At 43.7% G+C, this 288,358-nt stretch overlaps 6 protein-coding genes across 9 annotated transcripts; 3 read left to right on the forward strand and 3 right to left on the reverse strand.

Moving 5' to 3' along the window:
- The first annotated feature begins 35,417 nt into the window (after positions 1 to 35,417).
- LOC129329675 (14 kDa phosphohistidine phosphatase-like) lies at positions 35,418 to 40,768 on the forward strand. 2 transcript variants are annotated; one of them, XM_054979214.1, is made up of 3 exons: positions 35,418 to 35,726; positions 37,987 to 38,111; positions 39,669 to 40,768. In XM_054979214.1, exons 1-3 carry the CDS (start codon positions 35,555 to 35,557, stop codon positions 39,759 to 39,761), a joined length of 390 nt encoding a protein of 129 aa, XP_054835189.1. In that variant the 5' UTR covers positions 35,418 to 35,554; the 3' UTR covers positions 39,762 to 40,768. The 2 variants fall into 2 exon arrangements, with proteins under 2 accessions (XP_054835189.1, XP_054835191.1); XM_054979216.1 differs by having other exon boundaries at positions 35,422 to 35,699.
- A 4,836-nt stretch (positions 40,769 to 45,604) lies between these two features.
- Positions 45,605 to 48,276, reverse strand: METTL18 (methyltransferase like 18). Its single transcript, XM_054980830.1, has 2 exons — positions 48,160 to 48,276; positions 45,605 to 46,924 (listed from the first exon to the last, which is right to left on the reverse strand). The coding sequence occupies exon 2, from the start codon at positions 46,758 to 46,760 to the stop codon at positions 45,645 to 45,647; it is 1,116 nt and encodes a 371-aa protein (XP_054836805.1). The 5' UTR covers positions 46,761 to 46,924; positions 48,160 to 48,276; the 3' UTR covers positions 45,605 to 45,644.
- A 121-nt stretch (positions 48,277 to 48,397) lies between these two features.
- FIRRM (FIGNL1 interacting regulator of recombination and mitosis) lies at positions 48,398 to 80,519 on the forward strand. Of its 2 annotated transcripts, XM_054980015.1 has the most exons (24): positions 48,398 to 48,511; positions 50,022 to 50,061; positions 54,305 to 54,393; positions 54,887 to 54,991; positions 56,032 to 56,172; positions 56,669 to 56,831; positions 57,158 to 57,242; positions 59,628 to 59,766; positions 60,258 to 60,338; positions 62,065 to 62,129; positions 63,635 to 63,783; positions 66,408 to 66,537; positions 67,023 to 67,209; positions 68,299 to 68,381; positions 69,160 to 69,211; positions 70,101 to 70,190; positions 72,870 to 73,055; positions 73,662 to 73,784; positions 74,429 to 74,524; positions 76,236 to 76,349; positions 76,925 to 77,029; positions 77,717 to 77,797; positions 78,951 to 79,070; positions 79,881 to 80,519. In XM_054980015.1, exons 1-24 carry the CDS (start codon positions 48,407 to 48,409, stop codon positions 80,064 to 80,066), a joined length of 2,715 nt encoding a protein of 904 aa, XP_054835990.1. In that variant the 5' UTR covers positions 48,398 to 48,406; the 3' UTR covers positions 80,067 to 80,519. The 2 variants fall into 2 exon arrangements, with proteins under 2 accessions (XP_054835990.1, XP_054835989.1); XM_054980014.1 differs by lacking the exons at positions 48,398 to 48,511; positions 50,022 to 50,061; positions 54,305 to 54,393; positions 54,887 to 54,991 and having other exon boundaries at positions 56,116 to 56,176.
- A 2-nt stretch (positions 80,520 to 80,521) lies between these two features.
- SCYL3 (SCY1 like pseudokinase 3) lies at positions 80,522 to 107,870 on the reverse strand. 2 transcript variants are annotated; one of them, XM_054980012.1, is made up of 14 exons: positions 107,792 to 107,870; positions 104,426 to 104,647; positions 102,646 to 102,831; positions 101,342 to 101,455; positions 98,442 to 98,498; positions 94,691 to 94,793; positions 93,674 to 93,785; positions 92,506 to 92,583; positions 91,212 to 91,351; positions 89,835 to 90,022; positions 88,827 to 88,998; positions 83,671 to 83,832; positions 82,096 to 82,817; positions 80,522 to 80,849 (listed from the first exon to the last, which is right to left on the reverse strand). In XM_054980012.1, exons 2-14 carry the CDS (start codon positions 104,588 to 104,590, stop codon positions 80,787 to 80,789), a joined length of 2,262 nt encoding a protein of 753 aa, XP_054835987.1. In that variant the 5' UTR covers positions 104,591 to 104,647; positions 107,792 to 107,870; the 3' UTR covers positions 80,522 to 80,786. The 2 variants fall into 2 exon arrangements, with proteins under 2 accessions (XP_054835987.1, XP_054835988.1); XM_054980013.1 differs by having other exon boundaries at positions 104,426 to 104,631; positions 107,792 to 107,863.
- A 4,749-nt stretch (positions 107,871 to 112,619) lies between these two features.
- On the reverse strand, positions 112,620 to 186,122 carry KIFAP3 (kinesin associated protein 3). The gene is made up of 20 exons (XM_054980700.1): positions 186,006 to 186,122; positions 180,724 to 180,855; positions 179,544 to 179,698; positions 178,761 to 178,816; positions 175,394 to 175,535; positions 174,634 to 174,733; positions 174,309 to 174,433; positions 173,928 to 174,026; positions 170,685 to 170,863; positions 168,637 to 168,799; positions 160,861 to 160,961; positions 152,849 to 152,957; positions 151,593 to 151,705; positions 149,933 to 150,098; positions 147,215 to 147,340; positions 146,518 to 146,616; positions 146,259 to 146,344; positions 138,632 to 138,821; positions 136,459 to 136,558; positions 112,620 to 113,141 (listed from the first exon to the last, which is right to left on the reverse strand). The coding sequence occupies exons 1-20, from the start codon at positions 186,035 to 186,037 to the stop codon at positions 113,033 to 113,035; spliced, it is 2,382 nt and encodes a 793-aa protein (XP_054836675.1). The 5' UTR covers positions 186,038 to 186,122; the 3' UTR covers positions 112,620 to 113,032.
- A 17,280-nt stretch (positions 186,123 to 203,402) lies between these two features.
- NTMT2 (N-terminal Xaa-Pro-Lys N-methyltransferase 2) lies at positions 203,403 to 226,229 on the forward strand. The gene is made up of 4 exons (XM_054981760.1): positions 203,403 to 203,565; positions 213,657 to 213,832; positions 220,940 to 221,189; positions 225,813 to 226,229. Exons 1-4 carry the CDS (start codon positions 203,403 to 203,405, stop codon positions 226,172 to 226,174), a joined length of 951 nt encoding a protein of 316 aa, XP_054837735.1. The 3' UTR covers positions 226,175 to 226,229.
- Positions 226,230 to 288,358: the final 62,129 nt, after the last annotated feature.

A 288,358-nucleotide genomic window follows, 5' to 3' on the forward strand; every position in this document is an offset into this window, starting at 1 on the left:
AAAAAGAAGTTTGCAGGGGCACATATTATATACCTCCAGATTCAGAAGACTCAGCACTCTAAGTGGACCTATATTGGGTCATCCTACAAAACCCAGATCTTAAGTAAACAGCTTCAAAATCGGATGCCCCCAGAACAATTCAATAAGAAGAAAGGGGCGGAAGCTGCAGCAGAAAAAAACTTTTGATCACCCCAAATCACACAGATCTGAACTCCAGAGACTGTCCCCTACAAGAGGACATGTGCTGGTGCTGATCCAGTCTCTGGTTCTGGACCTAAGCCCTCCTACGTGGCCTGTCTCCAAGCACCCAGTATTAGACATGGCTTTGAATAAGGAAGTGGTGAAAATATAAGCCCTTTGAAACCCCAAACAATCTTTGGATCACCCCAAATCACACACCCCTGAACTCCAGAGACTATCCCCTACAAGAGGACATGTGCTGGTGCTGATCCAGTCTCTGGTTCTGGACCTAAGGCCTCGAAGGTGGCCTCCATCCAAGCACCCTGTATTAGACTTGGCTTTGAATAAGGAAGTGGTGAAAATATAAGCCCTCTGATACCCCAAAAATCGTTGGATCACCCCACATCACACACCCCTAAACTCCAGAGACTGTCCCCTACAAGAGGACATGTGCTGGTGCTGATCCAGTTTCTGGTTCTGGACCTAAGTCCTCGAATGTGGCCTCCCTTCAAGCACCCTGTATTAGACATGGGTTTGAATAAGGAAGTGGTGAAAATATAAGCCCCCTGCAACCCCCTGCTGTGAATAAGGAAGTGGGGAACTATAAGCCCTCTGAAAGCCAAAACAATCTTTGGATCACCTCAAATCACACACCCCTGAACTCCAGAGACTGTCCCCTACAAGAGGACATGTGCTGGTGCTGATCCTGTCTCTGGTTCTGGACCTAAGGCCTCGAATGTGGCTTGTCTCCAAGCACCCTGTATTAGACATGGGTTTGAATAAGGAAGTGGTGAAAATATAAGCCCTCTGAAACCCCAAACAATCTTTGGATCACCCCACATCACACACCCCTGAACTCCAGAGACTGTCCCCTACAAGAGGACATGTGCTGGTGCTGATCCAGTCTCTGGTTCTGGACCTAAGTCCTAGAATGTGGCCTCCCTCCAAGCACCCTGTATTAGACATGGCTTTGAATAAGGAAGTGGTGAAAATATAAGCCCTCTGAAAGCCAAAACGATCTTTGGATCACCCCAAATCACACACCCCTGAACTCCAGAGACTGTCCCCTACAAGAGGACATGTGGTGGTGCTGATCCATTCTCTGGTTCTAGACCTAAGGCCTCAAATGTGGCCTCCCTCCAAGCACCCTGTATTAGACATGGCTTTGAATAAGGAAGTGGTGAAAATATAAGCTCTCTGAAACCCAAAACAATCTTTGGATCACTCCAAATCACACACCCCTGAGCTCCAGAGACTGTCCCCTACAAGAGTGATGGATATAGATTTGAAGAAAAAGGATTTTATATATTACTTTTATATATCACTTATATGCCTTGCACTTTCTTCCTACGCTCAGGAGCCAGTGTAGTACTTGTAATGCAACCTGTAAGAATATGACACTTGAAACAAGAAGACCAAGAGAAGTATGCTGAAACTCTGCAAGAACTGAGAACTAATAATATACTGCTTGTAGAGCTGCACTTATAAAATATTATGCATATGTTATATTATTCTATAAGATTCCAATAGGAATCAGTACCAGAGAGCCTTTTGTAGAAAACTGATTTGATGCAGCAAGCTGGTTTTGGCCACCTGTGGCCTATCTTCCTTAAGGCTGAGAAGGAACTGGGGGAAAGGGCACAGAGAAAAAAAACATCCCTTACCAACAGACTTCAGTTATCAGAGGGTATCAAGGCTGCTAGATTGAGACACATTGGTGCTATTGAAGGTATTATGCCCAGAAGAAAGTAGGTAAGAGGTTAGAGGGTGTCCTTCTAAATTGAGGACAAGATAAGGGGTTGCAGGATTTGGAATTCCCCCAAGTAGAAGAGCCAACCCAGAATTGCATCTTCAAATCAGAACTAACCCTAGATACTTTATGAGCCAATAAGATAACAAATATTAGAGTATAGTAATATTGTTATGATTATGTGAAAGTATTAATTGCTCTACGCTTCTATTGTAAGGGGTTGAACCTTTACACACAAGGAGACTGTCTACTTCTGTGTAAGAAAAAGGGCTCATCCACTGGGTAAATAAAAACCATCTGTTTTGCTTCAATTCAAGAAGGACTCCTGGATTTTATTTTAATTTTTATTGTGGTTGGTCAGAAAAGGGAGAACGAACCACAAAGGTGCAAAATTTTGCACGTAACAAGAGGGCATGTGCTGGTGCTGATCCAGTCTCTGGTTCTGGACCTAAGGCCTCGAATGTGGCCTCCCTCCAAGCACCCTGTATTAGACATGGCTTTGAATACGGAAGTGGTGAAAATATAAGCCCTCTGAAACACAAAACAATCTTTGGATCACTCCAAATCACACAGATCTGAACTCCAGAGACTGTCCCCTACAAGAGGACATGTGCTGGTGCTGATCCATTCTCTGGTTCTGGATGTAAGACCTTGAATGTGGCCTCCCTCCAAGCACCCTGTATTAGACATGGCTTTGAATAAGGAAGAAGTGAAAATATAAGCTCTCTGAAACCCAAAACAATATTTGGATCACCCCAAATCACACACCCCTGAACTCCAGAGACTGTCCCCTACAAGAGGACATGTGGTGGTGCTGATCCAGTCTCTGGTTCTGGACCTAAGTTCTCGAATGTGGCCTCCCTCCAAGCACCCTGTATTAGACTTGGCTTTGAATAAGGAAGTGGTGAAAATATAAGCCCCCTGAAACCCCAAGTTGGCAACTACTGTAAGGAGGTGCTTCAGACACCCAGTTGCCAATACCCAATACCACCATTGTCTCCAATTTAGGTAAAATAGGACATATGGAGTTCAGCTGAAATGGAAGGAGATCTCCAGGTACGGTAATCATAATATGGAGGGTCCTCAGTGGGGTATAATTTGTAACTCTTGGAGTTCTCTAGGTGGGTTGGCATCAATTGTCAGGTAGTACCTATGTGGGGTATAATTCCACATAGGCCAGCCTAAGAAGCCTCCATGTCTCGGAGAATGTTAAAACCCGTCATTTGGAGATCAGTTGTAATTTGTGGGGATCTCCAGGAGGGTTGGCAACCACAGTGTCATCAAGCCAGGCGGCCTTAGCATGGACCTGCCTGCTGCCAGAACTGCCACTGCCTACCAAAGAACCCCAGGAGCAGCGAAGGCTGAGGGTAAGGGCAGAGGCATGGACCAAGCACAGGAGCGCATGCCTGGCAGCCCACGGCCTTCCCCCTGCTGAGGAAATGTCAGGAGAGCCAGTACAGGATCTAATCTACTCCTCCTGAGTAGCAGAGATGAGCCAGCTTGGAGAAAGAAGCTTAATGAACCCAGCCTCACCTGTAGGAGAAACTCCCTTTATAAGGCCGCAGCTAGCATGGGATTAGCTAGTCACAATTGTGGTATTCTGGATTTGGCTGTTGGTGAGCTCTTTGGTTCTGGCTGCCTGAGCTTGGTGGGTCACAGTCTTTGATTTGGGAATCTATTACTTGACCATGGAGTTTGACCTGAGAATCTTTGTTGTTGGCCCTGTTGTCGTCAGAATTTGCCTCCAACCTGGTGAGCAGGATACTTCTAATCCTTCTGTTCTGTTTGTTGCTTTCCATTATACTCTTAGATTATGTTGCTGCTGTTTCTGTGGGTTTGTCATGAAAATATGGTTTAGAGCACATTATACTAAGTGATACATGTGTATTCTAATGAACTTTGTTTTAGAATTTCATTAGGCTGTCTTGGTTTGAGGCATAAATTGAGCCAAATGTGTAAATTTGGTTTTCTATAGTGCCTTTAATAAATGTGAATCTGCCTTTCGGATCTCTTAGTGTATCTTTACATTGGAAGGGTAAATATTTTTACTTTACCCTTCCAACATAAATTTTAAATTTCAGGCATGGGAGAGACGGAACTCTTTCAATGTGCTATCATTCTCTTCAACACCGACACCACACCCTCCGCTTTTCTCCATTTCTCAGCTTCTTCTGGTGGTAGCTAGGATAATTCACCCCATGAAGTAGGTTCAGGTATTTCTGCTTAGTGCAGAGGTAGTCAAGTCAAGTTTATTATTACAGTCTGCGACCAGTACATATAAAACCATTTGCAAATCAGTTTAAAAACAGTCGAGACTGGATACTGGGGAAGAACGATGAATAAATATAAGAGTAAAAAAATAAGATCATCATAAATTAGTAGTTTAAGCTGCCTTATGCAATTTACGTTGCTTGTAGACCTGGGCACAGAATCTTGCTACTTGATGTGGTGTCTGGCGATTCCCATCAGACAAAAGATAATCAAGTTTGATTTTATTTGAACTTCCAAGGAATCTTTCTACTAATGGACTGATGGTTTCTGCTCTAATTTTACTATGACTTGGGCAGTTGAAGAAGATGTGCTCCATTGAGTCAATTTCTCTTAGGGGATAGGAGCAAAGCCTAAGAGAGTAATGGACAGCTTTAAACTTTCCTTCCAGGATGGCAGAGGGTAGAGTTGAACTTCTAGCTAAAGCAAATGCCCTTCTGGAGTTACTGGATTCAAGAAAGTAAAAATAGGCTGCAGGAGCGGCAATATATTTAGTAGTATCTGAAGAAATAAAACCTGGTGCTCTAAGAAAATGTTTGTCTTTCAATGTCTGTCACTCTCTGCTTAATGAGTGATTTTACTCGGTCTAACCCCATGACTCGCAAACTTTGAGGGGAAAGACCCAATTTTCCCAGGGATTTCAGAATCGCCTTTTGCCAATTAGATTGAAATTTGTCTTGGAATAACAGAGGGAGTAGACGTTGCGGGTTTAGACGTCCTGACACCCTTTTGAAAATTGAAAGGATGGTGATTCTGGCCTCTACCCTTAACATTCCTGTTTCCAGTCTAACCCATGAGTTAGGCATGCATTTGGGCACTTGTAATAGGGCTGTAAGGAATTTGGACTGCACTCTCTCAAGTTGAGAGAAAGAGGAGGATGGCAGCCCCAAGAATGATCCATATAGTAATTGGGCCAATGGTTTGGCTTTAAACAATCTGAGTGCAGCTGGTACATACTGCCCCCCTTGTGATCGATAGAATTTCAGTATACCATGTGCTGTTTTTTCTCCCACATCAGCAATGAAGCTGCTATGTGTTGTTTTGGTACCTGAGGCTTGCAAAACTACACCCAAATATTTGAAGCTACTAAGTTGTTCTAACTGATGCCCCTGAAGCTCCCATCATCTGATCTTTGGATTTTTACCGAAAGCCAGGATCTTAGTTTTTTGGTAATTAGTTAGAAGGTGTTCAGTATCAGAGAATTGGGAGAATTTTTTTAGGGCTTGTTTCAGCCCTATGGGGGTCCTAGAAAGTAATACAGCATCATCTGCATAGAGCAGTACGTGAATGTGCCTATTTGATAATTTGGGAGCGTGCAATCCAGGGTCATTCAAAAGGTTTACCAAATTGTTGATGTAGAAGATAAACAGAAAGGGGGCTAGAAGGCACACCTGCCTGTAAGTTTGAATGGGGTCAGTCAAATGCCCAATTCGGCTGCACCTTACTCAGGGCAGTTTGCTTGTGCATAGCCCCCAAAAGGGACAGCAGTCGCCTATCAATAGAGGAGGCCTGCAGTTTCCTCCAAAGTCTATTTCTAGAGACTGTGTCAAAAGCTGCTTTTAAATCAACAAATGCCCAGTAAAGTGATGCTTGGTCTCCTGTAGCGTATTTCTCTACAAGGTGTTGCATTACTAGGCAGTGATCTATTGTTGACCTGCCAGCTCTAAACCCAGCTTGCTCATCAGCAATTATATCCTCCTGTTCTAGCCAGTCTAAAAATTTCTCCAGCAGATGTTTTGTAGACAACTTGCTTACAATGCTTAGTAAGCTGATTGGTCTATAATTGGATGGATCCTCCTTCTTTCCCTTCTTATGGAAGGGGACTACTATAGCCATTCCCCAATCATTGGGGATGTAGCCGGTTTCATCAATATAAGTAAATAGGGAGGCTAGGAAAGTTGCCCACCAGTCCTTATTTGTTTTTAGTAATTCTGGAGATATTCCATCAAGCCCAGGGGCTTTTGCATTCTTTAACTGGCTAATATAAGCTTTTACCTCTTCGGCATGAACTGGGGGGCATTTGGCCAGATTTTCTATTGTTAGGGCAAGAGGGGGTTGAATAAGATCATCATACATTGTTTGGAAAAAAGTCCATTTATCTGGGGGGATACAGGAAGCCAAGGGGGAGGCGGCTGTGGAGGCGCGGTTTGACACTAGTTTCCAGAACACCACTGAGTTTTTGCTCGTAGCTGCTTCAATTATATTGGCCCACAGTTTTCTGGTATGTTCTTTCTTACAGCGGGCAACCAGTGATTTATATTTCTTTTTTAAAAATGAAAGAGAACGATATGCATCCTGTCAGGTCTTTTCATCAGCTCTCAGTGCTAACTTATAGGCATAGATTAAAGCATTTTTAGCACAAATACAGCTTTGATCAAACCAAGGTTTAGATGACAAATTGGTCTTGACCAGTTTTCCCTCTCGAGCACCTACCAAAAGTGGCCTTAAAGGATTGGACGAGGTCATCATAACTCTTTAAAGGATTTTCAGATTTTGAGGAAACCTTAAAAGCTTGACTATATAGTTGTAGGTTCTAGTGCAGAGGTATTTTTCCCTGCACTTGTTCCTCTGCAGCAAGTATGCTCTGCGCATTGCTACAGCAGAATTTCCCTACTTTCCTCCCTTTTATTGCAGCCATGAAGCTGACTTTCTGCCCATTTCTTTCCAGACACAGCAGAATAGCTGTGAAGATTTTAGTGTTTTCCACTCTGCCTCTTGCTCTATGAAGTGGGTTTTTTTCTTCACTCTGGAGGCAGTTTCCCACCTTTTCCCTTTTGTTTTCCTTCTCACTTCTTGCTTGGCTTCCTCAAGTTGCTGAAAAGTTTCTTTTTGTAGCATTGGAAGCTATTTCCCCACCTTTTTCCTGGCTGGCACAACAGAGTGTCTTCTACTCCCACCCCCTTCTCATGTTTGCTGTGAGACAATGAGAGAGAGAATTATGTTGTACTTGAAAAGGAGATACTTTTGTCTGCAGTTACTTAGTTTGTTTGCTTTCTTCTTTTTAGCTGGCTCTCTGGAGAGCTAAAAAGGAGTAGTTTCAGTAAGGATTGTTCCTCTCAAGTTGACTGAGACTTCTGAGATAACTTTGAGTCTCCTAGATTATTTTGAGATGCAGCAATGACTGGCAGTATTATCTGAAAGCGAGATGATATAACTCATAAGGTTTGCCTTTTTCGAGAGTTAATGATCTCATATTGCCTATCCAAAGCCATACCATACTGCTGTTATTCAAAGAGCAATATACATTAATCGCTAGCATCTTTTTCACCTTAATAATTACTTCAACTGGTCCACTTTGTTGGGGGGAAAAGTTAAAAATAGCTTTTCTTCAGAGGTGCAATGGATCTTGAATCAATAGAGAGTCAGCACACGAGTTTAGCTTTTAAAATTATTTACTTCTAAAGGAAAAAAGGTTAACAGGATTGCCTACAAAATAACAAATGCCTGGAGCTACATTCTCACTACTGGTTACAAACAAAGAGCTGTGATAACTGAATGGAGAATCTTCTTCTTCCTCTGTCTTCTTGACCCTGAAAGAAAATCACCTGACCTGTTGACCAATAACAGTTTACAAACACTCTCAAGTTTCCCGGGCTTGCAGATTATTGGCTTTGAGCCAGGTTCCCCTTCCAGGTCAATCTAAACAATAGCATGGTAGGTAAACACATTAACCCCATAATGACTGAATCTCAGACCTTGCAACACACATATATTCCAACACATTTATGGTACAGGTTTCTCCTATTTGTTTTACATATTGGGAAATGTCTTGTTGGGGTAGTGGTGTTCATTTGAGAGTCTTTCTCCATCAGGCTGCTCCCCTTGCCAAAGATTGCTGGCATTGATTGTCTGAGCCTGGTGTGGGATGCCGAGGAGAGTATAGCCATCTGTCTGGTGTACCGATCGCCCAGCACACCAGCAGATGCTGTGCCTGGCCTGTTAAAGGCGGTGACTGGCTGGACCTTGGAGTACCCCAGGCTTCTGGTTTTAGGGGACATCAATGTCCATGCCGATGATGCTACCTCCTCACAGGCCATGGACATGATAGCCTCCATGGCAGCATTAGGACTCTCCCAGTTTGTATCAATGCCCACACATCGAGCAGGACACACACAGGATTTGATCTTTGGGTTCGGGATACAGGTGGATCTGGATGAAGCTATAGCAGTGCCATGGTCAGACCACCTCATCCTGAGGGCTTGTCTGGGCACCATGACCTCCTCCTGCTTGGGCGATGAGCTGATTTATGCTCGCCCATGGAGTCAAATGGATCCAATTGAATTGCAGAATGCTCTGCAGGATCCGATGCCCCCTGGTGGCTCATTGGATGAGCTGATAGAGGACTGGAATTCCCGTTTCTCTGAAGCTATTGATGAGATTGCTCTCTCCGCCCCCGAACTAGAGTAGCTCCTTGGTATACTGATGAGCTACGACAAATCAAATGGGAGCTGAGACGGCTAGAGCGAGTGTGGCGGCGACTCCATGATGAAGTGACAAGAACATCTTATAGGACGTTTATGAAGGCCTATGAGATGGCACTGAAAGCTACAGAGACTACTATGCAGCTTCCACTGCGTCCACTAGTTCTCGCCCAGCACAACTTTCCAGAGTGATTTGGTCTTTAACGTCCCTCACACATGGGACAAATAAAAATGTAAATTCGGTAATAAGCTGTGAGGCTTTTGGAGACTATTTTGCAGATAATATCTTGTCACTCCGCCAGGATCTGTCCACCACAGTTGATGCAGTTGATGCAGTATGTGTACTAGAGGCCCCTTGGTCGTCCTCAGGGTTGACATTAGATCAATTCAGGCCACTCTCCCAGGAGGAGGTGGGCAGGGTCCTTCATGCTGTGAAACCTACCACGTGCCCACTGGACCCATGCCCATCATGGCTGGTGAAAAGTGGTGGTGATGGGATTTGGGCACCATTAGCTGACATCATTAATTTTTCTCTGAGTTCTGGGTTTTTTCCAGACTCACTGAAAGAGGCAGTGGTGTGGTCCTTATTAAAGAAACCATCACTGGATCCTGCTGATCCAGCCAATTATCACCCAGTTTCGAATATTCCATTCCTCGGTAAGGTAATTGAGAGGGCGGTAGCGGAACAGCTGCAGGTATACCTGGGTGATGCCTCTATCCTGGATCTATTCCAGTCCAGCTTCAGGCCTGGCCATGGTACAGAGACGGTTCTGGTTGCCCTCACAGATGATCTGTGGCGACACCTGGACCGGAGTGGGTCGGCACTGCTGATTCTTTTAGATCTTACAGCAGCATTTGACATGGTCAGTCATAATCTTCTGACCCATTCCCTTGCCAATGTGGGGATTCGTGGAACAGCCCTGCAGTGGCTGAACTCCTTCCTTCACAATCTAGGACAGAGAGTGGCACTCAGGGAACAGATGTCTGCTTACCATTCTTTGGTATGTGGCATCCGTCAGGGGGCGATTCTTTCCCCGATGCTATTTAACATCTATATGTGCCCCCTTGCCCGGTTAGCCCGCAGCTTTGGGCTAGGTTGTCACCAGTATACGGATGACACTCAGCTCTATCTGCTGATGGATGGTGTTATGACCTTTACTTTCTTTTGGGTAGATTTTTCTTTTAATCTATCCCTTAACTCTCTGGGTAGTCTGCTGCCACCAGGAATATTTTATTCCAAGATATTTTATTTAAATTTTCCCTTTGGTAACGTTCCTAAGCGTCAGGCTCCTTCATGGTTCTATGTGGCCCTGAAGATAGGAATGGGATATAGCAATGACAGCTACACTGGGATATAGCAAAACAAAAATAAACTTTTATTTAGTCGAGAAGCGTATCGGTTTCATAAACGTAGTTCTCGGTTCTTAAAGTTACTTCATTTACTCTCATTCACACAGCTGGCCTCTCTTTCCCTGACTGAGTGTCCTTTCACAAACATGCTCAGTTCAGGTTCTCTCATAAACACTTCAACATATTCAGGCAGCACACAGCTAGCCTCCTTTCTTCTGACTAAAAATTTTCTCTCTACTCTCAGTCTCAAACTGCATTCACTCCACCCACCCTCTCAGTCCTCAACCAATCATATTGTCAGAAACTGTTTTAACCTAAGTAACGCCATATTTAATCGTGTAGTGTTTAGACTTCTTTCCCTCCAGGCAATACCTGCAAGGAGCCGATTCCATGGGAAAGGATCCTGTCTTATCTGCTGTTTCGACCTTGGCCAGCTCAGCACACCTCTGAGAAGTTTTTCTGTATGAACTTGGGGGGGGGGGGGAGGCTGGACTCCGGGAGTGTGAAATGTAACAACCTTTACTCTATGATTCATTCCTAGCAACCCTTTGCTCGGCCAGGATCTCTAATCCTGGAATATGCACATCTGGGCTTGAATGCTGTCTTTCACAATAAACCTTTCGAAATCAAAAGACCGCGTCTTCTTGCAGAAGGGAGTGAAACAGACTATCAATTCTGGAATGCCATAGCCTGAAACATATCACTCACTCATCCATCTCCTTCACCCCCCCACTTTTCACCTATCTCATCAAGCATTTAAAGATACATGCACACATTTACTTGGAATCATTACAGATGGCCAGTCCGATCTTGCTTTGGATTCCTTGGTCAAGGGTCTTGAGGCTGTGACGGTATGGTTACATCAGAGTCGCCTGAAATTGAATCCCCTGAAGACAGAGGTTTTGTGTCTGGATCATGGGGCAATCGAGCTGGGAACCGGCTCCCAGCCATTGATGGGGTACAATTGAAACCTTCCCTGATGGTGAGGAGTCTGGGTGTGACCTTGGATGCTACACTTTCTTTTTTTTTTTTGAAAAATTTTTTATTGGGTTAGAGCATTATTATTTTTACATTACATTCAATTTTCCCCTAATTTTTCGTTTCTAACCCCCTCCCTTTCCCCCCCTTTTGTTGACTTCCAACAGCTTTCCCACCCTCTGTCCCTTTTCCCTTACTTCTATAAAATTCATCTGTCTAAAACAAATATACATTCTCCATTATATTAAGCAGTACATCTTTAACTCCTTTACTTATTATACACCCAAACCATACGTCTTTAGATAAACAATTTATCCCATTTTCCAGTTTTGAATATTTCTATATATCATAAACCTATACATCGTAAACCATAAAAAATTCCCCCCATTTAAATCAAACAATTTGATTTATTCTCTATATATTACTCATTTCATCTTTTTATGGTAATTCTATCTAACTTATCACATAATCAATCAATTTAACTCTTCTATGCATTCAATTTGGTGCATATAAATCTTATCAGAGAAAGAAAATATTGTTAATTACTCAATCCTCATGTTTAAACCTTATCATTAATTATTCTCTATCAGTATTCTATTACTTAATCTTTACATATCTATATATATCTCGATCAATTAATCTAACTGCTTATAAATTCACATTTCTCTTCCTCCCCCGGTAAAGTCACCCCTCCCTTTTATACTTTTATTATATATTTTATTATACTTCAGTAGTTCTCAAACTGCCACAGTTTTCCTCCCACCTCCCATTTCTTCTCCAGATATTGTTTCAGCTTCTCCCAGTCTGTGTTAAACTGCCCTGAGTCCAGATCTCTCAGTTTTCTTGTCATCTTGTCCATTTCAGCCATGTACAGCAATTTGTAGATCCAATCTTCAATAGTTGGCACTTCTTGTACTTTCCATTTCTGCGCATACAAAAGTCTAGCTGCTGCAGTCATATAAAAAATCAACGTCCTATGATGGGCTGGAATTCCCTCCATTCCCAAGTTTAGCAGCAGGAGTTCTGGGTTCTTATTTATTTGAAACTGTAAAATTTCACTCATTTCTCTTATTATTTCCCCCCAGAACTGCCTAGCTACCTCACACGACCACCACATATGATAGAGGGAGCCCTCATGCTTCCTACATTTCCAGCATTTGTTAGAAGTGTTCAAATTCCCTAGCGCAATCTTCTTTGGTGTCATGTACCAACGATAGATCATTTTATAAATGTTCTCTTTAATATTAGTACATGTCGTTGTCTTCATTGTAGTTTTCCACAGGTATTCCCATGCCTCCATTGTTATTTCTTTATTAAAGTTTATAGCCCATTTCACCATTTGTGTTTTAACTATCTCATCCTCGGTATACCATTTCAACAGTACTTGGTATACCTTGGATATTCTTTTCTTGTCTTCTTTAAGAAGGGTCTGCTCTAGTTCCGAGTTCTCTGTTCGTATGCCCCCTTTTGCAACATCCGAATTATATAAATCTCTAATCTGTCTGTACTGGAACCAATCATAATTAGGTGACAGTTCCTCTTGCGTCTTTATTCTGAGTTTAGATACTTCAGTTTTAGTTATTTCTTTATACGTTAAACATTGTTGTTCATTATCAACAGCTCTCGGATCTATCACCTCGTATGGAACCACCCACAAGGGGGTTCCTTCTTGTAGGTAAATTCTGTACTTCTTCCAGATTGTATATAAACTTCTCCTTACAAAATGATGCAGGAACATCGAGTTGACCTTTACTTTGTCATGCCATAGGTATGCGTGCCATCCAAAAATTTTTTTATATCCCTCTAGGGCTAATAGTTTCTTATTCTTTAATGTCATCCACTCTTTTAACCAAACTAGGCAGATTGCATCATGATAAAGTCTCAGGTTGGGCAGTTGCATTCCGCCTCTTTCCTTTGCATCTTGTAGAACTTTTACTTTCACACGAGGCTTCTTGCCTGCCCAAACAAAATCTGATATTTTCCTCTGCCATTTTTCAAATTGTTTAGAGTCTCTGATGATTGGTATTGTCTGATGCTACACTTTCAATGGAGGCCCAGGTCATGACTGTTGCCAGGTCTGCCTTTTTCCATCTTCGACAGGGCAGGCAACTGGCGCCCTATCTTTCACCACAGGACCTGGCCACAGTAATCCATGCAACGGTCACCTCCAGGCTAGACTACTGCAACTCACTCTATCCTGGACTGCCCTTGGGCCTGACCTGGAAGTTACAGCTGATCCAGAATGCAGTGGCACGCATCCTTACCGGAACGCCCATCCGAGCGCACATTCATCATGTGCTGTGCCAGCTGCACTGGCTTCCAGTGGAGTTCCAGATCTGGTTCAAGGTGTTAACCTTGGTATTTAAAGCCCTTCATGGACTGGGACCTCCATACCTGCGGGACCGCCTCTTGCATTACATCCCCTGCAGGGTGTTGCGCTCTGCAGACAAGCAACTCCTGGTGGTCCCTGGCCCAAAGGACATCCATCTGGCCTCAACCAGGGCGAGTGCTTTTTCTGCCCTGGCCCTGGCATGGTGGAATGCTCTCCTGCTGGAGATCTGGACCCTGTGGGACCTGTTACAGTTTTGCAGGGCTTGTAAAATGGAGATGTTCTGCTGGGCCTTTGGCTGAGTGCCAGCGAGTGTCCTTCTTCTTCCATCTAAGACCACCATTTCTTCCGGAGCTGCCCTCAGCCATCTGCCATGCCTGTATACAGACTCCCAATATTTGTTTAAATAGCCTGCTCCTCGGCTATTTTAATCATTTAAAAAAATATATTATTGATTTTATGTTTCTGTGATTTTAATGTATTTTTAATGTTGTTAGCCACCCTTAGCCCATCTGTGGGGAGGGCAGGGTATACATTAAATAAATAAATAAATAAATAAAGTTACGGTGAGCTTTTGAGCTGCTTCATGTCTGTAGACAGGGCCATTTAGGGGGTGCTCAATAGGTTTTCTCAGTTGCATTTTTTTCAAGAAAGTAATCTGTATAAAACTATGCCCCTCTTGAGGTCTGTGCCCAAGGCGGCTGCCTAGTTGGTCTAATGGTCTATAGTTATGGCAAACAGAAATGGGGAAAGGGGACAGCCTTGTCTAGCTCCCCTTGCTATATGGATATCTATCGAATGTACATTGTTAGTCCTAACTGTAGCTTTTGGAGAAAGATAAAGAGCATTAATGGCATTTTAGAATTGGTCACCAAAACCCATTTTTTGAAGTACAAGTTTTAGATATGGTATTTCCACTTAATCAAATGCCTTCTCTATATCAAAGGCCAGAAGTAATGCAGGGGTTTTGTATGCTTCACAGAAATTAATTATAGTTAAAGTGTTACGTGTATTGTCAAAAAGATTCCTTATTGGCATAAAGCCAGTCTGGTCAAGGTGAATGTAGTTGGTTATTTAAATTTAGACAATCTTTTGGCAAATATGCTTGTAAAGATCTTTTGGTCTTGATTCAGTAAGGGTATTGGTTGAGAAGATTTAGTATTTGTAATATCGTTGTCCTTTTTTGGAGTAACTACTATTTCAGCCTCTGACCAAGATAGAGGGATGCTACCTCCTATCATAACAGAGTTGCATGTGGCATTTAGTGGAGTTGAAAGTAGGTGAATGTATTTTTTTGTAAAAATTTGGCAGGGAATTCATCCCTGTCTGAAGCTTTATTATTTTTTTCAAGGATTTGATAGTGACTGTAACATCTTCTGTTGTGATTGGTTGGTCCAGATATTGTTTATGTTCTTGTGAGTTGTTTTCCAAATAATTTCCTGTGATGATAAATAATTTAAAATATGATTAGTGTCAGGATTGTCTGATGTACAAATGGTTTGGTAGTATTCAGAAAATAAATTGGCTAATTTTACAGAATTATGGTTGTTGTGGGTTTTCCGGGCTGTATTGCCAAGACCACGGCAATACAGCCCGGAAAACCCACAACAACCATCATTCTCCGGCCGTGAAAGCCTTCGACTTTACAGAATTAGTTTGAGTTTTTCCTGGGTGCCTTTAATAGCTTGTATAGAATGTGAGGAGGTTTTTTCCTTTAATTTTCAAGCAAGTAAGTTTATAGATTGGGCAGCCTTTTTTGTGTTCATCTTCTAGTTTTCTTATTCTAGATATAATTTCATTTCTAATGTTTTCTTTTTGCTCTTCATGACAGGAGGCAATGGAGATTAATTTCCCTCTAAGTACCACTTCCATAGCATCCTACACGTGGATTTGAGGAATGCCACATAGTTTATTTGTTTCTATTGTTTAATTTCTAAAGACTTCAGAAGAAATTTTTGTTACGTAAACGTGATTTATTTAGTTTCCAATTTGTTTGATGTCCATTATTCTCAGTGTACATTCTGTCCAAGCATAGTCTGTCCACAACTTGTCACAAATCCTTGATATAAAGAGTTTGACTAATTAATTTAGGAGATAAGAATATGTCATTTAAATATGTAATTTAGAAGATAAGAATATGTAATCAATCCTTGTGTATATATTGTGGATAGAAGAGAAGTATGTATAGTCTGTTACCAGTGGGCTTTGAAGATGTCACTAGATCAATAAATAAAGCCTAAAGGCCATTAATTGATCTTAACAGCTTAGTAACTGTATTGTTAATTTAAATTGGTTTGACACGATAGGCAGTAAAATTTAAAAGGTCATTCAGAGAGGAGTGATACAAATGTTTACTGCTGACACATTGATGTACCCATGCTGAACGAAAGCAGAATTGAAAGCCAAGAGAATCAAGTGCACTCTGCATGAAGACAGCTCGCCAGGTTGTTTTGATCTACAAGCAGCTCTCCGCACTGAAAGCAGTGAAAGCAGCTTTCTCAGTAATCATACTTTGCGATATTATCCAATACAATTTTTAAAGTTTGTATATGTACACTCACACATTATGCAATGCATTTATATTTTGTATCACTTTCATATTTATCAAAATACTTAATTTCACAGGTCAAGGGATGGCGTCTTGGAAATATAAATAATAATAATAACTGTGCTTATATATCACTCTTCTACACATATTAGTGCCTCACCCAGAGCAGTGAACAAATTAGTGTTATTCTTATCCCCACAATGGAGCTGGGGCTGAGAGGAGTGCCTGACCCAAGGCCACCTACTGAGCTCATGTCAGTAGTGGGATTCAAACCAGTAGACTCCTGATTATGGTTTAGAACACATACTTAGTGAAACATATGCATTCTAAATAACGCTGTATGAACTTCACTGTAGTTCTTTTTCTAGTATGGTGTATAACTGGTGCTTCTTTATCTTTGACAGCCAATTGAAAATAGTGAACAGTATCAGATAAATGTTCTGTAATTGTTAGCAGAGACCAAGGATGATCTGGTCATGTAACTTTTCCTGTCATTTTTACTAACCATCTCTCTTATCTTGCAGCTGGGCATACTGGTACTCTTGGCTAGGTAGAATGTCACATAATTGGAAATAGTAAAAAAGAATTAAATTATGATTGGTTTGATATTTATCTATGTTATCATATGAAAAGATCTTAGATTTCTGCATAAGATAATATATAAAAAATATATAAAATATATAAAAAATCCAAATAGCAGATCAGGGTTTTAGGCAAAAGAAATCTCATGAAGATCTAGGCAGGAAAGTTACCCTTGTAATATGTGCTACGGTAACTTGAATGCATTTCATCGTTAATCTGACTGAGTTAGATTTCATTAAGAAATGTTAGGAAACTTAATTATTGTTGTGTTCATCTGTTCTATTTTTCTATGTTTTATGTAAGGAAACATTTATATTTTGATACCTCACTTAATGAAAAAGACTAGCGTTTGTTAATGAAAGAAGCCATTAAGCTCTTAGGAGGAGTCTGTCTCCTGGTTGGGAGAGTGCAACAAAAACATCCATCCCATTTATTTTGTACTGACAAACAGTTTCTCTGAAAAAGAGAAACGTGTTTTCAATTCTCACTTGAAGGTTTCAAACTGCTCAGGATTTAAGATAAAACCTTCGACCCATCTCTACTGAGTATTTAATACTTTTTACTTAATGTTTAAAAGGAATGTTTAATATTTATGCCTAATATGATTATAGAAGCTATACTGTTTGAATTGTCTATATACTTATTTGTGTTGGATTGTTAGAAAAATTACAATTTTATGACACTTTTACCATTTTATAACATTACAACTTTGTACCACAAAAGTTTTAAGTTTTGCATGTAGAAGAGGATGCCAAAAATAAAGATCCCCATCCCCATCCCCATCCCCATCCCCATCCCCATCCCAGAGGGGCGAGGGGCGAGGGGCGAGGGGCGAGGGGCGAGGGGCGAGGGGCGAGGGGCGAGGGGCGAGGGGCGAGGGGCGAGGGGCGAGGGGCGAGGGGCGAGGGGCGAGGGGCGAGGGGCGAGGGGCGAGGGGCGAGGGGCGAGGGGCGAGGGGCGAGGGGCGAGGGGCGAGGGGCGAGGGGCGAGGGGCGAGGGGCGAGGGGCGAGGACGAAGACGAAGACGAAGACGAAGACGAAGACGAAGACGAAGACGAAGACGAAGACGAAGACGAAGACGAAGACGAAGACGAAGACGAAGACGAAGACGAAGACGAAGACGAAGACGAAGACGAAGACGAAGACGAAGACGAAGACGAAGACGAAGACGAAGACGAAGACGAAGACGAAGACGAAGACGAAGACGAAGACAAAGACAAAGACAAAGACAAAGACAAAGACAAAGACAAAGACAAAGACAAAGACAAAGACAAAGACAAAGACAAAGACAAAGACAAAGACAAAGACAAAGACAAAGACAAAGACAAAGACAAAGACAAAGACAAAGACAAAGACAAAGACAAAGACAAAGACAAAGACAAAGACAAAGACAAAGACAAAGACAAAGACAAAGACAAAGACAAAGACAAAGACAAAGACAAAGACAAAGACAAAGACAAAGACAAAGACAAAGACAAAGACAAAGACAAAGACAAAGACAAAGACAAAGACAAAGACAAAGACAAAGACAAAGACAAAGACAAAGACAAAGACAAAGACAAAGACAAAGACAAAGACAAAGACAAAGACAAAGACAAAGACAAAGACAAAGACAAAGACAAAGACAAAGACAAAGACAAAGACAAAGACAAAGACAAAGACAAAGACAAAGACAAAGACAAAGACAAAGACAAAGACAAAGACAAAGACAAAGACAAAGACAAAGACAAAGACAAAGACAAAGACAAAGACAAAGACAAAGACAAAGACAAAGACAAAGACAAAGACAAAGACAAAGACAAAGACAAAGACAAAGACAAAGACAAAGACAAAGACAAAGACAAAGACAAAGACAAAGACAAAGACAAAGACAAAGACAAAGACAAAGACAAAGACAAAGACAAAGACAAAGACAAAGACAAAGACAAAGACAAAGACAAAGACAAAGACAAAGACAAAGACAAAGACAAAGACAAAGACAAAGACAAAGACAAAGACAAAGACAAAGACAAAGACAAAGACAAAGACAAAGACAAAGACAAAGACAAAGACAAAGACAAAGACAAAGACAAAGACAAAGACAAAGACAAAGACAAAGACAAAGACAAAGACAAAGACAAAGACAAAGACAAAGACAAAGACAAAGACAAAGACAAAGACAAAGACAAAGACAAAGACAAAGACAAAGACAAAGACAAAGACAAAGACAAAGACAAAGACAAAGACAAAGACAAAGACAAAGACAAAGACAAAGACAAAGACAAAGACAAAGACAAAGACAAAGACAAAGACAAAGACAGCCAGGCCCCCGGGGGTCGCGGCTGCGCCGCTCCCCCCGACGCCCCCCGCCCCGCCTGCGGCGGGCCGGGGGCCCCCGGGGGTCGCGGCTGCGCCGCTCCCCCCGACGCCCCCCGCCCCGCCTGCGGCGGGCCGGGGGCCCCCGGGGGTCGCGGCTGCGCCGCTCCCCCCGACGCCCCCCGCCCCGCCTGCGGCGGGCCGGGGGCCCCCGGGGGTCGCGGCTGCGCCGCTCCCCCCGACGCCCCCCGCCCCGCCTGCGGCGGGCCGGGGGCCCCCGGGGGTCGCGGCTGCGCCGCTCCCCCCGACGCCCCCCGCCCCGCCTGCGGCGGGCCGGGGGCCCCCGGGGGTCGCGGCTGCGCCGCTCCCCCCGACGCCCCCCGCCCCGCCTGCGGCGGGCCGGGGGCCCCCGGGGGTCGCGGCTGCGCCGCTCCCCCCGACGCCCCCCGCCCCGCCTGCGGCGGGCCGGGGGCCCCCGGGGGTCGCGGCTGCGCCGCTCCCCCCGACGCCCCCCGCCCCGCCTGCGGCGGGCCGGGGGCCCCCGGGGGTCGCGGCTGCGCCGCTCCCCCCGACGCCCCCCGCCCCGCCTGCGGCGGGCCGGGGGCCCCCGGGGGTCGCGGCTGCGCCGCTCCCCCCGACGCCCCCCGCCCCGCCTGCGGCGGGCCGGGGGCCCCCGGGGGTCGCGGCTGCGCCGCTCCCCCCGACGCCCCCCGCCCCGCCTGCGGCGGGCCGGGGGCCCCCGGGGGTCGCGGCTGCGCCGCTCCCCCCGACGCCCCCCGCCCCGCCTGCGGCGGGCCGGGGGCCCCCGGGGGTCGCGGCTGCGCCGCTCCCCCCGACGCCCCCCGCCCCGCCTGCGGCGGGCCGGGGGCCCCCGGGGGTCGCGGCTGCGCCGCTCCCCCCGACGCCCCCCGCCCCGCCTGCGGCGGGCCGGGGGCCCCCGGGGGTCGCGGCTGCGCCGCTCCCCCCGACGCCCCCCCGCCCCGCCTGCGGCGGGCCGGGGGCCCCCGGGGGTCGCGGCTGCGCCGCTCCCCCCGACGCCCCCCGCCCCGCCTGCGGCGGGCCGGGGGCCCCCGGGGGTCGCGGCTGCGCCGCTCCCCCCGACGCCCCCGGCCCGCCTCCACTCCCCCCGACGCAATTTAGTGCAATTTAGATCAGCCAATGGGCTGCAGGTCTCTGGGTTCACACCAGGAGGTGTGCTAAGTGCAACCGTCAGAATCTCCACTCCCCCCGACGCAATTTAGTGCAATTTAGATCAGCCAATGGGCTGCAGGTCTCTGGGTTCACACCAGGAGGTGTGCTAAGTGCAACCGTCAGAATAAATAGCACTAATTCATAAGCAATAATGAGCAATTCATAAGCAGTAGCAATTCATAGCAATAAGCAATTCATAAGGTTAAAAGCAGGGGCAGTTCATGAGCCAATTCATGAATGCCAGATTAAAAGTGGGCCAATTCATATACAGGAAAAAGCACAAGCAATTCATAGAGCATATATGCATAGATCAGTTCATAGACATGAGGTTAAAAGCAAAGGCAATTCATGGTCCCATTCATGAATGCAGGAATAAAAGCAGGCTGACTCATTGGAAGCTAAAAGCAGAGGGAATAATTCATATATTTCATATATGGTGGAAGATGGAAAGTGCAAGTAGGGCATAGACCAATTCATGAAACGTGAAGCAATTCATAGATGATTAAAACCCTAAATACATATATATATATATGATTAAAAGCAATAGACCAGGGAGTTAAAACCAATAGATAAAGCAGCAATGATAAAAGCAAGTGCGAGGACGCAATTCATGAGGGTAAGCGGCGGAACGGCTCATGGGGGCAGAAAAATAAAAGTCGCAATTAAAAGGCTAACTCATGCAGCCAGATTAAAACCAAATCCATAGAGTTTAAAATCAGGAATAGAATAACCTTTAAAAGAGACCGTTCATGAGAGGTCCCGGTTAAAACCAAATTCATAAGATGACAAATAGGCTAAAATCACTTCGGCGGAGGGAGTCAGGTTAAAAGGCAATTCATAAGGTTAAAAGCAAATTCCTAGGAAAGAAAAATTGATAGGGGATGATTAAAAGGTCCCAGTTCATGGGAAGATCATGGGCGCACTTGCAATAGATAGAGTGAGGGGTTACTTCGGGGCTAAATTCAAGGGGGTGAAATTCATGAAAGAAATTCATAAAACAATAGAGCAACAAAGATCACAGATGGCTCAGTCCGCAGTACAGCTGCTGGACTGGGTTGCATATATACAAGAACAAGCAAGCTTAGTCCATGTATTCCAAAACACACTTCCACACACCCCTTGCTGTCTGCGTCGGTCTGCAGAGCAGGGTCGGCTGGCGGCAAGAAGGGCTTCAGGCACACAGTTCTCATCCTCATGGAAGGAGCGCTGCTGGCGTTCATTTGGAGACGGGCCGTGGGCTGGGGGGCAGAGAAATATGTCCCCCCCTAGTCCACAAGAGGGCCTCAGAGCGGTGTCCGGCAGCAGAGCGTCCATGGGGCTGGTCCAGGATCCGTACACATAGTAAAATACAAGCATAGTTCATACCAGCACAAGCAATAAAATAAACAAGGGCTAAAAACGGGGCGCCAAGAACAACCATTAAGGCAGAAGGAGGTCGGGGTTGTAACGATCCAAGCGGTGAGACATCTGGAGTTGCTGGAGCTGTTGGCGGCTCCAACAGCCCAAAGAAAGTAGTGAGGCACATAACAAAACTTGAAAAGCCAAAATAACAACTATCGGGTGCAGAGCCAAATTGTAAATTCCAGTGGCGGTGGGGCTCCAGCCAAAGAGGGTCTCCCACCACGAGTGCTCACCGGTGGTCTTGATCTGTTGGGCAAGATCCAAAATCTCCTTTCCGTTGTGGGACACGACCAAAGCAGTAGTATCCCCGTCCCTCTGGATGCTCTGGAGGGTGCGGTGGAGCTGCGGGTGGGCCAGGAGCTCGTGGATTAGCTCCAGACCGATGCCAAGGGAGATGGGCTTCACATAGCGATGGATGGAGGGTGCCACCAGGATCTCTTCTTGGGTCCAGACCGGTACCGTGTAGGTGAAGTCACAGGCTGCCACCGAAGACAGGTTGCAGAAGCAGCGGTTGACTCCCGGGATCACGGGCTTGAGCTGGAACGAGTTCAGGATCACAAAGTCGCAGGCTGTTCGCACGCAGGCACATCCTTTCCCAAGGTAGACCACAGCGGAGCTGTTCTCCCGGGCGACCTCGAAGGAGCACTCGTTGAGGGCGTCGACTTGCGGGGCTACACAGCCTCCTCGGAGGCTGACAAGCTGCCATCCGGTCGGGGTGAAGCGGGCCCAATGGTCGGGGTGGCGGGCGTAGAGGACTTCGGTGTTGCTGGCTTGGAGTCCCAGAGGCACGACTGGAAACACATGGAATGACTCGTGCGCACTGGCCGTTAATAAAAATAATTTAAGCTCCTGGGTGGTCGGTGTGAATGAGGAACTTACGAGAGACCACCAGGATTCAAGCTCCAGTTCTATGGGTGACAATTTGGGCGTAATCAATCTTTTAATTTCCAGGGGCAAGTGCCCGTCCGTGGCTTGCCGAATTAGCCCCATGGCCACAGCCTGGTTTAATTGTTGGGCTTGCATACATGCCATGGCTATGGACACGTTGCGTTCAAAAGACTGCGTTCCTTTGAGCAGCAGAGAAAAATCTCTTTCAATTTGACTCTCCCAGTTAACTAAAATGGAGCTGATCTCGTGTTGCCCATTTGAAATGGAATTTAGGGACTGCACCACCGGTTTACCTAAGTCGGAGATGCTAGTCGTGACATGGGCAAACTTATTAGCGAGAGTCTCAATATTGACCGAATCCATGATTGCTAAGCCTCCGGCTGCAGGAGCAGTCCAGTCGGCGATGCTTCGTCTGGCACGCGAGAGAGAGGGGGAGGGATCGATCCACAGTTGTAGCCATGCATTCCAACCCTTGCTTCCGTCCTCCAGATAGGGAGCGTACTGCGGCAGCCTCTGGGTTACATTTAGCTCAGCTAAGTCTATGCAGATTTCTTTTAAAGACATTTGCGGGCGGACTAGAACTCTCTCTCGAATGTCAGTCTTCAAAACATGGGAGCCCACTATATGCGTGCCGCCTTGGCTTAATTGTTCATTGCTAGCAATCAAAGGGTCAATTTGGATGGTGTGGGTCTCCTGGGTCCGGATCAGCAGGGAATAATTGCCTGGTTCGTGAGTCAAATTTACAAAGAGCAGCCCAAGCCGGTGAAATTTCTCTACTAGGGGCTTGGTTTGGCATTCGGGCGCCTGTTGAACCAGTACCCAATCGGGCGGGCCGTGTTTGGCTAGGTCTTCCTCTCTTACAATTCAGGTCAGGTTCTCCCAGCGCTCTATAGCAAAGGAGAGAACTGTGCCTGAAGGGGGCATGACAGTTACTGATGCAGATTCAGTGGTAGTAGTGCCTAGTAGGATGGTCATTCTAAAGGGGTCTCCTGCCTTCCATACTGCGGCCGACACTAAAATAACTTCACAGTATGGTCCGAAAGCTTCAGTGACAAATGGCGAGGTTTCGACATTGGCAGGGGTGGTATATTTGTCTACCACCGGGACTGCGGTGGGGGCAGGCCTGATACGGGGAAGGAACATACATGGAATCGGAGCGAGTGGTGAAACCGTATCGGTAGGAAAGTAACACACTAGTTCTTGGGACATGGTTTTTACTCCCACACATAAAATAACAAGCTCTGGGGGTTGGATCCACTGCTCTTCACAACTGCGGAAGTTAGTGCGATCCGTAGGGGTGGTCATATTAATCTGCTGCACAACCTTGCAGACCATCATTTCATTTTCTGCTAGCGTATTGATACATCTCCAGTGAGGGTAGGGCATTAATTTGGACGGGCGTCCCTCTATTAGGGTGCCTGCCAGCACGAGCAAACACAGAGTATCCAGGTGCCTCATCTCCTGGCCTTCCTTTCCTTTCTGTGGCGAAAATATCCTGGGGAGACCTGCGGATATAAGTACAGGTTCCCTGAGTTTGTTGCAGCACGTAAAATAAATGAAGTGAAGTGGGGGAAAAGGGAGGGCGTTTTTCTGCCAGCACTGTCTATTAGGCGGGGTTCGAACGAGAAGTCCCAGAGCACTAAGCGAGCCTTCCAGCTTGTTGCTCTGGGGAACTCCTGTGTGGAGGTTTCTTTCTAAAGCATGTATATTTCAGAGGGGGAACGTCTTTACGTCGGGCAGGGGTCGGCTATGCGTTAGGCGGGATTATGCAAACTCACCCCAGGGGTCCCTGGGTGCCTAGACTATGTGGCCTTCAGGTGCCCCTTGCTCGGTGGCGGGCTGCGTTTATTTTGCGGGCTGAGAGCTGTAGGTCCGGCTCGGCCTGGCCTTGCTGCTTTAAAACGGAAAAAAACTAGAGAGCGGTATCCAGCAACTATAAGGGTTGCTGCAAACGGGGACCTTCGCTTAATTTCCTAAAATAGGCTCTCGTCATATGTATGCAGGACAAACAATTTTTGGAGGGACTCCCTCGGGAGGCCCCGTTTTCTGGTTAAAAAGAAAGATACACCAGGCAAAAAAGAAAAATACACTGAGCAAGAAGCATACGGGTGTGGGGTACTTTCGGGTTGCCCTCACTTGGAAGGCCTGGCGTGGCTTCATTAAAACTTCAATATGTCTCCCCCCCTTCTTTTCCCTTATACGGTACGGGCAAGGGAAAAGATTGCATTGGGCGGGGCGGGCGGCTGCTGGCGGAAAGGGCCGAAGTGGAGCCGAAGGTGCTCGGCGGCGTATATCAAAAAGCGGCGAAGACGGCGGAAATCTTCCGGCGCCGCTGGGTCTGGGTTATTCTGGGGTCATCTTGGCGTGGGGGATTCTGGCTATGTAAATGAGGCACGCTGCCCCTTGTGCGTGGCGAACGCACCTCAATAACACATTCCAGGGGTAATATATTTTCAAAATACTGGCGGGTCTTTTACCTTTGCACTAAAGCGTACTAACTGGTGGCGCCGTATAGCAACTCACCATGACGAATATGAACAGTAGTAAAAGAGGGATGTTGGGTTTCCTGGGGGTCCTTTTCCAGGGGAGGCACGGCCCTCAAAGCCAAAGCCGACCATCATGCGAAAGCGTGGGTCTGGCAGGTGAGACCCCGAATCTACGTAGATGCGGGATCTTCACCAGCATGGCGGGTGAAACATTTTCAAATACAGAGATCACCTTTATTGCTGCATCTACAGTATTGGAAATCACCTCTGGGCTAAAGCCTCTCCAAAACTTGCCACAAGGCAATTCTCTTTTGCCTGTGTAATTTTTTCCGAACATGCGGCTTAAAAATCCAATTAAGAATCACTTTCGGTGGTGGTCCTATTTGCCTTTGGTTGCCGTGTTTTCCCCCAAGGGTCCCAACTGTGGGGCCCGCCAATAAGGTTAAAGAATAGAACTGGAAAAACTTTTAACATCTACATCTACATATTCTGCTGTCTCTTTTATACTAAGGCTACGAAGGTCTGGTCTAAGGGAACACAGGGTATCTCTGGCCCAGGGTGAAGGGATATCTGGCGAATTACTGGGCAGAGGGGGGCTGGGCTGGCGGCTGTTCCCCCAGGGTCATATACTGGCGGGGCGGTTTGGAGCGGCTTTCCCTTCCCTTCCTTTAATTGGGAGGCGTGGAAGTATTTTAACCAAGTGCCTCCTGTCTTCCTCTGAATGGCTACCTGATAGACAGCTGGGGAGATTCTTTTCGTGATGGGGACTGGGCCTTGCCATTTGGCTGCTAACGAGTGCACCTTTTGTGAGAACTTTCTATATAGAACGAGCTGTCCTTCCTCCCACTGCCTCGGGTTCCTGACCCATCCTAGTTTGCGGTCCATATCCTTCTGAGCTGCGCCCAACTTCTGGGCTACTTGCATGTGGACGGCGTGTATTGATGAGAGAAGGTCCTGAACCCAGGCGTCATTAATTACTGTGGGTTGCATATCTGAAGGGAGCTGCGTGTCTAGCCAGAAGGCTTCCGGGAGCTGCATTCTTCGTCCGGTCATGACCATATGGGGTGTGAGCCCGTGGACTGCGGTGGTGCCTCTGATGGCCATTAGGATTATGGGGAGTTTTTCATCCCAGTCTCTCCCGGAGGAGCGAACCATTTTGCGGAGAGCCTCCTTGAGGGTCCGGTTGTTTCTTTCTATGGCGCCGGAAGCCTGGGGATGGCCGGCTATGTGAAAGCGTTGTTGGATACCTAATGCTTTGCAAAGCTCCTGGGTAACTTCTCCGATGAAATGTGAGCCCAAATCGGAGTCCATGACTCTCACAGTGCCCCATCTTGAAAATACGTTATTAAACAGTAGCTTGGCTGTGGTGGCCGCATTGTTACGCTTACATGGGAACGCCTCGACCCATTTGCTAAAGGGATCTATGACAGTGAGACAGTAGCGATTGCCGCGGGGAGTGGGAGGAAGGGGGCCAATAAAATCAATCTGTATGCGAGCCCAGGGTCCATCAATTCTCTGATGCTGGAGGGGAGCTCTAGGTCCGGTGGGGTCTGCATTGACCATAGCGCAGGACAGACAGTTGTCCACCCATTGTGCTACTTCGGTGCGCATGCCAGGCCACCATCCAACCTCTTTGACCCTCTCCAGAGTCAGGTCCTTGCCTCGGTGTCCCTGCTCGTGGACAAACTGAATCAGGTCGGCCCTGACTTCCAGTGGCACTACCCAGTGGCGTTCACCAGCTGTGTCTACTGCCCATACTACGCCTTCCTCTTCTCGAATCACTAATCTCCCTGTCTGGTCTCCTCCTGCTGCTAGTAGGCTACTTACTTCTGGGTCGGATGTCTGCAGTTGGGCTAGGTCTAGTGTGCCTGCGGTTCCCTGGGCCTGATTACGGGCCTGTGCCCGAGTGGTAACAGGGTGGAGGGGACAGTCTGAGGCTGGTTCCGGTAGGGGAGTACTTTCCGTGGCGGCTGCCTTGGCGGCGAGGTCTGCCTGATCATTCCAATAGGCGGTCTCTGAGTTAGTCTTTTGGTGCCCTTTAACATGCGTGACCTGCGTTGGGCCTGTGCGAGACTGAAGGAGCGTGGCCACGTGCTGCCACAGCTGTAGGTGGGCTACGGGTTTCCCATCGCTGGTCCTCCACCCCTGATTCTGCCATACCGGGAGCCAGACCGTGGCGGCTTTGGCCGTCCAATCTGAGTCTGTGTAAATGGCGAGTGGGCTTTCTGGGGGCTCAAACTCAAGCACTGCCAGAAGCGCTCGCACCTCAGCCGCTTGGCTGGAATGGGGGCAGGCTGGACCCTTTAGAGTACATGCATCGCTTACTCACACGGCGCCGTAGCCTGTCCGAGAGGAGCCACCAACGTGGAAGGAGGAGCCGTCACAGAACCAGCATGTGAAGCCGTTCAGTCGGGCTTCCTCTGGCGGGACTCCCCAGGTGACTGGCCAAACAACCTGCGGTGGTGGGTCCAGGGGGCACTTGTGCTCGGTCCCGGTTACTAACAGGCCATATGGGGCGGGTGGTTCAGTTGCTTCCCTTTTAAATTCTACTCCGCGGTTAACCAGGGCCAGGGTCCATTGTGCTATGCGGGCGTTCAACACTTGCCCGTCTTGTATTTTGCCAGATAGGATATATTTGAGGGGCGTATGGGTGGTTTGGACTATCGTGCGCGAGCCACCTATGATAAATTCCCAATGAGTCAGGCTCCAAACTAGAGCAAGGCAAGTCTTTTCGCATGGGCTGAACTTGGTCTCGACCGGAGTTAGATTACGAGAGGCATAGGCTACTACTCTTACGGTCCCGGCTTGTTGCTGGGTGAGCGTGGCTCCTACGCTTTTGTCCGAGACGGCTAACTGAATAAAAAATGGCTGGGTGACATCTGGATGGGCTGGGGCTGCGGCCAGGCTGCGCTTCAGCTCAGCTAAGGCTGTCTGCTGATCTGGTCCCCATTCCCAGGGAGTGTTCTTTTTAAGGAGGGCGTAAAGAGGGCGAGCCTTGTCTGCAAAGGACTCGATGAAGTCTCGGGAGAAGTTGAAGGTTCCTAGAAGGGCTCTAAGGGAGGGGACGTCGGTGGGTGCAGGCAGCTTGGAAATGACCTCCATTCGCTGGGCGTCCAGGGTGCGACCCTCGGGTCCCAGGGTCAGACCCAGGTACTTGACACTGGTCTGAACCAATTGGGCCTTTTCCCTGCTTGCCTTGAACCCGGTCTCGCGGAGGAGTTCTAGGACTTCCTTCGTGAACGCGAACTTGTACCAGCAAGACTCATGCAACCGGATGGAATGGAAGGCGTTGGCCAGGTCTATGACCGAGTAGAACTGGGAACCGGTGGCAATGGCCGTCAGGATCTCGTTATACTTAGCCACAACCGGGGCAACGGGAGGGGTGGTGGCATTCAGGGCACGGAAGTCGACCGTCATTCTCCAGGTCGCTCCATCTGCTTTTAGGACTGGCCACAATGGGGCATTGCAGATGGACTGCATCGGGAGTATGACGTCCCATTCAAGGAGTCCTTCTATGGTCTTGGCTATCCCTGCCTCAGCTTCTGCTGGGTACTTATACTGTCTCTGGGGAGGGGGGTCCTTTCCTTCAATTAGTACGCAGGCGCCCTTCACTATCCCACACTCGGCCTTGTCTGTCACCCAAACTTCGGGAAATTCCTGAACCCAGGGGTCTCCTGTGATAGGGGCGAGAGGCAGGGGGGCCTTAAGGGCGGCACACCGATGGATTGCATTGACAAAGTCTGGGCCTCCCGGGATGCGCCACAGGAGCCCGTTCGCCAAGTCAATGGTCAGTCCCTCGGCTCGGAAAAATGGCATGCCCAAGAGTCCGTCGTCTTCTCCCCGGTTTGCGCATGCCGAAATCCGGGTGGCCAGGCTCCCAACGGTGAGGGGTATGTCCTGCCAGACTGGGGATTCCTGCATGCCGCCTCCAAAACTGGCGAGTTCCATGGTAGTAGGGGTCTGGGTTCCCTTTGTGACTAGGGTGGGCCGGAGTATATTAAGTGAAGCTCCGGTATCTATGAGGAGAGTGGCAGGCTTCTTCTTTTCCCCGGGAGTCCCGATCCCTGCCTTTACTGTCGGTCTCCCCCATGTGTCCGGCTTTAGTTTGGCAACTATGCCCACGGAGGGAGACTGGGACTTGGGGCGGCCCTATTCTGATCCTGTGCCCTGGTCGGCGGACGTGGCACTTCCTCTGAAGGGGTTATTGGGGCTCGGGCGTTCCCGGACTGCAGCTATCGGGGGGTCTGACAAGGAAAGGCCCGGTGGTAAGGGGGGCGCTGTCGGGGGCACTGGGGGCTGCTGCTGGTCTTCCCACTCCATGATCGCCTTCATTAGAACGGACGTGGGCTTTCCATTGAATAGCTCCATGTTCGCTCCAATGTTTTTGAGGCGCATCCAAAGTTCCCAACGGAGGGGGTCCCTGGACTGGGGCGTATTGCCGCGGTCTCTGTAGCCCTCGTGGTTGCCCTGTGGTGCTCCCCAAGCATTAGACTGATCTGGAGGTGGGTAGACCTGGTGGTTGTACGGGTGCGATGCTCGAGAGTGAGAAGGGGCTAGGGGCACATCCTGTGACCGGGGCTCATGGGGCCCCTGTTGGGCGGAGGAACCGTAACTCGGGGTGGGTGCAAAGGAAACTCCCGAGCGGTAGTCCCTTGGCCCTCTTCCCCGGTTGAAACTGCTACTCCTTCCCTGCAGGATTCCTCCCCTTGCCTCCGAGTACGGGTTGTGTCCCTGCGGTCGGTACTGGGAGTGGGGGCCATGGTTGGCATAAGTGACTGCGCTTATTGGCTCGCTCTCCTTCCTACGGGAGGCCGGGGACTTCACATGGTGGATGGCGCCGGTCTCTCGCAACAGGCCAGCAATGCTCCTGATGCGAGCTTCCAGGTCTCCCCATGAGATGCTCCCGGGTTCTACTCCTGCCAGGGCCAGGCGAGTGGTGCTGTTGAGCCCGTCTATGACTGCCCTCCTGAACTCTAGCTCGTCAAAGTCAGGTACATCGCTTGCATCTAGGTCTACTTCGTCTGCTAGCTCCGCGAGAAGCTGCTTCCTAGCTAAGTATGCCTCTGGGTCCTCTCCGGGTTTCTGGGACTCTGCAATGTATAGGGCTTTTAAGCTCTTGGTGGGCCATAGGAATGCGCACAGTTCTATAATGGCTCCATACTGGCTGCGGGTGGCTAGCCTTCGGTTGGACACGTAAGCATTAAGGGCTGTGACTATTTCGGGACTGGCGTAGTGGCGGGCCAGTTGGGCCACATCGGAGCCACTAGTGGAGGGCTGAGAGGTGGTTACGTGAGTGAACCATTGGATGGCCGTGTCTCGGTTTAGGGGCCCCATACAATCCGCTATGGCTTGGAGCTCGTCGGGCCTCCAATTGCGGGTTTCCTTAACGACCCGGTCTGTCTTTCTGCCGTCCTCGTCCATGGAGACAATTTCTTTAGTAGCTATCGGATGGAGGGGCTGTGAGGCCTCTCCGGGCGGGGGAGAGGGGGATGACCAGCTGTCGGCACTATCTTTGGGGAGGGCCAAGAGGGCTGCAGGATGCACGGCGGAGATTACGGCCTGCTGCATCCCTAGGTGCTGTTTTAGGGCCTCTAGCTCCCTCTTACAAGCGGAGTGGTCTGCTGCGGCTATCTTTGCGACTTTCTGCTCTGCCATGAACTGGGCAGCATGGGTTAATTTTGCAATTTTCTCCTGACCTTCAATCACTGCGTGCTCAGCCATATCGGCACGAGCGGTGGCTACTTCAGCCTTGTGTTGAGCGTCTTGGAGAGCAGCGGCTAGACCCTGCTTCTCCATCATGAAATTAACGCGTTCTGAACGCCACTCGGCTGCCTTTTCCTCATACTCTTTCTTCTCCTTCCTTAACTGTTCTATCTCCTGCTCCTGTGTTTCCTGAGCTGCCTGTAGCTTATTAATTAGGCACACGCTGTCCTGTAAGGCAGTGAAAAGTGCCCAAGTCCCATATCTATCTTTCTTGCTAGATCTAGGTTTCTCCTTCTTGCAGAAATCCTGGAAGGCGCTTCTAACTATCTGGAGCAGGTCGGGTCCCTTGAAGAAACCGGCTTCCCAAGGGCAATCTCCCTTCTTAACTAGCCACTTCTCCAGGCGGGGCACGGTGGGGGCTGCCCGGTACATTTTTACTTTCACTTAAGGCTGATCTCGGGGGGGTTAAAGAATGGATCAGCGACACCAGGGGTGGGGCGGTTTCAAAGGTCCTAACTTTAGGGTTTAAGGGTATTTTAAGGGTCCTATACTCGGTTCTTCTCCACCGGGGGAGAAGGAAAATTCCTATTCCCGTTTCAAGCTTGCCTACAAGCCACGGGACCAGGAAAAGTTTACTGGCTCAGAGGGTGCTCTCAAGCTCTCTAAGCCCAAGAACAAAACGCTCAGTGCTCCCAAGCCTCTGCTCAGAAGCCAAAGCTCAGGGGTCTCCCAAGCCTATGTGCTCAGAAAACCAGAAAGGTGCTTCCAAGCCTCTGCTCAGAAGCTGCAACTAAGGGGTCTCCCAAGCCTCTGCTTAGGCAACCAGAAATGCTCCCAAGCCTCTGCTCAGAAGCTACAATGCTCTCAAGCTCTCTGCCCAAGAACTAAACTCAAAGTGTCCCCAGGCCTCGCGCTCAGAGACAAACGGTTAAACTGTCTCCAAGCCTTGACCAAAAGCGGGGATTGAAGCCTAAGTGCTGGCAGGAACGGGGTTTGGACGGACTTAGGAGAGACGGGGGAGGGCGGAAGAGAGTTTTATATGTGCTGCTTCAGGATGTGTATATATATATATATATATATATATATATATATATATATATATATATATATATATATATATATATATATATATATATATATATATATATATATATAGCCTACTTCTGGGATCCCACCCACATAGACGCGTTTAGGCGGCCCGGAAGGTGCCCAGGAACTTCACCAGTTCAGAGGTCCTCACCCACAGTACACCGGTTATAACGGCTGGAGGGCCTCGCGGTGCACCACAAAAGGCAAGTAGTCCAAAGCTAGCTGAAGGAGGAAATGGGGAAAAAGCCAACCCACAAGATAGAAATGCTCACTAGAGCCACACACACTCACACTTTTAATTCCCTGAGCTAAATTGCGCTCTTTACACAGAGGTCTGGAAAATTTTCCTCTAAGTCAGTTCGCTGAAGACACGCGTGTCGACTCACGTGTATTCACACGAACTGGGTTATGCCTGCATATTCTCCACCAGTAAACTGTTACCAGAACTGCTTTTTCTTATAAGGGGAAATTAGCTTTAGCAGTCTGTAACTAAAATTAGCGCGGATCTTAACCTATGTCTACGGAGGTCCCGATTCCAGACACTCTAGTGAGAAAGAGGCAGACTACAAATAGGTTCAAACATGTGTATTTTCTAATAGTGTGGCGTAAGCCTGAACTTGCACATACATACAGGAAAACATACAAGGTCTAAGAAATACAGAGCAGGAAATATAGAGACTTTCGCATTAGCAGGTTCCCAGCGATGGTAAGGGAAATACTCACAATCCTGGAGCGAAGCAGAGACACGACAGCGAGGTGGCCCAATGCCAGCACTGGGACCACAGACGGACAGCGAGGGGTTCTGGATAGGATGGCACGCGCCACGGACAGCAAGGGGGGGGTCTGGATAGGAATGGGCTAAGCACCGAGTGGTCTGGGAGAGCATCTTAAATACCCCAAAACGTACCCTGGGGCAGGTGCTGTACTTGGTGGTTCTCACAGATTAAAACAAAGGTTCTAATGGGTTACTGAATGGCTTGGATGGGCCACTTTGGTAATCTGATCGTGATAAGTGACACCTCAGGAAGAGGGGACAAAAGAGGGAGGGGGAAATCCGAGTGGGCTGAATGGATGTTCCAGCGGATAGGGCTTGTCCTGATGTCATCAGCTCTGGAATGTGGAGGTTTCTTTGAGATGCATTCTCTAAGTGCTTGGGATGGTCGGCACTTAGTTCCTTATCCGGGGCGGCTCCTAAGATATGCAGAGCGGGGCGAGGTGCTCTCGCTGCAGACGTGGTGTGCCCGCTTTGCCGAAATGGCTTCTCAAAGCAGTCTTCTTCCCTGGGTCTTCTGGCTGCCTGAGAACATGGACGCCGGCTGGGCATAGCTGGGGCTGGTTTGCAGGCTGCCCGGTAGCGAGGGCAAGCTTGGCGACCGGCTCGCGGGAGGCTCCAGGCGGGAGCTGACCAGGGAGCGCCTAGCCAGGCTCGCTGGAGGTTTCCCCGGCAGGCGCCCGGCTGCTAGCAGCGGCTTGGGCCCATATGAGGCAGGCTTCCATGGAGGCAGGGGGAACAGCACGTAAAACACAGTCCAAAGCAGGGAACAGGCACGGTCCGTGGCAGATGGCAATGCAGGCACGGGGCTCACTTGTAATAAAGTCCAAACACACACTGGGAAGTCCAGATACAGGTCAGGGCAGGGTTGCCCAGGAAAAGAGTCCTTTTGTGCAGTTAACCAAACATGGAGTCAGTAAACTACACAGTCTATAACAGCAGCAAGGCAATTGACACGCAGGCAGGAAACTGACACGTGTATCAGAACACACACGTGCAAGGCAATCTTTGTGTAGCAGTAAAACAGCAGCGCAGGAAACTTTAACACAGTTCATGGCAGGCCTCAAAGCAGGGGAGGGGGCCTGCTTGGCAACAACTGGATCAGCACCAGCACATGCCCTCTTGTAGGGGACAGTCTCTGGAGTTCAAGGGTGTGTGATTTGGAGTGATCCTAAGATTATTTGGGGTTTCAGAGGGCTTATATTTTCACCACTTCCTTATTCAAAGCCATGTCTAATACAGAGTGCTTGGAGGGAGGCCACATTCGAGGACTTAGGTCCAGAACCAGAGACTGGATCAGTACCAGCACATGCCATCTTGTAGGGGACAGTCTCTGGAGTTCAGGGGTGTGTGATTTGGGGTGATCCAAAGATTATTTGGGGTTTCAGAGGGCTTATATTTTCACCACTTCCTTATTCAAAGCCATGTCTAATACAAGGAGCTTGGAGGGAGGCCACATTCGAGGACTTAGGTCCAGAACCAGAGACTGGATCAGCACCAGCACATGTCCTCTTGTAGGGGACAGTCTCTGGAGTTCAGGGGTGTGTGATTTGGGGTGATCCAAAGATTGTTTGGGGTTTCAGAGGGCTTATATTTTCACCACTTCCTTATTCAAAGCCATGTCTAATACAGGGTGCTTGGAGGGAGGCCACATTCGAGGACTTAGGTCCAGAACCAGAGACTGGATCAGCACCAGCACATGCCCTCTTGTAGGGGACAGTCTCTGGAGTTCAGGGGTGTGTGATTTGGGGTGATCCAAAGATTGTTTGGGGTTTCAGAGGGCTTATATTTTCACCACTTCCTTATTCAAAGCCATGTCTAATACAGGGAGCTTGGAGAGAGGCCACATTCGAGGACTTAGGTCCAGAACCAGAGACTGGATCAGCACCAGCACATGTCCTCTTGTAGGGGACAGTCTCTGGAGTTCAGGGGTGTGTGATTTGGAGTGATCCAAAGATTATTTCGGGTTGCAGGGGGCTTATATTTTCACCACTTCCTTATTCAAAGCCATGTCTAATACAGGGTGCTTGGAGGGAGGCCACATTCGAGGACTTAGGTCCAGAACCAGAGACTGGATCAGCACCAGCACATGTCCTCTTGTAGGGGACAGTCTCTGGAGTTCAGGGGTGTGTGATTTGAGGTGATTCAAAGATTGTTTTGGCTTTCAGAGGGCTTATAGTTCCCCACTTCCTTATTCACAGCAGGGGGTTGCAGGGGGCTTATATTTTCACCACTTCCTTATTCAAACCCATGTCTAATACAGGGTGCTTGGAGACAAGCCACCTTCGAGGCCTTAGGTCCAGAACCAGAGACTGGATCAGCAACAGCACATGTCCTCTTGTAGGGGACAATCTCTCGAGTTCAGATCTATGCGATTTGGGGTGATCCAAAGTATTTTTCTGCTGCAGCTCCCGCCCCTTTCCTCTTATTGTAATGTTCTGGGGGAATCCTATTTTGAAGCTGTTTACTCAAGATCTGGGTTTTGTAGGATGACCCAGTAGAGGTCCCCTTAGAGTGCTGAGTCTTATGAATATGGAGGTGCATAATATGTGCCCCTGCAAACTTTATTTTGGAGTTATAGCTTTTCAGTTTTCCCACAATATTTTTCTTTGGCTTTGCGAATAACGAATAAGGAACTGCAAATAAGGAACTGGGAACTGGGAACCAACTTCAGCTTCGTTGAAATACTATCTATTGCAATCATTTGGGCGTATGCTTCATGCTTAACCATGGCTAGATCATGTCCCAGGACTATATTATTTTGTAGTTTTGGGTACATAGCTGTGTTGGTCTGCAGTAGAACAGCAGGATTTAAGTCCAGTGACACCTTAGAGACCAACAAGTTTTCCAAGGTGTAAGCTTTCGAGAGTCACCGCTCTCTTCTGAATGTGAAGGGATATCTGAAGAAGGGCGCTTTGACTCTCAAAAGCTTACACCTTGGAAATCTTGTTGGTCTCTAAGGCGCCACTGGACTCAAATCCTACTATTTTTAGGACTATATTCTGCGAATACAAAACGTTCAATCTGGGTTGCTGTGAACAAAGCTACGGCTCTCTCAGGCCCACAAACAGAACGTAAAAAGTCTCTCTGACGGAACAACGCAGCTTTCTACCTTGAATTTGTCCTCCCACCCCCCTCGCCCCCCAGCATCCAATCAGCGACTCCCTTCTGAGCCATTCGGGCCAATGAGCGCCGTCCGGTCGTATGTTTTCGGGTTCTGGCTCGGCTCCCGCTCTGGGAGTCTTCTGTGGCCCCGCGGCCATTTTAGGGGCTCGAGGAGGCCTTTGGCCCTGCGCGGCGGTTCTCCCGAAGGAGGCTCAGCTATGACGGCGGCCGGGAAACTGAGCTCGGTGCCCGAAGTAGAGATAGACCCGGACGGCGCCTTCAAGTACATTCTCGTGCGAGTGCAGCACGGCGCCGACCAGCACCGCGATATCGTCAGGGGCACCGCTGTCGCCGAGTTCCACAGTGAGGGGAGGGCGACGCTTGGGCTGGGTGGGTTGTGTTGGGCTGGGTGTGTATAAATATATATGTACACACACACACACACATGTATATATGTGGACACACGTCTGCAGACAAACGCAGGCAACGCATGTGTTTTTATGTATATACGCACACAGCGTCTGCATTAGGTTTATACGCACATACATACGTGCACAGATACATACACTCTCCATTTATGCGTTGTATAAACGTACACCCACACATGTGCATTTGAGTCCAGGGGTCCTTTAGAGACCAACAAGATTTTCAGGGTATAAGGTTTCGAGAGTCGGAGCTCCCTGAAAATGTTGGTCTTTAAGGGGCCCTTGGACTCAAATCCTGCTGTTTACCAAGCTGGCTACCCACCTAAAAAAATAGCGAAATGTATGTATGTTATTTATGTGTACATTATTACTTTAGAGCATTTTTATACCTCGGGAAACTGAAGAAGATTACAAAATAAAACGTAATACAGGTGCTCACATGTGTATATGTAGCCATTTAAGGGCAGAGCTAAGGTAACCTCTCCTTTATTGAATGCAAGTGCATATCAGTTAAGAGAGGTTTTTCCCTGTTGCAGCAAACAAATGAATCTTGCAGCAGCAGCAAGAGAAGATTCCAGTAGCAGCTTTGGGGGACTGGAGCCCTTTTTGTCAGGACAGATGCTAAGTGAAGATTCTTTTCAAGCATTGAGTGAAGTGGACTCTAATCCCTAAAACTTCATGCTGGTGTAAAATATTTCCATTCCTTGAGTAGCTGCAGAAATACTAGGTGTTGCATTCTCTGTTCACAGGTGTGTTGTGAGGCCCACAACAGGCCAAGCCAGTGCACTTCACAAACTGAGTTTGTGCCTTAGAACATCTATAATGCACTGGATTCCTAAAGCAGATATTTAAAGGTGGTTCAGCAGACAAACCACAGTGGAAATGGGACCCTTGACGGTACCAAGGTTCAAAGCAATGAGATCTTATTTTCTTATTTCATACTCCAACTTTTCCCCCAGTGAAAACCCAAAACACCTTACATCATTCTCCATTTATCCTCACAACAACCATGTGAGGTAGGTTAGATTCAGAGTGACTGGCCCAAGGCCACCAGTGATCTTCCATGACAGAGTGGGGATTTGAAACTGGGTCTCCCAAATCCCAGTCCAACACTGTAATCACTACACCACTCTGGCAATCTTTTAGTTTAATTTCTTGGTCACTAGCGTGTGTCTAAGCCTAAGTATACCTGTTCAGCTACAACAGAGCATTATACATAGCTTTAGTAGTCATCCCATTTAAACCTATTTGTATGTACAAAGTCAACCTTGCTTAAAATGCCTGGGAAGCGGGGGCAAAAAAGAGAAAGCTTGAAAAGTTTGTGTGCCCATGGAGAGAATGTGCATGTGCAATGTCTTTTACTCATGGTTTAAATCATTTTAATCGTGTCCTTCCTTCAAGGAGCACACATACATCATTCTTCCTCCAATTTTATCTTCACGGCAACCTAGTGAGGTAGATTAGACTGAGGACTAATGAGTTGCCTGAAGTCATCCGATCATAAGAAAAGAGCAGTTGAGCCTGGTTTTTCCACAGTCCTATTTTGACATTATAACCATTACTACTCTGGAGACTTTTGAACACTCTGCCTTGCAGTGCAGATCTGCATTTATCCCCTTAATGGGCTCAGTAGGGTATAACTCTGTTTAGGAATTTTGCTAGTAGTTTGTTGCCCTGCATTTGATTTTGCTGTAATATCTAATATCCAGTGGTAAAAAGAACTGATATTAAGATTGTTGCTGTGCGCTGTTGTAGACTTTACCTCCTTAGGTGCTGGAATATCTTCTTGTTTTGTTTCACACCAGTAAGCAGGTCTTTTGCATCCTTCCTTATTCATCTTCCCTACTACTATTCTCAATTTACAGATGAAGAGCTGAGAATGAGATGTCTGTCCCATGAAATTGGGCTCCCAGATTTAAACTCAGCGGTATCTTCTGGATTGTTTTCTTTCCTAATAGTTCACCAGCTGCAAGATGGGAAACATCAGTGTTTCTTTTATAATAAACTCTGGCTTCCGTTCAAGCCTAGTTCTGGCACCAAAAATGTTCAAAGGTTTTTTGTGTAATTAATATGGATGATCAGTTTCAAAGAAACCAGAATTAATCATTGCTTAACCCTACTGCTTCAGATATTTAAACTTTCAGAGAATTAAAAACAAATTGTAATTGTGCTTTATTTTTGTAAGGAAATCTTAACACTGCTTACTAATTATTTTTGTTTTTCAGATCACATATTTGAAAGAGTAAATCCTGAAATGGAGAAGCTGGGTTTTGTATGCAAGTGCCTTGGAGGAGGAAAAATTGAGCATAATAGTAAAGACAAGAAAATCCGTGTATTTGGTCTTTCTACAGTAAGTATTGACTTCCCATACTGAGAACATTTTTTGAGGAGTAACCCCCGTGACTAGCCTGGGACTTGCTTCTGAGTAGACTTTAGAACCATAATGAATGACTTTATTCACTTAAAAAGATAATGTCTATTGTCTATGCTAATTTAGAAAAATGTCCTTGGTATTATTTCTTGGGGGAAGAAATTGGGTAGGGAACAGACTTTTGTACATGTACATTTCTACAATTTATATATTACTTTTACAAAATCAAAATATTATTTAGTAACTTAATTTGTTGCATGTTCTACTAAGAAAAGAACTACAGTTGGTAGCAAAGACACAAGACACTATATATAGACAATAGCATTGTCTTTGAAAGTTTCTATAAGTCATTGAGCTTGGACTACAGTAACTGCATATGATTGCACTGTAAATCTTTTAAATTGAGTTCTACATTTAATTACAATTTTTAGTAAAACTTTCACAACTCATGGCAAAAAAATGTATCCTGAACAAATTATTAGAAGGATTCTTGAAGATGTGTCACAGGTTCAGAATATCACTGGTTGAAGCATGGTTTACTGAAATAAAGAATCTTAAGTCTAGCAGCTGCCAATTTATATTGAGCATCACAGGTGATTGGTAAAGAGTCCAGTCCTCCCACACTAGGCATACTTCTTCCATCCCAGATAATAGCACAGTCCCCTGCTTTTTTACTCGTGTTCCGTTGTTTTCTTTTCCTTCCACTTTATGGCCATAATTTCACTGGGGGACAAAATTGTCCTCTAATCCTCAGGTTCTTGGAAATATGCCTGTTTCTTGCTGTTGCAGGGAATAATGCTATCTTCTTTCCCAAAGTCTATAGGATGCTGATTCTTGGGATTATCAGTGGCCTCATTTGTGGCAGTTCAAATACCCCTAGGCAGCACCTTTGTAAAACAATTGATGTTCTAGGAGCACCAACAGTGCTGCTGTGTTGGATCTGAGATCAGTGCATAATATCTGAAACACTGGATTAAAGTGATTGTGTTGAATCATAGAACACCAAGATTCGAGTCCAGTAGTTCCTTAAAGACCAGCAAGATTTCCGCATACTGACAAAGGGAGCTTGACTCCCCAAAGCTTATATCCTGGAAATCTAGTTGGTTTTTAAGGTGTTGCTGGACTCAAATCTTGCTCTTATACTGCAGACCAACACAACTACCCTCCTGAAACTAACTTGAATTATAAACTCTTCCTATGATAGTCCCTACTCTTGTGCTTCCCTTTGAAGCTGGATACACAAAGGCCTCTGGTCTATCCCCAGCTCTCATCCTGTGTTTCACAAACATGTTTATGAATATTTGTAGGAAGGGACATCTTGGTCAGATTTTTCACAGTGAGAAATGTACATTTGTTTTAAAAAGCAGGAACAGGAGTCCTCAAGTGATCCAAAATGTGTGCTGTCCTTAACTGAAAAGTGGAGTTGATAGGAATATATGCACTCGTTTACTTTAAACAGGCAGCAACAGGAGCCGCATCTAGTCGCTCTCTCTTTGAGAACAGTTGTGATGGGCAATTCTTGCTTTTGTCTTTCAGGGATATGGTAAAGCTGATCATGCCGTGACAGTGGAACTACTGAAGAAAACCTATAAGGACTATGAAATTAATTGGTCAGATGACAAAAAGTGAATTGCTGCTGCTGTGTGTTTTAAAGTCCACCCTTTTTCTTTTCAGCATAATATGGACTTCTGTCACAACGTACAATCAAGTGTATTTCGTTTTTGCTGAATAAAAAGCTTGAATGTGAAGCTCTTTGCAATTCAAATAATATACTCGTGCTATTTGAGATTTAATTTCTGCCCTTTGACTTTTTGCTTTTCAAATCTAAATCTCTTAGCTTCTCCTGAGGATAGGGTTTTCAAAGCAGGGTTGCCAACTGGCCTGAAGAAAATGTGTAGAAATGGGCAGCTGAGGCTTTTCATGGCATGGAAATAACATCTCATTAAGCCTCTATTAAAAGGACAGGACATTTTTTCCCTCCATGCTAGTTGGTAATACTATCTACAGGGTGGGCTGATGCATATGTCTACTGGAAATATTAGCATATCTTTTGCTTTTTTATATACACACCCTTGAAGAAAGCACTGGTGTTTCACTGCTCATGAATTCTGGGTAAATGCCCTGGAGTGTTTTAGGAGAGCCAGATGCATGTGGTTCTTCAACCTATTCTGATTTGCTGGCAGGTACATTCCAGACTGATCTAATCATCCTGTGGGTAGATTATGCCTCTTTTCTTTGGGAATCATAGTGCAGTTGAGAGCCCAGAAAGGTGATGTCTGGGTATGTTCTTAGTTAATATCTAGCTGTCACTAGAATGACAGCTAAGTTTTGCGCCCAGGTGATTGCACAACAAAACAGACCATCAAATACTGGAATGGCCACAAGGGAGTCCCCTCACCCTGATTAAGTTTTAAAGACTTCTGCCTAATACCGCTTTTATATTGGGAATACAGTGAAACAAAATTCTTTCAGGATTTTGTTAAGCTTACCTCTATGTTGATGTATTAGGATATGTGTTTGGATATTTTATTTGAAGTATATGAATTTTAAACAATGTATTTTATCTTGTTTTATGCTTCGATTTTATTATGTATAGCTGGTCTAAGGACCGTTACAATAAAATACATACATACATACATAGTTAATATCTGAAAAATCTGTCACCTCCCTTAAATGGTCTTGCAATTATTACCTAAAGTTGGCTGTTTTGGCTTAGGTTCCTTGATATATCACCAGTTCCACGGGAGTTACTTTTTCACCTTTATACCTTTTTCACAGGCTGTGTAGTATGGACTCCTAACAACAGTTTTGTAATTTGCCTTGAGTCTCAGCAAGAAAGACGGACTATAAATAAAGTGAATAATTTCCTCTTTTCTAACACTTTGGAACGCAAGGAAAAAGTTTGTGGAAGGAGTTGGCAGAACAGATTTTCCTTCCTTTGCCCATCCTTCAGCAGCCCCCTGAGCTCTGCAAAAATTCTCTTGTAAACAAAGCCACAGAAGCTGTCTGTTCCACCATTCGGGGGACCATTTCGCCCAGTTTTCCCCTTCCAACCTCCCAAGGGGGTTGTGAGGGAAGATAAGTTCTTTAGGTCTGTTTGGTTATAAACAATTTTTACGCTGCTTCTCCAGGGAACCTGCCAGAGGTGGATTGCAAAATAAAACATAACAAAAACATCAAACGCTCTTGATTAAAACCCAGTAGAAAACAAAAAAAACAGAATAAAAGCATAAATAATTAACAGCAGTATTCAAGTCCTGTAGCACCTTGAAGACCAACAAGACTTTCAGGGTATAAGCTTTTGAAAGTCTCGAAAGTTTTTACCTTGAAAATCTTTCTGGTCTTCAAGGTCCTAACAAAAAAGACTTGTGAAACCTAACTAAGCAGAAAAACCAACCAAAATAAGTCATTTTGTGTGTTAATTTATATAGAATTATTTGTAAATCCCACCACACAGTAAACTGCCTTATGCAGTTAATGGCCCTCTACTATGTTAACTTAACCGGACCATACATTAAAGTGCCAGTGCATTACAGTAAATGTATAGAAACCATTCTTATATTTTATATGTAAAGTGCTGTTAATCACCAGTATTGCACTGGTCCGTAGGTGCTGCTGGACTCGAATCTTGCTGTTCTACTGCAGACCAACACAGCTACCCACATGAAAATAGTTAAGCAGCTTAAAGGGATCACCAGTGGGTGGCAAAACATCATCCCCTTAATTAAAAGCCTAGATAAACATTTTGGCCTGGCGTCTTAAAGAGAATAATGTACGCCCCAGGCAAGCCTCAAGGGGAAGGGAATTCCAGCCGAGGTGCCACTAATTTCTGAAGGCTGGGGCATGGACAACAAGGCTTATTCATCTGATCTTACTTCTTTAAACGCTATTCCTGTCATCCACAAACTTCACTGAATTGTATCACAGTTTTCTTTCCTGTTGAACAGAAAAAGACAACTTTCCTTCCTGCCAGTAGCTGCCAACAGAATTGATGCCCCATTGTTGTCTTACTTAGTTACTGGAAACAATAACGCCCATGCTGATTTCTTTTAAGGCTTTTGTATCCTTGAGTAAAACGTTTGGTGCGGATACTGGAAAAGCTAGCATAATAGAATGGACTAGATGTAAAATAATGTCAGGTTTTTAGGATGTGCCAGCATTTTTTTTTAGGAGCCTGGGCAATTGGGCACCTCTGTGACTTTTACAGCTCTTGCTTGCATTCAGTAGTTTTCCACTGTACAGGAATACTTCCGGCTTTACAGTTACATGAAAGGCATCTAAATAGAACTTTTTAGACTCATTTCAATCCGGCTTCCCATTCTGGTTATGGAACTGAAAATGCCTTGGTTCCCCTGTTGGATATCCAAGATTGCGAGATAAAACAGGAATGTCTTATTTATTCTCATTTTTTATTTATTTTATATTTCAATTTATATACTGCCCATCCTCAGGGGCTCTGGGTGGTGAACAAGTTAAAATCAATAAAAACAAGAAAACAACAATACTTAAATCAACATACAAAACAATAAAATCAGTGGGGATACCAGAAGGGGGGGCGGGGCTTGCAGGCTGTTGCTCTGCACCATGGTATTTATGATACTGCAGGGTTCTACTCTCCCCCCCCCCCCAATTCTATTTACCGTCTACCTGAAAGCTGAAACTCTTCGGAGAGATTTTCAGAATTGTGGGTTAAGTATCATCAACACAGATGACTCTTAACTATTTTACTTTTTCATCTAATCATGTGGAGATTCTGACTCGGTCTACACACACAATGGGATGTACTAATTCATTGAAGTTGAATCTAGACTAGATGGATGTGCAGTTGATAGGTAATTTGCTGGGCCATGGAAGTGGTAGCTAATCAGTACTGGATGGGTATTGTACACTCCCTTAAAATACCAGCTTTGCAAGAGGCTTGCTGTTAAGTCCCCTGTTGCTCATGGCCGTACAAGTGGAGCCTTTAATTCAGACTGCCTTCTGCCAACTTCGTTTGGCATGCTAGGCTGCATCTGCAAAATTATAGTCTTGCCACAGTGAGCCATCTATTAGCAATGTCTGGAACTGGTTACTAATAGGTATTATATAGAGAATTGGCTTGGAAAAAAATCTTTGGGAACTTAGTCCAGACTACAGAGGCCAGGTTATTAACCAGAACATCTCTCTAGTATTGAAAGGTCTTCATTGGCTTACAGTTTCTTTCCGGGCATAAAGCCCAACTGTCTGGTTTTAAGGTCCTTTGTCCCATGCAAACTTGTCTGATAGTTGGCATCATCATGAGAGGCCCTTTTCTGGATTTCCTCATCTTTGTGACTGAGATGGGTATATGCTGGAAAAAGCACCTTTTTGTGTGGTTGTCTCCCATCTCACCTGAGATGTTCACCTGACATCATCTTTTAGACACCAACAGAAATGGTTTGTGCTTTCTAGATCTACATACTGGTTTTGCTAACGGCGATTAATGTGATTTGCTTTCCTTGTAGAGTTTTGTGCATAGGTACATGCCATGTTGCTTTAAATTGTGTTATGTGGTCCATGGCCATTTTTGTGAGCTGCCTTGGGCAATATAAGAAAGGCAGGGTATAAATATTTCAGGTACATACTTGATGCTTACTCCATTGGGCTAATGACATCAATAGCATTCAAACGTTATGCATTGGATTTTACAATTCTCAGTAACTTTGATACTACTTCTTCCGTATCTTCCTATAACAGAGAATTTCCTTGATGCAAAAAGGCTTGACAGAAGGGAGCTACAGGATCTAATTTAGTAAATTGATTCCATAGGATCTAATTCTGTGTTTCTACATCTTTTGGCTGTTATATCCATGTGATAGCTACGGTGCTTTCCATTCTATGAAAGGTTCCTGTCCTAATTAGAATGTAAAAGCTATGAGAGTAAATAATATGAAACATCATTGGGAAAGTCAGGAATTTCATGACTGCTTGTAATCTATTGCACTGTTTATTGACTGTCCCAACTGTTGATCGTATTGATTTATACTGTGTAATCTATTTTATAGTTACAAAATGTTTTTTAAAAAGAAAAAATTAAGAGAAATAAAGTAACAAAAACTATTAAAAATAAGTGTCAATTTGGAGATGCCCTCCATTTTAATAAGTGGTCAGCAGAATACATTTTGGTATTCCACTAGGTGTGCCCCCAGCTTCTGTAAGGCTCAGTGCTTAACTCTTGCCCATGGTAACAAATATCATAATGAAAAAAAAGCAAGCTGCCACCTGCACAGTGACATGCTTGGCATATTTGACCACAGTCAACGATTAAGCAATAAAGTAATTGGTTGGTTTACAAATTCCCAAGCCGCCTCATGGCCCTGCTCAGGGCACAAAGGTAAATTTTGTACATAAATCACCAGTGTCAACCTTACTCTAAAAATTTATCTTCTAGACAATGTACAAAAGCACGTAATGTAGACTCCTGCAATTCCCAAATCTGGAGACTGATCCAGAATATTATTTTTAATGCATTCTACTTTGCAGGAGAGATTTAATCCACTCAAAAGCAATTCCTCCAATACCAGCAAAGTTTCTTGGCCTGTCCACATCTGATCAAAAGCAGCAGAATATCGTATGCATAATCTGTCCACCCCCAAGATATAATTATCTACTACATTAATGTTCAGATTTGGACTTTGGTTGAAAATATCAAAAAATATTTCACTCGTACAACAAATGTACGGGTTATTTAGTTAGGTTCGGTTATTTGATGTGGAGGTCAATATGAGATTAGCTATTAACATTTATCTTGCTGATGAACTACTTCGAAGTATCTAGCCAAGATGGCTTGAGTGTATGGGGCTAGATAGAACTTTGTGCAATAATCACAGTAAGTTAGTAAACAGCTATTGTGATGCATAAACGGATCCTTGACTGATAAGTAAGAAGAGAAAAATATTACTGTAAAAATTATACCAATCCCAGACATCAGGACACAGAGTAGGTAAGAGAACAGCCAGGTTGGATTCAGTGGAAAAGCTTGTGGAAGGACTTGGCAGAATGGGTGTGTCCCACCTCATACCGAAACAATCTGCTGCTTGTCTTGGAAATCCTCTCTGAGGGTCGAGAGAGGCTCACAAACAATATACCACACTAAGGGGTGCTGCAACAAGCAGAAGGAATCAGGTAAGATCACTGCCTCCTCACTCTTCCGCTGTCTCCCTTCCATGAGCTTTTCCAGTGCATTCAACTCATCAGTCTGACCAATTTCAATCCTGGACAGCATGCACCCTTTGAAATTCACAAGAGCCTGGCAAAATACCTAGAACTGGTCTACAGCCAGCACCATATAATAATAATGAAAAGGAAATTCGAATTATGTATTTAGAACAAACTATACTTTGGGTGGTGGAGAGCTAAAAGCTCTAGCATTAAAGACGGGGAAAGCAATTAAATCAGAGATAGAAGAGCCATGGAAGAAGAAAACAATGAAGAGCCAAGAACGAACCACTAGATGAGTTCGCCAAGAAAATGACCATCTTTATTAATGCACTTTTAGGCAGGATTCTTAAACACGAGCTCAATAATGAACCGCTTTAGCCCTTTGTCAATAATTTTAACAGTTCTAGCCTTGAACACATTTTTCTTTTCAACAAATGTTGTAAATAACAGAACCCCACCTCCACACCCAAAATAATGTGCTTTGCTAGCCAAATATATACAGCCAGTTGCTTTCAGTAATTTTGAAAGTGTATCGTGCAAAGCTTCAAAATAATCTGGATTGTAAATAGTTTCTGAGGTGAGTATAAGATCGTATTTTGCTAAGGGTATATTGCTATTTAGTAAAAGCGTATAAAATCCTGACCATTCCCCAGAAAAGAACTTGCACTTAAAAATTAAGTCTTGATTGAAGTCTCTTTCCTGGAGATTTTGTAGGGAAGAATCAGTAATTCCCCCAGAATCATCATTCTGACAAATACAGTTTACTAGTACATTAGGCAGAGTTATTTCTTCAATTACCATGCTGTTATAGTCCTGAAAGTGGACTTTTTCAGCATTTCCCTTCAGTGCAGTGATTCCCAGCAGTCCAGCCCCACAGCCCAGGTCCAAAACTACCTTGCGTGCAAACTGAACTTCAGCTTCTAAAATGTAGTCCATGAGATCAAACGTGCATTCCCATATTTTCAGACCTCCTTCATAGACACCTGTGATTAGGTCTGAATGAGAAGAAATACTTTTAATCAGTATGTTGTCCCCATGGGAGTAATCTGGGAGTGCTGCCTTTACTACAGAAATAGTTGCATGGCACAGGCCTTGTAGTGTCTCCACAACTTTATTTTCCAAGATTTTGCTGACGTCTTTAGGGACATTATGCTCCTTGGCAGCTACAGGGCAAGAATACTTCTCTGGCAAAGTGATATTGTTTTTATTTAAAGAGCTGTGATCTGCCACTTCAGCAGGCATTTCTGATAAAAGTTCCTGGTTAAATGTATTTTCTTCCAAGGAAATATCATTTCTGGAAATATTATTTCTTTTTTCTACCAGGTTTTCCTGCTTGTCCAGAAGGATTAAAGAATCCTGTACCAATTCTTGTTGTGACTTTCTATCTTCAAGAGCCTGTGGTCTGCTTTCTGCCATGTTCTCTATACAGAAGTTGAACTGAAAAGCCATTTTCTTGTGAAACAGTTGCAAAAATTAGTATCTCCCGGGTACAAGAATGAACTGTACTCTGCTGAAAGGCAGTTTGTGGGTTCAGTTCCTACTTCAAAACTCTCTTCTCTATTTTCTATCAGCTCTGTTAAGATTGCCTTTTAGATCCAAACGGACTTGCATTCCTCAAACAAATAAAAAAAAATAACACACAGTAAGTAGTAAAATAGTAATGCTACATTTAAGTACATATGTAGGAACAAAGTACTAGAGAACCAGTAAGCTCTTCCCCTGTCCTGCCAGACACACCTTGTTAGTGCCCAACCTCTGCTCCCTGCATCTAAGCCCATATATCCATATAGTGTTGAAAGCCCTTCCCATCCCCTCTCCTGCTTTTGCTGTGTAAGTATGAAAAGCAACAAAGGCTGTTTTGAATGTGCTCGTGCAGGATTTTTGAACAGATTGGCTGCTTACACTCACATCTTGAGTACTGCTGTACTTTACAATTAGGAGTTTTCACATGGGTAAAGCTGTTGTGTCTGTCTGCACAATTACCCCTCTCCTTACACTTTCTTGGCCACATGCAATAGGCACTGAGCTGAGAACAGGCCAATCCTAACCCCGCCTAAAACCAAGTCAAATATTTAGAACTGCACCGTGAGTCGCATGTTTTGGATACGTGTATTAGGCTTTTGGTTTTCTTTTATTCCTCTGGGTCTCCAGATAGAAGAGATTAAACAGATTGAGAGACCAGAATTGGGTGGAGTGGGGGAAAGAACAGGGACAGGTGATTTTTTTGCCTAATGATGCCTTTTCTTTTATTAGTTCTCTACACACCACATCCTTGCTCTCTAAGGCAAGAGCAAGATAAAAGTCCAGTGATACCTTAAATATCAACTAGATTTCCAGGGTATGAGCTTTCAAGAGTACCATTTCTAAATGTGTCTGAAGAAGGGAGCTTTGACTCTCGAAAGCTCATACCCTGGAAATCTGCTTGGCCTTTAAGGCGTTACTGGACCCAAATCTTGCTTTTCTACTGCAGACCAACAGGACTACCCACTTGCAACTACTTCTAGGACAGGCAATTCTTTGTAAAGACAGCTCGCTCATGAGAATGCCTCTCCCCTCAGCTGGTGTGGTGTACTGGTTAGTGTGTCCGATTAGGATTTCGGAGCCCCAGGTTCGAATCTCCACTGTGCCACGGAAGCTCGCTGGGTGGCCTTGAGTCAGTCACACAGTCTCAGCCTAACCTACCTCACAAGGTTGTTGTGAGGATAAAGTGAAGGGAGCCGAAGAATGTAAGTCGGGTCGAGTCCTCATTGCTAAGAAAGGTGGGGGTATAAATTATTATCCGTATTCATTTATTTAAATGAATGAATAAATGAAGTAAAATAGAACTTTTCAGGCCCAGCTGTATTACCTCAGGGAGAACGAGGCTTGAGCTCTCCATTTGCCACTCCAGAGAAGAAACCAGCTCGGGGTAAACTAGACCCCACCGCTCCTCAAGGAAGCACTCATCGACAACAGTCGCCTGAGAAATGCGGCGCATGCGCGGATGTTACGTTCTCTCCGGCGCGATGCCTGATGGGAGCCCGCGCGCGGTTGGCGGGCTTGAGGGCGGCCGGTTCAGGCGTCGCCGAGGAAACGCTGTGGCGGCGCCTGCCCTCATGGCCCAGGCCGAGCCCGAGGCGGTGTCGCTGCTGCGGGAAGTGGAGGGCTGGGACTCCGAGCTGTGCCGCCGCCAGCTTCCCGCCGCCCTGCCGCGCCTCCTGATATCCTTCTCTCTCGCTCCCGTGGGAAGCCGCCTTCGCCCGGTGGGGCTGTCTGTGGGGCGGGTGTGGAAGAGGGGCGGGGAGGCTGCTCTAGGAAGAGGAACGTGGACTGGAAGGTCACAGCCAGGGGGGTTTGCGCTCCCCTTTCCCCTAATGCTGCCTCCCAGTGGCAGATTTGCCCACCTCCAGGTGGCGGCGGGAGATCTCCCGGAATGACAACTGATCAGTTCCGTTGGCGAAAACCGGCGCTTTGGAGGGCGGACTGTGTGACATTATAGCCTGCTGAGGTGCCTTCCCGCCCCAAATCTCCAGGAATTTCCCAACCCTGAGCTGGCAATCCTGGCACTTGTATTCAGAAGTTTTACTGCTTCTGAACATGGAGGCTTCCATTAGTCATCATGGTGGACCTCTCCTCCATGAATCTGCCTAATCCCCCAATCCCTTTCCAAAACCATGTATGCTAGTGGCCAATGAGTGGGAAAGAGCATCCTTTTGTTTGTCCTGAATTGCCTAATCTTGTCTAATCCGGGTGTGTCTTTGAGTTGAGATGTTTTGGGAGAGGGAGAACAAGTTCTTCGTATCCACTTTTCTCACCCATTGTGTAAATTTTTACCTCTATATCATGCCCTCTGGACCCCCCCTTCCCCCCCCTCTTTTCTGTAGGTGAAACACCTCACGGTCTTTCGCTTTCCCTTTTACCTATCAGTACATAAATACATGAGAAAAGTACTCTAACCCTTTAATGGTTGTCCCGTTCTGTGAGGTTTACATTAGATTGCACTGTTGGAATTACACTCAGTCTGGATGGTGCATTTAAAGACTGGGCAGGGATAGAAGGTCTATCCCTGTTCTGTTAATGTCACCTCTTCATCCCTTCTGTCCTTTACCCTAGTTCTAAATACATAAATGATGACTTCCCTGGTGTAAAAGAGGTAACCATCTTGGTTGCAACAAAAAATACAGACTCTTCCTCAAACTTTAAAGATGTAGAAATTTATTGTGGCGGAAGATTTGTGAATGAGATTCTTGTGAAGTGGATTGCAGCCCACAAAAGTACTAAATTTGCTAGTCTTTTAGGTGAAGCAAGATACTGGTTAAAGGATACTGTCTTATGAGTGCATGTGTTAATTTTAGAATTTACCAAGCACTCCTCCTTGGGCAAGCTGGAGTGCAGGAAGTGCCAGACATACAACTCCAACTGCAATCCTTTCCACTCTTAAGTAAAACTCACTGAATTTAGTGGGACTTAATTCTGAATAAACATAGAAAGGAATGGGCTGTGACATGCATACACAAGAACATGTAACCCCTTAGCCCATGCTTATTGTGAATATTCAAAGTTAAAAAATTAGAAAATGGAGCTTGGCAAAGGCTCTTGATTCCCCCATACTTTTATGTAGTGATGTAGCGGTAATTGCCTTGTGGTTTGGTCCAGTAACTTCGTGGAGGATATGTGATGCAGCTTTTATTTGTGGGCATTTGTACTTCTGTTTTTCCTTAGTATTTGTACTCCATGTATCAGATTTCTGACAACTGGAATGAGCATATTTGTAAGTAAATGTTATGTTCAGATTGACAGTGCATACTTAAAAATATTTTCTATTTGCGGCCATTATACAGGCTTAATTTTGCTACATATGATTAATTTTTTCTAGCTATGCTTCATAATTGTACACTACAGGAATACATGTATGCAGTGCTTTAATGTACTGTGTAATATCAAAATATTCAAGCTCTCTACCATTTAACTTTCTTTTGTACCAAACAGTAGAAGTGGAAATATGAGCTAATGAACACTAGAGAATTGTTACATTTTTCCTGCAATTAATATAACTTTCCTATTTTAAAGCATGGAGCAACAACTACACTTTTGTAATGGATCTATTATTCAACAATGTTCATATTCATAGTTTGTCATGTTGAGATTAAAAAGTCATGACAGCTGAGAAACATAATGGATTTGAATAATTTGACTGTAGTATGAAGACAATATACAGCATTAGATGATAATTCCTGTGTATACTGTAGATATGCAATGTTTTAAGCATATATTTATTTTCACCCTCACTAAATCTCTACAGTTGATACGATAGAATATACACTATTGAAAAGCTCAATGTTACAACATTTAACTTGATATGAGGCTAATTCTGTTGTGACTGTATGATGCAGTTCCTGTTCAAGTACTACTTCGTTTTGATAGGTACAAGATCTGAGTTTTCTGTTGTCAGCTTTCCCCCCTACCTCTCAGATGGCTAAAATTAAGGCTGCAGAGCTAAGAACTCTTTTCTGTGAGTTAACCCCATTGAATAAAATGGGATTTACTTCTGAGTAGACCTGCTTAGGATTGTTCTCTGATATGTATGCTAAGGTAGCATAAAGTGCAGCCTGCCGTTTGCAGCTAGCTCTGACTCTGTCTCTAGCATTGGGTGTGCTTTTTGCTTGTAGAAAACTGACATTTATACTTCTAGATTTCATAAATATGTCAAATAGTATAATTTATATGATAAGTTATAAATGATACATTTTACATTGAAGCAATAAAATAAGTTTAGGTTTAATAAGAACATAACTGCTGCATTTATTTCGACTACCATGCCCAGAAGAAATATATTTTTTTCATTACTCAGTATTTCTGGAAATTTCACATTTCTGTTGTTCTGGCACATTGGCTGGCAAACCCTGCCAGTGAGTACTGAACATACAGTGAAATCTGAAGCAGAGTTATACCCTTATAAGTCTGTTAATGTCAGTAGGCTTAGTAGGGTCAAGCTCTGTTCAGAATTGTGCTAGTAATTGAATTTCACTGCAGTGTGGTTGAAGCTTTTGTCATAAGGAGGACCTTGTGTAGCCAGGCTCAGTTGTGTCACCAGTGCTTTTTTTGTTAAAAAAAGGTGCCTGTACTCATATGTAAAGTTGTACCAGTTTCCACCAAGATTTGGGAGAGACCCTTGCCCCCCGAGGTGCTGGTACTAGAGGTGTGCAAAGGCACCCTCTTTCGTTATTCTCGTTTCGGGAAACCCAAAACGAGAATCTCTACCGGCTAAGCTTTCGGCTTTCGGCTTTGTTTCAGCTTTCGGCTTTCGGCTTTCGGGATTCGGCTTTTTTCAATGGGAAAATGCCTCCGTGGGCCCTTCTCCCACCCTTCCTCCCACCCCCCACCAAGGCTCAGCCTGCTCCCACTTGGGGGGGCATTTCATGGCCTCCCCAAGTAGGTGGTGCTCTTTTCTCTACCACTGACAGCTGGGGGAGGCTTCCTTTGCCAGGGGTGGCATTTTGCATGCAAAATGCCCCCCAACCCTCTGGGGCCCTTCTCCCACCCTTCCTCCCACCCCCCCCACCAAGGCTCAGCCGGCTCCCCCTTGGGGGGCCATTTCATGGCCTCCCCAAGTAGGTGCTCTGAGCCCCCAAAGTCCACCCCCTACTGCCCCATACAAACCCAATTCCCCCCCATCTGCCAAACACAGACCCAAATCCCCACATTAGCCCCTCACAGACCCAAATGCACCCCCAGCTGCCCCACACCAACCATAACCCCAGGGACAGGCTGGCCAGCCCTCCCCCTTTGAGAACTCCTAAACTCTCTTTCCCAGGGCAATCCACACAGCCCAGGGGTGCCACAATGGTGGGCACACTCCTGAGTGCCAACTTATCCCTGGGAAAGAGCACCTGACACACAACCACCCCCTGACACCCCCCCACCTACAGAGAAGGCTGCCTAGCCTGCCCCATTGTTCCCAATGATGGGAACCAACCTCACATCAAAGAAGGGAACACAGACACACAATGATTCAAGTTAGAAAAAAACTTTATTTTGTCACTTTCAAAGTGCAATATAGGTCAACAAATCACAACATATCACAATAACTGTCGCCCACACAAAAGAACAACACAATTAACTACACATCAGAGAATCTTAATTTTTTTTTAAAAAAAAAGTTAGAAAAAACTTTATTTTGTCACTTTCAAAGCACAATATAGGTCAACAAATCACAACATATCACAATAACTGTCGCCCACACAAAAGAACAACACAATTAACTGCACATCAGAGAATCTTAAAAAAAAAATTTTTTTTAAAGGACAAACTCTAAATTTTAGAACATATTCAGGTAACATAGTAGGAGGGCACAACAGGGCATGGAGAAAGAAGCCCACTAGACAAGATTATCATAACTACCAGCTTCACACAACTCTCCCTCCACAGTTTGAATGCATTTTCTTCCTGTCAGCTTTGCAAGGCAAAGCACAGTGACAGGATTCCCTTCCCTCCTTTGCAAGAGGGGTGGGGGGTGACGGAAGGAGTGAGTGATTCACTCCTTCTTCCCCCCTCCCCTTTTCTTAGAGCATGCAGGAAGCCTTAGCTTCCAGCAGGATTTTGCTAGGCACTTGCTAAGGCAAATGCCTAGCAAAAAGAAAATGGCGATTCTCTCGATTGCCGAAAGAAAGCCGAAAAAGCCGAAACGTTTTGGCTTTCTTTCGGATACCCGAAACATTTCGGCTGTCCCCGAAACGTTTCGGGTACCCCGAAAGAAGCTGAAAGAGGTTTCTTTCGGCTTTCTTTCGGCATTCGGAATGCTGAATCGCACACCCCTAGCTGGTACTCAGTAACAGTGAGCAGCACACCACACACCCTATGTGCACATTCTGCTTTGGAAAGGAGGTTATGGGATTGGTTGCTGTAACTTTTTTTCTCGGGTTGCCACCTTCCCATCTCTCTTGCCTCTCTGTGCAGTTATTATTCATAGTTGCTCTAGAGTATCTTGATGGTTATTTGTTTCTTCAACACTTAACTATTGTACTATGTTTTTTCAGTCTACTGCTACATTGGTCTACAGTCTATAATTTCTATAGAGTAATAGGGGTGCCATGGCTCTTGGACTTGCTTGCACTGATATTCAACTTGATAACTTTACAGATCTGGGGAAGAGGCAGAGGATAAGCTTATTTGCTTCATTTCCCCATTTATAGCCCATGCAAGTCTGTGGATTGTTGAAATTGATTAAACTGATTAGTACCTTCAGATCTATTCCCTATCACAGTCATACTCACTCTGCAGCTAGAGGAGTGCCAAATTCATAATTACTGTCAATCAAAAGAGCCAGGCAATCTCAGTCCTAAACTAGGCAAGGCTTAGTAATTACTTAGTAATTGGATTGGAGATGTCCAAGGAAGACCAGGGTGTCTGTGAAGAGGCAGGCAATGGCAAACCACCTCTGTTAGTCTCTTACTTTGAAAGTCCCAGCAGGGGTTGCTTTAAGGCAGCTATGACTGGATGGCACATTCCACCACCGCCAAAAGAGCCGTATGAATATTGTCTGCCTGGTGCAACACCCCAACAGACACATAAAATAATATAGGATGTAACTGTTAACATTAAATATATAACTAACCTTTTAAATCTGGGCATGTAGTATTGCTTATCCCCACCACTGCTGAAGCTTAACTAGACCTTGTGCTTCTGAAGCGAGGGGAACAGCTTCACGCTCTCTCTCTTCTTGCTTTCTCCTCAGAATGAGGAACGGGTCATGGAGGAGAGTAAACTGGTTGTGAAGAAAAGAGTAAAATCACCTCCACCCCACTTTAATCATTGTTCTCTTTTTCTGAGTGGCTGCTGTGGTGGTGGTGGTGATATTCTCTCTTCTCTGCAGCTAGCTTGTTCTCATTGTGGCTGCTCAGGAGCTGGATGAGAGTATAGAGGCTGTGAAGGAGGGTGGATGGTGAGTTGCTGCAGAAGAATGGGCCCTTTACTTCCAGGAAATCAGTGGTTTTCCTTATCTTTTTCATTCACAGGTATCCTTAGAATCCTAGCCGGACGGTTTCTGTCCCACATTAATCTTTCTGAGTTAGAGCAAGTATTTTTCTCCAAAGTATTACCCAAGGTATGACACAGTAATGATAGACTAGCAAATGTTGGTTAGAAATCATTGAGTGTCTGCAATGAAAGGGTCTAAAGACTTTCTTTTAAAAATGAAAGCTGGGAAGTTACAGAAGGTTATGCTCAGACAGTTATAACATTGTATCAATATAATATTCATTTGCTGATCTGGTATTGTGAGGTGGGAACATGGGCTCCTGCCAGGGGGAAGGAGGCAGAGAAACAATGGGGAAATTAGCCATGCAGAAGCTCCATTGCCACTGTGTTGTATCAGCAGTCACAGCAACAACAGGGAAACGATATAATCTTGTTCCCTGTGTGGAAAGCGCCATTATCACTGAATTTGTCTAATGCTTTTTTAAAGTCATCAAAGCTGGTTGTCATCATTCTGTCTCTCAGCAATGGGTCTGCCTTTTGGTTCTATGTAATATTTAGAAGACGTATATTGGACTTTTTAAACTAATACTGTTTTCTTTTAATGGGCTTTGTTCTAACAGGCAGTACAATTGTTTGATCTTTTGATATATGAATTATCCAATCAGGCAAAAGGATTAACAAGCGAGAATGCAGAATTGCACACGAAACTGAGGAGTCACTTGAAGGTAAAACCTGGTCTTACCTGTGTCCCAGATGCTTGCCAGGTTACATTTTCAGTACAATTAAATTTTAAAAAGTCTTGCATTTGACTTCTAATATTCTGAACTGAACTGCTACATTGTTTCTGAGAAGGTATATGTTTTGTTTCCAGTTGTTTTTTTGACTGGCTGTCAGCAATTTACAACTTTCAAGCAGTTTCTGAATTTCTAGAAGACACTGTCTGTATGTAGATATTTTCTTTTACGGAGCCCATTATAGCTCCTTTGCCTTGCAGCGTACTGCACCCCCCAGAAGGAACCTGTGAAAATACAATGGGATGTACAAGAAGAGGGAATTGGCAGAAATTGCTGTCTATTGCATGAGTGCTTGTTCTTGTACCGGAACAGCTCATACAAGAAAAGAGATTTCTTCTTATCTCCCTTCATGCTGAGCACCCCTCCCCCACCCAATTCAGCATCTTGCTCTGTTGCTAAGGGACCGTTGACTTTCTGGAGCACCTATGAGGGGGTTGCAGTGTGAAGGGTGAGAGAAGTTAAAGATTTTAATATTTTTTATTGAAATCTGTATGTGTTTTCCTGAAGACCTCTGAATTGCTTGAGTGCTTTCCATAGCACTTGTTGGAGGTGGGGAATTCCCCCAGTGCCTTTAGTTTTTGTGACTACGTGATGGGGAAAGGTTTTTTAGAAAGTTGGAAACCTCTTTTGAACTGCTCATTGGAAATCCCATAGATTGGGGTTTGATCAGTTGAGTAGCTCAATGTATAAGAGAGAGGACCCTGATTTTATTGTAAAATCTGATTTAATAAGTTTTCATGGTCATCCCTAACTGTTCTTCCACAATTAACTGCTAAACTTGAATTGAGAGTTGCGTCAGAAAAAGCGCTTATATAAAATTCCTACTGGTATTACTCTACTACAGGGTTAACTCCTGTGGCTGTTTGGGCCTTTGATAGCCATGGTTTTTAGGAAGCATGCACTGCCACCCGCTGAGCTATTTGCTTGAAATCCACCTCCACTGTTGCTTTATTAATGCATTTTTCTTGCAGACTCTTGTGCAGCTGATGGAAGTATTAAGAGGATGTGTGCAACATATCTGTACCATGCAGGAGACTGTGCCGCTAGACCATATCCACAGTCTTCCCTCTTCAGTTCTTCATGTGATCAAGAACACATTTATATACTGCAGGGTTGGTGAGCTTAATAACTCTATAGATGGTTAATATTTTCGATTCAACAGGCAAAAACCATTTCTACAGGTTTTTTTTAAGCTACCGAAATACTAGTATTCAGTTTCTAAAAATCAGTGTTGCGAAAAGTAGTAGGTCATGTTTCAAGTTCCCAAGAATCCTTAGTGTATGTGGTTAATAAAAACAAAAAATGAAAAGTGGAGGAAGAGAACAAGTTGTTTTGGAGCATGATGGGAAAGCTTTATGGTCAACTATTTGTAACACTCTTAAAATAAAGTACAGAAGGAGCTATGTTGCTTCTCTCTCCCCAGCAGTCCTGGGGACAGCTAGAACTCTATTTTGTACCCAGCCCAGTCAAACCTAGTTAAGTCTGTGTATAATGATTCTAATAAAAGGTATGCTGCTATTGCTTTTAGATACTCTGTCATTTCTGAGCTATGTCCGCTGTAGCTTTGCATAACACATGTGTGTTCCCTGGTTCTCTATTTTGTAACAGGACAGTGAATCATTGTACAGTGAACATCTCCATTTGTTTACTGACTTACTCCAGTCATTGTTTAAGGAAGCCTACACTTTACAAAAGCAGCTTATGGAGATGCTTGATATGGTATCTGTGGATTCCTGTGCTGCTGGAGACAGTACAGCAATTATAGTTTCAGGTGGGTGTACAAAATGTGTATCTTAATACAGACCATCTTCACCAATGGGCACCAAAACTCAGCAAGCACCTTTCCTTCCTTGACTGCTGATTTTGCTTGTCAGTTGAAAGGATGCTAGTTTTGCCAAGATTCCTGGATGACCCTCCCCCCCCCCACATTTTTAAATCCCCCCCTCCCGGTTAAGGTGTAAATGAAAGTGAAATTTGGAAGCACACTCTGAATTTATAGGGGAAAATCCTTAGTTGACTGGATATTGAGTGTGCTCTTGGGTACGATAGTTGATAAAATTTGTTTTGCAGTTAATGTTATGTTTATTTGCTCTGCAGTGATTCACGCTGTGTTAGAGATCTGCTCTGCTATTTACAGTATAGATCATGCCCTTCATGCAAACACATGGAAATTTTTAATCAGGTATGTTTTCATGATTTTAATAATATGTTATATGAACTAAGCAGATTTTATATCTAGCCTTTTACAAAGAGGAAGTCTGATCCATTGCTATGTTCAGGTGAACTTGAACTGAAGCTAGTGCAGTTCCACTACTAAACTATCCAGGTTTTTGAGGCTGTGGCTTGGGTTGCTAACTGGAATGTTTGGGAGTTACCTACATTCACTCCTTCATTTATCTGATGTATTTGTATGCAGATTTACAGTACTCTGGGAATAAATCCGACCAAACAATTAAAATTGTTCACATTTTAAAATTAAAGGCAATTGCTGTGTTGGTTTTTATTTTTTCTATACAGTATGTGAATCTTCACCAGCCTTTGATGGGACCTGGTAGAACTCTTGGTACAGGTGGTTAGGTCAGAGGGTGACCCCCCCCACCTTCCATATACTAGTGGCTTCTGTAGTTTAGTTTATTTGATTTTTAGCCCACCCTTCCCGTGAATGGACTCAGAGCAGGTTACAGCAGTAGTACAGATACACAGAATAAAATAACAAATCTCAAAAGGGTATAACTTCCAGAGTTGAAAATCAAGAATAATGGATTCCGACGTCCTAGGATGGGGCCCCTTCACACTTTCCTGCCCACCAAACATAAGAATAAGAATGGAGGAGGCGCGAGTTGATATTGGACTGTGACATCGCATGCGTGGTGGGCAAATCACTATACAAACGACTATATAGCCCCACCCACCTGCTGGCAGGAGATCGGTAGGGAGGCTCATTTGCTTGATCTAATGCTGACCTCAACCATATGCCTGGCGGAACATCTCTGTCTTGCAGGCCCGCCAAAAGGGTACAAGATCTTGGTGGGCTTGAGTATCCTCCGACAGAGAGTTCCACCAGGTTGGGGCCATGACCGAAAATGCCCTGGCCCTGGTTGAGGCCAGCCGAGCTTCCCTGGGGCCAGGGACCACTAGCAGGTGTTTGCCCGCTGATCTAAGCACTCTTCAAGGTACAGAGAGTGGTGGCTTCTCAGGTATGCTGGTTCCAGTCTGTTTAGGGCTTTCTAGATTAAAACCAAAACATTGAACCTGATCTGGAATTCCATAGGGAGCCAGTGTAGCTGCTGCAAGATTAGAGTGATGTGTGGCCTGTATGGAGTACCCATCAGAACATGTGCAGTAGTCCAACCTGGAGGTGACCGTTGCATGGATCACTGTTGTTTGGTCATGGGTTGAGAGATAGGGGGCAAGCTGCCTGGCCTGCCAAAGATAGAAAAAAGCAGACTGGGCAACTGCCACGACCTGGGCCTCCATTGGTAGAGAGGAGTCCAGGGCCAAGCCAAGACTCCTGACCGATGGAACAGGCACAAGTAGTGCCCCATCAAAGGCCGGGAGCTGGATCCCTACATCTGAAACCCCATCTGAAACCCCACAGGACCTCCGTTACAAATTCTAGTAACTAGAATTTGTGTTTCTGTTCACTGAACAAGAGCTTTTCCTCCTGGAAGTGTGCTTTAACATGATTAACCTGACCAACAATACAGATGACCTTCCTTAGGAGGAGTAACCTGGTAGCTGTTAAGACCTGCATCCAATTCCCACATATAATTAAGGCAGGGTAGTGTAGGCTTGTTGACACCATAGGCTGGATATGGGAAATCCCTGGACTAAACTGGTAGGGTTTGCTCACTGGTTCCTTTTCCGGGTCACCCATGTGTAAGCATCACCCTTCTCTTACTCTCTTCCTTTACATCTCTTTTGCTTCACTGTGGGACATTCTCTACTACTGTTAATCCACTTCCCCTGCTTACTGTTTTCTTCTTAGATTGAGGGTCAAGCCCACCTATTTCTCATTCATTTTCATTCTGCACTGAGGATGTAATGTGGCCTAGTGGAAAGGTTCATCTGGCCAGATGTTGCTCAGGGATTGCCAGTTAGACCACATTGAAGTAGACAAATGAAATTCCCTTTGAGTCTTGCCCTAAGTGAGAACATTCCAAAGTTTGCCTTTTGTTGCACATTTGCATTTTACATTAGATGCCATCTGTGACTATAATGCTAACTCCTGAGAGTCTGAATCAATGTACTCTTTTCATTTGGAATTGTTCTGTTGTCTATCCCTCAAATATCCAGCTCGTGTTTTATATTTCCTTATGTAAGCACCATGCAAGTAGACAGATCCAGAATGACAGGATGTATTACTAAGTTCTGGGTTTTTAAGGCTTACATCTGCCCATGTAGCCATATCATATAATAAAAGAAAAATTGCAGAAAAATATGAAAGAGGACGCTGTTATTAGGATTTTTCTGAAATGTCTTGGTGAACTCATGGGCTAAAGAAGGAAAGTGGTGATTCTTGTGATGTGCTGAGATTTGAGAACTGTTAAACATCTTCCCTCGCCAGGCAAAGCATGAAACACAAATCACTGATAAAGAACAGCTTGAAACATACTGCTGTCCTCAGTGGCCTTTGTGAGAGCATCCTGTATTCCTTCCAGTCTTGTTTGCTGTTGGCTGAGCAGATGAAACAGTCTGGGAAGCAGGTAAATTGATCAGTACATATAGGCACTTGGGGCCTGGGAAGAAGCTGCCTTTTTAAAGTGCTGTAACTAAATTTGCCAGGGGTCGTGTTGCTTTAAAACACCAGGGAGCTAGACAAGGTCACAGAGGTTAACATCATTTTTATATGCTGGGTTGTATCCTGCAACTCTGTTCAGCTAAGGGTGGTGAGTCAAGGAGAGTTCTACTGTCAGTGGAGCCTCTTGTATCGGAAGGATGCACCTTGCAATCGCGGAACGCACAGCTCTAAGCTGAACAGAATGACAGGATAAAAGCCATTATACATACAGCTCATGGTAGTGTTGAACTTCCTTCTCTTACTCGCACCAGAACATGGCGAAGGGAGGAGCTGCGTATTGCCACTGGTGATTCCCTTGATCAACCTTTCATTGGCTCAGGAAAAGTGCTTATAGAAAATTTCTGATATTGATGAAAGCTATCTGCTCAATTTTGTTTTTTGTTGCCTTTTGGGTAGGAGAACATCGATTATAAGGTGTTTCAGAGGACAATCAAGCTGTGTAAGTTCTTTGCCATTTCCCTGGTGCACTACACCAAGGTAAGAGTTGGCCAACTGGCTTTAGTCAAAAGGATAACTGATATTTATTTGCATACCTTGTAATTATTGTATGCTAAAATACTATACTTGATTTGTAAAATACCCATTGTGTGAACATTGTAGCATTTTGGATAGAACAAATAATGGTATTGTTTGTTTATGTCTTACAACTTTTCAAATGTGGCTTAATTTTTGGAGAAAATGAACCAATGTTGTTTATTTTTATTTGATTTACTTCATTTATACTCCACCTTTTCCCCCAATGGGAACGCAAAGTGGCGTACATCATTCTGTCCTCCATTTTATTCTCACAACAATCCTGTGAGGTAGTTTGGGCTGAGAGAGAATGTAATGGGAATATAGATTAGAGCACATTATACCTTAGTGATACCATATGTATTCTAGTGAACTTTGTATGAACTTTAGTGTAGTTTTTAACAGGTTTTATAAATACACAGATATTCTTTTCATGTTTGACAGCCGATTAAAAATAGTGGACAGTCACAGATGAATGATTCTTTAGCTGTTAGAATGGACAAGTGATGATCTGCTCACTTAACTTTTCGTGTCACCTTATTATTTATGTAGCTTATATTGCAACTGGGCGTAGCATCATTTTTGGATAGGGAGAATGTCACATGATTGAATATCTGAATGATTAGTTAAATCTAAAACCAATCATAATTTTATATTGCTGTCATGTGTAAAAGATCTTAGATTTCTTAGCAGATATTCTGTGCAATCCTATGCAAAGTCACTCCAGTCTAAGCCCATTGAAGTCAATGGGCTTAGACTGGAGTAACTGCATAGATTGCACTGATTATATGCCAATTATTATAAAAGGTACTAACCCAGATAATAGATCAGTTTTGCTGAAAGAAATCTCATGAAGATCTAGGTGAGAAAATTGTATTTGCCTGCTCACTTATTGAAAATTCAATGCATTTCCTAGCAAATATGATTTTGAATCAATCTTAGATTTAATTGAGAGATGTTAGGTGAATTAATCCTTGTTGCTTGTAACTGTTTCATTATTTTTGGTTCTGTCTTAATAGCCCTTTATATTTTGATATCTTGCTTTATTAAAAAGGTTAGAGTTTATTTCAGTTAAAAATAGACATAAAACTCTAATGAGAAGTCTCTGTGTGCCTTGGTTGGGAGAGTAAAGCAAGAAGAACCCATATAAATTATTAGTACTAATTGACAGACTCTTCAAAAGAGATCTCAGAGTTAGGATATAAATCTTGACACTGGACAATTAGAATGCCTTAATGAGATGTATATAAGCATTTCATTTCAAGGGTGTAATTGGCTCAAGGCCACCAAGCAAGCTGCTGCAGCAGAGTGAGGATTTGAACCCAGGTCTGTTAAATCCTAATACAACACTCTAAACACTATACCACACTTCAGATTCTCCATGCAGTCCCACATTTGGGTTTTGTGCAGGAGCTGAAGGAAGTTCTGAAAGTTACAGAGTTCTAGCTGAAGATTCATGTTCAGATCCCTCCCTGAGAGGTGATAAGGTCCCCTGATGTGAGCCTTCAAGGGAGGGGCACTTGTCTTCCTGTTTTTTTCTGAACAATAAACTGTTCTGTGATATTTCTTCTGAGAACCTTCAGGATTCTTTTAGCTTCAGTTAGTAGAATTTACTTTTCTTAATTGTCTTTCCTGATCTCCCAATTTTTTATATTAGCGAGCTTAGCATCTGACATTATTTACTTTACAGGAATTCACTCCTTTCTTAGCGGATTCTTGCTGTCAGTTACATCAGACATATCTTCAAATATACAGGTGAGCAAAACATAACTATTAACTACCTTGTTTCATTGCAGAATTATCACACTATCAAATGTTATGTGTCCAAACTTGAAAGGAATGTTGAAACCATTTTCCTGGCCTCATGTAGATGTAACAGGATGATTTGCAAACCATAGGTTGCATCTGTCCATCTCTGATAACCATGGTTTTAAAACTAACCAATGGGTATGAGGACAGTCTTGATTAACTTTAATGCTAAGCCATAGTTTAAATAAACCATGTAAAGGAGTGAGAAATTCATGCTTAGAAGGGTTGATGGGTTGATGTGCACAAGCTCATAACTTTGGTTTGGCAAGGTATTGATTTTTTAAGTGTTGGAAATATTTTTCCCTAGTGAATTATTAGATCAGTAGGCCTATGAGAAATGTCATGGTTATTTTTCTTTTTTGTTTACCTTAATGTTTCTGTTTGGCAGGTCAGATTATAAGAAAATAACTGTTTTCCTTCAGAGTTTTACTTATCTTTGTTTTAAAACTCACATATTTTTACATTCAGTTATTTAAAAAACTACTAAAGTTGCTGCTTATGACAGGCTTTATTCTGGTACATGATAAGCAGAGTATCGATTTCAAAAATAATTTATTTCTATTTAAGTAGTTGGAAATATAAAGTGTATTCTCTGAGGTTGGTTAAAGACAATCTAAATAATAAATGGAACTTCTAAAAATTTAATTGTCCGTTTTTCATAATGATTGAAATCACCTTGATACCATCCACTTTGGCTTGAAGTGCTACTGTGCGAGAGAGGTTTTATATCCAAAACGTGAAGTGTAGTGTGGGTACTCTTTAATTCTCAGGAGCATGGCATGGCCAAAGACCTGCTGCTTTAAGGGCACAATCTCTGTAATTAAATAACGGCCCTTTTCACACTGCCTACCAGGACTCGCTACGACGTGGAACACTGCGCTTCAAACGCGGAAAATCGCGTTTTCTCGCACGAGATTTGCGCGATTTTCCGCGTTTGTAGTGCGATGTTCCGTGTCGTAGTGAGTCCCGGTAGGCAGTGTGAAAAGGGCCAATATAAATGAATGTTACACATTATGGTTGAACACTTTGATTATTTTTGTTTCATTTCATGTGTCATTTGTGGGTTATGGCTTACAGTTTTAGGTCCATTAACCCGTTGCACCTTGAATCATACTACGTTTCCCCATGTGAACCAGAAATGAACAATCCCTTAAATTTCAAATTGACAACTTTGAGGTGCTCCTGAAAAGGAGTACTGTGGGAGAGCCATTACAAAATAAAGAAAAAAATGTGTTTTTTCTGATATTAACACTTGCTTAGGGCTGCAACAAAATGTGTCTCTGGATATTGAAAGGCTGCGCATAAGAGTTGCTCAGCAGAACTTGCTCATCGTCATGCTCATGTTAGCAGGTTCAAAGCAAAGTGCTATGGTTTGTATTTGCCTTGATTTGTGCTTAGCTGTGGCCAGAATGCAGCGGTGATGAAACATTCTGTGTTTCTTTTCCTGCCAGTAAGTTTCCTCCAAGTCTTTATGCTGCAGGGATTTCTGAAGCTCATCAGGATGAAATTGCAAAAGGATTCCTAGTGGCACTGGATCCTCTTCTCCTCAGCTTGCTTGCCTTCAGGCCTTTTGTGGAAGCAGTGCTAAGTAAAGTTTTAGGTAAGCTTAAAGGCCCTGTTGAACTACATTGCATCCTCTTAAAGCAGAGGAGTGGTACCTGCTGTTATGCCCCCTCCATTCATTTTCACTGGGGATTTGTGGTTTGGGTTTGTGCCTCAGATCATCTGCTGCCAAATTGGGGTTTGTGCCTCAGATCATCTGCTGCCAAATTGGGGTTTCCTGGGCCTTTTCCTCTTGAATTTTCAACCAGTTTTAGCGCATTACTAGGAATTAATATTCCACCATTAACTAACAACTAAGTGATGTTCCTTAATAATACCACTTAGTCCTTAGGGTACAAAAAATGTGGATAGAGATATATTTCTATATTCATGTAAACTATTTTGGTTTTATTCCAAGCAAAGGCAGCAGACTATAAGCAGAGAATAGTGTTACGTACAAAATTTTGAACCTTTGTGGTTCGTTTTCCCTTTTCTGACCAACCACAATAAAAATTAAAATAAAATCCAGGAGTCCTTCTTGAATTGAAGCAAAACAGATGGTTTTTATTTACCCAGTGGATGAGCCCTTTTTCTTACACAGAAGTAGATGGTCTCCTTGTGTGTAAAGGCTCAACCCCTTACAATAGAAGCGTAGAGCAATTAATACTTTCAGATAATCATAACAATATGACAGTATTCTAATATCTGTTATCTTATTGGCTCATAAAGTGTCTAGGGTTAGTTCTGATTTGAAGATGTAATTCTGGGTTGGCTCTTCTACTTGGGAGAATTCCAAATCCTGCAACCCCCTTATCTTGCCCTCAATTTAGAAGGACATCCTCTAACCTCTTACCTACTTTCTTCTGGGCATAATACTTCCAATAGCGCCAATGCTTCTCAATCTGGCAACCTTGATACCCTCTGATAACTGAAGTCTGTTGGTAAGAAGGGATGTTTTTTTCCTCTGTGCCCTTTCCCCGAGTTCCTTCTCGGCCTTAAGGAAGATAGGCCACAGGTGGCCAAAACCAGCTTGCTGCATCAAATCAGTTTTCTACAAAAGGCTCTCTGGTACTGGTTCCTTTTGGAATCTTATAGAATAATATAACATATGCATAATATTTTATAAGTGCAGCTCTACAAGCAGTATATTATTAGTTCTCAGTTCTTGCAGAATTTCAGCATACTTCTCTTGGTCTTCTTGTTTCAAGTGTCATATTCTTACAGGTTGCATTACAAGTACTACATTTGCTCCTGAGCGTAGGAAAAAAGTGCAATGCATATAAGCGATATATAAAAGTCATATATAAAATCCTTTTCTTCAAATCTATATCCATCAATAGCGACAAGCAAAATGCTTGGGGAAAGTTGAAAATGGGAAGGACCTTGTTCTTTCCTCATATGTGTCAATAATAATTTGAATGCTACAAGAGGACTTTAAGTGCAAGAGTAATTGTGATTTTGGACTCCGTTAAGCAACTGAAGGCTGGCTTGAATGGGTTGGTTGAATTGTGGGTTTTTCAGGGCAAGAGACTAACAGAGGGGGTTTGCCTTGCCTGCCTCTGCATAGCAACCCTGGTATTCTTTGGAGGTTTCCCATTCAAATACTAACCAGTGCCAATCCTGCTTGGCTTCCAAGTTCTGATGAGATTGGGCATACTCCACATTACCTTTAACATAATCCACAGATCTTTTTTGGCAGCAAGATCAGGCAGATCTCTGCATGCTTATACTCCCAACATTGGTTTGGGGGAGTGGGAGGGAAAAACTTAGGAGAAGGAGTAAGCTTAGAATGTGGTGAGGTTCAAAAAGTTTGCTGAGTTACTTAGACTGTACTTTTTAAACATAGCTCTGTAATGAAACATTCACATAAATAAATTGAGGCAAATACCCTCACTTATTAAAGTAGAACCTGGGATATCTGCTCACAAATGCGTTTATAAATTTCTACCCCCACACCCCTGTTAGATACACTGTGGTGCTGTATGGCGTAAATGGCTGCTATAGTTGTAAGTAGGGGGTTGGAGTCTGTGAGAAGTCTATTGCAATGACCCTTTACAGTTTAAAGGACTGTCACAGAGTTGGTACTGCAGTCCACCTGGAGCACACTTTCCTATCTGACTCACCAGCCACCTCTCTTTCTGCCTCCCCCAAACTTAAAATGTGCCTGATAAATGTTTATTATTCCAGAAATTTGGGGAGTGTTTAGGGTCATTTCAGATATCCATGAGCCAAACCAAACAGAGAATTTCAGGAACAATTTCAGTCTAGGCATATCTGAATGCAGACTCTCCCCCTCAGCTCTAAGTGTTTGGACAGATAGGACTTTCTAGACCTGTTTTGTTTGCCAGGCCAAGACGGGGCTCTGCACAATGGAAAGGTTGTACTTAGTGATAACACTCTTTTAAAATCAAAAAGAGTCCAGTAGCACCTTTAAGACTAACCAATTTTATTATAGCATAAGCTTTCGAGAATCAAGTTCTCTTCATCAGATGCCTGATCAAAACTGGTTTGATCCCAGTTTTGATCAGGCATCTGATGAAGAGAACTTGATTCTCGAAAGCTTATGCTATAATAAAATTGGTTAGTCTTAAAGGTGCTACTGGACTCTTTTTGATTTTGCTACTACAGACTAACACGGCTAACTCCTCTGGATCTATGACTCTTTTAAAATATCATCTTCAGCTCTCTCTCCTGAACTGCACTTTGCCCAATGCCGTCTCCTGATTTCTGTAATGGACGCGTTGCCATCCCAGCCCCAGGAGGTGCAAGCACTTTGGAACACAGGAAATCATTTCCCAGAAGACCTTCCCAGGTAATTTAATTCCTTGGTGCTGTTGAGAGGCTGTGTTGACAGGCAGCACCTCATATGGCTTGACATGCTCTGGAGGCACTTTGTAAATCAGGTGAACTGGCCTTCTGAAGGAAGGGCAGTGTTTGGGTTTAGGGAAGCAAATGAAAGGCAGCAACCTGACCCAGTCTAAATGTAGCTAAAATTCCTTCAGGGATGTCTATTAATTTTTTAATTGATACTTTACTAGGTTCACCAAAAATCAAACCTGTTACCGTTTTTTAATTGTTAACGTCTCCCTGATACAACATGCTAATTCTCTCTCTCTCTCTCTCTCTCTCTCTCTCTTCCTCTCTCTTCCTCTCTCTCTGTAAGCCTAGAAGTTAATAGCATGAGGCATGATCTGCCAAGTGTTGTGTTGTATCCATTTATTATAATGATGTACGATGAGGCTTTCTTAAAGATTTGGTCATGTGGAAATCATACGGCTGTTCTCCTTGTCTCTGCAGGGTCCCCTTGTTTACTGCCCTCTTCCTCAGTCTACAGCAGTGCTCTGGAGAGCTTTCCTTTCCCGTTTTTTTGCCAGGAGTGGTGGCAACTGGACAAGCAGAGGGTTCTATCACTTTGTACCACTATGTCTGTATCCACTTGTGTGCCTTTATCACATCCCTCTCTGTGTCACATTTCCCTCTACTGGTAAGGAATAGTATTGCAAGCCAAGACTGATATTTTATTATTTTATTTTACTTCACTTCATTCATAGTTTGCCTTTCTGGGACTCAAGGTGAATTTAAGAAATATAGAAAACAATTCAATCAGAAGGCATAAGACATCCGATAAACAATGCAATAGTACTAGGATTACAGAATTAGAGAACTGTGCAAACTACCTGTCTAAGACATAATATACAATAATGCAGAGAGTTGATTACAAAGGTAGATGATAATACAACAGGGGTTTGATTCTGAAACTTTTTTAATGAATGGCTTTAGTTCTTAAGATAGGAGAAATGCTGGGATACGCCAGCATTAACAAGAATTTTAAGCTGTTCTATACAGCTCAATGAACAGGGCTTCTGTTTTCATTACAGTTAGAGTTGTGTCCAAATCTGAGTGGATGTACTATCTGTTGTACTAGATTATGGAGCAAAGCACCGTATTACATTAAACTGGTCAGTCAGGTTGTAATGTTTCGATTTGGAAGCTCTTAGAAACAATTTACAATGCTCATTTATCCAAAATAAAAATGTTACCTGCAAAAAGCCAGTGATTCTTAAGATAAACTCATTATTTTGATAGCTCTTAAACTGAAGAGCCAGCATCCTCAAAAAACGACCTTTAACAAACCACATTATTCCGATTTAGACTATTCTCCAATATGTCTGAATTGATCTCATTACATGTTAATAGCAGGAAGGAAAGTCTCAGGAGAAATGGCAGAACCAAGGCTGGCCCTTTCTTGTACAGCATCCTTGGTCTTGCACCTCTCCCAGATGGAAATTCAGCTTACATTTAGGCCGAATTTCCCCTAAAGCTGCAAGCTTCACAGTGCATGACAGCACTACTCCTTTGGCATTAAAAAGTTATGTGTGGCCAGTATTCCTGTACTTGTACCCAGAAGGGATTATGTTGCATATTTCAATGGCTTTTGATCTGAGACTTTTACTAGGCTCAGCTGAAAGTATGATTGTTTTATACCTTAGCCAGTGGAATGGTAACAAGGAGCAGCTATAAATTCATCTGAAATGACTTTCTGCTTTGGTGTGTGTTCATTTTTCTTGCCCAGGAACGGTCGCTGCTGGAAACTGTACTTGGTTCTAACATGATCACTGTTCTCCTAGCTATGGACGTATGGTGCTTCCTGGCCCGGTAAGATGAGCATCTGCTCAGGCCTTGAGCAACTATAAAAGAGGCCTAATTTTTTCTTCTTTATCGTATTGTAGTTGTTACATTTTTATCCCACACTTCCTTTAGAGCCAGTTTGGTGTAGTGGTTAAGAGCACGGGACTCTAATCTGAAGAGCCGGGTTTGATTCCCCACTCCTCCACAAAGCCAGCTGGGTGACCTTGGGTGAGTCACAGTTCTCTTGAGCTCTCTTAGCCCCACCCACCTCACAGGGTGATTGTTGTGGGGTAATAATAACACTTTGTAAACCGCTCTGAGTGGGCATTAAGTTGTCCTGAAGGGCGGTATTATAAATCGAATGTTATTATTATTATTTAAGGAGCTCAGGGTGGCTTACATGGTTCTCCCATCCTTCATTTTATCCTCATAACAGCCCTGTGAGGTAGGTTACGCTCAGAGTGTGACTGGCTAAAGATCACCTAATGAATTTCATGGCAGAATGGGGATTTGAACCTGGGTCTCCTTGGTTGGAGTTCAAAACTGTACCGACTAAGTGATGTTGCCTCTCCTTTTGTATCCTACTCTCACTCTAAGAAGATAAGGCGGCATATGTAATATTCTTATTTTCTTCTGACAATAAGGTGATATAAGTTGGACTGGGAGAGACTGACTTTTCCAATCTGTGCTCAGTGAGCTAAAGGCAGAGCCAACAACTCCGTAGTTCAAAATCAGAAGAATCTGTTAAAAACTAGGAAGATCAACCAGCTGGCTTGCTCATTTTTCTGTCCTCCTCATTTCCCAGATACGGAACGGCAGATCTGTGTGCTCATCATGCATTTACAATAGCCAGTTTGGTAAGCAGAGTGTGGTGTGTGTGTGTGTGTGTGTTTGTTTGTTTATAACAAGAGCATAATTAGATCCAGATTCTAACCCGGGTTTTTTTGAGACCTCCTAAAAGACCTTGAGCAAGTCAGTGATATGAAATGAGAAGAGTGTTCCTCTTTCATTTTCTTCAAGCGCTTGTACAGTTCTGTGAGTGCTAAATTCACAAGCAGTACAAATCTGATGATAATGTAAGCATCATTCAAATTGTACTGTAAATGATGTGGTTGACTAAAGGCAGGAACTAAGCATGTCAGATGTAAAACTGTTCATAGTGGTTTCCTTGCAAGATGCTAAGTCAGTGGGTTTCAATTCACATTTGATACAAATTTATTTATTTACTTACTTTATTTACTTCATTTATTTTCCACCTTTTCTCCCCAGTGGGTATCTGAAGTGGCATACATCCTCCTTCATTTTATCCAGACCAGATAAGCTGCTAACCTTAGATTTTTTGGAGGGCCTTCCTTGTAGTCCAGGCTTGACTCATTTGTTTGAGCCATCTGGATTGGATCACTGAAATATCACTTGCCTTGTGCAGGCAGCTCTAAAAGTGGACACCTTGATTCGTTTGTGCTTGTGGCGCAGTTTGTAATTTGCACAATGTGGGCTAATCCAGGAAGTGGTTTAAGTGGTTTAAGGTATGGCTGAGGGGCCTGATTCAGAGATCTGGCCCCAGTAGTAAACCAAGAAGAAAATTATTGTCTTGGATGTTGCCTAAAATTAAGCTCCTTGTATGTAGCTTTTGGCCCTTTAAAAAGGTTACGAAAATTTTGCCCTTTTTTTTATTTTAAAACTTTTAAAATGTGGCTAAATTGTTTGATCCCAGAGAGCTTATACTTGTTTCTTATCCTAATCCAGATAAGAGCGTGTCCTGCTGAACATTACCAGGTCTCTCTCCTGGGCATCCTGTTGAGACGCCTGCTATTTCTGATGGCTCCAGATCACCAGGTGGGTATTACTTTGACTTCTTCCCATTTGTTTCAACCTGTAAAAACGTGCGGCTCTGTGCTTCAGTCATCCAGTTTTAATCAGGGAGGCTGAGGGTTAAATTGTATAGTATTTTAGGCTGATTTAGTTTTATTAATGTAATAGGAATTACGTAATTGCATTGAAAAAATTATATACTGCCTTTGTCTAATAACGGACCTCCAAGGCAGCTAACAATTAAATCTAAAATACAATATATCACAATTTAAACCACAGAACAAACAACTAATTACTACTAACCTTGTATAAAATGGTATAAAAAATAGCATACTGGCAATAATAGTGAGCAATACTCTGCTAACAACCATCCTTCCCAAAGGTGTTCCTAAAAAGGACAGTTCTTGCTTGCATTTGGGAAGAAATATAACCCCACCCATACACCAAACTTCTCTGAGGAACAAATTCCACAGGTGGGGATCTCCCACTAAAAGGACCCTGTTCCTTCTAGCTACTGGCCTTGCTTCAGAAGGGCAGGAACTTGGAACAGGGCCTCATCAATGATGACCTAAGCTTCATATAGGGATAGGTGATCTTTCATAACCTTATTCCAGACAGCTGAATTTTTTTATGGGAATATCAGCATTATTAAGGTTGAGTTTAGTTCTAACAATGAGGGAGAGAGAGAGAGTGTTGCATTGAAAGGCAGTGCAAGAAGTTTCAGAAAGGTCCATTCTAGGGTGGCATTCCGCAGATTCTAATATCATGGAAGTTAGGGGGAGAAGATGCTCCTTTCTCATCTTCCCACCCTAAGATGCTGCTGCTTTTGGATTTGCTTCTCCAGACAGCATTCTTGCACTTTATGAGAAGAGAAAATTTGGATTGTTAGTGGGAGAAGAGCCAGTATGTTCCAGCCCCTATATTGTTTTTTGTGTTGTGTAATGAAATCTTGGAGTCAGTTACTATGGGGAGGCAGAGGAAATGCTTCAGTAGGGGTGGGTGGGGGGCTGTATGTTTTGTACAGTTAAACTCCACTTACTGTGAGGAGATGTGTCTGCTTGTATTTTCTGGGGGTACAACACAGTGCTTGTATGGCATGGTGGACAGCATTTTCCAGATGGTAAATAGCCAGATTGCAGCTGCTTCTCTGCCTTTATGTGGGAACTGTAATAGTTTAACTTTGTTCCAAGGGATTGCTGTGGGGAGGTTTTCTGCCATTCAGAGTCTTTCAGGGAAAGCCCTCAGAAGGTGGTTACTAGGGCTGTGCGATTTAAGTTTCTGATTCGGGAAAAATTCCCAAACTGGACCTGATTCGCAAAGATTCGGGATTTCCAGCAGCTGAGTCAAGCCGGTGGGATTTAAACTACCCCTCCCTATGCTGCTTATTTCTCCCGATGGGAGAGGGAGGAGGGAACCCCCTTCTCCCCCTCCCATCGGGTGAAATAAGCAGCTGGGCGGGGATGTTTGTCGGTGTGCTCTGAATCTTTACGGAGGATGTCGAAACAGGTTAAGTAAGTGATTCCTGAAGCGGCTTGCCTCTTCAGGAATCCCTTACTTACATGATATGATATATAAGTCTATCATATATAGACTTATGATTGAAGGGGAATAGAAATACTAATGTAAACAAATATAACTAAAATAGAAAGAAGAAGATAGAATGAATAATATATAGAGTATAAGTTAAACTGGCTGAATTATATGAATGTATGGTTTACATAGTTTATGATATATAGAAATATTTGAAAGTGAAATAATGAAAAATGGGATAAATTGTTTATCCATTATGGAAAAAGGGACTCATAGTCAGGGTACAGAGTATTAAAAATAGTTAAAGAAGTATTGCTTAGAATAAAGGGAGAATATATATTTGTTAGATAGAGGAATATATAAAGAGTAAGGGAAAAGGGATAAAGGGTTGGAAAACTGTTGGAAGTCAACAAAATGGGGGGGGGAAAGGGAGGGGGTTAGAAATTGGGAAATGGGAATATTGACTGTAATGTGTAAACATTTGATCCTAACCCAATAAAAAATTTTTCAAAAAAAAAAAAAAAAAGGAATCCCTTACTTACAATTTTTTTTCCTGCTTCGGGTTTCCCGAAGTGGGAAATCCGATTTTTTTTTTGCAGCACACCCCTAGTGGTTACCGTTTTGTGGTATTGCTGTAGCTTACAGTGGTTGTTGTGGCTAGTTGCATCTTAGGAAGAGAAAGGTTGAAGTCACATCCTGAGTTAGGGAGTAGTGAATTTACTTCCTACTTCCTACTGAGCCCGTCTGACGAGGAGGGCGGTTTAGAAATGTAATATAATAAATAAATAAATAATTGGGGAGAAAGCAAGAATGGAGACCATGCTTGTTGCCTGCATTCAGGCATCATGACAAACAAGGTTGCTTGTGGTGGGCCCAGATGGGCACTGGACAGTTAAATTTTGTTTAATGCCAGTTGGTGCCTTAGTGGGGAAACAGTCTCCAATTTGCCAGGTGCTTGCATTCAAATGTAACCACTAATGAGAGTTTGATTCAAGTCTTCTCAGGCTGGAAACATTCAGTTGTGCTCTGGATGTTGGTGTGTGTATATGGGGGTAGGGGGAGGTGTGCATGAGTATGAGAATAAGCTGTTCGAGCCCATCATGGACATTCATCTGAATACAGTCACTGTTTAGGCTCTGGTGTATTCCCTCTAATATTTTGTCACCCTTTCAGGTGGAGTTCATCCAAAGATTTCCTCCCAAAGAAAGGGAGAATCTGGTCTTGTGGCAGCATCTTTCTCTCCAGGCCCTGACGGTTCCGCTGAGGAAGCAAGTTGCTGATGAGGTTTTCACGGCAGGGCTTGCACAATGTGAAATGTGGCTGAGCAGCAAAAGGCCCCTGGAGGGGCTTCAGCTGGAGGTAAGGCTGAACTGGACTAAATGGATTCCTGCTTGTAAATGCTGAAGATTCCCCTCTTGGATCTGGTTAGATCTCTGCCTATTGAATGTTCTCGGGGATCCCCCACAAGCATTATACCGGTACTTTGATCCTAACATTCTTTCAAGACTTGCCTGATTTGTAACGAGATTAAGCTTGTCTTGTAATGTCAAGTTGAGGAATCTCCCATCCGGTTTCAGTGTGAAGGATGCAGAACCCTGAGAACAGAAAGCTTTCACTTAACAAAATATAGTTTTTTTTATTCTGGTTTTCTGAGAAAAGCCCAAATATGCATGGGCAGTTTCTACTAGGCACTTACCAATCTCTGTGAAGCTTCTGGTTGCTTCTGCAGCCACTGGAATAAAGTCTAGCTGATTTGCATAAATTATTCCCTTTAAAATAATGTGTAGGATCACTGAATTAATAATGTGTGATCACTGAATTCGGTATTCTTTTAAAGTGTAGCTTCCATAGAATTAAGCTTTAAAACCATTCCTTTGGGCTGTCTTGACCTCCTGAGAGCTTTGTTGCTGCAGTTTACCTCTCCGTATGTTCATGCCTTCTCATCCCTCTTCCTTTCTCTGCAAGAATGCTGCTCTCGCTGCCTTGTTGTCCGTGTGCCAGACTTCTGGAGAGACTCTGGAGGTGGGACAGCAGACGGCGTTTGTCAGAGCTGCTGGTCAGGTTTTGGCGGTTGCAAATGTCACACAGGTTAGAAAATGCTCTGTCTCCCCCACCCTGCACTCCTGCATCATCTTACCTCCCTTTACTCATGAAGAATATGGTGTATATCAGAATTATTGGATGCTATTTCCCTGCTCTATTGAGAATTGGGCAGGAGAGAGAACAGACCCTGTATTCATAACTATAGCAGGGCACGCTATCATATCCCATTATAGTATCTTCCCATATAAATTTATGGCAAAATTTCAGGTGCTGCTGGCATTTGTGAGGATGTGTGTTTTCTTGTGTGTTTAGAAGGAGGCTCTAATTTCTGCTTTCTAACACAGCTAGGGAACACTAAGCAAAGAAGTGCCCCTCTGGCAAATATCCCCAAACAGGAGCTGGGTTCAGAGGCGGCACTCTGCAGTGATCCAAAAGTGCTGTGATGGCGTTCAAACATTCAGTCTGTGGGAGGAGCGTAAATTCTGTAGGCTTTAAAATGGCAGAGTTTTTTTCATTAGCTTGTATTGAGGAATGTTGATTAGCTTTAACCTACTTTTCGCAGTGTGCCTCTGCCCAGCATCAGTGTCATTAAACATTTGATCTGCAGTCCAAGGAATCTTTCAACTATTTTAGCTGACCAGAAATGGAGGTGCAGGGAGAATATAACATACTCTTCTTGTCCTATGAAGGTCTCCAGTCAGCGCTGTCTGCAACAGGCCTTTAGCTTGATGTTTCGACTTTTGGAGCATTGCACCCAAATACTAGAGTCTCAACTGCTCATGCAGGTAAGAAACAGTGTGGTGGGCATGCTAGCTAGCCACACACGCATGTCTAGCAAGTCATTTGTCAACACGCATTGCAGCTGATAATGAAAGATGCATTCACCTATCTTGCTCCTGCTGCAGCCTTGCTTTCTCTTCCCTAGCAGTTGCAGGAACTCAAGGTGCCGAGTTAAGAAATTGCGCCTTCTGCAGATGATAGAGCCAGGTGACAGGTAGCAGATTTGTTGCTCACTCCCAAAACGGGCCATACTTTCAGTCGCCAATAAACAGGCGATAGCTGGAAGATGGAGGAGCTTCAGTTTGGAAAGAATAGTTCTTAAGAGATTTGCTTCCTGCATGAATGCAGTGGCTGTCCAGGTTGAACATACCTTATTTTGCGGAACATTGCCTGCATCAAGCTGGGTGCAGGCATACCATGGCTTGGATTCCCCTCCACCTCTGTCCCCTATTGGCCTTATCAGTGGTTCAGTGTTAACATTTGTATCAGTGGTAACCAGGGTTCCCTTCAATCAAGGTTTGAAGCAAGCCAGCAAACCTGATTTAGAGGGCTAATGTGACTCCCGGTTAGCTTCCAGGTGTAATTCAAACTGCTAGTGTTGGACTATAACGTCCTAAACATTCCTGGATGGGAATACATGAAGGACTGCTTGGTGTTCTTTCAAAAACGAGGCGCTCTCTGCGTTTATGCCTCATTTGTTCATAGGTCGCCCTCCCAGTTTGCTTGGCACATTTGGTGGCTGTTGAGTGTTTTGTATGCACGTGTGCTTTCTTTCCTGGGTCATTACATTGATTCAACATGTTGGCTAGCTAATGCTGTGGCTGAAGCTTCTGTGTTGGCTGGTTGGTTGTTTCTTTTTTAATGGCATCTTGTGGTTTGCGTTTATGAATGCAGAAGCTGCCTTGAATGTTATACTCTGGTAGAAAGAAAGCATAAACCTTTCCAAAATAAGCTAAGAAAGATTCATCCTGCGGAAGCAGAGGGCATGTTAGCAGTAAGTCTTTGAGGCATTTCTGTTCTTGTAATGATGATAATAACAACAATAACGTTCGATTTATATACCACCCTTCAGGACAACTTAATGCCCACTCAGAGCGGTTTACAAAATATGTTATTATCCCCACATCAATCACCCTGTGAGGTGGGTGGGGCTGAGAGTGTTCTCGAAGAGCTGTGACTGACCCAAGGTCACCCAGCTGGCTACAAGTGGAGGAGTGGGGAATCAAACCCGGTTCTCCAGATTAGAGTCCCGCCACTCTTAACCACGACACCAAACTGTGTAAGGGATTAGCAGCAGTATGTCTACTCTGAGCCTTTGGAGTTCAGTAATTCTGCTAATGAAATGGCAGAATGTACCCAGGCCTTTTACCCAGAGTGAAGTTTCCAGTTACATTTAGAATAATGTCTAAAAATTTGGAGAAACTCTGGCTGGGTCAGCCAATTTGCTTCAGCTGTTGATACCAGAATGGTATTCTTTATTTGTGTTGTTAAAATAAACAAGTTCCACTTGGACATAGGGGAGTCACTTTGACTGTTTGCTTCAAAAAAAAAAAGAGAGACTTTGTTCACAGTTGTGGGCTGATGTATTTTTTTGCATTGTGTATTACTAGTTGAATTTGAATGTTCCGCTTTAGGCATTCTGTTCTCATTGGGACAGAAATTCCTTCTGAAGTGCTCCTTAATTTTTATAGTCCTTAAACTTCTCTCTTCCTGCAGATATTGACATTGCAGAATTCTCTCCTCCAACTGAATCCTCCCGACCACGTTCTCCTCGCAGTCTTAGATTTCCTCTCTTCAATGGGCAAATTATTTATCCAACCAGATTGCCAGGTAAATATGGTGAGCCCGTATTCTGTCTGTCCCTTGGATATCTTTTGGTATGTGTCATTGATTGGTGAAGACAATGAAATAGTAATGCCAGAATCTTGAAAATTCATTTATTGATAGCAGCTATCAAGTAGGTAAGGAAGGTCCAAGTAAATTGAGTCTGAAAATTCCATATTGCTAATACTTTTTAGAAAATCATGCAGGAAGGCATAGATAGCGTAAGTTGTCCAGACGGAGTTTGTCATTCCCAGTTTAACTCTGGGAATAGTGGAGTCCTTGCCACTGAGTTTATATCATCCTGGAAATCATTGATTTGGCAGCTTCAGTTTAAAACTGTTACTTTCTACAACAATTCATATTGTATTAGAGTAGTTTAAGTGTGAGCAAACTGATAGCCAGGCTGATACTTTCTTTGTTGGTTGGTTTTGGAGGATGGGAAATAAGATTTCTTTGTCAACAAGAATGGCTGTAGATTTCCTGTTGTCAGGCTGTCATTTTAATAATATTCCAAGAAGGGAGATCAGGGAAATGTTACTGATATGGAAGCACAAATAATAACTGTGTTGTTCACATGTTAGGTACAGGTTCTGTCCAAGTTGTCCTGTCTGTTTGCTTCTTTGCTTGCCAGCAATACTTGGCTGATTCATCAGCATGCCCTAGAAGCCTTCACTCACTTTGCAGAGGTAAGAGCACTTCAGCTCGGGCCGGGGCAGATCAATCCCAAAATTAAGCTCTTTTAAGCTCATACTTCACACTTGCTTATTGACATCAGTAGGACTTAATAGAGGCCCTGTTCAGCTAAAAATAATTGCAACAAACCATTCCCATAGTTTCTAGTGCTACTTAGTTATGGTTAACTTGCTTGATCAGGACCATAAAGGGCTACATTAGCGCTACTACAAACTAGTTGCGAGCATGCTTATTCGTGCAATTAAAAACAGGCTGCTGAGAAGTGAGTATGTGCCATTTCTTTTCGTTTCTATGCAAGAGGTCTGTACTAACTTGCAGTGGTATTTTAGCTGCAACTTTTAACTTGATTTTTATCGAGTCACATGAGGTACAATGCTTAAAAACAACAGCATAGAATTTTGAAATAAAAGTTAAAATACATTTATTGGTTGGCAAACCATGAGAAAGGAAGATGAAGAGGGCAGAGAAAATTTCGGAGCCTGGCCTTCACTGATAGACTTAGAATGATAAGCTTCACACAGGTTGGGTTTTTTTGTTCTCAGTTCTGCTAGAACAAAGTGCTTTCGTTTGTTCAGCAGAAATGCCTTGGTGGTCCTTGATTCTTGCTATCAGCAGAAGTAACCTAGTAAACAGTTTGGAGGTGTGCGAGTGTATGTGAACTTTCCCTTTTTTTTCTTAAGGAAACAAGCCATGAAGACGTAATTCCCCAGTGCCTCAGCTCTGAAGAAACTAAAAGCAAAGTTGTTTGCTTCCTATCAAAGGTATTTTATATAAAAATGATAACGCTACTACTGGTATCACAGTTTTAAAACCAAGATGGTTTAATTATTGTAGCAGCCACAGAGTATGCCGTTCACATTCAAAGATTCAGATCTCTTTTTGGGGCCCTTAGTGCCTTATGTCATTACCTAACACTGAAGGTGACTTCCCTTCTTTCTTGCACTCTCTCTCTCTCTCTCTCTCTCTCTCTCTCTCTCTCTCTCTCTCTCTCTCTCTCTCTCTTTCTACACACACACACACACACACACATACACACACACACACACACACACACACACACACACACACATATGAGGCAGAAGAATTCAGTTCTCTGTCAGTGGAGGAGAGAATCCAGATCAGGTTACTTGCTGCTTAAGGAGGGCTATGCAAAGCAGCTAGGTATTTATAGTCCTACACTAGTGGAAGGTTTCTACTTCTGCTTTGATTTTCTTTTATTTTTTTTCTTCTCTCCCTTTCCCAAAATTTAGCAGAGATGTGGGTTCTACAAAGGGGCTGAGGTAACAGGTTCCCCTTGGAACCCCTGAGCCCCCTCCCCTATGCACTTCTTCCCAGCAGCGAGTGGAAGTACTTTTAACACCATTTGATGCTGAGGGTGCAATTTGCCCCTTTGTGCTACTTGACCATCTCCTCCGGGCCAGGCTAAGGGGAAACATCCAGCCCTAGGGTCAGAGCACACTTCTATAGCATGCTGCCTCCCTGGTCTTTTCCCCTGTGCTGGGACAATAGGTGAGGATTTCCAGAATCTTTGTAACCTTTGGGACTGGCTTTCTTGCAGAGAGGTGCAGGGCACCTGTTGCTAGTCTTTTAAGATAGCTTGCGTGGAGTCTTTTGCTGTCTGCTTGAAGTTGCACTTCTAGATCTATAAATGAGTTCTCTTCTCTGGCTGGTCTGCTAGTGACTTGGTGTAGTTTCTGTCAGTTTACTGAATTTGGTTTTGTGATGACATAATGACCATCTTTGTTACTTTATTGTACATCTTCAATTTTTATAAAATTGTAAGCCTCTTTTGAGCTCTATGAAAAGATGTATCTATAAATATTTTTAAATCAGCTTGCTATCGGGCGACATATTCTCTGATGGATAATACAGCTGCTTCTCCTTAGTTACTCCTCTTGTGGCCTTTTCTCCCAGGGCTACCGTGCAGAGGAGACAGTAGAAGCCAGAGCAGAACGAATGAGAGAGGAAAATGCTCTTTTCAGTCACATCTTGGTAGAGCCTAGAGCAGAGAGACAAAGAACTGCGATATTAGAGGTAAGTTGCAATCTTGTGGGTAAGTAGCCTCATCAGATGTGAATGTGCCAGAGGTCAGCAATGTCCCTTACTCATTGCCATTTTCATCTTCACAAGCAGTATCAAAGGTGGTTCTGCACACCTTTCAGCAAAGGAGATAATTTTGGCTGGATGTGCTGTCTTGTTAGTGCAACTGCCCTGTGAAAACAAGCCAGGAAGTGGTCCGTTCCACAATTTATTCTGGCCTCCTAGTCACCTCGGCTACTAAAAGTTTCTGACTGTTGTAATAGGGGTTGGGAGGAGGAGGTTGACAAAAGAACTTGGGGAATTTCCCCCTCAATATCCATTTTTTAAGTAGTCATCATGAGAGAATTTTGAGGCAGAGAGGTACTAAGATGCCTTATAAGACAAAAGAAGTTTGCTGAAGCATCTCCTTCCCCACCATTGAATTTCTAGGGATGGAGTCCAGCTGTTTCTACAGCATCTGTCATTATGTGACCTTCAGTGGGAATGACTTAAGTGCCTCATTTACACATGCAAATCCCCGAGAGAGGAGCAACTTCTAAAAATGTAACAAGTGGCGGCTGTTGCAATCTTTTTTTCTTTGCCAGTGCAGGTTGGGCAGGATCTACCCAGCTTTTGGGCATGTAAGAGTCCTGCCTAAGAAACTTTTAAGTGTCTAGAGCCTGAAAAGCAAATACTACCTTGTTAGGCTCTCTGGGGGCTTTGTGTGTGTGTGTGGCGGGGGGGGGGGGAGTCTTCTTACGTTTGCTAATGTTCTGCCACTGAAGACATCATGCCATACAAGTATTCTTGCATTTCAACCTGCAGTCCTCCCCGAAAAGAACATGCTACTCTCCCGATGAGGGGCAATACCAGTCTGCAATGGACAGTGCAGCAGGGGCACTGGAGGCTGTGAAGCTACTGCTGCAGAAGGGCCCACCCCCATCATGGCTTGCCAAAAAACTGGAAGCATTGCAGACAGCACTGAACAGCCTGAAGGACAGCGCATGCTGATCACTGTTACGCTTCCAGCTGTGGATTCTTTGGGTACTTATGGTTAGCAGCAGCTGCCTTTCACGGCTTAGCTTGTTTCGTACATGTCACTGCAGCCTGTTAGCTGGAAGATACTCACTGTGAACTAAAATACTTGCCACTTTCTCACACTGCGGCCTGCCACCTGGAAGACTTTTGTATGCATAATGTAGTTTAAAATGTTTATAAATGTTGGGCTGCAGAGTAGCATTCTTTCAAAAGAATCTGGAAACAGAAACTTCAGCGAAGGCACACTGGTGAGGAAAATCTGTCCTGTAAGAACAAAATGGACTTTCCGTTGTTCTATGTTACAAACCCCCACCCTGAAGTCCATTTGCCACAAGATCCTTGGAAAAATGTATCATAGCATCTTGAATGTCTAAACAAGAGCGCTTTGAGGCTTAATTTTCTAATTAAACAGATGGTACAAACACAGCTAATGAACTATTCATTTATTTTTCCTAGTGTTCTTCACAAACAACTGTTCCAAAGAGATAAAACTGTCAATCTTCAATGCATCACCTCAGTCCAAGAGCTGTTTTTTTTTCTTGCACTGAGGGCAGCAGGCCTTCCTTGCAAGTCAGAAAAGTAAATACTCATTCCAACTGGGAAAATACTCCCAAGTCCTTTGCTACTTCTGGAGTAAAAATTGTCCAGAACACAACAGAAGCAGCTCATGCCAGCATAAGCAAAGATCTTGTATCACCAGCTGGTCTCCTCTTCCCACTTCAGCTCCTCCTCTTCTTCCCAGCCAACATCATCCACCTGCAATAATGATATAAACATTAGAATCCCATGTGGTCTTGTTTGCAAAACTGATTAGCTTTGTGCCCAGGAAAGCTAAACAAAGAACAGGTCACAGCAGATTTACCTTGGGAAGGCATTTTTGGTTGTAGAAAATAAAGCAAGAGTTTGCTGGCACTTGGAAAGTTTATTTATTCCAGCATAACCTGTTGTAAACCAGAGCTGACTTCATCGGAAGCATGCGGTTTACATGGTCAATTAATGCATATCATAGGTTGCAAACAGGAAGGCTGAAAGGGGGAAGAGAGAGATCAAAGAGATGCCAGACTGAGAAAAAATAAAATGCACTCAGTGAATTTACTGCTGTTTGCAGCCTTTGATAGCTCTGGCTCACAAAAATTTATGCTAGCATAAGTTACTAGTTTCTTAAAGTGTCAGTGGTCTTCTATTTTATTTTGCTGTTGCTGCCTAAGCAGCTACCCGTCTGGAATTAGTTTGTACAGACACGTAGTATACAACACGTAGTATAAACTGTCTGCCTCCTTTATCCACCTTGTGTTTCCATGGCATATCCAAGAACTGTCAATCTCATATCCTACTTTTCACAAACTGTGTGTACCGACATTGAGAGTTCAAAGAGTCCTGTGGCACTGTACTTCAACTTGAAGTTAAACCGGAAAGCAGACATTCAGCCTTATAGTGATAAACACATAAATCTGCTTTATGCTCAGTCAGACCATTCAAGGTCAGTACTGTCTACTCAGACTGGCAGCGATGCTCTTAAGTTCAGCTACTACCTGATTTTTTGGACTAGAGATGCTGGGGATTGAACCTGGGATCTTCTACATGCAAAGCAGATGCTGAACCACAGTGTTGGAGGAATATTACACCCCCACCCCCGGCCATCCTGTCCCTTTGCATCGTCTTAGAAATAGTCTGCTTGCAGTGTAAGGTGGGGGTATGGGGGCACACAGCAAGTCTTAACAGGCGTCATCGCCAGATTCCAAGCCTTTATGGTCTCTTTCCATGACAGTTTTTTGGGTGGGTGGAAACTATTCTAGAATTATTGGAAAACTTTGTTATCCAGAGCCCTATGCGCCATCTACACATGACAGGCTGCCCTAATCTTGTATTGTTCCTTTTCTTGCTTAGTTTGGCCAGTGTAGGTGGAGGAGACAGCAACATCACTTACTGTCCAGTAACAGAGAGAAATCTGAGTGCAGCAGTGGAGTGCCATGCCTCAAGAACACTAACCCTAAATCCTCACCTCTGTAACAGCAACAGCTGCAAATTTGGAAGAGAACTGCACCTTCTGAGCATCACCCACACTGCCGGAAGCTGCATCTAAGGTGCTCTGAGCAACAGGGTAGGGCCCCAGCTCTGGCAGAATCAGGAGTGCTGAAGAAGGTTTGATATCTGGCACCATGTCAGCAAACCAGTCCAGTTCAGGGTCAGGCAACTCTTTCTTCTTCACTTGGATCGTGAATTCCTCTCCTAAACCACATTCCTGCTTTGGAGACCTTTCCAGATACGATGCCTTGGGCTGCTTGGAGATTTCATCCTGCAGGTCCTTGTGGCCATAGCCATCATGGTGGCTATTGGGCCCTGAGGAGGAATTTGATGGCAGAGTCCTACATTTTCTTTTGGGCTCCAGCATATGGGCGGGGAGCTGAGGCTCTGTGATGTCCGCAGACTCCACATCACTGGCACTATTTCCTGAGGAGCTTTTGAAGGTGGGGTTACAAGACACGTCAGCCAAAGTTTTCTCATCTGCGTGATGGTTGGCAGGACAGGGACTCCTGCTGGCACAAAACTCTTTCCTTTCAGCATTGATAGTTGCGCTTTTCTCAGTCTCTGGCTCCTCGCACTCGCTCCAGTCCGGCCAATCCTCCGTTGTCTTCTCATTTCCCATCAAGCAGCTACCATCACTCCTCAATGCATTCAATCCACCAGGAATCCCATTTAAAGACAGCAAAGAGTCTTGTCCCCCTGTGGAAGACACACAGTAGGTACCTGCTCAAGAAACAAGTCTGAAAATCCTATCGTGGATCAGGATCATGTGCAAGAGTACGAATGCTCCCAAAAGCAGATGATTTCCTGCCTTTCTCTTCTAGCTGCCCCTTTTGAACTGCTTCCAAGGGATGATTTCACCCATTTTTTCCTCCTCGCTGCAACCCCTCCCTGGTACCCCCATGGCATTTTGTCCCCAAATGCTCACTCAACCTGTGATATCAAGTTTTATTTTAGTCTGCCTTTCTCACTGAGACTCAAGGCAAATTACATAGAGTAAGATAGTATGATCAATGGCTGGGGCATCCAATAAACAATACAATAAGGTGTAAGGATAGCAGAAATCCAATACAGTACTGAGAAAAATAAGGCTGAAACACAACATAAGCCATCTGGTATATTAAACAAATGCAGAACTATTTAGGAGCATACTTAAAGCAACAGACAGTGCACAGTAATATAGTCTACAGACCCTATACCTGTACCAGTGCATCTGAACCATTCCCTTACAGCACAGTCCTGTTACCTGTGTAAGAAAGCCTTCCTGATAATTTGGTTTTGCAGTTTCTGGAAAGAGAGAACGATGGGAGCTTTCACAATGTCTTCAGATAGGCCATTCCATAAGTTTTGAGGAGGGCAACCTAATTTCTAGCCTGGTTTCAACAGCCTCAGCTGAATAATTAAGAGAAAACGCGCCATTAAGTGGAAAGTGGGCATCTCCATCTTAAGTGGCAAAATTTAGTGCTATAGAGTTCAGGAACAGCTGATACAGCATAAGCTTTGGAACATTTTAGCCACAAGAGTTGAAGCATTAAAAGGGTACGGTGATTACCTTTCTTTAAGGCCGCATGAGAGTCTTGCCTTGGCACATGGTTCTTGTTGCTGAAGGACACATTTCCAGAGTTGGGGCACTTGAAGAGTACACCTGAAGAATTATTCTGCAGGGGCTTATAGGTTAGCTTACTCTGGCAGCTCAATATGTGAGTGGGAGATTCTGTAAGGATACACAAGCAAAATATACTTACTTTTATAATGCCACCCATCAAGCTCCCAAGCTGGGAGGATGTAAAGGATGGCAGAATGCTATTCCGACAGAGAAACTGCCTGGCCTTTGCTCTGAAAATATAACCTTTAAACATATTGTCAGTACAAACTTGAACAATCTTGTGGCACAAGAAAATGTGTACGCCACCGCTCCAGAACCTGTTCAAGGCGTCTCAGAACAAAAACAAGTAGTACATAAAAACAGGCCAGTAAAAAACATGCTGGGGCATAAATGTGGTGTAAAAAAACCAGCAGTCTAAAATGACATTCTGGCTAGGAGCAGACCATAAAACAACTAAAAAAAATAGATACCTTTAATTAAAATGTCTGGGCAAAGAAAAATATTTTGGCCTCAAGAGGGAAGGCGTTCCAAAGGAGGGTTATCACCACTGAAGAAACCCTGTCTCTGGTTGTCACTTGCGTCACCTCTACTGGTGAGGGGCAAAGAAGAAAAGGTAGGCTGAAGAATACCTGGAGGAGGCAGCCCTTCAAGAGCCCTGGCCCCAAGTTGTTCAGGAACTTAAAAGAACATGTATTTTGAATTGTGTCTGGAAACAGATGGGCAGCCAGTGTACATTTTCCAAGACAGGTGATATGATCCCTGTATCCACCACCTGACAATAACCTAGCTGTCACATTCTGGACCAGTTAAAAATTATTACAGGTTCTTTTAAGTTCCTAAACAAAGGCAGTCCCCACACAGTGCATTATAATAATCTGCCCTGGACGCAATCAGATCGTGACTGACTGTGGCAAAATCACACTTTGAGGAATGGCCATAGCCATAACGTAATCCCCTGAAGCTGATGAAAAGCACTACGGGCTCCAAGAGACCTGAGACTTCAACCCTAGGCCAGAATCCAGCAGTGCACCCAAGCTATGAACCTGTTCCTTTACCACATCCTAGGACAGGCTGACTTGTCAGTCCTCAAGCAGCTTTTCTGATAGCCAACAGTAACTCAAGTCCTTTTTAGACTGAGCTGCAGTTTATTGGCCCTCATCCGTCCCATTACCTTCTCCAGGCACATGTTCAGAGCTGAGTAACATCCACTCCTTGTTTCAAACCTTTGGACAATCTCAGTTATTACATGCGTACATCGCCCATGCTGTTAGGCTGCCAAAGGATTTAGGAAAATCAACAGGGACACATTCCCCATCAGTCTTCTGGTGAACATCATCAGACAGGGTGAACATGGCCATGCCCGTCCCATACACAGGTGTAAATCTGGATTGAATCGTTTTGGGTCATTGATCTTATCGAAGACTGCCTGAAGCCGCTTAGCCATTACTAGGGAAAATCCAGATCCAGGTTTCAGGGATCTTAAAAAAAAATCCAGGATTCCTGAAATTCAGGAAAGATTGTCTGATCTGTTTAAGACAAATCACAGAATCCCTGATTTATTTGGCCATTATTCCCTATGAGAAAAACTATCTGAGGCTATCTGGAGGGTGAGGAGGGTCATTTTTCAAGCAAACTCCACCAAATTTGTAGGAAATCTACATCCTCTAAATTCCATCCAAGTTTCAGGAAGATTGCCCCCCCCCGGGTTCAATTCTATGAGCTCCTGAAGAAGGTGCCTTCAGTAACTCCACTGTTCCCAATGGGGAAAACATTTCCAAGCAGGCTCTCGGGCAGAAACACACGAGGGTAATACTGCCGGTAACCAAAGGCACACTACCAAATGCAAGAGAAAGCCCAACAGAACCAAACTGAATCAAAGGAATGGATGGACCCCCCCTCCCCCCTGATCCAAAGTGAACCAGAGAATCATGTTAAATCAGAGAATTCCACCCAAACCAAGCTGAAGCAAGGGAAACGCTTGCAACTTGGCTCAACTGAGCCAGTGTCACAGAAGCCAGGCAGACAAGGAGAGCTCCTGCACAAATTGGCAAATTGGCACTTCCCCCTCCCTGCCTCACACTCCTCCTCCCTTCCCCTCTTGGGGAAAAAGCAGGAGAAGCCCCGGAAGGAGCCCGTCGGAGGCTGAAGCCACATTTCCCAGATTTACCCAAATGTATCTGGGGGTCTAGATCTCGGTTCCCTTACCAGATCCCGGCTTCTCTGATTTGATTCAGGAAAGTTGGATCTAGCTAGATCACCTAATTCTTCCCAAAATCTGGATTGCACATCCCTAGCCATCACCCCCACAAACACCTTGCTGAAGAATGTAATGTAGGCTACCATTGGTAGCTGGGGCTGCATATTTCTAAGCAGTTTGTCTCCTGCATCAGGCCTCACTGACTGAGTCATTCATAAAACTGCTCCAATAGCATCCTGAGGCTAAACCTTAATAATGAATACGGCTGTGATAAGCTGATTAATTGGCAGGAATAATTAAGATGATGTTCCTGATTAACAAGATGGCAGATTTTTAAAGAAGGTGAATTCAAGTACTTTCAGAAACCAAACTTGCTGGACATTGTCTTGATGTGTTCTTTCTTCCACAGAAGAGGGAAGGCATTTTCAAAGATGCTGCCTGCTGCAATACGTACGTGAGTTAAAAATGAAGGATGTTTTCTCTTCAAAACTATTTTATTCACATGCATGCTTATGCAGTTTTAACAAAGTAACTCACATGACACATGGCCTAAGATTTCTTTGAATGAAACCCTACTCATTAGTACTGTGACAAAGAGTTGTGACCACAATAAAATCTTGAAAGCCCCACTGTACACACACCTGTGAATGAGAGAGATCTGTACTGGTCATAGACCAAATGAATCTGAATCAGAGAGATGTATTTCTCAGACACTGGTTAAATGAGAATGGCTTCCCTAAACAGACCCAGTATATGGGCTTCTGGATAGAGTCAATAATTTTTACTGTATTTTTAAAGTGGACCAAACAAATTTTACTATTTTCACTTAATTTCCACCTGGCAGAACCTGCCTATCAAGGCATTCTTTCTTTCTCTGCCTCCAGTATCAGGTGCATTGGTGCTTACTGCTGCATGAAGTACAGAAAGGAGAGACTGTTCTCCCCGCATTGGACAGCAGTCCCTTGACTGAGTCAGGAGAACTGCCAGACTCAACACCACACCCAACTGTATCCCTAAGGTGCTGTCGCCCATGGAGCTACAGACCACATCTTCTATCCAATAACTCAAAAGCTCCAAAACACACCAGTGTCTAGAACATACAGATCACAGATAGCTATGCCTACGCTCCTGAGTTCTGAGCTCATATTTACTTCCTGGCCTAAAAGGAGACTAGAGTGGCCAATCAGGACCAGGAGAGAGAATGTATCTGTTTGTGACAAGTTCTAAGTCTCTTGTGCTTCTGATGAGGGCTGTGTTGGCAGATGTCCTTGGAGACGACTCCTATCTTCCTCCTAATGATGATGCCACACCCAAGGACAAGAGAGATTACAAAACTGAGATCTTCCTCTGCGGGGCTAATGAATCCAACATCACAGTCACCAGCAAAGCATCAGCTCTTCCCTGGTGGTTGGCTGAGGTCATTTCAGCAGGAACGTCTCTCAGATGAGGTGCCCAACAGACTCCATGAAGTTTTCAACATGGCAACCTTTCTAGTGGACATCATACAGTATGCTGGCAGGACCACAGGGGCAACAGGTGGTTAAGAGGTTGATGCATCTCATGACTTGGGATGAAGCCATGTCCGTCACAGCCATTTCTGCATCTGCCATGCCTGAAGGGAGATCTCCTCTTTGGTGAAAGCTGCAACCGAGGTGAGAGGGGGACTCCAAGCTCAAAGTGTTACCATCTTTCCAGAAATGGCCCTTTGAGGCAAGATTGCTTCTGTTTGCACGTCTCAATCCCAATGCTGGAAGAACCATCCAAGCCATGCAGACCTTTCAAGACCTTTAAAAGTTCCAGATCTAGGGCGCAGGCTTCCAGCAAACGTGCCTCCACCTCTTTAGCTTCCCCAGGAGTTGCTGCCCATATACTTTCACACTGTTAAGTACGAGGTTCCTTTTTAAAATCAAAACAAAAACCAGGAAGATTTTGGGGATCAAAGGACAATTGGCTGCAATTCTGATTCTGTAATGACTTGGTGTGTGCACAGATACACAGAATCTAAGAAGAACTAGCACCTGCTCATCTTATTGGAAACTGACGTACAGAGATTGTAATGACCTGAGATGAGAACATAAGAAGAGCCCTGCTGGGTCTGGCATCCTGTTTTACACAGAGGCCAATGAACAAGGCCACGGCCCTTATCTGATGTTGCCTACTTCTGGATACAGATGTTTCCTTTACTCACCATGGCTAGCAGCCATCGTTGGATTTATCTTCCATGAATCTGCTTAACCCCCCCCCCCTTTAAAGCCATCTATACTGGTGGCCATCACACTGGCAGTTTAATTACTCTTCGAGTAAAGAAGTATTTCCTTTTTATCTGTCCAAGCCTATTTTTCATTAATTTCATCGGATGCCACCGAGTTCCGGCATTACGGGAGAGGGAGAAAAAGTTCTCTTTATCCACTTTATCCACCCTGTGCATCATTTTATAAACCTCTATCACACTCCCCTTTAGGAGCCTCCTCCCCCCCCCGCCCCCAACTAAAAAGTTCCAGACTCTTCAGCCTTTCTTCATAGGAAAGGTGCTCCAGCCCCTTCATTGTCTTGGTTGCCCTCCTCTGTATTTTTGGATGGTAGGGGCTTTGTCCCAACTACACAACACGTTCCAAGCCACATGCCATCAGTTTTCCTATGCTAAGCACTGGTCACCTGAACAACTTCTGCACCCCCAAGGAGAAAGCCCGAATCTAAAAGCGGCAACACCTATTCCCAGCAGACTCCTAACAGCATAACTGTCTTGGGTGCTTTCCACTGGAAAGCAAAACTGCAGCTGCATTTGAAAAGTGGTTCTCAAGTTCATAGCTTGAGATGCACTCTCTTCACCTTGCTCTATGAGGCTGAGCTGCCCTACCTCCAGCTTATGTGATTTAAAAGCAAGCTCAACACTCAATTCACTTACCTTCGGGAGAAAGGTCTGCGGTTTTGGTGAAACTCGGTGCCGAACTTTTAAAGATCTTTGTTCTGTCACCCCCTATGACAACATCAGGTCCGAGCAGAGAGACCAGCACTCCTAAGCTCTGCAGTGTTACAGCCACGAGAGCATCACTGGTATCACGCAGCCCCAGTAAAACCTAGAAAGAGGATATGCTGTCAACCACGGTCCCGCTCCCACACAGTCTGGAAGCTACACACTTGCTATCCGTTCACATCATTCCCTTCCATAAAACCCAACCATTTGGGGAAAGTCCTAGTATTGGAAGACCCAGGTTTGAATCTCCACTGTGCCATGGAAACTTGCTAGATGACCTTGGGTCACTCACACATGTTCAGCCTAGCCTACTCTCGTAGGGTTCTTCTGAGGATGAAAGGGAGAATGTTGTAAGCCACTTCAGCTCCCCATTGGGGAGAAAAGTGCAATACAGATGAAGTACTTTCAATATTTGTATTTGGCAACCCTTCAGCATCCTGGATTCTTGCAGAACAAAGAGATCTTGAACACAAGAGGCGCAAAAAATGGGACAGGAGGTTTACTGTGAGGGAATCTAACTCCAACAAGTAACATTTATCAGCCAAATGGGTAAGAGACTGACCAGCAAGAGCAAAAGAAGATGTCAGCACATACGTACTGTCCCCACTATCAAAGCTGTGAAGAGAACTGGTTAAAGCAAAGGAGGACAGGTGGAACCCAAAAGGCCCATGGCAGAATTGTATCTGCATGGAGATGGACAAGGGGCACAATCCATACTAAATGTCCCAGTGGCAGAGTGGAGCAGTCTGGCCTCCTCCTGTCCACTGCAGCCCGCTGCTCTCCACGGAATGCTGCTTGTGGCGGGCAGGAGACCCTGAGGAATGACACGAGGGGGAGTCTGCAGTGGGATCCTGCCCAGTATGCACTTAGACAGCTTTTGCCATCTCAAGTTTCTCCTCCCCAGAAGTTGGCGCTTGAGAAGCTACACTCCATACTAACCTGTGGCAATATGATGTTTTTCAGTTCTTTCTGAGTGAACAGCTCGGCATAGGCATCCATGTGAGACAGCAACACTATGCGCACGTGCTCCTCATGCACCTCAAACAGCTTCAGCAGCACTGGGCTGACGTGTGTCTGGAACACCGCTGGAGACAGCAGGCCGTTGATTTGATTTTCACCTACTTTATCTAGGGTTGAAAAAGTTGGAGAGTCACCGTGATGCCAAGGTGAAACTAGCCGTTCAAAAGTTGCTGCCACAGATGTTTAGATATATCTAAGCTTTTGAAAACTACACAGATCTTATTTTTAGCTGGGCTCTTTCCCCTGTTTATGTAGAAACTGGAAGCACAAACTAAAAGCAACTGAAGGCTTTGTCATGGTTTCCCCCACCCCTGTGCTTATCAAGATGCAAAGCCCAACCGCAAGCATGAATGGATGAGGCAGGCAGGCAATAGGGACCAGAGGGCTTATCTTTCTGACTACTATTGACATGGCTGGTCAGACCCTTTGGACTGAAGGACAATACGGAAGTCTACAAGAGCATCAAGGTATCAGATGAGAAGGGAAGGAGAAGCAGCGTTTGGTCACGGCAGCTCCCACCCCTCTCAATCTGCAGGCAATCGTATAGCACAGCTTATGTTTCCACTGGGGAAGCCAGTTCCTGTATCATTAGTTAGTATTCTTCATCAGCTTAACTGGCCCTCTCGCTCCCATGTAAGAAAAAAATGGGGTCCATTCTCCTAATGAATGAATAAATAAAAGCATTTATTTACTTCATTTATACACCACCTTTCTCTCCAATGGGTACCCAAAGTGGCTTAAAATTGTTCTCCTCTCCATTTTATTCTCACAACCACCCTGAGAAATAGGTGAGGCTGAGAATGCAAGACGAGCTCTGACAGCAGGTTTCCATGGGGCAGTGGGGATTTGAACCTGAGTCTCCCAGACCCTAGTCTGACACTCCAACCGCAGCATCATGCTGGCTTTCATGCTGGTTTAGTTGTTTGCTCTTCCACCCCTCGCAGAATCTCCCCAGTCGTTTAATGCATTTTGTTACCTCCAACCCCCCTTTCCTCCCTCTTCTCCCCTTCTGTAAGAATGAGGGTTAGTTAATTATTTCAGTCATTGAGTTGTGCTCACACATCACCCCTCTACCCCCAGCCAAGATTCCCCATTCCTTGTTTAAGGTATTCCCATAAAAAAGTGATGTGCTGCACAAAGCAATCAATAGCTTTCAATCTTACTAAATTAAAGAAAGGAATGCAATCTTGTTCTTGTATAGTCCAGAAACGCATAAGCAGAGGTTACAGTGGGTACCTCCCCATCCAGTACCTCTAAATTCACACTCTTGTTTTATTCTGAAGCAAGAATATTAACCTGTCCTTGGGCCCAGGAGATGGGGAAGGAAGCTCTTGACAGCGACTGGTTCAGCAAAGACGAGCTGATTGAGCAAGAGAGGGACCAGCCGCAAAGCGATCAGCTTCTCTGACAAGCCAGCTACTCTGTCCAGCAGAAATCTGTGTGACAAGAGGAGATGGTCAGCCTTTTCCATTACTGCCTAATGTGGGAGTTGTGCACCATTCAGCCCCCCTCCTTTTTGTCTTGGCTATTTATATGGGTGCCCATGTGATATACATATTCCCAAAATCATGCAGTTGTCTAGTATTACAGTAAAACAGAGAAGTGCAAAAGTTTCCTGCTGATAAAGGCTACTACAGAGAGAACACAGAAAGGCCATAAGCAGGAATGGCTGTGTTGCCTTTCTACAATATACACAACTTACTTACATACAAAGTCTAACCAACAGACTACCTAAACTCCTACGTATTGCTTTGGATCCACCAGAGAATTTCTACATCGGGAGTGTCACCAATTCGCCCCTCCATCATCAGTCCTCTGACTCCTCATGCTGTTCTTGAGGCTCTTCTGTCCCTCCCTGCTCTTTGGACCCTAGTGGAAGGGGGAGAGGATGGGGGTCACACTCCGTAGATGGCAATCCCTTCTGTCTGCCTTAATGTTCTTGGTGGATCCAAACCATTGTTTACTTTGATCTGCAGTCTCTCTCCAGCACTTCAAGACTCCCAAGTACTGAAGCTAGGCTTTCTACATGTACAACATGCATTCACGTGTGGACGTTTTCCAATCCTGACATTTGTTGCAGCTGCAGCTACTTCTACATCCCTCCTTCGTTACAAATGCTGGCCTTCATTCCATACCATTATGTGAAGTGAAAACAGATGCATGCTACAGCAGATGTACCTGGAGAAGTTCTGGAATCCCTTTTTGCCAGCTGCAATCTCACACTAGCAGTGGGCCTTATCCTGCAGCTGGACTCTATTGCCTTGGAACATTTCCCCAGGAATAGCTCATTTATAAGCTAGGGATTCTTCCAAGATTCCTTTAGCTTCTCTTACTGAATGCCTACATTTTGTGTACATATTTTATGCTTTTGTGATGCAAAAGCAATGGCTTTCCACACAAAGCGAACACGGCATTTGTTTGGCACTCATGAGGCGTTTGTTTCAATCTAAGCACCTAAACTAAATTGTAGAGGTAATGCCCTTTTTAACAGAGAAAATACTTGTTAAAAACCATTTGAAAACAGAAGGGGGGGATTAGCAATAAATTAACATGCACACACACACACAAATAGTTCACATTTTCAACTTACTTGAAAAATTCAGTTTTTTCCTCTTCTGTTTTCAATGTTAAAGTGTTCAGAAAGCTCACAACTTCCAGAAAATCATTCCTGGAAATTAAAATGTCCAGGAATTAAATTAAAATAGATATAAATACATTAAGCATCAAGAACTTAGTTCTGGTTGCAAGAGGAAGTCAATACCTTAAAAAAGGAAAAACTCCTGAACAGAATAAAATGTGAGGAAGCGAGGACCTCAAAATGTGATGTTCTCGTGCTCCGGGTACCCTGGCACTGATGCTGCACCAACACAGACTTGAAAGTCCAGGCCATTCCAAGCCTCCCTTAAGGAGGGTTTGACCTTGAAGTCTGTTCGGAAGGTGCAGTTTGTGCAGAAGATGGCTGTTTGCTCAACTAGGGTGGGTGGCTAGAAGAAAAACAAGTTGTTCAGCTGTGACTGAGGTTTCTCACGTGGTCATCTGGATTCCACCTGGGAACAGCTTGTGTGACTGGTTTTAACCGACAAGGCTTGACATTTGAGCTCCTGTCCATGCTGATGTTGGCTGACTACAGGGACTGTAGACGTTTGGCAGCAGCCGCTGTATACCAAACGCGAACAGCACAAGAGTGCACACAGACAATGTGTGGCTGTTGGCTACCTTTGGAACTTCAATCACTCGGAAGTTCACCACAGCCCCAGGCTGAACATCCTAAATTCTGGAAAATTAAGACCTTTATTGCTTGGAAAAGTATTTGGTGGGTAAGGATAAAACTGGGAAGGCTTATGCACTGAGCATTTTATCCTTAAAATAGGACTGCATGTCTTTCTCTGAGCCTACAGGCCAATGATATTTAAAATGTAGATGCAGAGACAGAATACTACATTTCTCTTCTTGCAAATTAAGGTTGGAAAGTATATACTTTTTTCACTGTTGTTTGTTGTGGAAATTATGACTACTGGGTGAGAAGAATATGAACCTACCCCCTCAGATTTTCTCTGAGCCTTATTTCCTTAAAAATTGAAGCACTCACATTTGCAGTATAAAGGCAAGTGTTCCAGTCTTGGTGGTCAGCCATTTTACTACTGTCATCTCATCAAAAAGGCTACATCAGTTCACATAAGGAATAACCCATATTAGGCATCCCCATCCCTCACCACATATACACAGCCAGCAGCCATGTCCCTCAGCAATCTGCTCACCTGAAGAATTCATGGGACAAGAAACTAGACAGTGGAGCCCGGCACGCTGGATCTGGATTTAGCAGCACAGAGCGCACGGTATGCTGAAAGCTGCAGAGAACGTCCTCTGAAACTGAAACAGAGCAGCAATCAGAGCTACAGTAATGAGTGAAAGGACATTTCTATGTTCTGTCTTTTTCCTAGAGTGGCTAAACCTTGTGGACCAGACCAGATGACAATCCAAGTACAAAGTAAAACCCTTCCAAAGGAAAGGGAGAGCAGCACACAGTAGAATTAACGTTAGCCCCCTCCAAGACTTAGTCCTAGCTTCTGGGGAAATAATTTTAAAGAAATAATTCAGCATCTGGTGCTGCTATCATTTTGATAGGGCTACTACAGACCTTCAGAACAGCACTTGGTGGGCCACTGTCAACCCAAGACTACATGCATTCGCTTTAAAAGGACCTCAATCCAGGTGTGTATGCTGTTGATATAAATCCCTTACCTAATTTATTCATCTGGAAATGTCTATGGCACCTCTCCAGAGAAAGTGTCAGCTTACTCTGTGTGTGTGCTTCTTTTTCTATACTCTACATGTGATTCTTGGATGCGCCTGAGAATATAATCTCAGATAGCAAACTATGGTTTTACTTATTAGTCAGTTTTCATTCTCAAGAGAACCATCAGTCAGGCTCACTAAAGCAAAACTCCTGAGGAACCTTGTCTAAGTCAGCACCATCCTTGTGGCAGGATTTTGTCCCCGTGCCAGACATATCCATTTTTAAACTATATTAAAACACTACTCAGGATGCCTTGTTTCATACATGGAAGAATATTCTTTCAATATCACCTCCAAGTCTGGATATAAGAGGAATAAAAAAATGGACAACTCACTGCTCTGGAATGAATATTTTGCAAGTATAAATCCCCTCCCCCGCATACACCAAAAATAACTCGGTAAAATAAAATCAGCAACATGGAAAACTTGGTGTTAGTTGTTTGAAAAAAATACCATTTCTTCTCTTCAAGGATTCTTACCCTCTTCATTTAAATAAGTCAACAAGTTTTCAACCATTGCACCAAATGAATAGGCATCCCGGGCATGTCCCTGGCCTTCCGGAAGAAGTTGGAAGTCGGCACGCTACAGTAAAAGAAGAGAGTAGCTTAGTCTTCAGGAACTCCCCTGTCCCTTTCTCTGCACATGCTTTAAACACACAGCCTTCTCAATCCACATATACTGAAAGTGAACAAGGTAACCAAAAAGTCACAAACAAGCCCAATACAGTTGCCTAATAATGTCCTGTGTTGTCTAGCATCATGATCTTTAAAAAATGCATTTCTCGGAACTCAGTCCCACTTCAATTATACAACTGCTCCTACACCCCATATAGCTATCATACATTCATTTTTCAGTGTTCTTCCAATATAATGTTTGTAAACTGAAACTGTTGTAAAATCAGTTTGTCTCATTGGTCTAAACTCCGGCACACAGAATCTCTCTAGAAAGCACCCACCCCCCAGCATTTCAGGGAACTCAGTGGGAGGCAGGGAAGTTTTGTTCCATTAGCAAAAACCAAGCTTTGGATCTAACTCATAGAAAGGAGAGGGCTGCTTAGGATGAAAACGGTAGTGCTTTCCCGGAAAGTCCTATCTAAGGATTTGCCGTTTAAAAAATGGTATTTTTTTCAGATTTGGGTACTGGGAAGGTCATAAATATCGGTACTCCCTATATTTGAGTCCTCTCATACCAGTTTTGTATTTTATCTCCCCCCCCCCCCAGGATTCTAAAATTAACTAGGTCCATTATTCACTATGGGGGAATCTTTACAGAGTGTTGTTGTTGTTTTTCATGCAAATCATATCAAAATTGCAGCAGAGTGATGGCTACTTGTCTAAAGACAACCCCCCCCCCCAATTTCAAGTAGATTGGGTCAAGAGGTCCAATTCTATGGACCACTGAAAAGGTGTTCCCAGCTACTCTCCATTGTTTCCTATAGGGGAAAAATTGAATGTTTTCACCAAGACAAAAAGCCTTTATGAAACACCCAAGAGCAATCATCGGCCAAAAGCCTCTCCATACCAAAAGAACCAAGAAAGCCCAATAAAACCAGTTAAACCAGAGAGCTGCTGTAGCACAGTGGTTAAGTGGTTCGGCTGTGAATCAGCGCACTACTGGTTCAAATTTCACTACTGCCATGAGCTCAGTAGGTGGCCTTGGGTAAGCCACTCCTCTCAGCCCCACCTCCCCAGCTGTATTCTGGGGATAATAATAACACTAACTTGTTCATTGCTCTGGGTGGGGCACTAATCTGTCTAGAAGAGCAGTATATAAGCGCAGTTATTATTATTAATCCCAGCAGAATAGACCCCCAAAATAAAGATCAGGTATATTTTCAGGTATATTTTCAGACTGAATATACTGAATCACACACCCCTAGTCCAATCTCACCAATTTAGTACAATCCTCTCAGAGTGTCCACAATACAGATAGGCAATAATCGCCACTCATCTAGTAGCCATTATATACTGAGTCCCCTAAAAGGCTTTTGGCAAAGCTCTTCATTAAAAGTTCTTAAGAAAGCTTAACAGTCATAAGATAAGGAAAAGCCCTCTTCTGGATTGGTGAGGTTAACCACCAAGAAGCAGAGGACAAGAATTAATAGAGAGTTTTCACAATGGAAGAAATAAGTTTTTATAGCTAGTTTATTTATAAACCATTTGAAGTCAGTAAGTTTGTGGAGGGGAGAAAAACAACCCCACAAAAGAATGGTAACCAAAGAGGTTGCATCAAAATAACAAAATATAACTCTGAAAATAATACAAATCAATATGACATGTATTTTAATCAAACAAACAGAAGTGAAAAAATAACTATGTCAATGGCTCAACAGATTAGTGCCATACCACTGTATATTCAAGTGGACAATTTTCAAATATAAAGGTATTATTATACATTTTTTTTCATGTGTGTAGAACAAGAACAAACGTTTCAGCCCAAGGGCCTTCCTCAGCAATTTCATACAAAGTGCCCTGTAAGTATAACAAATTAGTATCAAGTGCCTGCCCATGCATAGAATGGACACAAAGATGTTATATTAAACAATCGTGGAGTAAATGCATTCAAATCTTCCCATGAAAAGTCCAAGGTGGGCAACTCATCAAGATGAAAGTTTTTTCCTTTGCCCATGGATCTCTTCTTAAGTACAAAGCCATAGCACGGTCTGAATCAATATGTTTGAAAAAGGACTTAACTGACAGAGGAAAGGTCTATCAATGGCTAATAAGTGTAACCTGCAAGTTCAGAGGCAGTACACCTCTGAATACCAGATGCTGAGGACAAACCACAGAGAAGGGCTGCTGCCTTCATTCCCTATTTATGGGTTTCACAGAGGGCAACTGCTGAGAACAGTATCCTAGGATAAGATGGACTCTTGGTCTTGCCAACAGGTTCTTGTCACCAATAGCAAGACCTATACTTTGCAGGTAAGTTCAGATGATTATTCCTTGCCACAAGATCATTGTCAATGCTTAGGAAAAGATACCATGCCACAAAACGGACACCAGAGACAAACTATATATTTTTACTTATTAAAATATAGTATAAATATGCTTCAAAAAACCAGAGTGGTAGTATAGTAGTATTCTTTATTACAGCACTTAGCCAGTACATTTACCATAAAATTTAAGTGCAAAAACCAGAGTAGATTTTGGGGAGTGAGAGGCAAAATGGAGGGGCTGTGGTCAGGGACACTGATGACCAAGTAAATGAGATCCAGTCTGATTTAGACAGGGTTGCCCTCCCAACTGAAGCATCAGGTTCATAGCTTGTGGGGGGGGGGGGGCGGTGTCCTGCTTTACAGTGGCATGCAAAAAATGTCCTCTGTTACACAGTGTTTGTCACTGACATTGCCTGGGGCACCAGCTATGGCCCTTCTTGGAAAAACCAGCTCCAGCCTTCATTAGCCATGCTCTGGTAACATCCAGATCAAATCAAGTGCAATAAACTCAGTGTGGTGCCTATGAAGACTACCTAGATGCTGCAAGCAGCGGAGCAGATAACTGAGCTAAGCAGGAGTGTGCGTGTATCTTCCCACTACTCTAAGAATTTCATTCATCACTTGCTTATTTCCAGGCACAATTCAAAATACTGTCTTTGACCTGTAAGGTCCTAATCTGATGGACCACCAGCTCCCACAGGAACTTGTCTATTAAGATCCTCATCTGTGTTCATGCTTTGGGTCTCCCCCACCTTCTGAAACAAGATTTGGGGCTACCAGAGAAAGACCCGATTCTACAGCAGTACCTGGCCTGCGCAACGCCCTCTGCTCATGTGCCTGGTGCCTGCACTCAGGACCTTTAATGTGTCAGGTACAAACAGGTCACTTTGCCCAGGCTTTTAATGGTGGGTGAGAAAGGCTTGCTTTGGCTATCATTGTTGCTACTGGAATGTTGACGCTTTTTGTGTTCTATGTAATTTGAATATCTTGTTTTAACCAATGCCAATTGTAAAGTACCTATAACTCCGAATCTAGATGTTAATCCACTATAAATGCACATACAACATTTTTGCGGGTATAACTCACTAAATTATCACACGGTTTCTCATGGGCAGCCTCAGCCCAGAAATGACACAGCAACTTCATCAGCATATCTTCTAAACTGCAGGGCCACAGCAGGCAACAACGTGTTTGGTATGTTACCCGCTTCAAGTTAAGCACACATAAATGGGAAGTGTTTCCTAAATGTGCCTTAGTCAAGTTTTCCAGCGTAAGCAACCAAGAAAACCTACCATCTCTTCAGGTGGGATGCCGGTCTTCTCTCGTATTGACTCAATGCTACGTAGAAACTACAGGTAGAGAAGGAAACAGAAAGATTTCAGCAACGAACAACACTATGTGAAATGCAGTGGAAGCCTTCAATTGCTAGTCTTCGGCATTCCCATCACCCTACACCTTAAGACGCGTCCGAAGAACCAAAAGCAGACCCTTTCCTCTCCTACACCTTTTCTCAAGTAAAGTATTAGCTATTCCTTAGCCATCTAGAGTGCAAAGCCTAGAAGGGTGCTCTTCAGGCAATGTGCTATAGAACTCTGTAACAAGGTGGTCAGTAATAGTGGAAAACAAGCCACCCTTGTGGTTTTCTCTTTTGCTGCCTTAAGAGCTAGCTTTCTTTAAGGTGTCAGTACAGAACCTCAGTTGTCACATAATACCAAGCCATGGGTTGGATCCAGCAGAAAATTTCTACCAATGAAGAGGTGCTATTTTTGCCAATTTCCCCCTTCCACTGCAGACCTTTCCAACTCCTGTCCTCATGTTGCTCCTGGGGTCCCTTATCCCTCAGGAACAGCATTGGGGAGCACATTTTGGGCTTCAGCAGTAGGTTTTGGTGGTTGATAAGGAATTCCTGTTCTGCTGATGAAAATCCAAGCCTGAGGCTTGGCACTACAGAAACAATCCCTTGTGCTCACTTGCTGCCTCCTTGGAGCTGATGAGCAACTTCTGATTTAGTACAAGCCATAGTTTCCCACTACATTCAAACAGGCAAACTGGTTGCTTTCAGGTGTCATGATAAACCATGGTTTGGGGAAGCTGTAGCTCAGTGCGAGGTTCAAATGTCATATGCAACTGTGTTTTGTTTAGCCGGTGCTAAACCAGGGTTCAAAATCACAGCTTGCACCTAGTGGGTTAACTATGATTTGCACTGTCATGATGCTTGAATGAAGAAATCCCTCTCTATTCAGAGGCACCATCTGTCTCAGTCTCCTTCATACAGGGGTGGAAAGCACTCAACAGGACAGAAAGCTGGATGTAGCTGGAGCAGGAAGGCTATCAACGGTGTTTTCCCAGGACACTCCCTCCATCCCTCCCGGACACAAACTCTGCTAACAATGATTCATCAAACAGGACCGTGAACTCCAGGAAACAATTAAAAAGGTAGCAAGAAAAAGGATCTCTCTTAAACGCATGTTTTTACCCCGTTTGCCAACACACATTAGAATTTGCTTCCCTTAAACAACTGTTACAATCCAAAGCAGTTCACGACCCACCTGCCTTCCTCCCCACAAACATTAAAATTGCCTTTGTGTGTCAGGAACAAGTGACTGAGTGATCTGGTCATGTGCCCCCTGCCCAAACAAGCTTTTGTTTTCTATTTTGTTTCAGAGTTTAAAAAAAATGGTTAGGGATTTGGTGAAGCAGCTGTATGGAGGGTGGGAGACTGACTATCCTCAGACAGGTGCAAGGGAGAGAGGAGGTTTGGCTTGCCCAAGGCTTCTTTCCCCACCCAGTTTGCATTCCAATTTTTGCAGCTAGCCAATAAGTGGCCTGTACATGTAGTGTGCATTACCAGCAGTCTGGCCACACAAAGGAACTTGTAAGAGCATGTGTAGATTCTTCTTGAAGAAAGGAAAGGGATATAACTGGGATTTATAAGCAAATTGTGTTCTGTTAGGTACATCTGGAAAGACTTACTAGGGTTTGTGCAACAAACTGCAGCTTGTTGTAATATCTGGATGTAAGCTTATGTCCTGTGCTTCTCACCAAACAAGGGGTACAAACCATAGTATTAAGGTTTTCTAATTTGCTTCTGGGGGGCGGGAATCAGTCGATAATAATTTACCAGTTCAGAAGTGATGGCTAACAAACTGTAGCTTGTGCTAAAGCATAAATAACTGAATTGCAGTATGCAAAGGGAGGAGGGAGTGCACAAAACTCGTGCCCACCAAGCTAAACTATGGTTTGGTATTATACGAGAATCAAAATGGAGAAAAGTCACTCCATGTGGCTCCTTAATACTGTACTGGGCAACAGGCTGCATGCTGCTGATGCGTGCGAAATAAAGGGCCCAATTTATTTCTGGCTTGATCTTCTACTGAGATTTTAAACTCTCCAGTGGAGGAAGGAAAGATGTCTCAGAGACTGGGGAATTTGCTTGCCACTATGTAGCCTGAGGTCCATATGGAACAGCACAAAGGTGTCGTTCTACTCACTGTACCCTCACCAAAACACCACTGCATTCCCTCCCCTAACCATATATCTCTTAGCTATTGTTCACAAACACAATACCATTTGCTCTCTTGAGGAATATGGATTTGTAATATACTCTCAATTGTGCACGTGTGCACACATACATTTGCACTTCCAAACACAGTCTCTTCAGTTCCTCCACTGTGTAAACGGTGCACCTCTGATTCCATACATAACACTCTGGGAGATGCATCTTCTAGCAGCTTTCACAGCTCCTCATTTGAGTGGTAAGAGTCCAAAGCCAAGCCTATGCAAGCCCCACCGGAGGAATTCCCAATGTGGCTTATTTTGTATTCAAGGTCCACTGATGGGTCATGCTCTTTCAACTCTCTTCAGAGAAGTATCTTCAGAAAAGGCAGATACCATCGCAGAAGAGAACAAAAGGTGATGCCAAAGTTCGTAAATCATAACATTATTAAATGGTCGCCCCCTGCTGCCTACAAAAAACCAGCTGCCTTCTTGATTGTGGATTATTTAGCTCCCAAAGTAGTCAAATGTCATTATTCACAGATTCCTTAAGATGACAATGCAGCTGGATATTCAGCCCACGTACTCTACGTAACTAATGCCAAACTATTCAGTTGGGGTTGAACAGGACACAGAAGACTTAACCAGCAAATGCTTCCCCCCACCTTAGACAAGGCGAGGTGATTTGGCTTTTTACCTCCGCCGTAGCTTCATTCTGGTTGCAGACCGTTTCCATGCCGCCTAGCTTCCAATGCCCATCCTCGCTCACAAACACTGATGACAAGCAGACATTGTTGTGGGTTAGGTTTCCCTAAAAGATAGTTTTAAAAAAGGAAAAAAGAAAACACACAGAGACACAATGAGGCTGGGAATTGATGCTGGAGTAAGACTCGTTAGTACTAATTAGGTGTCACGAGATTCTAGAAGAGATTTTCCAAAACCACAGAGGAATTTTATATGCCTCCAGAGAGCTCTTGCAAGGAGAGGAAATTTATGCCACACCAAGTTTAACTAGCACAAGTCAGTTTATTACTTGTATATCACAACTTGACAAAGAGAGTAGATTACATGCTGTTCTCTTCACTCCTGCTTGAGATCTCCCATCCCCAATCGACCAAACCACACAGTTGGAGCCATTTTAAAGATCTTAGGAAATGCTCTATGAAACCCAAATCCCAGGTATGTGAAGGAAAAAATGTTCAGAAAGCACCAGGTTGATATATTCTGATGGCCGTCTCTATTTGGCTTCTTCCTTCAACCATCTCATTTAGCTGATAGGATAGCCAATAAGAGTATTCATCTCAGCAGAACCTTTAAAACTGGATTTCTTTTTATTAGAGGAAACATATTTCCCAAATTCAGGAATGAGCATTTCACAATGTTTTACACCATGCACGGCTACGTTTCCTCGTTCCAAGACTCCTTATGCTCACCTGTGAATATATAAATCTGCCTCGCTTACTCACACCTTTCCCTGCTGAAATATTTGCTCATCGCACCTCACCCTATAATTCAAAGTTCTTTAACCCCTCAAATATTAACTTCAGAATAAAGAACACAAACATAATTGCAAAAGTGTCAGATCTGTATACAATTTATTGGGCAAAAAAAAATTCCTCTGTATGCTCAAAGCAGGGCTTTTAATAATAATAAAAAAACTCTGTCTTACTTTTGGAACAGATTACAACAGGCCTGCAAAAGGGGTTCTCGTACGATAACAAGCCAAACCTTGCCACTTTATAAGCAGCAAGAGCAAGATATAAATACATCATGGAAGACTGAATGAGGCCTCTGAAGGTTGAATCTGCTTTCAGTTCTTCTTGCCATCTATTAGCAGGCCAGTTGTTTACTTTGTCCACTGGTCTTGTTACATTATCTTCACTTGATTTGATTTTAGTAGGACAACATCTTATTTAAAAAGTCCAGCCCCCTCCCCTCCCAACCATCGTCTATTTCCTCTTGGCACAAACCCTACTGAAGACGTGACAACGGGGAACTCACTCTATCATGGAGGAAGACAAGAGCTTGCAAAACATCATAGATTCCAGCACATATCTCGGAAGAAGAGAGGTTCTCCAGGACCTTCTCCACTGGCTGCACACGGTCTGTAACCAAATGGATTCCATCGATTTCCACAGTGCAAGAAAGGAAGCGCAGGAGGCAAGGGTGGCGTAATGTCTTCAGGTGCTTTAAAAATTGCAAATTAAAAAAAACCCCATTCATTATGAGGTATCTACTACATATCACACACATCCAACAGTGAAAAGGGCCAGGTTTTCCGCAAACCTTCGTGACATGACCTGTTAGCTACGTAAGTTGAATATTCCTTTTATCTGAGTGCTTTGGATGAAATTAATTTTAGCCCTCCTATGGCAGCTCCACTCGGCTGGACAAGATCTGCTAAGGATCCCACCTTGCAGGGAAGTGAAGAGAGCTACTGCTGATTCCAGATCCTTTTCATTGGTGGCCCCATCTGGAGGAACGGCTTGCCAGCTGAGATCAGGAAACCACTCAGTCCACTGGTTTTTAGATAACCCAGAGATACTCAGGCAACAATCCTTATGAATATCTGAACTTCTGCTACTTTCTCCAATGCAGTTTTGGCAACAGGAATCTCTTTTGTTGCTATTTGTATGGTATTTATTGAGGATGTTTTTATTATGGTTTTTAACTGATTGTGCAACCTACCCTCAGTCTCTCAGGGAGAAGACAGACAAGCAATATTGTAAGACTAATAAAGGATCAAATAAGATAGTCTCCTTCCTCCACCCCAAGTCAGGCTTCCTATCAACATATCCAAACCAGGTTTTAGCCTCATGTCTCAAACAACCCCCAAACAGAAAAATTCTAACAATCTATAGTCCTAATTTCCATCACAGATGTAGAGGAGACTGAAGCCAAAGTCAGACCATTCTTTAAAGTTCTCCAAATCTCCCGTAATTGAGGAACCAGCTCTTATCATCTCCATGAACTATTTCATCTCCAGTTTTAAATATCCTATTTCCTAGGGCTTGTACAAACCACTTATGGCCCTAATATCATGAATGTGGACTTGGAGAACAGAATCTGCAAGTCTGCCAAAATACAGCAATTTTGCCAAATTAAAAAGAGTCCAGTAGCACCTTTAAGACTAACCAACTTTACTGTAGCATAAGCTTTCAAGAATCACAGTCCTCTTCATCAGATGCGTCATCTGACGAAGAGAACTGTGATTCTCGAAAGCTTATGCTACAGTAAAGTTGATTAGTCTTAAAGGTGGTACTGGACTCTTTTCGATTTTGCTACTACAGACTAACACGGTAAGTTTCTGAGAATTTTCATAGGCGTCTACTTGTTTTCTGCAAAAGCAATTTCATATCAGCTCTTTTTTCTTTATTTTTTTCATAGCTGTTTTTTCTTACTCCTTTGCTTTCGCATAAGAACACTGAGAAATTTTCTTCATTCATTATGTTTCATGCTTATATACCAAAGATGACAGCGTATGAGTAGTCTGCTCCGATCACACATTTTTTCCTAAAAGGGTATTCAATAGTTAAAAGTGATGTATAGTCCACAGCACTTTTTCAGCAGAGCTCATGTTTGGCGTTGATGTGGAAAATGAACAGACTGGTGCTGAAGTTGATAGCATCAGGTACTACCTGCCTTTTCTTTTGGCTCAAGAGGGGAAAGCAGTGCTAGGGAGAAACAAGAGGCCTGGGTCATTCCCAGCCATTTCTGAAGTATCCCCAGGAAGCTATTATAATTCCAGGGGATAAGATTTCCACAATAAAACACAATATACCTTGGCAGCTTTGTTAACGTTGTCTTCGTTCTCACTCTTGTACACAAACACGGAAGCAAGTTTGCCACGCTGAAGCACTGCTGGGTAAATGTTGACTCCGGAGGGCAACGTAAATGGTGGCTCTTCCAGTGCATCACGCTTTAAAGTGCTGTTCTCCGAGCCCATTACCTTGTACACTCAAGCTGTTCTGCAAGGGCTTTTTTTCCCTAGTGTCAAAAGAGGCTTTAAAGAGAAATTATTTAAAATTTTATTTAATGCATGTGTAAGGCCAACCTTCCTCGCAGATAATTGGGGGCACAAGATTGCTAAGAGCAATAAAACCAGCATAACATATTCTAACACCAAAGTTAAAGCAACCAGCACAAAACTAATAGTAACATCCTACAGAGACCATTGTCCTTCAAAGACACACCCCACAAAAAACACTCATCTTGAAGAGCCAAAGTATCTTCTAAAAAGATGTTTTACAAGCTCTCCAGAACTACCAAAGAGACGTACATCTTCTAATTTTCCCTAGGAAACCAAAAACATCCAAGCGGCCACAGAAAAAGCCCATGAACAGGCAGAAACAGAATGTTCCCATGTGAAGGTTTGAACATCCGGAAGGTACTGCTGTGCTAAGCTAAACTGCTTCAAATTAGGCCAACAGCTTTCATTTGAAATTCCTCACAATGTCCTCACTACAAGCATGGAGGAAAACACAATAATCTCATATACGTGAATCTGGATTTTGTGCTGACACATGGGGAGATTAAGGTTCTTGGGGCAAAAGGTTCAAAGTCCAGTTAGCGTCTTGAGCTTGCACTTGTCAAAGTTCAAACTGAATCACATGCTTTTAAGAGTTGTGGGTGCAAGTACACCCACTGTGCGCTGCAAGTACACATGGACAGGTTCATCTTTAGTATAGGTTCTGCTTTTTCATAGCCTCAGGAAGCAGAAATCTGGTTGTACCTACAGCATGATCTGTGATGAGAAATGGCAGTCCATTGCTTAGAAAAGAGCACTGCTTGTGAACAGGTTAAAGGAGCATATGTACCCTGGATTTCTCAATGTATGCCCCAGCTATAAACCATGAAATAAACTGGAACACTTGAAAAACCTCAACACAGATGACAAAAGAGCTGAAAACTGGGTCGATAAGAAAATCTTTATTCGAAACCATTTGGTAGACTATATTATGGCTGATGAACTCTCTGATGTTTATTTGCTTTTCAAAGCAACCTGTGTAATCCTTTGTGGATTTGTCTCTTGAGCTTAATGCTGAAATTTCCCTCTATCCCTATAGGCTGCACAAGTTCATCCTTTCTTCTTGGCTTAGAAGACAACAGAAGCAGCTCTCTATTGGGTTCAAGACATTTATGTGTCCGCCTCTTGCCATCAGTGCGACTGTGGTGTGCTTCAGGCATTTAACAGGCTGTTTTTCTTTTCCACTAGTCCGTATGAAAGTCCTGATAAAAATGGGAAACTTTTCTGGATAAGGCCCTGATGTCTGCCTACCACCACCACCACCACCACCACCTATTCAGAAAGCAGCAGATGTTTTAGATTTCACCTGCATAGTCATGAAAGCTACTAGCCTCTACAAAATATAGCAAATCCAAGATGCTAACAAATCCTTTTTACCCAAAGAAAACATTATAGAGATACAATCAGGCAATGAGATTTTTTAATGTCTGAATGCAAGAATAAATATTTTCCTCTTTATTAGCAGAATTTAAGGCACAGAAATAGACATATCTTTAATCAGTTGTTTCTGCAAGACACCACTTGGACACACCGTGAAGACATCCTTCAAAGAGATGGCCCGACAACCAGAAAGACCTTCCCCCAAGTGACAGTTCTGGAGTCTCAGTTCTGCACTTCATTACCTGACCCAGCTTCTAGGGATGTCGCAAATTACCACACACACACATCAAGCAACCAACCAACCAAGGGAGCACCTTAAAGGCTTATTGTTACACATATTTTACAAATTAAAGCCCACTTCCATCAAATGCATGAAGGGCTGCATTACAGATGTAATGTACACACATAGGAAGATGGGGGAAACATCATAAACCCCATCACCATGGAATCAAAGCAGGAGCAGCACAAATGCCACAGAGCTTCTGCTGCCTTCATGACATTCTGGCATATCACCCACTCAATACGTGCATTATTACTAAAAACGTATCAAAAGCCCTGCTGGATCACAACAATAGTTCATTCAGTCCAGCATCCCATTTCACCAACAGCCAGGCTGAAAAGATGCTCTCAGGACTACAAGGACAAAACAAGGCCAAAGCCCCCTACATTTTTGCCAGCCCCTCCACAAGTATTTAGGGAGTTACTGCTTCTGTACACAGAGGCCGCTTTTAGTCATCATGGCTAATAAAAGCTACCAACTGCAAAAATAAAAACAAAGACAGAGGATCATAAATGCCAAAAGAATAAGTCTCAACCCAAAGCAGCCATGCTCGGAATATTTCACCAAGCTCTTTTCCAAAGGTAGGCTTAAACAACTTTGGGGAGAGCCGAAAGAGCAGCATGTGCATGTATACAATGTATTTATAATATAATATAGCTATAATATGTATGCATATAACAGCAGAACACCTATAACTAGGGCTGCCAGCTCCAGGTTGGGAAATTCCTGGAGATTGGGGTGGAGCCTGGAGATGGTGCGATTTAGCAAGAGGAGAGACCACAGCAGGGTATAATGCCATAGAGCTCACCATCCAAAGCAGCCATTTTCTCCAGGGGAACTAATCTCTGCAGTCTGGAGATCAGTTGTAATTCCAGAGTATCTCCAGCCATGACCTGGAGGTTGGTAACTCTACCTATAACACGTTTGTGTTTGTATTACCAGCATGAAGTTAGGAAATACGTGGAGATTTGGGGGAGGTGGAGCCTGGGGAGGGCGGGATTTGGGGAGGGACTGGAGCTCAGCCAGTTATAATGCCATAGAGTCCACCCTTCAAAGCAGCCATTTTCTCCAGGGGAACTGATACCTGTGGACTAGAGATCAGTTATAATTCCGTGTCTCCCGGTGTTACCTGGAAATTGGCAACCCTATATTAAACCATCTCATTTAGACAGCCTGCCCACAGAATCATTCTTGTTCCGGCTTCAAAAAAACCCCCGCCGGAATTTGCATGGCCACGCCCCCTAGTGGGCTATGATTTGCATGCTCATTTGCATGTGGCCGTGACTTTCGCTTGAACCCCCTTGCCTCTCGCGGACGCGCTTCTTCGGCCTTCGAACGCGATGTGGTTCATTGACAGAAGCCGAAGGGGACAGCGGTCAGCCGCCGGACAACCGCCCGCGACAGGAAGAGGGAGCGGGCCTTGGGTTACCCTGGCTAAGCCAACCTCCCGCTTTGCTCACCTGCTGCCCCACTGAGGGGGATACGAAGAGGGCTCCCAGCTGCCCTCCGTCTGCCGCTTCCACAACAAACGGGGCGGGGGAGGGCAACTTCCTGCTCTGAGTCACCATAGAGTCTTGCCGAGGCTCGACAGACTCTTCTGTTCTTCCTTCCGGTAGCATTCCCCGCCATATTGGATAAGGGCAACAGAGGCTGGCAAGGCAGGCGTGTTCCCTGTGCGGTTTAATGCCGCTACTTTTCTAAACGATGCTAAAGTTGCTTCCCACCTCCCCGCGGATTTCATTTTCGGATGGGGGTGTGGCTTAGCGGGGGTGGGGGGAGCATCTGCTCCTGCAGAAAATCTGTAATTCAATCGCCAGCTCCAGTTGTACGTGGTGGGAAAGATCCTGTGTCCGAGACCCTAATCAGGGCCGGATCGACCGGGGGGGGGCAGGGGGGGATAGTCTTCCCCCAGCGCCGCCAAAGGAAGGCAAAAGGCAGCACGGGTGGCTGGGAGGCCGCCCGCGCCGTTAGTCTTTCCCCAGGACAAGTGGCGCGCAGGCAAGCCAGCTACCCCTTGTCCTGGGGAAAGGCAAAAGGCAGCACGGGTGGCTGGGAGGCTGCTTGCACCGTTCGTCTTTTCCCAGGACAAGGGGCGCACGGCAAGCCAGCCGCCCCTTGTCCTGCGGGGCAGGTGAACGGCACAGGCAGCCTCCAAGCCACTCGAGCTGCCGCCAGCTCCGCTGCGCACTGGGGACAGCCGGCTTGCCGCGGGGCAGGTGTGTGTGTGCCCCAGAGTGATGTCACGGGATTGACATCACGCAGCGCCAGGAGCGCACGTGCGCGTAGAGCCTAACTACGGTTGCCCTGGGCGCTGGCAACCGTAGATCCGGCCCTGACCCTGATAGACTTCATTCACCGCAAGGCCACCTCATGTGCTTTGTAAACACCTGTCCATTTGCGCAAAGATTTACCTGAGTATTGTTTCTCCTTTAGGTTTGTTTACTGCATTTGTGTTGAGGACTGTTGTTTGTACAGTCTGCACGTAAGGCTTAAGTGCTTGGAATTTTATGTATAAGATTTCTATCTATATGTAATACCTAGAACATATGAAGTAATTTTATTGAGCCACTAGAAAGATCCAAGGATTCCAAAAATCAGAATAAATCTAATGCTCACATTGTTAGCGATTGCAAAACTAATTATAGCTTTTAATTGGAAACAAAAATCCACACCAACAATCTCTAATTGGCAAGCCCGAATTTGGGACCATTTTATAATGGAAAAACTTTCGGATCAACTTGCTCAAAGAGAAAACCAAAACTATAAATCCTACCTTCTGGAGCAATGGTCCTCAATTCTAGATTACTTAACAAAAGATGAAAATATGACAAATGCAAGCAGGAAACATGACCTCTACTATTCCCTAGCATATTTATGATACCGGTTGGCACATTAATAGGATCATCACTAAGCATTAACCAAACTTGGACAAATTTTAACAGAGCTTTTCCTATATATTTTTGTTACACAACAGCCACTCAAATAACTGAATAATGAGTATTGAACCATGTAACAGGAGGTGTACTTTTCTGATTGTTGTATGTAATATACTATGTTGTTAATTGGTTCTTGTTTTAAAAAAATTATTGAAAACGCTGAATAAAATACAATTTTTAAAAAATAAGATTTCTATCCCACTTTTACCTTGGATGTAAGGCAGTGAACAATTCAGCAACACAGTAGCAAAGACATGAATAGTAGTCCAATTGAAACACACAGACTACCAATTCAAAAACATTTAGATTTAAAACATGCAAAAATTAAAACATAACAGGTTCAGCAAATTCACAACCAAACCTGCAGGATTAAAAAACACCAAATGCTCTCTGGAATAAAGTCGAATGAATAAATATGCCATCATCCAACATATTCAGACTGCACATGTGTAATACATCCAGAGGGTTTCATAAATACTTCCAGTGAGATTAACAAAATTGTATTCTAGTATGACTTTCCACAGGGGCTAGAGCCCAATTTTTCAGATAGTATGAGTGCAGCATTTTATTCCAGCTGATTCAGAAACTCAATGTCGGACCTCACCATTCACAACTCCAGAGAAAGACTCCAAAATGAAATTGCTGGATTGGGATTTATTAACAGGTTTCACACTACCTCCCTGCTCTGGGCTGAAGTGGGATTTTTATCTCATTAGAACAGAGATTATCCTAACAAAACCTAGGACTCCCCACACTTACAGGTGTTTAATAACAAAAAACTAGTGAATGCTATTTTTCTTATTAGATTTGAATTTGACATAATTACATTTCACCCTGTAGCTCCTGAACTTGATTTTTCATGACCCTGTTGATTTTTTCCTGAATATCAGAGGTCTGCCTAGTAAAAGATCCACACAGTGCATCTGAGAAAGCGGACTCTAGTCAGTGAAAGCTTATGTTGGATTAAAAATCTTTTAAAGTCTTCGAAGTGTCACAAGAAGAGTAAGAAGATTTTATTCCAGCATAAGATTTTAGGGACTAGAGCCCATTTCATTAGATACATGCGGTGGACCCACAGGCATCTGTTCCATTCCTTCCATGTACATTCATTCCATGCATTCATGTCTACCAACTGAGGGCCTACTTTATGCATGACTGAGGGGGATCTAGTCTCTGTTGGGCTGCATTCCCTGATCCTACGATCACATAGCAGCTCCAAAAGACATGACAATCGGGGCCAAACTACGCGACTCAGTGAAGAGCTGTAACTAAATTTCCTAGCACGTGTTTTTAAAAATCTTTCCCTCGTGTGCTATTTTCCCAATCAAACTCAGGATGAATAGAACATCCCTGGTTTATAGTGCTGCAGCAATGGTCGAAAGACAACTGAGGTGGAAGTGGCGACTCCTCTCCCTTGAGTGTGTGTGATGGCTCAGAAACGGGGATGATTTTGTGTTAAAATTCAAACTGCAGAACCTTCCAAAATCAAGGCTCTGCGCAGGCATGAAGCCCATTGGTATGAATGCTGAGGCCACAAAACACAAAAACAACACACACACACAAGTTAATTCACTGAATATACATTACTGGCTCAACTTAAAGCAATCTTGCAGTTTCTGGAATACTTGGAGGAGGGGCTGGTATGTTTCTGTGGCACTTGTGTATCTATTCACGCGTTGGGAAGCCAGTAAGAACTGTTCAACTGGTCTAAAGTGTAAACTACAGGGGCGCGAACCAAACGGGCAATGCAGGTGGTCTGTGCATACATAAGGCCCCCCCCCCAGCTCAAATAAATTTGGCACTTGCGCCCACGTTGTAACAGAAAGCATCATAAACAGACAGGCTGAAAGCCATTAAAACAAATCGCTCTCCATGCAGTGCAGTAAAAAGTCTCAAGGGAGACATTTCCTGTGAGTATTTTGGACAGCAAAATGAACATGGAAAGGAATTATTTGACCACCGTGGGAGGTCTGGGTTTTTCATGCCAAGTTTTCATGTTGCCAAATGTTATTCCTGTTCCGTGTAACACTTAAGACATTAGGATGTGGTCTGCCAAGTCATTTTTGAAGCTCAAGTACAGAACTAGTCAAAACGTGTGTCGGGGTATGTAGAATGTGAACTGGGATTAATATAACTTTGTTGTATTAATTAGATACAAAGGGTGGCATAGCTGCAAAGGCGGCCTGCTGTGATTCAAGAGTAGGCCCTAAGTACCCATCAGAAGGAAAATAACTCAGTCTCTGTGTTACAGAAATGAAACTTGTGGTTATTAACCTTATTTATTTTCGATTTATATTCCGCCCTCCCCACATTTTCAGCAGGCTCAGGATGGAACCTTCCAGTGGGGTAGCCATATTAGTCTGTTGCAACAAGAAAATTTTCCATGGTACCTTAAGACTTAATTAAGCAACTAAGAAGTTATTGAAAGAGATGGAGCCACCAATCCAAGGGACAAAAGGAGGAGGAACTTCAAGGCTGCACCGGAAAGAATGCAGTTTATTGAGTTAAGGATGGGTGGGCAACTGAAACTATTATCTGAAAAGAACCACGTATGATAGCCATACACTCTGTTTGCTGACATAAGTCACAGGGAAATAACTGTAGACAGAACTTCCCATCTCTGGGTTGGAAAGGCGAAAAGCACTGCTAGATGCTGAGAGCTCAAGCGATTCCTTTCAGGAAATAGCTTTCAAGCACAAGCTATGCATGTTTCCTCAGGAGTAAGTTTCATGGGCCAATAGTCTCAGGTAAGTATACACAGGACTGCAGCCATATTTGATCTTGAGCAGGGCTTTTTTTTCTGGGAAAAGAGGTGGTGGAACTCAGTGGGTTGCCCGCGGAGAAAATGGTCACATGGCTGGTGGCCCCGCCCCCTGATCTCCAGACAGAGGGGAGTTTAGATTGCCCTCCGCGCGGCAAACTGGCGGTCACCAGCCATGTGACCATTTTCAAGAGGTTCCGGAACTCGTTCCACAGCGTTCCAGCTGAAAAAAATCCCTGATCTTGAGAAACAAGAATTGACTGAGAATGCCTAAATATGTGCATACTTTGGAGGCAATTCTATGGGATTACCAGGTAACAAAGGAGTGTAAATTGCTACAGCCAAATTTTTACTATTCAATAGTAGTAAAATAACTTTTAAAAGGACACAAACTTGAAGAATTCATGCTTCTTTCAGAATAAACTGTCCTAACACCTCTTCCAAGTTAAAGTCACAACAGTTTTTGCCCCTCTGTGTACCAACAATGCAACGGCATCGATACAAAATATTATCATTTCCAATGGATATGTTACATGTGGTCACCATTTGGAAGGAATCCCACAGTAAGATGAAAACCAGCTTGGGATTTAAGAACTTTTATTCAAGAACATGGGGTCAGGGGATGGGGGGAGGGACGCACAACTCAGTTACATTTACTACCCAATTAAATTATTGCTCATAAACAAAGGAAAAGTTCAGTTCAAAACCGATGAGAGCTGGTCAGTCAGTAACTGTAAAAGCTTTTTTAAAATAGAAATTAAGATAGTTGCTTAATATACATAACAATGTTAACTTCCTAGTTAATAGATTTTTAATATTTGGCAAACACTGTACAAAAGAAAAGATAAAAGTGTTACTGAACAGCTCACATTTCTCTGGAGCAACACTTACCAACGGAAATGTACTACACAACCTGTAAACACTACTATCATGCATTAAAGCCTTTCCTCAGCTACTCTTTTTCAAGAACATAGGTAGGGAGTAATCTAACGCGGCAGATTGTTTTAACGGGCTCCAAAGCTGTAGTAGTAAGGGTCATCTGGTCGAAATCCGTAAGCAGTGGTCGGGCGACTCGGGATACTCACAGGCTGTCCAAACCCATCCATCACAACACTGCATAGAAAAGAAAGCACTGTTAACATATGCAATAGAGAGATCATTGGCCATCCCTTAGCGTGCTGAGTTCTAGCTTTTGGGAATGCAAAAAAATAACCTGGAAAATATCGGCGTAATGCCATCCATATGGTGGGTGCTGAAGTCCCTGTCCAATTTAAACCAGACAGGCATCACCTGCTGAAACAAATGCTCATGCAGTCTACCTGCGAGAATAAAAACATCGGAGAAGCGACACACACAAGTTTGCCCTTCCCGTCTGTAAACTGAGAAGTTGCAGTTCTTCTAGTTTACAGAAGAGGAATCATGATCTTATTTTACTTTGTGGTTCAAACATCTTGCGAGAGCAGGCTGTTCCTGTGAGTAGTTATTTCATAGTGGGAAGGTGCAAAGAGAAGATGGGATCTAATAAAAAGAAAGCAGGAATTAGAGGATGGGAGAGACAGCACATGGCACCAGGAGCACAGCTCCAGAGAAGGACAAAATATTTCCGGCTACTAGCTACATATTGCAGGTGAAAGATGCTTGTATACAGCAATTTGTAACTCACCTGGGAAACAACCTCTCACAGCCCACTGAAGGGACTAAACACAACAGGATCTACTCACAAGCAAATCTGCTTAAGAGCATATTTTCTTGGTGAAAGGCATCTTAAATTCGGGATATTCCTTAAGTATACCCTTGCAAAGAACCTAGCCGCATGAACTAGCCAAATTCCATCAGCGATGACCTCATTTTCACAGGTTATGGTATTGTAGATAACGTTTTCATTCATTTTATCCTCTGGAAAATCTTGGCTGAATGTGAGGCATCCGTGTGGTTGATGAATCAAATGATCAAGAACAAGTTCAACAAATTCTGATAACCTGAAAGCAGGGCATTGACGTGTCCTGAATGCAGACAACCAGATCCCTCCATAGGCTCAGGCATTACACATGTTCTGTTCACCATTTCCACAGGCACTGCATAAGTTCTATATATCGTTTATCTGTTCACACTTCTAAATTTTGTTAAGAATTCCATGGAGTAGTTCTTAACAAAATTAAAGACTGCAAACATATCAAAAGTATGGGGAATGTGTAAAGGGATGGGAATGGCTTGGCTGCCCTGGCTTCACCAGAATGCCAAGGGGAGTGCATCCCTGTTTATTCTCTTGGACCGTTTGGTGGCTTTGAAACCATCAACTATGGAATCCTTCCGGAGCTGCTGGCTAGGCTGGGAATAGGGGTGCCGCACTACAGTTGTTACGCTCTTAGTTGGCCAGCCAACTCCAGAAGGTGGTCAAGGGGGGCTGCTTTACTTAGCCTTGTGGCATTTATGCTATGGTATCCCACAGGGATCTCACATCCTCCATGCTGTTTATCAAGGTCCTCCAGGGAACTGGGGGGAGATGTCTCCAAAATGCAGATGACAACTAGCTCTATTTCTTAATAGCTGAGTGAGTTGGGTCTGTGGAAGTCCTGAGCATGTGTCTGGAGGTGATGGGATGGATGCAGGCCAATAATCTAATATCCTTCTTTGAGGCAGAGCAAATTGTGCATTTTAACCACCTGCAATTTTTATGTTATTTCCAGGATTTTATAGGCTGGAGTTGGGGGACTAGAGTGGTTTTTAATTTTATTGAATATTATATTTTTGTATTGGTTTTAACTGTTGTAATTGTTGGGAACCACTTTGAGGTCTTAATTGAAGAGAAGCGGTATAAAAATTAAATTTAAAAAAAACTGAACCTCAATCCAGATAAAACTGAGGAGCTGTTGGTCAACGGAGAAGCTACTTGAGGAATGCAGAATCAGTCTGTCCTGAAGGTGGTTGCGAGCCCCTCCCTCATATCTTGAAGTGCTGCTGGATCCTGACCTGTGATTGGAGGCTCGGTTTTCCTTTTATCAGCTCTGGATTATCTGCCAACTATGCCTGTTCCTCAAAGAGCCCAACTTGGCCATGGTGATCCATGCCCCAATCACATCCAGGTTAGTAACATGCTCTACATGGAACTCCCTTTGACAACTGTCCAGAAACATCAATTGGTTCAAAATGTAGCTCCCAAGCTATTGTCAAGAGGGCAGCAAACAGGGACTGTATCACCCCAGTACTGAAAGATCTTCTAGTTTCCTTGTGGATTCCAAAGTAGAGCTTATAGTATCCTGGTGGAAGGAAGATACATGGCTCCCTCTCCACTGACAATGAACTCTGACTCACAAAAGCTTATGCTGAAATGAACTTGGTTAGTCTGAAAGGTACCAGTTTCAGACTCTCCCAAATATTTGCATGCCCCCTTCTCATCCAGGGACTATTGGATCAGTCCTTAGCTAAGAACTCATTTTACTAGCACTGGATTGCTGGCCTGGTACACCACAGAATCGCTCCTGGTGGTGGAACTTTGGTGTTCAATCTCTTGCGCTTCTATGCCTTAGAAAAGGGGTTGAACAGCAGCCTGTTTAACTGCAAGGGAGCCCCTAGATGGCACACTCCCCACACTTCTGGATCACCATAGCCACTTCCAGCCATTTCCAATTGACTTCAACTTATTCCAAACAACTCCTGAACATATTTTTTAATTAGGAAAGGGAGGGGGGGAAATTATGGTTTCAATTATGTTCTGATCAAATCAATCCTTGATAAACTTGCAAGTAATTAGGTGCAGAGCCTTAGAAGTTAAAGCTTGAGATGTCCTAGCTGCCTCCAAACAGCTGATGTGTTTGTGCCAGAGAGCTGTAAGGACAGTGACTCAAGGCAGTCACAGTCTGGGATACTAAGCAATACAAAGGACTGAACTAGTTTATGCATTTTGATCATTCAATGGGCGGTAAATCTGGCCTTTTTGTGGCACAGTGGCTGTTCCACGGTTGGTCAGCTCCCAGTGGGGTTGCCAGCCTCCAGGTGGTGGCTGGAGATCTCCCGGAATTACAATTTATCCCCAACCAACAGAGATCAGTTCCCCTGGAGAAAATGTCTGCAGGGGAAGGTGGACTCTGTGACATTTTACCCAGATGAAGCTCCGCCCCTCCCAAACCCCACCCTCTCCAGGCCCCCCCGCCCCAAATCTCCAGGAATTTCCCAACCTGCAGCTGACAACCCTAGCTCCCAGACTCGCAAGTCGTATTTGAAGTTTCACAATATGTGGGTATTTTAGCCGTCTGATGGAGGTGCAGTATTGTTGTGGAACCTCAGATGTTACCTGTGCCAAACTGTTATTCTTTCCTACACACGGAGCCATGCAGGGAAGGGGGGGGGGCGTAGAATAATCAACACCCCAGGCAACAGATCAGCAGAAAGCCAACCCAGACAAGATGCTAAAGATCTGTATGTAGGACCTTCTGCAGTTTTAGAAGAAGGAGTTGTAGCTCCTGGCAGCTTTTGAAGATTAGGGAGGATTCTCCTCCCACACCTCTTCTAGCATTCAAACTACACACTCCTCCTGTAACTTCCAGTTCCCTTTGTGTATGGGAAATCTGAGTACAACCCCCTGACCTTGTGTCATCCCACCACCCCTGCAGAGTGAACTACAGCTCTGGAGGGGTGATTTTAAATCATGGAAGCAGTACTGGAGGAAAGTGTTAAACATCTTCTCATACAGCAATAAGGGGCTACTAATCGGCATTTATAAATCAGCACAACAGATTCTATCCACTGATTGTTCACATCATGTCTGATTTGGTCAAGCCTCCCAGGCACACACGTGGTTCAAAGTTGCCCATTTTTTTTATTGTTAAAGCTCAGAGATCCATTCACTCCTGATTCTTAAGCAATGGCTGTCCAGAATTGTAACTGGCAGCCTAAAAGGTGTGAAACATGCATATGCCCAGAATTTATGCTCTCCACATAGGGGGAGTTATCCCAGAATAAATGACACCCTTGGAATAGCGAGGAGGCTTTAGAACGGCTGTGCAAATTCACAAAGGCTTCACCTTTATATGCTTATGAGCACAGGTTCCTGGTTCTCGGAGTGGGAGGTAGGAGGACGTGCCCAACCGAGATCTGCGGTGCTATCCGTGCACAGAGTTCTCCCCCTACTCCATGTGGCTTGTGTGTCGTGGGAAACTGCGTGTTACAGAGTCATACAAGTGTCATACAAGAGTCTGGTAGAAACTAGCTGCTGACCGAGGCGCTTCTTGCCACGTTCTCTTGCTTCTCACCAAACTTTCTTTTCAGTTTATAAGAACACAGAAAATAATTATTCAGAGTCTGTAACTGCTTCTGTACTAATCCATTGTGGGAAGACTCATCTAGCTTCTCAGCAACTATTTTTTAAAATATAATAACAACAGCATTCGATTTATATACCACCCTTCAGGATGACTTAACACCCACTCAGAGTGGTTTACAAAGTATGTTGTTATTATCCCCCCACAACAATCACCCTGTGAGGTGGATTGGGCTGAGAGAGCTCTGAGAGAGCTGGGACTGACCCAGGGTCACCCAGCTGGCTTCAAGTGGAGGAGTGGGGAATCAAACCTGGTTCTCTAGATTAGAGTCCCACACTCTTAACCACTACACCAAACTGGTATAAATGGTATACACACACCCTCATGCCATCCCTTCCTCATGCAGTTTTTTGGACCCATAACTCTTATTTCCATTTTTTTAAAGGCTGTGCATCCACGCCTCCTAATAGCAGCAAACAGAAACATCAACAGACTTGCCCAGCAATGGACAGGGCACTGCAGCAACAGACCCCAAATGGACACAGATTCTGTTCACAGAATGGGCAGCCTTATTAATGGGATCATCATCAGTTGCCGGTTCAAAGCCATAGGCTTCCTCCTCCATATTGTTAACAAGCAAGCCATCTAATTCAAATTTAATATCCACCAAACACCATCTTTTAAACCCTTTTCATTTTTATATAGCCACTTATGTATACTCTGGTACTTTGCAGATCCTGGCTATAAGAAAAATTCCTGCTGTTTTGTACAACAGTTGCACCTCTGTGAAATAAAAATAAAAGGGTCAAAGATAAAACCAGTCACTTACTGGCATCTCTTAGCTCAAGTATAGGAGATCTGTGATTAACCTCTAGTTCCCTCTTTACAAGTAAGAAGCCCTTAGAAGATTAGGGGAATGGCACTCGTGGTGGTGGTGGGGGGGGGGGTTTAGCCCTTTCATCATGTCATTTCTCTGATTTAAATCACCATTTCTCAAGCTGCAATTTGCTGGGGGGGGGGGGAAGACTAGTAGGCACATGTCCTCCCTCCCTCCAAGAAGCTTAGTACAACTGGGGGAAATGAGGGATGTAGGAGTTTTATGTAGGATATTTACATGTGGCCTTTTCATTTCAAGAATGCTCACTCTCTTCCCAGGGCCATTTCCCTGATCTTCAAAGCTGCTACTTGGGACTTTTAGTTTTTTAAAAAGAGAGATCCAGAGAAGAACCCCGTTGTGGAACTTCCATGTCATATCCGGTTTGGCCCTTACGCAGTATTTGCAAAGTATCTGCCTCCGAATATTGCGGCATGTAATGGCAGGTCTTGAGGTATTGCCTTCTCCTTGAGAGTGTTCCGGGATGACTGGGAGACATGGAGTTAAACAGAGAACAGCTTAGCTTAGCTAATTACTGTGAAATGCTAACCTCAGTTGCTGGATCATTTTGAGACCCTTTAAAATAGGAACTGTGTATTTTACCCCCCTGCACTCTTAATGATTTGTTTTTTTAGTCTGAAATCATTTCCAGCCATCGGTTATGCTTGTGGTCTTTACATATGCACTTCTCTCGAGCACAAATATTTCTTTTTCCTATTGGTCTGCCAGCCTTGTCAGAGCAAATTTCACTGTAAACTGAAGGCCGATACTTAAAACCTCTTGGATTACTCGGGCTGCTAGCAGGATCTAGGACCTCTGCAGAGTGACAGCTGAGTTTTCTAATTTGCTTGTGCGGACATGTCAAAAAGAGGAAAATGTTCCGGAAATGCACAAAGGACTGGTATATGTATATATTTCTTTTAAAGTTATGATTCAAAGCAAATAAAATGCCACATGTATTTAGGATCCTAAAAAGGGCCGAGGCACATCAAAATGTAATGAGCCAGAAACAAGACCAGTGATATTGACTGACTAAGAGATTACAAACTTCAATTCACTCCAAGGAAGTTAATGTCTTTCACAACCTCAGTCCTAGGGAGCTTTGGAAAACTGGCATCCTTCATTGCGTTCATGAAAGCTCAGCATTTTCATGTGTAGCAAAGGCCCAAATTAATCAACAGTAAAAAGCAGTTTAAGATTTAACAAAAAGTCCACTGTACAAGTTTAGTCTACTAAGTAAAGTCAACAACTGGTCAGGCAGCAAACATCAACTCCGTGGCCCTGTCCCAGAGGCTGCCTGACCCACCTTAGTTTCCATGTTTTATAGATGAACAGATGAAGCTGCCTTATATTAAGTCAGACCACTGGTCTACCAAGGTCACTATTATCTATTCTGGCTGGCAGTGGCTTTAGAACAGAGATATTTCACATCAGCTTCTACCTGGAAATGTTGGGGACTGAACTCTGAACTTGTGTGCATAAGACAAATGGTCTGCTATTGAACCATGACCGTACCCCAATGGCATTCATCCATGCAGAATTATTGGTGTGTAAGCCCCAAATAAGCAATCTTTAACCCTCAATTCAAATTGCACTTGCATAGTCATAGTAGCCTACAGAAAGCAGATACCTTTTAAGATATTATGGAAAACACGTGGAGGCAGGGGAATTAGAATCCACTGCCTCGCCATATGCCAAATGAACCTTAGTATTTCTGACCTGTACCTGAAGATGACGTAACCCTGTAGTTTTCTGCACCATGTTTACTAGTTCATTTTCTAACTGATTAGCCATCGTGTAGTTAGGAAAATAAGGTATGGTGAAATATAATAACCTAAACCTCTTGAGGTTTAAAGCGTAGGGATGGTAGGTAAATTCCTGTCTCAGTTGTCAGAACGCTGAATGGGTCGCTTGGCTTTGTATACAAACATGCACCCCGCCACATTTTGGCCACTCCTACATGTTCCAATTTTGGGGGGGGGGGTGGAGGGTCCCAGTCCCAAAGCTGCATCTTCCTGATCCACTTTGAGAACTCACCTTGCACAAGCATCATCCTCATGTGTGTTTTGTGGGTATTTGTCACGATAAAAAGGTCCCAAGACAGAAAACACGTTCTTTATCTGCGCCTTGTCAAAAATGATGTTGGCGCATTCCTGCCCGACTTTCCTTTTGGGGGGGGGGGGCGCGTGTGGGATTGCGCTATATCGTTGTCCTGTCTTTCAGCTTCTGTAGAACCTGTGCATGCGTAGTACTCCGTTCTCTCTACCATTAATTTCCCACTCAAAGTTTTAAAGGCAACACTGTTTAATAAATATGAGTATGGTATTTCAATGTGCGATTCCATATTCAAAAAATAAAACCAGAAATGGAATTCTGTTCTCAATGTTGTTCCTAGAGTGATACTTTGATTGCTGAATGATCCAATGTAGCAAGCACTGCAGTATGATTCCCTTTGTATACATTGATATTGCAATAGCACAACAACCATTAAAAAAGGAAGGGGGGATTATATGATCGCACATACAAGTTAGATATGTGTAATGTTTAAAGGAGGAGTAATGGCGAGGGGAGGGGTTGGAGATTTGTGGGAGGGTTTTTCTGAAGCACAAAAAAGCCTCCATGTGCATTGATACAGTAAAATAATCGTACGGAAAACCTGCATCAAAAATAAACACGGACCAAAACCAGTCTCACAAAAAACGCTTAAAAACCGGAATCATCATGACTCGCATGCAAATGGGAAATGATAACGTGTGCAATGAGTGAGATAACCCACCAGAGTAACACTGGTAGGCCCAGGGCTTTTTTTCAGCAGGAACGCGGTAGAACGGAGTTCCGGAACCTCTTGAAAATGTTCACATGGCTGGTGGCCCCGCCCCCTGATCTCCAGACAGAGGGGAGTTTAGATTGCCTTCCGTGCTGCCGAGCAGGGCGGGGCCACCATCAGGGGGCGGGGCCACCAGCAATGTTCCCTCTAAACTTTGAAGTGTTGTGAGCTAAAAATCTACTTTGTGAGCCGAAACAACTTTCATTAAAGTTTTGAGTGCACCTCCTCTAAAAAAAAAATTACAATCAAATCATTTTGATTACAATCAAAACAATTTAACAATAAAAGCCATTAGGTGAAAGGGCCACAAAAATCAGAGTATACTTCTGTATAAAAATGGATATGTCCATGCAGATTACAAAGAGGTAGTTGTATTAGCCTGTTGCTACAAAATAAAGCAGACACGCAATGGCACCTTAAAGACTAGCACGTTTATTTCAAGATGAGCTTTTGTGTGTCAGTGCTTACTTCTCTAGCCTCCTGCGCCAAGGCCAAGTTAAATGATGCCTTCACCATGGTGGCGGCTGAGGCGCTACCTCCTCTCCTCCACTCTCTGGGGCTGAGGGGATCCTAGTGATTTCAGGCTGCATGGGTCAGGCCAGACCCGATCACTCAGCTCTGCTCTGTTCCCCAGCTAGAGTCAGCAGTGGCTGGAGGCGCTCTCTGGCACCACCCTGGGGGCCAAACCAGCCACAGCAAGGAAGTGAAGAGAGAAGTGGGATGAGGCTCCATCCCTGCTCCTTCCCTATAGGGCCCGCCTGCAGATGCTGGCTGACTGGGAGGGTGGGGCCGCCTGAGGGTTAGTATCTGTGAGCAACATCTGAGAAGCTGTGAGCGGAGGAGTCATAATCTGTGAGCGATTGCTCACGTGCTCACATTAGCGGGAACACTGGCCACCAGCCATGTGACCATTTTCTCCAAGGGCAACCCACTGAGTTCTACCACCTCCTTTCCTAGAAAAAAAGCCCTGGGTAGGCCATCCCATTAAGGACGTATGGAAGTGGCCCTTGTCTCTGGGAAGCTGATCCAATCACAGGCTTGGGACTTTGATTAATTAACCAGTGACTTCCTCCACCTATTGTTAGGTATAACGTCCTCCTCCCATTGACCTTTCCCCACTACAACCTGCAAGACAATTAGCCTTTGTCAATTTGCTGTATGTGCAAATGCGATCTGTAAACCCCAACTTAGGGCCTTCCATTGGAAGACGGCAAGTGAAATTTCTTTTTCAAGTCCACTTTCTCTTGCAAAACTCACAGCTCAAGCTCCTTTGAAGAGCCAGTTTCTCTTCAGAAGCAGTTTCTCTATTTCGGTCCAGCACTGGTGTGAGGCTGGGACAGTTCTGATCAGCGAAGTTTTGTGAATGATCAATATAAATCTATGAGCAAACGTTTCTATTACTTTTACCTAGTATAAACACAACAGTCACACTTCTATTCACACTTGATATGCGCACAAGAAGTCAGGCCTCTCCAGAATTAATGTTTATTCTACATTTTGATTCCTGCTTAACCAGACACTGCTCAATGCCCAATAATAACAACATGAATAATAGTTATTTTCAGTTTTGTTCGGTTTTTTATGTCTGTCTTTCCAAAGTACTTCTCACGTTTGTCTCTCTTGTCTATTTTTTTCCCTTTAATCATTCTAGCTGTTTGGCATCTTTAGTACTCCTGTCTTCACATTATTTAAGTTCTTTGAGGAACACAAAGAAACCACTGGTGATATTACTAGTTTTTGTTCTCCTTCTTGTTTTTTGTCTCCTTTTAAAAAAAAATCCCCTAATTTTCTTTGAGAATATAGTACCTCCACAGAGGGGAAAGACTACAAAGAGATTTGGTGGGCTTCTAAAATTCCTTTGATTTCACTGCTACACTAATGAAAGTAATATCATAGAAATTATTTATCCCAAGAATGCTTCCATTCATTAAGTATACCAATCACAATTTATGGCCCAGGGGTCCCTGACCTGTAGGCACTTTTGAAATTTTAAGAACAGGAAGATAGACCACGAAGATAAAAAGCTGCCCTGGGAGAGAGGGGTAGGGTCAATCACAAAATGGCTGCTATGAAGGCTGATGCACTCACAAAATATTAGGAGGTTCCAAACGAAATGTCCTCAAACTATTTCCAAGTTGGTGCTCCTTACAGACACAACAATGATGCTTCCTGAATTCTTCTGAAGCACTTCCTACTCCAATTAAATGGGGCAAAGGCGGGATTAGGTTGTTGCTTTGGGGAAGAAGGAAGTGGGCACCCGGAAACAAACTGGCAGATTCCATAGTGACCATGTTGCAGATCATTGCTATAGTCCATAAATAGTTGCTTATTCATGTATTCCAAATAATACATTTTATGGCAAAGGAAATAACATAATAATCTATTTTACTAATTACGATCATCGTTTGATTCAAAAGCATCTAGTGATTGTCCCAGATACATCTGTCCCAGCACTATTCAATACTGTCATCCAGCAAACAGTTGCAAAAAGTGGATTTTGGGAAGTCCACCACATTTCTGACTATCCTTTTGCATTTCCTTGGCTCCAATTCAGAATAAGAATTAAGCCATAGATTTAGAGTGTGCGATGCTTATGCCAAATCACAACTCTTTGGAAACTGCATCTCCTACTGTTGCCTGTACACAAGTTTCTGCTTTGAAATTCCTTTGTCTTCCCTTCTGGAAGATTAGCAACCTGATCCTCAAAGTTCTCTGCTGAGGATAACTATATTCTTATAATCCCATCATTTAACTTCTGAAAGAACCTATTACACTCTGACAGTTTTGTTAACAACATATGGTATTGTTACCATTCTAGCAATTACAATTTGAGAATCATATGCCATAAAACTTGGTAATTTATAATGCTGAACCAGGTTGCTGCATATAATGGACAGAATGAATGAATTATATGGAAAGGGGGAGGCAGAGGGAGAAGAAAGTTATATTTTCCTCAAGGGGCATTCAAGTAATGAAATCAAAGCTTCAATCACAATAACGTTTAGACCAAAGCATGGCACTGGAATGACTACGCCGACGATTTAGGTGCAGCATATTGCTTCTAATCACAGAGTACTGGGAAGGCTGGAATGCATTAACCTTTTAGGTCTGTTTTGCTACACACAGACCTATTCCATGTCTAAGTGCTGATGAAAGATTCTAGAATCCAGACCGAGAGCTTCAAAAACTAAACCAGAGCAAGAATTTCTCAGCAGGCACTCTCTTTATTTTGGAGGACCATCAACTCTAAACCAGAAACCAAACTCATGGTTCCTACTATTATTCCATCCATTTTAAATAGCTTCACACAAACACTCATATTTCTAGCTATCTTTCTAAAGATCTTTCCTACGGCTAATTTTGAGTAGATTTAAAATGAGCAGTTGCTTTGAAAGCACTTCTGTCTCCTCCTTAGAGGATCAGAAAATGAAATTCCTACTGTGCAGCAAAACAAAAAGTATTTTTTTCTATATGAAGCAGGGCTCATATTGTAGTTCAGATCACTAATGGACTGTGTCAGTTTCAGAGCTTTTTCAATGTTCATTTTTCGATAGTAAAGACCCAAATTTACTGATTATTTAAACCAGTTCTTGCGGGGGACAAAAAGAGTTTTCTTGCAAAGGTGTGAGTTGTAAGTTATGCTCAGTAACTGCCACCCTAGAACAAAGACGCGATTAGGCAGTTTTCAGGCTTGAGAGAAAGTCAGTAGCAGTAGTTTTTGGCCACTGTTTGTCTTTATTTAGGTTCTGGTTCTTAGAAAGATTATGGGTTCATCACTGCCTTGGCGCCTGACTTGGAACGTTTTATGATGATTGCATTTTTTACAACATAATAATTTTAACTTTTTCACCCTGGCCATTGATCAAGGAACGATTGGAACACTGGAGAGACGGCAAGACGGAAAGGGACTGTGTTCAATGAATATTACTGTCCAATGAGAGGAACTCCAAAGCAGATCTCCCCCAGTGTCAGAATTTCAGTTGACTGCCTCCATTCGTTCAGATTGTTCTCAGCAACCGTAAAGAGAGAGCCCATAGCTCAGTCCGTCACAGAGAACCTGCTAGTCCCTCACCATCTTGATATAACTTCAAATAGCTTAGCTGGGAAAGGCACTTTGGCCTGAGACTTCTGAGACCTTTCCCAGTTGAAATGCCAATAAAAGGTCAAAGGGACCACTGGGCTGACTTCGTACGGCAGCTTCATATCAAGAGTTTAGTTCAGGAGCGAGATGTCTATATTGCCACAGGATTATTGGTATTCACTCTGCTACACAACGGAAGCACAATCAATGCCATTTATTACTAAACAGTTTCAGGATGGAGTCACTAAGTTAGTTTTCCCAGTTTATGAACTAAGAACTTGTATTGCTCCAAGTCACGCTACTGTACCATTCGTTCAGATTGTTCTCAGCAACCGTAAAGAGAGAGCCCATAGCTCAGTCCGTCACAGAGAACCTGCTAGTCCCTCACCATCTTGATATAACTTCAAATAGCTTAGCTGGGAAAGGCACTTTGGCCTGAGACTTCTGAGACCTTTCCCAGTTGAAATGCCAATAAAAGGTCAAAGGGACCACTGGGCTGACTTCGTACGGCAGCTTCATATCAAGAGTTTAGTTCAGGAGCGAGATGTCTATATTGCCACAGGATTATTGGTATTCACTCTGCTACACAACGGAAGCACAATCAATGCCATTTATTATTAAACAGTTTCAGGATGGAGTCACTAAGTTAGTTTTCCCAGTTTATGAACTAAGAACTTGTATTGCTCCAAGTCACGCTACTGTACCATTCGTTCAGATTGTTCTCAGCAACCGTAAAGAGAGAGCCCATAGCTCAGTCCGTCACAGAGAACCTGCTAGTCCCTCACCATCTTGATATAACTTCAAATAGCTTAGCTGGGAAAGGCACTTTGGCCTGAGACTTCTGAGACCTTTCCCAGTTGAAATGCCAATAAAAGGTCAAAGGGACCACTGGGCTGACTTCGTACGGCAGCTTCATATCAAGAGTTTAGTTCAGGAGCGAGATGTCTATATTGCCACAGGATTATTGGTATTCACTCTGCTACACAACGGAAGCACAATCAATGCCATTTATTACTAAACAGTTTCAGGATGGAGTCACTAAGTTAGTTTTCCCAGTTTATGAACTAAGAACTTGTATTGCTCCAAGTCACGCTACTGTACCATTCGTTCAGATTGTTCTCAGCAACCGTAAAGAGAGAGCCCATAGCTCAGTCCGTCACAGAGAACCTGCTAGTCCCTCACCATCTTGATATAACTTCAAATAGCTTAGCTGGGAAAGGCACTTTGGCCTGAGACTTCTGAGACCTTTCCCAGTTGAAATGCCAATAAAAGGTCAAAGGGACCACTGGGCTGACTTCGTACGGCAGCTTCATATCAAGAGTTTAGTTCAGGAGCGAGATGTCTATATTGCCACAGGATTATTGGTATTCACTCTGCTACACAACGGAAGCACAATCAATGCCATTTATTACTAAACAGTTTCAGGATGGAGTCACTAAGTTAGTTTTCCCAGTTTATGAACTAAGAACTTGTATTGCTCCAAGTCACGCTACTGTACGTGTAATATGGCCATTAAGGCAGAATCTGGGACATCCTAGGAAACGTTGAGACACAGCTTGCTTTTTAATTTTCTATTTCAAAAAGCAGGCATCTAGCTCTTGAAGATATGAAATGGTAATGTCACTGGATCACTGGTGGTATATTTTGCTGCCTCTTGTGGTAAGGATTAATGTGCGTTAATTGTGCATTCTATTGCCGCTTCATTACATGTCCAACTGGGTCCCAGCGCCTACACCTTCACCATACGGTAGAGGAATAACATGCCATCAAGTCTCCACTTGTGTGAATCAATCTTCACTCTATGAGTGATGGTGGCACAGGCTATCCAAAAGGTAAAGTGGCACATGGCTGCATAATTATCCCCTATGGCAACCAGAAAAAATAAGTGTGCAATTCTGCATGAGCGCTGACAATAAGTTTAAAATATAAAGGGAACGGTTTGAAGCCCTACTATAAAGATGTGTTAAGTTACAACTTTTGAAAGCAAAGTGCTTTGTAAGCCAATAAAATTCTGCCTGGCAAAAACTAAAATCTAATTATCTGACTTGTTAAACGGGCCAGAAATATAACCTTCAAGAAACAGCCCATTAACTTCTGTGTCTGGTAGGACCACTCTTGGTCTTTTTAATTTGGAATTATGCAAGCATGCCTATTCATAGCCACATACAGCCCCCCTCTTCAATTTATTAGCATTTTAAATCTTTATTTTTTCTTTCTGAGTCTGGCCTTGCAAACATGAGTCTAGAAATAAACAGGGTCACTTAAAAATGGAAAGCACAATAAAACAAATTACAAAAGACAAGAAGATTAAACCAATTGAGCCGCTTTTGTGTTGTTGTGCAACGGAGCTCTGCAAACGTTCTTGCTGGCTGTGGCTTGGCATTTAACAGCCTGCGATCAGGGCGGAGGAGGAAATTTTATTCCATTTAACTGTTGCAGATTTACTGCAGTGAAAAAGGGCTATGTAACCCGAGAAGTGACAGAATGAGGAGATCAAAGCAGGAGTCTGGAAACTAAAATAAACCTTCAGGCTACTTCCTGCAAGAAAATTCACTTTGGCAAACTAAAACAGAGTCCACCTAAAAACTGGGCTCCGTTTTATGAGCTGTCACAGCAGCTCAAGTGGTTTGGACCAGTCAAGTTCAGAACATTATATTTCCTTGTTTCTGTCTCACATACTTCTGTAAGCAGTTTTATAGGGGGGAGTTTTATTATATAAAAAAAAAAGAAAACAGAATTCTTTCCTTTAGCTTGAAATTGAGAAGGTTGCAGCTAAACTCATTAAAATAAGCAGGTCTTCATTTGCACATTCCATTCCCATTTACTACATTTTAATATTTTATTTTTGAATTTACAGCCAATGTACATTTTCTTTAATAACTCTTCCGCATTCTGTTCAATTATTGTTTAATATAGGCACAAATCAGTTTACATGGCCCAGATGGCTTGTAACCCAGGAGTTGGTCTATTCCTAGCAACACATCTGGAGGAAGTACAAGCAGCAGTGAGAATGTGGGAATTAATTAATAGTAAATTTCAAAAATGGAGGGAGGGGGGCTCCCAGGACATTCTGTGGAACCTGAAATTACTGTACTCATATTAAAGACATAGTTTTAATAGGTATTAAAACTTATTGATTAATGCTGGTCAGGCTGCAGGTGGAACGAAAAGTGTTGCCTGTGAAAAAAACCAACGCAGCCCAATTCCAGAGGTAAATTAGCAGCAAAATACACAATGGCATCAGATTATAATACATCCTGTTCAAAAATATGGTTGCAGACGACAATCCACAGGTCTTACTGATTGAAATAACCTGGGACTGTCAAGATGCTTGACAGATGCCAATAAGCAAAGCTTACTAAGCAACCCTCCATTCATTTGGATGGAAACTGTACACAGACTTTGGCAAGGCCAACTGACTTGTAAAGATGTGCCAGCCCAACCTTGGAAGATTTCACACAATGCACTACAATTCCCACTCTTTTGTTACAGCCAGGGATTTTTTTCAGGAGGAACGCAGGGGAATGGAGTTCTGGAACCTCTAGAAAATGGTCACATGGCTGGTGGCCCCGCCCCCTGATCTCTAGACAGAGGGGAGTTGAGATTGCCCTCCACGCCACTTCAACTCCCCTCTGTCTGGAGATCAGGGGGCGCGGCCACCAGCCATGTGACCATTTTCTCGGAGAACAACCTACTGAGTTCCACCACTTCTTTTCCCAGAAAAAAAGCCCTGGTTACAGCTCAGTGGCTGGGTCAGGAGTCATAGGTGGCGGAACCTCTTCAGTTATATTTCAGGCCCCTTTTCTGAATTTTCAGCGCTCATTTTAAAAAGGCACAGTAAAGGGCAGGAGGGAATGGCCAAACAGTATTCAGCCTTATTTCCCAAAAACCTGCTTCTGCCTTGCCGCATTCCGCCCAGTGCGGGTGTTAACTGACCAGCACAAAGTAACTGCTTTAGGTTTTATAAACATCAACAAAATATAATTTAGTTTTCATATCATTAAAATAGCTTTACACAATTGGGCTACCTATATGAAAGTTCGAGTTGTTCTACGGTGATCCCTCATCTGAACACTGCCCCTTTTTTCTGAAGCAGAATTTGGGAAAAAAATACATTCATGACTATTTATTTACAGTATTAGTAACGCTACCATTCCCTAAATACCGTACAGCCTTGGCTCACTTTAATGTGTTACCCTCGGCTCTTCTTGAAGGGAGATATTCACATACTCCCAGTGTATATGCCCCCTTCAATCAGGCACAGCTGAAACAGTCAAACATGACCCTTTGCACTGTTCATTTTAAAAGGACATTTGGCAAATATATATTATCTTGATCCTGTCCAAGTATCTGGGCAGATTTGATAATTTTTATCTCTCTCCTCTTCTTGTTGATCATTGCCATGAAATGATCATTGTTGATCATTCCCTTAAGGGTGGCAGAATTTTGTGCCTTGGCATGTTCAACAAGGAAGCAGTTGGATGCTTCAGGCTGTTCCTGCATTGGGCAGGGGGTTGGATTAGACGGTCTGTAAGACCCCTTCCAACTCTATGATTCTATGATCTAGTAGTTCAACAATTTCACCATCATTAATGATAACAATAAGTGTTTTGCGTATTACTTTTTAATCTGTTGTCGACATGTTTGTAGTGCATAGCTGATCTAAGAAGCACAACAAATAAATGTGAGTGGTTATAAGTAACATCCCAAATGACACATAACAGTTCATAAAACAAGGTACAAATAGCAGTGAAGATGGATGTCAATCTGAGGCTAGATTAGGGTTGCCAGCCTCCAGGTAGTGGCTGGAGATCTCCTGGAATTACAACTGATCTCCAGGCCACAGAGATCTGTTCCCCTGGAGAAAATGGCTGCTTTGGAGGATGGATTCTATGGAATTATATCATGCTCAGGTCCTTTCCCTCCCCAAACCCTGCCATCTCCAGGTGTCACCCCCCCCCCCCCCTAAATCTCCAGGAATTTCCCAACTTGGAGCTGGCAACCCTAGGCTAGATGGGTGGTAATCTGAGGAAGGGCCTTCTCAGCAGTGGCACTGAAACTTTACAACTCCCTCCCCAGGGAGATCTGTCTCCCTCCCTCTATCATTGTTTTCCAACAGCAGGTGAAGACTTTTTGTTTTTTTTGGTGTTCTGTCACTACCTCCTGTTAGCCTTCCCTGTGTTTATATGTTTTGGTTTAAATATTTTAGATGTATTGTATTTTAAATACTGTTTTAATATTTGAAATGTTTGCTGCCTTGAGGATGCTGGGTTGGTGGAAAGGCGGCATACAAATGTTTTAAATAAAAACAAACAAACAAAATAATGCAACTAAAAGAAATACTGCACATAAAAAAACTACAGTCTGATCCCTAAAAGTGTAATTGTTTAAGCAGCAAGACAACAAAATCAACAATAAAAAATTAATGAATTAGTAAACCATGGGAAAGAAACGTTAAAGCCTTCCAAAAGAGAAATGTTTTGATACCCTTTCAAATGGCTAGCAGTGAGGTAGCCAGATGTACCTCCTGGGATAGGGAATTCCAGAATCTGGGAGCAATGACTGAAAGGTCCCACTCTGCATGCCCAATTTCAGCTAACGCAGGCATGGGAGAAGAAGCTAATCTCAAAGGATGGGCAGACACGAGTGGGTGGGGAGTCCCTGCATGTACTCTGGTACTAAATCATTCACTTTAACCAGCACTTTTAACTGGGTCCAGGAACAAATGGACAGCCAATGTAATTGGGTCCAACAGGTGTTGTACAATCCCTGCGGTGCGCTCTGGTTAAAAATCCCTTACAGCTGCATTTTGGATGGAGTTGAAGTTTTCAGGCAATCTTCAAAGGCAACATTTAGCACATTAACCTAATCTGATTCAGCAGCTTCGGGACTTTCATACAACTGTTTTTGAACAAATGATAATCAAAAACAATTAAAGCTGCAGAGATTCCACCAAATGAGGGTCATCATGGTACACTAAACACGTACGGTTTTTCTTTTTTCATAACAGGTATGCAGGAACCTGATTCAGACACCAGTACAGGTGAGGGGATGTAACCCTTTCCTCATTTGTAATTTTCCTAGCCTAAAACGGTTCCATAGAACTGCTATTTACATTACAGCTCACTCTCTGTTGACCTGTGCTCCTGTTTCTTAAAAAATCCTTGACTGCTCCAGACAGAACTCCCAGTTTTAAGTGTAGCTTGGCCCCAAGCAGCCAAATATTTTAAAAGCATAGTTATCTTGAGCCCAAACTTGTTAGGTCAGAACAAACATTCACCCAGCAATGGTTCCTCTTTTGTATGTGATGTTTAAAATAGGAGTGGTCAAGATACATAGATCTCTCTCTCTCTCTCTCTCTCTCTCTCTCTCTCTCTCTCTCTCTAACTCTCTCTCATTTAAACAATGGACTCTTCTAGAAACTGAGTCTCCTGCGAAGGGCAACATGCAACCAAGCAAGTCTTGATTGAAAACTCAACAGCCAGTTTTCTGGTTTTGTGGACCCTGGTGAACTCAAAACAACAGTCACCATAAACAGAAGAATTGAAAATCTGCTGCCATAACTGACGCAGAACAACAGAGCAAACACCCCCAAATCCAGAGGATGAACAATGCCAATAGTTCCTGGACAAAAAGAACAATTTCCTGGTGGAACGGCTATAGCGTTCTTGATCAGCCAAAGCGCTAGAGTGAACTAAGAATTTGGCAGTTCTAGATATCAACAGAGATGTCTGCACCTTGTCCTTACGAAGCAATTTGGACTTGCAGTATGCTACATCATGAAGAGGAAGCAGGGTCCATGTACATGGCTGCCCAAACCGGAACTTCAGAGAGGCCTTTGCAAAGTCTTTGCTTGGCCGTGTTTGCGAGCTCTCTACTCACTCTATGCCTTGCCTTTCTTCACACTTTATCCATATCATGGGCGAATTTGGATGCTGAGTTCCCAGTGTGATAAAGTCCTCTTATTCATCTCGCATGACAACACTGCTGTATTGGCACTAATGGAGATCGAAATGGCTTGTGTAGCAGCCAGGACATTGCACTCTGAATTCAAATCTCCACTCTGCCAAAAGTGCACTAAGTGATCTTAGCCCAGACACTATTTCTCAGCCTAACCTACCTCACAGGATTGTTGTATGGAGCTCCTCAGCTCCTTAGAGGAAGGGGTAAATGGGAATTAAAAATAAAACAGAATTATAGCGAGTTATTCTCTCTCTCTCTCTCTCTCTCTCTCTCTCTCTCTCTCTCTCTCTCTCTCTCTCGCTATATATATATATATATATGCGCGCTTACTGGTTTAAACAGAAATACACTCAACATGTCTTGCAATGTTAGGTTCCATGAAACCACAAAGAAGTTTGACTATACATGCAACAAAATGAATCCCCAAAGTTTCTAGTCCTTGTATGGCTAGAAGAAAATTCCCTATCAGAATCATATGATATGGTTCTGTCCAAGAAGGTTCTTGAAACAAATTGCAAACAACTTTCCATGTTATTCCATATTTCATTTTGCTAGTTACGATGACAAAGATTTTTAATCACTTTGCACATTCAGAGTGCTCTAGGACAACAAATAAGATTACACCTTTTCACCCTAAAAACCTAACCAAACCTGCAAGTTCAGCACTAGAGAAGACGTCCTCACAAACTGTTACAGCAATCAAGACAATTCCCACTTTCAAAATAAGAAGGGTCCATACTCTCCTGCCCTGAAGTTTGGAAAACTCAACTTTTTCAGAAAGAAAATCAGAATAGCAGGCTTTTCACCCCCTCCTCAATGCCAATTCTCAGAAACTCTGGCAGGAACCTATCCAAAATTCCTGCAAGCCCTCCAACTCCCTCTGAAAGGCTCCAGAATAAGCCCTGAATAACTCTGCCATTAATTCAAAAGAAAGCAGTGACAGAAATTAAAATGCATTATTATCCACAGCACAACAAAGAAACAAGAGGGGGGGAGAGGTCTACTGATTAAGTTATAGAAACAACTGTTCTGTAAAACATGGAAGTAGTTTCTAAAACAGAAATCCTGAAGCCTTTAGAGTAACATACGGTTCTTATTAGATTTTAAAGCTAAACATAAAAATGCCCTAGAATTATGTTATGGAATGGATTACATGTACACTGTATAATATATAAAATAACCCTGACTATCTGTGATTATTTTTAATTAGCTTTCCTATCAAGTATGATTTTACCTTCCGACAGATTTGGGGAGGTGGGAGAGCTAAACCTGAGAGCTCAGGGGACTAGCAATTCCGTTTCTCATACCTCAGAGCACTAATGCATTTTACATTAACTGCAAGCATCAGGAAACCCCAGCTCCTGGCGCCAAGGAGTTCAAAACTGTAATGCCACATGTCTGAAAACTGGGATTCACTGCTCTGTCAAGCAATCTGTTCTCTTCCCCTTGTTCGGTACCTGGAGCAGAATATCTGCAGCAATGTATGTTTCCAATTAGGCAGGCTCATTATTACCTTATGGGCAGCCCCATGGATGACGATGTCAAAAAAGTATTCCCAGAAAGAGGGATGTGGATAAATCATGCCTAGGGTTTGTGGAAGTGTCTCAGTCCAATATCCCATTTCTATATATGTATTTGCCTACAATGGAACTACTGCATCAGCAACACTGCTGTATTGCAATTGCAGTATCACAAATCTGTGGCTACACAACTTTTGGCAGGTCTTACTCTACTCTACTGCCTACTCTATTGGCAGGTCCTATTTAAATGTTTGTGTGCCAGCCCAACTTGTTTTAAGCTTAGGCTGTGTAACAGTGTTTTTAGAGTAGGACCATTTGTACACCCGGGGAGCATTCTCGTAAATGAAGTAAAAGGTTTTCAAAGAAGCAAAAATCATCAGCGAGCGCCCAAGTCTCTTTTCTCCATGGTTACGTGCTGTACATTTAGGGCAAGGAACAACCACCCCCAAATTGGAAATATGTGGCTGAGAAGGACCTTTGTGCTGACAGCATCCTTCTGGTGGATGGATGGCTCCCAATGCAAACTTGCTTTGTCCCTAGTGAGGATGACTGGAAAACCACTGTAAGTGGTATAATAGGGAACTATGGACAAGGAATGCTGTAGTCACATTTGACACTCAATCCCTTAAAAAATGGAAAGTGCAGACATGTTTAAGGTAAATCCAGAAAGAATCTTAATTTTTTAAAAATTTACAAGTTGGAAATAATTTTTACTCAACATTCCTCAAAGACAAAAAAAAAGGTATAGAAAAGTATTAGCTAAGTGCACAAATGCCAGGTTGCTTTTTTTATGGAGTCAAATTTGGGGTGTGAAATCTATCCTTTGGGATGGAATGAGTGACGCCCCTGCTGAAAGAAGAGTCTCCCTTGCAGGGGGGAAAAGATCACGGTTTCTGCTAAATATTATACCGCTTGATCTCTAGTCCCATCTTGGCAAACAGGTGCTGGGAAAAAGGGGAAGGACTTCATTGCCCTGCAGGGATCACCTCCTCTGAAATCATCCCGTCTCGTTCTCACATGTCCTTAAAAGTCACGCAAATGTGGGAAGGGGCAATTTCACAGACACTGGAAGATTTCTCTAAACAGCACCCCCCACCCTCCCAGCCCGCCACCATTTTGGCTAAGAACCAACAGAGGCTTTTGGATCAGAATAAAAATACAATTTTGTTCCGCCTCTTACCTTTGAGCCAGCGATAACTGAAAAATTACTTTTCAAGATGCCTTTATCTTTTTAACAGAAGTTTGTGCTTCAAAGCACAGCAAAGTAACAGTAACTTTAGCCCAAGGACATGCTGTCCTTCTACAGCTGGAAAGAGAAGAGCTTCTACTGGCAAAGGGACAAGCTCACAAAAAAAGAATGAGCCAGATCACAGCCATCATAATCTTTCATAAGAATATGCAGCGAAGGGAGACCTAGTTGATCAAGATGGATGGATTACTGCGCAGCTGAAACCTATCGCCTGGATGGGCCATGTGCTTAATTGAATTGTGGTAGTGTGAGAGAGACTTCAGATTCCAGAAGGTGCTTTGCATACAGCTACACCCAAGTTAATCAAGCAAATATTCTTGGATAAGGAATTTAGTTCTTCTGCTTCTAACTAAATCCTTTCAAGTCCTGTAATACATCACTACAGGGGCACGGGAAGTATTCTGGGAACATATTATATTGGTACTTCTTCTCTTCCCACATGTTATGGGTTGGATCCAGCAATCCATGGATGCAAGGATTGTGGATATTTTCCATGTTCCCCTCCCCTCAGTAACCTTTCCGACCTCAGAAATTTGTGTGGGACCCACACGGACTAACAGCCATGTGGATCAGGAGGCTGCGCTCTGTGTGAGTGCATGGTGGTGGTGGGGGGGGGGACAAGATGAATTCCCTCTCACTTCCCTTTTCCATCAGTGAAGATACACCAATAGAAGTCAGAAAAGGCATATTTCATCCCTTCCTCCTACCCACTGCAGCCTCCTGACCCGTATGGCTATTGGATGCCTGGGCGACTGGAAAGCAGGAGCTTAACAATAATAGAAACCAGGGGTGTGCACCCGAAAAAGATTCAGATTTCCTGCTTCGGGTTTACCTGAAGATCAAAGCAGCACTTCTGGCAGGCCTTTTCATCTGATCGGAGTAGGGAAGAGGGAGTTCCCTCTTCCTCCCTCCCACTGGATGAAAAAGCCTGCGTGGAGTTTTGAAAGCTCAAAGCAGCCCTGAAAAGAGCTGATTTGAGCTTTTAAAACATTCAGGCTGGTTTTTTCATCCAATGGGAGGGGAGAAGAGGGAACTCCCTCTTCCTCCCTCCCACCAGATGAAAAAGAGGGCAGGGAGCAGCAGCACTTTCCTTGTTGTTTGCAAATGGCAAGGGGAGTGCTACTGCTGCTGCTCTACACAAAGCTTCCCGAAGTGTTCCGAAATGCTCTGGAAAGCTTCACTTTGGGATTCCCTAATCAGCTCAGCAATGCTGGGGCCAGTTTGGGAACCCCGAATCTACACGAAATGGGACCGATTTGGGTTAAAAACCCAAATCGGAAACCTGAAGCACACACTCCTAGTAGAAACAACTAATGAATCAAAACCCCTTGGCCAAAGTTTCCAAAATTGATGCTTGAACTGTAAAAATATTGAAAAAATTATGTGATTTAGTTTCTTTCTCCTGTTCTATCCCTATTACTTCTGAGAAGAGAGCAGAACTGCTGGTATATGACAGTGTTTATTTTAAATAAAGCAACCATCTGAATGTTGAAGCATGATAAAATGTTTAAGTTTTCATCTTGCAATTTTGTTCCCAGACTATACTTTTAAAAAAAAGAGCGTGACTTAACCTTACGCTGGAAATTTATACAAGTGGCTACGGAAGTGATCGTGTGTAATCTTAAGCAGGGGAGGCTTTTCCCCCAAAAGCAATGTACCTGCTAGGGAAAGGATGCTGGCCGACAAGGTCTCCGTTCTGAAGGTGGTAATCACTGAAGAAGTCCGGACTGGCTGCTCCATCATGTGCCATCAGCCCATCTATTAAACAAGGGGGAAAGGGTAGAGGCTGAATACTATAACAGACACAAGCAAAGCCTCCAATCTAAGGAATGATCCTCCTACTTAAGAGGCTCTCGTGTTGGACAATAAGCCACTTAAGCTGAAAGAAATCTCCTTTCAGGATGTTTGGATCCACCACTAGTCAAGAAAAAAAGTGAAAACCTCTCCCTTTTCCTAACCATCCTGCAGGAGTGAAAGTAAGCTGGCACAGGCTAGGACACAGTACCACTGAAAAAGTAGCCAGTGCCACAGTAGTACCTCCCATCTTCTGCTTCGAGCCCCACACCCTAGCCCCAATAGATAAGATAACAGAAAGAAATTTAAGTTGCTTCCACAACTGTAACTGTGAAAATATGCACTTGAGCAGACGTTCTACAAACTGAATGGTCAGGACTGTAAATGAATGAACCGTGTAAGAAAAGCCAGTTCTGTGAGAATCTAAGCTGACCACAGTTCCATTTCACAAACTGGGCAAGTTACATGTGTCTGAAGGATACTGCTGACTAATTTAGAAGATTTTTGTGCCATATCTCCAGGGGAACCTTCCTGAGGGAGGTTACAAAACATCACAAAAATATAAAACAAGGAAATTTGTTCATTAAAACCCAGCATCAAGAACCTGGGCAGATCATGAAACATTAATCAATGACTAAAATTTTCCTGGCTAAAGGCACACTTGAAAATGGTGTTAAAAGATCAATCCCTGAAATAAAAGTTTGGGTAAGCAGGAACATGTATCTGGCACCAAAAAGAAAGTATTGCAGGTGCCGACTGAGCATCAAGGTATTTCAGGTGTGTGGTGCCGCCCTGTCTCTGGTTGCCACCCACCTCATCCACACGGGTATTGAGAGCAGGGCCTGACAGAAAGATCTTAACTGGTAAGCTGGACAGGAAGCAGTCCTTCAAGTACCCTGGCCCCGAACCTTTCAGGACAGCTAGATGACTGTCAAGGGTCAATGTAGCGACTAAGCATCTTGGTGGAGGGCACCTAGAAAAAGCCCTGCCCTCACTCAATGTTCAGCATTCAGACGATTAATCAATAACCCTCAAGAATTAATCATGTGCCAGAATCAGTCACTATTCACATTTCCAATACCTAACTATAAGATCTTTGCCTGTACTGGGGTAACTCTCCATTTCAGTTCCCACCATGGACTAGTTGCCCAAACTATCCCAAATCTAAATTCCTGACCAAGCTCCATCTCATTGCTTTGCCTCTGAATACCTTCCATCTTCCACCTGGCACCCTCCACTCTTTTTACGTTTTGAATTATTCCCAGATTTCTGACCCTCCCACACCTAAGCTACCTCCCCCATTTCCAAGCCTGGAAATTAAAGAATCTTTTGTGTTTGGGCTTTGATGCTTGCTTTGGAACTAGGACACCTTGCTCCAAGATTATTCCTGAGCTATCTGTGTGGCCTACACCTATCTGTGTGGCCTACATCTGAAGGTTAAACCCAGCACCTCCTTAAGCAGCAGTACAAGGAATGTTCTTTCCTTATGTTGAGGCTATTTTTAGGGTGGATTTAGAAAATGGGCCCTGTTTCACAGAAGCACTTGTCTAGTGTACATTTGACAAATACACAAGGTCAAACAGCAACTGGTACGCATGATAGTCCATTGCACCTCAGTTCAGACTGGAGTCACAGTACAGTGCTGTTCAGTTGTTTTGGGGGCTGTCCATTGTCATTTTCCAGGAATGTAAGCATATTATTTTCTTGCATTGATTCTTCTGTAGATGTGATTTTCTTCAGTACTTACATGACCGAATAAAATCTATTTTCCTTCACCATTTGTATGATCACTAGGAGGGGAAAAGAACCATTGCCCCTTAGCAATACAATTGCTAACAGGCTTCTGATTTAAACAATGTAGTCACAAACTCTTTTTGTCAATTTCCCCAAGTTAGGACTGCTTGGTGGAGTCTGCAGGTGGAGCTCTCTCTTCCTTCTTGCAAGTGAGATGAACCAGGCAATTTCTCTTAACATCCCCTTGCAGTGGATGTAGGAAAGGAGTAGAGGAAAGTAGGTCGCTGCTTCTATCAACCTTACCTGCATTGTAGTAGAGATCTGGTCGCTCCAAAATGTCTCCTTCGTGGATATAGGGCTCAACACTGTCATCCCCGTACAAATACTGCTCATTCTCATCCATTTGCCGACTCTCTACCATTTCTAGCCAATGCGAGTTGTGCCATCGAAACTTTGCACTTTGGATTTTCTTAGCCCATTCCTCATCATACTCCTGTTAGGAAACGGAGAGAGACTTTAACACTTAGGTGTTTCAAAGCAACGGTGTAGCTCTGAAGGCAATGAGTTGAATGGGGAAGGATATTTTTTTTCTCTTTCTGTGAAACAAAAAAGCAGCAGCAATGAAGGCAATGGCAAAGTAAAAAAACTCTGTAATTAGCACTGCTGTGCGGGATTCACGGAATCTGCCATTTCCTAGGATTATTTTTTAACAGAATAAGGTGAAAATGGAAACACAAGAGTTTGGAGTCAGTGAAAAAATCTGACATTATTAAGAAGTATGGCTCTGAAGTACCGTCAATTAATTGTTTGGGTTAACTGATGCATAATTTTTGGGGAGATTAAAATGATGGACCAGTTTAGTCAAGCAGCAGGCTGATCTAAATTTGTGTACTATTTTTAATACAAGGACTTCCAAAAATCACAGTTGTCAGGCATTGTTTTAGAAGATGCATTCCTCTTATCTGAAACCAGACAGAATGCCTCGTCTAAGATGCTGCCTGATGAAACACTCGTGCAACAAACATGTGGCCTTTAGAAATATTGCTTTTATTGAAATGCAGGTTAAATCAACCAACCCAAATTCACACTGCTAACCTGCTGAGATTTCTTAAATTGGTTAACGGCTATATTGTAAAATATACCTTTCAGTACGTGGGAACTTGTATCCGTGTTAAAAATGGAATACATCTTGCTTGCCTTTAGATGGTTACAAAATCCACACTCGTACTGCCAGCCCTCAATAGCAATAGCACTGAAGGCTGCAGAGTGATATAAACCAACTAACATGATAAGGTTACCCCTGTTAACCCCAAGAGATCTATCAAAGCCTCAAGCACAGTTCCAGTTCTGTGCCATGCCAACAATCAAGACTGACAGGAATTTAGAAAGCTCTTGAAATCCAGATGCACATGAAGCTATAGTATAAGCTTTCACTCACTTTCTTTCCTGGCCTCAAAAGTGCATGTGAGCAGGGGTGGGGATTACAGGAACGTGAGAAGTCAGTAGGGTGCTTTAGCAGAACACCCTTATACAAGAAAGGCAGCTATTTCTGAATGGATCTTCCCCACTGACACAAAGGTGATGCCCCCTGGCACTTCCTGGCCCAATAAGGCGAACTTTAGGGAAGAGATGCTTTCGAAAGGAAGGAAGTGGGGAGGTCAAGAAGCATGGCTGTGGACACCATGGTGCCCTCAAGCGCCACGTTGGGATTCACTGTGCAATAGAAATAACTCCACTGCTGATGGATGAACAGGGGCTGTGCCTGCACTAAAAGAAAAACTCTAACCATCCCCTGCCTGCTTAGGAAAGCAAGTAGGAAAATACTTTTGCATTAAAGTAGAGCTTGGGGGCAGCAAAGAGACCCTATTAAAAGACAGAACCAGGAAACAGGGAGAGAAGTTCTCTCTTTCAGATGGGACATCGAGCTTTACTGGATCCGCCTTCTGCTGGAGAAAGTGTTACCTCTTCCTGCCTGTAGCCTTGCCAATTGAAGAAGAAGAAACATCCCTGCGCCAGAACCAAGGTCTCAGCTTATGCAGAATATCCTGGAAACATATTGGCAGTTTCTGTCGAACGCTCAAACTAGCACATGAGAACAGAAGCAAAATCACTGTAGCAGCATGTGCGGCAAGCAAATTCTTCTTCCACATACTGTCGTCGATCCTCTGCATTTGTACTCTACATTTAATGGCACCCTGAGCCATAAGAATTCATGGATGACACATCATTTGTTTCGGTATGAAACGTGCTCTCCTTTTTGAAGTTCTAAATTCAGCTCCTCTGAACTACTAACAGTGCAGTCCTATGCAGAGTTACTCCAGCCTAAGTCCTCTGAAATTAATATACTTAGGCTGCAGGAATTCTGCATAGGATTGCACTGTAAATCACTGAAACACTGTGACGTATTAAGTAGCCCATCAGTGGAACATAGCTGCTACCCATCAGCAGCCTCCTTTGTCACTGGCTTCTATCACACCGTGAACCTGATTAATACACGTTAAATAAAAGACAGAACTACTTAATTTGCTCTGTGTTTTACCACAGCTGATAGGAAACAGATTTTCCATTTATCTTTAATGTGGCAGGCCCTTAATTTGGTCAGTAACACGGTTCATTAGGAATGATTGTTCAGCTAAATTAAAGCTGCTCTGCAGTAAGCTGGAAGCTTCCTAAATATCCATATGTGGAGGAATAAGTCATATTTGGTCCAGCTCTCATCGCACATGTCAGATAGGGTACTAGGAAAAGGTGCGGAAAAGGGCAACAAAAAATAACCGAAGGGCTAAGGCACCTTCCCTATGGGGAAAAGTTAAGAGGTTCAGGGCTTTCTAGTATAGAAGGAAAAAGATGACTAAAGGGGAGATGTGATACAGATTTATAAAATTAGGCAAGGGGATGCAGAAAGTTGGTAGAGAGAACTTTCCTCCTTCTCCCAAAATACAAAATCTCATGGTCATGCAAGGAAGTTGAGGGGGAGCAGATCTTATCCTAGATGGCTTCAAAAGAAGGTTGGATAAATTTAGGCAGGATAAGCCTACCAACGGATCCTTCAGCGGTATGTGCCACCGAATACCAGTTGCTGGAGAAAGGAATGGGGGAAAGCTGCTGCCCTTTGTCCTGCTTATAGACTTCTCAGTGACACTTGGATGGCCACTGTAGAAACAAGATGCTAGATCAGACAGGCATTTCCTGTATCTTTTATTATTTGAACCTGTCTCTCCAAAGTCTAACTATCTAGCTAGGTAATAGGTGCGTACACTTAATGATTCCTAAAACCGACCAAAAGTATTCTACTGACAGTATCACCTGTGCCACAAGACATATTTAAAGTAACACATTCAGTGTCTGTTTTACCATCCCATCATCTGTCAAACTGAGTATCTCAAAGCAGCACTGCAAGACCGTTTACATGGCTGGTATTAAGCTGATTATAGGGACGGATGCCTGGGCTTTAGCAAGTCTTCAGAAAACGTTCTGCTACCCTCCTTGAGATATTGGAATGCATTGAACCTGGATCAAGCAGCCTTGCCTGGCCATGGCAAAAATCTTGAAAACATGTCGACAGGACGTTCTAATGACTCAGAAATATTATTTACACCAACTCACTCAGAATTCACCCAAATCATGGGTAATATTTTTGAAGAACTGAGTATAACCACACCTATTTTGAGCAGAACAGTCAGAAAGCAAGCTGCTCTGCTGCTGAAATGAGGACCTTAGAACATGCTGGATCCTCTCGGTTGGATCCAAAAATACCCTTCTGATTCAGCTTCAAACCTATGCACTGATATTGGGGAGGGAGCGCCAGTGATGACTATGGATCCACCGTCTCTTCTGCACTGAACTCAGTGTCCACCAGGCCAAGGAGTACCATGGACATGCCCTTTAAAGATCTGCACTCCTTGCCAGATGATCCTTTTACAGCCATTCACAAGACAATCACCTGATGGCTCCACCCTCTGGGTGGGTAAGGGAAGAGGAAGGAAGAGATGAATCCAAAGTCAATACAGGTCCCTTGCAGGTTTGACTAAGACCTTGTGGGGCATCTGAGTAGAGGGATGCCACTGGACATGCCCAGTCATTGCTACACCCTTTATAACGTCTCAGAGCGGAGACCAAAGAGTACACAGTAGTTCTGGCTCCCAGCACAGGTGGGATTAGAGTTATAGGAGAGGTGAAATAAAACGGGGGTGGAGAGTTTGGTCTGTGCCAGAGACCGTAAGTGGGAACTTCATCCAAGTCAGTCCTTGGTGTATGTCCTCCATAGCCCAGGACCCTATACTGAAGAAATGCTTCTGTTTCAATTAACTGATGCTTAATTAACTAAGCTTAATTCTAGGGCAACTTTTCCATAATTTCTGTGATTGTCTTATAGTTACAAAAGGTGCGCTCCTTCACAAGGTCTACTTGAAATTTGGCTTCTCTTATGTGTTAAATGAATTAAGCAAATTTGGTGTCTGTGGAAAGTATTTACTTCCTTAGAAAGAAGTTACTTTAAGAATAAAATTCAGACACCTGACAAAGTGTGCTCTACTCCACTCTAGGAAAAAATAATTGTGAGACTTCAAAGCTCTACAAGTCTCCTGTTTATTCATACACTTATCTCTTGACAATGCTATAACCACTTGTTTAGTACCATATATGATGTCAACATTCAGGCAGCAAAAAACACTATCCTTTTTCTCCCATGCATTTCCCTGAGGGACACTGGCCTCCTCTCTCATTTCTCTTATCTCCATTTGATTTTTTGGCACTGGGTTTTATACTAAATTATGAGCTTGCAGTTAGCTGCTTTTTATGATTTTTTTTACAATTCATTTTGTAATGACTTTGAGCATTGGATAGGAAAAGGCAAAACAGAAATCATTTAAAATAGACACAATTAGTTACACTGTCAGAGACTATCTGTAACTACAATCTACCAGCACAGACAATCATGTAATCACTCAGGCCTCTGATCCAGGGCCCATTCCGAAGAGATAAGATTTAATGAAGCCAGTCTTCTCCACATACAGTCCAGATTATACCTCCCCTTCCCTTTTAGCATTTGGTAGGGGGATTCACTGAAGAGGGATAAACAACTTGAAAACTATTTTCTCCCACTCACCTTATAATTGTTGATCACACAGTTGCCAAGGTATGCAAAGAAACTGGCCTAAATAAAACCCTTGAAGGTGAATTCGCTGATCTCCCCCTCCCCTTTGAACTTTCCTCCCCAAAGTTTCAATGTTAAATGTATTTACTATTGGCTTTATCCTGCAGCTGGCATGACGTCACTTCTACACACGTTATTTTATTGATAAAGCATAAAAAGCATAAGAAAAATCAACATCTTTCCCTATCTTGACAAGCTGTTTTAAAAAAAGAAACTTTAAATGAATGGAAGTTGGCAAAAAGGGGTGGGAAATCAGAACTTTTCATTTTCCTAGAGGGAAGTGACTGTGACCTCTCCTCCTTATATCTCAAGGAGGAATTAATTTAGGAACTAGTGGGGGGGGGATATTGTACCTTTTTCAGGTGACAAAATACCTTGAACCAGATCTATGGAGTACAAATATTTTAAATAACTGAACCAGAAACATTTGTAACCCAGCTCCCAGCAAAGCCACCAATCTCAAGAGAATTGCAATTCTTCATGCACATAAAAGCTAACTTCCAAGAGTCTTCTGCCTGCATCCCAGAGTGAGCCACTGAAATCCATACTAAGGAAGAAGGCTTTGCCAAAGCCACTGTTGTTCTCCCTGAAGAGGAAAAGCCTACAGAGCCCTTCGCATGTGCCAGAGACAGCAGCCACAGCCAGCTCTTCTGGCCCTTCAAACACTTCCTTAAACATAAATATGGCCGGTCCTGTTACAAGCGATAGCAGATTAAGGGATTAGACAGACTTGTCCACTTCACTTGGCTTTCTTCTGCACATCTGCTTCTTAAAAATCCCCCGTGTTTGGCCTTCATCACCTCGACATCAGGAAGCACTTTCATCTTAGTGGGGCTCGAACAGTGAACAAATCAATTGTAAGGGGGGGAAGGAGGAGAGAACACAGGACAAAAAAGCGAATCTTCTTTGGTAAGCACATAAACGCTGTTAAAGATTCCAGGCCTCCTGGGGCTGGGGCTTCTTTGATAGGGACGAAGACCAGTGGTGCCTGGAGGGGAAGAGGACAGAATCCAGCCTCTGGGGCCTCAAGCACCCTGATGGACACGTGGGGGCACAGCAACCAACACCAAAGTATTCTGGCCCTTCAGACTGAGATTTTACTGCTTGGTAGTGCAGCTTTAAGAAGAGTTAAGTTCATTCAAGTCAATGGGTTTAGAAGAGGTGTAGCTGCTTAGGAGTCCTCTGCACAACTCTTAAAATCCAGCAACACCCCCCTCCCCCCCCGCCCCAGCATAGCTCTTATGATGACATGAAGGCCTTTTCTTACTCTCAAAGCATAGTTCTGCTTGCCGCAATGCCTTTAGGTTCAGCACAAACGCCAAACTGCAAGTTAGGCTCCCCTGAACATAGAATCTTTGCAATCAGAGATCCTTATTTGTTGCTGTTGTGTTTAATGCTGTGTTCTAATGTTGTGCATTCTTTCTCTTCTGGTACTTTTCTGTTATTCATCAGGAGGAGGACTTTGAAATATGCAAGAATTCACTCAACACAGAGTTCTTTGTAACAGCTGGATTCTACCGTCCTTCCACATTTCTGAGGAGTATTCCCTTGCATTACAATTCACACCTAGAATGCAGAGTACACCTTACTGGCTCTCAGCCAGACCCATAAGCTGCTGCAAGTTCACATGTGTGCTACCTTTGCAAAAACCGGAACAACTCACAAGCGTTACCCTACACCTTTACATTATACTGCGGGAAACTGCTGGGGCTCACAATTGTTTTCACAAAAATCCACAGAATTTTACAGATGGATGAAAGAAGTCCAGCCTGGGAAACTGTGCCTGTGCAAAGAAGTTACTAACAACACTCAAGTCATCACCACTTTTTCACTAGGGAAAACCATTCATGGTTGCTACAAAAGCAATAGTGTTGGATCTATTACATTCTTAAAAACTGAATGTACAGCAAGTAATCACTCAATTGCGTCCATAAAGATGAGCAACTAGAACCCAGCAATGTTCAAGCCTGCAGATGACAATCTGATCCGCCAGGGAGAGCAAGATGTGCTATTCAATTTTATAATATTGGAATCTAATGTGGTCCATATCAGTTTGCAAATTATTATTTAGAAACAAGTATTATCCATTTCAGAGACTAGGAACTTTTTTTTATAATGCTGCACATACAGCAAAGCTGTTGATAATCTACAATACATTGGGTTGGATCCAACAATCTGTGCACACAAGGACTGCAGGTCTTTTCCTTGATTCAACCCCACCCCCACCTAACCACCAGCAGCCATTTACAACCCTGGCAAAGTTTATTCCCAGGGTCACAGGACCTATATGGACTAAAATGTGGGATGGGAGGCTGCAGGGGGGAGGGGGATGGAAGCAACAAAATCATCCTTTCCCCCCTTTTCTGTCAATGAAGAGGCAGAAAGGGTGCTTTCATTCCCTTCCTCCAGGCCTGCATGGCTGTTAGTCCACTCAGGTCCCAGAAGCCAGGAAATAAGTTTTCCTAACGTTGGAAATGGCTGCCAGAGGAGGAGGGGTGGGTGTGGGTGGGGACAGATCCACACCAGACAATGTCTTCCTCTGACAGACTTCTGGATCTAACCTAAAGAACAGTTAAAATCACATTATGTGGCTCAGAAGAGTCTGTGAAAAAGGCAGACTATACATAACACATAAATAAATAAGATGAATAAATTATATAATGCGTATCATTAAATAAATTCCTACTTGACATATTTCAGATTACACATGCTACTGCAGTTTAGAATAAAGACTTGGCATTTTCATTCATGCTTGTAGAATAAAACGTCACCTACTGCAATTATATCCAGTGTATTGTGGCAGACTTTACAGATCTCGGTGTTTTTATCATGCATTAGGTCTATAAGATATGCAGGAGCCTCTGGAAAGATATAGTTAAGGATATGAAGCAGCTCTGGTTTCCTAAATGGTGTTCAGTCCAATTCTGTGGTAAGACATACACATGAGAGCAGAGGAAGGATAAAAATTATGTATCTTCTGTAGAAGAAAGAAAAGCGCTACAGAAAAAATACTCCCTTGATCAAGAAAGGATACGGGTCTCCTTGATGATGACATCTCTAGTGGCTTGGTGGAAGACCATCTGGTAAAACACATAGATGATCTGGCATACAAATTCATCATCTTCCTGTTGGGCTACAAAAAAGGCAAAAAAAATATGGCCGATTAAATTTTAAAGCCCCAATTGCAATTATAAAATATGAAAAGAATGTACAGGATGAGTATAATGAATGGGCACATATACACAGCAAACATGTCAACTCTAAGCAAGATCTCCACTGAAACTTGTGAATGACAGTTTTCTAAAAGGCTCTGTTAAGACATCACAACCCCCCATACCTCACCAAGGTAAACCTCAATAAGTTTATAGTATCCCAAAGGTCACTACCACTTCCCAGGCCCCTAATTTCTGCAGCTTTGTTTCCTAAAGGGCTTTAAATTAGTTTGTCATTGATTTGTGTTGTGGCACCAGTTAAAGACATATTTATCATTGGTTTCTATCAATTATATGTTTGCTTTTTTAAAAAAGGGATTACTGTGCGATTTGTTTATACTGGTTTTTTTATTGTTTTATCTGTAAGCTGTCTCAGTCACCCTTGTTAGAAAAAACGAAAGCTTATAAACAAGCATTAGCAAGGAAGACTTCACGCTGATGCGTGCTTAAAGATTTGTGGAGGTGGAACCTTTGCCACCCCCACAAGATTGCTGAGTGGTTCAGCTGGATGAGCAGTACCATTGAGCAGTTCAATGAGGGCTGGAATGATCCCAGATTTGGCAAGCAGGGCTGCACAGGAGTCGTCCATGGAGACAGTTCCAATCATTATCACCACTTCCAAAACAAGGTCGTCTTCTGCAGAACCTGGTAAATTGAACAGAGAAACTGTATGGACGAATCCCCTCAGATACAGGTCTTTCCCTTGTCTTAATATATCCTATTGGAAAATAATGTTATACACAGAGAACTTCTTTCAGGATGCTCAATGACATATTTAGCGTTTTTATTTCAAGTAGTTAACCCATATTGATCATGAATTGTGTCAACTATGGCTGCTACCCTGATGAGACATCTTGGATCAATTTGCAACTAGAGATAAGTGGAGTCCCTCTATTCCATTCTAGTTGTAGTTCATTTCATCTTTACTCCCAGAGTTTTGTTCCAATGGTCTTCTGTTGAATTTCAACAGAACTCCAAGAATCAGAACCAAAAGAGAGACCATTACTCCCTGTGTTCCCAAAAAGATTCCAGAAACTCCTGAAATCTGTGCGACTCTGCAACATAGGATAAAAAAGGAGGCGTTCCTGTAAAACTAGCACTTTTTGTGGAAAAACTAAAAAATAATTAAAAATATGTGTTCAGTATAGTTTTGAAGGAGTAATATCTATTTTTCTTGTTTGTTTCTATAGCAGCCCATGAATGTGTGCTGAGATTATGAATTTATGGGACTTTAAACAACAAACCAAAAAGTCTGTGTTTCAGTCTCTATGGTTACAGGTGCAAAAATGGCAGAGGGGAAGACCCCAAAAGCGCAGACCTCACTTAGACTGCTCATCAGCCCTCCCTTAGATCAGGTTACTATCCAAAGGGCAGTATGAGTGGGGGAGCAGGGAAGAGGAACCGAGATTTAATTAAGACATCCACCCTCATCAGGCTTCACAATCATCCCTTACTTATAACCCAGCAAAACACTGCCTGGTCACTGCAGAATCCAACCCAAAGCTTGCCTGGCTGTATCACAGAGGAGTTTCCCCCCCTTTTTCTTTTGAGCAATGACTGGTTTGGAGACCTCTGAGCCAGGATGGGCAGTGTAAGATCCATGTGCCATACGCGGCCTATTAAGGTTTTTTCAACAGCTCATGAAGCATCCGCATTGCTTATTCCAGGGTAAGAGGAAAAATGTTTTGTTGTCTAACCATGCAGTTCTGATAGTCATCTGCCCCAAGTAAAGGGGATATCTTGGCTTATTTTAAGTAAACAGCAAAAAGAGAATCCAAGGGGCTATGATCCAAGGGCATCCTCTGCACCATGCGGCTATGAAAAGCCATTCCCCAAAGCCAAAAGACCTTGGTGTGCACATGCACGTGCACACACATCTGGGTTCTTGCCAGAGGTTTGGGTACTTGAGTATTTTTCTTATAAATACCCATTTTCAAGCTTTTTCACTATCACTTACATTGATAAATGTTATCTTAAAGTTTTGGTAACCTACATATGTATTTAAGTTTAATCAAGCAGCACAGACAGATAACTAACCTGTAACGAGCTTTTGCCCGTGTCTAAAACTAAGCTTCGACTAACCAAGAGAAAGATGAATCTCTCTCCTGGGAAGCTTGCAGCAATTAGTTTTAGACCTGTCAAACAGATAAGTTCTTTGAACCAGCTGTTTATCAGTACATGTATTTATATAGGGTTCAATATTGCTTTGCAACTCTTTATCAAACACACAGACACCTGTCTAGAGTTTATTTCACTTTACTGAAAATACACCCTAGTTTTTTAATGAAGCAAGTAATCAAAATATAAATGGCTATTAATATAAATCCTATAAAAACAGAACACAGAAAGGCAATAAGAAATAAGTTTGCTAACATTTCTTAATAAATCCCAAGTTTAACATGCTCAAAGTTTCTATGAAATACATAGTTAAAGATAGGTTCTCACCTAGATTCTCTCAAGAGATTTCTTCCATCAGTACCCTGCCATACTATCTGTGTTTGAAACTTTATACCTCATCATATGCAAATATTTAAGGTCTATTCACATGATAGCACAAACAAATAATGATTGGTTTGACACTTCACTGAATATTCATAATCTCCATAGTACAGCCTTCCAATTAGTGAAAAATTATGTCATATTCAGATCTGCAAAAGAAAACTATAAATCTCTGAGAGGTGTCAGGAAAAGTTAAGTTGAACGATCACCATTGGTTGAATCTCTGATAGAGGAACATTAATCTCGATAGAGTCTGCTATTTTAATTAACTGTCTAAGGATGAAAGCACACCTGTTGAATTACCTAACACACAGAAAAAAAATACACAGAAAGTTCATGCAAAGTTTAAAAGTTCATCTAGAGAATACAGGAGCTTGGCCTAGTACCATTCAGTATTGATTATTGTCATGTGATTTTAATCTATATTGGCATAACAAACCAACTACCATTCTTTAATAAGTTCACATCCTTAGAAATTTTGCATCTCCAATGAAGTAGCTCAATGTTCCACTCTTCTGACCAGCTAATCAATTTGTCTTTGTAGGCTAAGCAGTACATGATGTGTTCACTTGAGAAAAAAGAAGTACCTGGATTACCAACGCCAGTTTTGCTAAACCTGTTGATAGTCAATATCCCAGCTAAAATGTGTAGAAAAAAATAACAAAGCCATGCTAATTAATAAATCTACTATTAGGCTGCACAATAAAAAATTTAAAAGCTATCCATTTTGATACAAACCTGGCTTTAATTTATCTTTCAGGTATTGTACCAGTTTGTACTCTTTCAGCACAAGTTCCCAATCCAGATCAGGCAAGGTCAAATTGGCTAACGTTCCTAGGCATTCTATCACAAATTCCTCTTCTTCCTCATTAGAAATCTGGGCAGCTAGATCTCCAACATAATCCTAAACAAGAAAACAAGCATTTAGCAAATCTATCACACACACACAAGACAAGATACTGGCACAACTGTGCAACCTTGTAAATATGGCCAGACCCAAATCCCAGACCTTGAGCACATTAACAGTTCAATCCTATGCAGAGTTACTCCAGTCTAACCCTATTGAAATCATTGAGCTTAGACAGGAGTTATTCTATAGAGGATGGCACTCTAAGTTCTGAATTGTATGCCCACACCAAATAAGTGCCTAACTAGCAGGTTTAAGAACCATTACGGGAGCTGAAGTAACAAGTTGGTAGCTATGATTATAGAATGTGTCCATTTTTTTTCTCCTTTAAAGAAAAGGAGAAAAAAAAGCAGGAGCAGTAAACATTTAAGAACAGCAGGGTAAAAGTGGTTAAAAAAAATGTACCCAACCTTCCAGTTCCACATGTGCCTAAACAGAATCCACCTGGAGTGTCTGCATACCCTAATGCTTTGTTGTGGTGCAGTGGCTGAGACAACACACTATTAACATAGTATTTGAGTACAGCTGTCACGGCAAGTTACAAATGGACCTGTTTGAATGGGAAACACAGACTCTACATGAGAGGTGTCAATGGCTGGCTGCATTCACACAACATTAGATACTATGCTACTGCTAGACTGTAGCAATCGTTTGCAACTGGACTGTCTTGTCTACACAGGAAAATCCAGTTGCAAATGACTGCTATAGCACAACGCTAGCACAATATCCAACAAGGTTGGATGCAGCCTGTATAAAACCTCTTAGAAAGAGTCTGAGTTCACATCCGATCCGTTTAACTTAAAAGTGCAACACACTTAAATTTACATGCTTATTATAAGCATCTTACACAACTTACACTGCCCCACGATGGGAATCCAGTTGCCATATCTGCTGCTCCAGTGTATGCCACATACCATGAATATACTTTGGCAACCGGAAAGCTCCGTTGTTCATCCTGTGTCAACTTAATCCAAATATTTTTGCTGCTGAACTCAATTTTTTTTTAAAAAAACAAACACCTTAGACTTAACTTTTATATAGCGCTTGTAGAATGGTCAAAACCACCTAAATCATTGTTTTCATTCGCACAACAACTCTGCAGTATAGGACAGTTCGTATCCCCATATTACAGATGGAAGGGAAAGGTTGATGATCTTATGCCAGCAGAAGCCTCCTTGCCCTGGAAGAACATTGCCAGAAGTGCTTCATGCAATCCAACCCATAGCCTACACTCTTAATAATCAGGTGTAGCGCTAAAATATGAGCAGGCTTTTAGTCACTACCTTCTGCAAAAACAGTGGCCTGCAATGGTTCTGAACTGAAGAAGTGAAAGGAAGTGAAAGGAAAAACCCTGAAGTCCAGAATCTCGTGGAATTCATACAGGATTAAGCCATGTAACATGGAGGCATCTGCAGCATTGCACACAGCAGCTGAGAACTAGCCCCCCTGAGAAGTGACAGCAGAAGTCACCAATAAGGCACAAATACTTACAATAAATAGACTTTTGGTTGGCCCGTCATGTTGGGAAATGTTCCGAATCATTTTCATCAATAAAGGGTCCTTGAATTTCAGAGCTCGTTTCATCAGCATCTTCAGACCAGTCCCTGAGAGGAAACCACACAAACCAAAAGGAAAACATAAAAACCACTTATACTGTAAATACTTCTTATGGACACGAGTTTACAGTGGACTAAACAAGCTGGCTTACATTTGCTGTAAGTACAATAACTAACTTATAGCTAGCATTTTTTACTATCATATGTGATTGATTGCCATGCAAATAGGATGTGCAATCAACACTATGTTCAGACCCTTTGGTCCCAATTCAGGTTGAATTTCCCAAAAGCTTGCACCCTAACTAAAAAGGTACAAAACCCCATAGCTGCCTCTGCCATTTGGCTGGATAAAAATCGTCCATGTTGAAGTCCCACCTTTTCTCCTCCTCTATTTTGTTGAGGTTTCCCTTTTCCCCTTCCTGATACATACCCTAGAATAGGAAATGCACAGTGAGGGACAAAACACAACTTAGGACCCTCTTTAAAAATTTTTTTAAAAAGGTAACCTAAAATGAACACTAACTTTTTGTTTTTCATGTTTAAAAGTCTAGCATGTTACAAAAATATAGCTGTATTCTGACTACGGCTACGCCATGGTCATTAAGCATAAGGAATGACAAATTTATGATACTGCTTGGGAAGAAAATGTAACTCTGGGGGAGATGTTTAATTCTGGGGTGGAAGAACTCAAACCTGTAGGACCAATCAAGCCTTTCCTCTTTTTTCACAAGCACTTGGTAGGGCTCTGATCACCCTTCAACGCCTGGCCAAAGCCTTCTTTTGGTAAAGAGGTACCTCGTCTGCACAGGTTAAGTCAAATAAAGACGAGACCCAAGGACATAGCTGAAGGAAATATATTTCATTCATTTTAATAACAGGATCTGGGAAAATGTTACTGCTTTCTGGGCACCAACATCAGTTTTGAAGTGGCAGAGAGATGACGTGCCTAAGACCTTTCCGGTCATATCGAACACAAGGTTCTACAATCTGCCAATCCACCATACTGCTAATGCCTATCGAGGAAATACATTTGAGATGGTTAGGGATCATTCTCATATACGGTAAATTTTATGAACCTACATCCTGTTTCTCCACAGCAAGTAATCTGTTACTTGTGTCGATCAAACGTTTATTACTATTGTTGTTGCTGCTGCTGCTGTTGTTATCCCACAAATCTCCTACAACACTCACCTTCACAAATGAGTTGCACATTCCTCTTGTTAGCAGCCAGGTTAATGCAGAAGGAGATGAGCTCCAGGTCAACGTGCCCATCGGGACACTCAACCACCATCTTCATTAACTGCCAACACACGAATTTCAGGCCATTAGATTTGCCAAACAAACGGCAGCATCTTAGCAGCAGCATTAAAATAAAAAACACCTCTTCAATGGAATCCATACGTCTTCAGCCATGGCCTCTAAACACATCAGCCTCAAGCACAGCTCAGCTCCCGTAGTGGGTCTCAGTGAAAACATCTCAAGTCACAGGTGAAATGGTGCATGAACTGCAGAAGCTGGATGGTGTCCAGAACTTTTAGGCAGGGACAAGAAGGCAAAAAACAGTAGCCATGGAGCAAACATATAGAAACAGAGCGCGTTGGAGTCTCATTTCATATAGATGAGCAAATAATACTGATGCAACATGTGACGGATCATGAGCATATCGTGGCTATCACACCAGTGGTAATAAGCACGTAAGAGAAACTAATTACAGGTCTAAACTGTGAAGAAACTCCTGTTCTAAGGAAAACATGGAATTTTAGCTCGGCACTACAGTCAATGCAAATATCACATGGAGCAGGCACAGCAGTTCTATCAAGGGATCCCAGGTACCTGCCAATGGAGGGCAATCTCACGGCGGTTTACCTGATTGCCTGCTGGTTGCTGGTGACTGGTGGGAGGTTTTGGGCCACCCAGAAATTGCTTGCCACCGGCAGGCACTCCAAGAACACGCGGACGCATAGCACGTGCACTCCCAGCAGATGCAACAATGTTACTTCCAGAAGTGACGTTCTTGTGCCGGCCAAAGGGAGTGCTCCCGCTCATTGTTTGGGGCCAATTCTTCGATGTTTCTACAGCCGGTGTGACATTACTTCCGGAAGTGACGTCATCATGCAAGCGCCAGGAGCGCGTGAAAACACAGACACAGAAGGCACAGGGCCCCCCCCCTCCTGCTGAGAGAGTATAGGGACCTAGCAACCCTAGTTCTATCTTCAGTCTTTGATTTCAGATTGGAGGAGGAAAGAAAATGGCAAGATAAACCTCAAAAGAGGCATGTCTGTTTCTCCAAGAAAGGGTGGAAAAGGATACACACTGAGAAAGAATCAACCCCAAAGGCATTTAAGTACTATTACAATTTTAGTTTGCATAAATTAATCTCTCAGGAAAGCTTCCCAAATCAAACTCATTCCACTTTCCAGACATGGAACATATATTCACATTTTTGCCTTCAACCATGAAGAGCCAGGATTTTTTTCCTTCGGATATATGTGGAAACTCCACAATCCTGCAAAATATCACCACAACCTATGCAACAATGCCCTTTTAGTTCCCTAGGGAGGTTTCTGACCCCAAAATCATATTGTGGCCCCCTAATGGTAAGGTTAAACCAGGAGGCTTAACTAACATGCATTCATTATCAGAGAAATTGCCATCCAAAATAGGCTGTAAATGAGATCACTGAGACTGCAATTTAGGGATTAATGTGGTTCATTAAAGGCTTCTGTAAAGATATGTAAAGAGAGATTTTTAATCTTAAAAGGCAGATGGCTAATTTTCTCTATATAGGAATAATTTTCATAACAAGGATGTTCTCCATCGGATCTTAATTTTCTTGCAAATTGCAATCAACACCTTCAAAGATCAACACCCCCCCGAACATTTGAAAATGCCAGTACTGGATCATAAACACTTTGTGTATGGATGTTCTCACAATGCTTTGGCTTAGCTGCCTCCTCACTCACCCCCTCCACACTTTTCCGCCCAAAGCATGAAAGAAAAACATTTTTGAAGGGAAAAAAATATTTTCTATCCAGGGGGAGGATTATTAACTTGATGCCCCCTCTTCTCTTCCTTCAGTTCCTTCTTCAAAGCCCACCTCTTCCATAAGGTGGGATAAACCTCTTAAGCTCCATCCCCTACTGAAACTAAGGCTAAATATGCATTGCAGTACTTCTTCATATTCTCATTATTCTGACCCTTCCTCTGTTGCCTACCCCTGGTGTTGACTATAAGGTGCTTAGGGTGGGAGCCAGTCTTTCTACTTATGTCCCTCTGTATTAAAAAAAAAATTAACAAAACAACAACCAAGGAATCATCACTTGCTATCACATGCCAAAATTAACAAGCACTTGCGAGAATTGACCAAACAAAGGAAATTGTGTAAGAGACGTGTCCCAATAATATCCAGCTTGCACTGCTGTTAACAAGTTCTACATGCACTGTTTTTGAAGATGATCTGAACACTTCTGTGTGGAAACCAGAATGCTAATGGGTGCCTGCCACAATGAGTACATAACCCTAATTTTGGACCAACTATATTTCTTCCGACTTTATTTCCTGGCTCAATACAAAGTGCTCGCTTTGACTTTTAAAGCCTTGAATAGTCTGATCTAGATAATCTGGGCCACCTCTACCTGCATACCCCCTGTCAATGCTGAAAGATCACCCAAAGCGATGCTGCTAAAGCAACCCACACTTGCATAGATGTGTTTGTTAGGGATCCTCACAGACTCTTGAACTGTCTTCTACTGATGCGTCAGACACTTGGTCTATCAAGCCCACAATTATCTATTCTGACTGGCAGCAGTTTTCTAGGGTCTTGAGGTCTCTATCACCACAAATACCCAATCAATCCTTTAAAAAAGGAAAAACGGGTGAGGCTCCAAGTTGAATTTGGGACCTTCTGTACGCAAAGCAGATGCTTACTAGACATGGGCATGAAATAGAAAGAGCCCGAAATGAGAGTTTCATGTTTCGTCGTGATCCACGAATCATGAAACTTCACGAAATTGACACATTTGCCGAAATGATTCATTAGTTTCATGATTTGTCAGAACCCGGGGCATTTCAACGGCCCCCTTCATACCCGGAGATGCCAAACTCGCAGGGAGAATTCAGCAGGCTCTCCTCCACCCACCCTCCCAGTTAGCAATACGTATATCGAGAAGGGTGGGAAGTGCTGCCAGAGTGCATGACTGAAACAGGGACCGGGAGTTCCTGGATCAGAGGAGGACGAAGGACCGCCTGTGGTGGAGGTGGGGTGGGGTAGTGTGGAGGAAAAAAGGCACCCTCACCCAAAGACCTTCTCACAGCAAAGCCAAGAGCTGGAAATAAGAAGCTTTTTTCAGTCTCTTTAAAGCAGTAGCAGCCAAAAGCACAATCTCAAATCCTTCCACACTCTCCCACTCCAATCCCAGCAAAACACTGACATAGATCAGAACAGGAGGTCTGTGGTTGGCTGACAGACCTGCCTAACAGGGTTTGGAGGGGTGAGATTGGTGTGCCCGTGGCTACAGAAGACCCACCTCCTTGGTTGCCTAGGGGATTGACCCCCAGCTCCTGGCTGTATAGGGCAGAATGGAAGCTCTCCAGATGGCCAGGAGAGCTGCCAATCAAGGGTAAGTGGGCTATGATTGGGGTTTCCAATGACAACGAAAGGTCTGGGCCCATTGTTGCCTGGGAAATAAATGGATCGGCGCCAGCCTATCTGCAATTACAAATCATCACGAAATGAACAAAACAGGCCAAAAAGTTGTGAATTTCATGATAATTTCGTGATAACCGCAGCCCCACAAAACGCTGTTTCGCAACACACGAAATGGCCCATTTTGTGATGAAATTTACTTCGTATTTCGATTCATGCCCATGTCTAATGCTTACCTACTGAGCCACAGCCCCTTCCCTGAAGGGCCAAGGTCTTCTTGCCAGCCGCACTAAGGTTACAGAACTCCTTCCCCCAGGAGTTACATTCATCCCTCCCATTGCAGACCTTCTGGTGCCAATTAAATACCATAATTCCAGAAGACACTTTATTTAGAATATTCATCTTTGGTTTAGTCTTGGTCTTATTATTGTTAAGTTTTATCATTATTGTTTACAATTGTAATTGTGGGTTTTTTGTTGCAAATCTGCCTTGGTCATCATTTTAAGGAAAGGAACGTATACAATCATCCTAAATAAATAAATATAATTGCTGTCAAAGCAAGTATGGAGAATGGTGCCCAACAGGTATTATTTGCCACAAGGTTTTGTTTAGAAAGCAAGGTTGTCTTAAAATTATCTACAAACATCTAGACATTAAAATTATTCTCTCTTCATTAAAAGTAATATTAAATTCTACCTAAGGTTTTAAAATTATGTTGCCAGAACTGAACTGCATGCCTGTACAAAAGGGGGGAGGAGAAAAGGGCCCCGTAGTTTCATCTAAACCAATTCAAAATTTTAAAAATAATCCTCCAGTACGAGCTCCATGTTTCCCATTATGTCTTCATTTAATTTGATTGCTACTCGTGCCACTTCAAAGGGAAGCATAATTGCTGCCAAATAGGAAATATTAAAATTAAATTTGTTCTGCTTTTACTACGTCCATTGTCATCTTTTCCTGATTTAGCAGGAAAGCAGTAAAAAGGGCTACAGCGCGTGCAACGAAGAGGCAGTAGTTTTCAATCAGACAAGTCCCACGTTGAGTATCGGATACCACAGCCGAGGACTGAAATCACTGTGTCTAGACTCTCTGGCACCTGACTTCACTTATTTACCAATGACCAGAGGCCAACCCCCACAGCTTTCTGTTCCTACACCTCAGTCCAGCCCCTTCCCTGCCCCCCAGCTCAAACATCTTTGAATGATTATGCCAGAACTGCATGTCTCAGGAATCTCTCCTGACCGGCTACTCCCTAACACTGATGTTTGAAGTAATGCTCTGGTTTCTGAACTTCAGCAGATAATGGTGGACAAGAGCAAAGGGGGCTGTCAAGAGAGGACATTTACCAGCATTAAGCTAAAAAGAAGCCTGCACATCAAAGAGGGGCCAAACAGACAACCCAGGGCTTGAAAACATGTGGGTAAGTAAAGCTGTGGGGAACTTTGCATACTGCTCTGTGGAACAATATTGAATATCGTCATGACATCACTGTAAAACCATGCGCTTTGATTGGTCAGGCTATTACCTATAAATGCTTTTATAAACATCTGGATGGCATTTGCACCTGTTTAAATAAAGCACACGCTGCTGGGGTCTAAACAAGAATGGACTGTTAATGCTCACTTTTAACTCTTCCAACAACAGCACCTATTAATTCAGGCAAAGGCATAAGAGAGTTTTCCAGTGATAAGGCATCCTGTTTAGCCACTAAAAAGGTACCCCCCCCCCAAAAAAAATCAAACACGCCAGTCAATACGATGAACTTAGAAACGGCAAGCTGGCAACCCAAAGGAATTCCTAACTCACAAAAACTAAGCAATGTGAAGCCCATTTACACTTTTATGTATCTGGCAGATTCTGGTTAAAACTTGCAGAATTCAAAGTTTCCTTTTTGAAAGGCAAAGTCACTAGTTCTCATAGTGACAGATAATTATTGGATGACATCACTGCAAAAATACTAAGGGACTAGAAACCAGGAACACAGTTGAGATGAGAAACGAATCCCGAAAGCAGTAATTTCATTATGCTGTTCCACCTCATTTAAGCGTCTTTCTCAAGGACAACTTTTTAATATCTGAATGCGACCAGCTGCAAATTGAGGTACATCAAGCTCATTATAGCCAACAACTGTAGTCTGCCATCAGCTTGTCAAATGTATATTAAAAGTATATTAATCACTGAATGAATGCGTATTAATGGCAGCCTTTCAGCTTATGATAACTGCAGCATGAACATGCAAAGCTGCTCTATACAAAATCAGACTATGGGTACATCTAGCTTAGTAACTGCCTCCTCCAGATGGCAGAAGCCCTTCAGAATCTCTGGCAGCAGAGAAAAGGTCTTTCCAAACACCTTCTACCCAAGATCCTTCTGACTGGATATGGCGGGAATTGTACTTGGGACTTTCTGCATGCAAAGTGCATGCTCTGCCACTGAGCTGCAGTCCTTCCTCAACAAGTCTGGCGCACCTGGTGGTGCCTAAGAAGACTTGAGCATATGGATTCTCAGAACAGCAGGTATTTAGCCCTCAACATGGAACAGGGCTCAACAAAATGTCCGCCCACCAGATTCTACAGTAAAGGTTAGATTCAGACAGATATTGAAAAGAGGAGCCTAAATGTCTCATTATGAATTACAAACTGATCAACTGTGAGGAATCATGGAAGGGGAAAGAGACGGATTTCCCTCCCCCTATCAAAATCTTAGCCTTCAGGATTCTATACGCTCTCAGAGGACTGAGCATTTTAATTCTCCCTCCCTCCAACCCATTTTTTTATTCACGGAATGCTCAACAGCACTCAACCTTCTGTGCCTCCCGGAGCATATTCAGCCCTCATCAGGCCTTGTTTGGTTTTGCTTGGTGGGCTGTCTTTTGGTTAATTTCCAAAGCCATTTTTTTCTGCATACTTGCCTGGTGCTCTGAATATACTTGTCTATAAAATAATCTAGTTTAGTTGCTTTCATAATTAGCCCACTAGGACAAACCATCCAATTTATAATAAATTGGAGGCCCACACAGAATTGTAGGGAGGAAGAAGTTGGAAATCCCCTTACCCCAAATTCTCCTCTTCTAGAATTCCCTCAAATGCCTCAGCAGGCTAATTCCCCCTCCCTCCCTTTATCCACCCAACATTCCATGCATCCCAGAACATATTTAGTTCTCAACCAGCTGTCTGGGGTAGGGCAGAGTTCTTTTATCCTAGCTTATTTACAAAGTCATCTGTACCTACATATCTAGAGAATCTCTAGAATTAGACGTCCTTTCCTTGTCTGTGGGTAGCCTGTTTTTGTTGCTTTTCTGATTTGCCTTGGTGGTCAGTCTCTTCACTATTAAGTATAGTGATTAAGGAGGTCTCTGAGAAGTCTCTTTCAAGTCAACGGGCTTGCTCCCAAGTAAGGACTGCAGCCTCATATTTGCAAATATGCAAATGTTACCTTAAGTTGCAAAATTACATCTAAGAGGTAAACATGCCTACCAGGTGGCATTTGCACAAGAGAACATCCATTTAACATAGCTTAGCTTTGGGGACACATTCGTCAACAGGGAATCTCATGATTTTAGATTGGCTTAGCTCCTATATGTTCCTGTTTTGCTCACAGAAGGCTCTTCCATTTGTGGAACCAAAGAAGAAGGATTTTCATTGATTCCACTTTCCTGATTCAGGTTGCCACTGAGCCACATGAGGTTCCTGTGATGATACTGATCCACAAATACACAAGTTCAGAGGGCACAGAAGACTACAGGACTATGGGAGAGAAGAAGCAGGAAAGGTTCTCTTTATCTAGTGCAATTCCACTAATGCGGCACAGGATCCAAGCAAAAAGTGCAATATCGCCTTATGAACAAAAATACTGAAGCTTGCTGTTTTCACAGTATTTGTGACAATATACTCTGTGATCAACAAGGAAGTTGCAGAATGCCCAAACTACTCAACTTTGTTTTATTTTCCGCCAACATAATTAAAAATAGATTAAACTGTATATCTCATAAATACGAACTGGGAGCTGTACTTCAAAATGATAAAAGCGGTCATTCTACTAGTAAATGAAGAACCAATAAAAGAACATCCTTTAATAGATGAGACAAAGAAAAGGAGAAATCCAAAACAATAGAAATACAAAAACCACAGAAACACTCTTAACTCACAATATGAAAATGGACAGTCCAAAGCATTCTTACTGAAATGTTAAAATGTACTACTCCAAAATTGCCCCTCCCAGGGGTAATTGTTAAGCAGTAGCTTTTAATAGACTCACAATGCCTAGCATTAACTCAAACGGTGGTGTAACAAACAACAGTACAACATTTGCTAGTCAAATTAATAGGTAAAATCTTTCTCCAAGCCTAAGAAAAGCAGGTAATTGCAATAATAATAATAATAATAATAATAATAATAATAATAATAATAATAATAATAATAATAATAATAATAAATACTGCTACAAAACAAGGGCAGAATAACTGTCTCAGTTACTGTAATCTGAAATGTCCTTATGAACTCTGCTACAAGGAAATTGGAGACAGAAAATGGTTTGAAAAAAGAAAAAAAACACGTACCTGTGGTATACAGTCAGTGTATGCAAACATTGATTTAAAACGATCATCCATGCTTATGTGATAAAGAATACACATGGCCACCTGTTTGTAATTTTCATTTCCTAGGGAAAAAGAAAACCACATTAAACTGAGGGTCTGAATGAATCAGTCAGGCTGCTTGGATTTTGCACTGATTCACATTTAACTAGGTGTGTTGTACTATTATACAACTATTGTACTATAGTACTCTTGTACTATTCTCCTATTGTTCTGATTGTGTTCTTTTTAAAGAAAAATATTGTCAACGAAATGCAGTGCCAAGCGGGCAGATTCAAAATAGTACCCACTTCAGAAAAACTTCTGAATGTACACTGATGCTAAAATATGCCAGTAATTTCATCTCCTGATTTATTCTTCATGCTCGTTATTATTGTCCCCTTTTAAACCAGCCAGATCTTAAAGCCACAGGGGGCTGTAGATTTCCAGTTGCTGACACCATTCTTCCCCCCTCCCTGCATCAAGCTAAGTATCCAACAGCTGCCATTCATCATGAAATTCAAAGAGAGCTAGATTCTGAAGCTTCAAGAGAAAGGGGGAGGGAACAGGCAATATGTTTCATGCTGGAGACCGCCCCCCCCCCCACAAGTATTCCAGGCACAACTCAGCCAAAATTAAGAACTTTACTTCCATTTATTGCAATGGGAGAGTATCCTGGATATGCTTTTCTTTCTACACACTAATCAATGGAACAACATTTTTGGTTGCATAGTTTTCTTTATGTTAGAGGGCCAAAATAGTTTTGTATTAGGTGAAAAAAGCAATTTTCAGCATTACAGAAGCAGTGTTTTTCAGCAGTAGAACAAGCTGCACTAGGTCCTATAATATTCTTATTCTGGAAGACTACCTTCAAACTTCAGATACATTAAGCATCTCCTAAAGATGCATGTGAGTAAAATATTTGGGCTTTTGATTTGCCTAATTTTTTGCAAACATTTTAGAAAGGGAGCACAACATCCATAAGGACTAGAAGTATTTTCAATAAATGATGGGCTTCACAATAATCTAAAAAGAACACCTCTGGGGATTGTGTGCAGCTGTTGGCCTCCACAATGTCTGAGTTGGTTGAGTCTGGGACTACCCCACCTGTGCTTGTTACTGGATGCTGTATCTCTCTAAGACACAATACTGCAATATCTCTATATGTTAGAATGGTGAACTAGGATCTGGGAGACTCCGGTTCGAATCCCCACTGTGCCACAGAAGCTTGCTGGGTGACCTTGGGCTGGTCACACACTCTCAGCCAAACCTACCGCATAGGGTTGTTGTGAGGATAAAATGGAGGAGAGAACAACTTTGGGTCCCCCTTGGGGAGAGATGGAGGGTATAAACAAAATAAATAAATATATACATTTTTATGAGCCAGCAAAAAGTTACAATACAAACAAGAAAAAGCCATTCAAAGAAGGACAACAGACTCCATTTTTAAAAATGATCTGGCTGGAACAGGAAGTATGGCAGTATAATACTTTCCACATCTGTACAGCATTTTTGAAATGTTCTGCATGCATTACTTTCTTGTACTCCTTACAGCAGCTATGGTGGTTAGGAGAGCATCAATACCCCCATATTGCAAATGTGTGGCTGAGGCTGGTTAAGGTCACTTATGAGTTCATGGCAGAAGCAAAATTCAAACTGTGGGACTTCCTCATTCACAGCTCGGCCTCTTAGCTAATGCACTAAAGCACCTCTCCGCAATTTTCAGGCAGCTAACCCCACCTATCTTATTTGGCTGCGCTCCTCTGTCTGCCAAGGCCAACTGTGGCTCCAAAGCAGATAAAACAATTTCCTTTGCACTGTGTAATCTGTCTTGGATATCAATGGGAAAGGTGGAAGGCAGACAGATAGATGTGCCAAACATAGGAACCAGAGCAGTTAAAAAAATCTAGAAGCCAAGGAACAGACTACAGAAAGATGAAACAGTCAGAGGGAGGGGGACACAACTGTGGGGAGGAAAAGTCCTCATATATAACCTACCACAATTTGACCCTGAGATACTGAGGCAGCCCCTACCCATCCAACCTTTTATTTCACTGAGCAGAGTTAGAAGCTTTTGTCCAGTCTAAAGAACCTCCCTCGAACTTTAGTGGCTCTCCAACAGAGGAATCCTCTGAGAAGCCTTCCTCCACTTTAGGGGGCTCTTCCTTCCACAGAAGAAACACTTAAGTTGGAGGAAGGCTCCTTTAGGCAGGAGGAAGATTCATTATAGGATGGTTGGATCCACTCCAATACATGTTTGGCCACCTATGGTTCATTTGTTCAAGAGAGCTGAGGCTAAACCTTTCAACCTCTCTTATAGGTTAGGTATTGTGGGTGTATGTGAGGGGTGGATAGGTCTTGCCAATTTAGGCTGCAGGAGGACACAAATACAACAACCTATGCAAAGCTGGTTAAGGACACAGGGGAAACACTGCTAACATGTTCAGAATAAGTCGTGCTCGCTACTTAATGATAGGTTGGCCAGATCACCTTTGGCCAACAACTCAAGAAACTAACTGCCTGGCTGTTATGTACTATGGCAGTAAATCTGAGTAATGATGAGATCACTGACTAATAAATTGGGTGTCTCAGAAATACTTTGAATGTCTTCTCTTGGGCATTTACTATTAATTAATCAAATCAGTATTCTCAAGTGCTATTCAATTGTCCTTTGCATTTATACTGCCATTCCAGAATACTTGGTCATTCCCAGCTGAGGGCAGTTAATCCTTAACAAACCAGTCATTAGCAGCAGTAACTGATTTTTCTGTGGAAATTATTGCCCATTATAAAATATACTCAGCAAGTTTATGGAAATAATACCACTTAAATTTGCAGCTGCAGTTCATCTGGAGCAGCTGGGGTGGAAAAATATTAGGTCCCTTGGGCTGTTTTCACAACAAGTTTTCAATAAATTAAAAGCCTCAACTACACACACACACACAATGGGTCCAGAGTTCAACATTATTTTACATTTTTGAGCAAGCAATGTAATGGTAGTTATGGACCAAAGCTATTCTATCCTGTTCAGTACACAATCCCTACCCATTTTAAGAGTGGGTATGTGACTTGGGACTTGTTTGCCTAGGAAGTGCTGGTACAAACTTCAAGTTGTAGTGCTTTTTTTAAAGGCATGCTGCCCAGCAACCCAAATGCTATGCAAATTCCATACTGACACTGGGTCATATTCAGTGCAATCCAATGCAAAGTTACTCCAGTCTAAGCCCGCTAAAATCAAAGGGCCTAGACTGGAGGGACTCTGCACAGGACTGCATTGCTGGGTCTCAAATTGGGATTTTCTTACTCAAGAGGATCAGAAAGCCATCCATGCTTGACAGAAAATATTTGACTGTGCTCCTACAGTGTAGTAAGGCTTCACTCCAAAGCAGGCAGATCTACTATGGCACTATTATAGGCACGCCAGTTCCTATGATGCAACTAGACCCACATATGCTACAGTTGAAGCACAAACTAGCTCCCACACTTGGCAATGGCAAGATGCCCTCCATCTAGACATCCCTTCGGATGTAGTCTTCTTGTGGCCCTATCATGGATTTGGAGAAGGTCATTCATTCTTTTTTTTCTGGGACCTGCATACTCTAAAGAGAGTTAAATCCACCTTCAAAAATAATTACTGTTTTCCAGCAAACCAATCCCTTTATTCTTAATATGATTCAGCCAGTTACTGCTCTAAAGAAAGGGACACCCCAGGCAATATTCACACACAAAATATTGGAACCAGCTGTGGCAGACCTGCCATAGGAATGAAGGTTTCCCCACGTAATTGGGAAAACAGGAGGAAGCATAACATTTTACTGCCATTAATAACTTCAAGCAACCCTGATAAGGCTTTGCTGCCTTCTCAAGGTAAGACATGTGCTTTCTGTTACAAACTGCCATGTCTGACCCCCTATTGTTTGCTCACTTAATCGGGTAGGAAAACGTATGTTCCTTTATAGGATAAATTAGGCTTATTAAAATTAGAAAAACACTGCAGTAGCCAATATGAAGTTCCTGTCTCAGAAAAAAAAACAAAAAAATGTGTGAAGCTCTATATTAAGTTAATTATGAAAAGGCCAAGCCAAGCCATAAAGAAAGAGCTGGTTTAAAGGTTCTTAGAAAGATGCATTTGTAAAAACAATAGAACTTTTATTAAAAAGAGAGAGACCATAGCTTTGGTAGAAACAGAACAGGCTATTCGGTTTTTAAAAAGGGAATATATGGTTCAGTATATGAGTATAAAGTGCTGTCAAGTCACAGCTGACATGGCTTAGTATAGCAACCTATTATACAGTGACTGATTCCGCACACGTTGGATAATGCACTTTCAATGCACTTCATCAATCGTCTGAGGTGGATTTTTTGTTCCGCACACAAAAAAATCCGTTCCAAATGATCTATAAAGACGATTGGAAGTGCATTATCCAACGTGTGCAGAATCACTCCATGAGCTGCTTGCCTAAGACTTAAAACAGGTCCATTATAGTTACCGGCTTTGCCATCAATTAAACCTCGCACAGAAGGGTAAGCTGGCAAATCATCTGAGGGGCCATATACTTCAAGCCCCTCACTGGACATTTCCTAAGGAAATGGGAGCTTCTGAGCAATCAAGAGCAGCGAAAATGGTTCTGAAGGGCAGGATTGGTTGCTGCCACTGTGGTTAATTCACAAAGGGTCAAATAACGAGAGACAATTTCCTAAGACCGTATTTCTTCAAAGTATGGGATGCAAATTGCTGTGGCATTCAGGAGAGGGTCTCTTATTCAGGGTATGTGAGCCAGAGGTTCAAGGAAGAACAGGTTCCCAATATACAAAGTGAACCAATAACCAGGCTTTTAAAAAAAAAAAGGCAATGCAACACCAGAACTCATTCATATGATTCGAGATATTTTACACACATCTGTACACAATAGATTTTATAGAAACGTGCTGCAAAAAATCAGAGGACGTCAAGACTATTGGTTTAATTTGTATACATTTTTGAGCAAGCAGACTAAATAGGACACGGTAACCAAATAAAACTTCCTATTGCTTTTCGCAAAAGACGCTGGGTGGCCATACTTTATTGCCGCTCCTAAACCATTTTCTTTCTGAACAATGATCGGGGCGACAATGAAGAAGATCTAGAAGTATGAGTTGCTTAGTACTTTCAAACAAACATGTTTTTCAAAGAAGATCACAGTTTGGGGAGTGTGAACTTTACAGGAAGGGGTTGCCTGGATTTCATAAAGCCGCTCACAGCTCTTCTACAATTGAACAGCTGTGCTCGATTGACTCCAGAGCATCTAGGAATCTCAAGTAACCTGTGTTCACCGACGGTGGGGAGGAGGAGAAAGAAAGGTAGCAGCAGTGGGGGGGGGGGATGCATGTCCATGTTCTGCTGATGTCTTTCAAAAGATATTCACATGGAAGGAGGAGAAAGAAACTGTATCAGTAGAGCCCACGGCCTCCTGTGTTTCTTGGGATGCACGAAAATGATTTTTAGGAACAGGATAAATTATATTATTTACTTTACTCTGTTTGTTGACTCCTTGGGATGGCACCAGCATTAAAGACTCCACGAACACTTGTCATATTCTTACCATCTTGTTTTTCTGCTGCTCAGTACCCCGCAGAAGAGATCACAAACCTGCCAAGTGAGGCCAGAAGGAGAAAAAAGTTCTCCTTTAGCCATGTCTTCTATTCTGGTTGGCTCACCAGAATGCAATTATATCCAAAAACCCTCACACTCTATGCCACCTAACACTGCCCCTAGAACCCTCTGCAGCACAAGCAATTATTCAGCTCCATGGATCAGACAGGAAACTCTAGTTCAGAGGTTTTTCTCCTGACTGATGAAAGAATGCAACTGTTTTGCCCAAACTGTGATGACACACAGTATGTTTTAAACCACATAGCAGCAGAGACACTCTCAGACAGCATGACACAACAGGGGCCCAATGGTGGATTAATCAGCGGTCAACTTTTTCAGAGCCAGACCCACATTTCACTCTAATCTACAGTACGAGACACGCCACTAAATCCCCTCTCCCCCTTCTTCCTCCCTGCATTTCCTTCTGCATGTGGCCTAGACATTACTTTCACAATTATTACTGATGCCACCAAATGCCAGCTGTGAGAGACAGCAGGGGATGGCTGTTGCCTTCTGTCTCTTTGCGTGGGCCTTCTGGGGGCATACAGGTAGTTTCTTTGGGAAACAGGACAATAGATGGTCCTTTGATCTGGTACAACTGTGTGGTTCTTATATTCTTGGTCTGATACAGCAGCATTCTTAACATTTTTAGTGAACCAACCAATTGAAGCTAAACATTTACTGTTGACTTGGAGGCATCACAGAGGCAGACTGGCCATTTAACTTACAGGAAAAGTCCACAGTGGAAGACTCTGGCAGCAAACAGAGCCAAACCCCAGTAGCCTGGTTTAGGACTGCAAGGGCCACTTAGCCTGGATTGCCCCTGGGCCATTTTAACTTCCCAGTCCGTAAAGCAGGTTACAACTCACCACCTGAAGATCAGAGAGTCAGATAATTCAACTCGATAGACTACTTTTTAAACTAGATTCATTATCCCCTTTATTCCAAAGACACAGGATAGATCCTCATGTTTGCACAGTGTTATAAATAAATATATAAGACACAGCAGTCCAGACTAGAACCCTGATATTCCCCCTTTTCCCCAAATATCTTACAATACTTCCAGAAAATACTTACAGGAGGCTATCAAAGAAGAGGAAACTGCATAATTATGAATAAGTTAACAATAACTCATTGCATGCTCAGATCGCATGATCTTAGGAAGAAGACCAGGCAAGGAAGATGATTGTTTAGAGAAGGAAGGAGAATGGACTACCAACCCACCTAGCACTTTCAACTATTCTCAGAAGGTTCTCATAAACTACGATTCTCAGTTGGGATTGAATCCAACTCCAGAATCCCAGATAGAATTCCAATTCACCCAAGAACCTGTTTTTGGACAACATGGCAATTTGGAGTTTCTTTCAGGTCTCCTCAAAGCCACAAGTACTTTGCAAACAAGGGTAAGAGGAACAGGAGAGGAATGATGGAAGCCCAGAGGCATGACAAATGAACTGTGTTCATGTTCATCACAACAAATCTCAGCTGATTACAGCATGTTGGTTTGATGTCTGAATGCAGTCTACAGATGGATCCCCACTTTTCCTTATCATGCAAACTTGAGTTTTTTCATATACACAAATCTTTATCCTGTCCTTTCTCTAAGAGGTTTTGGGAAGGGTCCATGATCCCATTCCCCCAGTTACACTAATAACAACCCTACAATGTTAGGTTAGACTGAGCATTGCTGATTCACCCAATTTACCAAAGTGAACTTCGTAGCTCACAAGTGATCTCAATACCAGTCTCCTTGATTCAATACTATACCTCAGTGATTCTTCAGATTATATCCCCTACCATGCATACAGATGCACATTCAAAATGTTAAGTTACCTATTAATTTATGGAAACAACTATCAATAAGCTACTCCCAAAAATTCAAGCAGATGAATGTGCATATTACCCTAAGTACTACCTCTGCAGTGCCAGCGGGTGTAATTCCAAATACCGCTCAAGCTTGTATTGCTACAAAATTTTAAATTATCTTTACTTAAAAGGAAATCAGAGAATTAGAAATAATAAAGAGAGAGTAGCAATGAAAATCCTTTCTCATCAAAATCTGGCTATAACAATTCCTGTGTTGGTAACTCTAACGTTGAATTAATTGGTGAAAGAAGTACAAAACCTACCCAATAATGCAGTGAGTTTGGGAAGAAGTCCAACTTGTACCATTTTGTTCCTCAAGCCTGTGTCGAAAGAAAGGTTCAGCAGAAGTCGAAGTGTGATATTCAGCAGGTCTTCATGTTCACACGGTACTATCTTCACCAGTTTCTCAATAATATCCAGTTCAACCTACGCGAGCAGCATGGAAGAGTTAGAACCGCAAAGTCCATATTCTGCCAAACTCTAAATTCTGCTCCAAGGATTTCATAACAGTCAGATTTATTGTATAGCAGATAAAAGTTTCAAGATGCCAAAGCTTTTGCCTCATCACAAAAATGAAGTCTGCAGCAGAATTTTCTCCATAAAAACCATCTGAAGACAGGTTATGAAAATATGCATTTCCACAACAACAAAACTGATTGCCTTCAGATATGGCAAGAGAACCTACATTTTTTTAAAAACCAGAACTTAATTTAGTAGCAACCATGAAGACAGTAATGGGGTACAAAAAGTAAGCACTACAGCAGAAACCAAAACAATATGTCAATCTACAGTATTACATGGCCTCTAGGCAGCAAAATGTTGTTCTTTATTTTAACCTGCATATCCTGTTAACTGCTATAATGATTCATTTTAATTAATGCCATTGTAAAAGCTACATTCCATTGACTTAAAAGCAATTCTGTATCAATTCTGTTCAGCATGTTTCCTGCACAGACAAAAAGGGCACTCTGATAGTAACAGGCAAGTTCACACCTACTTATCCTCTCAGTGCTCATCTTCTTTTGTCTCATGTCAGAATCTTGACTTCACTCATCCCTATGCTCAGTATAACAATAACAATAACAATAGATGGCAATATTGGCCAGCTGACTAACAAAACACCGCAGAGCACTGAATTCCTGTCTGATTCTAGGTAGCTTTCTAATTGTGCAGACTTAATGAACTCTTTTAATATAATCCTTTAATATAATCCTTCCTGACAAAAGCCCCATTTAAATCAAATCTCAAGGGCCCCAACTTGCAAGGTTGGGTTAATCATTGGGTTTTTAGGGGTTTTTTTGCAACATCCTGCGTGAAGAAATTTTCTGCAGAACTCAAAAGCTTGCACACTGTCACATGTCATTTGGTTGGTCCTAATAAAAGTTACTATGTGAATTGTGTTCAGGGTGGGGTGTGTGTGGATTTTTCTTTTGGACCAGCAAGGCCAACAACTTCTTTCTGATCACACATACCCAGATCCAGAGAACCAGTTTGGTGTAGTCGTTAAGAACGCAGGACTCTAATCTGGAGAGCCGGGTTTGATTCCCCACTCCTTCATTTGAAACCAGCTGGGTGACCTTAGGCTAGTCATAGTTCTCTGGAGCTCTCTCAGCCCCACCCACCTCACAGGGTGTTTTGTTGTGGGGATAATAATGGAATACTTTGTAAACTGCTCTGAGTGGGCATTAAGTTGTCCTGAAGGGCAGTATATAAATCGAATGTTATTATTATTATTATAACAAGAAACGTTCACAGTTTTTTCTGCATCCCATCTGTTGTGCTAACATTTCTAACAGGCTGGAGAAAAGAAGTATCTCTCACTTTTACTCAGCTTTCAGTAATGACAGGAGCTGGGGAAACCTGAGAATGCAGGTTTTATTTGTATCAGATTTTACAAGGTATTTTTATATGTATTTTATTTGTATTTTTCATCTATTAGTAATCACACTGAGATTCCAGCTATATTCCTAATAATAATATGAAGTGTGCCAAGTGGAATTCTTGCACGAAATGTTAGAGAAAAGAAGGTATGAAAACAAAACCATCACCATCCATACCCTGTTTCTCTGTGTGCGCTGGGCAGATATGTATTTAGCGCATGAGGCAATACCTGAAGGCACAAAACCTGCAGATCCAAATGTACTGTAAACCACATAAACTGAAACCATACCAAACAAAAACCATGTAACCAAGGGCACATGCAGACTTAGCTACAAATGAAAACAGGAAAGAAACTCAAATGCCATTTGTTGGGAGCCTCTTCCCAAACACCATTAAGAGAGTACTTCAAGCACAGCAGTGGAACATTTACCATGTCATTTTTATTCTCCATGAAAATGCTGAGTTTCTTCAGAAAAGACACCACCAGAATCAGCAGTTCAAAGTTCTCTCGATCCAGAGCTTTCACTAGCATGTGAACAATATTCTTGTTCCGCATCTTCAGCTCGGTGCGTGTGTCTTCAGCGAGATTCAACAGCAAATAAAGGGCAACTGGGACATGGAGGGGGAACGAGAATCATAGCACTTTAAGATTAAAAATGTACGCCATTTTCAAACCATAAGTAATGTTCCCAAACATCCCCAGTACAAGACCAAATGGAATAAATAGGATGAATAGAATAAATGAATGAACAGATTTCTTAGACCCAACGAGGTCTAGCGACAATTAAAAACTCTCTATTACCACTATCTCTGTGCTGTATTCAAATGCCTTCAGAAGCTGCTCATACCTATTCGGAAGCACCTTTCCCCCTAAAGGTTTCATAAGAGGTGATCCATGATCTTTTCCTTGGGCTGGAATTTGGTGTAAGCAGAGTTACACCCTTTGAAGTCCTCTGCAGTCAGTAGGACTAACAAGCTGTATCTCTGCTCAGGATTGCATTGTAAACCACACAAAAAGCAACTTAAATGACTGTCATAATTATTTTGTTTTTTAAAAATCCACATTAGCATTTAAAAATGTTAGAGGAGCATAAAATGCATTTGAACCTAGAAGCAGAAATGGATGATAAACTGCAGCATGGCAGTCAGTAGAACTCTGGCTATACTGCACCTTGTTAGAATTTGTACAGACTGCTGAAATTTAACAGGATTTATCCATGTGCAACCAAATGAAAAAGCACACACCAATGTTTAATTCACCAAATACAACCAACAACGTTAACAACAGATGTGTTAGAGGTTTTCTGCTCTGTTGCTCCACTGTCAAGTTAACATTTCTACCAAGTGCATGAAAAATTCTACTTCTCCAAAGGGTTTAGGAAGATATTAATGCCCTGATTCTTTCTGTTATGTAGGGAGTAAACCATTAGGTGCTATTCATATTAAAAGTTTCTAAAAACTGATCATTAATCTGCTAAATATATATTTCTTACTCATGCTGTAAGCCATCACCTTACATATAGCTGCAAGTGCTTACAGCTCCTTCCCCAATGGACTCTAACTAGCTATGACCTGATTGCTGTCCACTCCACACTGCTATGAACACAGGTGTGTCCAAGCTTCTACTCATGTAACATGTTTTTTTTAAAGTAGTTAAACTTGTTGCATTTATTCACACACAAAAAATGCCAACTGAACATACAGGCTCTCAACATCAATTTCTCTATGTTTCCTCCTGGTATACCACCTCCCATCATAGTCTGTTGTGCACCATATTCTTTTAAGTACATAAAACTTTTATATTCCAGAGTGACTTACAGATGTGAAATATCTCCATCTCTTCCTCCCAGTCATCTGACCAAGAGTTCATCAATAGGCAAGGAAAACAAACTGTCTAGGAGGAATTGCACCATGATCTACATTATACCAAGGCAATTCACTCCTGCTCTGACTAGGTAAGCCAAGCACTGAAGATTCAGCTGTCAGCAAATGCTTGGGGCAGGTGAGAACAGAACATTGGACATGCCATGAAGGTTCCTTCTTCCAAAGGATGAGGACACTTTTTGGAGTGCAGGGTGGTATGCCTCTGGCTGCTCTGGTCTATCTCTGCCTTAGAGTACTTACTTCTGCTGCCTGTCTGCCTGCCTAGAAGATCCTCTTCTTGTGCACCAGGACTGATTTCAATATTGTTTTAAAATATGATCTACATTATTATAGAATGGGAGAGACTTGTCTTGGCAGCAGCTTATGTGAAAAGGATCTAGGGTCTTAGCAGATCATACACTGAATATGAATCAGCAGTGCGATGTGGAACCTAAAAAGGTAAATGCAATTTGGGGCTGCATCAACAGAAGTGTCCAGATCAAGCAAAAGATGGTATCACTTTACTCTGCATACGGTGTCCAGTTTGGGGCACCACAGGTTTTGAAGGATGTTGGCAAGATGGAATGTGTCCAAAGGAGGGCAAAAAAAGATAGTTGGGGTATGAAAACCAAGTCCTTTGAGGAAAGGTTGAATGAGCCGGGTATGTTTAGCCTGTAGAGGAGGTAACTAAGAGTCTCTCTACATGAGACATCTTACACAGGGATGCTCACGTGTACGGAGAAGCAATGTTAGCTGGGAAGCATAGTATAAAAAGACAGAACCGAAGGCTCTGTCAATTTCACCTCTCTACACCAGGGTAGTTTAAAAAGACAGAGCCAGCAAAGATTGCTCCTCAGAGGGCGCGCACGCACGCACACACGCACACACCCACCCACCCACCCACCCCTACCTCTCTTTGGGGAACCGAAACTAACAAACCCTCTGAGGAGCAATCTGTTGGCTCTGTCTTTTAAAACTGCCCTCATGTAGAGAGGTAAAATTTAAACTATGCTTCCTAGCTAACATTGCGTCTCTCTACACTTCAGCGTCCCTGAGTAAGATGTCTTGTGTAGCGAGACTCTGAGAGGCAATATGACAGCCACATTCAAGTACTTGAAGGGCTGTCACACAGAGGATGGAGCAAAGTTTTATGTTGCCCCAGAGGGTCAGACCAGAACTAACAGTTTCAAATTCAATTAAAAGCATTTTCAGCTAAAAATTAGAACTTCCTGACAGTTAGCATTTCCTCAGTGGAAGAGGCTTCCTCAGGAGGTGGTGGGCTCTCCTACTTTGGAGATTTTTAAGAAGACACTAGATCAGCAATGCTGATTCCATGACTCATTATGAAACTACGCAGATCATGAGAGGGAGGGCAGAAAGGCTCTTGTGGCCCTTTCTTGTGTGCCCAAGGTAATGCCGATTGCCTCTTTGAGGTCAGAAAGGAATTTTCCTCCAGGCCAAACTGTCCAGGGATTGTGGAGGTTTTTTGGCTTCCTCTGGGTATAGTGCAGCAGTCACTGGGGAAGGGGGAAGGTAGTTGCGAATTTCCTGCATTGTACAGAGGGTTGAACTATATGACCCTTGGAGTCCCCTCCAGCTCGATAGTTCTATTATTTAAAAGTTTTCCTTTTTTGTGGCTTGAGTGCAGGGAGGAAAGGGAAGGGAAAGGGAGCCACCCTTTATTTTCTTACTGATTCTTTTTCAAAATAAGTTTGCCTTGATTTTCCATTTCTCGTCATTTTCAATTAAATCTGTGAAGGTGGCAAGCTACTCCACAACTCCGTGTCTTAGCAAAATCAGGATTCCATACCTCGAAGTAGCTGCTCTTGCTTGACAACCAGCCCCTGGTACTTTTTGAAGGTTTTCTCATATTCTTTTTTCTGGGTTTGATTATCAGGATCGTCATCAGGTAAGGGACAACAGTTAAGGACATGCCCAGCATCAGGAAAAAAAAACCAGAGACCAGAAACTGATAAAATACTCTTTGATCAGGACTGGAGATAAGACAGCAGGCAGCCTTATACGACCGGAAGGTAGTGTCTGACAACTCCCTCCAATACTCCCACAAGTACCACAAGCATGCTGCCAGCAGGATTATTTATGGGCTTTGCCCAAAGACAAGTGTAAAACAAGCTTCCCCGTAAAAAAGCCAAGGCAAAGCCTACAATTTGGAAAAAAAATGAAAGGATATCAGCTTTCTTCTTCTTGGTGAGTTCTTCCTGCCACAGCTCATGCCTCTTCAGCTCATGGTCAATGATGTTCATGCAGAGAGCCCCAATTTTGTAGTGAGTGATGAGTCCATGAAATTGAGAAAAGCTAGATGGGGGGGGGGGGATTAACTACGTGAAAACCCAAAGCCAGGGTGACGGGTTTCAAACAAAAGCCTCTACTCCCTTAGATCTGAGGTCAATTGCCTTGTGACCAGGGAAACAATTCACCCCACCTTACAACTTTTTTGCCTTTAAAATATTATTTTTCAAAGCACTGCGTAACGTATTGTGAATTATGAGACTTACCTAGAGAAGCAGAAAAAAATGTAAATTATATTAGTAGCAAGCTCCACACTTTGTTTCCAGTCCTCTCTCAGTACTCTTGCCAAAGCACCCAGCGCAGGTTCTAAATAAAACAAGACAGAAACCAGTCTCAATGCATCTGGCTGGTTCCCTTGCATTTAAAACCAAATAAGCACGCTTGATGCTTGGACATAAACAGAAATCATAAACTGAGATCTGCTGCCAGATTAATATTAATCCCACAGTAATAAAGATGAGAAATGGAGGCAAGATGATTAGGGCTTCATCAGCTGTGGCTCTTAAAGGCTGAATTCACTGCCCAAAGAGACCTGTCTTAGCCCCTTACTTCTGGCCTTTCAGAGATCCATAGTAATAGTTTTATTCTGGAAGACATTTGGAGATTGGATTCCCTGCTAGGGTGACAGTTTATTTGTCTACTGCTGGGTTTACTGCTGATTTTACTAGTTTTACTAGTTTACTAGTTTTAATAGTCTGTAATTGCTGATGTTTTTATGATTGATTGCAGCTGCTTTTAGGGAGGGCTGCATTCATTACTTTATTTATATGTTGTTTTACAATTTGTATTCGTAAGCAGTCTTAAGTGCTGATCCAGTAGAAAGGTGGATAGAAATCCTCCAAATGAAAAAAAAAATTAAAAAAATTGGTGCCAGAATGCAGCAGATGGGCACACAGACACCCAGTCCGACCAGCCAGGTGATAGTGAGCCTGATGTGATTACAAACAAAACAAAACTGCAGCTTACCATTAAGCAGGAGTTCTTCCAGATTATCAGGATTCCTGGCCAACTGCAGAATGAGGGCAGAGCCACGTACTTTATCAGGAATATCTTCATAGAGTAGTTCAATGTATTCATCCATGTCATTGATATTGGCTACTTCATCAATCTGAAAATAACCAGGACCGAGAACGGAAGATACTAAGAATGTTACACAAGCCGTCCCAAAATTTTCAAGAGGACTTTTCATGTTACTAGACAAGGAGGTAGTAGTGGGGGGTTGAATTCTTGTAAAAAGGCTTGACGGATGCCACAAAGTCAATTTTGGGGACATACCAGAGATCATTTTTCTTATTAGACCATAGCTTTGACTAATGATAAAAAGGATGCAGACTCCTTCCTCCGGCCATCATTGTTTTGTAAAGCTAAAGAGGTCCAGGGAGAAGCTTGCATCCTTACCAATTTGAGTTAGAGGCATGATCTAAAAACCAGATGAAATGCAGCCCAATAAAATTTCAGTTCACAGTATTTCCACCTCCATCAAAACAAGCAAGACTGTATATGGTTCCTGCAAAGCTACGATTGTTCCGAGTTTTGTTTTAGAATGGACTTCTGATTGTGCATTTCCCTTGAAAACACTTATTTAACTGAATAGAGAATACACAGCACCCATAACTTCAAGGGAAAATGCACTGCAGTTTTGCTCCTTGCCACAAGCACTATATTATCAATGAGCAGGAAGAGACTCCTAATGCAACAAATGAATCCAGCATCCTGCAAGAAACGATCTTACCACATAATTCAGTAAGCAGGTTTCCAATGACTCACCCCATTTCCCAGAGCACAGGCACGTTAGTGCGCCCCTAGCGGGGATCAGGGGGAGTCGCTCCTGGCGGTGCTCACTCCCTTCCATGCCCAATCTAGCTCACATGGGGCTGAAATGGATAGCTGCCGGGTCGCTGCCCGCTCAGGGGCTGGAAGGCCAACGGAGAAGCACTGTAAGGTGGCCTGAAGATAGGCAGGGGAGAAACCGCATCGCTGTGTCCCAGCTGCCGGCCAGGCAGGCAGGCAGGCAGGCAGGCAGGCAGGTGCCTGGCTCGCTCTGCTGCCTCCCGGCTGCTGAAGACATCTGGGCACCACATGCCCCGTGCACGTGCATGCACCTGGCCGCTGGAGTTGTCATGGCAGTGACTCCAGCTCCCCCCCCCACCCAGGGTACAGCCCCTTGGAGCGCGCGGAGCCTGACCCGCTGATTGACAGTGCGGGCAGGCGGGCAGGGACTGCTTCACCTTTAACCCTCCCAGCACCAGGGCTCTTCCTGTGCCAAGGGGTCAGCCAACCAAGCTGCAGCAAAGGAGATCCCAGCTAGGGGGCTGTGAGGCTGAGCTCCCCCACCATACCCATCTGGCTGGGGTTTGAAAGGCAGGAGGCAAGCTTTTGGGTTGCGAGCTCCAGGTGGGGAAATTCTCAGGGATAAGGGGGTGGAGCACTGGAGACCTCAGTGCAGTACAATGCAATAGAGTCTACCCTCCACAGCAGCCCTCTCTTTCAGTGGAAGTGATCTCTGTCAGCTGGAGATCAGTTCTAACTCCAGGAGATCTCCAGCCACCACCTTGAGGTTGGGAAGTAGGGTTGTCAGCTTCAGGTTGGAAAATTCCTGGAGAGGGTGGAGTTCAGGGAGAGATGGAAGCTTAGCTGGATATAATGCCACACAGTCCCCTCTCCTAAGCAGCCATTTTCTTCAGGGGAACTGATCTCAGTGGCCTGGAGATCAGTTGTCATTCCAGACCTCCATCACCACCCGGAGGCTGACAGCCTGCCTTCAATGACAGAGCAAGTCAGGTGGAGAAGAGACTTTGAGGTTGCAAGCCTCTCCTGCTTGCTCAGGGGCAGAAGGAATCGCTGCCTCATGCGGGGAAGTCCACTCAGGCCAGCAAGCGGAGACTGTCTACATTTGCAAATCAGGCGCCCTCCTTGCCTGCACACACCCTTCTTTTTCTGAGATAAATCATGTATTCACAAAGTGCCTGGATAGAAGTGGTGCAGTCACCACTATTGGTCTGTAGAGCTCAGCTAGATTCCCAAGTTCACTGGGGTCTTGAGCGTGCATGTGGGAATGTGCTTAGGAGTAAGCCCCACCGCGCACCGCAGCCTTTATTTCTGCGTGAAGGCCCAGTGCTCTAAAGGGTCTCGCAGTTGCAGGGTGGTGCTTGCGGAAGGCTTTGCTCAGATGAGTGGAACCGTTGCAGCAAAGCATACTGGGAGAAGTCTGAGTCCCAGGCTATGAAGGACTTCTTCTTGCCTATAAAGAACTTGAACTGGACCTGAATATGAATGGAGCAGCTGATCAATTGGTGCAATGGGCCTACTCAGCCTAGCAAAACTATACTACCTTCGTAAACAGAGTCACACCTTTCTAAGCCCATAGACTTCAGTGGACTTAGAATGGTGTGTTTAGGAGCGCACTGCTAATCTCCTTAGCCTTGACTGTTGGGAAAAGTGCTCCAATCTCTTGATAATTTTGGATGGTTTTCGGCAGTACCCTTTCCAGCAGTACAATGACATTTCTGAGATAGAGCAACTAGAATTGTACACAGTATTCCCAATGAAGCTGCACCATAATGCCACAGAAAAATATTACAATATTGCCCCGGAGGTGGCAGGAAGGCCTGACACAGCGCATCCCTCCCAACCGTTTGCTAGAGCCCGTTGCATTTTTTCACGCAACGGGCTTTGTTGTTAGTCTATTTATCATGGCTGTATTCCACCCTTCTCCCAAGGAGCCCTGGAAGGTGTACATCGTTCTCTCTTCCCCATGTTATCCTCATAGCATTATGTGATGTTAGGGTGAGAGAAAATGACTGGCACAAGGTAGCACAGCAAGCTTCCCCAGGGAGGATCTGAACCCAGATCTCTACCCAACACTAACTCGGTGATCCATAAGAAGAGCCAATTTGTGGCTTTCCTCTGCTACACTGAAGAAGTTCCTTCAGAAGAGTTTGGAGGGTATCAAAAGGGTGTCTGCGGGGAGCACCCATTCAGAAACAGCTAGCTGGATGCATGGCTTGATACCTCCCAATGTTTTGTGACTGGCCCCAGCCCCAATGGCAGCCATTTGGGGGTTTGCTGAACCCTTGTCCCAGCCACCATTTTATGACAGTGCCCACTGTCTGTTCTCAAAACCCAAAAGTGCCCACAGACTCATCTAAGTTACAGATCCAATTACAACTCTGGCTACTAGCTCCTGGACTGTGTCCAAACTATCCAGATCGCATTATAAAGTTCTAGTGATGGCAGCAATATTTCAACAGACCACCAAATAAAAATCAGCGAATTCAAAACAAATGTTACTGTGAAGATGTGACAGTGAATTCGGTCTTCAAAATCCATTTACCTCTGTCCCTTCAAAAGGAGGTGGATCTTTGGGTTTACTGGGCTTCTCTTTTTTTCCTATGGAAAAAAAAAGACAGTAATGACATCTATACATGTAACAGTCTCTCGCCTTATTTTAATTTTGCTTTTATGCTTTGGGGAAAGAAAGGAGAGCGCAAAAAAAAAAAAAGAGTCAGCAGCTCCGCCCACAAATACAAGCCATAGTCTGCAACACGCTTCCCTGCAAAGAAGGTCGTCTTATTTTAATGTAACTTATTTCCAAGCATGCCCCGAGGATCTGAAAGTCAAGCAATATATATAAATACTTTGGATGATATACCAAATACTTAGGATGATGTACCAAAAGGCATGTTCACAAAGCACCTTCACAAAGGGTACGGCGTAGAGAGATGATTTTCCCACATGGTAACAGCCCCTTGCTCCTCAGGAAATGCTATTCTAAAGGGAAGCAGAGGAGGAGAAGGGGCTAAAAAAACCTCCGTATCCCATATGATCTTCTGAATCCCAGCCTTCAGGCTCATTCCCCCCACCCCCACCCCCTGCCCCCCTAATGCTCTACACAGAACAGAAAACACGCTACAGGGCGTTTCTCCAATTCTCTTTCTCTCACACCATGTATGTCCTATTTAGAACCAAATGTTCTAAAAAGGAAAAATATATATATATATAAACGTTGCTTGATTAACGAAACAGAAACGCAGTTAATAGTTCAGCACCAGGGTCTCCTCTGTGGGAACAGTGACACCACGGCGCCTTCGCCAGCACCAAGCCTGGCTCTGCCCACCTTTTCCTGAGGAAGCGTCCCTGCGGTTCTGCAAGTAGTAGAGCAATTGTTCCACGTCATCAAGTTTGGAAGCGTTGATGAGCTTGCACTCCTCTACCACCTTCCGAGCCAGAGAAGAAATGTCCGTGTTGGCATTGAGGCTCTTCAGCCGAATGCTGTAAAATACATTTCAGGAATTTTAACCCACAGCTGATGGAGACATCATATATTCAGTACTTGACTTTGAACTTGTATGAAAGGATTTAATTTTAATTTTACTCCATTTGTGCCCCATTAGCAACAACATTTGGCTCCCAAAATATCAACCCGTAAAGCATTAAAGGTTTAATACTGTATCGTAACCCAAGGTCATTAAAATGGGCTTCTTCACTCACTGATATCTGGCATAACTGCAACTGCAGTCTAGGCCAAGCCATCAGGATAGGGTGGGTTAGAAGTGTAAATACAAAAATGCTATTGAGAAAATTACATTAAACTTGCATGTTTATTTAATATTTATTTAGAAAAAAATTATGCTGCCTCACCTGCCCAAGGCAGCTCACAAAATACATTATAAAACATTAAAAGTTGTTAATTGATCAGAGCAGAACAATTTGAATGCATGCTCCAAGATATCCCATGGTGCATGAGCCTGTGAACAATGGTTGTAATCCGCCCTGAGCCTGCTGCTGTGGGAAGGGTGGAATATAAATCGAACATAAATAAAATAAACAATACTTCTTCATCATAAGCTGCGTAACTTCCAATGGCTGCAATGATGAGCTTTTGCACGTTCAAGAAATGTGAGCCTTATTAAGTGACTCTTTGGTGCTCAGGTTAATGGAGTGTGGGAATCTCTGTGACAGACGAAATCTTCCAGGGGTTTTCAAGGTATTTGTTCCAAATATTATTAGTGTTGTTTATCGTTAACTGAAGTAAGGACTTTTATGTGACTCCTGTGCGGGTTAGGGAGGGGGATACATGCCAGGTTGTAAATTTGGTGCATCCGGTGCATGCTGCCACACAAAATGCAGTAGCTGGGAAGTGGCACAGATCAGGAAGGGCAAATATTTCAAGTGCCTAGTAAGGCACAAGAAATATTATACACTATAGGTCAGATTTTTTAAAAAAATGGAAATGTCTGATATCCAGGCCGCTTTATTCCTAACTACTAAAAAAAGACTGTTATGAAAACGCTTACATTTTTTGACACTCCTTGCGCTCTCCCAGCATGGGATCTCCCATCTCCCCTAGTATTGTAGCTTCAACCTCATAGTGAACAATAAGTGCCTTTTCTGATGGATGAACATCGATGTTTCCTCCTTTCACCCTCCTGTAAAGTGAAAAAATGAAATGACATTAAATACAAGAAAGCTATCCACAGCAGAGGCTTGGAAAAAATGAGCAACCTTTGAATGTGTCCCGTTCCCCACCCCCCAAATGCCTGAAGAGATCATTAGGCTTCAGAAACAAGTTGGTCTCCGGTGTATTTTTAAAGGAGGGGGTGATGAGAGTAGCCCAGGTCTCACACATGGAGGGAACAACATCAACACTGACAAACAGCGCTATGTTTCAGTGTCTAAAACAATTAGATCCCTTTCCTTCAAAGGTGGTAACACTAAAGGGAAAATCTAACCCTGGAACTCAGAGTCTCTCTATACGAGACATCTTACACGAGAACACTCAAGTGTAGAGAGACACAATATTAGCTGGGAAGCATAGTTTTAAAAGACAGAGCTAAAGGCTCTGTCAATTTCACCTCTCTACAGAGCTGGCAAAGATTGCTCCTCAGAGGGTGTGTTGATGTCCTCTTTGCCTCCCCACCCCATACTGTTTAATTATCCATTACATTGACTTCAATGGAGAAATCTGTTCTTATTCTGTTTGGTATACCAATTTAGTCAACGGTGCTTTAAGCCCATTCCTATAATAATAATAATAATAATAATAATAATAATAATAATAATAATAATAATAATGTAACTGGGTGCTTATATATACTGCTATTCTAGACAGATTAGTGTCCACACAGAGTTAGTATTACTAATATTCCTACAATACAGCTGGGGTTGAGAGGAGTGGCATACCCAAGGCCACCTGCTGAGCTCATGGCAGTGCTGGGAATCTCAGTTCAAGCGCTTAACCACTGTGCTACGGCAGCTCTCCTTTCCTCCTCCTTTCCCCCACACTACATCCAAACCAATGGCTTGGCTGAATGCTCGTGTGGCAGGCAAAGCACTGGAACCTTCTGTCCAGCCAGAAGCACCAAGAGATGTTTGCAAGCTCAGCTCAAGCTCCGCTGTTTTATCTTCAAGCATCTTAATATCCTGAGATCCAAAAACCAACTAACTATAGAAGGTGTCAGTGTGGGAATTAGCAAGTGTTTTCATTTCAGTCATGAAAGAGTTAAACTGTTTGTGTTACCTACTTAATTAGTAAACATACTTTGAATGTAACCATTAGAGTTTCGAATAAGATTCCCACCGTAGAAAGGGGAGTCACTAAGCATAATGAAGCAGGATCAGGATTTTCTATTGGGCAGTTTGTTTATTGGGGGCAATTAATTGATGCTATGTACTGAAGTTTTACTGCTCTTTGTTCACTTCCACTTTTTCACTTCTTCTTGTCTCTTCTCTAAGTCACTTATGTAGCAAGATGTAGTCAGCTTCGCAATTTATTATTTTCTCCAAATGTAACCCTAATTTCTATCCTTTAGTAAAGTATTCTTACAGAGCTACACTAGAGTGTGTGCGTGAATCTATTCTCATTATTTCCAATGCGCAATCTTTGCACAATCTCTGCTATATTTTCCTACAGTCAGTCCCTGGCAGTAAGATCCCCAAGTCCCTCACAGCAAACAAGCAGGTGCATTGTTTGAAGAAACTTTATTTAGAGATCTATTCAGTTCAGGTATGCACTCATAGGGAGAAGTTGGCAGAAGTAATTATTCAAAACAATACGACTACTGACATAGAGGGATGTTCTCCTGCCCCTTTACATTCAGGAGAGAAACCAAAAAAGTTACATGGGAACAAATCAGTTTAGTCTAGATAAAGTACAGAGTGGAATCATTCCTTCCTATGAAAAGATACATTTCAGTACACAGCTGCAGCTTCGGCCCAAGGCCACTTACAAGTGAAAGTGCATATTTCTTAGAGATAACGAAGAGGCCACTTGCTCCTCTGGAAATTAGTATTAGCAGTCTGGACCCCCTCAGGTGACTATAATGCATACAATACAGTATTTAACTTTGACATCATAGCAGTATGAGTATAAGATGTAGTGTAAAATGCACAACACAATGATGGCCTGGATGCTTATATCACTCTCAGTATAAAACGCAAAATACAATGGCATGGATGCCTGCAGAACACAATAATGGCATATAACACAACAATGGCATGGATGCTGGCATACATGACAGAAGGTTCCCATATGCACAAAAAATGCTGTACAGTTTTTGGTCCTTTCCAGTCATGAAACAGAGACTTTAAATATACAGCTGTATTATGATGTAGATGGTTTCTGATAAGATTATAGACCGGATGGAACATTCTTCTTGTGCATGCGTGACATCTGCCATTGCTGCAGATTTCCCAGGAGCTCCACCTCTCCATACACACACACTGCATCCCACGCTGTTCCCTAGGGTACTGGGAAGAATGAAAGGCTGCAGGTCAAGTGCAGACAAGAAAGATACTTTTCAGTTATGAAGTTCTGCTCACAGTTCTTTGAATCCATCCCTACGTGCACTTTCTCTTGCTGGGGAGAAATGACACTGGCAGAGTTGCACAGTGAGGAGGGACCTCAAATCCCCAGGGTCTCTTCCAGGGTAATCCTAAACAGAATGACACCCTTCTAAGGCTCAAACTAGATGTAACATTTAACTCGTGGCCACCACGGGGACTTGCATCTGCAAGTTGCCCATAGAAGCTCAATTCCAACACACCACAGGAAGCTCTTTTGAACTGGAACTGTGGTGCAAGGGAGGGTTCAGCCTCCCCCCACCAACATTTTCCTGACATGTATCTTAAACAGCACCTTTTACATGCGTCTCGTTCTCCTCTTTGCCACATAAAGAATTTTGACTCCTTTTTCTCAACCCCAGTTCAAGTTCGTATTTCACTACACTTTGCGTGTACCAGTAATAAACCACAGCTCACCCATTCTTGCTAATAAACAGTGGCACAAAACACAATGAAGAAAAATTGTGCCTGATCCTGCTACCAAGAAAATAGTTATGCAGCTCTCATCATGCCATATGAATTCTTATTAGTCACACAGAACTTTTCATAAGAAATACATTTTATGCTAGTGTGCTTATCCTCAGTGCTCTCTGAGGAGAGTCACTATTATTCCCATTTTAATACATGGAGAGGAAGTAGAAATTTGATGGCACAGTAGCTATGCTACACTGCTAGCGTACATGAGAGGATGTTTCAATCAGCTGCCTCTAATCAGCTGACATTGTGATATTCTTTGTCAGCAACCATATTCCATTTGTTCCCAAGGTAACTGATATGGAACTGAAGCTGACAGCACAACTTGAGTGTTTTTACTCCCACTGTCGAATCAAGCCACTGCACTGTAAGAACATACAAAGCATGGGAAGACTGGGATATAACAAAGAAGGAAGTGTGCAACCACACACAACTCCTACAGAGCCCAACCTCCGCCACCAGACATCTCTCATCACAGAAAGAATCCTGTTTCCTGAGGACTACAACTCCCAGAATACTATGGGATCACTTCCTGCCTCCCCCCAACTTCTTTAAAAGGCTAGTCACAGGAGGCACCTGGAAGACAGCAAGGAAGATACTGATCTTGCTCACAGTCACTGTAACAGGATCCAGAGGACAATGGCACATAGTACACCCACTGCCTGCTCTGTCTCTATAGCTCAGTAAGGTTTCAGGCACTTTCAGTAGCTGGTCACTGAGGTGTTTTTATTAGTTGTTGATCAATGAGGTGTTCGACACTATGGAATCCAGCATCACTGTATTTTTGTGATTCCCAGATTAAAGGGAGTTAAGCCCATTTTGTGTTAGTTTTAGAGCCTCTCTCTTAGAGACTAAGGTCTGGTGACTAAAGGATGGAAGCTGGCACATCAGGGGGTGGAGCTGAAACCAAAGCATAGTAGCTGAGAGATCAGGATAGAGTCTGGTGACACTGGGATGGAACCGGAATTAATGGATGGTACATGACAGATTATGGGGTAGAGACTAGAGAGATGGGGTGAAGTAAGGGTGGAGCCAGAAGTAAAATATGGTGCCTGGAAGATCGGGCAGTAGAGCCTGGAAAAGGGCAGAATCTTGGAGTGAAAAGATGGCCGTACTACACTAGGACCTGGGTTAAAATACATCCCTCTCTGCCTTAGGAGCTTGATGGGCAACTTCAGCCAGTCACTCTCTCAAAGTCCAGCCACTTCTAGAATCTATCCCTGTGATGGACAGAAGATTCCACCCTTTTCTTCCCATTCCACTTGGCCCAATCAGATCTGAAAGGCTGGAGAGTTGGAGTGAGAATATCAAAAAAAAAAAAAACTGGAGACAGTTTAACAGCTGACAACCAAATGATCAAAAAGGGAGCTGCGTTCTGGAAGGAGAAGGGACAGGAGGTATCTTGAATAGGCAGGATTCCAGCAGAAACTTAAGTGCATTACTTAGACAAGCAGGGTTTGGTCGCTGTTCCTATATAAAAACAGTTAAAGCTTGTCTTGTTATTATTTCTAAATCCGAGACACTGAAAGCACAGACATCATCATCAATAATCATAAAGCATCTCTGGTAACTGCCATCCTTCCGATTAAATGGGAAAACATTAAATGTCACACTTACCAAATAAACAAACGTATGTGTTTTTATTACATTTGGTTCCTGTGTTCTCCTCAACCTATATGTAACCCAAGACACATTCTACAATATGCAGGGGAAAGCAGTCCTGATTTGTATCTGTTGCGTTTGACTCACACACCTAACACTGATGGTCCACTTTCTAGTAAATAAATAAAAGGAGGACGCGTGTGTTGAGCTGCTTTACAACTCTCCATTCTAAGGGACTTAAGAGTAGTTAGAGGGTTGAAGACCAAATCCTCACTTGTCATGGAAGCTGGCTGGGCGACTTTGGCCCAGTCACAGACACTCAGCCCAACCCTAACCTACCTTATAGGGTTGCTGTGAGAATAAAAAGGAAGAGAAGAGGACAATGTGAAACGCTTGGGGGAGAAAGGCTGGGTATAAATAAAATAAACAGCCAGTAAATAAATGAAATAAAATAACCAAAGGAAGGCCTGGACCCGGGGTTGCTGGGCCAACAAGCCCCTCCCCTAAACCCAGGCCCCGCCCCGACTCCAGAGATTCCACTGCCCTTCCGCCCCGCATCCTTGGCGTCCCCGCAGGTGAACCCGCCACGCCCTCTCCTCCCGCGGGCCTGACGCGCTCCACTCAGCCCACCCGTATCGGCCTCGGTCGAGGGAAGCGTTACCTTTTGAGGTAACGGGCGTCCTCCCCTTGCATAGCGGCGACGCAGATGCGAAAGAAGGAGGCTGACAGGCGAAGCTGCCTGCGAGGGATGGAGGAGCGGCAGGTTTGAGGGAGGAGAAGCCTCCGTTGTTACAGGGATGACAGTGCGCACGCGCACTCTAGGTTGCCCGGTGCGCAGGCGCGGAGGGAGCGTGCCCGGAAAAGAACGAAGGCGGGCAGGAGCTGACGAACGCCCTGCTGGGAGCAATGAATGAATGAATGACTGCAACATGGGCGTGGTTGGGAGGAATCGGATTTTGCAGTTAGAACTTGAAGTTCTGTGCGTTGCGCGGAGTTCTAGCCCGGTGCAAGCGAGAGGATAGCCTTGTAATTTTGTTTAGGAGAGAAAATGCCTTTTCTTCGAAGAGAAGAAAGGCTTCTCGGGGAAAAGCATGCAAATAGGCGAACCTCTGGCTGATTTCAGACAAAACAGGCGTGGTTAGCTGGAGGAGGGAATAAATGTTTAAATCGCGATTTGAGTCTCCGAGATTTTTTTAAAGTGTTTTTAAATAATTTATTAAAATGACGATGCTCGTTTCTCGAATTACTGAGCGATAGTTTCTGGAAATGAGGGATTAATTGGGAAGTTAACGTTTGGTTCTTTTGATTTAACATTCAAGGGAGGTAAACCCGATTACTGGTTGATCGCTTGAAAACTTGGTCGGCTATGTAGTAAACGCTTAACTTGACAACGTGACAACAAATTTCCTACCTTGCCTCGAACTTGCGGGTGCCAATGGAGGGTTCTGAAAAAAACCCAGGGTTTTTTCTCTTTATTTAATTGAGGATAGAGTTGATAGGCCTGTTTTTGTTGATTTTTTTTTGTTTTGGCTTTTCTTCACTGTCTTTAAGGCTCTTAAACTGGCACTCATGTTTTCTTTTAGAGCACTCTTCAGACCAGGAGGAGTAGGCAGGCCACTGGCTGTCTGAAACTTTTGAACCCTGAGATGCTGAAGCATTTCTTAGCCATACAATTTTGTCAGAGTCAAAAGTGCCAACTAATGGAAATCGCTTTGATGAGTTGCCTCTGGTGTATCTATTCCTGTCCTCTAAGAACTTTTGGGTATCTTGGCCATATCTGGTGGACATAAAAAATCCTGGAGGCTCTCTTTGCTGGGACTGGTACCATCTTACTCTGTTTGGGAACCCATAGTGAAATCACTGGTGCAGACTGTGGGCACCTAGCGCTCATTAACTTGAGCGTGGTGCCGTCGCAGTCACCCAACTGTAACCTAGGGAAGCTGGATTCTTCAGGACTCGCACTCGTCCCTTCTGTTTTCTGTTCCTTGCCTGTGTAACCCCTGTGAGGTTAATTGGTTTAGCCCAGTGGGGTGGAGTCAGAAGCTAGAGGCAGGCTGCTGAGGAGGAGGCTGTTTGCAGGGGAGCTTAATAAATTATAAGCTCTTATCACCTTGAATAAGGGCTATAATTCCCAGCCTGAAGCCTGGGGTACAGCTGCTTCAAATGGATGAGAGAGGACACATCATCACTTCTTGGATGCTTTTTCAAGGACATTGTTGATTTGGAGTTTTTTTTGTATGGTTGTACTTAAAAGTTAATTTTTTGTTAAAGTTGTATTTTATTAATTGTTAAAAAGTTTAAAAGAAAAAAAAGTTTCTTAAAATTTTGTGGAAGTTGCTTTCTATGCCCCATAGAACCCATGTAAAGAGAAGTTACACCTGCCTTTCTTATGCCTGAAAATAACTATGACTTATAGAAAGCAAAGAAATTGACACTACCATATGCCAAATTTTTTAAAAGCCAGACATCAATCTTTTGTTTGCGATCTCAGGGGGGTCTACACATGGCTGCACAGCTAAGGGAACAGTGGGAGAAGACAGGCTTAAGACATAACACAAAGCAATAAGCAGTCGACAGCAGTCAATTTGACATCCGTGGTCTTATACCACTCAAACAAAGAAGACTCCACTGAGGATATTAGCAAAGCAGATGTCCCCTTACCTTATAAGGCGCCGTGAGAGAGGGTTGAGGTCATCCTTTGAGCTGAGGAGAAGGCGTTTGGAATCTCGGTCTGGAACCTCCAATTGTGGAAGTCTAGAAATGAACAACAAACTTTGCAATCCTGTAGGATGTTTATTGATGAAGGCACAGGTGGAATCAGGTTGCATTCAGTGAGTGCAGGGAATAAAAGCGGACTTATCTTAATGATGCTGCCAGTGCCTTGAAAGCCAAAAACTACAAAATGAACATGGGCAGTTACTTGATTTTCTATTAGAGAGCTGCTGAAGATAGATGATTCATTTCCTTACTGATAGCTACCAGACTGATCTTTCCTTGACCTTTCTGTAAGTTGTAACTCAGCTAAGTGAGATGTTCTTAACTAGGGGTGTGCAAGCCAAAAATTTTCGGCTATAGCCGAAAGTAGAAAGCCGAAAGAAGATTCTCTATTGTTAAAGCCGAAAGCCGAAAGAAGAATCTCTTTCGGCTTTCGGGATTCTTTCGGCATTATTTCGGCATTCTTTTGGCTTTTTTCTATGGGAAAATGCCTCCGTCTTCCAGGACGCCTGGAGGAGGCATTTTCCCACCGAATAAGCCCAAAATTGGTGGGGACCTTCCTCTAACCCTTCTCTAACAACCACCAAAGTTTCAGACAGATTGGACTTTGGGGGGCCATGTTATGGCCCCCCAAAGCAGGTCCCCCCATCCTCCCATAAGAAAGCGAAGGAGCAGCATATTGTTAGCATGCTGCTGCTCATCTTTCTTCATTATTTCCTATGGGGAAAAAATGAAGAGGCAGGCTTCCTTTGCCAGGGGTGGCATTTTGCATGCAAAATGCCCCCTTACCCTCAGGGGCCCTTCTCCCACCCCTCCTCCCACCCCCCACCAAGGCTCAGCCTGCTCCCACTTGGGGGGCCATTTCATGGCCTCCCCAAGTAGGTGCTCTAATCTCTACCACTGACAGCTGGGGGAGGCTTGTGTTGCCAGGGGTGGCATTTTGCATGCAAAACGCCCCCCAACCCTCTGGGGCCCTTCTCCCACCCCTCCTCCCACCCCCCACCAAGGCTCAGCCTGCTCCCACTTGGGGGGGCCATTTCATGGCCTCCCCAAGTAGGTGCTCTGCTCTCATCTCTACCACTGACAGCTGGGGGAGGCTTGTCTTGCCAGGGGTGGCATTTTGCATGCAAAATGCCCCCCAGCCCTCTGGGGCCCTTCTCCCACCCTTCCTCCCACCCCCCACCAAGGCTCAGACTGCTCCCACTTGGGGGGGCCATTTCATGGCCTCCCCAAGTAGGTCCTCTCAGCCCCTAAAGTCCACCCCTTACAGCCCCACACAAACCCAATTCCCCCCCAGCTGCCACACACAGACCCAAATCCCCACATTAGCCCCTCACAGACCCAAATCCACCCCCACCTGCCCCACACCCATAACCCCAGGAACAGGCTGGCAAAGGCCAGCCCTCTCCCTTTGTTCCCTATGCTGGGAACTTCTAAACTCTCTTTCCCTGGGCAATTCTGCACAGCCCAGGGGTGCCACAATGGTGGGCACACTTCTGAGTGCCAGCTGGTCCCTGTGAAAGAGCACCTGAACCACAGACACCCTCCCTCAAATTCCCCCACCACCTACAGAGATGGCTGGCCAGCCAGCCCCATTGTTCCCTATGATGGGAACCAACTGCACAACAAAGAATAAAACAAGAACAACACAAAATAAAGTTTTAAATTTTTTTTCTCCCTTCCAAAGTACAAGTAGGCAAAGCATTATGACACATTACACCAGCAGTCCCCCACACAGAAAAATAACACAACTCACTTAACATCAGAGAATCACAAAAGCACAATTCCTGTCAAAAACACTTTATTTCTTGAACAGCTTTAGGCTACACAGCGGGTGGGAACACCAAAGGGCATGGCAGCACTATCTTACACAAAAATAACACAACTCACTTAACATCAGAGAATCACAAAAGCACAATTCCTGTCAAAAACACTTTATTTCTTGAACAGCTTTAGGCTACACAGCGGGTGGGAACACCAAAGGGCATGGAAGCAGTATCTTACACAAAAATAACACAACTCACTTCACATTAAAGAATCACCCCAAAAAATTGCTGTCAAAAGCACTTTATTTCTGTAACTGCTTTAGGTTACACAGTAGGAAGGCACCACAGAGCAGGAAAGCAGTGTACTACACAAAAATAACACAACTCACTTCACATCAGAGAATCACACAAACACAATTGCTGTCAAAAACGGTGAAGTGGGTTGTATTATTTTTTGTAGTACATTGCTATCATGCCCTGTTGTGCCCTCCTACTGTGTAACCTAAAGCTGTTCAAGAAATAAAGTGTTTTTGACAGGAATCATGCTTTGTGATTCTCTGATGTTAAGTGAGTTGTGTTATTTTTCTGTGTGGGGGACTGCTGGTGTAATGTGTCATAATGCTTTGCCTACTTGTACTTTGGAAGGGAGAAAAAAAATTTAAAACTTTATTTTGTGTTGTTCTTGTTTTATTCTTTGTTGTGCAGTTGGTTCCCATCATAGGGAACAATGGGGCTGGCTGGCCAGCCATCTCTGTAGGTGGTGGGGGAATTTGAGGGAGGGTGTCTGTGGTTCAGGTGCTCTTTCACAGGGACCAGCTGGCACTCAGAAGTGTGCCCACCATTGTGGCACCCCTGGGCTGTGCAGAATTGCCCAGGGAAAGAGAGTTTAGAAGTTCCCAGCATAGGGAACAAAGGGAGAGGGCTGACCTTTGCCAGCCTGTTCCTGGGGTTATGGGTGTGGGGCAGGTGGGGGTGGATTTGGGTCTGTGAGGGGCTAATGTGGGGATTTGGGTCTGTGTGTGGCAGCTGGGGGGGAATTGGGTTTGTGTGGGGCTGTAAGGGGTGGACTTTAGGGGCTGAGAGGACCTACTTGGGGAGGCCATGAAATGCCCCCCCCAAGTGGGAGCAGTCTGAGCCTTGGTGGGGGGTGGGAGGAAGGGTGGGAGAAGGGCCCCAGAGGGCTGGGGGGCATTTTGCATGCAAAATGCCACCCCTGGCAACACAAGCCTCCCCCAGCTGTCAGTGGTAGAGATTAGAGCACCTACTTGGGGAGGCCATGAAATGGCCCCCCAAGTGGGAGCAGGCTGAGCCTTGGTGGGGGGTGGGAGGAGGGGTGGGAGAAGGGCCCCTGAGGGTGAGGGGGCATTTTGCATGCAAAATGCCACCCCTGGCAAAGGAAGCCTGCTTCTTCATTTTTTCCCCATAGGAAATAATGAAGACGATGAGTAGCAGCATGCTAACAATATGCTGCTCCTTCGCTTTCTTATGGGAGGATGGGGGGACTTGCTTTGGGGGGCCATAACATGGCCCCCCAAAGTCCAATCTGTCTGAAACTTGGGTGGTTGTTAGAGAAAGGTTAGAGGAAGGTCCCCACCAATTTTGGGCTTATTCGGTGGGAAAATGCCTCCCCCAGACGTCCGGGAAGACGGAGGCATTTTCCCATTGAAAAGCCGAAAGAAAGCCGAAAGAATCCCGAAACGTTTCGGCTTTTTCTTTCGGCTACCCGAAACGTTTCGGCATTCCCCGAAACGTTTCGGCATTCCCTGAAAGAAGCCGAAACACTTTTGTTTCGGCATTCTTTCGGCATTCTGAATGCCGAAACGCACATCCCTATTCTTAACCATAAAAAAAACCTTTTTCACACAGTTAAGGTAAAAAAAATGTGTGTGGGGAGGGAGTCAAGTTGAAAAATGTGGGTGGGTGGGTCAGCCTTTTTGTGCCCCTACAAGCTTATGGGTTCTTGAAGGGAGGGATTCTGAGAAATGTGTGTCTATAATGCTTGACTTCAAAAGTCTGAATTGTCCCCACGTCTTTTATTATTTTACCAGCTATCGCTGCTTGGCCTTTTGGCCAAGATCAACAATGCCATCCTAAGCAGAGTTTCTCCAGTCTAAGCCCATTGAAATCAATGGGCTTAGACTGGAGTAACTCTGCTTAGGATTGCACTGCAAGTGTATATTATTTTGACAGCCTTTAACTCGCTGTGTTTTCTAGACAGCTCAGTTGTAAGAGATTGTAACTGTATGGTTGTAAATGGTTGGTGCTTGGTATTATGATTAGATTCAAGATTTGATTTCAAAATTAGCTTATTCTTTAAAAGGCATTTACTGGTGTGTGTGTGTTTAATTGTAGATTTTTATCCACTCTGGCTAAAATTTTGACCTGTTACTGTCAACCTACCAGTGACTTTTCTCTCTGCAAAGTGGACAAAACTTTAGAATGTCACAAATGTTTGTGTATCCCCCGTATTATGTACTGTATGCATTAAAGCTTTTTAGAGTGCAGGAAAATTATTTTTGATGAGGGCTTTGAAAAGATAACTTTTCTGCATTCGTACATATAGCTAGCTATGTACGCTGCACAACTCAGAATTGAACTCTGTTGTGTCTGATCGGAGAGCTCTTGGTTCAGTTCAGTTCTTATGCAAAACCAGTATTTGGTGTTACATGAGCAAAACCCCAGACTCAAGTGATTCTTTTCCCTGCCCTGCACTTGCATGCCACCCTTCCATAAGAAACCACAGTTTGTCATTACCTCCTGACCAGGCAAACCACATGCTGCCTTCAAACCAGAATTGGAAGCCACAACATCTCATTCTGCTTTGTTGTGGGAAAATGTTGTTTGCACAAACTATAGTTTACCCAGTTCATAGGTTTTTAAGATTGCTCCTTACTTGGCACAAAAGTCAAGCTAAAAATAAAAAAATCAAACCAAAAAAAATGGAAGTTTTACTGGTAGCTTTACAGTGAGCTAAAAGGCATCGTATGGAATTATAATGATGTTACCTAGTGACAATGCTGAAGAGTGCGTCCAGGGCCTCTTGCTGTCCAGGTGCTTCTCCCATCATGATAATATGTGGTATTCCTTTCTTCTCTCCCCTGCCAGCTCTCTTAGTACATATCTGAAAGGCAGCTTTGGTCAAAAAGGCATTGCTCACTGGTTGATGAGATGCTGAGCCTGAACTGTGACATCAGTATGAAATCCTTAGACTCATTGGCTACTAGGGAAAGGGGAGTCCAAGGGCACCTCTGAGACAGCCAGAATTTATTCCAGCATGACCTTTCATGGATCAGATGCATACATCCATTCAGCAGATGTGAAATAGAAATGTAATCGGCCTAATGGATTCTGACGAAGGAACCTCTAACTCGGGTTCCTCAGCCACACATCAGCAAAAACAGAGAAAAACCTCCCCTCTCAGTGCTATTTTGATCCGGAAAAGCAGCTTGGGGGGAGATAGGAGCCCTTCCTCTCCCCACAGTGGCATTCCAAGCCCGTTTGGGGAACCTGGGCTCAGCTCTTTAAAAACCTGCATGTCTAGTTTGGCCCTGAAAGAGAGAGTGTGACTGGCAAAAGATCACCAAGGGAACATCAAAGCACGGTGGGAATTCAGACCCAGATGATCTGATGGTCTAATCTCTGCAGCCCCTGAAGAAATGCTCTGTTGTGGAGGATGGCAATTAAATACAATTGCTAAGTCGAACCTCCTGCATTCAAAGGGAGTGTAAAACGGAATAGTGGTTTGTGAGGGGCATTGGGTGCAGTTGCTGAGAGCCAGTTTGGTGTAGTGGTTAAGAGCGGCAGGACTCTAATCTGGAGAGCCGGGTTTGATTCCCCACTCCTTCACATGAACCCATCTGGGTGACCTTGGGTCAGTCACAGCTCTCTCAGCTCCACCCACTTCACAGGATAATTATAATGCACTTTGTAAACTGCTTTGAGTGGGCATTAAGTTGTCTTGAAGGGTGGTACATAAATCAAATGTTGTTACTGTTATTATTTCATATCAAATGGAATCTCCCCATATACTCCCATGAAGGAGTTACTTTCTTTTGACAGCCATCTCTTGGTGTTACTGTCTCCAAAGATTGTCCATATGGCAACAGTTAGGTTGTGGGTTTTTTCTGAAATGGCCCAACATAAGTGGGAGTAGAGGGTACCTTCACTTGCTGCTCAGGAAACCATGTAGGAGAGGTATTTGGTGAAGAGTAACTTTTGGCAGGTTAAGCTATACTTTTTTAAGGTGTGGTATTTTTTATCTCGTTGATGGACTGCTGCCAAGGATTTTTTTTCCTGAGGACTAATTGGGAAAATTCAGAGGAACACTTAAAAATTCCTATGAAATGTGTTTTCTTTGAGATTAATCAAATGCTTTTTGTCAGAATGAAAGTATGAAACTCTAAGGACTTTTGGGGGTTTTTTGATGGAAATTTTGGAGAGCACTGAAAAACTCCCCCCCCCCTTATAGGAATGAGGCATTTCTAAAGACAGAGTTGTGTTGACTAATGATCATAGTATTCAAAATTTCCAGTGGAAAAACTGGGACATTTTGGGGAGGAATGAAGAAAAAAAAAGGTTAATGTTGTTTTTCTTTGAATGAAATATGCTAAGACAGCAGAGGGTGTAAAACATTGCAGTTCTCATGCTTTATGGGTGTATTTTCAATTTTGCTTGTAGAATGAAGGCATGTATATCTTTAAGATCCATAAATATGTCAGTTAATACCATTTTATATGAAAAGTTAGTTATAAGTAATTTGGGTGGCCAGCTCCTGGTTGGGAAATTCCTAGAGATTTGGAGGTGAAGCCTGGGAAAGGAGGGGTTTTTTTTAATGTAAAATTTTTTTCATGAGTTCAAAATAATGAGAAATTTTACATCTCTGTTTAGGGTTTGGTAGTCTTGCACCTGCTGATTATTGGCAGGCCTGTGAGGAGCATTCAAGGGTTGGATCCCCCCACCTAGGGTTGCCAGCTCCAGGTTGAAAAATTCCTGGAGATTTGGGGGGTGAAGTCTGGAGAGGGCAGGGTTTGGAGAAGGGAGGGACTTCAGCGGGGTAGAATACCATAGATTCTGTCCTCCAAAACAGCCATTTTCTCCAGGGGTACTGATCTCTATGGCCTGGAGATCAGTTGTAATTCTGCGAGATCTCCAGCCACCACCTGGAGGCTGGCAACCCTACCCCCACCCCAGCGTGAAATAGCCTGGCCTGGCAACAGATATATCACGCTGGGTTTCTGCTCAACTGTTTCAGTTCCCACATTATCCATAGAATCTGACTATTGCGCAACTGACCTTAGGCTGCAACTAGTTTCCATCAGTAAGGTTTCTGCTATCTGGAATCACCTTAAGAGTGGTGGTTGAACCTCACTGTAATGATTTGAAGTTAAGTGTGTGTGTTTCTTTAAATGCTTGGTGTGTTACAGAAGAATGGGGGGGGTGAAAGAGAGGGGTGAGTGAGTGAGGTGATTGGTTGATGACTGAGAGTATGGGCGGAGCTGAGAAGCGTGTCTGGAGAGAGGCAGTTAGCTGTGGGAGTGGGGAGTTAATAGTCAAGCTGTCAGGAGTTAACAGAATATCTTCCAATTTGAATCCAAAATAGTGCTGTGGAAGGCATTGGGATTCTGGGGGGCAAGGGGATAAAATACTCAGAGAGGACATATTGAGGACTAAAGAGAGTCAGATCTTGATATCGCCAGAGTATCATGAGAGAGTGAAATGAATAAGCTAGCAGAAATCTGAGTGAAAGGAGAGTGAAGTAATTGTGACATCTAAAGTCAGAAGAATAACATACCCAGTTTTCTGAAGAAAAATCATCCAACAACGTGAAACCAATATGCTTCATGTACTAATAAAGGTTTATTTTGTTTCTTTTGTTCACCCCAGAGTTATATGTGATTACTATATATACCAGTCTCACTCTCAGAGCCACATAGTCCCATGAAGGAGCCGTAACGCTTGGTCACATTATTCAGGGGGAAATTTAATTAACTAATTTATTATTTATTTATTATTTACTATTTGTTTTTTATTTGTTATCTATAGTCCACCTTTCTCACTGCAACTCAAGGCGGATTACACAGTGTGGGTCAGTTCAATCAATTTCAAGATATTTCAATACACATGTAATAGGATGTATACCTGCAAAATTCCTGGGGTCTGACAAGAGGGTACAGAAACAGTGGAAAAATAGATTTAATGGACCTTAAAACACTGTGACTAAGTCCTGAAACCTCCTTGATTGATTAGGTTCTGTGGGCCTCAATCCAACTCTTATAGTAGTTATAATTGATATCATGGTTACTGTAAAATCCGCCCTGAGCCTGTTGGTGTGAGGAGGGCAGAATATAAATCAAATAAATAAATAAATAAAATTTACTTGTTCTAACTTATATTATGTGAAAGTTCTACATTTAATTGTGTTTATATGCACATTTTTGCATTGGGCCCAGCCTAAGTAAGTACAACAAGCCGTAATTTTTTATGGACTATTTTATTGGGAATAAAACTTATTTTAAATGTCTTTATCCTGTTTTTCTCGTTAAGGTACCCAGTTCTCATCATAGCAAGTTCCTTAATTACAAAATACAATCATAATCCAAAACATATTAATTCATAGTTCAAAAACTAAGGCTATTGCAATTACGTTTATGTGATGATGATGAGTAAAAAAAACAACCCAACAATTGGGAGAAAATATGTCACCGTAGAGTCTGGACAGGCAAAAGAAAGTACTTCTTCATTGAAAGCAATGCATTTCTGGTGGCAGCATTACCGAACAAGAAAACACCAAATCTAACCACACGATTTGTTTGGGTTTTTTGTAGATATTGAGTGACTGTCATAGCCATGAAGTGCTCAAAGAATCTATTTCTTCAGCAGACAGCAAGTTCTGTACACAGTATGGGAAGGTACTGGAGATTTTTTTTCCTGCGGTTTCCCCCCCAAAGGATTGGAAAGGATTTGTGAGCCTCTGAAAACCACCAGACGAGTTAGTTTTTTATAAGCTTTGATTCTTTATTTTACATCAGGGGTAACATTCAAAGTCTGATCTGTCTTTAAAACACATTATATGTGTCTCACCAAAGCAGATGCAAAATGCTTAATCTGAAATCTTTCCAGGGAAAATAGATACCACCAGTTAAAACAAAATGAAAACACAATTTCCAGTGACCTCTTCTTTGGAGTAAAAACATTTTACACGTTAACATTTATCTTCAACAGAAGCACTGGTATTTAAAATTGTCCCCATACAAACGTTACCAGCAAGCTCTTTTAGTAATCCAGCGGAAATATCCCACTAGTCCCCAAGGCTCAATGTTTAGGTGTTGGATACATGATAAACTTGACATGGTGCTTTCTTAGTGAGATATGGTCCTCCTGGGATAGCATAGTACAACCTAACTCATTAAAAATACAATTTAAGTTTCTCTCTTTGAGTTTTCTTTTAAATTTACCTTTGTTATTTGATCCAACTCCTTATCCACAGTCTTGATTATTTCACAGTTCCTGAGAACAACCTGTACAGGTTTTATTTTCAACTGTTCAATTAGTACTGGGTACAGCAGGCTGGGTAAATACAAATCACTATTTTATCAAGTGATAACTTCCCGCACTCCACTGTGAGAGCCAGTGTGGTGTAGTGGTTAGAGTGCGGAACACGGATCTGGGAACCCCGGGATCAAGCCACCACTCTGCCAGTCACACACTTTCAATCTAGCCTACCTCCCCGGGTTGTTGTGAGCATAAAATGGAGGAGAGAAGAAGGATGTGAGCTAATGTGAGCCACTTTGCATCTACATTTGGGAGAAAGGTGAGGTATAAAGTAAATAAATAAACTATGCAAAAACTATTCAGGAGAGCTCAGGCAGAAGGGCTGTACTGTAAGGAAATGGTTCAGAGATGCTTGGTAAAAGGACAGGGATTATAGATTATACTACTGAGTACTGCCTGTTGATGCAGATATGTGCCTTGAGAAAGGCAGAATATAAACAAACAATTTATTTATTTAATCACATTTCTAGACTGCCCTCCCCGTCAGACGGGCTCAGGGCAGTTTAACAACAGTTTAAAACAATAAAAACATTATAAAACATTAAAACATTATATCAAAACAATTAAAATTGGCGGGTATAAAATATTAAAATACAGCATTTTCCTGCATGGGTGGTGGAAGGTCTTCAGTGGTATGGCCAGCGAGAGGACAGCCTAGCCCCCACCAAATGCCTGGCGGAACATCTCTATCTTGCAGGCCTGGCGGAAAGATAACAAATCCTGCCGGGCTCTAGTTTCCTCAGACAGAGAGTTCCACCAGGTTGCAGCCAGAACCGAAAAGGCCCTGGCTCTGGTAGAGGCCAGGCGGACCTCCCTGGGGCCAGGGGCCATCAGCAAGTTCTTAGTGGCTGACCGAAGCGACCTCCGGGGAACATATGGGGAGAGGCGGTCCCGAAGGTATGCTGGGCCCAGTCCGCATAGGGCTTTATAGGTCAACACCAAAACCTTGAAACGGACCCGGTACTCAACCGGTAACCAGTGCAGCTGACGGAGGATAGGTGTTATATGAGCCATAATTGGTGCTCTTGCAACCACCTGTGCAGCTGCATTCTGAACCAGCTGCAGTTTCTGGATCAAGCCCAAGGGAAGCCCTGTGTAGAGCGAGTTGCAGTAGTCTAATCTGGAGGTGACCATTGCCTGGATCACTGTCATAAGGTCATGGGTCGATAGGTAGGGGGCAAGTTGTCGAGCCTGTCTTAGATAGAAGAAAGAGGATCGAACAACCGCTGCAACCTGTGCCTCCATAGACAAGGAAGCATCCAGGACCAACCCCAGGCTCTTCACTCTCGACACTGGTGTAAGTGGCGCTCCATCGAGAGCAGGGAGCCGGAGTCCCGCACCCATGGACCCTAGACCCACATGGAGGAACTCCGTCTTCAAGGGATATAACCGTGTTGGAAGGCAGTCATCTTCAGTGTTTTGTAATATTCCATCCAATGATGAAGAGAATTCCCGCCACCCGCCCCATTTGTTCCCAAGGTTTCTTATTGGGTGCAGCTGTGGGATAGAGTTTTACTCACCAATTGACAGAACATTACAGAGCCACTGGCTTCCCACATGGCTATTGGCATATCTATCAAATGTACGTTGGTTTTCTATTCTTTGTAAGACAAAAGCTCAACGCAGATTTACAAATCATAGATCTTTAAAGATGTGTACATACAAACAGTAACATCCAAGGCTAAACTGCTATACTGGCTAAACACCTCCGCCCCCAGAAAAATACCTGCAAGAAATCCATAGCTTCTGGCTTCATCCAGGTACCAAAATTTGTATTTCATGGTTTGGATCCAGACTTAAATTTTCCAGTGGAAGAATGGATGTTTCCTGCCTCCCCGCTCCAACTGTGGCCCACAAAATGCTATGGTTGCCAGCAAGTCTCCCATCATGGCAGGAGACTTGGCAACCCTGGTGGTGCATGGGGCCCCCAAATGTAAATGAATGGCCAAAGGGGAATACAGTGAAATGAAGGAAAGTCGGGGTAGGGGGAGGATTGGAGAAAGGGAAGGAGAATAAAAAGAAGAAATGCCTGAAGGGACAATGGAACCACAAGCCTGCATGGTTACTAATGCTCCCGATCCCCTAGTGGCGGCTGCTACTGCGTCCGTAGAAACCCCTTCCATTTGAACAAGGACAGCCAATAACAAGCCCCACCTTACAAGACCCTGCCCACTTTCTGAAAAGCTCCATAGGTGCCAGGGGAAGTACTGGCAGGCGCCACATTGGGGAACCCTGCACCCAGAGGATAACCACTCCTGGAGCGTGACTTTCTCACTTCCTGCTCCTGAAAGTGAAATGTTCCCAGGGGTCTGTCATATTAGCACTAGAGAAAACAAATTTTGTTTTTATCCGCTGCTTTAAAATTGCTCTTTTAGTCTGTTGTTTTCACATTGTGTTTGGGGTTTTTTTTTATGTTCATGTTTTAATTCTGTAGACCACCTTGAACATTTCTAAGGGAGCTCAGTGGGGTGGAGATGGACAGTTTTTCATCGTTGGATATATGGAGCCATCATTGGTGTGTCCTTTCCTTACCTTATGTGTTTGTTTGTTTGTTTTCAACTATTATTCTGTCCTCCCCGCAAAGCAGGCCCAGGGCAGATTACAACAGATAAAAACATATTTATAATAACTTTCATCATATAAACCGTTTAAAATCAAACAGCACAACAGTACACTATAAAGACAGATATAAAAACAGCAGCGATCAATTTGCAATCAATTAGCTAATTGCCAATTTCCTGGTTGTCTTTGGCAAACAAAGTTTTTTTAATACTCACAAACCTGAAAACTTGTTTGGCCAGAGGAAACAGTACGACAAAAGAAATGAGTGTGCATGAGATTGGTAACAGTTTGCCTATTGTAACAGCATTTATAAAATACTGTCTCTAGCCTTACAGGAACAACCAACCAACAGAGGGCAATATGCTCACATAAAATCATTTTTGCTATTTCTCCCTTGAAAATGATTGTAAAAAAAATTCAGTCAGGATTTGGTTAGTTTAAGTATGAACCTCAACCACTTTGCCTCAAGAAATTAATAAAGCTGAACAAAAAAATGCTATTCAAGACATTTTGGAGATCTGATTCAGGAAACACGTTTTTCATTTTAATAACACAACATATCTGTATTTTTAATGTATTTGCAAGCAGTTGTTAGAACTGTTTAGAGAGCAAGTTTTGTATCATTCAGACATGTACTGTTAGAATACACATGAAGTTGCCGTACAGAATCAGACCGTCGGTCCATCAAGGTCAGTATTGTCTTTTCAGACTGGCAGCAGCTCTCAGGTTTTTCACACCTCCTTCTCCCTAATCCTTTTAACTGGAGAAGCCGGGGATTGAACCTGGGACCTTCTGCAAGCAAGACAGAGGCTCTTCCACTGAGCCGCAGCCCCACCCTAAATACAACAGCATTTGTCACAGTTTGGTATACATTAGCAGAACAGGATGAGAAAACAGAATGCACGTATTAAATTGCTACAACTGAAGTATATGTATCTCGTATACAAGAAATTTATTTCACCAGGAATGACCACACAGTCAAAGTTACTCAATGTATGTGTACTGTGCTGATTACTAAATTCATGTTTCATGTCTAAATTTCATGTCTTTATTATATGTAACATCTTAATAGCTTTTCACAGCATCCAAAGTGTTTCACATACGTTATCTACATAATTCTTACAACAGTGCTGTTGGGTTGGTCAGTATGGGTTTTCTCCAATTTGTAGATGGGAAACCGAAGCGGAGACAACAGTGGCTTCCCTAAGGTTATTTACAGTGCAATCTAAAGAAAGTTGCACCCTTCTGTTAAAGTCAGTGGCCTTAGAAGGGCATAACTCTGCTTAGGATAACACTATTAAGCGATCTAAAGGCTGCGATAAGATTCGAACGGAGAGCATCCTGGATGTAATACCCAGTTCATAGGTAATTTGTGGTTTCTTTGAGGTCCATTCTGCAGTAATCTACACTTCGCATTTTAACAGGAATTTAAGGTAACATGCAGGTGCCAAGTTGATGAGCCTGAAATTGAGTTCTGATTCATGAAATCGATCCTGACTTGTCCTTCTATGTTGTATGGGAGGTAAGAAGATGCTTGCAGGATCAGACCAAAGGTCCTTTTAGTTCAGCAGCATCATTTTCTCCTGTCATGGTCCTCCAGATGTCCCTGGAAGGTCTACAAGCAGGCCGTTTCTCCGAGGTTTGCAATGAGTCTGTCTCATATTTATATTCAAGTCCAGTAGCACCTTAATGACCAACGAGATGTCTAGAGTACAAGTTTTTGAGAGTCGAGCTCCTTCCATCAGGAACTTGACTTTCAAAAGCTTATACCTGGCTGCGTTGTGTAGAAAAACAATTCCATTTGTAGGTCTTGAATTTGCTGCCCATCAGCTTCATTGAATGCTTTGAGTTCTTTTGCGGGGAGGGCAGAGGTGAGAAAAAGTTCTTTCTGTCCACTTTCCATCATGTATAAGTTCACAAATCTTCTCATTAGTTTTTCTAGTTTTTCCTGATAGAGGAAGTGTTCCAGCCATACGCTCCCATCTTCATTACATTGTATTATTTGCACAATAAAAGCAGTTTATATAATGACAATTTGCCTTGAGTCTCAATGAGAAATAGGGTTTCCAGTCTGCAGGTGGGGCCAGGAGACCTCCAAGATTTACAGCCAATCTCCATGTATCATTTCCCCTGGAGAAAATGCCTGCTTTTGAGTGTGAACTGTATAGCATTATACTCTGTTCTTCCCACGTTCCACTCCCAACCCAGAGTTGGCAACTCTAGTGAGAAAGGCAGACTATAAATGTAGTAAATTTTTAATCTCCCTTTTTGAGAGGCCATGACCATAATATTTCAAAAGTGGTTACGCTATAGACTCACATAAAGGCATTGAAAATAAAAACACTCAGTAATGAAATCTCTTTCCTAATCATCCATGACAAAGAATTTGCCTTTTTCTAAACCACAATTGCACACAAAGTAGGCATTTTCATTAAATTATTCTTCACCATGATCCCAAGATCCGTTCTGGTTAAGTCTATCAGTTCAAACCATTTAAATTAGGGATTTCTTTGTCTTTCTTTGTTTTTACTCTAGTATGTATCACCTTATATTTTAGTTGAATTGAAACTCAATTACCATGTTGCTATCACCTGTCCAATTCAAAGCTTGTTGAAGCTTTTCGCTTTGATTTTCACAATCCTAAAGAACCTGTTGTCTGCAATCTTTGCGTTGGTCTTACTACTGATCCCTACGGTAGAATCCCGCTGCTTGTTTTCTTCCACTATAAGACCCATCCACTTCTTCCTCCTGCCTGCTCCAACAGCAGATAAGCTGCTGCATTTCACGTCTGTTTCTGAATTGTTAGGAGAACTAAGTACCTTCCTTAGCCCCTTGAGAAACAGCAGGATTAAAATGCACCAAATAAATACCGCAGAGAATAGCAAGATTGGTGTACTGTAGCACCTTAGTGACCAACTAGATTTCCAGGGTGTGAGCTTTTGAGAGTCAAAGCTTGCTTCGTCAGACACATGGATCTTAACCAGGCCTGCTTAAACACATGGAGGGCACTGTCATGAACGTTCCCTTAGACAGCTACAAAGATCACAGTAAGGCCCTGGGAGATGAAGCCATTTGCGGCAGGTGGGAAAGGTGGCCTGCATATTGGGAAAATGCATTACTTTCTGCAGTGCCCAAGAACGAGGGAGGAGATGAACTCCTGGACAATATTCCTGCCCTTTTCAAGAAGGACTGAATGGGATTTTTAAGTGGCCACTCCGAGAGCAGATATACTTTTCCCCTGACGAAGCAATCTGGCTTTTTATCGCTTCCCAGCACCTGCTAGTTTAAGAGCCTGACACTTCGGAGATTATTCTGAGCAAGTGTTAGGAGCCACTTGCCGACGGGCACCCCCGCCGTATAGAATGACAGAAATGGTCATGATTTAAACAACGCCACCACAGCACTTGAAGAGGAAAGACAGGTCTGCTTGGCGTTGTACCCGGGCAGCGAGCACCCAGAAAACCATGGACACCGAGGAGTATAAGGGAGCCCATTTAGCGTTTAAGTCACGCTGGCACAAGACAGATGAGGAACTCTGTCGGCACAGCATGTCCTTCATTCTCCACAAGGCTATTCGGAATGATTTCTTCCAGAGTTATCTCTACTTGCTGGAGAAGCTGCCTCTAGGTGAGTAAGCCAGAAAGCCATGCGGGGTCCAAAAGCGGTGTCTTGTGTGTCTGTCTAGTTCCTCTGATCCTGCCTTTCCTCCAAGGACAGCGTACATTGTTCTCTTTCCAATTTCATCTGCACAACAACCGTGCACAGTAGGATAGGCTAAGGGTGTATGAGTGGCGTGAGGTCATCCAGTGAGCTTCATGGCTGAGGGAATTTGAATACACACAGGGTTCTGTGGTGTGTGGGCTCGTGCATGTGTATGGAATATTTGATTTCTAAAACGGTCACAGAGGTTCTGGACTCCCCTGGAATCTCCACCCTTATCCTAGATAGAAGATCATGGGGCAGCTTGGAGCTGCAGGGGTGAAAGAAACACTCAGGGCCAAGCTACAAGTGACGAATGACACTTGAACGGCAAGTGGATTGAGTGGAGGGCAAGTGAACAGGGAGAAATACACTTGCTGTTCAAGTGTCATTCGTCACTTGTAGCTTGGCCCTCTGAAACATATTTCAAATTAGTCCCACAGGAGCCCACAAATCGTTTGCCAGATAAGGCTGCAGGACTCAAGTCTAGTGACACCTTAAAGACCAACAAGATTTTCAGGGTATAAGCTTTTGAAAGTCAATGTTCCCTTCTTCAGATCTCTCCAAACCTTACACACACACCCCAAATTTTCAAACCCTTTCAAATTTCAAACCCTTTTAACAGATTTTAAGGTATCACTAGACTTGAGTCTTGCTGTTCTACTGCAGACCAACTCAGCTACCCACCTGAGATGGAATCAGGCTGCAGTTCTAGAATACTTTCCTGTGAGCAAGCCCCATCAGATAAAATGGGACTTGCTTTAGACCTTCTTAGGATTGCTCCTTGGATGTAATTCCAAAATAATTTTGATTTCAATGGGCTCAGACTGAAGTGACTGCTGTAAGCCCTGTCCCAAACCAGGCTGAGGGAGGGAGGAAGAAAATTCCAAGTAGTCCTGAAACAGATCAGCAAATCTCACCCAAGTTTGGTAACTGTGTAAAGATGTACAGGAGTGAAACAGTATTAATTACTGGTAAAATCAATAGATGGTCCTGGATATGTTTGTTGAGAAGCACATGTGACTAGGAGGAAACTCAGGGCCAAGCTAGAAGTGACGAATTACACTTGAATGGCAAGTGAACAGACTCACATGTATTCCTCCCTGTTCACTTGCGCTCCACTTGTGCTCCACTCGATCACTACGTGATCACTACGTGATCGAGTGGAGCGCAAGTGAGCAGGGAGGAATACCTGTGTGTCTGTTCACTTGCCATTCAAGTGTAATTCATCACTTCTAGCTTGGCCCTCAGAGATGTATTTAGTCTCGGCAGTGTCAAAATCTTGACTTATTCGCAAAAATATTCCCTTTTCCTGTTAAACGGCCCTTATTTGCTGGCATTTTCCTTTGCCACCCTCAGTATTAATCCAGAGGCTGAGTGTGGCTGAAACACAACTGGTGGTACAGTAACCTTGCTGAAGTTAAGCAGGTATAAGTCTGCTCACTGCCTGGATGAGAGATTCCCTGGGAGATCTGTGTATTCTGCCTTTGAGACCCATGGTGAAATAAAGGTGGTGGGTTACAATAAATTCATCGGAACATTCACAGCTGTTTTATGGTGAGTCAAACACCCACTTGAACATCATCAACTGGTACTGGCAGGACCCTTTCCCCATCCCTGTTTCCTGAGCTCCTTTTTAAGTGAATGAATGAATGTTTATTATTACGATCCAAGATCAAAAGTCAGAATCATCAACAAACATATGCATTGAATACATGTCATAAATATATAAAGATATACTAAACATAAAACACAATTCTTAATTAAAATTTGCTAAGGGAGAGCTGTGTTCTTCTGCCTAATTAAACATGCCAGGGTACAAAATTAGCTACTTTAAAAGAGATTTCATTGCATCAATCACCAAGAAGGAGTGAAATATAAAATTGATTTGATCTACTTGGATGATTGTCCATATGTGGAGTGATGTATATATTCCGAATGTTCTGATAAAACCAACATTATAAGAGGACATGCTCAATTGTTTCTACCATACATGGATAGAGACGTTTCTCATATGGGATAAAAGCATATCTCCCATCAAGAAGGGCAGATGTAAGGACATTAAATTGAGTGAGGGTAAAAGCTTTACAATGTTTGGGGAATTCCAGTATATAAAGATATGAAGATGGAACAAAGTTTCGGTTGCAATTCCCCACTGCTTGGACAAGATGGGCTTGATAACTGTCCAACTGGACAGAAATGTCCCCTAGTCTCTTTATTGTTTTAGCTCCTTGGTAGCCCACTTTTAAAGTGAGAATCCAAAGATCAGACCTAGGAGGGCCTTCTGCATCCTGGTCATATGCAGTGCCATTAAGCACCTCCCTCCAAACCTTTGTGGAGTGAATGCCCTATTCAACAGCATCCATAAATGTCATTGGGGCATCACTGTATCCACTGCATAATCTGTGATTGGTTGAGTTTACTTATGCAGTTCATTCAAGAAGATGCAGCCAGTAGGAAGGAATATTGCCCCAAAGCAGCTGCCCATTTCTCTAGCCTCCCCCCACCCCCAAATTCGAGCCACGGGCCATCAAGATCAGTATTGTCTACTCAGATTGGGAAAGTGGCTTTCCAGGGTCTCAGGCAGAAGTATTTCATGTCACCTACTACCTGGTCCTTTCAATTGGAGATGTTGGGGACTGAACCCAGGAGGACCTTCTACATGCCAAGTAGATGCTTCAGCACTGAACCAGAGCTCCTCGCGGAAGTCTGTGAGCTGGATCAGGTTTGAAGGGGACATACCAGCGCAACAGCAATGGCAGATGAGAGGAAGTAAAGGGTGTGGAGCAGGCAGTTTCCATGGGCTTAGACTGGAGTAACATTGCTTAGGTTTGCACTGTTCGTTTTCTACAGAAGAAAAATTGCAAATATACCCAATACTTGATAATGAGTTGCAAACTATTGCAGTCTATGCCACACTAACACATATTTTACTTTTTGCCATCTGAGAGGTAGGGGAAAATTTAAAATGAAGATAACGAATTCTGTAGTAAACAAAAGAGAAAATATTATTTCAACGGAAACACTTTCATACAATCACAGTATGTAGGACTGCCACCATATTTGGATATCAAGTGAAACTTTCTAACACTGAATACACTGGACATTTTAATACTGCATTATCTTTAAAACACAGTATTGCATATTGTTGCCAAAATTATTCACATCTTCACAATAAACACATTACTTAAAATACGCGTAGGAATTATCATGAATGATTTAACACTGTAGATTGATGTTTAATATAAAAAAATTTCATGCTATACATCTGGAGTAAAGCCTTGCCTTAAGCATTTCACTCATTCCAAAGGAAAACCGGAGGATTTTTTTTAGTGCTTCTCAATTTTCCACTTGACAAACTGAAAAAGTCGTAACTTTTTAATACTGTACATTTTGAGTGAAAAAATGCTGTCTTAAGAGGCATTTCTCACATTCTAGAAGGGAAAACTGTTCGCAGGAGTTTTTTTCAGCATTCCCGAAAATTTCCCATTTTTTCAGTTGGAAAAACTGGAGAGAAAAACTAGGAAGAATATTTCCCCCCAGAATTTTCTCATTTTTATTTGTTTTATATGCCTTCCAGTGGGTTCTGTAGCATACTCTGTCTGCTTGCGAGTTTTCCACCAACAGCTTTCTAGACATCTTCCAGCCCTCTTTAGGTCACCCAGCTACAGAGTTGGCTTCTGCCCAAGGGCGGGAGACGTCCACAAAAAGCAATCTTGTCAATGGCTCACACAGATTTTGCTGTGTTTGACTTTGTACTTAAAAACCTGCAAAATGTGTTTGATCCAAGGTGACAATGGGACAAAAGAAATGCCTTGTACATCACAGGTGATGACGCCTCTGCCGTACCACTTTGAATATTTTCTCCTTCCAGCTGCTGGTGTTCGTATGCCTGTATTGACACCTTTAATGGATTTTGCTGGAAATATACATGTGATTAAAAAAACCTGAGATTCTGTTTCTTTCCTAGTTGCGGTATTTGGCTATATATGAACAGCAACCATGACTGCTGCGTCATCACAATCTGGAGGTTATCTGCCACTGGTTGCCGCTATTCTGCAAGATCTTTTTATGCAGAGAATGTGAAAGTAACTCAGTAAAGGGTGTAAAACTCTTCAGGTTTGATCCTTACTGGGCTTAATATTCGCTTGCGGTATACATTTCTCCAGCATAACCTCAATGTGTAATGGATTAAAGGTTTAATAGTATCCACTCAGCAGTCGTCTTAAGCATGTGATGACAAGGAGGGCTGGGAACCCTGCTTTTGTTGGATGCAGCAAGAGCCCTGCCATGCTGTTTAGATAAAACCCAAGTGCTCGTGTTCCCTCTGCCTGCTCTGCTGCAGCTTATTTCCATTGCATTTTCCAGTGGCTTGCAAGGATGCCGTTCATATAATCAAGCCAAACAATCTTGAGGAAGGACTCAGTGGTAGAGTATCTGCTTTGTGTGCAGAAGGCTCCAGGTTCGATCCCTGGCATCTCCGTTTAAAAGAATCGGGTAGAAGGTGATGGAAAAGACCTCTACCTCAGACCTTGGGGAGCTGCTGCCAGCCAGAGTAGACACTAAGCAATGAGGACAACCACCTCTGAGTGGTGGTTCTCATTGCGTAGTAGCTAAGTTGTACTCAGAGGAGCCCCTTTGTTTTTTTGCTTAGCCGGAGTAGACAATCAAGATCTTGATATATTGTCGAAGGCTTTCACGGCCGGAGAACGATGGTTGTTGTGGATTTTCCGGGCTGCATAGCCGTGGTCTTGGCATTGTAGTTCCTGACGTTTCGTCAGCAGCTGGCGAAACGTCAGGAACTACAATGCCAAGACCACGGCTATACAGCCCGGAAAATCCACAACAACCGAGATCTTGATAGACCAAGGTTCTGGTTCAGTACCGCGCAGCTTCCTGTGTGTGTTTACATTTGAATGTCTTGCAATTAATAACTTTGCACCTTGTTCATTCAGCTTCGGATCCCTTGAATAACCCGTTTGAATTACTTGGGTTCATTCATTTGCTGGCATTCTCACACTCTGAAAATGCATTTGAGCCTCACATTCATATTTGTATCGTAGCATAGGGTTGCAAGCCTCCAGGTGGTGGCTGAGGATCTCCCGGAATTTACAAGTGATCCTCTAGCCAACAAAGATCTACTCTCCTAAAGAAAATGGCTGCTTTGGAGGGTGGTCTCTATGGCATTAAATCCTGCTGAGGTTCCTCCCTTCCCCAAATCACACCTTCCCCAGGCTCTGTCTCCAAAATCTCCAGGAATTTCCCATCCCAGAGCTGACAACTGTAAATGGGAGATAGTTGCTAATGCAGGGGGGAATGTGGAAGATAAAACATTGCCTGTCCCTCGTCCCCACCATTCTTGTCTGGGAAAGAACACAGGAGGAAAGAGTTATCTGCTACTCTCACCATGGCTTTTGGATAAATTAAGGACTTTGGGTGATCAATCACAGATCTTCCATGCCTCATCTAGTTGCATCACATTTGAAAACACCATCACAGTTGGGGGAAGAGACAGGCTACGGCATAAAGGTTCCAGACTCCGGAAATGGCAACCGATAGACAGCCGTGCCAGAACAGTTGCACGCAACAAACATGTTTTGCCAGACTGTAATGTATTATGGAAGCATGTGTGTGCGTCATGTAATTAGAAACTTATCTGGTAGGCACATTGCTACTCTGCTTGAGCTTCTAGATCTTCAACGAAATTTATGTTCTGCATTAGGATCAGCTGCTAAGCAAAGCAAGCACAGAATCATTCCTTCCATGTCTGAACTGCTGCTTGTGAGATCAGCCCCTGTAGTGTCCCACAGGCTCCATCTGTCTGTCCAGGATGCTCAAAGATAGAAATAAATTGAGTCCACTTCCAAGATCAGTGGCATCCACTACTACTACATCTACTCCTCTTGGCAAACATAGAGTAATCATTCATGTGTTGTAGGGAGATGCCATTTACTGACTGCTGTGAAGCCCTGAAGCAGCAGCTCTCTCTCGCTATGCATTAGAGCAAATCTCCTCCGGTAGGGATCATTTGGTTTCGATTAGGGATCTTGTTCTTCATTGTTCACACCTGGAAGCACCTTGGCATTGGTTCAGTGGTGAGACTGCTGGACTCCTTCCTCAAAGGGAGGGAAGTTAGTACAAGGGGAGGGGAAAAGGCCCTACTTTGGCATGGCACCTGCGGCTGAGGTCCCCTAAAGCGTGACATAGTAAATGTTAAATGTGATCCCAGCAAGACTCTTGCTTCTTCCTCGGTCGACTCAGGTCTCATCATTATCACTGACAACCCAAAACAATTTAATACAGAGATGGGAAAGGCAAATCTATAAAGCACATTTTAGATGATAAAACTTGAAGAGCGTAAAATAAGACCCCACCCAATTGATTCCTATGGTGGATATTTGGTCGCCCTTTCTGCGCAAAAAGTATTTGAATGTCCTCTTTCTGGAGGGGGAAGAGTGCTTTTGCTTGTCCAGAAAGTTACCTTTCACTAAAGCAGCTGCAGCAAAATCATTTTCTCTCCCTCTACTCTCCCACCTGATTCTAAAGGACATTTACGAGTCAACCGGTCCTACCTTAGAGGGTTCTCCCTGACCCTGGAGGCTTGGCCTTAGATGGCTTCCTTCTAGACTGACTCTCAGATATCATGACTGTAATGCCATTCATTTTACTCCATTTTTTTTAATCAAAGAGACCTTCGGGACCGCCTCTCCCCATACGTTCCCCGGAGGTCGCTTCGATCAGCCACTAAGAACTTGCTGATGGTCCCTGGCCCCAGGGAGGTCTGCCTGGCCTCTACCAGAACCAGGGCCTTCTCAGTTCTGGCTCCGACCTGGTGGAACTCTCTGTCTGAGGAAACTAGGGCCTGGCAGGATTTGTTATCTTTCCGCCGGGCCTACAAGACGGAGATGTTCCACCAGGCATTTGGTGGGGGCTAGGCTGTCCTCTCGCCGGCCATACCACTGAAGACCTTCCACCACCCATGCAGGACAATGCTGTATTTTAATATTTTATACCCGCCAATTTTAATTGTTTTGATATGATGTTTTAATGTTTTTATAATGTTTTTACTGTTTTAAGCTGTTGTTAAACCGTCCTGAGCCCGTCTGATGGGGAGGGCGGTTTAGAAATGTGATTAAATAAATAAATAAATACATACATTTATTGGGTCATATATATTCACAGGGACTTAGTTTCAAAGTACTAAATTGTACCTCACTATCTTTAGGGTTGCCAACCTTCAGGTGGTGCTTGGAGATCTGCCAAAATTACTACAGGGCTTCAGACTACAGAGATCAATTCCCTCTGGAGAAAACGGAGGCTGGACTGTAAGGCAATATATGCCACAGAGATGAGGGGTGGATCTACTATGAAACTAATGAATCTTAAACTTCGGGGCCCTAATCCTAGAGGGACCCTGAAGCAACTTTTTTTTTTAATGAGTGAATTTTTCAACAAAATTAATGGAGATTTTTAAGTGTTATTAAAATAAGGCTATTTTAGTGACAGCTTCATAAGCCAATGGGTTGAAGTACTTAATATTGACCTTACAATATGCTCTAGTGCCCGTTTCATATGGCCTCAAAATGTCCCTGTAATTGGTCAAATTTCAATTTTTTTCTCAGGGGCTTGTAGTGCCTGAACCCCCAGCTGTAAAGCTCACTGAGCGTGCCAGAATCTATTCCTAGCCTACATTTTGGCAGCTGGATCCTCGATGGATGTTGGGCCTTTGGACCTTGTTGGATGTTGCCCTGTTGTTGCTGGTTAAGAAGGGGCTCCCATAACATTTCAGGCTTCAGTGTCCCAAAAATATAGGTCCACCACTGACAGAGATTCCTTCTTTTCCCAGGCTCCACCCGAAATCTTGAATCTCCCAACCTGGAGTTGGCAACCCGTGTACTTCCACTGTCTAGATGACAATGGAATTCAGTAAGAGCAGACATTCATACCTGCCCTTCCTCTCCTATCTTTTTCTGTTTTCCTTCTGTCCCTCATTTACTGCTCCTCAGCCTTTTACCCACGTCAGACTCGTGGTACTTCCACACTAGCAGTTCTTTCTTGAATTGCCACCGTCTCCTCCTCCTCCTTCCAGGAGCAGGAAATCAAGTGTCTTCTTCAGCCAACCTCCCATCCCTACACATATATGCATGAAACTGCCTTATACCGAATCAGATCATCAGTCCATCAAGGTCAATACAGTCAACGCAGACTTTGTGGAGTAAGAGAGGAAGATGCAACAGCCGGTCCAGTGACTGCAGGAATGTCGCCTGCAAAGAGGCACCTGTTGCTGTGACTCAGTAGCTATGCCATGGACCATCTTCCTCCTTGTCCTCTTCTTCAGATGGAAGAATGGCAGCTGAACGTAAGGAGTGGGTTCCCTGCAAGGAAACCTTGATTTGGGTAACCAAGGAGAGCCTGATCTTGTCAGTTCTTGGAAGCTAAGCAGGGTCAGCCTCGGTTAGTAATTGGATGAGAGACCTCCAACCCCAAAGACCAGGGTTGCAGATGAAGGCAATGGCAAAATACCTCTGTTAGTCTCTTGCCATGAAAACCCCACCAGGGGTCACCATAAGTCAATTATGACTTGAGGGCAGGATTTCATCCCCCCCCCCCCAGCAAGGAAAGTTTCTGGGGCAGAGCAAAAATAATTCAACATGATTGTTGAGCTGTAGTAAGAGCTAAGCCATTAAAAGTATGTTTTAAGGATGCAGTGGGTGGGCAGCAGGAATTGTTCCGCCTGCTAACCAACTCCATCACCAACTATGTCACGGAGTCCTTGTTCCAGCTGGGAAATAGGAAAGCTTAAATTCAGGTATGACAGAGCGTGGGGGACTTCCCACACTTGCCCCATGAGGGATGGTGAGCAGTGGAGCAGGGAAAGTTTCCAAATTTCCATGTGTCAAAACAATATGACTTGCTTATAGCACTGCCAACTCTGAGTTAGGAAATTCCTGGAGAATTGGGGGCAGAGCTTGGGGAGGGTGGAGTCTAGGGAGGGGAGGGACCTAAACAAGGTATAATGCCGGCATATCTTCGGGACCGCCTCTCCCTGTATGTTCCCTGGAGACCGCTTTGATCAGCGGATAAATGTTTACTGGTGGTCCCCAGCCCTAAGGAAGCCCGCCTCGCTTCAGCCAGGGCCAGGACCTTTTCAGTCCTGGCCCCAGCCTGGTGGAACGCTCTGTCAATGGAGACCTGGGCCCAGCGGGACATATTATTGTTCCGCCGGGCCTGTAAGACAGAGCTGTTCCACCAGGCGTTTGGTGGTTGAAGGGGGCGGTGCCATGTCGGCCTCCCACCTTTGGGGTGGGGGAGGGTTCTCCCCACCATTGCACTTGGTTAATTTATTTCATTATTGTTTTGTATATTGATTTTAGTATTGTTGTTTTCTTGTTTTTATCGATTTTAAACTGTTCAGTGCCCAGAGCCCCTGGGATGGGCGGTATATAAATTGAAATATAAATAAATATAAAATAAAATAGATCCCATCCTCCAAAGCTGCCATTTTCTCCCTGGGAACTGATCTCTGTAAATCATTCGCAGCCCCAACGGCAGGGTTTCTGGCACTGGAGGCCAGCCTCGCATGCGCGCTCTGTGCGTGCGGCCCCGGACTGCGCGATGATGTCATCACGTGATGACATCACGCAGTGCTGCCGGCAGGTGGCTGGGGCGAAGCGAGAAGGCCGCCCATGCACCGCACACCACCCCGGCCGCCTGTTGTTCCTGGCCTGTGTCTATTGCGGCCACCCCGGGGGTGGGTGGTGGCGGCTGCGGCAGTGCAGGGCTGGCCGGCAGTGGTGCATGATGTGCGCCTCCACCCCCGGGGCCCCCTCCAGCATCCCCTCCAGCCCCACAGTGCCCGCGGCCCCGCCTCACGGCCTCAACGGTGGTGCCAGCCCTGATCATTTGTAACTCTAGGAGATCTCCAGGTCCCACCTGAAGACTGATATTCCAACTTTCTTATTTGTTCCTTAATTAGAGAACCAGCTTGATCAGTGATCATTATTCTGGTCTCTTTGCAGTCAAACTGTATGCTCTGACCAGTGAAGTCATCAATGGTGAAATGCAATTCTACGCGAGAGCCAAGCATTTCTACAAGGAGGTGCCAGCATCAGAAGAAGGCATGATGGGAGACTTCATTGAGTTGTCCAGAACAGATACTGAAGCCTCCAGAGAATTCCTTAGGGAGTTTGTAGGGGTGAGTTGTGCTACTTACATCACTGTCATACACAGTTGCCCAGGGTTCAGATTCATTTGTAGGTGGTATTGCAACATTGATTGATGCTTCCCCTCTCTGTGCCCCACCCCCAAAGCTCCCAAGGGTTGAGAGCAAAGGCCTGGCAACTCTAAAGGGACCCAGTCCTATTAGGGGGTCCAAGCTCCAGGTGGTTAATGGATCCTGCTGCTGCCGCCTATCCTCTTCCTCTTGGATAGCAGCTGCTGTTCCTGGATGCTATTGATGCTTGCTCTCCCATCTTCTACCCTGGTGGGTGAATGAAGGGAATGGGGTACAAAATCCCCTAGGCACTTGTTACCTTGGGCTTCTTTTAGGTTTCCCATTTATCTGCCCAGGATGGGGAATCACCAGTGTCCAGTCCCAATTTCCTGCCCCTCTGGAACTGAGGAGTGGGAGAAAAAAATGGTGTTCACATAATGATGCTCTAGTCTAGTCTCTATGGTAATGATCATAGAGACTAGGGGAGGCAGCCTAGAGAATCACCCAGAAGTGATATCTCATTCTTCACAAACATAGCCCTCCCCAGGTATCAGTCCCAAAATTTCCTGACATTTTTGAGGCAGTGGGGCCCATAAAATTGGAAAAGTCCATAAAACCGGACAAGTGGTGATTTTATTGGTATGATGTTTGAGTTGGGGAGGGGCCAGAAGTTATCTTTGTCTGGGTTAGGCTTGCCAGACCTGACCAGACACCCAGAGGAGTGGGTACATGGGAGGGGTGACTATTGGCAATGGCTTGATATCACTTTAAGGAAGATGCAAGAGTGACAACATCTTTTAAGGAAACTCTATGGTAAACCCATCGATTTTCCAGTATTTCCTAGAGAGGACAGGCATTGGCCCAATGACCATTTAAAAAAAATTCTCCTGCCACCATTCCAAAGGACATTGGGAGTGGGGGATCTGCTGAATATCTAGTTTGCCTCCCTTCTGAAAGACTCTATATTGGAAAACTTCCCAGTGGATTGTATTGTGTGACAAGAATGTATTCAAACTTTTCAAGTTACTTGAAAAGGAAAATTGTTTTCATAAAAGGCAACCATTCTTCTCAAAGCAAGCCAAATGAATCTGGAGAAAACAGTTTTATTCTTCAGATTTGGAATTCATCAGTTGGCTCTGAGCCAGAACCAGGATTCCGCATAATAAATCCCACTTCCAGTGTAAGTTGGTTATCTTAAATGGCTCTTAAGCAGTACTTAAACCTTTGCGCTCACTTGCTTTTGTTCAGAATGAATTTTAGCTTCCAGAGTGAACCGCTCATTGGTTTGAAAGGAGTCTGTTATTGTTGCTCATAAATAAAGGCAGAAATGTAACCGTTCTGAAGAGTTTTTTGTTTTGTTTTAACTTTTATGCATTTTGCATGATTATGCTATGAGATTTCCCCCCCTTGATTCTTTAGGATAAGTTCACACCAACAGAGTACTGGAGCAATACTGGGTTCATTTATCCTTCTCACCAAGGAAAGAACCTTTAGTATGAACTGTGGTCTATGTGCATTAAAAGAAAGCCTCGTGGATGCTATCCTGCTACCCTTTCTCACACTGGATGGAGATCGTATGAATAGGGCCTCCTCATTGAGAAATTTACTGGCTCTGGTTCATGAAACAGTGTAGCTACCTGATGGAGGACTCAACCAAAGACAAATATGGCCCATCTTGATTCCTCAATGACATGCAGCATGCAGGCTCCTACCACCTCAATTTTCCTTGGGGCCAGGCAAGGAAGTGCGTTGCCAGGGGGACACCAGTGACACTCTGGTATTTGAGCAAAACTTGATAGTTAAACCATAGAGTTCTGCCTAAATACAAGAGTGTCCCCTGTGTTCCCTGGTGATGCACTGATGTCACTTCCAAGTGTGCAAGAATTGAAACCAGCAAATTGTCAGTGACATAATGAAATTGCTGGTGAACTCCCTGCCCCCCACTGTTTACCAAGGGGGGCCTGGCAACTAGAGTTGAGAGGTCTCCTTAACCTCCTGGCAGGAGGCGGGGGGATGGCATTTTGTCTCCCAGGCTTGTTCCACATGCCTTTTCTCCTCGCTAACCTAGGGAGTATTGGGTGTGTGTGTGTGGAGACTGGGGATGGGGGATTCCCTGTCCCCACTAGGGGACTGGCAGCCCTTCTGGCAACCCTATAGAAATTTAAAGTGCCACAAGACAGGGCTCTAGTGGCAGCTTAAGGACCACCAAAACTTATCTCAGCACAAGCTTTTGTGCGTTGCAGCTGATGAATTTTACCAAATGTCCCCCGACCCACAAAATCTTATGCTGGAATAAATTCTGCTAGTCTCTGAGAGGACACTGAATTCCTGTTTTATTCTTTTGCTACAGACTAACCTTCTAGAGTAGCCCTCCACCAGGTAATCTTCAACAAAGAGGCACCCTATTTTTTGAAGTCAGTGCAATTTGAAGTTTGTAACTCTGTTTAGGATTGCATTGCAAATACCTCATTCCTCCTTCAGATTTCTAAAACAGGAAAGGGAATACCAGTGCTTTTTTAAAAAAAGATGCTGGTACTCTCATACATACAGTTGCACTGATTTCCACCAATTACCCCCGCAGGACTTGGGAAAGCCCCTAAAAGTGGTTGGTACTCAGAACTGTGAGTACCACCACCCAAAAAAGCCCTAGGTAACCAGGGCTTTTTTTCAGCAGGAACGCAGTGGAACGGAGTTCCGGAACCTCTTGAAAATGGTCACATGGCTGGTGGCCCCGCCCCCTGATCTCCAGACAGAGGGGAGGGCAATCTAAACTCCCCTCTGTCTGGAGATCAGGGGGCGGGGCCACCAGTCATGTGACCATTTTCTCTGAGGGCAAACCACTGAGTTCCACCACCTCTTTTCCCAGAAAAAAAGCCCTGTAGGTAACACTATTCAAAATGGGCTTCCACTTTGATCATGTGGTGAGAACCTCTTATTGTTCTATATCCAACCCCAGCCCTGGATATGACACCACCTTTACAATTTGGATACGGGAGCTGAGGGTTCTCTTGAGAAAATCAAATAAACTGTGTGGAATGTTTATGCCGAGACCAGGGCGATAAAGAAAGCAAAGTGCTGAAGGCAGGGATGTCTGGGGAGGCTCATTCTATAGCTACTACCAGCAATTGGATGCACCCCTGGAGTATTTTTAGCACACGCGCTGCCTGCTTGCCCCTTGTTTGACCTTAAGAATCTGCTGAATCAATCACTGAAGCAGGACCTAAGAAGCAGATGATGTACAGGCGTCTGACGTTATTTACTCTTGGTCATGTTAGAAGGAGGCTATTTAGAGCTAAACATTGATCTGGAGTTATTCCTATGACAGCCAAGTTTGCGCCAGGCGGGGCTGGATTTAGATTGTAGCTTTAATTTCATCACGCCTACTATAGGCAGGACCAACAGAGAACAAGTTTCCATGTGAATGGAATATGATTTCACCACTTGCCTCTTCCTCAGACAGAAGGTATGGGGGAGTTGCCTGGTGGGTGCAGCAAATAATGCGTGCATGCATGCGTGCTGGGGAACAAATATCCGCATGGCGCCTGGCTTTATCTTTAGCAAAGAAATTTGAGTCTCTTTATGTAAGGAACTCCATTCAGGGTAGGAAAAGAGAAAAGATAGCATTTTATTTTAACTATCTAGGCTAGGATGTCAAGAGGTGCAAGAAGCATGTCCTGCGTTCATGGCCGCAAGATGGAGAAGAAAGCAGGAAGGAAGTCCCTAAGAGTAGCAATTTGCATTACAAAGGGATAGCACCAGGGTAGCAGAAAGGAAGGATGCACAGGTCCCGGCCCTTCTGTCTTTCTGTAGTCTCCTCTGTAACCTGAGACTAGAGGACAGCATAAAAGTCCTTCACTTCGAACAAGGAGGTTAAGCAACAATGGTTGCTTCCAATGGGCAACCATTGACAATGTGAGTTAACCCATACAAGGAGCAAACCGACCCAATGTTTCTTGCTACTTTAGGTGAATTTTGCTGCCACCCCATGACTTCTTATATGGTGAACAACATAAAAAACAGCTTGTAACAATTTAAACGTGGTTAAAATGTCAACGGGAAATCTCAGAGAGCAATAAAAATGCGATCACATAAAACAAAAGCGTCATCATCAAAACTTGGGATTTAATTTAAAAAATGACTAAATAACTTTGGTCCGGAAAAGAATCAGCCCTACAATAAGAGCAAGAATATGAGATTTGTATGGGAGTGAACAGAGCACAGAAATGTTCAGATCAATGCTTGATGCCTTTGAAGCGATGCTTTTTTTATATTATTAAACTGAATGTATCTGGCTGAAGAAGAAGCAACACAAGAGGTCTGATCAGTTCCCCTGGACAACTGTCTCCATGTTCCTTTAATTTATGCAGCTCAATTGATCTTAGAAAAATAATTAAATTTAAAATAATACCTGGAACAACTAGATTGTATCAGCATTTCTGATTACTATATATACACAATCTTGTGTTTTTAACAATGCACCGTCCTTTAGAAGTCACCAAACTCCAGATTTGGGTTCCATTTTAAACTGTGTTTTCTAATTGAATTTAGGTAGCCCCTCATCCCTTTCTCAGATTCTGAGGAAGTGACCTCAGAATGATTAGCAGACCAGACCTTGCCAAGTCTTAAGATAGCAGTTCCGTTTCTACACTACTCACCTTTTGCAACGTCGTGCAAAACTTGCACGTGAAGACGCTATCTTCTGGTTCTTTTTCACAACGTTGCACCATGTTCCGGATGCCCAGGAGACGTTCCAGCCCCACCCAAACACTTTCCTCCTTCACTGTGCATAGGCCCATCAACTGTCTGTCCTAAAAAGACAGGGTCTCAAATGCATAGTGACTTACCTGGGCTTTCTGTCTTGCAACTCTAGACTAATGCTGAAACTCCTGAGTTATCACAGATTAGCACTGCCGTCCTAAGCAAAGTTACAACCTTCTGAATCCATTGAAGCCAACCTGCTTAGAAAGGTGTAACGCTGCTCAGGATAGCACTGCAATTCATTTTTGTTATTTATTAAAATACTTATACCCCACCTTTTCCATGTGGCTCAATGTGGCTTACAATTCTAAAATGAAACCCATGCGTGACTGAGGCCAGTAACGGGGAAGTCAACCACAAGAGGAGACAGGCACACTAGCAACCTGGGCTCACGGGCAGGCATGGGCATGGCCCACCTGGGCACACTTTGGTGGGAAGTGAGAACAGCCCTGGAGAGACCCATCAGATGAGTGTTGGCCTGTGTTTGCAAGTGCAGCACTGACCTGAGAAAGTGTGCCCCTGGGTTGGAGGCATCACATAGAGTAGAGGCATGGCCTGTGGTTAAGGAGGGCTTTAAAAGCCATCTGGCAGCATAGCTAGGGGTGGCTAGGAGTAAACTGGGATGATTAACCCACTGGGTAGGGAATGCAAGAACTCATCCTACCTCTGTACTCAATAAAGCCTACTGTTCAGGAGTCTACTCATTTGTCCAGGCAGAGGAACATGGATGGGTGGCATCTACCTAGTCTTCTACAAAAGCTGAACTGGCTGAAACCTAGAAGCCCATGGCAGCAGCAAACCTACCCTCTGGCCCCATACCATGAACAATATGATAAAACTCCATTAACCCTCCCATGAAATGCCTGCAGTTCAAATCTCATTAAAAGCCCAAGCAAATAGAATTGCCTTTTCAACACTTTCAAGGAAGCCTCCCCCCTTACCTCCATTACATACAGCGCAAGCCACTTCTGAAAAAGAGACTGCAGTCTGGAAGTTGCCAAGCGAGCAACTGGAAGACGGCAGCTAGACTAGAGGACCACAACTGGCACAAGGGGATGTGTTGTATCCTGTCCTAGTATTTCCCCTGTAGACATTGGCCGGAAGCAGGAAAACTGCTGTGGTCAGGTCACTTCTTTCTGTGCAGGGGCACAGCTGCCACATCAACTGGTTGGCAAAAGGGACTTGGAGCTATGGCTGCCACTTGGGCCTCCAAAGGTAAGGCTGGATATTAAAATACCCCCAAACTGCAGACACGATCCATTAGGGGGATGCTGCTCCATCCCAAATAGTTGTTGATCTAAACATGCTGGCAAGCAACTTTGAAGTGAGCAGAAATCTTGAGATGCTGGCACTGGTAATTGACACGATCTGTATCCGGGTTCCACAAGAAATCTGATAGAACAGACTTTCGAGTCAAATCTTTAGTAAGAATGTAGGTGTCTTGGGAACTACGTTACCCAGCATACTCCTGGCATCTCAAATGCTGTTGAAATTGTTTCTGAGATGTTGGAGCATAGGAATAGAAAAGGAAGGAGGCAGGGATAATCTTGCCTCCTTTTGTCTGTTGGTCAATTGGCCGAATACTGCCACCACTGCTTGCTTCTACTGTAGCAATCCAGTTAGATTGGGGGGAAGAAGAAAGGAAGAGAGAAGGAAGAACTTCTTCAACTTGCATAGACAGTCTGATCTGACAAATTCAGGATTATAATTCATAAGCCACTGAAGTTGATATTCCAGAGCAAGAAATCTTTGTTATGGTGGCATCTCTGTTATTACTTAGTCAAAATATAGTCTTTATAAAGTGATTCTTTGAAAACTTCTGGGGATGAAACTAGGTCTCAAAAAACAATGCTCAAAGAAAAAAAAATGCACACCTCTAGTGGTATGACTCTAGTGGTATGTAACAGCTGAACTATGAAATATGAAGTCCCTGGTTCAAATGGCACTTGTGCCATAAATTCACTCACCATCTCACATCCTCAGACCTTTCTAATTTATAAGATGAGAAGTACAATCTTGAACTACCTTTGAGTTGTTGTGGAGCATACTAAGACTAACTATGGCCGTTTCCACACGGCTTACCTTCTTCCGGAAAACAGAATCTTCATGCGCAAAATCGCACTAGGAATATGCTGTTATTGCGGGAAATCGAGCAAGAAGACACTGTCTTCTGTGATAACAGCATCTTCTCGTGTGATAATGGCATCTTCCTGCGTGATTTTGCGTGGGAAGACGCTGTTTTCCGGAAGAAGGTAAGCCGTGTGGAAACGGCCTATATAAGGAGTTTTGAACTCTCAATATTTGCCCTTGTTGTTTTTATGCTCTCTACAGGGCCCTGGCAAAGCCAGCACCGACTTTGCCCTTGACTGTGGCTCAGGAATTGGTCGGGTCAGCAAATATGTCCTTCTTCCTTTCTTCAAGCACGTAGAGCTGGTGGACATGATGGAGAATTTTCTGGCAGAAGCCCAGAACTATTTGCGTGGCCAGGAAAAAAAAGTCAACATGTATTATTGTTGTGGGCTCCAGGATTTCACGCCAATACCCAAAAAGTATGATGTCATCTGGATTCAGTGGGTTTCAGGTCAGTCTTTTTTTGACAACAGGTAAAAATGACAGAGGAACAGAAATAATTGCTGGGCTGCTTAGCAGTTAATGCTGCTAAGTGACAAAATAGGTAGTAATGCACTAACTGAAAGTTCACCTGTTGCCTCCGCATTTTCTCTTATGACTTGGACAGACTATTATTGTGTTGTGTAAATTCAGGATGAGGGTCAGCTGGTAGAACACGGGCTGGTAAGAGAGAATCCAGTAAATCTAACTGAGAGAACAGCTAAACTGCAATATCCAGATCAGAAGCAGATGGAGGGGAAGGCTGGGACCATGTCAGAGGCATAAGCATTTCAGGACAAGCTATACCCTGCATTATATGGCAGCCAGCATGCATTTGCTGCTCAAAAAGAATTCACAGCCTATGCTGATTGCCTGATTATGTACCTGGGTTTGCCCTATTGACACTTTACGTTTTAAGGATTCCACCTATATCATTTTAGGTGTGAGTCTTAAAAAACATAACGTGTGAAGTGGTTCCGATTGATATGAACAGGGTGACCCTTGAATGAATAGAGGACAACACCAACTGAAACAGAGAACAGAGCCACATCTTTGCATATGCAGAGTTCTTGTTCACTCTGAGAGTAGCAATAAAGATTTTTTTCTCTTGCAACTCCCTCCGACCCCAACAATGAATTAGCATCTGTTTAGGATTAGAGGACTGAAGTTCCATGTAGGTCCTGTCCTAGAGCCTACCTTACTAGAATATATAACTAGAATATAACTACCAAATTTGATTCACCCACTTCAGGCTTGCTGAAGAGAAGGAATACTAAAAACTAAAGACTGATATGGGGAGAACATTGGAAGGGAGAAGGCAGAGATTAAGCTAGACCAATCACGAACTGGTAGACTGTGCAAGGGAAATTTAAAGATCATCCGTGACATAGAATTGCTCCGTGGAAGAGGTATACATGTGGAACACCATGGAATGCGTGATCTTCCAGCATTGTTGGTTTCTGCTGAATATTTTCTGGAAAATGTGCACTAGTTTCACATTCCATCCAAATACGTTCTCCAAACATTTTCCTTCATGGTATGTATCTCTGTCAATAATCTTAAATGAAAACAGAAATAACAGAACAAACTGTATGTGGAGGAAAAGTAATAAAATTACCAGTTAAATATGCAAAACTACTTAATAGTAATGTATTTAAGTACGAGAGGAAAAAGTCAACAATAGGGGTGTGCAAGCCAAAAAATTTCGGCTAAAGCCGAAAGCTGAAAGCCAAAAGAAGAATCTCTTTCGAATAAGCCGAAAGCCGAAACGGCCAGCCGTTTCGGCTTTCGGCTTTCAGCTTTGTTTCGGCTTTGTTTCGGCTTTCGGCTTTCAGCTTTTCAATGGGAAAATGCCTCCGTCTTCCCGGACGTCTGGGGGAGGCATTTTCCCACCGAATCAGCCCAAAATTGGTGGGGACCTTCCTCTAACCCCTCTCTAAAAAACCCCCAAGTTTTAGACCGATTGGACTTTGGGGGGCCAAGTTATGGCCCCCCAAAGCAGGTCCCCCTATCCTCCCATAAGAAAGCGAAGGAGCAGCATATTGTTAGCATGCTGCTGCTCATCTTCTTCATTATTTCCTATGGGGAAAAAATGAAGAAGCAGGCTTCCTTTGCCAGGGGTGGCATTTTGCATGCAAAATGCCCCCTTACCCTTAGGGGCCCTTCTCCCACCCTTCCTCCCACCCCCCACCAAGGCTCAGCCTGCTCCCACTTGGGGGGGGCATTTCATGGCCTCCCCAAGTAGGTGCTCTTTTCTCTACCACTGACAGCTGGGGGAGGCTTGTCTTGCCAGGGGTGGCATTTTGCATGCAAAATGCCCCCCAGCCCTCAGGGGCCCTTCTCCCACCCCTCCTCCCACCCCCCACCAAGGCTCAGCCTGCTCCCACTTGGGGGGGGCATTTCATGGCCTCCCCATTAGGTCCTCTCAGCCCCTAAAGTCCACCCCTTACAGCCCCACACAAACCCAATTCCCCCCCAGCTGCCACACACAGACCCAAATCCCCACATTAGCCCCTCACAGACCCAAATCCACCCCCACCTGCCCCAGGAACAGGCTGGCAAAGGCCAGCCCTCTCCCTTTGTCCCCTATGCTGGGAACTTCTAAACTCTCTTTCCCTGGGCAATTCTGCACAGCCCAGGGGTGCCACAATGGTGGGCACACTTCTGAGTGCCAGCTGGTCCCTGTGAAAGAGCACCTGAACCACAGACACCCTCCCTCAAATTCCCCCACCACCTACAGAGATGGCTGGCCAGCCAGCCCCATTGTTCCCTATGATGGGAACCAACTGCACAACAAAGAATAAAACACGAACAACACAAAATAAAGTTTTTTAAAAATTATTTTCTCCCTTTCAAAGTACAAGTAGGCAAAGCATTATGACACATTACACCAGCAGTCCCCCACACAGAAAAATTAACACAACTCACTTAACATCAGAGAATCACAAAAGCACAATTCCTGTCAAAAACACTTTATTTCTTGAACAGCTTTAGGATACACAGCAGGGGGGCGCACCAAAGGGCATGGCAGCAGTATCTTGCACAAAAATAACACAACTCCCTTAACATCAGAGAATCACAAAAGCACAATTCCTGTCAAAAACACTTTATTTCTTGAACAGCTTTAGGATACACAGCAGGGGGGCGCACCAAAGGGCATGGCAGCAGTATCTTGCACAAAAATAACACAACTCCCTTAACATCAGAGAATCACAAAAGCACAATTCCTGTCAAAAACACTTTATTTCTTGAACAGCTTTAGGATACACAGCAGGGGGGTGCACCAAAGGGCATGATAGAAGTGTACTACACAAAATAATACAACCCACTTCACCGTTTTTGACAGCAGTTGTGTTTGTGTGATTCTCTGATGTGAAGTGAGTTGTGTTATTTTTATGTAGTACACTGCTTTCATGCCCTGTTGTGCCTTCCTACTGTGTAACCTAAAGCAGTTAAGGAAATAAAGTGCTTTTGACAGCAATATTTTGGGGTGATTCTCTGATGTTAAGTGAGTTGTGTGCCCACGGAGGCATTTTCCCATTGAAAAGCTGAAAGAAAGCCGAAAGAAGCCGAAACGTTTCGGCTAGCCGAAAGAAGCCGAAACACTTTTGTTTTGGCTTTCTTTCGGCATTCAGAAAGCCGAAACGCACATCCCTAGTCAACAACATAATCCAAACATAGTCAAAGCATACATTCACTCAAAGTAAGCCGTTCCAAAGCACTGAGAGCGCAAACATATAGTTAAAGTCCACCAAAGGAACTGGTTCTGAATAAGGATCAGTCCGAAAGGAGTCAATAAAGTAAATAAATGTAATAAAGCCAATAGTAATCCTTCCATTATCTTAAGTGGATGTGAAGAATGTTGCAAAAAGCAGAATGTCCCAAAGACATGCCTGGCCACCCTACAACCAGGGCCGGCAGTATTGCCTTGTTGTTTCGTCAAGAGACATCTTCAGGGGCGGAAACACATATCACCAATGAAACATCCTAGATAGTCTTTTCGGCAAGTCAAGCATAAAAGTTAACAAGTTTGCATTTCTTCTCCCTTGTCTCCCCGGCATCGGGTCAGTGAGCGGGGGCGGCCAGTTTAAACCAGCCCTCCCGTGGCCGCTGCCTCCTCTTCACCTGATGCCAGGGAGACGGGGGAGTCTCTCTGTCTCCCTGGCATCTGGTCAGCAGTGCCGCCTTCGCCCGCTGCTGATGGGGCCAGGGAACTCCCTGGCCCCATCAGCAGTGGGCAAACGGAGCACCTGGCGGCAGGGTGCAGGCTTAAGCCTACCTCCCTGCCACTGCCTTCGCCCTCTGCTGCCGGGTCCAGGGAACTCCATGGCCCCATCAGCAGCAGGCAAATGGAGCGCCTGGTGGTGGGGTGCAGGCTTAAGCCTACCTACCCTCTGCTGCCTTCGCCTGCTGCTGACGGGGCCTCATCAGTGGGCGAATGGAGCACCTGGTGGCAGGGTGCAGGCTTAAGCCTACTGCCCTGCCATTCTCTTCACTCAATGCGAGAGGGGTGAGAGAATCTCCCTGACCCTCTTGCATCAGGAAAGCAGTGCCACCAGGCTGCTGCACCTGGTGCGAGAGGGGCAGGGAGATTCCCTTGCCCTTCTCGCACTGGGTGCAGTAATCGCGGTGATGCCCGCTTGGGCACAGTGGTGCCCCTGAAGAGCAGCTGATTCGGGGGTTTAAATGCCCCTTTCTGTGCCACTGCGGAGCAGCACGGAAGGGGGCATTTTAAGCCCCGCAGCCTGCACTCAGCCGCTCATCGGGGAAACCCCCGACGAGGAGCTGATTCAGGGGTTTAAATGCCCCTTTCCGTGCCACTGCACAGCGGCAGGGAAACGGGCATTTAAACTCCTTGATCCGAAGCTTCCCGAAGCTATACAAATAGCTTAGGGAATCTTTGATTCAGGGTTTCCGAAATGGACCCAGCATACTGGGGCCATTTCAGAAATCTCGAATCTTTGCGAATCAGGTCTGATTCAGGTATTTCTCCCGAATTGTAAACCCGAATCACACATCCCTAGTGACAAAGCTCATATGTTGAATCCCCTGAATCAGTGATAGATATAATCCTGACCTGCTTTGTGCCCCACAGGAAATCTGACAGATAAGGACTTGCTAGGGTTCCTTATCCGCTGCCAGAACGGCTTGAAGGAAAATGGCATCATCATCCTCAAGGACAATGTGGCTCGCCAAGGCTGTGTCTTGGATCAGATGGACAGCAGCGTGATCCGAGATCTCAACATCCTCCGGAGCCTTATTGAAAAGAGTGGACTCACCATCCTAAGACAGGAAAGGCAAAAGGGCTTTCCGGAGACGTGTGTGCCTGTCTGGATGATAGCCATGCAGAAGAATCCCATGCACCCCAGAAATGGGGTGACTGAAATGGGTCTGGAACTCAAGGACTTTGAGTCAAGAGAGAGACACTCAGAAGTGGCCCATGGTAAACCCCGTTAACACCAGCCTACATTAACGTAATCATAAGAAACGATTACAAAATGGTCACAAGAGCAAGCGGTCAGTCAGTTTTTCAAGTCAATAAGTCTTACTTCCAAACAGTTCTCTCTAGATGATCCTTCTATGGTACAGCTTTTTCATGCTCGACCTAAAGAAACACAACATAGTTCTAAAAATATGTTCTTGGAAATAAGTCCAATTCGTTTCACCGAAACTCACTGAAGCTAAATTCACATAACCAACATGCAGGTCCAGTTTTACTGGCCACGCAAGGAAGCAATCGTTGGATTGCTGCATCTTTCCATCGCCCACTTGCAGGTCAACCCATGACAAATTGCAACCTACGTATCGGCAAATCTCCCAGATCCTGTGACTTGGCCATACATGTGCTTAGCATTTATACTTAAGTTCTTTTGACAGACAAGTCAGGGGGACTTCAGTTTCTATGCTGAGATAGAGGGCATGCTTCCCCTTGTGGATGCAATGCTCCACTGAGTATTGTGTGGGAAGGGAAAGCAGAAAGGGGTTGTGCGTTCCTTCACCCCACCTCCAAATGCATTACATAAAGACAACATGGGGCTCTCTGTGGAGCATAAATAATTTAAAATATTTCTATCCTTTGCCAATTGCCTTTAAAGGTTTGAACTTCCAGGGTGTGGGCTATTTCTGGTTTGCGAACATCATGGTTCTTTGTGCTGTTCCTAAACTGAGGCATATAAAGCATGCATTAAATGGGAGAACATCAATGTGGTCACTTAGGGGAACACAGAGATTGGTATTGGGCACAGAATTCAACTTTCTGAACACTTATTTTTTTAAAAAAAATCCAGATAGACGCATGGTAGTGTAATGCCTACTGCTTGGTTAGTAGCCGGTGAGAGTAAGATTTTCAGTGGCTGTTGGTGAGGTTGGTTATATACTAGTGGTTTGCAAACTTCCCTGATCTGGTGCCCGCCCTTATCCCCAAGCAGCAGCGTAGGATCCACTGAGTTGCAAGTGACAGGAAGTAATGTGATATCACAGTCACATGACAGGAAGGGGAGAAGCTATCGATGCAAAATGATGGGATTGGGACCGGGGCAGCAGACTGGGAGAGCGGGGAATAGGAAATATAAGCCAAGACCCCAGTGGTATCCCAGTGAGAAACAGTGAGCACAGTCAGATTCAGAGACCCTCTCCTCTCCACAAAACCTTTCCCTTGCTCACTCATTGTCCTTGCCTGGCACTGCCTGGCCTGGCCACCCCATACCCTCATCAGCTGTCCAGTGCTCCTGCCTCCTATTGAAGTATGGAGCACCACCTACTTGCAAAATATTAGCTTTCTGTGTGGAGTGGAGGTCCCATGCCACAAGCATAGGCTTAGAGCATTGGAGGCCTGACTGGCAGGGGTGGGAACAGCTAGAATGGGAATGGATGGGAATGGCTGGGCAGGGAAAAGAAAGAAGAGCTTTCATGGGGAGTGGGGGCTCTCAATGCAATCCTAAGCAGCAGCATTACCTGCTTCTAAGACCATTGACTTTGGTGGGTTTTGGACTAAAATAACTGCATAGGATTGCACTTTCTGTGCCACATGCATGACTGTGGAGTGAATGGTGGGGGTAGCTGGGCTGGCTTGGAGAGAAGAAAGGAGAGAAGGCAAAGATCTTTTGCAGGGAGAAGTCAATGGTCAGGGACCCTGCGTTCTGTCCGCATCTAGTCTTGGATCCTATGCTGATAGAAGGGATTTTCATCAGCAGAAGCAGGATTTCCTTGCCTCCCTCTCCCACTGCAACTTGAAATGCCCCCCCATCTTGTTCCTGGGGGACAAGAAACCAGGGAACAATGTATGGTCCAGAGAGGTCCATAGCAGCAGGGGAATCAGCAAAATCATCTTCCTTTCCGTGGAAATGTACTGCTGGATCCACCTCTTTGTTTACATATCTTTAAAATTAAAGTAGCACTACAAACACCAAGCATAGTTACACCCCTGTAAGCACACCGAAGTCAATGAGCTTAGAAGGATGTAACTGTACTTTGGGCTGTGCTGCTCCAAACACCTAGGAAAACTGTAGATAAAAAGGCAGAACAGGAGGAAAGAGGAAAATTATGATTGCGAGTGGGCTCCCATTCTTCTCATTAATAATTAAATAATAATTACTCTAAATAAAATAGCCCTTACTTAAACCTTAGCAGGCCACTCAATAAATGTTTGGCACCTTTGGGAGGAAACCCAGCCATCCTAATCAGCACTCAAGAGGCACAGTCCATTAGTCAGGTCCCTCCACAATTATCATTTAGAGGAGCTTGGGAAATTCCTGGAGATTTGAGGGGGTGGAGCCTGGGGAGGGCGGGGTTTGGGGAAGGGAGGGACCTCAGCAGGGTATAATGCCACAGAGTTCACCTCCAAAGCAACCATTTTCTCCAGCTGAGCTCTGTGGTCTGGAGATCAGTTGCAATTCCAGGCGATTTCCAGGCCTGGGCATCACTAGAAAGACTTCAGGGCAACACTTGCATTTCATCACACCATAGCAGTCTGAGCCAATTCAGTGGCCTTTCATGTGACTGTAATTAAGGTCTCCGTACGCATAACTAGCTCTCCATATTGGACACACATCATCATAAAACCATCCATCACATACTGAATCTTGATTATAACCAGCATTGTAACTTCTCTGTTTCCTTTATAAACATCTCAGATTAGCATGGTTAGACAGTAGATAATAATAGCCAAATGAGTTTGAATGTGAGATGTGATTAGAACCAGTTGTGTTGATTCCCCCCCACCACACTTTTTTTCTTTCTCTCCTGAGGATGCATATACAATCAAGTAGGAAAAAGCTGCTGCATTGTTGTTTATGTCATTTTTAATGTCATTGTAACCTTGGTGAATGACTAAATAAATATCCGTATGGAAATAATTGCATTTATCTAAGGAGATTGTAAAAACTGCCTTTCACAATCAGACCGAAGATCTCACTAGATCAGACTAGAGCTCAACAGTTATTTATTTATGTATTTATACTCTATTTCTCTTGCCAATGACAATATCGGTCTCCCTCTTCCCTTTTTATCCTGCAACAACAACCCTGTGAGGTAAGTTAGACGGAGAGACAGTGACTGGCCTAAGGTCACCCACTGAGCTTCCCACTGAGTGGGGGACTCGAAGCTAATTCTCCCTGATCCTAGCCCTGTTCTCTAACCACTACACAGTGCTGATTTTCCAGATGTCATAATGATCTGGCAGGTGACCTATTGACCTGAGCCTGTAAGTCTGGACACAGTTCAATGGCCCACCTGTTAGAAGGTGCATCCTTTTTTTACAAAATTCTGACAGATCTCTATTCATTATCAGATATTCTAATAACCAAGTGTGGCCCCATCTGCGGATTGGGGTTACACTAATACTAAGCTTGTGCAGACAGCATACCTCCTCCAACAAGTGGTGGAGTGACAGAACGGACAGCCAGCTGGGAGAGGTTTGCCACTAGGCCCACCATGGCTTCCTGCTTCACTGCCAGGGCTTTTTTCCCTGGGAAAACAGGTGGTGGAATTCTCAAGCAGCAAGCCGCTTCGGGATTTGGGGATTTAAACGCTTCGGTATGCTCCTTAATGATTCGAGAATCTTTACGGAGCACACCTTGCCATTTGCAAAAGGCAACAAAACTGTTGCTTTCAAAAGCCAACTGCTTTTCAGCTGACGGGAGGGGAATCCCCCTCCCGTCAGCTGAAAAAAGCTGCAGGCTTTGAAAGCAGCTACAGTTTTCTTGCATGGCAAGAAAAATGTTTCTGCTTTCAAATGCTCCCACTTTTTCCAGCTGAGGGGAGGAGGGGAGGTCCCTCCTCCCTCTCCCCTCAGCTGAAAAAGCTGCCAGCATTTTAAAACAGCTTTTTTCAGCTGATGGAAGGGGAAGCCCCCTCCTGTCAGTGAAAAAAACCTGCTGACTTTGATAGCAGCAAAACTTGGGCTGATTGGAGAGGAAACGGGTGGGGCCACCAGACATGTGATTACTTTCAAGAGGTGCTGGAATGCTGTGCCACTGTGTTCCAGCTGAAAAAAAGCCCTGCTCACTACCAAAGACAAGTATGGCGGCTGGCCCACTATCCCCTGGGACAAGGAGCCATTGCTGCTATTGTGGTACACTTGAGGGGGGTGGGCTGGGAGGAACAGCCACCATGGTGAAGCTGGAGGGTGTAGATGGAGGGGAACTGCCACTGTGGGGGGTCTGAGGGCTGGGGGGGAGCTGCCATTGCCATGGTGAAGCTGGGGGTGGGTAGGAAGAGTGGGATGGTGAGGATTGAATCCCCCCGCATGATTCTTGCAGGTCCCCACTTTTGTTTGTTATTTTATTATTTTATTTCTTTTGTTTATTTTACACCAGTTTGATGTAACGGTTAAGAGAGGCAGGACTGTAATCTGGAGGGCTGGGTTTTATTCCCCTCCTCTGCTTGAAGCCAGCTGGGTGACTGTGGGTCAGTCACAGCTCTCTCAGACTCTCTCAGCTCCACTCACCTCACAGGGTGATTGTTGTGGGGATAATAATAACATACTTTGTAAACCGCTCTGAGAGAGTGTTAAGTTGTTCTGAAGGACAGTGTATAAATCAAATATTATTATTGCTGATGTTCTTGTCATCGTCGTCGTCATCATCACCATCAACATTATCATCATTATAGACTGCCTCTCTCACCAAGGCAGATTACACAGTGCAAGTCACTATAAACAACAGGTAGGACATTCAGTGAACAAATATAATAGGGTCCAGGTTGCAGAAATTTGAAATCAAGCATAAATCCAGACACAGAGATGAAATTATGAAAGAAAGCATAAATAATTAAACGTGACATCTTTAACAATGTGGAAACTACCCATTTGGAGCATATCTATATCAGCAGACAACACCCAGTAGAATAGTCTACAGCCCCTGTCCCTTACCAAGGCATGTCTCTGAGCTATTTCTTACAGCATAGCCCTATTACTTGAGTAGTAAAAATGTCCTCATCATTTTTGTCTGGAGATGGTTCTTTAGGTACTGGGTAGCTGACCACCTCTTTGAATGGCCAAGGAAAGGTGCCCTGAGTTATTGATAGATTTATGATAGATACTAAGGGCTAATTTATGTGGTCTTTACAAGATTTTAGCAGCCAGGAGGGCGAGGATCCAATGCACAAGTAGTAGCCTTCACAGATGCCAGGATCTTGTCAATATCCATCACCGTAACTAGGTCAAAATGGCTCAGATGAGGACCAGACGGCGTGTTAAGCATTTCTTCTGCCTCTTCTGTATTACAGCTGGCATCCAGATCAGAGTGTGTTTGCGCTATTTTAACAGCAAAAGACTTTGCAAAGGTGTAACAACTCATTGTCTGTTCTTGAGCCAGTAAGAGTTCAGATTCAGGAGTCAAAAGATGTCGAGATACCTTAAATAATTGGGATGCCCCCTCTGTTTGTGGGATCTTAGTGTCATATTCACCCTTGACTTTGCTAAGCAATGCTCAGACCATGGCACCAGGGGCCAACTGGGTAAAAATTGGCCCCCAATCTAGCAATCAGCCCCTGGCACAACCCTGCACTTCTGCCTGCCTGCTAGGTGAGAGGTGGGGGAGCTGAGGCTGGGAACAGGGGATTTCACACCCCCACTGGGGGAATGGGATCCCTGCACCCTACGTGTCTCTAGCACCGTGTGCAAGAACACTTCTGCTAACTCAGAATGGGTACTTACTGGGGAACTCAGCGTCTGGTAGGCATGCAGAACACCCGATCTTTAATTCTCAATATAAGGAACACACAGCCAATTCAAGCTATAGTTTGTATTGGAATTCTACTGGTTGAAAGAGTCATGGAGTATAATAGTAACTCCACCTCCCCTGCTGCCTGTTTTATGTTGGTCAAGGACAGCATAATTGGGTGGAGTTAGCTGGGACAGACACACCACATCATTTTCTTCCAGCCATGTATTGGTGATACAAGCCTCACCATGTTATTGCAGGAAGAGATAATGGACCTCATTACCTCAACCTGCAATAACATGGTGAGGTGTGCAGTTTTGTGCTTCAGCAATCTGGCATTGCATACTTTTACAGAGAATGCGGGGAGAAGTATTAGGGAGAAGGTGATTTTTCTGCTCCATAAAAATCACAGGAGGCATAGAGGTGGGTTTGCATTACTAGGAAAAATGCATCCTAAATGGCCAAGGAGTTTCTGGTGGGGATATCTGGAATTTACTAGTAGATCTGTGTTAAATACAACTATTTTAAAACTGGCAAAACCTACAGCTTAAGAAAAAAATTCCCATCTTTTCCAAGAAAATACATCCATCTTTACCTTAGAGCTGTTAGATTGAAGGATATCTCCGCCACTGTATTTTGGGATTTTCTTACATAACTTATATACTACCTTTCTCCTCGGTGGGGGCCTAAAGTGGCTTATATTGTTTTCCTCTCCTCCATTTTCCTTACAATACAGGTGAGTGTGTGTGACTGGCCCAAGGTCACCCAGCAAGCTTCTACGGCATAGCGGGAATTCGAACCTGGATATCCTAGATTCTAGTCCAACATAGTACTTTCTTCCAGTAAAAGGCACCAACAGCCCCACAGAGCAGCAGATTGTTATCACAAGGTATGAGCAGCTCCTTGTTCAGGCTAACAGTACAAGCGGTAGAGAGCACAGAGGTCTGGATTGCCCCACACCATGGTTTTGCAAATGTACTTTGAAACATGATTTCACAACATGATTTTCAAAGGTAATCCTGGTGAGCCTTAAGAATAGTTCAATCAGGGTTAAGGCAAACTGTGGGTCAAAGAAAGGAATATAGTTGCCAACCTCCAGGTTGGCCCTGGAGACCTCCCAGAATTATAGCTGGTTCAGTTCCCCTGAAAAAAAAATGGCAACTTGGGAGTGGAGTGGACTCTGTGGCATTATATTTCACTGAGCCCCCTTCCGTCCCCAAACCCTTCCCTTCTGAGGATCCACCCCTAAATCTCCAGGAATTCCCTCAACTTTGAGTTGGAAACTGTAGCTAGGGTTGCCAGGTCCCCTTACCCTCCCATCGGAGGGGGGAGGACCCGAGATACACCTCATATGCATGAAGCGCGCACACAGTTTCACACCAGCGTGATGGGACTATGTGTCCACAGAACCATTGTGCGAGGTGGGAAGCGCGTGCACATTTTGCTGAGGGCTGATTTGGGCCCCAAACGGGCCTGCCCATTTGGGATTCAAATCCTGCCCCCCCCCACTGAAAAATGCAGGCCCGCTTCCTGCCTTCCCCCCCTGTTGGCCTGGTAAGCAGTGGGGGGGGATGTGGGAGCAGGGGATCCTCTACCCCACTGGGGAAGGGGATCCTTAACCCTAGCGGAGAATTTGCTGTATAAAAAGGGAGTGCATCATCCTATGGCCTACTTCTGATCTCTAGCAATACGTCTGCATTAAAATATGGTATCCTGTTGATGCCAGTGAGTTTTGGATCCCTTACTCTGTAGCTGGCTGCATCTCTGTCTAAATATTATGACACACTCAGCATAGTGCTCTGGGTGGTTCCTGCAGCCTATTGGTATGGGTAGAACTTTTGTCAAAAAGAACTCCGGCTCGGTCTCCAAAAAGGCAGGGAAAAAACTTCCTTCTTCTCAGTCCAATGACTGATATGAAGTGCCTCCGCTGAGATTTCTCCACAGAGACATTGGGTTTTCCTGGCAAGGAGGCCCACGAGATACTCAGCAGAATGTCTACAGCTTTGCATGTCAAGGAGAGCCAGGAGGCTGGACATGCCAGCCAAGGGAAACACGATGCTGGTCCCAAGAACGCCTTTTACAGAGACAGAGGCACACAGAGGATTTGGAGGAGACGACTGAGGCGGGCTCAATTTTATTTTATTTTTTTTTTCTTCACAAATTCCCAGCAAAAAAGTCTCAGGATCTGAGTGGAGATAGGTCGTTGTGGGTGATGATGGTGGTTTTCTGAGTTTCTAATGTTCCCTGTTGATTAAGGAACCCTTAATCCACCGACCTCCTTTTGAAACCCCAATCGCTCATACAGAGCGGTTTGTCAAGCATGAGTTTTCATGGCCAAAGACCAAGAGAAGGGAGTTCCCCCTCTAATCAGGGGGATGAAAACTCGAGAAAGAAAAGGCAAGAATCGCACAGGTCTCTGTGAAACGGCAAGCCTGGCTGGCAGTTGCTAGACAAATAATCTCTGGAAGCCATGAAGCTTTGCTGACTGAGGAGACAGAGGGGCCTGAAGAAAGAATGAAACCACAACTGAAGAGTAAAAATGGGCCATGCCCTTCCCATTGTGGTCAGCACATTGTGACACCTCATAAATTATGTGTAAAGGTCCAAACAAAGCTTCAAAGGGCATGCTGAGGTCTGCATTTCTTTTGACACCTCCTTTCTGAACTCACAAGTTTTTTTTAAAAAAAAACAACGGTTGAAACGATTACCACAGTGAGTGAACTTTGCTCATGAGAGGGCTAGTTATAAGAATAATTACTCTGGTTCAAAAGTTGCCCCAGGCCTTCTAATCCAGTCCTGTGTCCCAAGCTGGTGGGCACAGCAGATTAGGATCTGGGAAACCCAGGCTTGAATTGCTACTCTGCCATGAAAGCCACTGGGTGACCTTGGCCCAGTCATTCTCTCTCTCAGCCTAGCTTACCTCACAGGGATGCCGTGAGAACAAAATGGAGGAGGGGAGAATGTCGTAAGACACTTGGGACCCCATGGAAGAATCAGGGCAAAAATATCTAAATAAATAAATAAATAAAGCCCCTGATATCCTATCACATAACCATATTTGCAATTAAAAACCAATAAGGAAGGCAATTCCACAAATACTTTGAGCATGTCATGGTCTGGAGCTGCAGGTCACGAAGACAAGAGATCCAAGGTTTAAGGGCCAAATTATATGTCTGGAGCTCCTTTCACAACACTGACTGGTGAAGGGAGACTAACGGCGGAACCACAAGTGACAAAAGGCACAGGTTGGACACTTGTCAGCTTCCCTCAAGTTTTGATGGGAAATGTAGACAGCTTGGCGGAATGTTGGACAAGTGACAGTTGAAAAGTCCATTGGACAGCAGTCAGAGAGCGAAGCTGCGAGACTAGGATGCCTACATTTCCCATCAAAACTTGAGGGAAGCTGACAAGTGTCCAACCTGTGCCTTTTGTCACTTGTAGCTTGGCCATCTCTCAAGGCCTGGGCATTGGGGAAGTGTTCTTTCCCCCATGCCATTTCCCCAGCTGGAAATGCTCACTTCCCCAAGAATTCTTTCAGCCACAGAAGTGAAATGATAGGAATTCATAGTGCCCCCCTCCCCCATACACACACCACCACTGGTGCTTCAAGACAGCACATGTTTCTCTCAGCGGGAGGTTTACATGTTTCCAATTGAGTAGTCAAACCCTTGTTCCCTGGTGCAGGGTTGCCAGTTTGCAGGTGGAGCCTGGATACCTCCCAGAATTAATCTCCAGACTACAGAGATTAGTTTCCTTGGAGAAAATGGCTGCTTTAGAGGATAGACTCAACGGCATTATACCCCACTGAGCTCTCTTCCCTCCTCAAACCCTTCCCTCCCCAGTCTCCATCCCCAAATTGTCAGAAATGTCTCAAGCCAGGGTTGGCAACCCTGGCAGGGCCAAGGAGAAGGTTTAGGACAAACAGTAGCAGAGGTTAATGAAGCCCAGTGGGAGCAGAGCTCATAAATCTGTGCCTGCAGCCGGCAAATAATTTTCCTAAACCTGTGTTTAGGCTCTAGTTTCAGGCAAAGAGAAGACGACACCATAGATACTCCTTAGGGTTGCGAACTCCAGACTGGGAATTTCCTTGAGATTTGGGGGGGGGGGACTGGGGTGGTGGTGGAACCGGGGGCGGGGGAGGCAGGTTGGGGAAGAGAAGGACTTTTGTGCAGTATAAATCCATAGAGTCTGCCCTCCGCAGCCACCATTTTCTACAGAGAACCAATCTCTGTTGTCTGGAGATAGTTGTAATTCCAGGAAATTTCCAGGCCTCAGCTGAAGGTTGGCAACTCTAACTCCCCTGTTCCTCTATCACCGCCCCTGGTCTCCCCAAGCACACTGGAATCTGTCAGAGGAAGCAACCCTTGTACCTGTTTAGTGTGTGAAATGGATTACTGGGAATCAACAACGGGGCTCCTTAATGTGCATGCACGAGATACTGTTCACACAGGCACACTAAGGATTCAGCTACATGTTATTTCTTTTGAGTTTATTTCAAGTTTATTATTATTATTATTATTTTGCACATGTAGCTGTCAACATAACTTTATCAAGGAGAACAGTATGGGAAGGAAGGTTCTTTCTTCCTTTCTGACAAAGGCAGCTTTGACACTCAAAAGCTCATACCTTACAAATCTAGTTGGTCATTAAGATGCTATTTATAAAAAAGGTAAAGGTAAAAAAGTAAAGGTGCTATTTATTAAAAAGGTAAAGGTAAATTTAAAAAAGGTAAATTTATTAAGTTCTGTGATTTTGGCCCATAGTGATTTCAGCCAGACAGTGATTTCAGCTCATAAGAACATCTTTATTGCCCACTATATACAGATCTATGCACCCAATACTACGCCCCTTTTCAGTAACCCCAATAAATACACATGCAACTAGGCTCCTTCATTTGCATGCACTAAATACAACGTAACATATTTACAAAGCAGCAATTGGTCCTCATCCAGGAGGATCAATTGACTGCTGCTAATCCTATTACCCAACAAGATTGCAGACCTGAGGAGCCCTGCTTTAATTGAAGCTAGCTCAGTACATAACACCATTGGACCCGGGTCGTGCTCTTTCAGCCCTGCCATTTCTTTACTGAAAAAAGCCTCTCCTGTTTTTCCCCTGCATGGAAGTACTCCTGTATTTTCTTCTGCAGCAGGGATAGAAGCAGTTCAGTTTTACCAGGAAAATTCTGACAGCCAACCCTAAATTCTAGCTTTGATACACAAAGAAATCTGGCAACTGATTGGTTGAAAACATTTTCTTCATTTATAGCCCGCTTCTTTCCAAAGCAGTTTACATTATTCTCCTTGCCTCCATTTTATCCTCACAACAATCCTGTGAGGTAGATTAGGATGAGAGTGTGTAACTGGCCCAAAGTCACCAAGCAAGCAAACCTGGCTGTACCAGACCTTACTCTGACACTCTAACCAGTGTACCACACTGGCTCTCAAATGTACAAGAACACATAGTGGGTCAAATTTTGTATAGTATCCAGACCTTATATAATAGACGTTCATTAAAAAAAACTTCCAGTCTTGCATTGATGAGTTTTATAAGTCTGATTTAGTAAATGATTATGTTAGGAACGCCGAGACCTGCTTTACTGAACCAAAAATTAATCCTGAACAGTTCTTGGAATACCAACCTGTCCCTTCATGGGTAACCTCATCCACTGTATCAGGATACAGACCACAAAAATGCCTGATGTCGTAAGTGTAATCTGTGCCTATGAGTAGACCTCTTTATTTGGATAGAATTGTGCACATGTAGGCAAGGGGCTCATGTGCAAAGCTGATAAAGAGAAAGGGGAGAAAAATGTCCCTTTTGAGAAACAGAGCTATGTTGGGGGGAAAAGAAATCAGATAATTGGGATCTTTATGATTGCTGTTAAAAATGTTCTGGAACCAATTCAAATACCAATCAGAAACCACATTGTTCAGTTAAATCACTTTCAGATGCCATTTCAGATACAGAGTACAATTACACCCAGTTTTCAAATGTAATGTTCCATCTTTAAAAAAAAAACAACCTTATTTTCCCTTATTTTATTTTTATCCCCCTTGGCAGAAGTTCAGGCCTGCCACAGATGATCTATGGATGAGCTTTCAGCTTTTCCTTCATGACTTAAGCTTTGCTCAACCCACCAGGCTGTTTTTAAGAGTCCCATTAAACAGACAGCATGGCTGTTTGCTTTCTGTATTGTAGAGGTCTGGCAGAGCTGAAAGGACCAAGATGGCTGTCCAACTGCTCTTTGGAACTTTGTACATTGTACAAAAATACCGTGATCAGGGTTGTCAAGTCTCTTGAGCCACCACCTCTAATATTTTAGGGCCTTGAACTTGAACTATTTTAGGGCCAATTAACTTAGGGGCACTGGAGAAGGAAATTGGGGAGGAGTAAGGCTGCCAGCCTCCAGGTAGGGGCTGGAGATCTCCTGGAATTTCTCCCCTGGAGAAAATGGCTGCTTTTGAGGGTGGGCTCTATGGCATTATAGCCCAATGAGGTTCCTCCCCAAGCCCTCTCTTCCTCAAGCTCCACCCCCAGATACCCAGGAATTTCTCAACCCAGAGCAGGCAAATCTAGGGAGGAGGGAAAGGGCGAAAAAAAGCTTGGTGCACCAGACATGGGGCATAAGAGAAAGAGGCTCTCAGAGGAATGCCTGAGAAAGTTCAAGGGAACATGTGCTGTTTTGTCCACAAACCAGCATGAGCAAAGCCAGAAGAAGAAATGGGAAGGAAAACAGGACCAAGTCTGAAGCTGTCTCAGCATTGGGTTTCTCCTCCACCACCCTCTGGAAATTCGTAAGGAAGGGGCAGCAGAGTCAAGTAGGACAGCAGATGGTTGGCTGACTCTCTCTGACTGTCTCTTGGTGTTCACAATGCCGCCCTATTTCCTTCATTCCTCCTGCTGTTCCAGCTTGGACTACCAATTCCTAACTCACTGCTACTGTATTTGCTCTCCCTCCCCTCTTGCGGGTTGAGTCATGCTCATCGTAGGTCCCCAAACAGAAGGGAACTTTCTCGGTAATGGCAGCAAGGAGCTTTTTACGAGCCACGTATGCCTCTGGGTTTTCACCTGGAGCCTGGTGCTCCATGATGTACAGCCTGTTTGCAGTTTGGCCAGGCCAAATGAGCTGCATTATTTCTTTCATCCACTGGGTCATGCAAAGGGCACTGTGATCCTTAATGGCTATGCCTGACTCTATGGCTAGAGCAGCCATTCAGATGCACAAAGCCTGGCTAGCTGGGTTAAATCAGCTCCATTTGTAGTGGGGTGCAGGGTGATGCCTGCAATCTCTACCATTAATCTGTTACCCAAACAGGAGCTCTCTGTAATTTGTTGGAGGAATTAACGTTAAAGGAGATGCAGCTTGAGAGGGTAACTAGGAATGTCCACCTATGTATACCAGGATTGTTCCCTTAGAGAACTCTCAAATTAATCAGGCAGATGTTCAGCAGGAAAGGGGGGGGGTTATTAAAAAAGAAATAAAATGTAATCAGACAAGCACAAAATACACTCAGCACACATACAAGGCTAGCTAAGAAAACAAAGAGGAAAATGGGAGAGAGTAATTTGGAATAGGGTGATCATTACCAGTCCTGAAGAAGGAGCAAAATGACCAGCTTTTTACGGGGAGAAGGAGAAAGGACTCAGGCATATCTGAGGGTATGTTTATGGGTCCGGAACGCATACATACAGCACATGGCTGGGAAGCCCAGTTATAAGGAAAAATGTTCTCTGGGGGAAAACTGATGTTACCCCAAAATAATACCTTACTAGCTTGTCCGGAGGTAGGGCAATAAATTGGGAAAGGTGTGATATGACTATCTGGGATAGACTATATTGCTTGATGACCTGATGAGTGCCAGGTAGGAAGGCTATCAGATGTGCTGAATAACCTGATTAGGTAAGTGGGGGAGGAAAGATGAAGGCATTGAAGAGATTAGTCAGAGAGGTATATCAGGAAGCCTTTTTTCCTCTGCTGTTTTCCAGTGCATGGAGTCAGTCATTCCCCCTAAGATTCATGGCTTGGTGACTTTCCAATCTCCAGGCGGGCCAGCATCTTGTCTGCCTGGGCCCAGGCAGTGTTTAGGACTTACGGCTAGGGGTTTATAATGTTCTATATCTATAAGTTGCTCTTTTAGCATGAGAAGAGTGTCTGACTGCTAACACAAATTGGGCCCACATGTGCCTAGGAAGGACTTCCCGAAGAATGTCTGATTGACAGGCCCCATGCTTTCCATGTGGGGGACATGAGGACTTTATAACTTGTGAATTGTCCCTCAGCTGGAAAAGTTGGGGAGATACATGGCATAGCACTGGGATGGTAAATGGTGGGTTTGGGGGCAAAATAGAGTTGCCAGGTCATTGCTGGCAATGTCTGGAAGATGCAGAGAACAGAGTCCTAGTGATTGGTGTAACTAACCTGGAAGCGGTGTCACCATATTGGAGTGATGCTCTAGGATTCACATAAAAACTATGCTTTTTACCATAGAGTTTCAAGTAAATTCTAGAAGTTCACCCCAACATGGTAACATCACTTTGGGGTTTGTGCTGTGATGCTGTAGTATCCTCTTGATAGTGATTCCCTTTCCCAACTTTCCTCCCACTGCTCCATTGAGCAGCAGAGGAAACAGCAGATCCCAGAATGGGAGGTCTCCTGCTATATCCTGGCTGCCCTAGAGAAGAACCTGGCGATTCAGGGATGGAGGCTGTTGAATATGGGGAACAGGGTAGAGATAACAGTAAAAGTTCTTACCAAGCCAAGCAGAATATAATTTGTCATCTTTGTTCTGTTCTCTCACCCTGAGATGACACTCATTTATTTTATTTGAGATTTCCATATCACCAAAAGATGAGGGATGACATCAGTTTTGAAGCAAACATGTTCAACAGTCTGATTTCCTGTGTTTGACTGTAGTGAATGATCAGATGTGAGCAGATGACAGGGTCTGTTCAGTTCAGCACTGAACTACAGTGCCTCCTGAACAAGTTTGCGTAAGGTTTATTGCAAGACTGCACATGTGTGAAAACACTGCCAATTCAAACAAATTGGCAGCCACTAAGGACTACTTAGATGAACACTGAATGGTGGGATTTTTTTAAAAAAACATAGCATTTATTTTTCACTGATTGATATGATTAGTGAATGATTTAGCTATCTATTTAAACAACTGCCTGTTGAGCAGACCAGCCACACAGCAAGGACAGGTTAGGGGGAGTAGAACTGTAACAAGATTAGCACATCAAGCACCAATCCATATGCAAAAGAACCTCCTCAGGATACAGTGAAGCCTCCCGCCATTAGCATTCCACACCCTGGGAAACTCTTACAGAATGACTCAGCTCAACCCCACCCCTCCTGAGTAGATACAAATGACCTACATCTTTTCCACACTGTGACACTGAGAGATCTCTGTCTTTTGGTGCTACACCTCTGAAGATGCCAGCCACAGCTGCTGGCGAAACGTCAGGAACTACAATGCCAAGACCACGGCAATACAGCCCGGAAAACCCCCAACAACCATAATTAGCTGATTGATACCAGGAGGTGTTGCTAGGTGATTGTTGTTTAAGACCCTGGCACTGGTGCTTGCATGTCACACAGGGGTCTTTTGCTGCTGGAGGCTGACATGAAACGCCACCATTATGGCTACTGTATAGCTGCAAAGTTGTTTGACACACTGGTCTAATTCTGCAGTGGAGAAGCGAAGAGATCTGAGACTCAGCTCATGAGTAGACATGGGTACGAACAGAAAAAAAATGAACATGGTGTTCGTTGGTCGTTGCCATTCACGAACAATGAACAACGAACATTGACAAACATGATCCTGTTCATGAACATGTTGTTCGTGGGGGCCAGCAGACTCTCCTTTAGTCATCAAGATCCCTACTGCACCACTCCCAGAAACCCTACCTGAGCAGGCAGCAGGAAAGGTACCAATAATAAATAATAGCTTGGCCCCAGAACCTGGCAGCAGCCCTGGAACTTGAAGGGGTAGATCCTTACTGCACCACTCCCAGAAACCCTACCTGAGCAGGCAGCAGGAAAGCTACCAATAAATAATAGCTTGGCCCCAGAGCCTGGCAGCAGCCCTGGAACCTGAAAGGTAGATCCCTATCCCACAACACACAAAGAAAATTCAAGCTCCAATGCACTCACTCTGTCCCTGTAACAGCAGCTGTCTCTGCCTGAAAGCCAGAGCTGGGAGCCCCCCCCCCCTGGTCTTTTCCTCTTGTAACAAATTTGGAGCTCCAGTCCACACTTGGAAGGAAGACCTGCCTATCAAGCTAAATTGGGCTTAGATTTGGGGTTTCCAGGGCAACAGCAGGAGTTCAGACAGAGTTCAGACAACCCCTGCCTAAGTTGCCAAGGGAATTGATTGCAGGTGCCAGACTGTCTGGCTTAACGAACAGCAACGAACGAGACTTGCAATGACCACCTGTTTGTTAAGAATGGGGCCTCACAAACAGCTTGTTCGCGAACAGCAGATTGGGCTGTTCGTGGGTTTTTTTAGTTTGTATTGCTGTTCGTGCCCATCTCTACTCATGAGTGATCACTGCTGTTGAAGAGGGTATGTCCACCTGCTAAGCATGTTTGCCACAAAATTCTGCATCATGCATCTGACAAAGAGAACTTGATTCTCGAAAGCTTATGGTACAATAAAGTTGGTTAGTCTTAAAGGTGCTACTGGACTCTTTTTGATTTTGCTACCACAGACTAACACGGCTAACTCCTCTGCATCTATGACAAAATTCTCAGCATCCCTAATTATCTAGTACACAAGTGTTGTCTGATTTTCACAACAACCCTGTAATGTATACTCAGCTCCAAGGGACTAGCCTTGGAGATGTCCTTGCTCCAAGTCCAGCATTCTATGCACTCACTCTACATTGGCTCTCTCACCTTTTACACTATCCAGATGGCCACTGATTCCTCTGTCACTGTATTTAATGAGCTCAAAACATTTTTAAAAGGGTCATTGGAATTGTGGAGAAATGCATTTTATGAAGCTAATATTTCAGTATGCATTCAATGTGCCACTGCCAGACCACATGGAGGTGACTTATTTATTTAGCTGGGTCACAACATGAATGCCTTAATGTTTTACCATAAACTTTAAAAAATCCTCTAAGTGTGGACCCATTTTCTTCTGCTCAAAACTGGAAGGTGTAATGCACTAAAAACGTACCTTTTTATCCCGTGCCAGGATTTTGAACTATTCAATGCTAAAAATTAGAAGGCCTTAGTCACAGATGAGAAACAGAGCTCCAATTAGAGTAAAATAATTATTTTTGAAGGGAAAAACTATAGTGTGGCTGTACTTTCAAAAATGAATCCCCACGGGCTTAGCTGGTAATGGCTGTTTTTATACCCTGCTGGCATCCATGTGGAAGTAATCTATTCGGATGCAAACAGGGAAAGATCTAGCTTGCCACAGCTAGAACTGTGCCTTGGACATAGTCAACAGGAGTGATTCTGTGTTTGCATCCTATCAGGTTCGTATACCTTGCTGTCCTTTTTTTACCTTCTCAGCTTGAAGAATACAACTTTCCTTCCTTTGCGGAAATATATTTGTGGGTTTTCCCCACTAAATTACCATCAGTACCTTTATGCATGCAATGCCTTCCACTGATATCAGGAATGCATTCTTTGCCTCCTTTCCCCCAACGACAAGTGAAACAAACTCGTGTGAAAGTATCCCACATATAAGTAGTATCGGATCATCTCAGACTCATTTCCACACGTCTTACCTTCTGCCGGAACATTGCGGAAGACAGCATCTTTGTGCGCAAAATCGCACCAGGAAGACGCTGTCATCTGGGATTTTTGCATGAAATCGCGTCTTCCTGGTGTGATTTTGCACGCAAAGACGCTGTTTTCCGCGATGTTCCAGTGGAAGGTAAGATGTGGAAACGGCCCAGGATAGGTAAGGTGTCAAAAATATTCAATATCTACCTTTGAAGGTATTGGTGTGCCAGCAAACAAAATGCAGCAGAGAGACAAGGGCTGTCTTTGGAGACCTGACTGAAGCAAACCAAGCATCGGTGGCACTTCCAGCTTCTCAGGGACTCAACTTGTGCAGGTTTGGGAGTCGGTGACAGGCAAAAGAAATGCTTGTTGTCATCTCCTGCACCACTGGTCCCAGCCAGTGCTTCATTTGCTTGGGCAGACGTCTGGTCTGAGTGCCAAGCAAAATGGTCTGGCGTGCCACTTTTGGCATGCACGCCAGCGGTCACCTGTCCCAAGGTGTGGTGGATGGAGATGAGCTTCCCTCTCATGCTTCCAGTTCATCCTTCAGTCTTGCTCTGAAGGCAGTTTCAGCGGTGTTGTAATAGGCAACTCAGTATGCCTGAACATCGAAGGCCCTACATGTCTCTCTCTGTGTTATTTTCCTGATTAGCAAGTTACTTCTCCTCTTCCTCTCTTTCTGTCTCCATTCAGAGAGTTTCTCCCTCTTGCCTCGTGGTCTCCAAAGGGAGAGGTCACATCTATATCTCTCTCCCCTGCAATGGTGAATTTGTCTCTTACACCCAAGCAGCTGAACTAGCTGACCATTGTACAGGAAAACTAATGCTTTAGACTAGGGCTGTTTCCACACTACTCTCCTTCATCCAGAATGGGGTGCAACGTTGCGGAAAAAAACGCGAAGATAGCATCTTCTCTCACGAGTTTTGCATGACGTCGTGCAACAGTCACGCAAGAAGACGCTAACTTCCGCGGTTTATTCGCGATGTTGTGCCCCGTTCCGGACGAAGGCGAGTAGTGTGGAAACGGCCTAGGTTTCTTTCTTTCTTCTACTGTGAATGAAATCTACCACAACAAACTGTAAGTTCTATCTTTTCTACAGTTAACTGCCTGAAGATTAATTACTGCATGTTGGGAAAACACTTCTGACTGGGAAACTCTGCTAGCAAATGAAATATAACTATTTCTAATAAACAGCAGGCCTCTTTATTGCTTCCAGCTGGGGGAGAACACTTCTTAATGGAGGACAAAAATACACACTACTACCTCAACACCAATACATAGGACCCAACTGAGGCTCCTCCTGTAGGCCTTGAGAGGGAACAGAACCAGGTCTTGATGGTTTACTTAAAGCTATACAGACATACATAACTGCACGTAGCCTCTTACTAATAGCCTGTTACTAACCTTATATGGATAAATGACGTTTTAAGCAAGGAAGTTATGTAAGGTTGAATATTGTGCATGTTAGCAAGACAATCCATCACAGATTTTTACATATTCTGACTTTATCATCTCCCGTTTAGATAATAACCAGCTGAGCAGAACAGTGTCCTTATTTAACCCATACAACATGTATAGGATAAGCTCTAGTGCAGGTGTCCCCAATGTGGTGCCCGTGGGCACTGGGGGGGGGAAATCCCCCAGTGGGGGTAGAGAAGCCTCTGCTCCCTGCCTGCATCCCCCACTGCCACTTACCTGGCTGGCAGGTGGAGAGGCCTGGGGAATGGGCAAAAAAACCTCCCAGGCCAATATGCAGTAAGCATCCTCCTACCAGCCATGACGACATCACTTCCTTAAGTGATGTCATCACACCTGGCAGCGGACATACTCCCATGCTTCACAGGGGCTCAAATTGGCCCTTGTGAAGGGTAGGAGTTTGCTCACCACTAGGCATGATGATATCATTAAGGAAGTGATGTCATGGCCAGCAGGAGCACATGAGCAAAAAGATTCCCCCAGGTAAGTGCGAGGTCCCCTCCTCCTGCCAGGAGGGTAAGAGGACCTGGCAATTCTGACCACACTGTGTCAGAATTCCAAATGTGCCTGCAATGCATGCTTAAAAAGGTTGGGGACCCCTGCCCTTAGTGTGTGTGGCAGGGTGGAATTTTTTAAAACAATACTCAGCTGCTCTGGTGTGTTTCTAAACACAGCAATGTTTCTCAAACTGCAGGTTGTGACTTTCTCACAGGTAGGCCCCTTGCCAAGAGGTAGGAGCTGATCCAAGATGACCCAGGAGAGGAGGCTGTGGGAGGCAAAGTGGCAAATTTACCAGCAGGTTGGCCTCTGCAGAACATGCAAAAATGGCCATGGAATCCAGCCTGTTGCTCTGTACTGTTACATATTTATAAAAACAGGAAAAATAGGCTATGAACTTGCTCAGGATTGACTGGTGTGAGTTTTCTACATTTTATGGTAAAGAGAAGGAAAGTAGCATGGATTTACCTGGTGTCAGTCCCTGGCAGTTAGGTCCCTCAAGCTCTCCACAGTTAACACACAGGTGTTCCAGTTGAAGCAACTTTATTGAGATCCATACAGTTCAGGATGTTCACACAAAGGTGGCAATTGGCAGAAGTGACAATTCAAACAAAGGCATTACTAATTATAGGGAAACTTTCCGCCCTTCGGTCCATTGACATTCTGGCGCGAAACCCCAAAGAATTTACATGGGAATTGATTAGTTTAGGCTAGATGGGCTACACAGTGAAAGTATACCAGTCTCTGCGAAAAGAAACAATGTTCACTGCAAGCAGCTCACCTTCAAGGACACTTGCTGGAAATGTGAAAGTAAATATTTTCAACAGATAACAGAGAGGCCCCACTGGCTCTCCTGCATTTTATGTTAGCAGTTAAGACTCCCTCAAGTGATATATGCAGTACACAGAATATAACTTTGGCAAACAGTTATGTTCAGCACAAAATGCATAACACAATATTGGCAGGTAAGCTGGCATACATGACATCTGGTGAGCAGTAAGTTTAGAAGTGGGTCTTCCTTTGAAAAGTTAGAGAAACATTGATGTGTAGCATAAATATGGCGATGATAGAATCGCCTCTCCCAAGGATCACTTTGCACAGCAGCTCCATTTCTCTGACCAACATTGGTTGGTTATCCTCCCTCGGTCATCCACTGTTTGATTGAGAGCTTCTTTTTCGGAAGCCCCTCCTATTTTATGGAATGGCCTTCCTGAAGTGAGTTGGAAGGTTTCTGCTCGACTGAGATTCTGCAAGATGGAGTTGTTGAGAAGGGTGTCTGACATGGCTACCTCATTGTTTTTCAAGTGATAGCCATGTTGGGGTTGTTAGTTTTGATCATTTTAAATTTTATATTCCCCAGTTTTTGTTCTTTTAAATTCTGTATGGACTTCAAAAAATTTTAATTTCTGTTTCTTCTATGTTAAGGTTTCAATGGCCTTTGGCTATCAACAGTAATCATACTGAAAATGTATATTGTAGTTTTCGTTATCGTGACCTGCCTTTCTGGAGAAACGCAGGTTAAAAATTCTCTAAATAAAATACTATTAAATAAACAAATCAGGCATTATGCTGCAGACATACATTTGTATTGCCATGTGATGTGAGCCTCAGACCAAAGTGTCCCTTCCTTTATTTTTTGCACTCAGTCATGAAGATATCAGAGCAATTTTTGTGGTGTATGTTAGGCAAGAATGTGGGAATGCCTAAGTGTGCATGCACACACACGGGCTTTATAACTCTTTTCTTTGTGTCCCAAGTCTTTGATGAAAGAAAAGATATGAAGCTGCCATGTACAGAGCCCCCTGACCTTTTGAGAAGACAGACATTCAGCATGCACAGGCCTCCTCCATATGTTTATTACCCATTGATTTGTCACCATAGGGCAAAGCTACATGTTATACTGTGCACAAATCACCAATGGGGACTGGCAACAGGGACAGTTGCGAATTCCCAGTGGCGACTCCTGTGTAAAAGTGCAGCAAGGCCCAGTTTGGATCAGGACCAGGGGGAGGAGGAGAGTCTTCTAGTTCCCCCCCCCAGCATCATTTGTTGGAGCAAATGCAGACCCCAGATGAAACAAGTTATGCCCCCCTACTGCACTCCAAACCATTATGGCTCCCAAAAATGGTACTGGGGAAAAGCAGGAGAACCTGTCCCCTATGACATGGTCCCAGTCTGAACGGGGCCTCTGCTGCACTTTTACAGAGGAGTAATTTGCAGCTGCAGTATGACTGCAAGTGCCCGTGGTGTGTAAGGCAATGTGTTGTTTGGCCCTAGGATATTGATGTGAATGAGAGTTGCCATCCCTTCCTTTGCATTCTGGATAGTCCCCTGAAGATGTCAACAAGATTCCTGGGTGTCTCTGACTTTCTCTCAGGCTGCATCTACATACTGATGATTCTTGTTGGTAAATTTATTGCCCCTGTGAATTCAGAAGAATGTATAGAATCCACACAGCCGATTCCTTCCTGTATACTTCCCTTAGTCATCCCCCTGCAGCCGCCCCTCTCCCATACACCAGAATAGCTTTTTGTCAGCTCTAAAAAAAAAAAAAAGATAAGTAGTTGTTATGTTGTTATAGTTACATACCATCTCTCCCTCCCCCCTTTTTAAAAAATTTCAGAAAGTCCTCCAGTGATGCAGCAGGAAAAACGGAGCGCATGAGGGAAGGACAGTGATAAGATGGCCTTAGTTTGGGCAGAAGTTTTCAAAATGCAACCTGTCCCAATATGGTAACCTGTTTGGGCTGCAATCTTTCGGGAAAGATCATAGCAAAGCAGGGCCGATTCCAGACGACTAACCTGAAGGCGCTGCATGCCGCCATGTTCCGGATCACGACAGGGAAAACGCGAAATATCGCGTTTTCTCGCACGAGTTTGGCGCGACGTCGCGCCAAACTCACGCGAGAAAACGCGATATTTTGCATTTTCCCCATCGCGATCTGGAACATGGCGGCATGCAGCGCCTTCAGGTTAGTCATCTGGAATCGGCCCAGACTGGAGGAAAGCTGGGGAAACCCTGGAAAGTGGACGTTTGGAGGACAACATCACATAGATGGTCTGAAAAACATCGCTCCATTTTGGAAGCTGAAGAGGAACAAAACAGCCACGGGGATGGAGTTTCTTTCAGTCAGAGAGCTGCCTGTTAGTGTTGGCAGATGCTTCCTTCATTTTCGCCTCAGTTTCATAGACTGTCACCTCAGGGTCTTTGATCCTCCCAGGAGCTGAACTTTGCCAGGAGACAAACTTCGTCTCAGATAATTGCCAGGGAAAGTTGCACAGAGTGTAAAAACTGAGGAAAGGAGGAAGCAGTGGGGTGTTCTTCTTGGGGCAGCATATTGCTCACACATTGTGCTCTCCAAAAGGTATGTTAGAGGAAACATTCCTTATTTTGATTGTCCCAAAGCCACAGGAAAAACGAACAGAGGGGAGAGGATATGTCTGAGAGGAGAGCCAGATGTGATTTTCTCAGATTCCACGTCTCCCTCTCTCCCCTTCCCCCAAAATCTGACTCAGTCAGAGAGAGAAATCTTTAGGAAAACCCCTGGATCGCTCTGCCAACAGCCTTGTGGCCACTTGGACCAAAATATGTGCAACTTGGATATGACAGTATCCAAGAGACATCAATACAAAGGCATAGGACAAGGATCCCAAACTTTTTAGAACCTGTGGGGACCTTTGGAATTCTGACACAAGGTGGTGGGTGTAATGACAAAATGGCTGCCCAACATGGCAGAGCCAACCACAAAATGGCTGCTTCAGGAGGTGCAGCTGCACCCTCAGAGGAAGCCTACGTGCACAGGAGAAGATGAATTTTAAAAAAAATACACTGAGAAAGAGGTGTGAGAGAATAAAACCATTTCCATAGTGGCAACTGCTGCTGAAACAATGTGATTTTAATCTACACAGCCAATTGGATCTCCAGCAGCTAGTCAGAAACCCTGCTGGGCAAGTTCCCACCTGTCCTCATCCAGTTTCTAAAAACACTTGATGGGAGCCAGGAAAGGTGTTGGTGGGCACCACAGCACTTACAGGCATCACGCTGGCACGGGAGATCAAATAAGGAACTGTTGCTTCACAGCAAGCTGCTTTTGAACATTCTTAAGGCACTTAACCACACCATACTTTGGCCACAAAAAGCCAACATCCCAGAGTACCAAAAATATCAGAAAATGTGGACTGGGTTTAGCTTTGGCATGTGAACAGCTGGAGTAATAGCAGCTCCTTTAGTCCAAGCAAAGCTAGAAATGAAATTATGTGGAGTAGTTTATAAAAGCAAGATGAAGCTTAGGAAAGGAGGCTTGTGGCTCACTGGTAAAACATCTGCTTTGCATGCAGAAGGTCCCAGGTTCAATCCCTGGCATCTCTAATTTAAATGACCAGGTAGAAGGTGATAAGAAAGACCTGCATCATGAGACCATCCACTACCAATCAGAATAAACCATTCTCAGCATTTGGTTTGCAGGCAGATAGTCTCAGGTAGATAGATGCATTGGGACTCAAAGGAGGTTCTCATTTCAATTCCTGCCATGGGTGATGTGAAAGGACTTCTACCTGAGACGTTGGAGAGCCACTTCCAGTCAATGCAGAAAATACTAACCTTGACAAACCAATGGTCTGACTCAGGATAAGGCAGCTTCGTGTGTTCCCTTATGCCATGATGGAGCTAGGGCTGTAGGTGGCTATGTTGGATTGGAATGTGTGTTTCCTGATTTCAGGTCCCTTAGAGCCAAGATACAAGTGACACCTTACACAGGTTGGACACTTGTCAGCTTCCCTCAAGTTTTGATGGGCAGTGTAGGCGTCCTGGTTTTACAGCTTACAGCTGCAAGACCAGGATGCCTACATTTCCCATCAAAACTTGAGGGAAGCTGACAAGTGTCCAACCTGTGTCAGGCATCACTTGTAGCTTGGCTTTCAGTTAGAACATAGGTCCTGGAGTAAGGAGGGCAGAAGGCTGCACTCTGTTGTCCAGCCAATAGCAGCAGGCCAATGTTGGCCAGTCCTGATATCTTGTACCGTTTGCTTATCACAAGAGCTGATGTCACACATCCCAATTCCCTACTGTATAAGGGAGAGCTGCCATAAGGAGAGCAGAAGATTAAAAGGGATGCCCAGCTGTCACTGTTCGTGATTCTCTATGGACACGGTCTGGTATTGCAATATCTCTTAGCATCTCTCTGGTGAAAACTTCACATATTTTGCACTGGAATTGAGAGGGGAAAGCCAGTTTGACCAGAAGTGCCAATAAAGGCTGTGATTTATTTATTTATTATGATTTATACCGCGCCTTCCCCACAAATGGACTCTGGGCGGCTAACAACATTCATAAAACACAGTGAATTAATCACAAAACCATAAAATCAGTAATCTTTAAAAGGTCGTTAAAATAGACCAGGAGCAAGCTATTTAAATAAATATTTGGGAGTCCGTATATGGGCATAGTAGATGGGCCTAGTAGATGGCCGAGGGCAGCCTCAGAAAAAGTGGTGATCTTAGATGGAAGAAGGGGGACACCCGCTGGCACCCACTGTGGTTTGGAATGCAAATTTGTCAAGCCCATAATGCTCAGTTGTGTTCTGAATCAAGTGACCTTTCCCTCCAGATGTTTCCTCTCTAGCTCAGAATACAATGCAAGGTCTTCACAGATGCAACCAGCATTCAGGCCACCTCTTTTGTAGATACATACACTTTCTTTTTTTGTTGGGAATGTTAGCCCTTTACTCTTGCTGCTCATTGAAATATTCATTGAAATTCTCGATCACCGCAAAACTATGTGAATTACAGAGCAAGGTGATTTGCTGTCACGAGTTTATAAAACATTTTAACACTCCTTGCCACCCAGTTCAGAGACTTCAAGGGCCAAAACATCAAAACAATAAAAACAATTTAGCAAAAGACACAAAGAAATATATATAAACAGGAAGGAGAGTCACTAAAGGGACACCAGACAAAATAGAGAAATCTTCACCCGCTGGCAGAAAGCAGTGATAGAGGGGGAGAAATGAATCTCCCTGGGGAATGAATTCCATAATTTGGTGCCACAACGAAGAAGGCCAATTCTCAGGTTTCCACCTCAGATGACAGCATTTAAAGAAATTCTAATCTGCCTGAGCTCAAGACTTTTAATGACTATCAATATATCTAATTCTCAACGTGGCCGCATCCGTGGATACTTAAATCTGGAGACAAGAGCCTTGAACAGACAAGACAGCTCTTTCTGCAAATCTCAGAAAAGTTCCAAGTTTGCAGGAAAATCTGCAATATAAAAACAAAAATAAAATCTGGCCGCTTGCTAGTTTTCAACAGCTTCCACCGCACAAAAGCCAGTATGGTGTAGTGGTTAGAGTCTTAGACTAGCATCTAGGAGACTCAGGTCCAAATCTTCCCTCTGCCATAGAAGCTCACTGGATGATCTTGGGCAAGTCACACATCCTCAGCCTAATGTACCACACAGAGTTGTTGTGAGGATAAAATGGAGAATGATATAAGCTGCTTTGGGTCCTTATGGGAGAAAAGGTAGAGTAATGAGAGTAAAGAGTAAAGAAGTAATGAGTAGGTGGGTTAGTAGGCAGGAAGGAGAGAAGGAACCAGGGGAAAGTGAGGATATGGGGCAGCCAGGAGGAGGGAAATAAGAAACAGTGAGCAGGGGGAAACAAGGGAAAGTGAGATGCCCCCTGCAAGTCCTTGTGTGTTTCCCCACTGTGCAACTATAATAATATAATATTATTATAGTTGCATAGTGTGCAACTATAATAATAATAATAACATTCGATTTATATACTGCCCTTCAGGATGACTTAATGCCCATTCAGAGAAGTTTACAAAGTATATGATTATCCCCACAACAAAACACCCTGTGAGGTGGATGAGGCTGAGAGAGATAGAAACTGTGACTGACCCAAGGTCACCCAGCTGGCAGCTGGCTTCAAGTAGAGGAGTGAGGAATCAACCCTGGTTCTCTAGATCAGAGTCCCGTACTCTTAACCATAACCACTACACCAAACTAGGCCCTGCAGCAGGCACCATGCAACTCAGCTAGGCTTTTCCCGGGAAGAAAACTGGACCCAGCCTAGCAACCAGCATCACACAACTTGGCCAGGGGGTGGGAAGGAGGTAGGGTTGCCACGTCCCTCCGGGTGGGAGAGGGGACGTAGCAACCCTACCCTCCAGGCCAGGCAGGAGGTGGGAGGTCTGGCACTTACCTTGCAATCTTTCCTTGTGTGTGTGCGCTCCCGGCCTGTGTGATGATGTCACTTCTGGGAAGTGACACCATTACGCAGACCACGCTGCTGGGTGGTGTGAGGGGCCTTGGAGTGCTCCTGTGCTCTGCAGCAGCCCGATTCGGGGAGAGGCTATGGGGAATGGATTTCGGGGAACATGGAAATAGTAGGGGAGGGAAAAATAAGATGCCCCAGAAACCCTTGCAGGTCTCCTACTTGTTGTTTAATAATTCCAGAAGGTTGTCTGGTTAGTCTGTTGCAGGCAAATTAACAGGGTCCCTGTGGCACCTTAGAGACGAACACATTTTTATTTTTGCTTCATGCTTTCATGAACAAGAACCCACTACGGCTGATCTTTCTTTGTCCAAACGTTTCTGCAGGAATAAAATTTTATTTTGGTTTCTGTGATAATGCATAGAATTCATATTTAGAATCCTTATTTGTGCAAACTGGGAAAATACACTTCTGCAATGAAAGGGAGATGTATAGGGGGAACTGCATGTATGCCATCTTTACTGAGAGTGCTCACTTTCACTGTAGAAGTCCCTTGGCTAGCAAAATATACAAGTTTGTACAAACAAAGAGTTCTATATTGGAATTCTATACTTTTTTTTAAAAAAACCAAGCGAAATCTTTCGGGACCAGGCACACAGATAAATGGAACTGGCTCTGGTCTCAATGTTGTTGTTGTTTTAGAAAAAATTGCTGAAGCCGCAATTCAGGGAAGGAAGGCCAAACCACAGGTGGAGAGCAACGTATGAAAAAAAGACAGTCAAAGGAAGTTTCCATGATACTTTCCACCCGTTTATATTCTCCTTTGCCCTGAATATTTTCCTGAGTAAAAAACTGGCACAGCCTTACTTTCCTCTCATGCATTTCCCTCACTTTTCTGTTCTTTGCTTTCCTTTATTTCTCTGAAATCTTAATATGCTTGTGCCAAATAGAACATACAGGGCCATAAAGATTCTCAGTGGACCAGCCATCATTAACTGCAGTCAGAGAACTGAAAGCTGGCAGTGGAAGATTCTGGAGCGCTGCAGCAGGCTCACAGCTTCTGGCTGTGCAAGAGTATCTCTGGATGTGCACATGAAGCTGTGCCAGTGTGGTGTAGTGGCTAGAATGGAGGACTAGGATCTGGAAGATCCAGGTTTGATTCCCTGCTCTGCCATGAAAGCTCGATGGGTGACCTTGTGCCTGTCACACACTCTCAGCCTAACCTACCTCACAGGGTTGTTGTGAGAGAAAAAATGGAGGAGAGGAGAATGATGTAAACCACACAGGGTCCTCAGTGGGGAGAAATGATGGGTATAAATGAAGTAAAATAAAATAAAAATAAAGACACTCCCCATGGTCAAGAGGAGGCAAGTCGACATGGTGTAGCCTGATGTCAGCTCTCAGAAGCTAACCAGGGTAGGTATTTGGATGGGGGACCACCAAAGAAGACCCTGTAGAGGAAGGCAATGGCAAAGCACCTCTTGCCATGAAAACCCCTTGACGGGGTTGCCATAAGTCAGTTGTGATTTGACGGCCCTTTACACTCACACGGTCAAGGCGTCCAAGCGGAGGAGAACAACAATGTGGATCTTCACAGAACGTTTTTCAGCAAGGCAATCTAGCCAAAGTGCCTGAGCAGAAGGCAAGATATGGTTGTAGTTTGTACAATTAAGCTGTGGTTAATTCTGGAGATGTAGTCTCGGCGAGAGGAGAGGGTACAGGGATTTGAGGTGAGAAGAAAATAATGGACGTATTAAGAGAAAGCATCTTGACACGGATTTGCTGCCTACTATAGGAGGGCATTTGTCTCCTCTATTTTCTGCTTGAATAACTGTAAATAACACTGCACTTACAAAGACACTGTAACTACCCCAAATTCTTTCATCCCAAAGCAACAAAACTCTGGTAGTATTGCCCCTCCCCACTGCTTGAAGAAATGGGGAGCACAGAAGGATATGTAGGATGCAAGAGATTGACTTGGCAGCCCATCCAAGTTGATGGAAATTATTTCTTGCTTGAACCCAAAGTAAATCCACAAACTGCGGAGTTCTATACCGGGGGTGTGGGTTTTTCCAGCACCAGCTGCCATTTCTCTTGCCTTTATTGTAAGCCAAATCCCAAAGAAGATGCAGGAAAAGCAGAGGGGAAATGGGAATGGCAGAGGGAGAGAGTTTGTCAGAGAAGAGACAGAAGATTCTCATCAATGAAGCTGCCAACTGGCCTGACCATATTTTATGGGTGAGTGGATAAATGTAAACTTGCATGAGTATAAATAAATGAATTGATGCACGTAAGATATGAAGCAGGCGGTGGAGCAGCTGATGTTTCTTCTCCATTGAAATCCTATCCTTTGCTCAACTGTCATGGGATTGTTAATTGAAGAACATGCAAATTGGTACCTGTTGCTTAGGGTGGAAATACACATTATGAAGCACCTAGGGACGCTCAAGTGAACCTCATTTCACGGGTCCCCCCTCCAACTTTCCATGCACTTGCTCGCACAGTCACACTTCAGTTTGCTCTGCATGAATACATTCACTCATTTGATATCAGTTCCTCCTCAACTGCTAAAAGTATCCCAATTTCCCCCACCTCCCACATCCATTCATTGAAATGCAGATTCTGACACCTTCTCACACCTTAAAGAAATGCAAATTGGCAAGTCAAAGGAGCCTACAGTACTTGTTCTTGCAGCAAAAACAGAGCTGAATTGACGCTCTGCCCTCTGGACTTACTCGCAAATGGACTCACACAAAGGGAGCTCGCGTGAAAGTGACATTCACATGCACCAAGCAAGAACATCCTGCACATGAATTGAGAACCACACATAAAATCCTGCACTTGAGCATCCCCAGGTAATTTGTAACGTGTATTTCCAGTCTTGGTGAGACCAAACGGAAACAAAAAGGGGCAAAACAAACAAACAGAAAGGGTTCCCATGCCCTCTGAAGAAAAAGAGCTAGCTGATATATGCAGATCAATGACTGCCTAAGTAGAAAAGAGCAAGAGTCCAGTAGCACCTATAAGACTAACAAAATTTGTGGTAGGGTATGAGCTTTTGTGAGTCACACAGCTCACTTCATCAGTAGGTAGCTGAAGAAGTGAGCTGAAAGCTCATACCCTACCACAAATTTTGTTAGTCTTATAGGTGCTACTGGACTCTTGCTCTTTTCTACTGCTACAGACAGACCAACACAGCTACCCATCTTGATCTGTCTAACAGTGACATGGAATTAGGAAGGCAAAAATTCTGTTTGGAAGAGAACAGATCACTGATGTAGTATTTGGAGCTATATTCACATTCTAATATTATTCCCTTTAGCAGGAGGACACTTCACACTCTAAATATTACATGAAAATGGAGCTTCATCATGCTATAGGGCCAAGATCAATACAATGTTCTTATTAAGAGAAAAGGGCCGCTTCTTGACCCTCGCACCAGGGCCGTTTCCACACAGCTTACCTTGTTGTGGAAAATAGCAAAATCTTGCGCGAAATCCTGCAAGAAGATGCTGTTATCGTGTCTTCTCGTGCGATAACAGCGTCTGGCAGACTTGCGCAGCACATCGCGTGCCGCCGGGCCATGGAGAACGGCAATAAGCAGATTTAAGGTGAAAACCTGTAAGTAAGCGAATCCCTTCTGATTTCTAAGCGTTTGCGAAGGATTGCTGGGAGCTGAAGCTAAGAAGGCTCGGATTTCTTCCCCTTCACGGAGTTTCGGAACTTAGCTGGCGCCCCCCCCCCTAAGATGGCGACGAAAAAGCAGAGCCCTGCGATGAGTAAATCGGTGATGGCGATGTTACAGGGGAAGGGGGAAACCCTGGAAGAGATGGTCAGACGAGCGGTCTTTGAAGCTATGCAGCCCTTTGCAGTGAAGTTAAATGAAATGGGGCAAAAGGTTGATTCAGTGGAAAGCGAAGTGAAAACCATTAAAGAAACAGCGTCTGGAGCAGAGCAGTCTGCACGTGAAAACGTAGTACTCATGAAAGCAACAAGTAAAGAAGTAAAGCTCTTGGAGAATCAAATAATAGGATTACAAGTGGACCATGCCCAAACGGTACTGCATCTTCAGAATGTAAAAGAGGAGCAAAGTGAAAATTTAAAAGATTTGGTGTCGGAACTTTTGGCGTCATTCGCAAAGGCAACTAAAGAAGAGTTACAAAGCGATATTCTGGAAGTCCGTCGGACGTCTTCAAAATATGCAATGAAGCATCAGCTGCCTCGCTAGATTATTATTGACTTTTCATCTAAGAAGACTCAGGACACCATCTTATATAATTCGTATAATGTGGACTTGGACTATCTGGGCAATAAGGTTAAGATATTGGATGTTCCATTTTTGGCTCGTAAAAGAAGATTTAAATATAAAAGACTTGCGGCTTTCCTGAGGAAATGTGAAGTAAAATATAAATGGTTGTTTCCGGAAGGCATCTGGTTCAGATACAAGGATCAAACCTACAAGATAACATCAGAAGTACAGCTGAGGGACTTTTTGTTTAACCATCAGGAGTTTCAGCAAGAAGAAAGTCCAAAGTCTGAAGGGGAGAGTGGGGGGGAGGAGGGAGCGAGCGCAGCTATTGTAGCTGCGCAGAGAGAACTGAGACCGAGACGCAGGGGTGGGGGGGAGAAGACCTGATCCTGAATATAGTCTGTATTGTATAAGATCTACCAATCTGATAGCATATTAGAAAGTTAACTTTAAAGAAAAATTGCAGTATGAAGGGAATACAAGACATGTAGATGTAGTGTGTGTTTTCTGTTTATATGTTGCTCTTCCCTTTTCCCCAGTCCCCTTTTTTCCCTTATATTTTTGTAGTTTTTTGTAGTTTTCTATGTTAGAAATTTATATATATATATATATATATATATATATATATATATATATATATATATATAAGAAATCAATAGGACTTTAAAAACATTCCGCTTTGGATGGATTGCATCCTAAAGTTTTTCATTTCAAAAGAAAAAGAAGATGAAAAGTAAGCTGGAAAGAGGAAGATTGTTGCAATTGGGCAGGGGGAAGATAAACTTAGCAGACTTCTTTGCCATCTTTTAAAAACTACATAAAGGGAATTGAGTTTAGTGGCACAGCCAGCGCACGCCCATCTCTTTAAAAATACTGGAAAGCAGCAGGGCTGAACTGAGACTTGTCCTGCCATGGTCAAGAACAAAGGTTGCCAAATCTAGCTCAACTCATTCCTGGAGATTCAGATGTGCAGCCTGGGGAGGGCAAGGCTTGGGGAGGGACCTCAGTGGAGTATAATGCCATACAGTCCATGCTCCAAAGCTGCCATTTCCTCCAGGAGAACTAGCCCCTGTACTCTGGAGATCAGTTATAATTCTGGGAGATCTCCAGGCCTCACCTGGAGGTTGGCAAAGCTGTCTAGAATTTGCTCTCTCTTTTTTTTTGCTTCCCAGTTTTTTTTTGCTTCCCAGTTTTTTGCTTCCCAGTTTTATTTCCTTCTCAGTTGATGCCTGAATGTTCTTCCAGCCTCATGTTGGCACACCTCAATTACCAATAGCAACAAGGTAATTACCCTGTGAAATTATCTTTTGTCTGTTATGTGGGATACTGGGTAAACATGGCCCGAGAGCAGTGGCCTTGTTAATCTGGTAAGCCCCATACAGACAGACCGAGTCATAACTCTATGTATATCTTTAATCAAATCCTAATAAAATACAGAGAACAAACAACACAACCCTATTCCAAAGGCCAAAGGCCGACGGCGAACCCAGTTTTTTGAGAACTTCACTCTTCTTAACAGCATTGACCTTTACAAGTCAAACTGTTTTCATTTACTCAGTGGGCTGATGAATCATAGCAAGTGGTAATTTCAGTCCAATCTGGCTGCCAACTGCTGCTCTCTCCTCTAAGAGTGCCTCTTCAGTGCTTGAAGCCAACCAAAAAGGGGCTTTTCGATCCACATATTCGATAGCAGGAATACAGATTCTTCTGCAAAGGGATGAATCATTAAACGGGCAGATCAGATCCTGTATGTGAGTCATGCTTTCTGCTGGCTGTTGGAGGCACGAGCGAAGGGAAACAGGAATTTCCCCACCCAAGGAGTGTGGCTGTTTGGGATGTTTTCAAAGAGAAGATGACCCTTTCTAGGAATTGCTCATTACCAATACAAAACGCTGAATAGATCACAGCCGTCGGACTAGTTGACCCCTATATGAAGTCCCCCACTGATGCCATGAGGACTTTGTACCAAAAGTACAATGAGGGTTCTGTGCCTCTCTTCCAACACAGCCTCAGCAAATGCCAGGGAAGTACCAGGGGAGAGCAGAGTTTGGGGAAGATGTGATGTCACTTCCAGGTGATGCTCTAGGCTGCCTCCCCTAGCCTCTGTGGTCTTGAACATAAAGATCGGCGGGAAATCCTAAGATTTCACTAAGAGGAGGCCATTTTCCCTCCTGTTCCTCAATTAATTGATGGCAGGAAATTGGGGGTAGAGGCTGGTAATACCCCACTATAGGTGGGAAAATAGGAGGCATACATGGGCCTAGTTCTGATACCTATCATGGCACACAGGTAGAAGCAGCTTGTCAAATAGCATTGTGGGATCGCTGATGCAGCTTCTATCCATGCACAGCCATGGAGACATTGCATCTTGTGTGTCAGCCCTGTGAATGAGGTCCAAGTCTTTGTTGACATCCATGCCCTTCAACCCAGAAGGATCTGTTCCTTAGTTGTGCATGTGTGTTCTGGTTCTGATTATTCAGTGATGAGAAATGAGCACTGTGGTTTTATTTGTTCCCATGTTCTAGAGCAATAAAAGATTTCTGGAGCTCTGAACTGATGAGTCCAAGTTCAAATTAAACCCATCGTTGCCAGCACAGCAAATGTCCGGAAGGTTTGAGGCTAGTGCCTGGGAAAGGTGGAGTTTGAGGAGGATGTGATGTCACTTCCCAGTGAAACTCTAGGAATTTCTCCTACGCTCTATGGTAAAAACTATGGAGGCCATTTTCAAGCCACTTCTTCCCCCACTCCTCAATTCCCTGAGGAAGGGGAATTGGGGGAAAAGGTACTGCAGGAGGGCAGATTTCAAGCTGTGAAGGCACAGGAAGCTAAGATGGTCTAAATTTAGTCTGTACCTGGATGGAAGACCCCACCTAGGTGACCTTGAGATTTCAATAATGTAAGAAAAGTGGAATATAAATGTTATTATAAATAAAGGAGAAAGAGGAGGTATCCATGTTATATCTGCTGGCAGCTATGAAGATGTAGTTCTCAGTATCCCTGAAGGCTGACATAAATATAAGTGTCCAACCTGGAAGGAAAGACCATTTCACAGCCACCAGCTGTGTATCTACAGCAGGGGTGGCCAAATTGTGGCTCGGGAGCCACATGTGGCTCTTCTGGGCATATTGTGTGGCTCCTGGTGGTCTCTGAGTATCGCCATGGCCATACATTTTATTTTATTTTAGTTTATTTCCCTCCCTCCCTCCTTTCCCTCCCTTTCCTTCTTTCTTTCCATGGAGTTCCCTCCCTTTCCTTTTTTTCCTTCCTTCCTTCTTTCTTTCCATGTCTTTCATATTTTCAATAAAAATGTTGGGGTTGCCAGGTCTGACTCAGAAAATCCCTGGGGACTTTGGGGGTGAAGCCTAGCAAGGATATGACATCACTTCTAAGTAAAAGGTCAGGTGATGGTTCTTCCCAAGCTCCATCCCTTCTGATGATGTCACTTCCAGCATACTGCACCAAAACCCCACCCTTTCCTGTGATGTCACTTTCAGGACACTCCCCCAAACCCACCTCTTCATCTGAAGTCACTTCAATGCATCATGTCTTGCGGCTCTCAAACATCTGACATTTATTCTATGTGGCTCTTACATTAAGCAAGTTTGGCCACCCAGTATCTAGTGCAAGTAGGATGTACATCCAGATCAGGTGGGTTGCAGGATGTAGGTGATTCTAGGCCAAATGATGATCTTGCTGGATATATGATGCTTAACGGCCTCCAGTGGTCCGATATTAAGCTGAAGAAAAATGTCCTTTTAATTAATCCAGTCTTTTCAAATTAGTTAGAACTGAGTATGGGCAGAGATTCTCTACCACTAGTTCAGACTCTCAACTAGTACTAGTTCAGCCTTTGCAGCTTCTCTTCTTGATGCCTTTTCTCACCCTTCAGTTTCACCAGCCACTACTAGTCAGATTCATGGAGTGTAAGCCCATGAATGAGACTAGCATAGGAAGTAAGCCTCTGAATACCAGTGCTAGGAGGCCTTAGCCTCTCTATCCTCTTTGTTGGCTGTCCAGGAAACTGGTTGGCCATTGTGTAAAAGAGGATGCTGGACAAGATAGACCATTGGTCCAATCCTGCAAGGCACATGGTATGTTCTTGGTAAATTTATCTTCTTCACTCTATCCCAGCGTGCCATTTTCCTTCTTTAGGATTTCATGATTTAACATTCTATCCCTATGCAGGACAATAACATAACCTGCAGATGCAAGAATTACAGTACTACTAGTCCAGTAGAGGTACGTAGATCTACCTCTTGCTTAAGGGCAAATATGTTGTGTTTGCACAGCAGTTGGTTGTTCTACAGGGCCAGGTCATTGTAGCTCACAGCTGCTTTTGCTCAGTCCAACAAATACATTTCCTTGATTGACGCCCGAGGTACTTAACTCCTGAGTCATAGCCCAGTCATTAAAGTGACTTACTTGCATTGTTAAACAGGGAATCACTTGCAGTTCATCTTCTTTTTGTGCGGGTATAGTCAGCCGCACCCGTTATCTTCCACATCAGCCAGATTGCATTGCTGGCTTTTTGTACCTGAGCAATCAAGAGTGTCTAGTTGAGAAGTGATCATAAGGCTAGTTGCATTCGTGGGCGGACACAGAAGGCACACAGTGACCCTAGTAGTAAGTTTTTCAGGACTGGAAAAACACCAGGCTAACAAAATACTCTATACCTGACAATAGCCCTGCAGAGAAGATTAGCATATCAAGCACCAATCCATATGCAAAATAACCTTCTCAGGATACAGTGAAGCCTCCCTCCATTAGCATTCCACACCTTGGGAAACTCTTACAGGATGACTCAGCCCAACCCTGCCTTCCTGAGTAGATATACATTACCTGCCAACTTCTTTTCCACACTGTGACACTGAGAGATCTCTGTCTTTTGGTGCTACACCTCTGAAGATGCCAGTCACAGCTGCTGGCAAAACATCAGATACTACAATGCCCAGACCACGGCTGTACAGCCCAGAAAATCCACAACAACCATCATTCTCCGGCCGTGAAAGCCTTCAACAATACCTCTGAGGAGTGATCTCTGATGGCTCTGTCTTTTTAAACTATGTTTCCCGGCTAACATTGCCTCTCTCTACACCTGACCAACACACGCTGAAGTGTCTTATGTAGAGTCTCTAAGGGTCAACCTGTATCATGGATACTACTTGTATGCTTTTCCTTATTCCAGATATGACTGAGATCCTCAGAAGGTCAGAACTAAAGTGCTAAATTCTCTATCCCAGTGACTTCAGACAGCTGTAGTCCCCTTATAAGTTGTGCAATGGTAGAGGAAGTCAAGGAACACCCTACTTCTGTTGGAGCGCCACACTGCAAGATCCAATACATGCCCGTTTTGTAGTGATGGAATTTATAATTTAAAGACACACCCTTATATTTTGCAGTGTTACAAGAAGCAATAATTTGTGGAGTTGCCTGAAGATCACATGACCGTAGTTTGTTCTAGAGCAAGGCTTTTGAGATTGCTGTCCCAAGATATTTTAGTTGCTTTTCATATAAGCTGTTCCTTGATCTAGTTGTCCTTATCTAGAAATGCAGAAATACCAGAGGAGGCGCTGTGGTTCAGTGGAAGAGCCTCTGCTTGGCATACAGAAGGTTCCAGGTTCAATCCCCGGCATCTCCAGTTAAAAGGACCAGCAGAGGTGATGTGAAAGACCTCTGCCTGAGACCCTGAACAGCTACTGACCTTGATGGACCAGTGATCACTGTGTGTGTGTGTGGGGGGGCGGGGGTATGTATTACACATTTCTGATCTGGCTGGACTCAACAGTCCTGAGATGGGGTCAGGGGAGAAATCTTCAATCCCAGTGTTCAACAGCACCTCCCCAGTTTTGAAGTTTGCCACATCTGGAGAGTACATCTGCAGGACAAGAAGATCACAAAAACACACCGAGCATATCAGCAGCCTTCCTTGAAGAGTGATCTTGGCCTCATCTTGGGAGTTAATGCAGCTGGGAAAATACGAGGGAGAGACAGGGAGGAGAGAGAGAGAGATTTCCCTGAAAGGCATGTTGAGTTCAATTAATTAGGTTGACTGTAGGATTTGTCGGTAGCAAATAGTTAATGCAAGCATTTCTGTGTCTCTGTTTCAAAGCTTCTAGTTAACTGTACTGAGTTTAATTGCTCTTGTTTAAGAATGGCTAAAGCCGATGGTTAATCCTTCTTTCCAGTCCTGAGCATGATGGATCTGCTCTCAAATTCAATATAACAAAGAGATTTGAAGTGTAACTGTAAACTCTGCAGGATCCCAGCCTTGCTCTGAAAACCAAAGATAAATTCCAGTGCCTTTCTTTTCCCCAGATATTCAAAGTGAGGGGTTGTGGGTGTTTGCTTACCAGATGTCCACCGGCCATGTGACCATTTTTAAGAGGTGCCGGAACTCCGTTCCACCGCGTTCCCACTGAAAAAAAGCCCAGAGGCAAAAGAAATGTATGTCTAGTCCAGATAATGACGCTGTCATCATACCATCTTATGATTTTAAAATCTTAAAAACTATTCTTGCAGGGCTTCTCTCTCACCCCTGACCCCTCTCTCAACCAGGCTACATCCATCTTTTGAGGATCCTAGTATGAAGAATGAAGAATTGCCAAAACAGGGTAGGGTTACCATCCCCGCCCCCAGTGGAGGTGGGGGATCCCCTGCTCCCAGGCAATGCCCCCCTAACTCTCACCTTATGTTCCCAGGTCCCAATACCCTCCCAATGGGAGGGGGGACCTGGCACTTACTTTGCACGTCCCTGGACTTTATGCATGCAAAGTGCAAGTGTGTGGTCCCTGGACTTTATGCATGCAAAGTGCACGTGTGTGGTCTTGGTGCTTGCGCGATGATGTCACTTCTGGGAAGTGATGTCATCATGCCAGCCATGGGCATGCTCCTGCCCTTTGCACAGGGCCAATTCAGCCCATTTAACCCCAGTGAAGTGTGGGAACATGTCTGCAACCAGTGTGATGATGTCATTTTGGGAAATGATGTGATTGCGCCCTGATAGGAGTATACCGAGCATACACTTTTCTGGGTTGCCTGCCAGTGGAGGGTGATGTCTGGGGGTGGGGGTGGGGTTGCCATCTCCTGATGGGCAACAAAGCAAATCCTTGGGAGATTGCCTGCCACTGGTGGGCAGCTGGGAACCCTACTCTCACCTGTCCAGCAAAGGAAAGGGGAAAGAATAGGAATGGGGCCAGAAACTCTGGAGTGTGTGGGTGCGCTGCTTCTGCGTCTCGCTGAGAATGACATCATTCCCGGTGCAACGCAGAAACAACCAGTTGTGCTGGGGGCCAATTCAGCAAAAAATTTCCCCCGAACAATAAATTTGGGGCTGCTTTTTACTGAATTGGACCCCAGAATTACCTATCACCAGGGCTTTTTTTCTGGGAAAAGAGGTGGTGTACTTACCCTTCCTCATCACTCTGCCTTCCCAGCCAAATTCACTCACTGCTGAACCCAGCCAGCCCTCAAGTTTATCAGGTCAGTGATAGATGGGGGGCATTGGGGGGGGCATGGCGGAGGCTCTCCCTCCTCCTTGCCCACCCACCTGCTTCCCAGTGCACAGTCTCAGCAGGGGATAGAAGCAGGCAGTACTGGACGAGGAACATGGGGGGGGGGGGTCTGAGGCTCCCACTCCTCCTCCCTTATCCACCCACAGTGGTGATCAGGAAATAGTTATCTACACATGCACAGTCAACTGCTCTTTGTTTTGGATCTTCCCCTACACTTCCCTCCTATTTTTTGAGGTTTGGGATTTTTGAAAAAACCTGGAGGGGTTGGAGAAAAATCTCCCTTGTTTCCAGCGTGGCCCTGATTCACAGATTCAAGTATCCACAGATGGGACTATGTTGACTTAGATGTATTGATTGACTTCATTTAGACCCCACATCACTCACCAATGGGGGCCCCAAAGTGGCTTATATCATTCTCTTCTCTGTATTATCCTCACAACAACCCTGAGAGGTAGGTTAGGCTGAGAGTGTGTGACTTTGCCTAAGGTCACCCAGCAAGCTGCTGTGGCAGAGAGAGGATATACACCTGTGTCTCTCAGATCCTAGTCCATCACTCCTAATCACTACACCGCATTGGCTCTGTACAAAAGGGGAACAACTGTGGTCAGGCCAGTAAACTTCTTGCCTGAGACCATCTGCAAGGCTCTCTTGATTACAGATTCCTTCGTGAATGCATTTTGAGCCTAAGAAGAAAGGTCTTGCCCCGAGCGCCCCTCCCTCTTTGCATCGGTAGTCTCTCAGATGGAAGCTGTCCTCCATAGTAGGAAAGGGTTAAGCTCTGTTGTTCCTTGTCACATGACTCTGGGAATGCAAGCAAGCTAAGTAAGAGCTGCTGCGAGAAAGGCACATCTTGCCTGCACATGTGGCCTAGACCACAAACACTTCAAAGTGCTTCCCTCAGACTGACAGAACATTCTGACGCCGACTGTAAATGCCCTTGACTCGCAGAGTGGAAAATATCAAACGCTTCAACGGCCCCCAAATGCCAACTGTTTTCTCTGGAGAAAAAGGGGGCCTTAATGAACCTGCAGTGGGGAGGAGAAGGGGTGGGGGTGGCAGTGGAGGTGGGAATCAGTTTCCGAACTCTTGTTAGTACTCGTCTAGACTAGCGATACGAGTTTCTTTCAAACCAGGTAGCTGGGATGTGCGTCTCGGGCGACTGACGGTCACATGTACCCTTTTTGGAAATGAACAGTCTTGAGAAACAGTATCGTGCTACACTGTTTTTCTCTTCAGTATGTCCCAGTTTGCCCAGTTTTTGTATATTTCCCACACACATTTGCTTTCTTCCTATACTGTTGAAGGTGGGTAGTTTCCAGTAAGTTTTTACAAAAAGAATAATGTTGAATGTGTGCAGTTCCCAACAATATCTCCAAAGACATTTGAAATTATCCGTGTTGTTGTACAAGTGAAGAGGTGGATCGGAAAGAAGGTTCTGCTAACCGAGAAGGAGAAGCAAGACAGCAAGCAAGATGACCTCTACTGTGAAGCTTTTTGAAAAAAATTAACTGCGAGAAGATTAACGCTACTTTAGCAAAACACTACATGTACAAAACGTTGTGTACAAAAACTGTGAGAAGATTAACGCTACTTTAGCAAAACACTACATGTACAAAACTTTGTGTACAAAAACCAGGAAGTGGAGCACTAACTATGAAGAGGCAATCCATGATAGGGCATGTGAGGAGATGAAGATTATACAAGCTTCTCCTCATACTGGGTTGGGTTGGATCCAGTGGAAGGTATTTCCATCTGCAGAATGGGACTTTCTTACCTTCTGCAGCCCAAAGGTCTCCCCAAAATGCTGCTCTTCAGGGACAGGTGGATGAATCTGCAGTGGAACGATGGATTCAGCAAAAATCTATTTGTGGATGTTTATTGCTGGATCCAACTTAATATTTTCTGTGATAGATTGTATGAAAATGATCTGGCACAAACTAGCTCTGGTAGCCCTTTCAAATGAGTCACACCCCTACTTTCCTTACCACATCTGTGTTCTGCCTACAGGTTGCAACCACCTTTCTCTTGAAAGGTTATAAGAGGTGAAGATGCTTTTAAAGACTGGAAAGGGTCCATCCATTTGCAAGCATGGATCAATAAAGTTATCTGCATCCTAATGTTTGATATGTCTAAAATGAAACTCATTTCTTTCAAAACATGTGGTCTCGTAGATGGATCAGTAGTAGTTTAGCAGGAACATGGTGAGTTTTCAGTAGACCCTTTTTCTAGCTGGAATCCTTGCATGTTGGGCTATCAGCTTCTCCCAATACCTGTTTTGGTCTATTGTCACTGAACTATTTTGGTCTATTGTCACTGAACTATTTTGGTCTATTGTCACTGAACCTGGCCTGTCAGATATTGAGGAGGAAGTGCCAGGAATTTCATAGCAATCACCTTGGGGATAAAAAATCTGGACCTATTTAGTGGCCATCCTGGGTTATTCTGAACATGTCTAAGATGGCAGTGCCTAGATGCACAAAAAGCACCCTCACCGGCAATTCCAAGTCACCCCTTTTCCAGAAGGCAACTTCTTGCCTCCTTGGCTTAGGGTGGCATTATCTTGCTCAGGTATACATGGTGATCTCTCCAGAAACATTTGAGAGGGTTAGGGCAAAGGAATTGCCAATAACTTCTTCCTTGCCAGGAGCTTGGAAGGTAAGTCAAGCTGTTGGTATATGTATGTCTAACAATACAAAACATAGGCAATGGCAGCAAAATCCATCGTACAAATTCAAACCTGACTGCTTTCAAATGCCTAAAAAGCAGGAGATGTCAGCAATTGTTTTTGACTTTGAAGTCTGTGCCCCTTGTTTCTGCTGCTATTTGAACCACTGTGGCAGTAAATCCATGAAAATCAGGGGTAAAGTCTACATTGCAGTGTTTCCTTTCATTCTGATATGTCTAAATGTAAACGAAAAGCAAAAGCATTAAAGTGTTTCCTTCTGCTATGCTTGCAGCTAAACAGGTAGACTGAAGCATGTGTTTTAAAATTCCAGTCTCGGAATCTCCATCTCTGGAAAAGGAGTTAGTTAGGAGTTTTATTCTTTGGTTGAGGTCTTCTGAAGAAACTGATAGTGGCATGGATTTGCTTTAGGGTTGCCAATCTCCAAGTGGGGTAAAGGCAATCTCTCAGAATTACAGCCCTGTTCTCCCCATACACTGCCCCCAAATCTCCAAGAATTTCCCAACCTTTTGGAACAGTTATTTCTTTTAGAGAAGGGAGGCTAAGAGGAACGTTTTATACCTTGTTAAGCAGTGAGGTGAGATACTACCAGGGCTTATTTTGAGGGGGAACGCGCAGGAACGCAGTTCTGGCAGTTCCCCAAAGAGGTCACATGTCAGGTGGCCCCGCCCACCTGACTCTCGGCCATTTTGGGCCCATTTCAGCCTGGATTCAGGCCAAAATGGCTCGGATCGGGCCTCTGATGGGTGGTGGATCGCTCTCCCGCTCAGCAGCGGCCCGATCCTGACCATTTTGGGCCCCTTTTTGGCCATTTTCAGCCCCTTTTTGCCATTTTGGGCCTAATTTTGGCCCTGAATGACCAGGATTGGGTCCAAAACAGCCAGGATAGGTGATGTCAGGGGGTGTGGCATATGCAAATCAGTCATGCCAATGACACACTTCCGGTGATGTCAAGGGGTGTGGCATATGCTAATGAATTATGCTAATGAGTTCCTCCAGCTCTTTTTCTACGAAATGACCCCTGGATACTACTAATTTAAAAGGTGGAGGTTCAGGAAAAGGAAGAGTGGCAAGAGAAGATCACCCTAGAGATTATTATCAGTTCAACTGATAAAGGCTGTACAGCTTCAACAGTATGTCCTGCCACTGCATCTCTGTGCCAGGAAAAGTTGAACTGATTTGAATTTCTCCCTGGTGAGCAGCAGTTAAAGAGATAGAAGCCGGTATAAATAGAGTGGTGGATACCTCCCCCCACCCCCCGGTTTTAAAAATCAAAACCGCAAGCAGAGCAGGAGGCTGAACCTGGAAGAAGTCTTGTGGAACAAGCTACCGCGGCTCACTCATGAGGGAATGTGCCCGGGCGGTTGATTCAGATGGTCTCAGGAATGAATGTGTCTGAGCTGTTTCCATTTGACCATCTGGGGAATATCCTCCTGCTGTTGCCATAGTTACAGGCAGTCCAGAACATACAGTGTTCATAGTGTGATCATGAACAAGAAGAGGGAAGTATGGATCTTGCATACTAGGGATGGAAAAGATCCCTTGGTTTAATCTTTTTCTAAAAAGCTCTGGTGTCAGCTTTAGACATCAGCTGCTGGGTGGGGCCTCTTTGGACTAGAAGGTGGCAGGATGCTTAGCCCTGGTCCATCTTGAAGTGGAAGACTCCACCCCTTGGACAAAATTTCTACCTGAAACCAGTAACTGCCTCATGCTTCCTTGCTCAATTCCAATCCTATAGCAATGTCAACATAGAATGCAAGAGAATAGAGCTAGATGACTAGGGAATGCAGTGGGCAACCACTCCTTCATACCCCGACAGACCATAATAACAGGCCTGAGCTTTCTCAGTTAGCCATTTATAATTAAATCCCCCCCAACTTTGCTAGAGAGAGAATCAAAAGAGTACAATAAATGGCTTTAATCTTTCCCTTCTCCACACATCTTTGCTTTTGAGGTCGACTCTCTTTTTTAACTCTTTTTTCCATAACATTCTTCAGTATGTCTTGGATCTGGCACAACTTTTCCATGGGTAGAAGGGTTTTCCCCATTGAGTGAGACTTTCTCACCTCCCCCTTCCTATTGCAGCCCCAAATACCGCCCCCCCCCCCGAGGTGTTCATTGGAGTTTGCTGTCCCCTAGAAGCAGCATTTCGGGGAACGCTGGGGACTTCTGCCCAATGTTAAGTAATGCTAGGGGTTTTTGCCAATCGAAAGACGACACTGGATCCAAGGTTACAGGCTGATAAAAGATCATTATACCCCTTATTTACAATACAGGATATATCTCTATCTCTATGTCTATCGATCCATCCATCAATAGATAGATAGATAAAATAAAATTTCATGTATCCTATCCTATCAAGTATTTGTGGTGGGTATAAGCTTGCTTTTGCAAAGCTGAGCAAAATTTGTATCTTTTGTAGCTAAAAGCAGGAAGGTTATTAATTCCTTCGAACTCTTTGAAATATCAGAGTCTTCTATGTGTCATAAGATAATGAGTAAGCAAGATAAAGTTTCAGCAGCACCTTAAAGACTAACTAGATTTCAAGGTATGAGTTTCGAGAGTCAAAGCTCTCTCAGACAACACGAGCGTTGACTCTGGAAAACTCATACCTTGGAAATCTTGGAAAGCTACTGGACCCAAATCTTGCTCTTCTACTATAGAACAATATGGCTACCAACCTGAAGATAATGGCTGTTTGGAAATTAAGTATTTTATGTTAGCTTTTCCTATGTGATTAATTAAGAACCTTTGCACTTTGGACAAGACCACAGGTGTTATGGAGAACAGCTGTTTCTCCTACATTTTATCCAGTATGTTTTGGGATGTGGATGCATACAATGGATTTTATCTGAAGTATCATCTAGTATATATTTTGTATATTTCTTTTCTCATGTCCGCAGAGATAGTTTTAAAAGGTGCTGTAGACCACAGTGAAGTCCTTATATTGTCTTTCGTTCTTCTCAATACTTTGTGCCATAATTTTAGGAACAATGGATTCTTAGACCAGGATTTCCTTGTGCTCATGTCTTGTGCACTCATGCCATTCATTGACCACTGGTTTAGCCCAGTTTAGGCTGAAGTACCCAAACATTTGGACTGTGGGTAGCAGAAGTACCAAATCAATGTTTTTGATACTTGAGATTATTTATAGATTGCATTTTTATCCTGGCCTTCCTTCCTGGAGGTTAGGATGACATCCACAGCTCCCCCCATTTTATCCTTACAACAATCTTCTGAGGTGGGTTAAGCAGAGAAAGCGAGACCAGCCCAAGATCACCCTGTGAGCTTCATGGCAGAGTGGAGATTTGATCCCTTGCCCCTAGTCTGACCCCCCCCCCACACACACACAGCCACTCAGCTGGCTGGCAGAGGAAGAAATGGCAGGAAATGGAGGGGATTGCTGACTGCAGGTTATGCTTGCCAGGATTGTAATGGCGTCACCAGTGATGTGCTGATGTCATTTCCTGTGTGCCCAGAAGTGATGTCATCATATTGTCGGGTGAAGCCCTGGTATTTAAGCAAAAACTAAGAGTTTTTGCCCAAATACCAAAGAAGTTCCAGTGGGGGCACTGATGTGATGATTTTACTTCTGGAAGTAATGTCAGTGCATCACTAGCGATGTCATTACATCACTGGCAAGCGCTCTCTGCAGCCAGTAAGTCCCATTCCACCACCCCCTGCAGTCGTCTCCTGCCCCCTATCCATTGCCAGGAGGGACTTGGCAATCTTAGCTGGAGGCTATCACTAAGGGAACACCGGACGAAGCAAAAAAAGTGCCTGTTGGCAGAAGACAGCAATAGTAGAGAACAGGTGACTCTCTGGGGAGAGAGTTCCAGAGTTCTGGTGCCACGACCAAGAATGCCCTGACAATATGACAAGAACAATACTGAAAACAGAACAATTAATTAATTAAACTGTATTTTATCATACTGTTAAAACTCTAATTTCGACTGTAGTAAGACTTCAAAAAAGAATTATGAATGTGACCCGGCAACCTTTAATCAAAATTTTATTGACATATGGGTTGGATTCGACTGAACTAAACCTCAAACTGGTGTTGTGCTAAGAGATGTTTATTGTCACGTGGCCAGAGAGCCCGCTTGGATAGCAGTATACAGAAAGTAGACAGAATAGAAGCACTTAATTACTTACTTAGCTAATTTGCTCCAGACCACCCAACTGAATACTACCATGTGGTTTTCTGTCTATGTAACCTATGTAAAAACAATTTAAAATTAATTTCACTTTTTCTGTCTTAAAAGAACCCCATTCTGATATGCAATGTGGTCCATTGCCACCCTTCCCCCCCACCACTTCACCACCATTGCACATTGTGCTTGATTATATTTGTTCCCCTCTTTTAAAAGAGTATAAACAGTCACAGGATAAGAAACAGTAGCTGTTATTGATTAAAAGTTCATTTGCCATGTCTTTGCTGCTGATTGATATTGCAAAGAAGGTCTAAACCAAGACAGAAGGGGTTACACTTAGCAGAAGGGAAAAGAATGTGTCATTAGTTTCTTCTTAGAACAATGTTAGTGTTGGAAAAGATAGAGGGTTGAAAAATAATAACTGGAAGGTTAAGCAGGAGCTGTGCCTGGGTTATTATTTTGGGGTGCAATTACCAAATGAGCATTATTGTACATGATTCCCAGGGGTGAAAGTAAGCCAGTATGGGCCGCTACAGAGAGCCAGGAAGCAAGCAGCACATCTCACTCTCTGCTTTAAACCTCCTGAGAGAAATAGTACCGCTAAGAAATGGAAGTTACTGTCATCCCTGAGGCTCTTATTGATAAGTGGCACATGAAGCCGCTACAGAGAGCCAGTTTGGTGTAGTGGTTAAGAGTGCGGGAGTCTAATATGGAGAGCCGGGTTTGATTCCCCAGTCCTCCACTTGAAGCCAGCTGGGTGACCTTGGGCGAGTCACAGTTCTCTGGAGCTCTCTCAGCCCCACCCACCTCACAGGGTGATTGTTGTGGGGGTAATAATAACACTTTGTAAACCACTCTGAGTGGGCATTAAGTTGTCCTGAAGGGCGGTATATAAATCGAATGTTATTATTTATACTGAATTGGACCATTGGTTCATCAAGGTCAGTATTGTCTGCACAGACTCTCCAGGATCTCTGGTGGAGGTCTTTCATAGCATCTCCTACCTGGTCCTTTCAACTGGAGATGCCATGGGTTGAACCTAGGCCTTTCAGCACGCCAAGCAGATGCTTTACCAAAGAGTCCCATCCCCTCCCCTCCTCTGGGCATGTGGCACCAGAACATATAATAAATAGGGAATTCCACATTCCTTTGCCAATCAGGGCCAATTTCAGCAGAATCAAATGGTAAAGCTTTTCTTACTGCCAGCTTTGAGGCTGCAGGTTTTAACATTCTTCCATTGATCTCAACATCTCTGCACACAGAAAACTAGCACATTAGGAAGACCTATAAAGCGTAATCTCGGGCATGCTAGCTTTCTCCATGCAAGGTTTTTATGGAGTAGACTGTCAACAGGAGAGCAGAACCTGCAGCTGGAAGTAAAGAAGTCCCAAAAAGCCATGACAGATTTCCTCTACCAGCATTAGGGGTTGCCTTTATGTTTACAAAGTGCACAAACATTATTTAGTCCAATAAGGTTATACTGGACCGAGTTGTGAATAGAGTAGCCGCCAGTGGGCTCCCTGGGCTTCTGCAAATTAAAATATAATTCAATTTAAAAATGAATAAAACCAACCTTAAGCATTTCAGTTTTAGTTAGGTTTTTGCTGTTTCCATTTGACTTATAATTGCCCCCTTCCGTTTGCCAGAACTGAAGCTTTTGCACTGAGATTTAGCTTTGGAGGTTCATTCTCAGAGTAGCAGGCTGAGATATCAGGGACCACATTTGATGGCTTCTTTTAAATTTTTTGAGCTTGCCTGCTTGAGATAACTCATTAAAAGAAGGCAGGCCGTAATCTGGCATCAGCAGTTCAGCTATAGTATGTTCGTGGTGGTGGCAAGTGCCATCAAGTCATAGCTGACGTTTGGCAATTCCTGCCACGGTTTTCAAAGAAAGAGACTAACATAGGTGGTTTACCATTTGCCTGCTTCTGCATAGCGACCCTGGTCTTCCTTGGAGGGCTTCCCTTTACAAGATTCTTCTTCGGTAAGTCTTGTTCTTTGGATGTGTTTAAGAACTCTGCCTCTAACAACACTTTCAACCAATTTAACCAGGACATTAAGCTAACCAGTCTATACTTCCCTCTTAGGATTGCCATAAGCATGCTGGGAGTGGGAGATCTCCTGCCCCCAGTGGGTCTTGCCTGCTGACACTCCAGTTACCAACAAGAGGAAGATTTTTTTTTAAAGTCCCCAGTGATGGTGTAAAGCCATAGAGTTTCCAGTGATTCCTAGAGAGGTGTGATGTCACTTCTGGGTTTCCCCAAAAGTAACACCACGCCATTGTTGGTGGCCAGCCTGCTATGCCTCCCCCCCCCCCCCCAGCCTCCTGCTGGTTCAGGCCAGGCTTGGCTACCCTATTTCCTTCCCCTCCTGCCCAGGTCCCTTTAAAATAATTGGTGTGAATTTGGCTATTTTCCAACCTCCTGCTACAGAGACAGGTGATAATAACATCTGTTTATTCTCTTGAGTAAACAGTCCAGTTCATCCAGTGTAAATGGCAGAATGGCATTGCAATTGTCATAACAGGAACTGCTTACAGTCCAAACCACTGTCCTAGTTTAGGGTTTAACCACAGAGTTTTGAACAAATGCTAGACTGTTCCCAGCAGCATATTGATGTCACTTCTGGGCACACAGGGAGCCACATCAATATGTCGGGACACTACCTGTTAAATCCACGCCCATTTCCCCATCATTTCCCTCCCATCACCCAGCTAAGCAGCAATGAGAAGTGCCCACTGGCTTCAGGGGACCCCCCCCCCCACAGCAGTAATGTGGCAAGCTTGGGGCAGTTTCAGTTTGGACTCAAGTGATTTTTGTGACAGACCAAGTGCAATGGAATGGGCTGCTTAGAGAAGTATGAGAAGTGATAACTCTGGAGGTCTTCAGGGGAAAAAGATGGAAATGTAATTATTTGAAAGGCCTTGGGAAATGAGCCTGACGTTGGGCTGATGGTTTGAATTGATTCTTGTTGTTTTTCACATTTATTATCTGTATTTCTGGAAATCACTTTGAGTGCAATACAGAAAAACGGCACATAAATATTTTAAATAAATAAATTGCTCACACATATATCACACCGGAGACTATGAATAAACCCTGGATGGTACAGCTAATGCTAACAGTATCACTTGGGTGAACATGAGGACAGAATGGGTACAGGATTCATTGCAGGGGCTAGTTCTTCAGTTTATATGTCTGTTGGGTGATCTATTGTTGCCTCAGGTTGAGAGGGGGGCTGCCTGTAAGCAAGAACTGGCCTCCCCCCCCCTACAAGGCCTGTGAGAGGGAAGGATCATCTTCCACAAGAGGTTGTAGACCCCAACTGTCTATCTGGAGTCTGTTACAAAGAATGAAATGAGCAAGTTAATTCCATAGGGAAAGGGGAGGAAGAACATTCAGCAACTTCCAAGGTCCTGACAGCTCCACACATGGAATCCAGATGTTTATCCTTCCTTTTTACCTTCACTTACAAATAAAAGCTGGTGCCCCAAAGAAGGATGAGCTTGAATATGGAAGATGCCAAGATGGAACCTGAGGACGGAAGTTCACTGTTGGGTTTAGCATTTGCAGACTCCAAACTATTATCTTTTACCTAGCAGCAGTCATAGCCACACACTTCTGGAAAACCAGCACCATTAATTGAATAAATATTTTTGTAATGTTACAGTGTTTGAGTGTTTTCAGTACATTATTTCAGCAGTCCTGAACCTTCAAAACATAGTATCATTATTGTCCCCATAGTGTAGCACAGGAGAAAAGCACCAAGGCTAAAAGAAAATGGCTTCTCTACGGCCCATCTAGCGAGTTCATGCCGAGATCTGCACATGAGCTTCCTAGGTTTTAAATTTTTTATTATATTTGCATTGTTTTTGTGTACAACACATCAAAACAAAATCAGTTCAGCAATTTGAATAAAAATGTAATTAGAGGAAAGGGAGAGCCGGGGAGGGGGGGGATAGGGCACAGAAAGGACTGTGGAATGGGAAAGGAAAATTAAAAACAGACCTGAGGCAAAGTTCTTTCATTCTATTTTCTAGCTTGGGGGGAGCAGTCACTGAGGTGAAGAATGGCTGCAATTGTGGGAGCTTACAGCTAGGGGGAGCAACGCAGCTGTCAGAGCTGGACTTTGTGGTGGAAGCCAAGGGCCCCAGTTCCTGGATTCAGTGAGGGAGTCCCAAAATTGGCTAGTTCTTTACACTGGAAGCATATATTACCATCTAAAAGGGGGTTAAGTCTAAATTGCCTAACTGAACCATTGTGGAAAGGGAAGAAAGGAGAACTGCCCCAGACACAGAACTACAGAGGTGGGTGAGCCAGCAGCCACCACCACTGATCAGCTTCATGGGAGCCAGAAAAGAGAAGCATTTGTCTATAATTGTGGCAAAGTTACCCCTATGTGGCAAGTGGTTAGAATGCTAGACAGAGATTTGGAAGATGCAGATTTAAATCCCATGAAACTCTATAAGTCAGTCTCTCTCTCTCTATGGGTCATGAGCTCTTTCACTCTCCTACTTCACAGGGCTGTTGTGGAGGTTAAATGAAGGGGGAGGGGGAAAGAACCGTGTTTGGCCCCCTGATCTCCATGGAGGAGGATGGAATAAAAATTTACTAAATTTACTAAAGGAAATATTCTTTTCAAATCCACTCAAAAGAGACTGAGCAGAAGGGCATGGGGCCATTTGAGAAAGTGGAGGTTTCAGAAAACCCAGTCTTGGAAGCGGCAAAACAATTTTGAGGTGAGCGTCCAGCTCCAAAGAGGGAAAGCTGGCAAGCCTAGCACAGTCTTAATACAGCAGTTCTGGGGCAGGAACCAGCTTGAATAATTGTAATACTGTGGTTGATATGCTGTGTCTACAAAATCCCAGGGACAAGAAGTTCATAAGACGTGCACTTCTTTGTGCTTGCTTGCTTTCTTGTTTTTTGGTGGGGGGAGATTTACCTTGACCAGTCATCTCTCACTGACCCATAAAGGCGGGACCCTTATCCAGAAGTTTGGCTTTGGATGAAACTCTGTCGGGAGAAAGTTTTGTTTTGGAAATGGTAAAAACATTCCCCCTCTACACATTTTTTACATCCGTCTGTTTTGCAATGTTTCATTTAGTATGGAATTCCAACCACTCAGCATTTCCATCCAGTCTGGGATGAAAACAAATGCCCAAAATATTGAAATTTCCCCCACAAGGTGGAAATATTTTCTCACCAACCACAATTTTGGCCTTCAGTGAGACTCTGCAACTTTCTTGCAGTGATTCATTTTTGTGACAAGATGACTCATGGCTAGTAAGGGCAAGAGGCTTGTGAATCCAGCTCTTCAGAGAACACTGCCAGAATTTGGATTGAAAACTTTCTGTTGAAATGCCCACAAAATGGTGGTTCTGTGGAAACATCCATTCCCAGATTGCTCCTAATTCCCAAAGTACCATGATCTATATTTCATGTTTTGCAACCCTTCCCACTCATGCATATAACCTGTTCATTAAGTCATGATGGCAAAATTCCAAAGTATTATCGGCGATGTTTTCACTGAAAGAATCTTCCTTTGTTCGGAAATTTTGTTTGGCTTAACTTTTTCAAGGGATGGTGTTATATGACCGTTGACATCCCAAACCCTCCCCCTTTTATTGGGGGCAAACCAGTCCCAATTCTTGGAAAGAGAGAACATTTGGAAGAGCTTTGTCCCAGGTGAAAGTTTGTACAGTCTCCCAGGCAATTATAATTCTCCCTTCTCATCTTTGAACATAAAGAACATAAGAAGAACCCCTGCTGGATCAAACCAGTGGTCCATCTAGTCCAGCATCCTGGACCAGTTGCCACAACAAAAATGGCACGGAGGCCAAGGCCCTGATGTTGCCTCCTAGCCATATTATAAGATTTATTGCCACTGGACATGGGCCATTTCCACACTGCTTACCTTGTTCCGGAAAACAGCGAAATCTCACATGAAATCTCACGAGAAGACGCTGTTATCATGCGAAATCACGCGAGAAGACGCAGTTATTGCGCAAGAATATGCAATAACAGCGTCTTCTCGTGAGATTTCACGCAAGATTTCGCTGTTTTCCGGAACAAGGTAAGCAGTGTGGAAACGGCCAAGGAGGTTCCTTTAATCGCCATGTCTGGTAGCCACTGCTAGACCTATCCTCCATGAATCTAATTCCTTCTTTAAGCCGTCTGTGCTCATGGCCATCATGGAGTCAAATCAGCAGTGAATTTCACTATTACTTACTTATTCAAGATGGATTTCCTTTTCTCTGTCTTGAAACTGTGGCCCCTTGGGTGACCTCAAGTTCTGGCTTTAGGGGAGAGGGAGAAAAGGCTCCCTCTATCCACTTTGAGATGGCGTCTGTTCTGCTTCTGTCAGCAAAGAGGTTCAAAGAGAAGCCAGACAGACAAGTAGGCTTGCAGAGATTTTATCATTTTGATTTAGGTGGTATCTGAGGGATACTTCTTATGAAACCTTTGCAGTTCAATACAAAGTCCATGTATAGCCGATGTCAAGAGTACATGTATTTTAATGTTGTTGTTATCTGTCCTGAGCTTGCTAGCGGAGAGGGCAGATTATAAATCGAATTAATGAAATTAAATGATTGAGCATCAGGTGATAACTGCATTTCTGGTGATGACTTGGAACAGGGTACATTTTGGAGTACAGAATTTCGAGACAGGAGCCCTTGCTGCCGTCGAACAACCAAAGATTCCGTGTGGGGCTTACATGCTGAGATCAGAGAGACTTCTCTGTGCTCTGGGAAGTTGAAACTCACAGCAATACTTTGCCCATATACTTTTTATGTTTCATTAACTTGCCATAGATTACAATCCTGTTCACTCCTTCCCCTTAAAGTTCTTTGTGTAAATGGAAAACTGTGCCCTGTTTGTTTTGTGTGTACTTGTATAATAAGACAGCTGCTGTGGACTTTTTAGTAAGTTGCATAGCTTTAGTGGGAAATTAAGTTACAAGTTCTTGCAAGTTTATGACCTGCAACTGAATGCAGTCCTCATTCATTTTATGATTAAACTAGCCAATGCTTCCCCCTGCCCCCCCCATGTTTAAGACCTGAGAGGTTGTATTGTTCACCCACCTTCTTTTTGTTTCTTTTTCTGACCTTTTTTCCTTTCTTCACATGCTCTCCTTTCTTTCTTGTTCCCTCTTTCTAGCCTTCTTTCTTTCTCTTTCTGTTTTGATCTTTCTAACTTTTTCATTCTTCCCTGTCTCTTCCTTCCTTTCTGTCTTCCCTGTCTCTTTTTCTTCTCCTTCCTTCCTTTCTTGATCCAACTTTTTTCTTTTTCTTTCTTACTCATTTTTTCTTTTTTCCCTTTCCTTTCCTTTCCTTTCCCATTTTCTGCCCATAACTAAATATCCTAGTAAGACTACAAATTTAGTCATAAAGCTGTGGTTGAACTCAAGTTATCACTGTAAACCAATAACAACTGTGCAGATTCTTATTATAGAGCTTTAAGTTACAGTCACAATAAATCTGTCATAATTGCCATGGCAACCCACTTAGTTGCACCGTAGGTGTTCCATGATGTTATCGATAAAAATCTCTGAACTCCACTCTCAGCCACTATACAGAGGAGCATTTTATTATAACAACTCTAGTTAAATGGTAATTTTATGAGGCAAGCCGTATTTATTTTCCGCAGCAGTTTTATTTCGTTTAGCTACACAGGCCCCAAATTTTGTATTGACAGACTCAAGGTCTTGTGCAAGTTAAATAAAAGCCTGCAAATTGCAATCTGATCCATGCTTTCTTGGGAGTAGGCCATACTGAATGTAATAAGATGAAGGATGATTCAATACATCAATGCATATTATATTTTCATTGCCTTACAGCAGTCCCTCATCTCCCGGATTGTCTTGCCCGCACAGGAAAATCCAGTTGCAAATTATTTCCATAGGGCCACAATGGTGCAATATGCAATGGTATGTGGATTCTCCCTTACTTCTGAGTAAATATGCATAAAACGGGACTGCATTGTGCTTGGGGATGCGCCCTACTATGTCCTGCCCCAAAGGGCATAGGATGGCAATTCAATCCTTTACTGCTACATCTCAGAGAGATGCCAGTGGCAAGTTCATCTAACAAGGCATTAGTGTTGTGCTGGTGTAAGTATACCAATTGAAATGCAATGCGGGACCACAGCATACAGACTAAATGAAGCAAAAAACACCATGGAAAATCCCTAATAAATCACTTGTAAATCCAAAATTTCTTATACAGTGATCAAAAACAATAACATAAAAGCTTTTATAATAATAGCAAAACTATAATAATATATTACATATATTACATTATTCAAGCAATATTTATACAAAGCATGAACAAATTCAAGTTATAAACATATACAGCAAATATCAGGGCAATTTGTGAAAATTGTGACGACATGAACCCAAATTAAATGGTTCTAAAAAAGCGACTGAATTTTGGATTTACAAGTTATTTCTTAGGAATTTTCCACGGTGTTGTTTGCTTTATTTGGTGTAACTATGCCAGCATAGAACTGGGCTGAGTATATCTAAGTCAGCTTTCCAAGTCCTTCCACTCCTGGATATGCCCCTGACATTGCACCAGTATAGTGCTACATCACTGAAAACCCTGGCATATCCCGAAAACATCCAACAAAGAACTATGCAGAGGACCAGTTTGGTGTAGTGGTTAAGAGTGGCAGGATTCTAATCTGGAGAACCGGGTTTGATTCCCCACTCCTCCACTTGAAGCCAGCTGGGTGACCTTGGGGCAGTCACAGATCTTTGGAGATCTCTGGATAATAACACACTCTGTAAACCACTCTGAGTGGGCATTAAGTTGTCCTGAAGAGCGGAATATAAATCGAACGTTATTATTATGTTATTATTATTATAAACAAGTCCTAAGCTATGCCTATCTTCAATAGGGTTGCCAAGCCTTCCACCAAGGAGGCCTCCTGCTGGCAGTTCTTGTTGTCCACTCCCTCTAGAGCAACAGCTAGAAGAAAAAAAGTGCCCCATGCTGGGTCTCATTGAGGAGACCTAGAAGTGATATTGGATAGTTTACTAAACCATAGTGTTTTGCGTGATTCCTAGAGCTACTTGAGGTCACTTCTGGATTTTCCACAGAAGGGATGTTGCAGCATACACAACCCCCCAGTGCAACTAGTTAGGACATCGCCATATTGCTTGACATGCTAAGTAAAAACCATAGAGATCAGGAAAATTCCTAGACCGTCACACACAGTATTTATTTATTTCTTTAAATTTGTATTCCGCTCTCCCTGCAAGTGGGCTCAGAGTGAATCCCAATAGTATAAAATATATAATAATAAAACTTGGCAGCATAAACATAAAACCAGCAAATAGCAATAGCATCACCACTTTTGGGTTCCATGTTAGTATTTTCTCCCCCAATTTCCCCCCCCACACACACACACCACTGAGGGCCAGCAAGGGCCAGTGAGCACCGGCAGGAGATTGCCTGCTTATTGTGAGCAAACAGCAACTCGACCTAACACTGGTTTAACAGTCTTGTACCAGGTTCTTTGAGAGGTGTAGTTATGCAGGAGTGGTCCATTGGGTGAATATACCCTTAGATGTAGAGCTCATGCTACCCCTTAAGCTTAGGGAAAGAGATCAAATTTCTTTGCCTCCCTAGTGATCTAGGAATAACCTTTCTCCGAGAATATTTCATCATTGTGCATTGGAACGGAAACTAAATGCCTCCCCCCCAAATGCCAGAATAACACTGGCCCAGTTTCTGATACTTCCTTTTAGACATTCTAGCCTGGTATGAGCAGCCCCATCCTAAGGCCCACTTGAGGCTCTCAGCGCATAGGTTGAAGACTGCTGTTACAGCTAGGGCTGCTGCCACCACCTCCTGCCAGGGGAGGGGGGTCCCCTGCCCATAGCTCTCATGTCCCACCACTGCTGCTGCTGCAGCCAGCAAGAGAAAAATAATCTTAAAAATACCACTACACATGCAGGCATTTTTTCTGAAAATATCTCTACAGCACAAATTCCTTACTGGTCAACCCCCAAGCAAAGATGTGAATTCTGATCCTGATACCAGCCAGGTATAAGAATTAAATGATCTTAACAACTTTATCCCACAACAAGTATTTTTTTATCAAAGTTAGAAATGTAAAAATGTGGCTATCATTTCCTGTGTATTTTTTATGTATGTACTCTTGGAAAACTGCCTTATCCTTACCTTTTTTTAAGGTTAAGGAATAACTGTATTTTCTTTGTGTTTTGGTTGTGGGCTTTCAATAAAAAGTCAGTGTTCAAATAGACTTATTCTTGCTGTGCATATTTAGTGCCCAAATTGATTACATTAAATTCCGTTGTGGGGAGCCAGAGCTGGATCAGCCAATCCAACCATACGGATTACTTGGCAAACATAGATTGTAGGTAGAGATGGGCACGAACCGAAATACGAACCAAAATTAAGCACGAACCAGGCCATTTCATGGTTCGCAAACCACAGTTCGTCAGATCCCATTTCTGACAAACTGCCATGAACTTTTAGGCTGATTCATTCGGTTCGTTTTTTGATTTGTCACTGCAGACAGCCTGGTGCCAATCAATCAGTTTCCTAGGCAACAGAGGATGGACTTCCAGCAGACCTTCCCACTCAGAGCAGTTTACAAAGTATGTTATCATTATCCCCACAACAACAAACACCCTGTGAGGTGGGTGGGGCTGAGAGAGCTCCTAGAAGCAATGACTGATCCAAGGTCACCCAGCTGGCTTCAAGTGGAGGAGTGGAGAATCAAACCCAGTTGTCCAGATTAGAGTCCCGTGTGCTCTTAACCACTACACCAAACTGGCTCTGCAAAAATTAAAAAAAATAATTTTTAAAATTCCCATTGACCAATTGCCTCTCCTGCTCCTTTCTGTTCTACTTTTCTACTGAAATGACTTTTAAATATAAGAGCATTATGAAATATGCCATCTCCCATCTGAAGTGGTACAGTCCATTCAGAAGTAGTAACTCCAGGACAGTCCCATTTGATTCTGTGTAGACCCAGAGCTCAGTTGCAAGGCATCTGAAATTGCAGGAGAAATCAGCTGATGGACATACAAATGAGAACCAGTCTTTGGACTGTGTCCTCTTGGCCACAGTCTTTTATCCTGGTCTGGATATTTAGTTCTTTTCTCTGATCCAGTAGCTCATTCTGAAAATATCAAAACTTCCTTTACATCACTGCCAAATATATTGCAGCAAAAGGAAAACCTTTTCTGCCTCTATCATAAAAGTAAATTCCTTTCATGATATAGGACACCTGGAAGCACTAAATAATGTATCACACTGGCCTGTATACGCATATATGGCCTGGATATATATATTTTTAAATGTACTTTGTAACAAACAAGTGCTTAGAAATTATGGAGAGCCATCACTATCTCTAAAACTGTCTTAGCCCATTTAGTAACTGACTGATTCTGCACACGTTGGATAATGCACTTCCAATCCTCTTTAGAGATCATTTGGAACTGAATTTTTCTAGTTTGAAACAAAAAATCCACTTCTAAACGATAGCTAAAGTGCATTGAAAGCGCATTATCCAACGTGTGCAAAATCAGCATTACATGACTTGAAAGTGTCTGATGGGAGTGGAGGAGTGTCAAACTTTCCTTTTTAAGCAACCCGAACAACAGATGAAATATTTTAGCATGATGGATTCTCCTCTGGATTTTTAAAATAGATAATATGGAGAGAATATAAATGCACAGTGCAGGAAGAACTGTGTCATTTATTCCCTGGAAGCAGATCCTCTTATGAGGCAAGGTGAGCTCACCTCTGGCAGCAGACTTTGGGTGCTATTAAGGGTGGGACAGATGATTCACAGGGCACAACTCATTATTCATATGTATTTAGAAAATATATATGAAGCCTCTCCTGAGAACTGCTCAAGGTAGTGCACAAAGTAAAAACAATACAATTATAAAAAGTAAAAACAATACAGTTATAAAAATAACAGCATAAAATTATCAATAATAAAGCAAGCCATGAAAACAGTGCAGGGAAATACAAACAGCATAAAACAACACTCAGCTGCCTAAAATGATATACATTGTTTTACAATGTTCTTGCTAGAAGCAGACCGACCGTAAAAACAGCTTTTAAAAAAATGGAACTGCTCAGTTAAAATTCTGGATAAAAAGAAATGTTTTGGGATGACACCTAATGGGCTGTAAGGTGGGTGCTGATGAGCCTCAAAGGGACTGGCATTCCAAAGGAATGGAGCCATCAGTAAAAAGCCCATTCTCTGGTCTGCACCTGCTGGTTGACTAGATCTCCTGGCAATTATCCCCCATTCCTCACAGGTGCTCCAAAGGCAGGCAAGGTGGAAATGGGGGGATACTGTAAATGATGTCATGACATCAGGGTGATGCTCTGAATTCACCCAGAACTATAGTTTAACCATAGATTTGGGGGCAAATCCTAGAACATCACTCAGATGTCATGATGTCACTTCTGGCATGATCTAGCCCCACAATTTCTCCCTGCAGGTATAGCACTTGCCTCACCTATGTAGGTGATGGCATGGAGAACAAGGCTTGGTCTGAGGATCTGAACTGGAGGGATAGACAGTACAGGGGAGGTAAGCACCCCAAATCCATGCCATTTAGGGCCTTTGAAGTAAAATCAACACTTTGAATCGAATTTATCTGTAGAAGCCCCACTGAAATTAATGTGTACAGGAAAATGTCCCAGTGAATTGTGTCCCTCTCAGGGGAGCATTTAGATTTTCCAGACCAGGCACCAAAATGCCTTGGACCAGCCCTGAAAATAATTTATACAGACAGTGATATCAGCCCATACATTTCTATGTGGATGAAGCCTACCGAGCGCTGTAACTGAGGCAGAGAGATGGAAGAGTAATGTTTCAGCAGCCAGAGGCAAAGTAATAGTCTAAATAAATAAAATAAATGAGAGCACCACATCCAAGGAAAGTACTGACAACACTTCCATCGTTGGGGCAGAATTTCACCCTGGGAGATGCACCCACAGTCATCCGCACCATGGGAATGGATGGGAAGTGGCTGGTGGTTAAAGCCAGCAGAAAACAGCAGCCCCGTTACTAGAGTGAGAGGAAGATCATACTAGAACCCTTGGTAGGGAGAGGTTTTGTAAGAGCTCTCTAAGATGCTAGGAACACGTACATTTTGTAAAAACAGCCTTTAAGCCCATTACTGGGAAAGCCACCCCCCTCACCCCCCCCTCATTTTCACTGTAGTGTTTTAAGAGAATATTTTTTCTAATTCCACCCACCAGCACTACCCTTGATACTCTCCACTGGAACAATACATGTCATGCAATGGAAGGTTCTCCAAGTGTTTCCGTGGGTTCCCGCTGTAGACCACATCGCTGGGTCAGGAATGCTCATAGCCCAGCCATCTGATTGGCAGACTCTCCCACAGGACTTCATAATCAAATATTTGTTCATCCAAATGGAATCAAAGCAAAGCAAAGAGTAAGTCCCACAGCACACAATATTGAAATAACAGATGGAAATATCACAGGACTGAAACATTCTTTCTGTGCCGAGGCTGCTTTGAAGTGTGCGTTGAGCAGAGCCAAGAATGAGGGGGAATGGACGATGTCAACACAGCAAAGCGTTAGCGCTTCCCAGAAGATCCATATCCCAGCATGCACTGATAGCAACCACGGCCTTGTGGAACGCCCTCTCGGGGCCACATCTCAGCACACACTGTGACGGAGCATGCCCCGGAGAGTGTTCTCAGAGGAAATGTTGTGGTGGCCACACTCATAACTTGGACTGGCTGCAGTTTTGTCATTTGAACTTGACATTTTGGGGGTTTAACAAAAAAAATACAGTTGGCCCTCATTTGCCCCAAGAGACATGGAACTAAAGAAATTAATTCTAGCAGTTTGCCATTCCCCCTCAGAAAGAAAGGGAGCGAGGGGGACAGAGAAAAGCGGGAAATGCACACAGTTTCTCCACAGCCACTAAATTAAATAAATAGATAGATAAAATAAATAAATAAAACCAGGACAAGCTTGATCCTATGTCTGGTTACGATGAATAGGTCTGCCCTATGGGTTTGCCAAAGAATTCAGACCCTATGACAAAAAAAAATGGGAATGTTTCTTAACAATTGTACGTATCTCCTCAATGAGCCTTACATGTTAGGATATGGCTTTGTCCACACATCCATTAGAGCCTGAAGGAGCTGTGAAGGGAACAGCCTGTGTGTTGAAAAACAGAGGTTTAGATTCTGGAAGAGATAGAGACAGAGGAAAAAGGAACCTTTTGTGAATTGACTTAAGCATCTTGTGGTGCGGGCTCTTTCTCTCTGGGAATCTGATGTCGGGTAGTAAATTTACTGCCCTGTAGGAACACCTCTTCTCATCTGCTTGTGCTATACTGAAATATTTGTAAATAAAGCAACTACTATTATTAAGGCCGTAAGTTTCTCCTCCAAAGAGAACCAGCCCTGGCAAGCACTGGTCTCTGAAACTTCTCTCTGCTTAAAGGAGTGGGAGAGCAAAGCAGTGGTGTGGTATTGTTTCCTTGAAGAGAAATTCCATTGGTGTGACTCAGCCAAGATGGCGCCATTGGCAGCAATATTCCTAGAGGGGCATGGAAGCTCTGCAGCAGGCTTCACAGCCAAAGGAGTCCTTCCTGCATGAAAGCCAACAGCCAATCTGGTCTCACTTTAGAACAGGGGTCTCTAGCCTACGATTCTCTAGCCAGATATGGCTCACCACAGAACCAAAGCTGGCTCTTTAAAAATGAAACAAAATCTTCAAGTTAAGCTATAGTGGACTGTTGGGTGGGCAATGGAATGAATGAAGCGAATGACAAAGATTGTCAAGGCACTAAAGGGCTTCTTAGAGACACTACACTAGAAGCCGACGGATTCCCTTGTTCAGCTACTACAGAAAGTGAAGGTTGATTCACAAGACCAGTTACTGAGTGTCAAGCCAGTATAATGGTCAGGGAGCCAAGTTGAAACTAGGGGCTGGGTAGGGGTGCTATAATTTGAGGAAAAATAGAGGACCCTCCCCCCCCACTCCTTTTGGATACCTACCTTGTATTCTTTTAAAACCAAGCCTGGCTATTAGCCATAATTGCCACTGAGCTACAGCCCTCCCTAATGCTTAGCTGTAGGCTCAGAGCTGAATCCAGAGAAGCTTTAGTAATGAGGAAACTTCTGACCATGTCCCAATTACCTCGTATTGACTCAGCTTTCCACAAACAGGCTTGCAGTCCCCACTCACAATACATTAATCCAATTGTTTTTGTCACAAGCCAAACAAGAAATTGCATTTTTAATAGCCGAAAAGGAGTCCCTGCATCTTGTTAACATCTGGAGGTGAATGAATTCTGGACTAAAAGCTGCGGAATGCCTCAGCAAGACATAAATCTCGCCACTTGCTGAACATGGGATCCAGATGTGAAGGAGAGAATTAATGTTAACTTGTAACACATCTGGGTGTCGGCAGCTTTAAGCAAGCGCTAGTCGAAAGGTTGCTGAACTAAAGCAGCCTAACCTCCCCTCAAAGGCCTGGCCTGACAAAGATAAGAGTCCAACCCCCAGGCATTAGCAATAAAAGAGCCTAATCGACTTTGGCACTGCCACAAGCATAAGGTGTTTTAAATTTTCCTCAGAAGTTTCATTCCACAATCCTTCCCACACACCGTTGGCCGGCCCAGCTTTGACAGACTTTTTCAGTCTCCGGACAACCCCTGAAATTTTATATGAACAAAGTTCCTGATACATAGCCTCTCGGGTGATGGAGACACAGCACGGATTAACAGGAAATATCAGGGATTTTATCTTGTGCAAAACCTCTGTCTGTTCTCTGACTATTTAATTTTCACTCTGAGATTGGTAACACTTCTCCATAAAAAAGTGTGAGAATGGTGTTTTTAGGAGATAACATCAGGCAGGATTTTTAACAACAGGTTTTATTCTTTTATTACAGGCACTGCTTTACTCGCTCCTCCATCTTTTTTTCTTCTCTTCCTCTGCTCCACCCCTCCAGTCTAGAGTGCCTAGCCCACCTAGCAACAGTCTCCCTGATGGGACACACTTCAAAACTTTAACAATGAATTAACTTGCAAAGCAGCTATTAAGACACAACGGGAGTGCCAAGTCCTAGCAGACCACAGGGCATAGCTGATGTATTATGCTAATCTTGATAGGTCACAAGTTGTGCAAGTCTCCCTAAGGACTGACACATTATTCCTGGACTAGTTTCCATTGGAGCCTTCCAGCTTCCCATGCTTAATACCATCTGCCATATTGTACCCCCAGCCTTTTCAAGAATTCCAAATGTTCAGCTTTTGTTTAGGTTTTTTATTCTTGTGCACTTTGGTTGTACAGCTAGTGTAGTTTCAGAACATTAAATACAGCATCTTTTCCAACAGAAAGTGATTTTTTCTCCAGATAGCACATTCATTCATTATAACTAGGGATGGGCACGAACAGCAATACAAAAAAGCCATGAACAGCCCAATCTGCGGTTCACAAACAAGCCGTTTGTGAGGCCATTCTAAACGAACAGGTGGTCATTGCAAGCCTTGTTCGTTGCTGTTCGTCAAGCCGGACAGTCTGGCACCTGCAATCAATTCCCTTGGCAACTTAGGCAGGGATTGTCTGAACTCTGTCTGAACTCCTGCTGTTGCCCTCGAAACCCCAATCGAAGCCCAAATCAGCTTGATAGGCAGGTCTTCCTTTCAAGTGTGGAACTCCAAATTTGTTACAAGGGAGCAAAGACCAGGGGGGAGGAAGACTCCCAGCTCTGACTTCGCAGACAGTGGCGAGACAGTTGCTGTTGGCATTTTGATACAGAGTGCATTGGAGCTTGAATTTTCTTTGTGTGTGGTGGGATAGGGATCTACCCCTTCAAGTTTCAGGGCTGCTGCCAGGCTCTGGGCCAAGCTATTATTTATTATTGGTACCTTTCCTGGTGCCTTCTCAGGTCAGGT

Source organism: Eublepharis macularius, chromosome 5 (assembly GCF_028583425.1).
Source record: "Eublepharis macularius isolate TG4126 chromosome 5, MPM_Emac_v1.0, whole genome shotgun sequence".
Taxonomy (NCBI): domain Eukaryota; kingdom Metazoa; phylum Chordata; class Lepidosauria; order Squamata; family Eublepharidae; genus Eublepharis; species Eublepharis macularius.

Coding starts and splice junctions, on each gene's coding strand:
- LOC129329675 (XM_054979214.1), top strand. CDS start 35,555: ATGACGGCGGCCGGGAAACTGAGCTCGGTGCCCGAAGTAGAGATAGAC. Junction 35,727..37,986: donor GAGGGCGACGCTTGGGCTGG/GTGGGTTGTGTT, acceptor TTTGTTTTTCAG/ATCACATATTTGAAAGAGTA. Junction 38,112..39,668: donor GTGTATTTGGTCTTTCTACA/GTAAGTATTGAC, acceptor TTTGTCTTTCAG/GGATATGGTAAAGCTGATCA.
- METTL18 (XM_054980830.1), bottom strand. CDS start 46,760: ATGGCTTTTCAGTTCAACTTCTGTATAGAGAACATGGCAGAAAGCAGA.
- FIRRM (XM_054980015.1), top strand. CDS start 48,407: ATGGCCCAGGCCGAGCCCGAGGCGGTGTCGCTGCTGCGGGAAGTGGAG. Junction 56,832..57,157: donor TACAGCAATTATAGTTTCAG/GTGGGTGTACAA, acceptor TTTGCTCTGCAG/TGATTCACGCTGTGTTAGAG. Junction 62,130..63,634: donor ACATATCTTCAAATATACAG/GTGAGCAAAACA, acceptor TTTTCCTGCCAG/TAAGTTTCCTCCAAGTCTTT.
- SCYL3 (XM_054980012.1), bottom strand. CDS start 104,590: ATGGGCTCGGAGAACAGCACTTTAAAGCGTGATGCACTGGAAGAGCCA. Junction 92,584..93,673: donor TTGTCCCATGAATTCTTCAG/GTGAGCAGATTG, acceptor TTTAATTTCCAG/GAATGATTTTCTGGAAGTTG. Junction 80,850..82,095: donor CAGCTGTTGCTGTTACAGAG/GTGAGGATTTAG, acceptor TCATTATTGCAG/GTGGATGATGTTGGCTGGGA.
- KIFAP3 (XM_054980700.1), bottom strand. CDS start 186,037: ATGCAAGGGGAGGACGCCCGTTACCTCAAAAG. Junction 168,800..170,684: donor TGGAGAATAAAAATGACATG/GTAAATGTTCCA, acceptor CTGCTCGCGTAG/GTTGAACTGGATATTATTGA. Junction 146,617..147,214: donor CCTCATTGAACTGCTCAATG/GTACTGCTCATC, acceptor CCTTTTTTGTAG/CCCAACAGGAAGATGATGAA.
- NTMT2 (XM_054981760.1), top strand. CDS start 203,403: ATGGACACCGAGGAGTATAAGGGAGCCCATTTAGCGTTTAAGTCACGC. Junction 203,566..213,656: donor GCTGGAGAAGCTGCCTCTAG/GTGAGTAAGCCA, acceptor GTCTCTTTGCAG/TCAAACTGTATGCTCTGACC. Junction 213,833..220,939: donor TCCTTAGGGAGTTTGTAGGG/GTGAGTTGTGCT, acceptor TGCTCTCTACAG/GGCCCTGGCAAAGCCAGCAC.